Source organism: Pongo pygmaeus, chromosome 17 (assembly GCF_028885625.2).
Source record: "Pongo pygmaeus isolate AG05252 chromosome 17, NHGRI_mPonPyg2-v2.0_pri, whole genome shotgun sequence".
In the NCBI taxonomy this organism is placed as follows: Eukaryota; Metazoa; Chordata; class Mammalia; order Primates; family Hominidae; genus Pongo; species Pongo pygmaeus.
In genome coordinates, this window is record NC_072390.2 from 80770666 (window position 1) to 81059023 (window position 288358).

At 35.3% G+C, this 288358-nt stretch overlaps 1 protein-coding gene across 4 annotated transcripts; it reads left to right on the forward strand.

Moving 5' to 3' along the window:
• The first annotated feature begins 18046 nt into the window (after positions 1–18046).
• Positions 18047–156836, forward strand: CDH7 (cadherin 7). Of its 4 annotated transcripts, none has more exons than XM_054461399.1 (12): positions 18047–18175; positions 30476–30879; positions 75690–75984; positions 80513–80632; positions 88133–88300; positions 90713–90900; positions 110610–110863; positions 124629–124765; positions 125740–125861; positions 126523–126640; positions 129550–129801; positions 146866–156836. In XM_054461399.1, exons 2-12 carry the CDS (start codon positions 30670–30672, stop codon positions 147357–147359), a joined length of 2358 nt encoding a protein of 785 aa, XP_054317374.1. In that variant the 5' UTR covers positions 18047–18175; positions 30476–30669; the 3' UTR covers positions 147360–156836. The 4 variants fall into 4 exon arrangements, with proteins under 4 accessions (XP_054317374.1, XP_054317372.1, XP_054317373.1 ...); XM_054461397.2 differs by lacking the exon at positions 18047–18175 and adding an exon at positions 18346–19747; XM_054461398.2 differs by lacking the exon at positions 18047–18175 and adding an exon at positions 18346–18945.
• The last annotated feature ends 131522 nt before the right edge of the window (positions 156837–288358 follow it).

The window sequence follows — 288358 nt, forward strand, 5'->3', positions numbered from 1 at the left end:
TTATGATCATTCTTTTGTGAATCTTACGAACCAGTAATACCTCAAGCTATAGCTTCTCTTCTGACAGCTAAGTGCAGACCCCTCTCAGAACTGCATGGTAACTCCCCGAGGGTCTCCCTCATGCGATGCCGTAGCACACACTTCTCTTCTAGACGAAATCCAGGCCTGGTGGTCCCAGCTTGTGTTAGTCTGTATTTGCTGTGCCTTATCAGAGAAAACATTTTTATTTATCATTTTCTGTATTGTTTGGATTTTCTTCCATTCATCCAATTTTTTAATGATAGTCTTTAAAAAAAAAAGTTGTTAACCTCTTCCAAAATTTTTGCATATTTCTGCCCTTGTACAATGAAGACCCCTATTGGTGGACCATGAGCTTCTGAAAAGAGCAGAAATAGGTCAGGCACATTGGTTCACGCCTGTAATCCAGCACTGTGCAAGCCTGAGGCAGGCAGATCACGAGGTCGGGAGATGGAGACCATGCTGGCTAATCCGGTGAAACCCCGTCTCCACTAAAAAAAAAAAAAAAAAGTACCTGGGCATGGTGGCGGGCGCCTGTAACGCAGCTACTCGGGAGGCTGAAGCAGGAGAATTGCTTGAACCCTGGAGAGGGAGATTACAGTGAGCCAAGATTGCACCACTGCGCTCCAGCCTGGGAGACAGAGTGAGACTCCGCCTCAAAATAAAAAAGGATATTCAAATTTTTGAGTCTCACCAGGGCTTACATACAGAGCCCCAATACAGGAGAAAATATATATTTTATATAATGATAGATAGATAGATAGATAGATAGATAGATAGATAGATAATCATATATCATTAGGGTTGTTGCTCTCTACAGACTTATTTCTTTACTGGATTTCTCTTTTTCTCCTGATTATTCTATGTGGAAGTTTATCACTGAGAAGAGTCATGGTAAATTCTCCATGGTATACAAAGTGAGATGTCTGGGTGCAGACTTTATTTACTGAAAAAGATTCCTCTGAGCACACTTTCTAAAAGGAGACAGCTGCTATAAATCATGAGATATTAAATAGTATATTTCAAATTTCTTAAAATTAGAACATACCCATTAGTGAATAAATATAGAAAAACAATTCTAAACTCAACAGCAAATTCCTATGGCTTAAAATCAGCTCCATGTTTTAGATTGCTTTCAGTTACAATATCAATGATTGCATACAATATATTAAGACCTACTCCAAAGAAAGAAGTTCCAGCATAAGTGATTACAACAATGCAAGTCATAGAGATCCCAGCCAAGAAGTAAGTTGCATACACATCGTCTTGACTTGTAATACAGATACTACAACATCTCTAAAATAAAAGGCTTTCCAATCTTATTGACCTAAATAAATTCAATCCTAGACAGTGGAGTAACGAGATTTGGGGTACCTCTGTTTAGAAGTATCAACTAAGAAGGATAAGAATTTTAAAAAGAAAATACTAAAAATAAATCGAGGAGGAAACAAAAACTTGTGTTACTACGGTTTAATTACTATTTGCCATATGACGCTGTTACATATAATTTACCCATAGAAATTAGACAAAATCATAATACATTCAGAAATAGGGCAGTAAGAAATAGTTAATTTTCAAATAAATGTCTAGATGAGTAGAAAATGTATGTATGTGGAATTCATTCTCAGTGAAGTGATGGAAATTGTATTACAGTTCTCATAGCATGAAAATCTAGCAATACATCCTCCTAAACACTTTTATTTAAACATCTTCAGGCTGATAATAGGTATTAGCCACTTTCAAGAAAATTATTATCAGGGAGAACATTTTGTGTATGCAGATATAAATTTCAAATTGTAAGCGCAAAATTTTGGGATACTAATCTTAAATTTCTAGCATTTACTGAGTGCTCACAAAATAGTAGGGACCCTTATGAATTCTATGTACATGATTTCTCATCTACTACTTTAAATGAACCAAAAAGTTAGGTATTATGATCATTTCCATTTTATAGATTAGAAAATAGAGGCCAAGTGACTTACTCAAACTCATACTGCCAGTAGGTAGTACAATCAGAATTCTAACTCAAGAAATCCGTCTCCAGAGTCCTCACATTTTGGAATGAAACTAAATATATAACACTAGGAGAACAGCTACCTAATTATGGTTTATCAGCCTTCAAGTGCATCATTAAATAATACTAATGAGTACTGGATGATACATAAAAAGCTTTCGATATTTAAATTTAACATATTTTATGTATTTAATAGATTTTTAAACGTTAACTTTAATAAATGAACAATTGCCCTTATACTTTGTCTGTAGTTGTTTAGAAATTCTGAATTCCTATGACGGCAAAACTAAACATGTGAAGGTGAAAATTGTTGATGCATTACAGTAGGCAAACTCTGATAATGGAGAGAACCCAAAGGCAATGAACCAAAAACATAGGCTATTTGTCTCTCAGATAATTGTTTCAGGGAAGATAAGCAGGTCCCCAGCAACAAAACCATCCAGTGACCTAAGTTGACAACGGCTCTGTCATATTTACTATGCAGTATCCACGGCTGCTCTGTGCACGGTCTTTTCAGACAAGAAAGACCTGGGAAGGGGGAAGAACAGCGGAGGCAGATATTTCTCTTTAGTGCACACATTACATCACTCACATTCCTTTAAGAAAAATTTGGGCTCGTAACCATGCCCAGCTCAAGAAAGGCTGGAAAATGTACTTTATTCAAATGCCCACACTGAAGAGAGAGACCAATATTGATGGACAGCTGCCAGTCCTGGCCACATAGGCATGGTGGATATTTTTCCTCATTACCTTTATTATAATTATTTATTTCATAAAGACAAATGAAATTCCAGTAATAATTGAAAGTTATTTCTAAATAATCTTCCATTTTTTCTTTTAGAAGTTTAATGAAAATGCAAAAGTATTTAAGAATTGAAGGGTTGGTGATGACGTATAAGTAAGGATCACGTGACTTCAATTGGTATACACAATCGTTTTGTGAGAAAAAATTGGAGTTATCATTCTGGAACAGACAGAGAGTCGATCACGTCTGGTGGCCAATGCCAGATGTTTCGCTAAGAGAAATAAACCTCCCATAATACACTTAATTTCACAATACTATACCATAGGGGGGAATATCTTTCTGACCCATCTGGTGAGCAGCTTCTGCCCTGAAGCATGAAGATTGATAGCTGGTGTAATTCTATCCTAGCTAGTGTACTGTAACTGCAGATGCTACTCTTTCTCATGTGAATGTCTAATTATTTTCAGGATCATTTTCTCATATTCATATCCTGTTGCCTAGAGTTACACAGGTGAAAAATATTGTTAATCCTTGAATGTTATTCTGAAAAAACACATATGCGTGTTTAATATATTGTTCTATCTTGTTTTACTAGCTACAGATCAACTGTCTTTAGAAAAACTGTTCTGCTTATATTTCGTATTCCCCTCAGTAGTTTGAAAGGTGCATTATTAATAAACTGTGTTTATTAAAATATATAATTGGCTCCATTTCACTTACGTCAAATGTCTTTCTTTATTTTCCCTGAAAATTTCTTGTCGTGAAATAAATTCCTTGCTGTTAATTTCACTGTAAATTTCATTGTGTCATCACACACACTCTGGACCCTAATGGATTAATACACTGAAATTATATTTGATATGGAGCTATTAGCACCCATATCAGCAGGATAGTTAACTTCCGAAACAGATATTATTCCTTGTCTTCATTATTAATAGTGTGCATATCTTGAAGAGATAATTCTATTTGTATCTAATGTACTCAAATGAATCTGTGGCTAAATACCAAAATCCATGTGAATTCTAGACTTTAGAACAGGACTCCTTGGCATAGAATGGTTTTAAGATATATCAGGAAACAAGCGAGTTGAAAAATATTTAAATTGCCAATCGTGAAAAGAGCTACGCATAGGAGCAAATTATAGAGGCCACATGGAAGAAAGATTTCAATTTTAAATACTATGCAGAATTTAGATCATCCTTTCAGAAATAGTGGAGTCGATCTCTATTTAAGTGACCATAGAATTCACTTAAAGGTCAGCTTTCACTCAGTAAAGCAAAGGCCAACGGGTTTTTCATTGCCAGAATAATTCTCCCTTTATAACTTAGGAGGTGAATAACTTGATCCAAAAATATGCTTTGTGCTTAATGACAGCTAAAAAAATACAGTAGCTTTCACATATTTGCATTTCTTTATTTTTGCATTGTTATTACATTAATCTTATTTACATTAACATGTAAATATAATTCATTCATTGACTAAATGCATATGCTATATAAGAGCCTCTACTGAGCTCTACTAACATGGACAAAGAATGTTTTCTATCCTCAATATCTGGCAGTTCTAGTGGGGATACAAAGAAAAGATATTCTGAAACAAAATTTTCACACATGAAAATCTCATCACTGCCTATGAATGGGAGATCTGAAATTACGCTGGTCTCATGGAATAATTATCCTGAACCTTAACATCGTAATAAATGCTGGGGACTGAAAAATGTAGGATTGATGCTAATGATTAAATGACTATAATTCCATCAAATAAAAAAACCTCATCTATTTTTAGATAATGTTTGCCTAATGTTCTTATGTCAATTAATGGATTAGGTGCATTTCATTTCAAAAGTAAATATAACAAATTTGAAGCATGCACATTTAAAATTTCTTTGTCTAACGATTTCTAACCTGACTAAGAATGATAGTGTCACTAAAATCTATTTATGCTGCTATTTACTTAACTCATTTGTTACATTTTGGACATTTTCTTTTACTGCTTCGTTTCGGTATAAATCTAGCTTTTAGTTTGAAACTGCTCATCTAATTCTATGCTTAAATTGGAAGACAAACTAACAAATGCTGCCTGACCATCACTTTGCTTAAAATCACTTCTTATTTAATGAAAGGTTTTTCCTTTATGTTTTCAGCCACCCTTTCTGTATGTACCAGGTGCACCTAAAAAGTTTATGATGTATCTAAGTGCCAAAGAGAATTCCTCAGGTGTTAGGAAGAGGCAAAACTTACAGGGCATTTGATAATTAAGTGTAACTTAATAAATGCCCAAGTAATGTTTTTCCTTATTGTCATTCATATAACTGTCTTGTAGGTTTTTTTTTTTTATGACATTATGGCCTACTTTTCAATATGACCATGTCTTAATATCAAGTGTATCAAATGTAATCCTATGGTTTATTATGGGCAACCCCAGTTGGTCTGCCCTGAGCTTTTTCCTCCCTTCTCAGTGAATGGAAGTTATACTTATGCCCGGCTGGTGGTTTGAATCACCTCAATTTGTTCTGGCAATCAGAGGCAGCTGCTTCATATGAAAGGCGTGAGGACCACTGAACATCACATTAGTATTGACCTCAAGCTGAATGTAAAAGGCTCAGACCTTTCTGCCAGGCCAGCAGAGCCTGTGCAAACAGATTTGCTGAAGTGCAAAACGGTCCAATGATTTAGAGCAAGACTTGTTCTCTTTTCTTTTTCTCTCTCCCTCCCTCTCTCTCTCTCTTCTTTCTTTAAAAATGAAACAAGATAGCAGACAGGCTGGTATCATCTTAGCAACATCTGTTGCCTTTCACAAGGGTCTTGGTTGAGCACAATAACTTTTCAAAAGGGGACTGACGTCCTGTTGAAAAGGGTAAAATAAAAGATCTCAACTGAAGGGAGTATGGCCACGTTGCCTCAGACCCACTTGAGTCTTTTGTGGTTTCTGTCAGTATGAGTATAAAGAAAGTTTATTGTCCTCTACTTCCTGATGAAACTGCCAGAAAAAAAAAATGTATATATATATATATTTTTTTCTCACTTAGTGCTTAAAGCCCTTAAAGAAATATAGAAAAGTTACATTTCAAACTCCTTGTTTTTATTGCCAATGATTTCTGAACTTTAAGCTCGGTTAATCAGAAGCGTGAAGAAATTTATGCTGTACATTTTATCATGTCTGTTACTTTTGGCCTTTCTTATTAAGTTAGTTTTATACTTTTTCCTACAGTTTGGGAGCAATAGGAAGGTTCTTTTTTGTGAAAATGAATATTTCACACTGATTATTTTTCCCTTCAATGGATCTGTTCATCTTACCTTACTTATCTAATGATGGGTTACAGTAAACATTAACTTGAGATAATTTATATAGAAAAAGTTACCTACTTTTATTTGCAAGATGTTTTTTATGAGCAATTTTGTTCACTCCAACAATCACATGCTTTCACATAAATGAGGATGCAGATGCAGCTGATATGTACATATATCACCTGCTGGCTTCTGTTTTGTAAAAGAAAACAGAATTATATATGTATATATATTATACATATATATTTTAGATAGTTCTATTGTTTTGTATTTGTTTCAGACATTTCTCTTTTCAAGTATATATATATATATGCATATATGTATAAAATATACACATATATAGACAGAGACAGAGAGAGAGAGAGACAGGGTCTCACTCTGTCACCTAGGCTGGAGCACAGTAGCACAATCTCAGCTCACTGCAAGCTCCACCTCCTGGTCTCAAGCAGTTCTCCCACCTCAGCCTCCAGAGTAGCTGTGACTACAGATGCGTACCACTATGCCAGGCTAATTTTCTTATTTTTTGTAGAGATAAGGTTCCTCTATCCTCTATATTGCCCAGGTGGGTCTTGAACTCCTGGGCTCAAGGGATCCACCCGCCTCTGCCTCCCAAAGTGCTGGGATTACAGGCATAAGCTACAGTGTCTGGCCTGATATTTTTGGTATTATTGATATTTTTATTAATTATATATGCTTTTGGAGTTATTCACATAATTTTGAAAATATATTTAAAGACAACATCTAAAGATGCAGATTTATGCATATCAAGAGAATAACAGATTTGTATATACTTTTAATACTGATGAACCTTGTCCTATTATAATAAGGACATAGAGATACGTCTGAAAATATCTGAATTTTTACATTTATTTAAAAAAAATAATAGATCTTTTGATGCTCAAGTTATTTTACCAATATAGTTTATTAATACATGATGTTTTAAAGTATTATTTAAAATTCCCTTTAAATTTACAAAAGTGTGTATATTTTATTTCATAATTAAAATGTTAATGCCTCAAAAAGTTAATTTTTTTTTCCTTTTTTTTATTATACTTTAAGTTTTGGGGTACATGTGCACAACGTGCAGGTTTGTTACATATGTATACGTGTGTCATGTTGGTGTGCTGCACCCATTAACTTGTCATTTACATTAGGTATATCTCCTAATGCTATCCCTCCCCACTCCCCCCACCCCATGACAGGCCCCGGTGTATAATGTTCCCCTACCTGTGTCCAAGTGCTCTCATTGTTCAATTCCCACCTATGAGTGAGAACATGCAGTGTTTCGTTTTCTGTCCTTGCCATAGTTTGCCGACAATGATGGTTTCCAGCTTCATCCATGTCCCTACAAAGGACATGAACTCATCATTTTTTATGGCTGCATAATATTCCATAGTGTATATGTGCCACATTTTCTTAATCCAGTCTATCATTGTTGGACATTTGGGTTGGTTCCAAGTCTTTGCTATTGTGAATAGTGCCGCAATAAACATGTGTGTGCATGTGTCTTTATAGCAGCATGATTTATAAGCCTTTGGGTATATACCCAGTAATGGGATGTCTGGGTCAAATGGTATTTCTAGTTCTAGATCCCTGAGGAATTGCCACACTGACTTCCACAATGGTTGAACTAGTTTACAGTCCCACTAACAGTGTAAAAGTGTTCCTATTTCTCCACATCCTCTCCAGCACCTGTTGTTTCCTGACTTTTTAATGATCGCCATTCTAATTGGTGTGAGATGATATCTCATTGTGGTTTTGATTTGCATTTCTCTGATGGCCAGTGATGATGAGCATTTTTTCATGTATCTGTTGGCTGCATAAATGTCTTCTTTTGAGAAGTGTCTGTTCATATCCTTTGCCCACTTTTTGATGGGGTTGTTTGTTTTTTCCTTGTAAATTTGTTTGAGTTCTTGTAGATTCTGGATATTAGCCCTTTGTCAGCTGAGTAGATTGCAAAAATTTTCTCCCATTCTGTAGGTTGCCTGTTCACTCTGATGGTAGTCTCTTTTACTGTGCAGAAGCTCTTTAGTTTAATTAGATCCCATTTGTCAATTTTGGCTTTTGTTGCCATTGCTTTTGATGTTTTAGACATGAAGTCCTTGCCCATGCCTATGTCCTGAATGGTATTGCCTAGGTTTTCTTCTAGGGTTTTTATGCTTTTAGGTCTAACATTTAAGTCTTTAATCCATCTTGAATTAATTTTTGTATAAGGTGTAAGGAAGGGATCCAGTTTCAGCTTTCTACATATGGCTAGCCAATTTTCCCAGCACCATTTATTAAATAGGGAATCCTTTCCCCATTTCTTCTTTTTGTCAGGTTTGGCAAAGATCAGATAGTTGTACATGTGTGGCATTATTTCTGAGGGCTCTGTTCTGTTCCATTGGTCTATATCTCTGTTTTGGTACCAGTACCATGCTGTTTTGGTTACTGTAGCCTTGTAGTATAGTTTGAAGTCAGGTAGCTTGATGCCTCCAGCTTTGTTCTTTTGGCTTAGGATTGAATTGGCAATGCGGGCTGTTTTTTGGTTCCATATGAACTTTAAAGTAGTTTTTTCCAATTCTGTGAAGAAAGTCATTGGTAGCTTGATAGGGATGGCATTGAATCTATAAATGACCTTGGGCAGTATGGCCATTTTCACGATATTGATTCTTCCTACCCATGAGTATGGAATTGTTCTTCCATTTGTTTGTGTTCTCCATTATTTCATTGAGCAGTGGTTTGTAGTTCTCCTTGAAGAGTCCTTCACATCCCCTGTAAGTTGGATTCCTAAGTATTTTATTCTCTTTGAAGCAATTGTGAATGGGAGTTCACTCATGATTTGGCTTTCTGTTTGTCTGTTACTGGTGTATAAGAATGCTTGTGATTTTTGCACATTGATTTTGTATCCTGAGACTTTGCTGAAGTTGCTTATCAGCTTAAGGAGATTTTGGGCTGAGATGATGGGGTTTTCTAGATATACAATCATGTCATGTGCAAACAGGGACAATTTGACTTCCTCTTTTCCTAATTGAATACCCTTTATTTCCTTCTCCTGCCTGATTGCCCTGGCCAGAACTTCCAACACTATGTTGAATAGGAGTTATTTTTTTTTGTTTAACTGCATTATTATGCTTTCAGTGCTATTTAAATATGTGCGATTAAAAATATAAAAGTACACTATTGTATTTGTGCTTCTTATGACTCTTTTTAGTAATTATCAAGTTTTTTAAAAATTTTTAAACCAAAAGCAAAAATAGCTAAACAAGTTCACTATAAGAAGTAGAAATGGAGAAATATAAGATCATGTACTATAAATGTGAAAAATATTCCGGGAATAAGCAAAATAGTTGCATTTTTTAAAGAAAAGAATTTTTACAAACTGGGTGGTATTCACTAACATCTAGACCATCTTACTAGGAGAGAGGAGATTAGAATTACTTGAGAGTTTCATAACTAGTCTTTATTGAATGGGGTGATTAATATTTTGCTTTTCTTGCTTGTACTAAAGTTATCTAAATGCTTTCAAAGTTTTCCAGGCTTGGGAAATCTACTGATTTAATATGTTAAATTTTATCTTAATATTTAAATATTTATTAAAATAATATCTTAATATCTTAAATCAGTAGATTTGCCAAGCCTGGAAAACTTTGAAAGCGTTCCATTTTACTTGAAATGTAGAAAATAAAATTGGTCAAAGGTAATTCTCAAACTCACAAACAGTAAGGTAGACATGACCTAGTGGATGGTACTCAAGGTTTCCAGGTATGTAATAATAAAAATGGGCTAGTACTGAGGTTTCCATTCACATCAAATACACACTGCACACAACTGTCATACACAAGGATGATAAGATCTAATTACGTCTAATGGTTAAATGACGAAAATAAAAACCACTTTAGGCTTTGACATCTACCTCCTTGTATACCTTACCTTTGATATTATACTAGGAATTCTTAACTCACATGCCTACAGAATCCTGACACCTAAATTAAGGGGTAAGTTGACTATGGTGAACTGGAGTATACATGGCCCATTTCAAAGAAATAGACAATCCTGAAGTTCAGTCATAGATGAGATTATCAAAATGAAAAACCAGATATGGTCAGATTTTCACTGAGTTTAACAGAAGTCAAAAACAGAGTCTTGCATATATCAGCTTCCAATGACAAACCCTAAAAGACACTTAAACTCTTTTTAAAAAAGCACTATGTAGGCCAAAGTTTATCTGCAGTTTGGGTGAAATCAGAAGAACTGTTAGCTGGCACACCTTGATTAAATTAAACTATAACACCTAAATATTATTTGCCTTACTTTTTTTTTGAATTCATGCAAACATGAGACTCACACTAGACAAATTTCAAGGTCAATTAATGAACAGTCTTTTGGGGATTAAGAAAGACATCTTTTAGTCTGTAAGGAAATATTCAAATGTTAGAGCACCTAACAATTTTTTAACAGGTAATAAAGCTGTTATTTTTCATAAAATTTTGAATAAAATTATTTAGTTATTTTAAATAAATTTATTTTTGGGTAGAAACTAACAGTTCTTTCATTTTTCATTTTATTTTTTAAAATGTTACAGTGATGGGATACTTGCTATGTTCCCTAGATTGTTCTCAAACTCCTGGGCTCAAGCAATTCCCTTGCCTTAGCTTCCCAAGGTACTGGGATTACAGGCAGGAGCCACTGCACATGGCCTTTTTGATCTTTCATGGAATAGAGGAACTGAATTATGAGATTCTAAGACGAGCTTACTCTCATGCCATTAGACTACATGGACTATTCTTAATTTGACTTTATAGTCCTCTAAAATATATGTATTTTACTATAAAGTGACTGTCTCATTCAATTCTTATTCTTCTAAGAATATGAAGGCTGGACGCAGCGGCTCACGCCTGTAATCCCAGCGCTTTGGGAGGCCGAGGCGGGTATATCATGAGGTCAGGAGTTCAAGACCAGCCTAGCCAAGATGGTGAAACCCCGTCTCTACTAAAAATACAAAAATTAGCCGGGCATGGTGGTGGGTGCCGCCTGTAATCCCAGCTACTAGGGAGGCTGAGGCAGAGAACTGCTTGAACCCAGGAGGCGGAGGTTGCAGTGAGCCGAGATCGTGCCACTGCACGATGGGCGAAAGATGTCGCTTGGGTGGCAGAGCTAGATTCTGTCTCAAAAAAATATGAATTATGATTTACGTTAGTATTTAAATAAAATTTCAAGGTGTGATCAATAGCCACATCTACAGAATTATTTATGAAAATATTTATTATTTTTATATAATTTTTATATAAAAATTTTATATAAAAATGTTAAATAATTTATTAAAATATTTACAGTTTTTTATAAATAATGTATTAAAATATTTATAAAAATACATTCAATTTTTACAATTGTAAATTCACTGTAGTACAAGCTATAACAAATAATTCAAAACAAGAAAGGCTACGACCACGTTCTTATTCCATTGCTTAGAAAAGCTAGAAAATGTAAACAAAAGTCCTGTTTGGTATTTGAAATACAAAATATTAAATAACAATGGTCTGAATATACAGGATCTTTAGGAATCTTGCTTTGGATATTGCTGTATGCATCAACCAGGCTTTATTACTGGGTTTGGATTCTTATTTCCATACATGACGTTTGCCACGAGGTCATAAATCAATTCCTTTACTTTTCTAAACTTCAGTTTTGTCACTGATAAAATAAAAAGAAATATGCATGTCTTCAAAGATGTCTTATATAGGTCATTGCATGCATATGTTATTGAGCTCAATTATCTTCAGTGACTGCCTTTGGTAATTTAGTTGCTTAACGAGGCTCATTAACCCTTTTAGACCATTATTTGTACCCACAACTATATTTGGAAGTAAATTGTTACATTACATACTGTAAGTATAACATTTTTCTGTTAGTGTTAAATGCTAAATAAAAAGCCCTAATTAAATAAATGTGGCATAATGATTGTTCTTTTCCATCAAAACTTATTTTCACACAAATACACAAATAGGCTAGAAAATACTGTGTTTATTTTGTTTCTTAGATCTATTTGTTTATGTTGGTTCTAATATACAGCATCACTCTGAATGAATTAGTGTTTTATTTAATCTTTTATAGGCTGGAGCCCTCCCTCAATTTTGGATTTAGAGTTATCATTTTGCTAGATAAGGCTAGAGTGAAGGAGATGCTTGCTACATCCCTTTTTAATCGTTCAGACCTAAAAGTGGAAAGTGGAGACACTTGCAGTTCACAAAGATAATGACTGCCTCAGAATTCACCTTTGCGCACAAAGCAGTTCAAGTTCATAAAAGGATTACTGCTCTTTACCATAAGTATCTTATAGGGTGGCAGTATTTCAATATTTTATTAAACATCCTTCTCTTCCTAAAAGTTCACCTTTGAATAAACTGGCTTATTTTATCTAATCTTTCTTTCTAAGGTATGTAGTTTTTTCTCATATTTTTCTCCTTCTGAATTTTCCTTTTGAATATGAGTTTAGCCTCAAAGTCACATACACCAGGGAGTTGTACTCTTGGCTCACTGCATCAGCTGGAAGTAGGGTCATTTCTACATGCACATTTTATGTGTGTTAGGAGAGCACTAAATAAAATTGAGTGGCACCAGCTATAAAACCTGCAGAACCCAGGGCAACCCAGCTCTCTGGATCTACAGGCAGGGAGCGATCAGGTTAGTTCTTCTGAGAAAAAAAGCAGTGGGCTTGGAGTGGAGCGGGGAGACAGTACTCCAAGTACAAACGCAGGTGGACCGAGTGAGTGCATGCTTACGAAGCTCTCTTTCTGTTTAGGTGAGTAGAGAATTATATATATCTCATTTTAGCTAAAAAAAAAATTAATTCCTTATGCTTCTGGAAGATTAAAGTTCTCTGAACATTCTTTCAATTTTCTGCTGTCCCTTCCTGTCTGTATCCAACTCATGTTTCAAGGCCCAAATGAAATGTCACATTGGTTAATGGTTTTAGGACTCTCCAATAGCATGTGCTATCTTCCTCCTTCAAATCCCATACCCTACTGCTTGCTGTTTGCTTACTGAGCTTAGCCTAATCTTTCACCTGTATATATTTTAGTTACATTCATGCCTGTACCTGCTTGGGGCCTTGGTCTTTCTTTCCTCGGTAGGTCTCGCAAGTTTTGGCATAGAACCTGCTACATAGCACATACTTAAGAAATATTTTTGAAATGAATTGAGATGTTGCAAAAATCTACTTTTTAAAAAAGATTCTATGGCTTATCACAAGTGAAAGATAGAGAAATGCTTAGCAAAAATTTGCATTTTTTTTTTCTCTCTTGAGGTTTTAGAAGGCTTTTACAGAACAACTATAATTCAAGAGACAGTGTGGGCCTAGCTGTATTATTTCTGACAATTTTGATTTCAGCTGCTTTTTAAAAATATTTTTGTCCCAACTATTCTGAATCCAGAGATACAATCACACATCAGTGGTATCATATGCTATTTTAATAAGTAAGGGTTCCCCTGGTTTGACATTTGACACCATAGTGAAATCACGTTTATCTGTTTGACTTTGTTCTTCAGAAAGAAAATATTGAAATTTGACATGTAGTGGAGAAAATTAAACTCCTACTTTAAGATGTTAACCAATGACACACACCATCACAGATTTTCTCATGCCTGAAAAGAAGCCCTAAGTATCTGTAGGAGACTGGAATAATGGTAGGAACAACTTCGTTTGCTGAGTATGGGGCTAAAATGGACTTTTACCCTTGCTTTCCAACCCCACTAGGTGTCCTTTCATTTTCTTTTCTTTTCTGAAGGAATTTTCTAAGTGGTTTAGGGAAGGAGTAAGTTATTTGCAAACTCCCCGCTGAAGTACCATCTCTGGCAGCACAGGCTGAAAGCTGCACAGAATTCTTCCGTGAGGATTTGCACTTACCTTCTCCCAGATTACATAATAAAATTCCTTAGACCTCACCAAACATCTTTACTTTTTTTTTTTTTTTTTTTTTTTTTTTCAGATGGAGCCTCACTCTGTCACCCAGGCTGGAGTGCAATGGCATGGTCTGTGCTCGCTGCGACCTCTGCCTCACAGGTGCAAGCGATTCTCCCGCCTCAGCCTCCTGAGTAGCTGGGACTACAGGCACGTGCCACCACACCCAGCTAACTTTGTATTTTTAGTAGAGATGGGGTTTCACTATGTTGGCCACGCTGGTCTTGAACTCCTGACCTTGTGATCTGCCCGCCTCAGCCTCCCAAAGTGCTGGGATTACCAGCCTGAGCCACTGAGCCCGGCCATCTTTCATTTTCTAAATATTTCTGTGGTGTCTAAGCAACTCCTTTATTCTATGAATATTTTGGGGTCCTTTAACTGAGTGGTATACTCTCCAGGTAAGTATTCATTTTTGTGCAAAACTGAATTTTCTGGATAGTGAAGGAGGAGACCTTGAGTATATCCTAAGAAGCAAAATTGTTGTATTACCTCAGATTTTGGATTTTTCTAGTTTGTTTACTCTATGAAGTGGCATGGTCATGCGTGATGCTGTTTGGGGGTTGATTCCATGATGTCAATCTTAGGTAACAACATCTTTCTTCTTTTAGTGATTATTTATGCTGCATTAGTGATAACTCTAGTCAAAAAATCTTTACATCCATTTATGTTTTTTGACTATATCCAAGGAACTTTCATATAATTCCAGTGCCACAACTAGAGTCCAGGCCAAGGTTTTTCCCAGCAACTGGATTTCTAAAACAACTTCCTAAACATTTCTTTCACCTCAGGTCCAAGACTGACTTAACAAGGGGCTAGGGTGTTTCTTCTTCTACTGCAAATATGATCACCATTTTTCTTCATAACACTCCTCAATAGAGCCTCTTTGTCCTCACAGCACATTCCAAACATTTTTCCTTCATTCAAGGTTTTTCATCATATGGCCCCTTTGTTGTACTCCCACGTGTGACATTTTGTGCCCACCTCATCACGTGGTGTGTGGAGGTGTACACACCTCTTTATTTTCACAGTAGATTGAGAAGTTCCTGACGTTAAGAACTAAATCTTATTTATCTTTGTGTTCCCATGCCCCAGTTGAGGAATCACATAGCAGAGGTTCAGTAAATATGCACTAAATGGCTACCTTGTGCTAGAAGTCCTTACTTTCCAGAAGATGGAATCATATTTAATTAGATGAACTAAATTGAAGGACGTAGATACCCTCTGAAAAAATGTTAAGCATTAAATATAGATTTTTATTATTCACAGTTTATATTGGGAGAAACATTCACAAGAAACCATAAGTGGTCCCATGTTTTGAGACCTTTTGAGGCCTTACGGGGAGAGCCTCCTACCTTCTGCCACATCTCTGTTTTCCTATCTGAGGTTCTCCAGAATGTTTAGAACTGCTTAATTCTCAAGGATTACATCTCTTCTCTTCTTAGCTACCAGATACCAGGCCTATGTCTTTGGCTTTAGAGTAAGATCATAATGGGATGAATATGAATAAAATCTGGTCAGCAATCTCATCAGAAAGTACTTGCTTGCATCATATCTACTTTGGATGATAAAACACCTAAGAATATACTTTTCATGCAAACAGAAACCGTGACAGAATTCTCCTACATTTTACTGATTCCTCCTTCTCCAAAATATAGTTTCAGCGCGGGTTAACTTTTCTTAATTTAATCAAGACAGTGAAAATAAATTGAAAAGAGGCTTTCTAAAGTAGGGTAGAAAAGGGGACATTTATTCAAATAATGCTATATACAACACTAAAGACATAAAGCCTTCCACTGAGGGAATTTGAAAATACATACACACATATGAATAGAAATATTATAACATACATTTGAAATGTATAAGAAAATATGAAATTTTGTAAGTAAGACGTTATGGCTTGCATTTGTAGTTCATGGAATCTTAATTGGCAGTGCCTTGGGATTCATCTACTACAGTTTTTTTTATGTTGTTGTTGTTGCGTTTCTCAGAAAACTGGGTCTTCTAATCAAACCAGAAATTGTGAGAAAAAGAAAGGAGAAGAGAAAGGACCTAATAAAACATGTGTTGACCCTAAACTTGACAACAGCTTAAGCCTGGTGAACTCTTATTTGCTGTTCTTGATGCTGGGCTTCCTCCTAAGAATAAAATATAAACATCTTTCCGGGGCTGTAAGACCTAGAAAGATCTATTCCATGTCTATTACTACAACTTAATCCATCTCCACTCTTCTCCCCTCCTGCAGTACATACATCCAACCCCTTCCTGCGGCAGACATTCCCCTTGTTTATTCTGCCTAGATCATTCTTCCCTCAGAGTTGCACAACGCTGACTCATTTTCATCATTACGTTTCAGCCTATGTGCCGTCTCCTCAGAAAGAGACCATCCCTTAGATAAAACGTGTCCCTTGGTTACTGTCTGTATTAGTCCCAGTTCTTACCCTTGCTCTAGGTTGTGTCTTTTGGTCAAGAAGAATCTAGACCTCCCTCAAAGATCAACAGCTGTTAGTGTGGGAACCAGGGCTAGAATTTTGGTTAACTGAAATTACTTCACCTGTTTTGGATTCTGTAGAGGTTATTAAGGAAATTTTTTAAAAGGAAGGCACATATAATGGTTTAAGAAGAAAGCGTGCATTTGGAATCAACATTTATGTAGAGTCATAAGAAGAGAAAAAATATGAAAAATTCAGGAAAAATATCTTTTTCTTAAAGGGCCTCAAAACATTTTCCTTTTCTATGCAATGTCTTTTGATCAAAACAAGCCGGTAGATGAAAACAGTGCAGTTTCTGATTCCCAATCACAATATGACCTCCTATAGATGAACAACCCAGGCAATCCATGAGCAGTTTAAAAATAGCTTGGTATAGTCAGATTTGTGATAAATGCTAGATGGGATACAAACACTTCTTTATTCAAGAAATGCTTACTATGGGCCAAACATGTGATGTGTCTTGGTGATATTGAATATTAATCACAGCCCTCCTGAAGCTTTTAGTTCAGAACAGTTATAAGAAAAAATCTCATCCCAGAAGTCAGTTCATAGGCAAAACAAGGCAAATATATGTAATGTTACCAGAAAAATCTAAAGTTAATCTAAAGATTGTACTACATGAGCCAGAATAATTGAGCATTTTAACACAGAAAAGCATTTCAAAGAGCTCAGAGATGAAGCCAAGGTTTGATACCTGGCTACCAAGTGAATGATAGTGCCCTTGACAGAAAAGAACATACAGGGAAAATCCAAGCTAATATCTAAGAAAAGATACGGAGGTCTTTTCTAAGCATCTTGAATTTGGGTGATGGCTGACAGCTGAGTGGAAATGGACCATGAAATGGTCATCCAAGCAGCCCTGGATCTGGGGAGCTTTGGGGTTGGAGTTAGAACTTTTAAAATGCATTAATGTTAGGTAAGCAACATAGGATGGTATCTGGAACTTAACAGGAGTCCAAAATTGCTGTTAGAATTATTAGCATAGAATTCGGTTTTAAACATTGACTAAATTGAATGGGCGAGGTGGGGGAGGCATGGTGCCAGTTAAATGGCCAGGAGAGGCTGGACTGGGGACAGAAAAGTGTGCTTGACTGCACAAGAAATCAGAGATAATGGCACGGACAAGCCTAAGCCCATGTAACTGGTATCCGAAGAATTACTGCTAAGGTTAAGTAAGAATAAGTGCGTAAGAGAAAGAGGACACTTTCTATTGGTAGAGTGAGAAAAATGAAACGAACGTAGTTGGAAACGATCTCTTCCCCCTCCTAACCCCTATGACAGAACACCCAGTCACCAGATTAAAGCAAGCACCAGAGCAGGGGAAAACAAAGCGTGCTCAACTCCAGGGGGCTGCACCGCGCTCTAAAGAAAAGACCAGATCCCCTTCCTTCCTTCTTTCCTTCCTTCCACACCTTGCAAGGGTCCTCTGTCCCGCACTGCGAGCAAATCATACACTTTGGAAGTTTAGCATTAGAGAGCCCAGCAGGGGAGAAAATTGTCTGCAAGTTAAAAAAAAAAAAAAAAAAAAAAAAAAAAAAAAAAAAAAAAGTAGAACTAGGGCAGTCCGAGGAGATTGAAAGGGCAAAACTATCAAGCAAGAAAACTGTAAGTTCTGATTAGTTTTATGACTTTGCCTTCATGCCTCAGGAGCTCAATTGATCACGGCTTTCACGACAGGCTAAGGTGGGTGCTGGGGGGCCAGCTTGAAAATACCCTCAAAACTCTCCTCCAGCTCCGTGCTTTCAGATGCAAATGCCTCACGGAGAGATGGATAGGCTGCAGCCCCTCCTACTTTCACCCCTCTTCTTTATTTTCCTGCGAAGGAATCCATCTGTACAGATCTGCCAGGCGGGAGGTGGAGGAGGGTGCGCGAGGGTGCGCGCGTGTGTGTGTGCGCGCGTGGCGGCCGAGCGGCTCCGTCTTCGCGTTCTTTTCCAGTAGCCCCCACCGGGTCTCTGGGAGGCGTGGAAGTCTCAGTGGCTCCCCGGGCGGGCCTCCGACGGCGCTGACAGCGGGCGCCCGCCGCCCACCATCGTCGCCCTCATCCCCTCCCTCTTCGGCCCCGGCTCCGGCGCGCTCTCTCCTCCTCTCCTGCGCGCCCTCTCGCCCTCTCTCTGGCCGCGCGCTCCCGCTGGCTCCGGACCCTGCGTCTCAGCCGCCCGAGCGAGCCGGAGGGGCCCCTCGCAGCCAGCAGACGCAGCGGGTCCCCGGCGCCCGAGGCCGGGGCAGGGTCCCCGCGCACCGCGGAGTGGTCTGTGATTGGAGGAGGAGCCCGTGCCGGGCGGGCCCGAGCGGGTGTCGAGCCAGTGCCTCCAGTCTGCCCCGCGCGCGGAGCTGCGCGCACTGGGTCCCCAAGAGCCCGCGGGCGTCCGGCAGCCGAGCGCACGTCCTTTCGGATGCACACGCCTGGGTCCCTGGCGTCTGACGCCGCGGGGAGGGCAGCGAGGCCCCAGGTGAGTGTGTCTGCCTGCGCGGGGCTGGGGAGGCACCGCTGGGCAGATGTGCGCCCTTGCTGTGCGCCTTTGGAAGCAGGACTAATCAGTGAGCGGAGAGCGGGCGGGGATGTCCGTGCGGAGTTTCCCTTGGCGTCCTCAAGTTACTGCGTGTTGCCGTGAGATGTGGCTCTGCAAGGCAGGACAGGCTTGTGGACGGAGCCGGGGGCGTTTGGCCGGGAAAGCCGGTGTTGACAGACACCAGGTGCGACACGAGGAGTAGTAGTTGAGGGTAAGAGCAAATCCCGGCACTCTCCAGGTGCAGCGGCAAACATGGGCAGGCTGGAGCATTCTCCTCAAAGAGGAACACAAGCAGGCTCCTGCCTCAACCTCGGACTGATGGGGGCACAACTCCGCGCCGGCTGTGCCGCCGGGTTCTGCAGAGGTCTGAGGCTGGAAGGGGGTATGCGCCGCTGTGGGCAGAAGTCCTTTGAACCATCCGCTCTAGACACCTTTTACCTTTCGTGAAGGTGGAGCTCACCTCAGGGTGCTTTGCTTTTTTCCCCTGCAATTAGTATTCTGCTGATCTGGTTCATCTGCATCCTGCGTCCCCTCCGCCTGGCAGTACCTTAAGTGTGCGCTGGGAAAAGGGCGCCCTGCTTCTCTGAATGCATGGTGGACTTCTTCATGGGTGCACATGGTACACTGCTACTTGCTGGTATTCAACCTTCCAGTGTGGATTAATGAGAAAAGACCCGTTATTCTGTACCGCTTCACGTTTTAGATCGTTAACCCTACGGATTTCTTAAATGTCATAGTTCAGGTGAGTAAAGATTGGCAATGAGTTCACCCAGCACTGGGCAAATGGCAAACTATTGAGAAACCATCAAGGATTGGGTGTATCAAGGCTTTGGAGATCTGCAAATTGAACCAGGAATGTACTTATAACATCTTTTGCTTTGCAGTAAATATCTTGTCTCTATTAGATCGTTTATTAAGTGAGACCTTTAAGTAAGGCTTGCCCTCATAATTTCTGTAGCTACTAGACAGGTGTTCAGATCATTTTTCATAGAGAAGTAGATAAACATAACTTTATACAAAAAATAAGAGAAAAATGTAAGTGACTTGTTAATATATGGCCCTTGCCAATTGACAAGTATGTATTTTTAAAAGCAGATAACACCTCACACAAAAAATGTGTATTTTAAGAGTTGAAGAGCAGTAGCAGTCTTTTTCTAAAGGAAAGTTTGCGTAGACACAATATCTAAATGGTTTTAAGAGGGTCTTTATAAAGGCAAATTGTTATGGGAGAAAAGAGCTAAGAAAAAAATTAATTACGTTTGAAGCTTTCAGTAACTCACCAAGAATTACTTCTTTCCTAAAGAACTAGTTAGACTTTCGTTTACCTAGGATATTTTCTTGTTCTATATGTCAAGGGGAAATGCATGAAGAATCCTTTTCTTTATTTTTAAGGCTATTTGGAACAATATGAATTAAAATGCAAAAGAATTGAGGCAGGTAGGAAGACTGGCAACTTTGTGGAAGGAAGTCTTGCTTCTGTGTTAGTGTTTAATATGGAGTGGGATAGCAGAGCAATTAGGTAACATCCAACGTTAGTAGTCTTATCTGGGAAAGCTAGCCGAGTCTGTCTGAGGAAAGAAAAATAAAGAAAACAATAATCAGTAGCACAGACCATCACCCTGCTAAAAGCTATTAAGGTTTGCAGCTTTAATAAAAGGGCATTGTGCACTTACAACGTGAGATATTATTGTAATTAAGGGCTGCAAGAGGTCATTAGAATTGTGTTAACAATCACTTGACAGACTCACAACTCTTCTTAAGTCTACCTTTATTGATTTAATAGCACAGAGCTTTTTCCTTTCTTATAAAGGGATAATTGTAAAGCATCTATATTACTGTAATTTACCCTTGAATTGACTCTAGTGTTTAGTGTCCAATGAAGAAGAGAGGGTGGAGAGCATGCGGAGTTGGCCACTGTTCAGCTTTCCTTGGCCTAAAAATCAAATGACTGTCTCTCCTGGGCACTGGTTTCTTTACTGGTTTCCCTGTTATTCAGCATTTTGCTTTTTTGATGGCAAAGCTGATATAAACTCCTCAGAGTGTATACTGATAGGAGGAAGTGAATACATTTTTGTGTTGAGCAAATACTTTTTTGTAAAATCTTTCGGAAATAGTTTATAAAATACTAAACTCACAAATTGTTCTGTGCTGTGGATATTTATTGCTAAATGATTACAATCTTCCTGGATTTCATAAGATTTTACATTTATTGCTTTAATAGCTTGTATCACATCACAGTTCTCTCTCTCTTACACACACACAAATGTCTTTTACTTGATTGGAAGTCTTCAAAGCCTTAGCTTAAATTGGAACTTTCAGGAACTTCTAAAATAACTAACATGCATTAGTTGATTGCAAAGGGATTGAGATGGAAGCTTTTTCTTCCTTGGATGAAGGAATCAGATGCTACTTGGTGGGGTGATAAAGGGGAGCTGAGGACAAGGAAAGAAGACATGTGATCAGTCTTGTGTGTGACCATCTCCCCAGCGTCTGACAAGCAGAGCAGATCTAGCTGTAACCAGCAATACACGAGTGCCTCCTCTGGGGATTTGCTGGTTCTGCAGAAAGATACCCCTGCAAGCACTTCCCCCTTGTTTTTCTGCAAGTCTCACAGATAAAATTACCAGTGCAAATGAATATGCAGACATCTGTCCATATCTTCATTTCAGATTATAGTATAGATTTTCATTCTGGTAGAATCTCTTTACTGCTATTTTGCAAAGTGTTTATTGAAACCTGCTGACTTTTATTGAAGTCACGTAAATCACGCGTGGCCCAAGGTAAATACAAGGGCAAATTAAAAATTATAGTTGATACAGCTAAGATTTCTTGTAAGAATGAATTATAAAAAACTCTCTGAATATAATTTTACCATTTTGTTATTACATAAATGACTCAGAAAGATTGTGCCTTGTTACTTTGTTTACTTTTCAATTTACAAATGTTTCTTCTAGTTAATTATAAACTCTTGTTTCCTCTTCTTAAAAATTCCTTTCACCCATGGCAGAGGTTGTGCTTAGTTGAAATTGAGTCTGTAATCCACTTTGAGAAGTTTTCTTTCTGTGTTTGATAACCAGATGCACACTACAGGCTATGTGATTCATTTCCAGGGCCCCTGCCTGCATATTTGGGCCAGTTAACAGTAGGAGGTTGTGGTCTGTGGTTGTAATGTTATCTGGCCCAGGGAGCTAATGGATTTGATCACAGTTTCTTTACGTGAGAAGTCACATATCACAGAGAGTCCCTAGCCTCACTAATTAAAACGTAAAAAATTATACCTTTTAAGTACAAAAGAGAGGGCTCTTTCATCAGAATTAAAATTATGGAATGTGATGTTAAACTTTAAGTGGTATACAGAGGAAACAAATTAATGTTAGTATATTACTATACTGGAAACTGAAGATAGCAACGTTAAGTTTAGGATGATTATAATGGGAATATCAGCAGCAAGCAGTCATCTCAAAATATAGGACTTATGTCACCAACCAAAAGGGTACAATAGGAATGATACTAATTTTGCCAAACAAAATGGCCCCATATATAGAGTTTTATATCCTAATATACTGTCCTGAGTTGGTACCCTATTTCTAAAATGTTCACTGGGCTGTTGTTTAAATTTCAGTGGAAATAGTTAGCTACCTTGTATCATAATGTAGTAGGAAATTATTTTTGGATTCCAGAGTTGTTTAGAAGGGAAAAAGCAATTTTAAATTTGGATAGAGCTCACTCTTCATTTTTTTGTAAGATAGAAACATACAACCCTAGACAATAGGTTCCTTCACCCTTTCTTCTTAGTCTGCATTCTTTGCCCTTCTGAATGATGATGGTTACCATTACCTACTTAGAAAATTAAAACTTATGGTCATATAAAAATTTAAGTACAGTCAAATCTACTTTGTTTGACTTTTAGGAAAGATGGTAAGTTCCAAAGATCACACATTGCAAAAGCACTTATTACCAGAATGAGCAATTTTTAACAAATACTTTAAAATACTCATTACATACAGTTATGCAATGGATATTGGATCAGTACCTAGCTGTGTGACCTTGGGCATTTCACTGGGAATCTGTAGATTTCCATTTTGTTCCAAGTAAAGAAAGGGCTACTTTGGTTTTTCTAACGTCTATTGCAGCTCAAACATGTCATCAATCTGTGGTTCCACCACTTTGGGAATCTTCAAACTTAAGGAGCAGCAGAATTTGAAGATTTTAAAATGTTTTTCGTCTAACATGAACCGTAATGAAAACCAAACTATTACATTTTTCAGTATTGAAATGGCATCCTCTTTATTTATCTCTTAGACATTGTCCTGAATAGTGTGACTGGTAATGTTGTGGTTGGAAATGATGTGTGGCTTCAGCTCTGAAAACACTCTGTCCAGGACTATTTTCTCTTTAGTGTTGTATTCTGGCATCTGCTCAGTCATGAATAGGAGGGGATTAGAATATATTTTCCCCCTTTGGCATTCCCAAAAATGTATTAAGGGGTTCTACAATAAAAATAGGCAAAAGCAACAATGAATAAGTACTATCCTTTACACAAAGCAGACTACTCTAACTTTGTGGACTGGGATAAATCACAGGGAGGACCTCAGTGGTAACAGGTGGCAGCTGTACTGGGGACACAAGAGCAAATGAAAGTCTTCAGAGAAGACAGTGGATGAATCAGGAGGCAGTCTCTTCATTGAATTTAAATAAAACCATTAAATATCCAAGGAATTCCTAAAAAGAAACAGACTTCTCCTAGACTATACAAAACAAACAAACAAAAAAACAAAAAACAAACAGAAAAAACTAGTAAATAGAAGCTTCACCTTAAAACAATATTAATATGTTGCATAGTTCTCTTGCTGTGGAATGGTGTCATTTCCACTTTAAAACATGTACATCTTTCACCCTACTTAAAGATTCATTAAAAACATGCTGCTGCCTAAATCTGGTTCAACCTTAAAGCAATCTTGGAAATGACAGTTTCCCCCCAGTAGGCCAACAAGATTTTTTCTATTTTGTTGCTATTATTCCAACTGTGATTTCTTGTACTATTATGTTTCATAGGTCAGCCAACAAAATGTCTCAGGGAATGTCAGTTAGATTCTGGAGGTGTTTGTCAGACAACCATTATGGATTTTTCTGATTCTTGTGGATTACTCTATTAAGTACACTGACAGTCCTCAAATGTCACTCCTACACTTGTTTTTCTAGAAAATGCAAATAATTGGATTTAGTTTTGGACTATCATTCTCCATCTAGTCATAAACTATACCAATTTTTAAAAGAGAGGCATAACTTCTTTAAATCAGCATTACCAATTGATAGTAAGCTGTGTGTTAGTGTGTTATATATTAAGTCTATTTCAAAACAGTTTCAGAAGACCTGCATCTGAGGCAGACTCCAGACAGCAGAGCACATGAGCAGCTGCTCCTTGCCTAGAATTTAGAGAAACTTTGGTGGAATGTGGTCTTTAATTGTGATAAGCCATTGCTTATTTATATTGGACTGCAACAAACACATTCCAGTTCAACTTTAAGTGCCACAAAACCAAAAATAGTCCTATATTTCCTTTTAGTATAGCTGATAGTTATATATCATAGCACATATTATTTCTAGAAAGCATATAGCACTGTGTACTTTTTAAAAAAGCAGTCTAGAACGTGTGAATTAATTGGCAGTTAGCCATGTTTTTAAAACTGCTCTTGTGGTGATATGTTAGTGTGCAATGGCTGAATATGATGTATACTTGTTATGTTTTTAGCATGTTGACTTTGAATGGAACAGGTTCTGGAACACTTGCAATTTTGCTGATTAGTAATTGATATGCTAATGCATAACAGTTTTTTTTTTTTTTTTTTTTTTTTTGCATGAAAGGACCTTTAGTCATTGTTTGTAAGTTTGAAAACACCATTTGATTAAGAGCACGATAGTCACTTGATCTGTTAAAAGTGGTTTCCTGGAGATGTCAAGTGGAGTAGAAATTCCAAGAAAACTTTATAGTAATGAATTTGTTTTGGTAGAATAACATTAGCTGTTAAAGTTAAATGGATAATAAACAGTCTACTTGGAACTAATACACTGCCACTTAGTTTAACAAAAATAATTGGAACAAAATGGTAGCATGATCAAGTGATTTCATATCAAATGATGTTGATTTAGTAAATACTGCTTAAGGGGTTTTTACCTCTTCTTTTTTCTTTTTGCTTCAGTCCGTTCAAAATATATTTTTCAGTGTTTTATTTTATATTCTGATGATTAAGGTCTGTTATGCTTATCACAGTACTACTTGTGGTGATTTTCATGTATTTCAGTTTGTAAAACATGGAAAAATATTATAAATTGTTTTTCAAAATACAAGTTTTAGCCTTAAAATATCAAACAAAAACATTTTAAATCTTCCTCAGTTTTTTTTTCCATTTCAGATTAATCATTTATCCAGTAGCCATCACTACTACTCCCTGAGACATCTGTGATTTACCTCTGTGCCATTCTCTCCTCAGATATAACCTGTTCTTGTTTTTCTCTTCAGAAATGTTCCAATGTCCAAAGGTTTATACAGATCTGTAGACATTCCTTCAACTGTATATCCATATATATATATATTTTTTTCTGCACTTTTTAAAAGAACTAGTAATAGTGAAGAGGTCAGCTCCCCAAACCACATGCACAGATGCAGAGTACTCATTTTTTTCTGACGTGAATCTTTGTTTTTAACTCCTGTATATGAAACTCAGATAGGAAAGGAGGTGGAAGACAGAGAGAAGATAAACAACATAGACTTCTAAAGAGGGATGCAGTGTTTTTGCTTTAGGAACAGATTTGTGAGGCAATATTTAATCCATTGTGAAAAGTCAACAATTTGTTACTGACTGTACACAAGTTCATTTAAATGTAATAAAAGTTATTGTGGTATCTTTCTACATGTTGATATTTGTGAGAAGATAAAAAGCCTTATAAAGAGGTTATACAGTATGTTAGAAAAATCTCAAGTTTAAGTTTGGATTACTTCTGGTTGACAGCCACAAAGAACTACAGGCTTTTTAAAATAATGCTTCAGAGCCCTTATTTCTTTCATGATACCCAGCTCAGGACAGAATGAAACCAGTTGAACTGCTATACTCGCCTTTTTCTTGAAAATGAGATTTGATTGAAAAGGAAGGCAAACATTTGTGAAAGACTGATGAGGAAAGGTGGCACCTGACCTGAGGCCATGCGACTCTTCCGCTGCTATAGAGGGCATATGTTCCTGGGAGAGTTAGTTACTGCCAAAAATACTGTGGAACACATTGTGAAACATCCTCACTTCACATCACAATGGTTCACACACTGTTTTCTGATTTTCCAAGTGCATTCCACAAAGAGTATGACAGAGACACTTATCTCAAAAAACAAAATTTCATTCTCTGATAATATACGCAGTGCCAGTTAAATATCCTTGTGCACAATGGTAGAACTTGGAGCAAGGTAAAGACAATTTAGCTCAAGAGGTTGGCAAATACTTCAAATACTGCAGAGAAATATAATGGAATTTTCTTGAAAGTGATTATGACTTATAAACATGGTTGACTTACCAAGGAATTTGTATCTTAACTTGTTATATGGTTAACTTTTCATGTTAAAAAATGAGGTTGATCATAATGAAAATGAGCATTGCGTAAATGGTTTCCGAATGTCGATTATGTGCCTACTTCAATCTTAGATACTACAGATATGATAGGGTGGATCTCCTTCTTCATCAAGGTTTATGTTTATACTAGCTGCTTTTAAAAACCCTTGATTAAAATGAGTTGCACAATTATCAAGTATCTTCCCTTCACAGACATTATTTCAGTGACTTTAATGTCACCCATGCCATGTTCTGTAACTCCCTTCTTTTATATGTTCTAGCTAATTTGATAAATCCCCAGTCTTGTTGAATGGAAAAGAAATAATCTTCAAGAGCAAGAAGAGTACATGAAACAGCTCCTCTTAAAGTGAATGTTGCATTTTGTAAGCAAGTCAAATGTTTCTTTTACATTCCTATAACTTCCTAACTTCCTTAAATTTTTCTGCCCATTATCTTTTTTGTTTTTGGAGATGGAATCTCGCTCTGTCACCCAGGCCGGAGTGCAGTGGCACCATCTCGGCTCCCTGCAACCTCCACCTCCCGAGTTTAAGCGATTCTCCTGCCTCAGCCCCCTGAGTAGCTGGGATTACAGCCGCGTGGCACCACGCCCGGCTATTTTTTTTTTTTTTTTTTTAATGTTTGGTAGAGACAGAGTTTCACCATGTTAGCCAGGATGGTCTCCATCTCCTGACCTCGTGATTTTCCTGCCTCGGCCTCCCAAAGTGCTGGGATTACAGGCATGAGCCACCACGCCCGGCCCCCATTATCTTTTGTTATTAACAATATGTATTTTATCACAGCTTTAAAAGAGCTAACAAAATCAATTTCATGTAATTGTCAAAAAGTAGAAAAGTAAGATCTGAAAAAAGAAATAGACTTTATAAGATAATTGAGTTCAACTTCTTCATTTTGCAAATGTGGAAAATAAAATCCTGGAGCGATCCAAGGTCATACAAAGTGGTGGAGCTTGTAGGACAATGAGTCCTGTGCTCTTATCCCTAGTCCAGACTGTGTGCTTTGTTCCTCATCAGTGAACACCTAGTGAACTAAAACAAATTTCTCCAGCTCTGATATTTGTGTTTGATTTCTAAAAAATTACGGAAGGCATGCCTTTAAGAAATAAAGAATTATATATATATATATATATATATATATATATATAGTACTTTGGCGCCTTTGTATTCATCTTGATTTTTTGATTTATGACCATATGGTTCTCTGGAACCAACTACAACTATCAAAATGCTTTCACTTGGTGTAAGAGTTGTCTAAAACATTTGAATATAGATAACATTCCAATGAAAACTAACATCAACCCATAAACTAATTTTAACATAGCCAGTTTCAAACTAAAAAATATGATAATAATCCCAAGAACTTTTTAAAAATACATTTTTGATTGCCAGGCACTATTTTTGGCATCTCATGATTTGCTCATTTAATCCTATGAAGTAGATGCCATTATTATCATGTTTGTTTTATAGATGAGAGACTTAAGGTTTTATCTCTGGAACTTCTTAGAATTTAACTTATTCAAGATTACGTAGTTAAGATATGACTGGCCCAGAATTTGAATATTTATCCGATGCAGACACCAACAGTCTTTACTGGTAACTAACTCCTCAAGTATTGAATTCCAAAAGCTGATTTGCTATTTAGGTTTTTAGAAGTTGGATGTATTGTCACTCTCTGAAACAATGTTACCACATCCACTCAATCCATAAAGAAGCCTAAATGGTATAATTTTGCTCTATTGCATCTAAAAAATATATTATCAGGAGCCAAAGTGTTTATGTCACTGTCTTTAAGAAAGAATTCATTCTCTTGAGAAGGGAGAATGGTGAAACTGGAACTGTTCTATGGCCACAGACTTCACATGCTTGTCTCAGCCACCTGACCAGAACTCTAAACCATCCCTCCCCATCCCCAGGAGACTGGTTTACCACCAGATGAAGGAAGAAGCTACATGACTTTGCCCCTTCCCATGCTGTCAGCCATTCCTACTGAAGACCTCTCTTGACGATTCTCATCTTATCACTGGACTAATCCCTACACTAGTGCACCATGTCCAGATCAAAGCCTAAGCACCTCCCTGCCTTTTTAAACTGTAGGAAGCATGCCTTTCAGGTGGGTTAGTCAGACCTACCTACAGCAAACTTTCAACTTAATTAAGGGGCCTACATTGGAACATCAAGGCATGATCCCAGGTTACTTGTTCTTTATAAGTCAAAGGCTAGAACAACTGGCCCTCTAGGGTGGTTTCTAAATGGAATAAATTTATTTTTGATCCTTGGATAGGGTATCTGGATTTGGGGAGATTGTGTTCTCTGCACAGGTTGCAGTTAAGAGTTACCATTCTGGTGGCTCTCAGGTACAGTAATTAGATGAACATTGGATTTTCCTTAAATGCCCTCTGGAATATCAAAACTTTATAGATATATATTTTTAAATGTATGCATTCATTTTAACAGTTCATTGAACAAAGTCATTGGAACCTGTTTTTTCTAGTTGTGTGAACTATTTAAAAATTTGATAAATTCGTATGTATGTATATATTTGTTTCACATTTCTTTTACTTCATATAGTATTTTCTTAAGAAATTTGACTATCAAAATTTTTTTTTATTGTATAACAGACACTCCTCTTACAGAAGGGACAGGTAGAAAGACTGAAAAGCTTATGAGGATAGTGCATTTTCTGCCTTAATAGGAGACATCTTTTGGCTTTATGTTCTCAACACTATATTTTTCTCCTCTTCCTCAAAAAAAAAAAAAACCCAGAAATAGGCAAATGATACTTCTTTGCCTTAATCGTTCTATTGTTGATTTATTTATAGGAAGTAAAATGAATTCGTGAACCAAAGTGCAACATGGTGATTTAAGTGAGGACTTTGTCATATATTCTCATTCCTTTGTGTTTTAGGGGTATGTTTGAAAATTTGTTTTGTAACTGATTTTATATCTCTTGCATAATCAGAATTCTGTAACTGAAATAAATAGACATTAGAATAAAAGGGCTTTTCCATGCTTCCGCTCAAGCACCTCCTGGGTGCCTGCCAGCAATGAATGGGCCTCACAAATACAGCTGTTTTCTCACTCTTCTGTTGATCAACATAATTCAATTCTATAAATGTTTATTTAGGGAGGCCCTACTATGCACAACTCATGCTGCAAGATGCTCAATAAATAATTGTAAAATAGCAAATAACCGCAATGCAATAGCATAACCTAACATGCTACACAGTATACATGACAATAAGTTCGAAGAGTGGAAAATGGAAACTACTGAGCTTTTCAGCTGATCACAATCAAATCAGAACACATCAAAACAGCTGGTGTTCTGTGACTCAGAATCAATCAACCAGTTTTGCATCACCTCATACTTCTTTATTTCTCTTTACAGTTTCACAGAAGAGATTTAAACCAGCATATGTCCTTCCCATTTGGTTAAATTTCTGCTTTGAGTTGCTTTGCTTTCACATTCTAATACCAATGAATGAAAATCACTGTAATATAAAAGAAAAAAAATAAAGGCTAACATTAAAATGATTTTTAAAATGATGCCGCTACATTTGTGTAAAATAAACCATATGCTCAAATAAAATGCCCTAAAGGAAAAGTGATATTTTAAAGTAGTGTTATGAAATGAAGATAATTCTGCATCAGCTGTATTTATGTAATTCACAAATATATCAATGTTTATTATAATTTTCTAAGTATATAATTAATATTTTAATTACACAAATTATGATATTTGTATAATCTTAGGAAATTTATATAGTCTTAAGAAAATCAGTAGTAGGTTAGTCAATGAATGCTGAATATTATTATGTGTTTTTGTTCCTGACACCAGCTCTTCTCTTTGTTCTGATAGGTACTTATTACACCATTCTTTGGCGAAGGCTGTTCAGCAGTGGTGACCTCTTCCAATCCAACACTCTACAAATTATTATCTCTGGACTCCCAGCTGACACCCTGCCAGAGGCAAGAGCTACTGAGCCAACTGGAACTGTGCCTTTTCTCTTGTCAAGGTTTTTTTCTTACACAGGAAAAAGAAAGAAAAAAAAGATGAAGTTGGGCAAAGTGGAGTTCTGCCATTTTCTGCAGCTAATAGCTCTTTTCCTGTGTTTTTCTGGGATGAGTCAAGCAGAACTCTCAAGGTCCAGATCAAAGCCCTATTTCCAATCAGGGAGGTCCCGGACCAAGCGCAGCTGGGTGTGGAATCAGTTCTTTGTGCTGGAGGAATACATGGGTTCAGACCCCCTCTATGTAGGAAAGGTAGGGTGTTGTGACCTTTCAAAGTTGTAAATGATTATTGTCCATGTCTGTGGTTGGATGAAAAACTGCTATATATATATATATATATATAATTTATTTTTTGCTATGGGGATGGTAAACACAAGATATCGTTTCTATGAAAGAGCTTGTGAAGGTTTTTGGCGATAGCCACTGCGCAGTTGCAATCAAGGTATAATATTCATTACAGTGAAGCTGTGTGTTAGGGAATGATGCTTCATTCCTAGAAACAGATGAGGATTCTACAGAGGCCTAGTTTACTATGGTCGTAACACACTGATAAACTATCATTACCAAAGTAGAACAAGACTATTCATAAAAAATGAAGAGTAGTAGGTTCTTACAGCCAGTTGATTTCAGTTGCTGCTTTTGAGGTATTACGAAAATGATGTCCAGACTAACATTAATGCTTAGGTGTCCTCTCCTGATACTTGCAGTGGAAAAACTGCAAAGTGAAACTATTGACCCTAATGTTTCTAAATTATGAACAATTTAAACCCACTTTTCTTAGCAGTCTTGTTTTGATAGAGGTGTGTGTGTGTGTGTGTGTGTGTGTGTGTGTTAGGTTGCTTTAAACATTTTCCTTTGGATTAAAAATGATCATGGACAGAAGTCAGTTAGAAATGATATTAGACAAGTGATGGGCAGTTCATGGTGTATTTATTGGGTGACCAAGTGTTAGCTGGATGGACATTTTGTTTTTCACGGTTTCCTTCTGTCTTAATATTTGAGAAGGAGATTTTCACTGGAGAGCTTCCTAAACCAAAAGGTGCTTCTAGAAAACATGGCCTTCTCTCTGCCATTTGGCATATCATGTTCCCAGTTCCTATTCTACTTCTGGTTCAATTATTTTAATATTTGTAAAGGCCTACTGAATTTCTCAATTTGGTACTGAGTACTGGTGAAGGTTTTCTAAATAGGATATATTAGCACGAAATCTGTGCCTCTGTATTTTTACGCTTCACTCTGTCAGTTTTATATTTGTCTTCCTGGTAAAATGAAGCATAGCTACCTAATGAGTTTATCTATAAATCAATTTTTCAACTTTAAAAGATAGAGGCCTAATCTTGGTGATTTACTCCATGGGTCCTTTTTTCGTTTGATCACACCTTAAGTAAGGGCCAAAATTATGTTTGTTGATGAGCATCTACATCAATCAAGGTAATTTGTATTATATTTATTATTTCATTTTAATGTCTCTATATTTTATAATTACTGACTTTTACTGCCTTGTAAACAAAAGGACGTTAATAAGTTAAAGGTTTCTAGCGATGTGAATTAGGATTTTTTTTTTTGGTCCAGTTACAGCATTTTCCTACCTAAGCTTATGTAAATACAGAGGTGTTTGTTTTGTGTACAAATATATTTTTTATAGCCATTCTACTGGTAACACCATCATATTTACTGCACATATATATGCTAAATTTCTGTCTCACTGTCTTTTTACTTGTTTTCTTATAAAGAAATTGAGAGGAGTAACCATAATGATTAGGATTTGATTAGGAAACTAGCGCTTAATTTCATTCATTTTTAATGGACATTTAACAACGTCATCCAATTTTCTTAAATGGACAGATCTATAATATTCAAGTAGTGTATAAAAGGAAGTAATAGTTATTAAGCAAAATCATATTTTGTGACAATGTAAAATTTTCTAAAAGCAGCAAAACTGTTTCCAAAGTAAATGCCATTTAATTTGGTATTAAATAGAGTTGCTTGGGTGAAGTTGACATTTTAAAAATCAATATAGTTTTAAAATTTAAATGCCCTTTTGAATTTCACAAACTTCTCATAGTAATTCAGAATGCTTATTCCATAAAACTCCTATAAGTCAATTTAAAATTATGAAGAGATATGTCCCTATGTTACTTAAATTCCATATGCAAACAAAGTTGTTGGGCAAAGGTGTTATTTTTCTAAGAGAAATTGTGTAGTTTCTTGATTAGGTAACAAGAAATATTATGTATTTCCCTTTCAACTAATCAAAGAAGGTCACTTATATTTACATGACAGAAGTTAGTTCGTGTTTATCTTTTGCATGCTGTACATTGGGAGTTCAATATCGCCTTTCGTAGTAAATTGTCCAGGATGGAAATGGATTTAATTTTTTAAAACATTGACTAAAATACAGAAAAAGGGCTGTAACATAATTTGAGATGGAAGGAGAATTTGTACACAAGAGAGAAAAATGCAAGGCCTTCCAGGAACAATTTTCATATATCCTTGGAAAAAAATGGCAGAGAACTTGAGTACTATAGATTTTATATTTGAGATGATGAAATGATTCTTTTTATTAATAATTTGGTGGTCTGAATAAGCAGAGATATAACAATAACTTGACTTAAGTACATTTTTTATTACTTGGGTAAATAGACACATTTTCTTTTCCTTTTTTCTTTTTTTTTTCTTTTTTTTAGTTTTGGGAGGTGATGTCTATGCCCAGAAATGTTTATAGGACAGAAAGAAATAAAAATTATAGAAGAAGATGTGAAGAAATGGCTGGGCAGATAATCATAGAAAGAAAAGAAAGAACCTAATTAATCAGTGCTTTTCACAGATGTATATTCAACCTAGGCTACTTAGATGGTCACACTCTTAGTCATCCTAACACAATCTAGCTATTTGGGTAATTTGGAAAATATAAGTGATGACTTCGATACATTTTGTACCTTAACTTGATCACATAATGGATAACTACCGTATGTGTCAAATTGACATCATTTTTATTTTCTTGCTCCACCACTTTCTACTAGTTGTATAACTTGGGGGCAAATTGCCTAATATCATTAAGTTTTAGTTTTCTAATCTATAAAATAGAAAAATGGTATCTACAATTCAGTTCTGTTACTGAATAAATCTGATTAAAGTATTTATGACCTACATTCAATTACTCTGGACATTATTATATTTTATATTTCATTACGTATTATTTATAAATTAACTTAGTTATGGATCATCTATTTTGTTACATGTCAGATGTTATCTGTGTGATTCCTCAGATGAAAGCCGGTATTATTTTATGTTCTAATAGTGTTTATATTTATTCCAGTTAATTATAGGAATGTCTGTTTTGGGGGTGCTTAATCAGCTTTTAGAAATTATTTATATACAATTAAACTAAATGGCAGAGATATAATTAGTGGGTAAAAAATTCACAGAAATTATATCTGTGAGTCTTTTAAGACTTTCAAATTTCAAGTCCATGTTAATGGCAGGTGACCAGCAAGATCAATTAAATGACTCTTCAGTCAATAAAATTTGGTCATTAAGACATTGAAGATAATGAGGCTACAATATGGCTTTCAAGCATATTATTTTAGGTAGTTTACTGAGTTGGTTTTTACATATGATAACCAAAGACCAAAGTAGAACATTCTGTTGAATGGGACCAGGAGTGCTTCTAGAACCCTTACTCAGGAACCACCCGGGCACAGACTTCTGGGCTATGCTAGACTCCGATGGTGCAACCTTTATCATTTGCTTCCCATCATTTTCTTGTGAAATAAGTTGATAAATGTATAGACTTAAGGAAGGAGTCCTTGGATGTTACTCTGAGTTCTGTTTTAATCAATTTCTTGTGAAATAAATTGATAAATGTATAGACTTAAGGAAGGAGTCCTTGGATGTTACTCTCAGTTATGTTTTAAAAAATAATAGTGCCCCTTTCCTTACATGTATGTTTTAATTACCATCATGCCTGTTTTCTTGTTTTTATGTGGGGAGAAGGAAGGGGGGAGGACCCTTTCTTTTTTCCTTTTCACTTTATATCACACCTCCCGTGACTATTTACAGTACATAGGAGGGCACAGTTTCCACCCATTTCATTGGATAGCACTGCATTTTTTCAGCCCAGTCTTTTAATCACCTTGGCATTACTCACTTAACGTCCTGTAACTATCTGACGTAAAAAAAAAAAAAAAAAAATTGTCTACAAAACTACTCAGCCTCTGTTCCAGGTATTAAGTGTTTTTCATCTTTCCTAACTGTAATGGGCTGCCAGCCGATCCCTGTGGCCCAGGCCATTACTTTCACTGAAATGTGTGCTTCGTGCCTCTTCTACAGTTGCTTCCCTAGCTGTTAACATCACTCTTTCTGTTTTTTTTTTCTTTTTCTTTTTTTTTTTTTTGCTGCTCCCCTTTCTTCCTAACTCATTCAGGGAAAATTTATACCTATTACCCCAGTAGAAATCAAATACATAGAAATGCAGTTTGCAGGATTGGCTTAGCTTTAAATTTAAGCTTACTTGGAAGCGTTGGTGAGCATTTTCAATGCATTTAATTATACCTCAGCAGTATCTCTCACCAAGAAATTATCTACCTCCTGATATCTAAAGATACATTCAGTGTTCCAAAAAAAGAAAGTTTCATATTGAAAATAGGTTGTGTTTATTTTTAAAAACTTGGGTTACAAATTAGATTCCTTAACTGGAAAATTTTATATTAGATACAGAAAAGGTCAATAATGAATGCCAAGTATGAGCGACAGGAAAGAGCATAGTCATCATAGCGAAATTTACAGGTTATAGATTTTATTGAGAAAAGACAAACAGGAAAAGTGTCCTCTGAAAATGTAGATTGCCTAATGCCAGATCAACTCTTAGAAGAAAACAAAAGACAGTTTATTTTTTCTAGGAATGAGTAGAAACCCCATTTTCATAATAACTTTACAACCAGAGTTAATTTGTAAAGGCGCTTTTTCACTGTCAGTTTGCTGATAAATGTGTGGAATTCCTGGTGATTTCAAGAGGAATTTGGACACGGATCAGCTCTATCAGATGCAAATAAGTTCAGATTTTTAGAAATACTTCTTGGCAGTTATATTCAGCTCTTGTAATACTCCAATAAACAAATACATTGTTATTTTGTTTTTTTCTTACCATTTTGTAAATAACATGTTAGATTGTGCCATTAAAATGCAGAAATCCACCATTTATTCAGCTTAATATGGCTAATTAACTTAAAAAGTCATCTTAGTTCAGAAATGAAGGTTATAATTACCAAAGGCTTTAACTATACAGCTAAAAGTTGGACAGAGTGGAAGACTTTCAGTTATATGCCTGATTATAGCCAAACTAGATACTGTAGATTGGGCTCCACATTTCCTGATTGTCTGTGTATGTTGATCAAAATCATTTAAAAATTCTGCCTTTTTAACAATGTTTGTATTTATGTGCAATCTACTTGCCTCCTGTTTTGTGATGAAAACAGCAAACATTTTCAAATGCAGTCTATAGTCTTTTTTTGTTGTTGTTGTTCTTGTTTAGAGATGGAATCTTGCTTTCTTATCTAGACTGGCATGTAGTGATGCAATCTCAGCTCACTGCAGCCTCCGTCTCCCAGTTCAAGCAATTCTCCTGCCTCAGCCTTCCCAGTATCTGGGACTACAGGCATGTACCACCACACTTGGATGGTTTTTGTATTTTTAGTAGAGACGAGGGTTTCACCATGTAGGCCAGGCTGGTTTCGAACTCCTGACCTCACGTGATCTGCCCGCCTCGGCCTCCCAAAGTGTATATTAGCTGTGTTTTAACATTGTATTTATATTGAGGTTTTAGGTGCAAATAACAAGATATAAACTGAAACGATGATTGAGTTTTTTTCTCTACAAAGTGCACTGTAATTGTTTGGACAAGCTTTATGTGCATTGCTCATAGATACAGAGTCACAGGATCTGCAGCCCTCCGTGACTCACCAGGATACACGACAGAATTAGATAAGCAGCAGGACAGTCACTGAGACTTTGCTGGGTTGAGCATATGTAGGCAAGGACTATACTGGGAGAAATTGGGTCTTCATTGTTTTGTATGATTTATATTGATTATATGCCTTAGGTTGATTACCTGAGAGAAACGCTAGTTTGTACAAACATGGTTAACATTGTATCCAAGAAAATCTCTTTTGTATGCTGCTAAACTTACCCTGTGTTTTCTTTCTTCTTGTTTTTCTCCTTTTTTTTCAAATATTTATCACACACTTATACTGTGATTGATAATGTGCTAGATAGAAGCATTAAAAAATAAACTCTTTCATAAAATTCACAGTCTGGTTGATAAGCCAAGCAGGTAACCCCATGGCAGTGGAAAGCAGTAAATTCCAAAACTAACTAACAGCTGTGGAGGTGGTTCCCACAGAGGAAGAACTCACAGATCCAAGAACAAACGCTTGCATGAGGACACCTGGTGCACCTCTGTGATTTTTGTGTCTTTTTAATACAATCTTCAAATCAAAGCAAAAGCAAATTATCTTCTTAGAAAATAGGGCAGAGTTTTCTAAAACTATATTGAGAGAAGCTTTATATAGTAGAAAGATCAGTAAGCAGAAACTCCAGGTTAAAGTAGCAATTTTCTCGTTATTTTAAACACAGCCCTGAAACAATAAGTTTTCATTTCCTCGTCTGTAAAATGTGATCAAATTGGTAAAGTTTTAAACTTTTTTATTTTGAACTAATTTCAAACTTATAGATAAGTTGCAAAGTGCTATTCTCTAATCCAGCTTTTGCAAGTAGTGATATCTTACGTGACTACAGCAATTATTTAAGCTAGGAAATTAACATTGGTACAATACTATTTACCAATTAACAGCATATATTCAAAATTTGCCAGTTGTTCTAATAAAGTATTAAATACTTGTTTCTGGCAGGAACCAGTTCAATATCACACCTTTCATCTGTCCTGTTTCCTTATATTTTCCAGTCTGGGATAGTTCCTTAGTCTTTCGTTGTCATTCTTGACCCATAATTGGGTAGAACATCTTATAATATGGGCCTGTCTCATGTTTCTTCTTAATGCATATGTTTCAGGGAATGTATTTTTGGCAAGTATAAGACAGAAGTGATGCTTTTCCCTTCTCACTGTATCACGTCAGAAGATAGAGGATGTTGACGTGACTCATTCTTAATGATGTTGAATTTGATACCTTGGTTAAGGTGGTGTCTGCCAGGTTCCTTCACGGAATGAACATTATCTGAAAGTTCTAAAATCTTGAAAGAGATATAAAATAACCTAAACTCTCATTACAGATGGGAATAAATACTACTGCTGGTTTGAGGGAGGTGCAAGGGTTGATTGAGTACAATCTGTTGTCCACGTTTAGAATGAGGGGTGTGAGCCAGATTTAAATCTATAAGACAGTTAAGTAATGTTCATAATTTTATGCAGCAATTGACTGTGTTTCTCAAAAATACATCAATTTAAGATGTCAAAGGGCAATTGATTTTGCTTATTTTTATTTCTGAACCATGCAATAGTATTCTTTATAGTCCAGAATTGCAAGAAAGTTTTCACTAATATAGAGTTTAAAATAAGAGCTTTCTCCCCACATTGCCTACAAAATCTAAAGAATTGTTTTGCATTGTAAGGTTGGGCCCCAAATACTTAGCCATCATAATTACAAACGAAACATTGTTTTGGAATAATAAACACTTAGAATCCTGTATGTTGAAGAACTAACACAAGACATTACAATCTGATGTATTACATGTCAATATATTTACAGGGTTGAAATCTAAACAACTCATGGAATTATATTCAATGTTGAAATAAATTAGTAATGACAGTTTCTTCTAATTATTGTTGCTTAAAACTTATATTCCTGTTGCCTAGTCAGTACTTATTTTATTAAATCTTTGGAAAGCCTTGTGAATTAGAAAGGTGATGTTCTTATATTAGAGTTCAAGTAATATATATGTTTGGTAATAAAATAAGTAGAATAATGGAACAGCATTAGAATTATAATTGAGAAGAGCTAGAAGGCATATCAGATGTCTACATTGAATAATTATCATTTTTTCAAATCTTAAAATTTTAGAAGAGTTAGAACTAAAATGAATACTACTTTGTCATAATACCAACCATTCATATTTTGAAGATAGATATAAATTCAGTATGTATTTGTCTGTTCTGGTTTCCATAACAAAATATCAGATTAGATAACTTAAACAATAGAAGTTTCTTTCTCATCGTTCTGGCTGAGAAGTCCACAAAGTGCCAGCAAAGTCAGTTTCTGGTGAGTGCTCTTGGCTTGAGGACAGCACAGCCTTCTCCATGTCCTCACATGGCAGAAGAGAAAAATTTCTTACTCTTTTAATGAGACTATCAGTGTTACGGGATTCAGGTCCCAACCATATAATCTCATTTAACCTTAGTTAACTTGCAAAAGACATACCTACAAATCAGTCACATTGGGAGTTAGGGTTTCAGTTTATGAATTTTGAAGGGGGGAGGGTCACAACTCAGTTCATAGCAAGTACCTAAATTCATTATAATTCATAATAAATGAACGAATAACAAGTAATTGTTGACAATAATAATGTAATCTATAGTTTAGTTTTAACAAGTAGAAGTTTACACAGCAATTTCAAAAATGTATTAGAACCGGACACAGTGGCTCACGCATGTAATCCCAGCATTTTGAGAGGCCGAGATGTGTGGATCTCTTGAGATCAGGAGTTTGAGACCAGCCTGGCCAACATGGTGAAACCCTATCTCTAGTAAAAAAATAAAATAAAATAAAAATAAAAAACAAACAAACAAAAAATTAGCTGGACATCGTCACATGTGCCTGTTGTAATCCCGGCTATTTGAGAGGCTGAGGAAGAAGAATCACTTGAGCCCGAGAGGTGGAGGCTGCAGTGAGCCAAGATCATGCCACTGCACTCCAGCCTGGTCTACAAAGTGAGACTCTGCCTCAAAAGAAAAAAAAAAATAGTATTAGAAAAATAGTTTAACTGAAGGTTTAGAAATTTTACTCACGTTTGCTTCAATCGGCTGTAGGTCTCAGGCCAAGGGCCTGAGAATTACCTTCTGTCCTTCTGCCATATAAACAAAAAAAAAGAGAGAGCCAAAAGACATTGGGGGAAAACAAACCAGTATGGGGAGGCCATCTCCATTTCTAGTTAGGCTAGAATCTTTATCTTTTGTAAGATAAATGCAGAAGAGTAATTTCTCAAGATGGGGCTGTGTTACAGGAATGGTAATTAAAGTACTAGAACCAAAATGATTAACATCATTCTAGCAAGTTGTGTGTGTAAACAGTGCAGAATTATCTGATAAGAATGCTTCCCTTAGAATGTTTGCTTATCTCCTTCGTTAAAATGCTGACATGTTTTAAGGTATTTAACTGAAAACACACAATCAAAATTTGGACAACACATACATAATGTTCAACAGATGTGAGTTTGAAAGATTTGTGATGATCACCAGTGAAATTAGTCAAACCATGCTTAAATTAGATTTTTCTGATTTGTGAGTCATTTAAGGGTCCATATTGGAGTGGAATGTGTATGGAGAAGAAAAGATTACACATTCCGCACTTGATTCTTTGAAATGAAGAAGAAATAAGATAAAAATCGGCGTTTTCTTTCCTGTAAAATATCTGAGAAACTCAGTTCTGTATTTCTCATCTACTCTATCCCTGACGCAGTTTACATAATTTTCTCAACTGAATCGTAAGAGCTGAATTTAGGTGGTTAACTGATATGTTTTGCTTAATCTGGAGAAGCAGATACTGGGGAGTTCTAGTCGTTGGGATTTGATTTAATTATACCTAAGAACATGTAGCCATCAACAGTTAAAAATGATTACCAAAGAAATAGATGAAAATTATCACATTGAAAAATTATCACATTTGTAAAGCTAAAGTCATACACATAAGGCTTATAATGAAACACAGAGTCTGTAATATGGTATAAAATAAAAGAAACTGCATTATAGGACATAGATACAACCTTAGAAAAGTGATTTTTACAAGTTTAATATCTAATGATGAGGTACAGTTTAAAGCTTGCTATTAAAATTGAAAACACAAGCTTTATTACAAAGGCTAAGTTACCTTCTAGACTGATGATGGAAAATACATACGAGTGAGTGTGGATTCAGGGTTAGGGTCAGAGGAGGAAGCGCATTCTGTTTATGATCCAATTAAGATTTCACAGTGGATATTTACGACCAAAACAATATTCGAATGATGAACATCTTATAATATATGTATATTTTTCTCAGTGCTGCTCTCTTCACACTGTCTATGGCTTCCAATTTATGTTTAATTTCTCTGTTAACTCTGGGTACATCGATAAAGTCCAGTTTTTCAGTTTTTTACTAAACTTTTAACTTTCTGCTCAACCAGAGCTAAGGCATGTGTGTGAGGAATAGAAAGTTTAAGGAGGAAGGAGTTTAAGCTACCTCAGAGGTTCAACAGTCATACAACAGCTCTTTTTATTATTTTTCCAAGCATTGTCTTGGAATTCACCAAAAAGTATAAATTATATAATTTTGGTCATAAAAGGCACATAAATCACATGTAATGATTTTATCAAATTATATAAATGCGTTAAACTTGAATATAAATATTATATGAATATCACATATTTTCACTAAAAAGAAAAAATATATTCTTCTTATTATTGTATTTTAATATTAGAGTGTCTTGGGCTTTGAAACTCATTTGCTTTAGGTTCCTGAATACAGAAATTCTTTGTACAAATCCCTAATGAGTGATCAGGTAGCCTGAGGTCCATCTCTTAGTGGAAGCAGGAATTGTCTTAAAAATACACACTTCAGAGTCACATGATTTGGGTTTGCATACTGGCTCCCTAACTTACAAATGATGCGACTTCAAGCAAACAGCCTATTTCCTCATTTTATTCATTTATAAAATAGGAACAACAATACTAACCTCACAAGGCTGTTGTACACATAAGAAATACAAATGCACATGAAAGCCTGAAATATGGTATGAAAATGTATTTTTAAAAGTTAGTGAGCTTAATGAGGAAAGGGATTGTGTCCAATCCAAGCATAGTATCTGTATGTTCTCAGTGGGTGGTTACTGCATGTATGGGAAGCTCATGAAACCATGAGCGTTGCTCTGAGAGAATTTTGAGCTTTAGGATGACACTTATTTCTAGGAGGTGAAATTACATTTGGCTATTCAAATATTTGGAGGCAGCATTTTTACATCCCCACCCTAATTTTAAATGAACACTTAAAAAAATGAAATAATTATTGCTCCCAAGCATTTGGTATGACATGACTTCTCAAACTGTCCTTATACTTAGCTGGGCTTGCTTCTCAGCATCCTAAAATATGAAGGTCAGCATTGAACCTCAATAATCTGTGATAATTCATAAGTCAATTCAAAAAATAAAAATCAAGATTTTTATTTCTGTTGACATTGGCATAAATTCTATCCCTCTATTAATACAAGCCACGATATTATTATTATTATTATTATTACTGTTATGAATATTATGATCATCTCTTGAGGAAAACAATCTAAGAAAAAATAGGATTTGAGACTAAATATATATGATTAGAAATAACTAGTGAATACCTTGAAGGAAGCTATAATAAAATTAAATATTTTTATGCCAAAATGTCTCTCTTCAAAAATTATTTTTCTTAAAAAATGTTAAATGAGAAACCTAATATCTCTTCTTTCCTAACAAATTCCGTTATTTGCTTTTGCTTACCCTTCCCTTCAGATCTTCTACATTCTTATTTGGTTTTACAAATTAAAATGACCTTTTTCAAATGCTCTCTCCTCCAAGCAGAATGGTAGCCTATTGCAGTGGTAATACATTGCACAGCTGTGGGGGCCTGACACTTCATTTTCCATATGGTACTGAAGCTGTTGTACCTGAGTCAGCACGATTTCCTCGGGGCTGTCATTGGGAGTGTCTACAGCTACTCTCATATCTCAGACAATGTTGAGAGCCCTGGGTTCCAGGATAGTCTAGTCCAGTGGAAAGATGTGGGGTCTGGGAGAAGGAGAGGACTGGATTTGAATGATGGTTATACCACCCTGATGATGCAGGATCATGAATATCACCATCTCTCTAATTCCCGTGATGGTCCTGGCTTTATTTTAAAATCTTCCATAAAGCAAGCTGAAGGAAATAAATAATAGCAAAAGAGGCGGGGAAGGGAGAAAAGATCTAGGTTGTTTGTGGGTATCTGGAATGTTCAATGTATGACACATCCTTCTCTCTCAAAGCAAAGATAGTAAGGAGATTTCAATTTGTTTCCTGATAAGTACAGTTTTGAAGATACAGACAGGAAATGAGTGTTGAACCCAGAAAGTAAGGATTTTAGAAAAGTAAGATGGAAAGATGGAAGCTTTTTGTTTTGTTTTCTCATAGAGAATTGGAAGTTACGTGGCAATTCCTATGTTGTATGGTTGTCTTTGGCTATGTTACCTAACACAGATGGCATAGATAATAATGAATTATGATTATGCCAGTGCATAGAGAGGAAGTTTAGCCTGGTAGTTTTCACTGTGGTGCTGGGTGTGGAAGATATGACTGTGAGTCTCAGCATTGCTATTAACTTTGAAATGGCTCAGCTTTTCTCTGCTTAATTTCTGTAAAATGGGTTTAACAATAGGTCTCGTAATACAATTGTTATCAAGACTAAATAAGTTAATACATGTAAAGAACTTCTTGTTTTATATACAGCAGACATTTATTAATGATTAGTTGTTAATAATAGTGGTACATATTTTTATTTTGCATTGAATTGCTACTTTCTGTAACTGGCCTAATTCAGGTGTTTTATTTTCAAGCATATTTTTAAAACAACCTAAAGGATAAGGCAGGGATGTCCAATCTTTTGTCTTCCTTGGACCACATTGAAAGGAAAAGAATTGTCTTGGGCCAAACATAAAATACGGTAACACTAATGACAGCTGATGAATTGAAGAAAAAATATACATAACGTTTTAAGAAAGCTTATAAATTTGTGCTGGGCTGCATTCAAAGCCATCCTGGGCTGCATGTAGCCTGTGGGCCTTGGGTTGGACAAGTTTGGTCTAAGGAAAAAACAAGGATGAACTCAAGCAAGAGTCATCACAATGGCCACTTGGTGACAACAGACAAGTCCTTTAAATTATCTTTCCTTGTTCTCTCGTCTATCAAAAAGGGACTGTTATGCCAGGTATCCCTCCTCCTTAAAGTCGGAGTCAGCTTTGAATCAGATAACTCCTGCTAAAATTCTTTGAAATATAGAAAGTATTAAATAAGAGTCATTTCTGATGGAAAGAGCAGATAATGGTTATATTTATAAATTATTAGAGTAAGAACAGAATTGGCAACACATACATCCCTTTTGGTATTTGTTTTTGAGTAATACTTGGGAAATATCTTTTGGCAATTATTGAAGAGTGATACGTGTTATTTTATACTTTATTTTATTTTTGTTTAGAGATGGAGTCTTGTCATTACCTGGGACCACAGGTGCACCCCACTGTGCCCAGCAAATAATATTTTATGTATACCAGAAACACTAACAGGATTTGGCTGCTGTTTTAATAGTTTACATATTCAGAATCAAATCAGAATTAAAATTACATGGGACAGCTTTTCGAATCACACATTTGAAGAAAGTGCAGAACACACACACACACACACACACACAGAGAGACAGAGAGAGAGAGAAGACAGAGAAAGAGAGAAGGAGAGAGGATTGTTCTATTCTCAAATACTTTTCAAATCCTGAAAGCTAATGAAATTCTTGAGAGTTTCCCAGGAGGCAAGAGATTCTAGTGTCATTAGGATTCTACTGAAGAAAAGTGATGCTTAATGGAACTAGATAAATGAGATTGCTTGTTAATCTCTCAGTTAATTTTCTCTCACTCTCTCTCCTTCTTTCTCTCTCTTTTTCTTGACCATGCCTTGGGTCAGAACTTCATTGAATCATTGAATTCATTGAAGTTTGGCTCCAACCTATCATATCTCCGAGGTTTACCAATCCTATACTTCATAAAGTTCTAAATTCAGAATCTGAGTTTGACAAATTCATTTCAGTTCCACAAGTGGTAGCATTTAAATATCAGCAGCTTAAGTATTCAAAATTAATACTGATTGCATTTTTAGAGTGGTGAAATTCTGACAGTTTGTAGGGAAAAGGTGCTGAACATCTTGATATAATTTACATACTTCTATAAACAGGCATTTTTATACCTTTGGAAAGATAAATGAGTAGAAACCAAGTATTTTGCAATTCTAATAGTTTTACTGACATGTAGAGGGAGGAGCATAGACTGTCCAAAAGGGGAACTATTGGCAGGCTTTTAGGAGTTGCCATTGCTAACAAATCAGTTTGGGTAAGCAGGTGTTCTAGAAAAACCAGAAGAGAAATGAAGATCAGAGATTATTTTTCTCTTCTTTTCATAAGTTAAATAAAATGAAAGACCTGATGCTGAAAGTAATTATCCACAGGGGCTTCCTGTAATGTAATTCTGCAATATAAAGCTGAAGGAAATGTGAAGATGAGTATTTCTTCATAAACAAAAATAATCATGTCGGTTGACTATATCCAGATGAAAAGTACATGAGTTTTAGGCCAAACTCTCTACATTTGAGTATGCAAATACTCAAGGTTTCTTGATAAAACGCGTGTCAAACCCACCAAAAGCTCCAGAGTCTCCAAAAGGAGATTTATTATATGATCTCTGCAGTGAGACTAGCCTACAGGTGAAAAGTAAAACTCTTCAAACCTGAAGCAAATTTATCCACTCAAATGAATATATTTATGTTTTATCCATCCAAGCAGAAGCATCTGGTTAAGTGGAAAGCATACTTGTATTTGCGTCACAAATTCATCACTACCTAGGGTAACATGCTTCCTCCCTTACTCGCTGCCGTTTATGAAATGAAAATTCTAGTAGGAATGCATGCTTTCCTCCCACCCACCACCAGAGTATAATTACTACTCACCAAATTATAACTATTATGTAATTTTTAAATTTTAAAGAGTATATAAGAATATGGCCATTGCAAATGCCATCTTTGTTGGTTTGTTGCAGTGTCTCCTTAGAAAAGCTAAATTCTAGATTCACATTTGTCAGAGCTTGATTGTATCTCATTGAGAAGTGTTATCAGCCATTTAGCAATTTTAGTCTGTATTTTTCAGGGGCTAAATGAGTTTTCCTTTATATTTTATGCTGATCTACAACAAAATGCTAAGGATACCTGTGTCTATCATTACTATTTTTATTTAGAACTAGTGCCAGCCGGGCGTGGTGGCTCACGCCTGTAATCCCAGCACTTTGGAAAGCCGAGGCGGGGGATCACAAGGTCAGGAGTTCGAGACCAGCCTGGACAATATGGTGAAACCCCCTCTTTACTAAAAATACAAAAATTAGCTGGGCATGGTGACACGCACCTGTAATTCCAGCTACTCAGGAGGCTGAGGCAGGAGAATAACTTGAACCTGGGAAGTGGAGGTTGCAGTGAGCCGAGATGGTTCCACTGCACTCCAGCCTGGGCGACAGAGCGAGACTCCGTCTCCAAAAAAAAAAACCAAAAAACAAAAAAAGCAGGGCGAGGGGGCGCCGATTGCCTGAGCTCAGGAGTTCGAAACCAGCCTGGGCAACATGGCGAAACCCAGTCTCTACTAAAAATACAAAAAAATTAGCCAGTCATGGTAGTGTGTGCCTGTAATCCCAGCTACTTGGGAGGCTGAGGCAGGAGAATCCCTTGAACCCAGGAGGGAGGGGTTGCAGTGAGCCGAGATCGTGCTACTGCACTCCAGCATGGGGGTGACAGAAGGAGATGCTGTCTCAAAAAAAAAAAAACAAACAAACAAAAAAAACAAAACCTAGTGCATACTGACTCAAAAGCATATAACCCTGAATTCCTACAGAATTATAGAACATGATGGGCTAAATTACAAAACCAAACCAGGAAAAACTGCACAGAGGAAACTGGTTTCTTTTTATTTCCAGGATATCCACCATCCTTCAATTCTCCTCTTCTGCAATCAGCACTTAAAGGACTCTGAGAGTGAGCACCTTTTAAAATTATGTGCCCCAGGTGTCTCACTCTTAAGAAAGCTGACACTCTCAGGGAAAAGCAAGGGCCTACTGCAGAGATAGAATTCCTCCTTCAGTTTTGCACCCTTAACTGCCTTGTTTGCCTCTCTCTATTCCTGTTGTTTTTTTTTTTTCAGAGAAAATAGGAGGATTTTTCTGTCCAAATCTCTGATGCTCATTTATTTGCACTAGCTATGGTCCCATCTTCGCTTGAGTCGCATATGTTCTTCATCAATACTCCTTGGAAGTCAGTGGAGCTATAAAACACAAATAAGAATCTTCCCAAGATGGTGTTGGAATAGGAAGAATTGCATCTCTTTCAGTGTTTTAGGAGAAACATCTGGCAGAACTTAAATTTGGTTCTGTCTCATGGCTACATCATTGCCAGTTTATCAGAGAACTGACACTGAATCCTCAGATTAGAGAGTGGTGCTTACTGCCCTTTTACTTAGATTAGCCTCATTTTACTTTTCTTTGTATATATTTCAAATATATTTAATTTTATGTCAACCACATTTGGCAGGCAATAAAACATGATTGGGAAAAGAAGCATTAATTTAAATAAGGAATCAGGTTAACATTTAAATTTTATGTTTTAAATAGCATGAAATAATCTGACCATACATATAAATTATATACAAATATATGCAAGCATATATAACATAACTATTTTTACACAGAATATTTTATATACTTGAATGTGGCTTTTTTGGTACAAGTTTGGAATTATTTCACATTTTAGACATTTTAAAAGGCTACATTATTGGAGAGAAGGAAATATAAAACATAATACGTGTAATTCAAATCCTTTTTCTTACCTTTTCCACTTTTTGCACTCTATTCCTTTTTTAAAATCATTCTTCTGTCACATCTTAATAGCTGTCTGGTACTTAAGAGGGAGAACTACAAATAGAGCAAACAACTTTTCTAGCTACCCTATTGGTTGATTTCTTTCTCTTTTTCTTTCTTTTTTTTTTTTTTTTTTTTTTGAGACAGAGTCTCACTCCATTGCCCAGGCTGTAGTGCAGTGGCACCATCTCGGCTCACTGCAACCTCCACCTCCCAGGTTCAAGCAATTCTCCCACCTCAGCCTCCCGAATAGCTGGGATTATAGGCATGCACCACCACACCCGACTAATTTTTGTATTTTTAGTAGAGACGGGGTTTTGCCATGTTGGCCAGGCTGGTCTTGAACTCCTAGCTTCAAGTGATCCACCTGCCTCGGCCTCCCAAAGTGCTGGGATTACAGGCATGAGCCACCACACTCAGCCGGATTTCTATTTGTAGATAGAAGTGGAATGTGGGGTTTACAAGTATATTAAAATAGAGCAAAATTTTCTTTTGGATGGGTGATAATTCATGTACAGTTGACTCTCATCTATGATAGTTATTTCTATGAAGACACCATGAACACTGACTTGGTGCATAGGGAACCATTGCTCTTAGGGGAAATATGAGCTTAGATTCTTGTGAGACTATGGTCCCAACGTTTTCATGAACTGATCAACTCTTAACCTTGCTTTATGTGTGTTTCTGTGTAATTTAATACATTATTTAATATATACTATTGATTCATTAACATTAAACTTACAGACAATACACTATAACTGATGCCTGGAAAAGCTCATTTAACATACATGTTTCTTCCCTAAGGCACATCACAGCCTTTTTGTGCCTAGAAACACTGGACAGCATTTCAGCGCTATGTCTGGGGGTCATTTTAAACAGCAAAACCACAAACAGAAAGTACAAAATAGGAAAAATGTGTCACCAAACAGACTGCAAAAAGGATAATTGTTTACAATGTGGAAGCAGAATGAGGATAGATAGGGGTGTTGCTTTCTTCAACCTTAGTTGGGAATGTGTGAATCAGAACACTCAGATGTTATGCTGCTCTGTGTATGTTCAAGAGTGACCACAGATAAATACATTTTATTGAGTAGATGAATTCCCAAACACAAATTCCTGCAATAATAAATATCAACTCTATCTATTTAGGAAAGAGTAAGCATTTGGACCACAGTGCATGAACACTTCAACATTCTGTTATTAGATAATGAATCCAACCAAATGAACAATCCAGAGAAAAGAAAATTGACAATAATAAAAGGTAAATTAGCAGAAAGGTAATTATAAGCAAGAATAGCAATAGTTGAACATTCTGAAAAGCTTATAACATCACTCATCATCCAGTGTCCTTTCTGAAAACAAAGGATTTTTAAATCACTTTATACACATATACAACATAGGAGGTTGGCAAAATAATGCACTATTTCTTAACAGCCACGTCTCTCGTAGAACTTCAAATTAATCTACAAATGACCATTGTGTCTTAACTTTAGATTATGAATACCACATTAGTCAGGTACTTGCACTAACCCTTAATAGTATATAGAGTTTCTATGGAAAATTCAGTGGTCCAAAAATTTCTGTAGAATTTGGGAGGACGTTGGTGGGTTGAAGATAGCACCTTGAGGGTCACTGATGTAGACTGCAATGGGGGTTCACAAGTGCATGACACCGTATTTTATTAGTCTAACCTTTTTCATGAAAATCCTGACTACAGCTATTCAAGGAGTAGTCTTAATAGCTGAAGATGAAGATAGAGAAAGACACGAAGAATATGACACAGTTTACATTCTAGTGAGGGACACAACAAAATCAAATTTAAAAAAGAGTGTAATAGATGCTGATAAATACTGTAGATAAATCACATAAGAAAATAGAAATAAAGGCTGTCAATGGAGAAGTCATAATTAATTAATTAATTAATTTATTTATTTATTTATTTGAGATAGTCAGGCTCTGTTCAGGCTGGAGTGCAATGGTGTGATCTCAGGCTCACAGCAACGTCCACCTTCCTGGCTCAAGGGATGCTCCCACCCACCTCAGCTTCTTGAGTAGCTGGGACCACAGGCATTACCACCCGCAGCAATTTTTTTTTTTTATTTTTTGTAGAGATTGGGTTTTGCCAAGTTGCCCAGTTTGCTCTCAAATCTCTAGGTTCAATCACCTATCTCAGCTTCTCAAAGTGCTGAGATTACAGGCATGAGCCACCGTGCTTAGCTGAAACGTTGTAATTTTTAAAAGGGTGGTCAGCTTCACGTAAAGTGATATTTTTACAAAGCCCAGAGAGAAATGCAGGAATGAACAAAGTGGACACCTGGGGAAAGTGGATTTCAGGCATTGGAAACAGCAAGAGCACAGACTCTTAAGCAGGAGTGGCCTCCTATGCTTGAGGAAGTAGAAAAGGCCAGCGTGGCTAGTTTGGAGTAAGTAGCGTATGAGAAGAAAGGAGAATCAGCTTCTCACAAAGTTGGTGAATTATCTGACCCACCATATAATTCCAGTGGGTGAAGTGCTCTTTGCCATAATGGTGTTGGACTGCAGTTAAAATATACCATAAGGAGAAAAAGTCCTAGAAAACCCCTCTTTATGTCTGCTATAGAAATACTGTCCCTAATCTTGTTAATTTCATTCCACAGTATTCTTTTTATGAATTCGTTGAGAAAAGTCATTAAGTGGTCCTTATATCAGGAATCATTCCACTTCATCTCCGTGTTGAATCTTTAAATCGCTAAGCTTTTGATTTTTGCCACAATTCTCAGAACTTGATTTGTGACTTAACAAATATGTAGAGAAGTTCTGCATAGCATGTTTTCATTCCCTCCTATTACTAATTCTTTTCTGGGTCTCCACATTTTTTACCCTTGTTCATTTATGTGTTACATTATATTTAGAGTCCTTGTAAGCCATTATAACTCCCTTCCAGATGAAGATATTTATAATAGGCAGATGAATAAATAATAATCAGGAAATTGAACTTTTGTTCTTTTATGATATCTGTGGCAATTGCAGTTCAATTAATGACTTTTGGGTTGATTTTTAGTTAACTAGAATTTTGGTTAATTTATTGCAACAATCCACTTGCAAAGCAATACATTTAAATTATAATTTGGCTGAATCCAGTATGTTGTGTCTGACAGGTTTTATGAAACTGATTATTAGAGAACCATGATTTGTCTAAAACAAGCATATTTGTCATACAATATATGTCATATATATATTATTAGGTGATTCTCAAATAATGGGAAGAAATATGACATAGTGTTCTGTAGAGATAGCATGAAAATTGTATCATTTTATTAGAATATGATGACAGTGTTGTAGATAAGGTTATGTACAACGTTAAATACAATTTAGTAAAAATATGTCTGGTTAAAGTTGTAGCATGGAATTAATTGAGTCACTCTTGAGGCAAATACTGGTCATTTAAGAATCACATTCTTTAGCGTAGAGCTTTTATTGGTAGAAGGTACATTAACAATAAATTCTTAGCCAGCATTCTAAGACAGCTCTGCCCAATACAGTAGATATTACATATATAGGAGAAAACCTCTAAAATCTTTGAAAAAAAGAAAAAAAAAACTAAGTGACAAAACAATGAAAAAATATCTAATGGAGTTTAGGGAAACTTAATGTATATTATTTTCCTAGTGACATTAGTTTTGAGTTCATTGTATACATTATGGAGGGAGTATTTATTAATTTTATTCTGATTTTGATATTGCCAAATAAAAAGCATGAAAATTATGATTGCAAAATTCTTTCCTTTAGAAGAGTTCCTTTCTACTTAAGAAAGTAACACAAAAATTAAAACAAAATTAAACTTTTCAACATAAGAAATAAAATTTGTAAAAGTACGTATAGCAGTAGAATATGTTAACCAGCATATTATACTAGGATACTGGATGTTTAGTTTAAAACACATTATAAATACATGTGGTGTTGATTGCACCTGCATGTTTCCCGTACATTGGCATGCAGCTTTTAGTTCCCTAGGCCCCAAGATATTGCCTGGAATAAATAAATGGTAGTGATTGATCTGAGTTAGAGCTGTCCATTAATATGGTTGTAACACGAATGGATAACAATGAAATTTTTACTGTATTATTTAACATATTTTCAAGCTTCTGTCTGTATACTGAATGTACCTGATTATATCAGGGAGATCAATGAGAAAGTACTTTTTTTTCAAGCTAAGTTTGATTTGATTGACAAATGACATTAGAAGCATACCTAACACTTAAAGTCATAACCAAGGGTAGATATGAGTTTTGTGAGGTCTCAGGCTGACATAAAATGTATGGATTTTAAAGCTTCAAATAACATAAAAATTTATTTTGGACATTTTACAAAATTATCATTACATTCCTAAGCCCACAACCTCCCCCCCAGTTCTTGGATTTTAGAATGACCTATGCAAGTGTGAGGCTCTAAATCTTAGCCTGCATTAGCTTCAGAGTAAATCTACCTCTGCATAGCAAACCATAAATGTGTACTGATAATGTTTAATTGAATATATTAATATAATGTCTGTGATGGGATTCAGCCGTTGTTTAAAATGATGTTGTAAAAGGACAGCCTTAAGAGGTATGATAACTCTGATAACTCTCTGAGTCAGAGATAATTTCCTTGGCTGCTTCTTTTTCTCTCTCTCTCTTTCTCTTTTTATTTTTTCTTTGAGATAAGGTCTTGCTTTGTTGCCCAGGCAGGAGTGCAGTGGTACAGTCATAGCTCACTGAAGCCCCAAATTCCTGGTCTCAAACAATCATCCCACCTCAGCCTCTTGAGTAGCTGAGACTGCAGGTGTATGTCACTATGCACAGCTAATTAATCAAAATTTATGTTTTTAGAGACAGTCTTGGTATGTTGCCCAGGCTGGTCTCGAACTCCTGGCATCAAATGATCCTCTGGCCTCAGCCCCCCTAGTAGCTGGGATTATAGGTGCAAATCACTAGGCCCACTCTATTTCCTAAGTTTCATGCCCATCAATGAAAACTTTTTTTTTTTTTCCTGACACAAGACTGTCACATATTTATATGTTTTCACCAAAACAGATTCAGGATCATTATCATTAGCAGCATTTGTTGACATATGCAGCCAAAAAGTCAGGCATGAAACAAAGTTTTTATGGAAAATTATTTATTTTAACATTTCAGTAGATTTCATATATATGTAGAAAGGGCTTTTCTGACAAAACATTTTATTGTTTTAACTTTATCTAATTATGCAACATACATTCCTTCTACATACAAGAAGGATTATTAGAACTTGATTGGGGGGTGGTTATACACTGTTCCGAATTATTGCTTCTGTTGCTGCCATAGTTGGTGCTGCTCCTGCTAGTGGAAATGATTTTGACATCAGTTCAATTTAATTTAACAAGGATTTATTGAGCGTTTGCCACTCATTCTGCAAGATTCAACAGGTGTTTACCCACTAGCAGGAGGATGGAGAGTAGTTACCAAATACAAATAACATATTTTAAGGAATTCTTCATCTAAATTTCAGGAGATTTGGTCTAAGTAATGAGGGTCCAGACAGAAAAAGGACAAATTTAGAGCTGCTTTGATTTTAAATTCTACACAATGAAAGACTGGATGGGCTTTCCAGATATATAAAGGCAGGAACCACAAAGTCATAAGGCAGAGCTGTGATTACTCATTTAGTGGACTGCTTTTCTTTCGGGTGAGAGAGGATCTGCTCTCAATTTTGCATTCTCAGCACCTAGCAGATGATCTGATGTGTGTGTTTTTAAAATACGTTACACAGGTGAACATAGCTACAATACTACAATTTTCAAGTAGTCTGAGCCTAACAGGACTATACAGTCAGTAGATATATGAGTAATATATTTCCTGAAAAAGTTGGTGAAATTTAAGAGAAAGCAAGTAACCAGTTAGTGTGAAGAGTGGAGAAGAGTAAATCCCATTTACTTTTTAACAGATTAAATCATACTAAAATCAAAGTGTTGAAATCACGTCTTAAAATATTAGGCAAAGAGAAAAAACATATATTAACTCTAAGAATTTTTTTCCCCACTATTTTTGCTGAATTCCGTCCTTCACTTGAACACACATTGAAAATAAGCTTGTATAATCAGGAATTGATTCAAGTTTATCAGGTGAACAGCTTATTAAACTGTTCATCTCCGGACACAGGACTGGTTGCTTGCAAAGCATGAGCTAAAATGAACATCCTGACTGGATGTACCAAGGACACACCACTAAAATTCATAGCAAATTTTACATTACTGTCTAAAATCATCAATTAAGTTTACAGAAAGAAGTCTTGCACACAGGGAACAATATGTGGCCATCATCACTAAAATAGTTGGCTTCCGAGTGCTTTAATCTACTCATCCTAAGTAATATATAAAAAATACGAAATTCTAAAAGAAAGAGAGAGGGAATGAGAGAGAAAGAAAAAGAAAGACCCTACATATCACATGGTGTGTAAAGTTCATGTTGGTAGCTGCAAGCCATGCTGTGTAGTACGAGCAGGTATGTTTATAGATAATCACTTCAGATGCAGAGATCATAGGGGCCATCTGCCAACTTGCTCAACTAATGCATTTGCTTGAGCCTCTAGCCACCTGCAGCCTTCTGAAAACACCGCCTCATGGACCAGATAGACCTTTTTGCTGATACCACTTGCCAGACACTTGTGCAGTTCAAAGAACAGAATAGTGAATGCTATTTTTATATATTTTTAATGGAAAAAAGGAAATAGAGTTATACCTGCTTTTGCTTAGATGAAAAAGTTTCCAGTGAGTAAAAGTTTTCAATAAGAATCTATTCTGTACAGTTCTGCCCTACCCAAGTTTAGATTTTACCTATAACTAACACAGTTTGCCTAGTTGAAAATCAAACTTATGAGTTAAGGAAGTGTAAAAAACAAGAAGAAATACGTAGTCTATAATGGTCCTATAAAAAGTTATATTATCATGAATATTTTTAAGGTTATTTGTTAATTTACTCTTTGAACAAATATTTATGGTTTATATAGTTTGTACACCCATGTGGCCATACTGGGGATTTTAAATATGCAAAGAAATATTCTTGTCCTTCCTGCAGATTGTAATATGAGGAAACATACATATAATCTCAGTGTTGTTTGCTGGTGAATTTTATTAATGTGCAGTTGGAGATTAAGGAAAGAGTATCAAAGTCAGCCTGGGACATTAGGTAGGTCTTTAAAGAGGAGGTAATATTTCAGCTGAGGCTTGAAGAATGAGAAAGTGACTCCTAAATAAATGGGACTAGAGAAAAAGATATCGTTCAAAAGAAGCAGCTTATGCAAATGCATGGAGACTTGAGAAAATACAATCTGTTTAGGAGTCTGTAATTGATTCACATGGCCAAAGTATAGGAAAAATAGAAACTAAGACAACCAGCAACAGCCAGCCAGCCACATCATGAAAGTTTAATACATGTGCTAAGTATTTTTTTGTTTTTTTTTGTTTGTTTGTTTTTGTTTGTCTTTTGGTAAGTTTGAGGATGGTTCTGAGCCAATTTGCATTTTAGAAACATCAATTCTGTTACAGTCAAAGTCTGTAACATTTGGGGTGGTGGGTAAGACAGGAGACAGAAAACTAAGTCGGTGAGAGTTTATTCCAGGCAGGATATGGTGAGGACTGAAAAATGGTCATGGATGAAGTTAAAAGGATCAGATAAATAACAATTATTTGGAAAGTAGAGTAGTTGTGAGATGTTTAACAGTTAAGTATGGAGTTGAGGATGTTCGGAGGGATCTAGGCAGAGGGAAAGGAGGTGGGGAGGTGTCTTACTCATTGTTGCATTTACAACACCAGCAAGGGGACCTCTCACATAGTAGGTACTATTCAATGAATGACAAATCCACTGTTTCTGGCTCTAAGCAGAATATATAAGATTAAGTTGCAGTTTGGCCATGTTAAATTTGAAGTTGCCTGAGGGAGGCTGGGCGCGGTGGCTCATGCCTGTAATCCCAGCACTTTGGGAGGCCGAGGCAGACGGATCACGAGGTCAGAAGATCGAGAACATCCTGGCTAACACGGTAAAACTCTGTCTCTACTAAAAATACAAAAAAATTAGCCGGGCATGGTAGTGGGCACCTGTAGTCCCAGGTGCTTGGGAGGCTGAGGCAGGAGAATGGCATGAACCTGGGAGGCAGAGTTTGCAGTGAGCCAAGATCGCGCCACTGCATTCCAGCCTGGGCGACAGAGTAAGGCTCTCTCTCAAAAAAAAAAAAAAAAAAAAAAAAGAAGTTGCCTGAGGGATATCTATGTGGAGGTGTGCATGCATGAAATAGTCAAATTCTAAGTATAGAGGTATAACGGAAAAATAATTGAACCTGTTTGATGGTGAAGCATCCGTTATTTAATGCCTCTTAATAAAGAAGAGTAGACTGTAAGCTTGGTTGTTAACAGGGCCCCTTGAGAGTGAAGGGTAAGAACAAGTACTCTACAATACATTGATTTTTGTATTCTCTTTCTCCTCCTCATTCTCTTTTTCTGTTCACCCAAGTAGTCAGGAATATTATTTAAAAAAATGCCACATTAAGTAGTCTTAGTAGTCTTTATAGGAAAATCATTGTTATAGACTATGTATAAAAGGTAACAGATCGCCTGCAATCCCAGCACTTTGGGAGGCCGAGGTGGGAGGATCACTTGAGGTCAGGAGTCCAAGACCAGCCTGGCCAACATTGTGAAATCCTGCCTCTACTAAAAATACAAAAATTAGCCTGATGTGGTGGTGCACGCCTGTAATCCCAGCAACTCAGGAGGCTGAGGCAGGAGAATCGCTTGAATCACGGAAGCAGAGGTTGCAGTAAGCCGAGATTGCATCACTGCACTCCAGCTTAGGCAACAGAGTGAAACTCTGTCTCAAAACAAAACAAAATAAAACAAACAAACAAAAGGTAATTGATTAGTTCAAAATGGACCCACTAAAGTATGAAATATCTATGAACAGTTGCTGTGTTTGTAAGGGTACATTATTTAGACACCTTGAGCAGAAAAACAATCTAGTTACTCACAAAAAGGGCTTTCAAAAATGTAAAAAGTGTTTAACTTAAAGATTTCATGAATATTTTTACTTATGAGGCAACTTTCCTTTACATTTATAAAATATTTGAAGAATGATTTAATCTGAATATTAGAAATGCCACCTCTGTCTTTTAGTCTTTGGTTAGCATCTTCGTTGGAAACATGAAACATCTGAGAGTACACGTATGTGTGTTTACGTATGTGCGCATATTTGCGTATATTACAATGTTACACATTTAATCGGTCAGCTCTTTGTGTATATTTTTACATACAAATTAGTAACACAGTTTGATCTGAAACCCTGTTCTTTCTATGTGGTGTTCTTAATCCAGTAGCACTAACATAATTCCCTTTATTTAATATTATGTGGTTTGTAAGCTATGTTCTTTTACATTATTTCACTGGAGTCTTAAAAAAATGAGGTAGAGGAAGCATTGTTATCACTAGTTCATCTGTACATATGGGAAAGTTAAGCCGAGAGAAAGTTTAATAAGCAGTAGAGTCAAACCTACTTGATCACAGACCATGCTCTCCATTCCACTCTGGACCATTCTCTGTTTAATCCGATGTCAGATGCTGTGAATTCTCAGTGCATGAACTAGTCCAATAATGTTACAGTGTAGCAAGCTTATGTCAAGGCTTATTTTCTGTTCTTTAAAGATATAGAAAATGGCTTATGGAATTCATAGGAGCCTTGTTACGTGACATAATGTATATAATCCTGTAATGCTCACTCTGGGATTCTGTTCAGTAAACACTGTCCCTAGTTTCATAATTTCTTTAGAATATGGCAGAATTATTGGGGAAGCAAATACAACTTGTCTGGTTTAAATTCCTTCTGCTCTAATGGTTGTGTATATTCTCCAGTCATCCTTATCTTTCATCTGTTTCTCTGTGGCCTTTATTTTAAATGGCTATCTCTGGCTTTTAATTAAATGGCCTTTGACTAAATAAACTTTCTCTGCTTAGTATGCTAATGTGTTTATACCATACCCAGACATTAAGGTTTGAAAACTGCATTAACTATTTATCACATAGGGGCATGTTAGATCTTCTTCTTAAGTGCCCCTGAGGCTGACATTCTGTGCATTTAAAAATGGCTCTTAAAAGTTCTAGCTGTACTCCGTGGAGCCCCAGAATGTCTGCTGCAGCCAGTCTTTTTTTTTTTTTTTTTAAGACTGACAAAATAGGGAAGACATCTTAGAGAATTTGGGAAAGAGAAGAAGAAAAGGAAAAAGGAAGGTTTTCTGATTTCTGTACTTGGGAAGAGTGAATTGATAAGCCCCCTAGGGCTCAAAAGGAGGTCAATGTCTGTTGAGTACAAGTGTAAAGAATCAAACAACTAAACCTTGAAAAGGCTCCCGTGTCATTTCCCTCAGAGAAGCTTGCAGGTGAGGCAGCAGGCAATATTCCACCCTAGGGCTGCATGTTAGGCATTTTACCTTACAGTGTTTTCACCTTATAATTTAAGAAAGGACAATGCAGATAGAAGAATCTATGTATCTTCCTTCTAAGGTAATATGTGTGTGGATAGTACTGTATTCTGGAATAGTAGGTTTTCAGCTTTTTTGCTTTTTCTTTACATGCCCACAGAGTTGCATTCTAATGTTGTAGCACTGTGCCCTTTAGAGAAGCAAACAAGAAAAAAAAAAAATCAAAACACTCTTCACTCTATCCATTGTTACCCAGTCTCCAGAAGCCCTCTTATCCATGCAGGCTGATTCTGTTTGGCCTGCATGAAAACTCAGCTCTTTGCCAATTTCCATAAAAAACCCAATTACATCAAGCATTTTGTAACATTTTAAAAATCATTATTAAAGATAAGGGAGGCAGCGGGGAGTGCAGTACAGCATCGCTCTTAACAAATCCTCATCTGGCATTCTGCCCTTGGCTGTCCCACCTCTGAGACCCTGCCTTGGAGGGTTTAATGTATTTTCCTTGATGCTGTACTCCTTGGAGCATCAGCTACTGGTTTATCTCGCTCTTCTTTAGTTGTACTGGGAGATTTAGTAATTATCTCTTACAACTTGAGGATTTGTGTGCAGTGGGTGAGTTTCTCACTCTCCACCCCATAAAGTTTATGAAACATTTTTTTTTTTCTAAATAAATCTAAAAAAATTCTGAGGCCAGGCGCAGAGGCTCACACCTGTAATCTCAGCACTTTGGGAGGCTGAGGTGGCCAGACCACTTGAGCTCAAAAGTTTGAGACCAGCCTGGGGCGAAACCCTGTCTCTACGAAAAATATAAAAATTAGCTGGTTGTGGTGTCATGTATGTGTCATTTGAGCTTCTCCACAGGCTGTGGTGGGAGGATTGCTTGAGTCTGAGAGGTGGAGTCTTGTAGTGCCACTGTACTCCAGCCAGGGTAACAGTGACACCCAGTCTCAAAAAAAAAAAAAAAAAAAAAAAAGAGAAATTCCAGCAAATACATTCATTTCTATTTTATTTTATTACAAAACAGAAATATTTCTCTCTGCATTAAAAGCCTGTAAAACAATATTATCACAGCTAAGTCTGTAGATCAGATCTCAAAAATTAGGTAAGATTTATTGTTAATGGTGGTGATTATAAGTTGCCTAGAACATCTCATCACACTGTACTAATCACCAAAGTATCCTATCATTCAGTGTGATTGCAAAGGAGACTTGATTTTGTAAAGAAAAGAAGAGTAAGATAATCTTAGAAGATGTGAAGAAAACACATGCAGTAGCAGTAATAAACAAAATGCTGGCATTGACTGAAGCTGTTGTCATCATGTTTCTTTGAACAACACATAATATTCATGACTTCATGTGCTCGTAAGGAGCACATGAAAAGTGTAAGACTTTGATTTGGCTTTTCTTGATTTTTATTTTAGGTAAGTGCAAAATATGAATAATTTTGCTATAGAGTTTGATGCATTTGATTGTAGGAAAGCTGTGGGCGATATATTGTTGCTTTGCAAAGCCTGGTGCATTCCCAGGGCAGAAGGGGGAATATAGAAGAATAGAGAGTTAGAAGTAGGAAGTAGGAGACAAGAATCAGAAACAGCACATACTATCAATTATAAGATGCATCTTTTTCCACATTTTACCTTGCAAAATCAGGATGCTTGTTATGATAAATAACATTTTAAAGTGATAATACACAGTTTTTTTTTCTTTTGTGGTAGTATATAAGATTATGGTGTACATTACAGTCAATGAGACCATACCATTGAACATATTGAATACTAAGCTGATCTTTAATGTGGAAAGTTGTAGGGAACTATCGATGATTTTGTTCCAGAGAAGAATAGCGATGTGTTTTAATAAGATGCACATGACAATCATCTAATACTATGGATTAGAGATGTTGAGTAGGTGACCCTTTAAACATCTACAAGTCTTTTTTACTATACAAAGTATAAATTGCTGTGGTGTTAACCTATGTGAGAAATAAAACCATCCTGATTCAGGGCAGTAGTGGGTGGAGTGGAGACAAAGAGAAAGGAGGTTATTGAGCTATGGAGATGGAACATTGTGAATTGACAACCAATTGGGGGTTGGGAGCAAGGGACAAGGAGGGGTTAGAAAAAAAAAAAACTTGAAAATTTAGTTGTTTTAAGTTCACGTTTTTGCCTTAATAATGGTTGGATTTTTCGTGTGGGGAAATGTAAGAATCCAAGCTCTTCTAAGTCATCTCTTCTGAGAGGAGATGGGTGGGAGTGGAAATGGGCACACTCAGGGCGGTGTGGTGGGTGAGAATACAGGCTTCGTTGTTGGGGAGACCTGCGTTCAAGTCTGTGAAATTATTGTGTAAATTTGGGCAAAAGCCTGAATCCTCTTAATCATAGTTTTCTCGTGTATAAAATTAGGATAATAATGCCTACCACAAAACTTTGTCAGAAGAATTAAAGGTCCCTTTACCACAGTGTCTGACACGTAATTATGCTCAATAAATATTAGCTGTTAATTATTTGAATAAAAGAGCTATAAAACAATTTGTGAAGCGGAGTGAATAAAATTCAGGGTTGCAAATATGAAGTAAAATAGTATAAGGAATAGAGAAATAGTAATGATGGGATTTTGAATTAGAATGGATCAAGTGTGCCAGGAAATTTTCCATCATAATTTCATCGTTGCTAAAATGTTCCCATTTCACATAGTACTGAAGTTCAGAGTCAGCTCATAACAATTACTAATTTTTTTTTTATATTTGACACATGTCCATTCCATTGTAGGATATGTTTTTAAAATTATAAGCAATGTAAAAGAAAGATGATTCAGTTGGCACTTTTTTTCCCCCACAGCAAAGGATGTTTTAGTTAATGGAAGCAACATTGATAATAGGGGAGGAAACACCCATCCGAAATTATGCCCTCTAGGAATGTTTCTCTATAATAATATCCCTCAGAAGCAGGTTTCTACCAGGAAATCATTATCATCCCAGTACTGCTGCAAGGAGTTTTGGGTAGTTCAAATTGAAATAGAATAATACATCTAAACTATGTATCTATAATGTGACACCATGAAGTACAGAGAAAATGTATAACATTGTAAATCTCAGAGAAATGAAGAGCAAATGAACACTCTTAGTGTGTATATTTGTGATACTAATTGAATTTGTGCATGATATTAGATAAATTATAAGTAAGTACCATTCATAATATGTCCTTTCAAGTAAATGCACTTGTCCTGAAGATTGCATGTTCAGGTAACATATTATATTGACACACTTGAAATGGTTTGGCTTTGTGTCCTCACCCAGATCTCATCCTGAATTGTAATCTCATAATCTCCTCATATCGTGAGAGGGACCCAGTGGGAGGTAATTGAATCATGGGGGCAGTTCCCCCATGCTGTTCTCATGATATTGAGTTCTCACAAGATCTGAGTTTTATAAGGGACACTCCCTTTCGCTCAGCCCTCATTCTCTCTCCTGCCCCCCTGTGAAGAGGTACCTTCCACCATGATTGTAAGTTTCCTGAAGCCTACCTAGCCATGCAGAACTGTGAGTCAATTAAACCTTTTTTTAAATAAATAAATAAATAAATAACCCAGTCTCGGGTATTTCTTCATGGCAGTGTGAGAATGGACTAATATAATATCCTTTAAAGATATTTTGTGTATGTTCTTGACATAGATTTTTAAATCAAAATTTAGTTTCTTCTGTTGAATTATCTTAATCAAATTGCAAGCTAGTATACACAAGAAAACACAGATTGTCACTCCCAAGCATCTGGAAATAAATGACCCAATGTCCTTTTTTTCACAAGCCATTACTAAGTAGACACTTTGAAATTATAGAATAAATTTTTTTTGGATACAATAGTCTGAAAATGTTCTAAAAACACTCCTGACTTTCCCAAGGTGGCATAACTACAAAATTCCTATGTGTCATGTTATAAATTATTTTAAAATAAGGCAACATTACACACCCAGAACTCAGTCTCCCGTGCCTTGTGCAGTTCCTGGGATGTACAATATACATTAGGTAGCTACTACATATTTATTGACTGTGTTAATTATTGTAGTTTACCCACATTTATTTAGACGAGATGTACAGAGTTTCGGGAATAGAAGAGATCTTTAAGACCCCTTGGTTCAATCTATTTTGTAGATGGACAAAGTAAAGATCAGAGAAAGTACCGATGGCCCCAGGTTGTCCAACATCAGAGCGACACAAGGGCATGAGACCCCAAATCCCATGGCTGTCATGCACGTTGCATAACACAGGCTTGAAGCAGTTTTAATATCATGCTGACTCGCTTGAGCAATTCTAATTATGTTGCTGAAGAGGTTGTTTGATTCATCTTGAATCCCAGTTCTATGGATTAATAAATAATCAAATATACTTCTATGTTTGATACTCATTTGGGCAGAAGGAGTGAAGAGTCAAACTGCGAAATAAATGTAGCCGTTAAGAAAATAGGAAACCTATTATAGTTTAAAATCTAAACAGAAATTAAACAGCTTAAAAGCTAAACAGAATTTTGCAGAAAGCAGTCTTCCTCAAGCAATGGCGTTATTGATTCTTCTTTGCCTGTTCCTCAGTTCCGTGATGTGGTCTACTCTCTCCAGGCGGTGTTAGTGGTGGCCTCCTGTTAACACCAGAGCAACCAATATGCAAAAACAAAAACAACAACAACAGCAACAACAAATCATGGCCAGTCTCTCCTAGGAAAACCAATATGCCTTTCCAGAGTCCATGGGATAATGTTAATGGCTATTTGAGAATGTCGTATTCTCACATCAACCTAATTATTGACTTTATTGTGGTCGTTGCCTGTTTCTTCCACCTCACTCTCTTTTTTCCCTTTTTCTTCCTATTGATTTCTGCCAATTTTATTACATTTCTTTATGAAAATGTTTATCCTTAGGGCTTTAGCAACTGCAGTCAAGTTTGTTAGTGTGCAGGAAAGCAGGGGATGGAAGTTTCTCTGGTTGCAGAGATGAGTCCCTGAGAGGGCTCAGAAGAGACTTTGTTTTCCTCCTGTATTTCTAAATAATATTTTGCTTAGAGAAGAAAACCTCTCTTAGGCGTCCTTAGGTCATCTGGGCCAGAGTATAGTCTTATTATTCTTTATATCTGCTCTATTTTAGAAGAGACAATTACATATCCCATGGAGGGTCTTGTTATGTGAACCAGGTTTGTTTTTCATTTGGAAGCATTAGTGTTCTGAAATTGAAATTGTGCCAGAGACTTTTTGAGGTAAGCTTTTAAAAATTTGTACCTTCTCAGCAAATTGTTTCAAACGTTTTGCAGACATGCTTATTTTCCCTCTTTTATAGCTAGTTAATAACCCTATTTCTCCTCTGCCTTTCAAAATGATAGTACAATGGAAGAACATTTACCTCAAACTTCGTCTGTATTTCTCTCATCTTTTTAGGCCAGTGGCTCTTACCTTGGGTATGTAGTAGTTTGACCCAGGAAGATTTTACAAGTAACAAAGCCTGGGACTATGGATGGATATTCTGACTGAATTATTCAGTAGTGTGGTCTGAACATTACAGCACTTGAGTGAACATAAGATACTCAACCCTTGGCAAAGAGAACTAAGGAGGAGGGCATGCAAACTGGGTCGCTGGCTTCCCTGAGCTAAGGCAATTTTGCTTCTTTCTCTTCTCAAATAAAAAACACCAGAATGAATTCTTCATGCTCTTGGGATTGGTCCATTCACAGTGTGAAGTTTCCATAAATCAAAGCATTTGAGAGCATGGAAAAATAAGAGTATGTCAGATATCTGCTGAAAGAAACAAGTGACACACTGCCTGGGGCTACAACTTTTATGAATTTTGCCATTTGACAGCCTTTGCTTCAGTGGCTTCTTCTTCTGATCAGCAAGTACACATCTCTCAACAAATGACATAAATGTTCCCCTCTATCACCTGTGCCTCTGAAGGAGAGAGCATGGTATGCATGAGTACCAAGGAGCCAAGCTCTGTGATTCATTAGTTACTGAGATGGAAATGTGCGTGCAGGCTGCAGGTCAGGTTGCATAAGAAACAGACCTGGACCAGGGATTTGCCCATAGGGAATTTATTGGTGTGCATTCTTGGAATAAACACTTGTGAGGGAGAAAAGAAGGAAATAGGATTGGGCAGTAAAAGTTGTTGAGCAAAGCAGCCTAGGACTTGGCTGACCTTGTGGGGAGGTCAGGAGTAGGGAAGGGTCTTCATAGTTGTCTTGAGCTAAGGGGAGAAGGAGGAGCTTTAAAGGCTCACAGCAGCCAATCACTGGATGTGGCCTGTTCTTAAGAAAGATATGTTATCTTTGGTCAAGATGGCTCTCTTCAACTGAGGATGATTTTTGGAAAGGACTTAGCTGAGATGTGTTGGCCACCAGCACACGAATGTTTCATTTGGTGAGGCATGCAGGGGATCTGGGAGGCTTTCATGACATGCGCGAGTCAGCCCCTTGCACCACTCATATCCACTTGCTTCATGTAGTAAGTTCAGGAAACAGTTCCTGCAGAAATATGTTAGGCCCTCTTTCCTGCTGGAATTCACAAGAAGATTAAGAATCTCCAGGTTGCAAGTGGTACTCCTCACATCCCTCTCATCTCCAACTCCTCCTTGGACAGGCTCTTTGACTTGTCCATTTGCCATTAAGATGGACAAGAGAACATCAAGAGACACTCTGGTACCCAGATACTAACAGAAGCCCCTATTAGGTAAGAGAAGCCCACCTCCTCCTGATGATCAAGATAGGTTACACCTATGAGGATTGTGACACTTGTCCTAGTCTGCTGGTCCCTTGGTGCCAGGAGTCCCAAGAGAATGGGGCAGACATACCTTGTGAACCTGGTAGGGTCACCCTGCTGTAGGGAAGAGAAGCATACATCAACCCCCAGTGAGTCAATAGGAGTGAGGTAAAAAGGACAATCCTGGCCTGGCATGGTGGCTCAAGCCTGTAATCCCAGCACTTTGGGAGGCCGAGGTGGGCGGATCACGAAGTCAAGAGATCGAGACCATCCTGGCTAATGAGATGAAACCCCGTCTCTACTAAAAACACAAAAATTAGCCGGGCATGGTGGCGGGCGCCTGCGATCCCAGCTACTCGGGAGGCTGAAGCAGGAGAATGATGTGAACCCAGGAGGCGGAGCTTGCAGTGAGCTGAGATCTCGCCACTGCAGTCCAGCCTGGGTGACAGAGCGAGACTCTGTGTTAAAAAAAAAAAAAAAAGGACACTCCCACTCTGATCCTTTGGTTCTTGGTCTTCTGTGTTCTACTTAGCCCCAGAAGCTGTGTGACATACCCATAGTGAATAATCCCCAAATTAGCTTCTCATTCTTTTGGGTTTCCCTGAAACGTGAACTATGGCAAAAAGGAAATTGTTTGCCCTCTCTCTCTCATGAATGATTGAAATAGTTTTCATGTGATTTAGAATTTAAGTATAGCCACTTTAAAAAATATATCAACACATGCTATTTTATGGGTACATAAATATACACTGCACACTTTTTCTTCTGTGCTATTTTTAGTTAGAGAAGGGACAGTTCCCTTTTGAGTAAAATATATGAAACAAATCAAAACAGATTAAATTTTATGTAACAACTCTAGAAGACATTTTATTTTTATTTTTTATTTTTTTGAGACGAAGTCTCATTCTGTCGCCCAGGCTGGAGTGAAGTGGCGCGATCTCGGCTCACTGCAACCTCCCATCTCCCAGGTTCAAGTGACTCTCCTGCCTCAGCCTCCCGAGTAGCTGGGACTACAGGTGTGTGCCACCTTGCCCGGCTTATTTTTTGTATTTTTAGTAGAGATGGGGTTTCACCATGTTAGCCAGGATGGTCTCGATCTCCTGACCTTGTGATCCGCCTCAGCCTCCCAGAGTGCTGGGATTACAGCTGTCAGCCACCGTGGCCAGCCAACTCTAGAAGACATTTTAAATTCAATATACTTAAAAGTAATTAACTATTTACAGCACCAATATTATTGATAAAAACCAGTTTGTATGCTGGTGGTGTTTCTGACCTGGAGTGCTGGTTGAAAATAGATTTCTGGTCCCAAATCAAAGAGATTCTAATTCTGAAGATCTCAGGCAGAGCTTAAAAATTTGCATTTTAACCAACATCCCACTTGACGTTGGAAACTAGAAACCCACATACTAAATTTCACAAAATAATAAAGTGATTAGCAAAGTAGTAAGAGAAGATGAATGAACTATTCTATACTCTTTGAAATTTTTAAAATTATTTAAATAGATGTTTACAGAATATAGGTTATAATGTATTTATGTGATTAGGCCTCTTTTTATAGATCTAATGCCAAAATTAATTATTCTGTATTATACCTTGGTGGATTCTGTGTGTTACTCAGTCAGAGTATCCCTAGAAAGGAATTGATTTCATCTTTTAGTCAAGTCTATTCCTGGAAATCAAGTTCCTCCCTTCATTGTGAAACTAACTCTCAGGAGCATCCTTTTTGTCCCAACTTAAATATCATTTCTTTAAAAAGCACTTCCCTGAACCCCGGGCTCAGCTTGGTTTTCCTGCCATATGATTTCTTGGTGTTCTTTGAGTGCTATTGTGTGGTCACCAAAATTACAATTATTTGTTCTGCACTGCCAGCATACCCCACTGTATACCCCACAGCATACCCCAAACTTTCTATACTGACAGCATACCCTACTGTAAGCTCATGAAGGCAGGGGCTACTTGATTCAAGACTTTAGGCTCCCTCTTGTTACCCCTTCTGGTTTTCATCCACAAGCCCCAATAAGCCAGGCATATAGTAGATAGTCCACAGTTATTTTTAATAGGTTATTAGTATATGCTGAGTGTGCAGATGAAGAAACAAACAGACTAGATTCAATTTATCAGGACAATCTAGTTTAGGCATGGGGATAATGCAAATTGTATCCATCTAGTCCACATAATAGCTACTGTGCACTAGATGTACTAGTTTTAACATGGTACTTCCAATAACAGCTAAAGGGACACTTTTAATCTGTAATTTTTACAAAGATGCTAGAAAGGATGAACTAGACAAATACTAAACACCCAAGAAAGAATCATTGAGACCAACTTTTCTAAATAAATATTACCAAATAGCAATGTATATGCACACTTTTGATGGATTTAGAGTTAACAGTCAGAGCCTTCTTACCAAGATCTAGTTAGTAAGTTTAAGAGTTGAATGGCTAAGTCACCATCTGTCCTCTTCTTGGCTAGCTCCTTTTCAGTTTGCCCTCCTTGTTCTGTGTTATCTGTGACGTTCTGTGTTTGTCCATATCTTTGTCTAGGCATTCCCTTCCATTAGGCCACATTGAACAAATATTATTCTTACATTAGAATTGAAAAGATACTTTAGACAATTCTCTCTTTAGATGATACGAGTGTTGACATTTTCTCCCCTCAACCAAATGCAGACTCTAGAATTTTATTTCCATTGCTTTAGCTGTTATTGTTGGTATTTTCTAATAGACAAAGCAGTGTAGTGCAGAAAACTCCAAGAAATATTTTGCAGACACCTTATGCTATTGGCATCTGCAACACGTACGTGCATACCTTCTCCAAAATGCCAGCTACAAAACATTTGTGCAAGTCTTAAAGATGAGCTCTCAGATTGCTCTCTGCCTTCATTGTGGTGAGTTTCTTTAAGTCATCTCTAGTGTTATGACAAGGAAGAAGTGTTAGATGGACTTTTGCCTAGAAGCATTCAAAAGAGTTTTCATGTAGGGTTTTTATTCATGGGCCCAGTGCTTCTCAATGGACCTGTGATGAAAGGCGAAGGGGTATTTTGTTGTTGGTTGTGTTTTTGCACACACGTTTGTTTCTTAAGAACACACTATACTGTTGTCACTGGATGTTAGTTTTGTAAAATGCAATAAAAATAAACTTCTTAGATGAAAAAATCAGTTTCCATTATTTTCATTATTGTATTTGGGTTCAACAGACATGAAATTATTTGGTGAGCTGACTATAACAGTTTCTAAGCCATTCCTCTCAAATTCTGTTTTTATCTTAATTCAGAAAAACAGATACCTCACTTTGAGTGGTGATACTTTTGCCTTGGTTATAGACGTTTTCTGCTTAACCAGCCTCATTTTAAAAAGTAAAATTAAAAGTTCTTCTTTTGATAAAAAGCTTAGCCTCTCCAGGGGTTGCTTTTAAGTGCTCCTGGCCTATTTCATGGAGTTTACAACTAAGAGAGCAAGGTACTCTCCTATCCGGCAAGCCCTCAAGTAGAGAACCTGAAGCATTCACAATTACACTAAGCGAGGATGAAGCCTCAGCTTCAATTTTGGTCATTAAGAATTCAACTGTAGGCGGATTTCTAAGTTGTGTGAGAGTTGTGGATCTGGCCTGGAGACAGCAATCAGAAGTAGGATGACTGGGGTTTTCTTTAGGGAAGTGAATGTAGCTGTGTGGAATAAAGAATGCTTTTCTGAGTTGCTGTCTCTTGGTCCCTGATGAAAAAGCTGTGTCTGTGTACATGAAGCTCTAAGTACCCATGTCATAGGCACAGGTCTATGACCTTTGCATTCCAAAGCGGGACTGTTTTCCCTAAGGAATGCAGATAATTATATTACACCACTATATGGAAATGTACTAATATGGATGGAAAATTTCACTTTACAAAATTACTTCCAAATGCATCTTTTTATTTTATCCTGACTTCAACATTCAAAGCCAGTTGTACATTTACAGATATGGATCTATAACAGATGAATAAACTGGGACCCAAGCACCATCCAGACAGCACAACATGGAGCAGAATGGAGACTCAGTAGCCATACCTGGGGCTTCTTTGCATTGACCTTCCAATTGGGCCATTCTGCCTCTAAGAAAATGGACCGGGACCCCTAGAATGGCTGTTTGTCACAAGTGAATTACTGTGAACTTTATCTGAGAATAAAAACAATATGAGTAGTATTTTTTCTTTTCATTTGTTACTTAATAAAAGAAATGATGTTTAGGGCAATGTTACCATTACCTATGCACTTCCCGAATTATATCTCTTTCCTTTATTCCTGTTTGTAAAACAATTAATATCTTCTTAAACCACACGTCTTCATTAGAGATGCTTTGTAAGTAAATTGTGTTCCATTACCTTGAACCACAATAATAATTATAAATTAGGAATACTTCAACCAGAAAGAAATGACTCATACATTTGTTTTCATCTGTAACATTTCTTCAACAGCTTGATAATTGCAGTATATGCAGTGGTATGTGGAAAATATTTATTAAAAGACACAATAGAAAACTTGTTTATAATATGTATATTCAGGCATTTTTACTTCTGCCAATCATTGTTTAAATCTACCTTCTATACTTAAAATTTTAACCTTGTAAAATTTTAATAAAATTACCCTGTATGGGTTCTAATAATCTGGAATACACTTTTGTTCTTTAAAAGTGAGGAATCTAGAATAAGTAAATCAGTGGTAAAAACAAAAACAAAAACAAAAAAACACACTTTTTACTTTGCCATCATTACTTCATTTTTTGACAGAAATGCAATAGCAGTATAAGTTTTATTTATATTACAGTGTATTTTTTCTTATTCCAACGTTCATTATAGGGAAAAATTTAATACAAAGCTGCAATGATTGTCATCCTTATTGTCAATAAGTCAGTGAGCATCACAGAGGCTTTAGTTTCTAGTTTCATTTATTAAAGTTAAAGCTTTCACAATACATATTACCTCTTTCATAAAATTTCACCTTATGTTTATAGATGGTCTTTTTGTGGCATGAAAATTTAGTATTTTTTTCAAAGGCAAAGGCATCAAAAAGTGCAACTCTAACGTTATGAAGTTTACCTTTATGAATCCTATTTCACTGTATCATCTCAAGTAGTGGTCACAATTATGCAAGTTCAAGTGTGAATATATTTATCTCCATTTTACAGGGCTAAGCTTTAGGTAGTAAAGATAAGATAATCAGTAAGATAAAATAACAAGCAGAGTTTAAGAAGTACTAGAGGAAAGAAAAGTTGATTAATATACTGAGTTGATTTTTTTTACCTTTATCTCCTAAATTGAGGATATTTTCCACTTTCAGACTTTTTTTTTTGAAAATTTTATTTTATTTGAATTTGAAAAGAATTATTTATTCTACTGCAAGAGTAGTTTTAATTGCATTATCTGTTATGTTCAGTATACATTGAATAGGGTTCCAAATGACAAATTCCTTTTAAAATTCACTTCTAAGAAATAGTGCTAATGATCCTGAGGAACTGATTTTTTAATTTTATTCGACAATGAAAAGTATATGAAACCACTGTTATAGTTTGTCTCTACCTAAGCTGACAGCTCAATTGAACATTCAATTACAGAAACTGTATAGGCATATATGGTGGTCATTATTTTCATGGCATTAGTTATAAGCATTATATATTAGCAGTTGTCTTGTTTGCATGTATTTTTAACATCACCTAAATCTTTTGGGAAGAAAGCAACATATAAGTAATAAATTTTTTCAGACTTTTATTTAAGCAGATGGATTGAAAGTGGTAGACCAGGTAGTTCATATTATGCTTAATTTGGTTATATAGATGTAAAAAGATCACCAGAACAGCAGTGCATTGCTCTTTTAGTTTTGGGCTCTACAGTCTTAAACTTAAAAATAAGGTGGGTAAAAATTTAATGAAGGTAATGGAGATTCTGGCACCCAAGGACATGCAAGCAGGTTTCAACCCTCCCTTAACACACGTGTGTGTATGTGTGTGTGTGTGTGTATTTATGAGAGAGAGAGCAAAAGGGAGAGAGAACTACTGTATAAAAGCTGAGGAAACAGGAATAAGAAAGATGCCTGTTTCTACCAGGGCTCTGTCTCCTGGGGAACATAAACATGTAAGTGTGAAAGTACAAAATCACACACTAAGTGTTACCATAAGCAACAAAGCAAGGCATCTGAACTCCATCTACGTGGTTCAGAGGATTATGGAGAACAAACCAGAGATACAGGATGTTTTTTGTTTTGTTTTATTTTTTTAAAAAAAGCTATTAAAACTTAAGTGGACAGAAATTGAAATAAAACAAATACTGCTATTTTACAAAGTGGATTGTAAATTTACCAAATTTTGTACAACAGACGTTATTAAGAATGTAGAACATAGTGATAAAAAGAACTTAGTTCTTAAGGAATTTATAAATCAAAGTTGGATTTAAAAATAACTAGATTTTCAATATAAAGCAGAATTAAATGAATTCTGTCATAGAAATTGAAACAAGGAACTATGGAAAATAAACAGGACAGTTGTAAGACTTCAGGAAAAGGGAACTTGCATCGAGCTGAATTGGATGTCTGTGAGTGTGTGTGTTGGGAAGCATGGAAATGCTTGCTATGCTCAGGCAGTGAGAACTAGTCCAGCATGCTTGGACCATAGACTACACTGTGAGATGTGGGAAAAAGAGGCGTGGGAGTTAGTATGGAGTCAGATTGGGACTCATGCCTAGAATTTTCGGTTAAATCCGTAGACCACGGGAAGCAATTAAATATATTTGGTGAGCATGCTGAAAAGGCCAAAGAAGGAGGATCAAGAATCAGCCAAGTAAATGTTCCATTCACTTTGAAATAACTTCAAAAGAGTTGAATTCTCAGCAAAGATGTACTTTCCATAGGCTCTAAAATGAGGATAAACATAGCAATAGATGCTTCCTGGAATAAACAGCCGCAATTGGCAGGACCATCGGGAAGCTCCGGGCCATGCCCAGGGGCCGATCCATCGTGAAAGTCCTTCAGAGCTAACATTGTTGTGCAAATATGAGATATTATGATATCTCAGTGTTATCTTGCAGCGCTTATTGATAAAGATACTCTTGTGGACAAAAACATTTAATGAGGGGTGTGATATAATTTAATATATGTTTTAGAGGAAATAATTTGATTATGACAGGCTAGACAATGTGAGTTATTAAAATTAAAAAAAAAATGAGGTGTTTTGCAATAGCCCAAGTGAAAGGTTTGAAGATTCTAAACTAGGATTATAGTTCAGAATGAATGAAAAAGAGCTCGGATACAATAGACTCATGGTGAGGGGTGCTCTATCAAGCAGGGCCTGATGGAACATTAATGGATTATTCAGAAATATATTTTAGGGTACATGTAAAATGTGATTTGCATTCATGGTCTATGTAGTTTATGAGAGTCTGATTGATATTTCTTACATATTAATACATGATGCTGACATAATGACACAGGATTTACATAATTGCACTTCCTCCTCAGCTCATTTTTTGCCTTATCATGAGCTAGATTCAACTAAGGGTTCTATGCCTCTCACTTTTTGTGCTCATTTGAAAAAAAAAATCTTTAAATAGTTACTTTGAAGTCAAAACAAATACTTTGAAAAGGATTTAGGAACCCAGGCAGTAAAGGTAAGTTTTGTCTGCTTATTAATAGAGATTTTTTTGTTGTTGTTGTTATCATTTAGGCTAATCTCAGGTTCACATTTGCAAGGGTATCTGTAAATAGAATAGACCTAGGTGATTCCTATTCTGCCCTCAAATATAGCACAAATACTTGTCTTTGGTTGCATTTTTTATTTTGTTTATGTACTTATTTACCATTTTATAGGATCATAGTTTGTTTTTTTCTTGGTCAAAGGTTTTTGCAATGGAGAGTAACATTTTTCTGTTCAGGTTGTAATAGTTATTCTCAAAGGTGTCCATGCGTGTGTGTGTGTGTGTGTGTGTGTCCGTGAGTGTGCACATGCCTACATAGACACTTGTCAACTTAAGAACATGATTTGCCATTTCTACACTTGGCAACATTTCTATTCTTTGCTGAGCATTCTTTTTCATCAAGGAGAGAGGAGTTTTTTACTAAGAGTGTGGATTTCACTCCACCTGTTAGGATTAGTATAATGCACAAAATCTCACAGATTAAATGTCTGAATGCCTCAGATAATTATGTACCCATTTTAACAATTCAAAGTTGGTCAATTTTAACCACAGATGCTTACAGTAACTTTGCAAAGACACTGAGTTTAGACTCCAAGCAATTTTCTGCTTGTGAATTTTGGCAGTAGTTAGAAGCCTAGTGATGGTACCAGCTGGGAGAAAATTGTCAGCGATGGGAAGAATAGTAAAGTTTAGGACTTCTGAAACAGGATGTGTGCATGGGGGCGGGGTGGGGCACCAGTGGGGTACAGGTAGGTAACAGAAGAGAAAGAATTTGATTGTTGAATGATTGGAGAAACACGCAGTATGAAATTTCACTTTTAAGTTCTGATGCTGTCAGTAATGGAGAATGGAGAACAACTGACAACCCAGTAATGTTTAATAAAACGCAGCATCAGAGCTCAGGTTGAAGTTCACAGTTAGGGCTTACTGTGTGATTTTTCTTGAAAATAAATTTATTTTGTTTCTCATACTTGGAATACCACAGGGACATTGTAGCACCATGCCACGAAAACAGTGATCAGTTGGTGGGAATTAGGTAAATCAATCATAAGGGCTTGTTCTATAAATGAAAGTCATTAATGTGATTTCAATGTAAAAAAGCTTTGATTAAAGACATGACCCATGTATATAATTGATATTTCTTGTGGTCTTCTGGATGTTCTTCTAACATTGCACGCCACCGTCAGCAGTAACGTGTAGATAAGTTGCCACCAGGTGCCGCCACATAGGAGCACAGATGAGGGTGAGGGAGCATTAGCAGAGCAGCACTGAGCATTTAAGCGGCCCAGGGACTGGAAGCTTAAAAACAACTTATTTTCATCCATCATCTGCATTTGTCTTTGGAGTCAAGTTTTTTGCTATGTGCTGCTGAGTGTGGTGGAGTTTACTGCTATGTAATGGCAAGAAGGGACCCTTCTCATAAGTCATAAAATGCACACATGGAAACCACTAGAAGCACTGAGCTTCTTGAAGATTTGGGGGGTGATCAGGTGGGGTTGGTTGCATATTCCCTTCTTTCGTCAAGTTCCCCTTTGCATTAGCTCTTGAAGACCCTAGCACACAGCGCAGCAGTTCCTCTCCTGGAGCCTGGATCTCATTATAGGGAGTGGGAATGTGGGCTTTAGACCAGCCTGCCAGTTTTTGTAATCCTGAATCTGCCAGAGAGTTGGCCGGGCCACTTCAGGCAAAGTTCTTAGCCTTTCTCTACCTCAGTTTCCTCATTTGTTAGTAGGATTAAGGGCAGATGTGAATATTGAATGAGTTACTATGTAAATAATGTTTTACCCATGTAACAAACCTTCACATGTACCTCCGAACCTAAAATAAATTTTTTGTTTTGTTTTGTTTTTAAAAAAAGAATGTTAAGCATAGTGACTGACATCTAGGAAGTTCTTAATAATTAAAACTATAATAATTCTCATATTTCACCCTTTGTATTATAAATTAGAGGGAGATACATATGTAATAGTAACAATAGTTGAAGAACTCACCTTTTCCCTACACTGAATAAACATGTGGCTTAGGATCCACTAGATAATTCACACTGAAAAAAGTTAAATTATAACTTGTGCCAGAAATTTACTTTTTGTATTATTTAGTCCTACAGAAACCAAAAGATAAATCAGGTATTCAAGTACTTGGAAGCAGAGGATAAACACAGCTGTTACAGTGCAGGGAAAGAATCACTTACAGAAATTCAAGGTACAAAAAGCTATGTCCTCAACAGCTACAGGGAAGGATGAAAATGTACTGTGTCCATACTTTCCTTGGTGTTTTTTTTTTCATATTTTATATATCTTTAGTACCTTGTCTTTTAAAAAATGCAAACATAGTTCTTCAGGGCAGTGAAAAGTTTTATTATTTGGTAAATTGGGTTTTTACATTCATATTAACCAAAGTCCAGAATGATGGCAGTTATAGGGGGTGAAAGATTGTTGAAATGACGGATTGAGTAGCGTGTTTCTCAGGTTACGAAGTTCAGGGAAACGTGTAATTACGTCTGAGTTTCCTGAGGTTCCTCTGTTCAACACTATGTTCTGACATACAGCAGGGACAGTTCCAGATGTGAAATGCAAATCGGGAGGTGCTGCCCTGCTGCTGATGCTGTGCTTAATCATGCAAATCTAATGCAGTTCTTGGTATTTCAAGAAAGGTTTTAGTTGAAGTCCCATACATGTACTGATTTAAAATTCCTACTTGAGAGAGCAGTGTCATTTTTTTCAGCTCCAATTTTTAAAGTACAGAACAGGATTTGGAGACAGATTTAGAGACTGGACATCCAGCCATACTCGTTAATCACAGAGTGTGAGTGGGGACAGGGCAGGGAGGAGGGAGAGTAGGGCACCCTTAAATAATATGGGGGTTTCTAAGCATATTAAATGGTATATTGGAACTAGATTTACAAATATTCTATAGAAGGTTTCTTTGCTTGGTGTAGAGCAAATCAACCAATTATACATGTTTACTGAATGCCTGCTCTGTTCAAAGAAGATGGCTAAAACTGGCAAGGACAGATCAAATACAAAATAACACTACAACCAGTTCCCAACTTTGGGACTGATATAAAATACCTTTGGAAATGAGGCTGTTTACAGGAAGAAATGAAATTGTCTTGCTCACATGTACAAGCTGACATATTCTAATAGCCTTTCTGCTGTGCACAATAAGCGTTCAGCTTATCTTTCCAAGAACAATAAAATTTCATGTACTCCTGCCTGACATAAGAATTATTTTTACATATCTCCATATCGCTGACTCTCTTGTAAGTTAATCTCATCTCACATGAATTTTTCGCCAGCTTCACTCTGATGTTGATAAAGGAGATGGTTCCATCAAATACATCTTGTCAGGCGAAGGGGCAAGTTCCATTTTCATTATTGATGAGAACACTGGGGATATTCATGCCACCAAGAGACTGGATCGTGAGGAGCAGGCCTACTACACGCTCCGAGCTCAAGCACTGGACAGGCTCACCAACAAACCCGTGGAGCCCGAGTCAGAGTTTGTCATCAAAATTCAGGATATCAATGACAATGAACCCAAATTTTTGGATGGCCCATACACGGCAGGAGTTCCTGAAATGTCTCCCGTGGGTAAGTAAAGAGCGCTCTGCTTTTGTAGCTTGTGGCTGATTTGGGGAGATTTGTATTTAAAGTTAAATCATCATTAAGTACTGAAAAAAAAAAAAAACCATACTAGTATGTGTGTATTAATTGTCAGTTAGGGTGAGGGGAACATTTGAGACATGTTGGTGGCCAGTATCCATTAACTTAACTTATTAATTTATTTGTATGGAAAATTAGGAAATTGTTTTTATACAGCTATTTCAGTGTTTTCAGGAAATTACTTTAATCTTACATTTTTTCAACTTGATATTTATTTATATTTTTAAATGGTTACAGTGATGCCTCAGAAGTTAACAAACAGAATTCTTCCAGACACAGACCAGTGATGATCTTTTACTTTTCTTTCCATGATATTAAGATATTGATTCCTTGTTCTAAACATCTCTCTATGGCCAGTGTATCAAGAAGGCCATCAATGGCTAGCCAGGCTAATATTTGGATTAATATTTGGATTGGCTGATGTGTTTAATTGTAAAATGCATATGCTTGAACCTACAAATGGCCATCCACATGCCACCACTGATTATTTTAAAATTTTAAGTTCAGGGATACATGTGCAGGACGTGCAGGTTAGATAGGTAAACGTGTGCCATGGTGGTTTGCTGCATAGATTATCCCAACACCTAAGTATTAAGCCCAGCATCACTAAGCTACTCTTCCTGATGCTCTTCCTCCTATCCCACAACCCTCCAACAGGCCCCAGTGTGTGTTGTTCCCTGCCATGTGTCCATGCCACCGCTAATTTTAAAAAAAATTCTCCAAAAACTTAAATGCATGAACATTTATAGTGAATTTATAACAATGGTAAGGAGATACCCATTTGGAGATATATATTTAAAACATGAAGGCTTTTTTATTCAAGGCCTTTTGTCATTGCACCATTACTAGAAAGATACCTAGCAAATCATTTCTAGTGTTTATTTATATCGAATAATAGAAATTCTCTTTTAAATTTCATTTATTCAAGTACTTTTGGAATAGTTTACTGCCAGTATGTAATTTAAGCATAGTAAATCTTATAAAAAAATAAAAAGTTATTAGACTGGATGAGAGATGGGTTGATTATTATATATTTATTTCCTGCTGTTTTTAATATTGAAATAGGAAGTTTATTTAAAATAATAATGGAACTTGTATTTTAACACATGGGTATTTTAACCAATGTGATTTATTAAAACCAAAAAAAAGGTCATTTCATTCACCCAATCATGCAATCAACATACCTACGACACTGAGGAGTGGGGTTGCAAAGATGTGTATCATGTGTGCTCTTGAGGGGATCACAGTTTAGTGGCCCTAAATTTCTGTTCCTATTAGAAGAGAGAGGGGAAATTATTTGGGGTACCACCATGGCTGTAGCTGCTAGAGAAATACCAAATGACAAGGAGACAGAAGAATCAATGCTTGTGGCCAGGAAGAATTTGAACCTGGCCACAAGCCAGGTGGCATGATCTTACTATAATTAGCACATATGTAAGCATTGCTGGCATTTCTGTGACCAAACAGGTGTATTCACACTTCCTCACTACCGTCCACACCTTCCAAGTGCTTCCTGCTGCTCTTGCTTACCAACAAGAGCAGCAGCAACAGTAACTGTTACAAGATTTTGGAGGTTTTAGAAAAAAGAAAGGGCACAGTTTCCTCCCCAGATTAGTAATGTTTAGTAAAACAGGAATTTTTGAGATGTGTTTGAACAATTCAATTCAACTTCATACTCCTAGATCTCATGGACATTTTCGTGGTTCTTCATTGGCTTGCTAAGGTTTTCCTTTCTTACGTAGAATATAGATATGTGAACTTTTTGTTTTAGAAGCTAGTAGTGCACTGTTGTTTTGATTTTGATGGTACTCTGACATGAAACAGCATGACTATTATGCACAATTGAATAATGTATAAGTTAAATAAATTATGTTTTTTAAGTGTGCATAATAGTCATGCTGTTTCCTATCACAGTACCTTTTTTTTCTTTTCTTTTCTTTTTCTTTTTCTTTTTTTTTTTTTTTTTGAGATGGAGTCTTGCTCTGTTGACAGGCTGGAGTGCAGTGGCATAATCTTGGCCTACTGCAACCTCCACCTCCTGGGTTCAAGCAATTCTCCTGCCTCAGCCTCCTGAGTAGCTGGGACTAGAGGTGCGCACCACCACTCCCAGCTAATTTTTGTATTTTTAGTAGAAACGGGGTTTCACCATGTTGGCCAGGATGGTCTCGATCTCTGGACCTTGTGATCTGCCCTACTCAGCCTCCCAAAGTGCTGGGATTACAGGTGTGTACCTGGCCCATATCACAGTGCTTAAATAATTTATATTTAAGTTATATACTTGGCTGATTCAAATGGGTTTGGAATTTTCTTAGAGAATTATTTTCTGATGTCTTCAGGGTGTACTTGACACCAATTCAGACCACTAACTTAATATAAAAATTGGAACATAGAACATGGAATACCTAAACTACATAACATATGTTGTATGGACTTACAGTTTATCAAACACTATAGTTAATCAAAGTGCTTAAGTCTAACCAAGTAAAATAGCCATCAAATAGTATGATATAGACCATGCAAGCTTTCAGTGTTTAATATTCAGGGATCATTTTTTATTGGATGTTAACCAATCATAAAATTTTAAACACACTAGTAAGCCTTTAGGATACTTTATTTATTGCCAGAAGAACATAGACAGGCGTGGAAAGCTTAAATTTATTTGTGAATATATGTGTGTATCTGGTGTGTGTGTCTATATGTGTTAAATGAGATAATGAACTTTTCAGAAAAAAAATGTGTTATTGTACACAGCCAAACTTACTGAAATTTAGTTTTTGTTATTTGGTTTAAAATTGTTTACTTTCTTTTAAAATGAAGTTGCAAAATAATACTTAGGCATATTACCAAAATAAATATTGTAAAGATGATACATACAGAGGAAAGAGAGAACATCAATGTAATTTATTATAACTTTTTGAATATTCAAAATTTAATTCTTAAAAAGATTTAAAATATGCATTATTTACCATCTTGTCCCCACCAGACATCCACAGGGCACAATCATCTAAGTCCATAAAATAAAAAACTTCAGGCTGGGTGTGGTGGCTCACGCCTGGAATCCCAGCACTTTGGGAGGCCAAGGCGGGCAGATCACCTGAGGTCAGGAGTTCGAGACCAGCCTGACCAACGTGGAGAAACGCCATCTCTATTAAAAATACAAAATTAGCTGGGCATGGTGGCGCATGCCTGTAATCCCAGCTACTCAGGAGGGTGACGCAGGAGAATCACTTGAACCTGCGAGGCGGAGGTTACAGTGAGCCAAGATTGTGCCATTGCACTCCAGCCTGGGCAAGAAGAGCAAAACTCCGTCTCAAAATATAAAATAAAATAAAATAAAAACTTCAGGATTTAAAGAATAGTGCTGTACACTTAACTTTCATAATTTCTACGTAATTTTAAAGAAAATGGAATTGGCAATGAAATATATATAGAAAATAAAGTGGATTTATAGCAAAATGGGCATTAATGACTTGCTTAGGGCATTTGAAAGAGATATTTACATATAAATCAATCTAAAAATATGTTAGCTTTAAAATGTCATATTCAGGAAATTATTTGAAACAAACTAGGACCTTAAGTAGTACATAAAGAAAGCGGCTTGTTCCATATTTAAAAGATAGGATATTTACTAAATAATAGTATATAATTAAATATATAAGTAAACATGAGTCTCTCTAATATTATAAAGATTACATTTCAAATGGAAAAAAAGAAAAACAGATCAGAAGAAATGCTTTCCATATTGAATGTGTGAATATATAGTAAATGAAGAAAGAATACAACATTTCATCATATAACAAAGAAAAAACTATTGATGCAATTTTTAAAGTTTCCATGGCTTTTCTCTTTATAAGGGGTTTGGTTTAAATTTTCATTTCCTGTTTTGTTTTTAAATCAATTGGCAGAGAAAATTTAAAAAAAATCTTAAGGAGATAGGGTAGCCACCTAATACACAGTTAGGTGCATCAAATATTCTTTGTCAATTAATGACATTTTGATTTCTATCTGGATCTTCTTAACTGTGACAGTTGTATACCTGCAATGACTCGAGTGTCCAAGATGCTGTTGTCTTGCTGCTTTCTAGACAGTGATTGAGTCTTATAGAAGCTGCTTTTGATGAAAATATATTACCTGAGCCCAATGGATGAGACACCTAAAGTTTCAGTCCCATCCGATTCAGAGTATATCCCAGCCTAATGTGCATCATCGATGGTATTTTTTTTTTTGCCAGAATATTTTCTTATCCCTTAAATATTTCAAGAGTTTTGTTAATATTTATCATCTCTTTGGGGCTGGTTTACTTAAAAAAATACTGTATCAATTTTTTTATGTGTCTTGAAAAAGATAAATGAAAATTTTCAAATAAGCTTAATGTGGAATCAGTAACATTTTGTAAGTTTTTTGTTTTGTGGCATTTGGAAGTTTTTCATTCAGTGGTTTTGGGATTGGCATCTAGGGACCTCAGTGGTACAAGTGACAGCGACGGATGCTGATGATCCTACGTATGGCAACAGTGCCAGAGTGGTCTACAGTATCCTGCAAGGACAGCCATACTTCTCAGTGGAGCCAAAGACAGGTAAAAATTGAAATGTGACATTCTTGTAAAGTCATAATTTGTTTGCTGCTTAGAATTAATATTATTTCTAAATATAGTTGACACTAATAACATACCATTTTATTGTGCTTCTCTCAATATGTCTACTTTGGTAAGCGTCATATTATTGAGGATTTATCACCTTTTCAAAATATTTTATTTTATTCATCAGTATCTTAACAAAATTAAAAATAATGCTATATATTCAAAAGTATTTCAGCTTCTATCTCCTGAATGCTTAAGAAAATTTCGATTCTTTACCTCAAAGTTTTACTTGTGTTTTGTTTTGTGTTTTCATTCACATGGGAAATTATACATGGTAGTCTTTATATCTCAAGTAGAAACCTCTCTGCCATGTAATATAATAGGTAGTACTTTCAGTTTATTCTTCCAGATGTTATTTTTCTCAGGGAAATTAGTTTAAACATAACAATTAGGGTGATGATCTGCCAAATCAAAAACTAAACTAAATATATATATATATTTAATTTTGGGGAACAATTTTTACTGAGTTGAAAAGTGGTATAGATAGAATATGTAGTTGGTTTGTTCTGTTTTGCTTTTACGTAAGCTGAAACTGTTTACATGAAGACTATAACATGGGACATTGTTATGTTGGTTATTAATTGATATTTTAATGTATTCAGTTTTTCTGGTCCTGTGTGTGTAGGGAAGGGCAGGTGGGTGTGAATATTAGCGGGTGTGTGCCACTGATTTTTTAAATCACTATGAAAATCCACATTTTCTCTTTTTAAAAATAATTTTGCCTTTATCATGGAGTTAGAATTATTCAAATATATACATTTATGATTATGAATATTCATCAGTACCTGTAATCCTAAATGAATATTTTAATGCCATTGATCCTGTTTTCCATATTTACCGAAAGGGCAATATTAATTTATTCTCAAATCACTGTGGGGATAAATGTTCTGAACACCTTTTGAGAATGACCGTTGTAATGTGCATGAACAGAGAAGTAAATTCAATCTTTGCTCATTCATTAGAGCTTTCATAGAGATGGAACGCATATTTTATACCAGTGTAATGATAGGGCTTGGAAACCACATGGAAAGTCTAATAAGGAAGAAATAGTCATGATTAAGCAAGTATTAAAGTAGAAGTAAATGAAAGTATTTGATTTATGATATGAATCCTGTGAATGTGGAAAGCGTGCTTCTGTTTGACTGAATGATAGATCTGAGAAGCCTAAATTCAAACACCCACCTCTTCCCTTCTATGCCTACTCTTGGCAACCTAAAAAGACATTGACAAGTTTCTGACAATTTGCTCACAATCGTACACTCCTGCCTTATATAATTTGTTCGAAAATAGCATGTATTAAGTCCAAGGATAAAACATATTGCTGCTACTGATGATTGGCTTGTGATTTTTGGCTTTGCTGCAAAATAACAGGATTTCCGTATAACCCTATGGAGATAAAGCCTTACCGGTTGATCAACTAGACAATGGTATATGTCTTAGGATTACATTTTTAATACTTCAAACCTGATTTTAATTTCAGAGTTGAAAGGATTGTGTGTTACAAGAGAAGAGGAAAGTTTAGTTTAGTTTTTTTTTTTTTTTTTAATGCTGTAATTATGGTAATCACTGGAACTTCTTTTTACATGGTCATTAATGCAGAGATATTCTGGGCATCTTTGTCCTCTCTGCTAATTTATAATATGTAGAGTACGTTTCTTGTGAGAAAAAATAAATTACATGTTTTTCTGACTGAAATGGAAAGTTTTCAGACCTAAAGGGCATGGGGAATTATAAATCAAGGTTCAGTTAGTCTTGTTAGTCTTCCTTTCCTGGTGTCTGTCTGATTCATTTATATGTGAGAAATAACATTATTTCTCCTTTAAATCTAAGGGTTTTTTGGGAAGAAAGTAAAATTTTGACAGGAAAAATGTTGAAATTATGCTAAATAAAAATTGAATAACCATAGGCACAGGCCATCACTGTTAGGTGCATTTTTATAAATTTCTTCTTCTCAATTTCTAAGAAAATAACATGACTAAAATCTCAGAGCACAAATTTCATCTATAGCACTGTTTACAGGCTGAATGCAGAGGGTAACTATATTTTCTGCATCAATTTCTCCTTCCCCCAACCTAGAATGTGAGTAGTTGCAAAACCCAGTGTTGACAGTTGACTTTAACAAGCAAGGTAGCATGACACTGGAAACAAGGTAAAACAACATTCCCTTGAAACTTCTCACCACCTAATTTCATAATGTCCCAAATTTACTAGGAGATTATGGACATTACATTTATTCCATTAAACATACTTAGGAGTATTCTAAGGTGTATCTGTTTATTTTGTAACCTGCAAGCAAACAGATACCTTTTTTGGATCTGTGTGATATATGGGAGGGCTGGCTACCTAATTCGTAGCTTAAACTGAACATGCAGGTCCTTTGTTCTTAAATGATTGAGGATTTAAATACATCATCAGCAGAGCTTTAAACTGAGTACAGGGTCGGAATGACGGCACAGGTCACCTAGCCATGAAGCAAGCTCTGGAAAATGGATTGAGTGTTAAACATCATTTGTCATTTAGGAGTTCTTTTTTAGACATAAGAAGTATGACTATGTGGTGGCTGCATTATATGTTGTATGCATACCTATTACATCATAATTTTATGTAAGAGGTATTGTCATAACAAGTGACCCCTTCCAACTACACCCTTCCCACATGCCCGGTTCTCATTCTATGCAAGAGTGCTGTCTCTTTTGAAAGCTTGCTGAGAACATCCCCCACAGGTTGCAAAAAGAATCCCCTCCTCAATGACTCTTCATTTGCTGCCAGCACTGGAATTCTTTGTTGTTCCAGAAGCTTCCAACTTCACTACTTCACTGTTTTTGGTTCTTCTTCATCTTTTTATACCTCTCTCATATCCACACTACAGATAGACAAGCCAAATAATACAGAGCTTAGGTACAAAATTTAGAAAGAAATAGAAACTCATTAGCAGATTTTTATCTTAAGCGTAAAACAAAACGAGCATCCAAAAACTTTTGTGATTTTGTTTTATAAATAGGTTCCCCCTCCCAAGAGTTTTCTCAGCTAATCAGCAACATAGTTTCTGTATAGCCAGGGCTGTGCATTTCTTTCATGTTTGATTTACTGATAAATGTCTGTAATAAAAGTGCCATACTTGATTTTATTGCCTATTATATGAAATTCATTTATAATTTGTATTGCAGTATTTAAACTATTATCATCAAAGGATATTTTTAAAAATAGAAAGCAAACCTGAAATATTTGTGCTTATTTCAGTTTCTAAGTTCCTTTGAAATTTAACTTTCAAGCATCATGAGTTTTTTTTTTTTTAATTTGAAACTTCTTTGTTCAGGATCTATTTCCTCATGCATCAGTGTCTACATTTGCAGGAAAGAGTGTTGCTTGGCCCCAATCTGTAATCATCTCTGAAATTCTACAAATATGTAACACAAGACTTCCCAATGTCTTGTGTTACAAATTGCACTCATAGTATTTTTAAAATATAAAGCGGTGCATTTATTTTCACAATGCAATTCAAGTCTCAAAGATACACACACCTAAGAATGTCTATACATCCCATTCTCCATTTCATTTCTAATTTACTCTTAGTTAACTTTGTGTGCTATAAGGTTTTGAGTTTTTTTCTTTTTTAATTTCAGTAGTTATCAATATGTTACAGAATGAGTCGGGTTTATTACAATTGGTGAATTGCTCCAACAGGAGCTCTCCAAGAGAAAGAAGGTGGCAGTTAGGACTCAGAATAAATTTACGAAAGTGATCATTGTTATCCAGTCAGAGTGTGCATGGGGGAGTACTTCTCACCTGTAACATAACAGCTGATCACATTGCATTAAAATATTCAATTGTGTCTTTACTAGCAAAACATCATATTGGAATTTTTTTCCTGAATATGTACTATATTTCTAAACATCATGTAACATAACACTCATTGATACAATATAAAACAGAATAAGCTAATATTGGTCACAAGTATCACTGAGATATTTTAAATACTAAGAATACATATTGATAGAAACTGATTACATAAATACGTATTCAGTTCATTACCAGTTATATCTATTATTCTCATTCACTAGGGAATAATCACACAAAAATAATTATCTTTAAAGGAGTTACCAAGAGAGCTAACATGATATCCAATTAGTTCTGTTAGAACAAAGGCAAAGCAGACAGCCAAACTACATGTATTTTAAATGATTTTTTGCTGGTGCATGATTCTCCTGTCCATGTTTCAATGGTGCTCCCTTCATTGGCTGCTCCATTTCGGTGATGGCCGTACCAAATGGCTTTCGTTCATTCATGGTCCTTATGAGGTAGGAGACCAACAGGACTTATTTTCTGGTCACAACCTTGTTGACCAAAACAAGATCTGGTCCAGACAGGATAAAGTGAAGAAACTGGCAGGAACCAGCAGACATAAGCGATCCCTAGCTGCCCTCATTGCTCATTGGCATAAAACACTCCCACCAGTGTCATGACAGTTTATAAATACTATGGCAACAACTTGGAAGTTACCACCTGTCTCCATTGCAATGACCTGGAAGTTACTGCCTTCTTTCCTAGAAATTTTGAAATAATCTACCCCTCAATTTGCATTGAGCCCCTCCTCAATTTGCATGTAATTGAAATTGGGTTTACATAAGTATAAATAAATTTGCCAAGAGACCATAGATTGCAGAGTTTGGGCATGCTGCCTATGAGTTCGCACTGCTCCACAAAGAGCAGTACCATTTAATAAAAGTTGCTGTCCAAAACCACTGGATTACCCTTGAATTCTTTCTTGGGCAAAGCCAAGAACCTCCTGGGCTAAGTCCCAATTTGGGGGCTTGCCGGTTTGGTATCACTTACCTCTTGATATATATTATTAAGTCCATAGAAGCCATAAGGAAACCAGTATCTTTAATGTCTCATTGTATGGTTTTAGAATTCTTGGAATAGCTACAGACAAAAAAGGCTGTAATGGAGAGAGTGAGGAGCATGAAGGGCTTTGGGAGTTGGAAGTGCAGATGACCCAGATCCTGGTTACTGTGAGAAGATACTTTCTCAGTTAACAAGATCCCTGAGAAAGCTGGGTTTGCAATATTGAGATTCCCCTTGGAATGGTAGTCCAGTCAAAGTGATATCCAAAAACGTTTATTTAGTTTTAGTGAGAACAATCCTAAAAGGCTGAGCCCTCACAGCGTGAATCTCCCCAGCCCCTGATTATTAATCCTTGGGTTCATGTGGTTGTCTAGACTTCTGAGGGTAATTCGAAGCCTGAGTATGCAGAACCCGTGTTCCTTTGCTTCCCTAAAGTGCAAAAGGTTTCAGAAATGGCTATCGTCTGTTACATGAGATACATATACCAAATTTTTAAGAAGATTCAATAGTAGCAGAATATGCTTTAAAAAAATCATCTGAGGCTGATAGGATATTAGATCATCAGATTTTTTTCCTATACTTAAAAACAGCTTTTGAACAATAGCAATATAAGTTTATGTTTTACATGCACAATGCTTTTTGTGAACATGGATTATAAATAAATGAAAAGTTCTGAGTTATAGTGTCAGATGATATAGCTATAGAAACATTATTATTCACAAAGTCTAAAATATGAGCCAGTGTCTTTTCCAAAAAGCCCATCGATAGATTTTTTTTTTTTTTTTTTGCTAAGCCTAAATGACTTAAAATTATTGATTAGTATTAAGGATGTAAATCTCACAGAGGTATAGCTATCCAATTGGTCAAGACTAGACTTTATTAGTTCAGTCATATGGTATTAACAATTTTCTCTGTGTGTGTGTATTTATATACACAATTATATAATACATGACAAAACACAAATGAAATCCAATGTATGAGAATGCTTTTCCAAATTTAGACAGTTTTTACTTAAAAGTAAAAGTGAGCAAATGCCATACAAGTAGAAATCTATTATTAGTGGGTGTTCTTATTTCAAATCAACTTTTCCCAATTATATTATTCTTGTCAAAAATATGTTCAATAGTTGAGGAATTTGGAAACTACCTTTCCTACCTGCATTGATTTGCAAACTTTGTGATGATTTCTGCCTTGGAAAGGTGTTACTTATAGGCTCACTTATAAAGAGACAATTAGATGTGTGAAAAATAAGTGAGAAACTTTGACTACCAGACTTCTATCTTAACGATGCTATATTTCCTTTCAAAAATAATTCCACAAAGCAAGCCCATGAAAGGATGGGGCTGCAGTGTTTCCTTTATTGATTAGTTGAGGGGTTATAGACTTCTCTCCATCACAATAAATGTGCACAGATGATAACACACACACACTGATATTAGAAGGAAAAATGAGAGATGAATCAAATTTTTTTAAAAAAACATAAAAAATAATTGGGACTTCTTTTCTCCAGACAACTCATTTTGTTCATATTTTTTTCATATAAATGAAATTTGTGTTGGTCATGTTCAAAATAAGCAATGCTCAATTTTTTAAAATGGGGTTACAGAAATAAAGATAATTAACAGCAAAAAATAACAAACAAAAAAAAAAACAAGAAAAGAAAAAGGTGGAGATATGTCCCAGAACTCTCACGCAAAGATTGTTTATGTTTGGTGACAGTATTAGGGAAGTCAATATTTGCTTTGTTGTAAATTAGAGTTAATAGAAGTATTGAAGAGCAAACATGAAAAATCCATAAAATCATTATGGCTCTAAGAAAAATATCTATATATTAGGTACTTACCACCTGGACCTAATTTGTATATATTTTTTTCATTTTTATTATAATATTTCAAAGATCAATTATAAAATATGTAGACACACATAAGCATTCATTGAAAGTGTTACTTAAAGTGAGCCTGGATTGCTGTGACAATAGCATCCAACTACAGTTAGTGTGTTAGAATAAATGAGTAATGTCAAAAAATAAATAAGCAACCTGGACTTTTCAAGTAAGTGTAATTTGAATGCCTAAAATATAGATCTGTTGCTGATGTATGTGTGTGTTTGTGTTTGAGAGCTAGTGTGCTCAGATTTAAACAAAAATATTGTTGCTAAAGATAGTAGGAATATTATTTAACTTGAAAACTGATAATAAGTGGTTATGCATTTTCATAAGTTGTTGAGATGGAAGAAAAAGACAAGTTCATTGCTGTGTACTTGTACAGGTGACTGTCCGTTATTCTAGGTAAAAGGCCATTTTATTTATTTATAAATTGTTATTTCCTTAACCACTTTTCCATGGAACCTAAAGATAATCCTCTTTATTCAGTATTGAGAAAACCACGTTAATAATGTTTTCTCTGTTTTGTAACATTGTGTAAAACTATCATATTTCTTTGGTCTTTAATACACAGTAAAATTATTTAAAGTAAACAAACAAAACAACAAAAGGCAACAACTCAAGAAGAACTTACTACTTGTATCAGTATTCTTTGTTAGTATAAATGCAGTGATTCATGATGAGTTTTACTGGGATTTGAAATTTTACAGGAGTCATCAAGACTGCCCTTCCAAACATGGATAGAGAGGCTAAAGACCAGTATTTGCTTGTTATTCAGGCAAAGGATATGGTTGGTCAAAATGGAGGACTGTCAGGAACTACATCAGTCACTGTGACCCTAACTGATGTCAACGATAATCCACCTCGCTTTCCTCGAAGTAAGTTGTTTTCTTAAATGATACAAGTGCAATAACTTTCCCTGAGAGTCTACAAAATACATCTTTAAAATGACTTTTTTTCAAATGCTTCTAAAGCAAATAATTTTCTTACTTCATTCTCCCAAATTGCACTTTATTAGAGACATAATTAGAGACATAATCAAAATTATGGATTATAAGGGTATTGAGAAGAAATAGAAGCCATCATATATTTTCATTACTTCTCTCTTAAATATAGTAAGATTTTTCTTTCATTCACATTTTGAATACTAGACAATTATTGTGTTTACGTATTAGTCTTTTTTCTAAGAATTACTCTTTTTATTTTTTGTAAATTATAAAGTTGTTGCCAATTAATAATATTCAAATACATTTTTATTCATTCTATGCACTAAAATATTGATTTATTTTTGAAAATTAAAAAAGAGTACTAGACATTTTCATTTTTTCATTTCACATTTTTTTAAGCCAGTTTATACACACTGAACATTCCTTTAGCAGTTCCCCCACGTCTTTCTTCTGCAAACATTCAGTGTTTTAAAGACCAATCTAAAGAACTAGAAAATCAAATGCCCTCAATTCCACTTATTTGACCAAAGGGGCTTTTAACTTAACCAAGAAAAAAGAAAAAAAAATTCTCTAGGTAGAGGTGTGCTGCTTGTAAAAACCGTTTCATCTCACTCTCTTTTTAGTTCCCTTTTTTTCCCTAAGTGTATGTGTTATTTCTTTAGAACACTCAAGAAAATAAAGAGATTGTACAGACTATAATGTCGGTACAATGTCTCTAAAATGCTTTTCCAGTAGAATTGGGAAACTAAACTCCCTATCAACAGAATTTAGAAGTGAATTATATCAAAAAAGGAACCTTTCTGAGCAAATACAAGTGTCACTGTTTTTTCCTTCAATGACTGCTTCTTTAAAATTTTCCTCTTTATCTTACATATTTTTAATATTTATATTATTATACAAGAAATGGTATCTCCTGGTAATATAAAAAAGTGACCCCAGGTGTTGCATTATTTTCTTTAAATAAGACTATTCTTAGTTGTGATCTTGCTGGCTTATCATGGAGAAGGCGGGACTTTTAGAATTAAAAAATGTAATAATGCAATTATCTTGGGCTCATAATCAAATGAACTGCTTTCCTTTTGTTTAAGCCTAGATTGATAAAATTATGCAGAATTTTAGTAAGATACAGGTTTTCTAGGCCATTATAGATCCCCTCAAACTTATTAAAGTGAAAAAATCCAAGGATATATCATTGTTATTCATTTTTGCTGGGATTTTTCTCTACCATTGAATCACTAGTTTAACCTTGACATTTTGGAATTTTATGACACTTTGAGATATGTGAAAGGGGTCACTCAAAAGTAATAGCATATGTTATAATCATTTAAAATACAAACAGTAACTATTCACAAAGTTTAGAAAATTGCAAACAAGTCTCAGTCTAATACATATTTCCATAGTACAGTACCAGACACATTTTCCTTTCTATATTCTTCTCAGAGAGAATCCTTTCTTCTCCCTTCACAAGACGGGACAAATGCACCACAATTTAACAACCAAAGGAAACGGAAGTAGATGCAGGAGGCAGGAAAAAGTAAATGATTAGAGAAAAAATAATGAAGGAATATAGTGTGCTGAGGTGTTTCCTCATTTCTCAGTGATGCGGTTCATGTATTTCTTCATCTGCCCCCAAACTTTTTCTTTAGTTTGAGGGATGGTGAAGAGGAGTTATTACAAAAGTTAAACAAAAATTTTTAAAAGTTATTTTTTTCTGTTTTACTGTTTTTTGTTTGTTTGTTTGTTTGTTTCTGTTCAACTAATATTGTCTAGGCTCCTGGACCATTGTGGCCCAAATCAGTTCTACATACAACCCACACAAATCATTATTTTCCTTTCTTATCCAGTTTTCTTACCTAGTTTTCTGAAACTCTTTTGGTAAAATGCTAAGTAAATTCCAACATTAAGTTATGAAAATGATTTAGGCTTGTATTTGCCCATTTCAAGCCCAATCTATTCTATTTTTATTTCTTAGTATTTTACACATTATTGTAATTATCATATTGAATTACATTTACTAATTATATATCAATGATAATTACTTTAAATTTATTTTTATTTTTCAGTGTAGGATATTTCTCACCACCAGAAATACAAGAATTAGAGAGTCTTCTCTTGCTTTTCCTCACCATCTATTTCTGCTACCACAGTGATTGTTAGCTAATCATTCCCATCATATCTCTTAAGGCTATATGAAACTCATCTTTTGTTTTCCATTACCTTAGCATATTTTTTATTAAAAAATAAAAAGAAGTTATGCTACGATGATGCCAAAATAACCCAATAGTTAAATTTTTATTGGTTAGTTTGGTGTAACGTGTTCATTTCTTATTTTGAATTTCACAGGGTCTTATCAATATAACGTCCCAGAATCATTACCTGTAGCCTCAGTTGTGGCCAGAATTAAAGCTGCCGATGCAGATATTGGAGCTAATGCTGAAATGGAGTACAAGATTGTGGATGGTGATGGTTTGGGCATTTTTAAGATTTCTGTTGACAAAGAAACCCAGGAAGGAATCATTACTATACAGAAGGTAATGTTTTCTTTATTTATCTTTTATCACAGATTACTGAGAATTCCTTTCTGTTTGATGGGAGAATGTACTAGACAAACCGAATGGCCATATGGGACCATTACTATTTTAATTTTAGTAAGATAAGCTATGCATTTATTTTTAGATGTCAGACTCTTAGGGAACCTTGAGTTACATTTGTAATAACACCCATCAATTCTATTCTTTAAGAAACTTGCAGCCGTTATCTATAGCACTATAAAAATAAAGCAAACTGGCAATGTGCTGTTTTAAAGACCTATTTGGAGAGATGAATATGTTTCTGCCTTGACTATTCCACTAATGAAACCCTAAAATCAACCAAAAGCCTGTGTATGCAAACAACAGATGCTATTATTTTCTCCATAAATGAAAATAATATGATTCCAAGTAGAAACCAAAATGTTGAAGACTTGCTACTTACCAATTATTGCCATTTAAAATTTATAGTAATTGGAAGACTTGAAGATTTCGTACAAGAAGAGCATGAAAAGTTGTAAAACCTATCATACTTTCTACAGAGCGAGTGTGAAAGAGACAGAAAGTCAGTACAGCCCAAACTAAAGATTATTTTCCATAATATATTTAAATTAGCTCTAAACACAATTTTGGGAGAAAATGGACTCTTTACTCTCTTTTCAATTTAGAGACATGACTTTTTACAAATATTTAATGAAAAATAATAACTCAAAAGCTACTATTTCAAAATGTAGTCTTAGTTTATCAACTATTTGAAACATTAAAAATATATCAATATCTTGACCCCTAAGATATGAAATTTTTTGTCACTATGAAAATCCAATGTATAACTTTGTAATTAATGCTTTCAATAATTAGCACATATCAATAAAAAAGTTATATTTTATTCGTTATAGGAAAACATATGTTTGATTTCAGGCCAATGAGAAAAACATTTCTGCAATTATTTCCAGTGGACAGCTGCTGTTTTAGCTAAGCTGGTGACAATCTGTGTATAAAAGTTTTAATAACTAGGGTAGGCCAACTGTTGGTAAAATGTTTTGTTTTGTTGTCTAAAATAAAAGAAATTCAGTAAGGTACAATGCTGCTCAAAGATTTCAAAGAGTCATCTGAAATCAATCTGTTCATTCAAGAATTTTTAATGCAAATTGAAATTTTTTATTGAACAAATACCTATATTTTATATATTATAATGAAGGCAGCACGAACCTTTGAAAATTCTAAATTTGATATAAAATATTTGATTTAGTAAGGGAAAAATAAAACATTTTCTAATTTATAATATCATTTCTGGAAATTTTAGAAAATTGCTAGAAAAAGAGACATAAAAAACAGATTAAAAATTATGTCATCTAAAAGCATAAAACTCATTAAAAAATTACAAGGAGAAATTTGATTCTAACTTATAACAATAGAAAAACATCACAAATAATCATTATTATTCTTATAGGTATCAATTAATATCTGTCAGGCTTTTCTTTTTGAGTAACTTAAAGGCTTTATTTTCTCAACAATCTCATGAAGCTATTATTAGGACGCTGAAAATATAGAAACATTATAAAATATTGAACAATGGAAGAAATGGTAAATAATTTATGGTATTAAGGAATTTTCATCCATCATTGTAGTAATGTGGTGATGTTTTTGCAAATGAATATGGAAAATTTTTATTCAAAAATTATTAAAAGGCAGTATCCAAACTTTTACAAAGTTGTTCACATTTTATGAAAATTGTATTTATACAGAATAACAGATTATAAGAAAAATGTTAAAATGTTAATAGTATCATTTCTAAATCTTACCTTCACTGCTTTTTCAATAATATGTAACATTCACTAGTTATTGTTATAATTGAAATGTTGTTAAATATATAAAAGAGTTATTCAAAGGCCAAATGGAAATAAATCTCACTAAAAAAACTCATTAAAAACACTGTATAATCTACTTTGACTATTATTAGAGATCAAAATTATTTTACAAATGCAGAAATAAGTCACAGAGATGGTATTCAGTGGGTTCAAATTTCATGTACTGTTGAAGTTCTTAAGTTCGTGTATTGTTGAAGGTATTAAAAAAACATAATATTCCATTTAATAAATTATGATTCAAAAAGATTCCAAATTTTTAAACATTTAGACTAAAAGAATTTTTGGTTTTGATACTAGAGATTCCTTACTTCTGCCCAGAAATCTGAATGATGCTTTGAATCTAATAAAATAAATCATTAGTTATATTAAATATTTATTCATCAATCATTATATGATAAGTTAGCTAAATATTTTAACAATTTTTTCACTGAATATGAGGTCAAAACTCCATTATTTTTAGTTGAGATTGTTAGCAACTAAAATTAAATTTTATTTTCTTAAATGACTTCTAATACATAAATACTTGTCTAATTCTTTGTTTTGTTATATAACATCAAAGATTATTTAGGAAAAATTAAGCACACACAATGTACAGGAGAATCTTAAGAAACAGTGGTGGTGAAAAATTTCATAATCTTACTTCTGTGTCATAAGTAGCCAAGGTAAATTTTAATATATAACGAAGCAATTCTTGTTCATCCTGAATTGCTATGGAGAACCAAACCGACTGTCTAGCTATCAAAGGTCAAAAACATAACATTTAGGTTAAATCCAGGGATTTTAAATACACCAGTAGACAGTTCAGATATTGAATGCTAACATGATTTTCCATGTCGTTTTGAGCCTAAACACACTGTTTATATGAACAATAATTTAGACTAAGAAGTTAGTCATAGTTCCCATCTATGAGTGCACATGTACCCTAAAACTTAAAGTATAATAATAATAATAATAATAGTAATAATAAAGAGAAGTGAGTCATAGTTTATTACTCTTAAAGGGGATTGCGCAAACTTGCTTTCAGTTTTCTAATGTGCAAAGTAGATCTGATTTTTAAATTTTATCTTAATGTGGAGAATATATATACCATATTGAGGCAAAGCCATTAGGTTCTAAAAGTGAAATGATGTATAGCAACAGATGGCATGAACCTAAGCAGTATGGTCTGCAATTTTTATGTTCATTAATTCATCATGATAGGATGCATGGGTGTTAAGATGAGATATCTGAAATTTTGCTGTTTGAAATAGATAAAAATGTTTAAAAAATACCTATGGTGCTTTTATACAGTGCAGATAATATCAACATGGAAGTAAATGAAAACAAAATCTCAGTTTTCCTCATGCTAAAAATCTTTAGGCTTAGCAAACATTACTTTTTTCTTTCTTCCTACCCTCCTTCTCCACGTAGTTCTGAGTAGATACTAGATAGTGGGAAAATTAACTCATATACAGGAGCTTAATTTTTATTTCCAAAGCTCCCTCCACCTCCAAACTAATTTTTAAAAATTTTACAAATTTCTATTATCTGTTAATATGTTGCAGTGTCCAAACAATCCTACTTTCTCATCCGTATTGGAATAAACAAACGTAAATAAATAATTTATGTAAGGGTTGACTAAAAATAGTGGAAATGATACATTTGCGTTTTACTGCAGTTTAAGCTTACTAATTACAAAGTTTTACTTTTCACTTGCAAAAATTGCTTATAGTGTTACACAGCTGATCCTTAAAAACCATGAGTTTTAACTGAGTGAGTCCACTTATATATGGATTTTTTTCAATAAATATATTACTCTTTTTGGAAATTTGTGACAATCTGAAAATACAGATGACTTCTGTAGCCTAGAGATCTTGAACATTTTGAGAAAAAATTGGTGTGTATTAAATGCCTAAAATATATGAAGATATTAGACTGTTTATGTGTTAATAGAATAATTGTGTTATCAGTAAGGCTTCTGGTCAACAGTAGGATATTAGTAGTTAAGTTCTGAGCGATCCAAAGTTATACACAGATTTTTGGCTGTGTCGGTGGTGATTCTCCTAACCCCTATGTTTTTCAGGGGTCAATTGTTTATTCATCTTGTTTTTAGATGAAAATTTACCATTAATTCATAATTTTCTTATTCTCAGCAATTATTTTATTAATTTATTTAAATATGTAATTCACAGTTTATGTGTAGCTTCTAGCCTCTTACCCTGTACTTGGTTCCAGAATAATCCAGGGTTTGTCCTGTTATCCTCAAACATTGTTCATATTCTAACTCTTTCTATGAACTTCAAAGAACTGTTGGATGCCTAGAATTGAGATCTCTTAAACTTGCTTTCAATTTTCTAATGTGCAAAATAGATCTGGTTTTTAAGTTTTATCTTAATGTGGAGAATATATTCACCATTCTGAGACAGAACCATTAGATTCTAAAAGTGAAATAATGTATAGCAACAGAAGGCATAAACCTAAGCAGTATGGTCTGTCATTTTTGTTTTTTTGTTTTGTTTTGAGATGGAGTCTCGCTTTGTCGCCCAGGCTGGAGTGCAGTGGCGCGATCTGGGCTCATTTCAAGCTCCACCTCCCGGGTTCACGCTATTCTCCTGCCTCAGCCTCCCGAGTAGCTTGGACCACAGGCGCCCACCACCACTCCTGGCTAATTTTTGTGTTTTTAGTAGAGACGGGGTTTCACCGTGTTAACCAGGATGGTCTTGATCTCCTGACTTTGTGATCCGCCTGCCTGGTCTGTAAAATTTTTATGATCATTAACTCATCAGGATAGGATACATGTGTATTAAGATGAGATATCTGAAACGTTGCTGTTTGAAATAGTTAAAATTAAAAAAAAAAAAACTTGTGGTGCTTCAGACTCATATTTGCCAGATACATATTTCACTGTTCCTCAGTTTCACTCAACAATCTAGAGCAGTCACTAAACTACTTGTAATTCCTGGAAAGCAATGTAAAGTTTTTTTCCAGTTCTTCAAACCTCCCCCTGCCTGTTGACTCCCCTGTGCTCTGCTTTCGTGCCCCCTTACCGTACTCATCTTTTGAGTCTAAAATATCGTTCCTATTATTCCTTTAAACAATAAACAGAAGAAGCACAGCGCCTGTACCAGCAAGATGCATTTTTTTTCAAGAAAGGGAGTGTGTGTGTGTGTGTGTGTGTGTCTATTCAATCATGGGAACTGGTCTAATCATGGAATGTAGATGTCCCAGTTCCATAAATATTCTGATTTTTTTCATAGACTTAGCTGTGGCCACAAGGATTGAATAAATATCCAAGGCTCTGTAGAAGTGTCCAAGAGAACTCAGGCCCCATCTGTCAGCCAACTGGTCAGTCCTACCAGGGCTTTCAAGGATTTGAACATGCCCTGGGGAAGAGGTTGAATAGTGGATTCATAACAATGTTTTTCTCAGGTAGATAAGAGAAAGCGGCACAGAGGTAATCACCTGTGCAGAGACTTCACTTATGAGATAACCTGCTAAATACAGAAAGAAGAACTGGGGCAATTTCACTGGAGGATAATGAGGAAGGGAATGTGGGGAACAGATGAGGTAATGTAAATGAGAGGGCTCTTAATGCTCCTTCACAAAACTGCTGTTGATAAATAGGAACATATATGTACAGTGCTTTGCAAATAGAGTGGATTACACATAATACATATTGTAAGGCATTTTAGGTGCAGCTCAATAAAATATGAGTAGAAAATTAAAATATTTGCTTATTTCTCTTGAACACTTATTCATGGAAATGCCTGTGATAACTTTAATTCATTTCAAGCCTTTCGCTTCTTTTCAAAGGACTGTATTATAATGAATATCAATATTTATTCAAATCGTTATTACTTTCCTGGTTATAAATACATTTCCTTCCTCCCTTCCTTCCTTCCTTCCTCCCTTCCTTCCTCCCTCTCTCCCTCCTTCCCTCCTTCCCTCCCCCCCTTCCCTTCCCTTCGCTTCCCTTCCCTTCCTTCTTTCCTGCTTTTCTCTCTCTTCCTTTCCTTTCCTTTCTTTTCCTTTCTCTTTCTTTCTTTCTTTTCTTTTCTTTCCTTCCTTCCCTTCCTTCCTTCCTTCTTTCTTTCCTTCCTTCCTTCCTTCTTTCTTTCTTTCTTTTTCTTTCTTTCTTTCTTTCCTTCCTTCCTTCCTTCCTTCCTTCCTTCCTTCCTTCCTTTCTTTCTTTCTTTTCTTTCTTCCTCTTTCTTTTCTCTCTCTCTTTTCTTATTCTTTCTTAGCCTTGAGGTCATTTTAAGTTTTTTTCCTTGCCTCTTCCTGTCATGATAGCTCTTGGCTGTTTATTTTCCCTTTGACATTATCCTAAGCTTAGTGATCTTTGCTTCACCTCTAAGTTATTTTTATGTCCCCCATACCTAGCTCATAGCCTGCTTCTAGCTTCTTCATTTTTAAATACATCTTTAAAAAAAATTGCTGTTTAAAACTCAAAACTATATATTTTTATTATTCCAGCTAGTCTTAAAAGAATCTACCTTACACTCAGGGAATAAGACAGAATAATACCAGCAATTGAAAGGAAGCAGTGAAATAATTATGATAGAATGATGATTTTATATACTTAGAAATTATAGAATAATTTATTACAATTTTGTCAAATTAATGAGAACTTTCATTAATGAAATCTACAAAACAAGGTAAAAATCAATACTTTCACTATATGTACTTCATGAGAACATTGGTGTGAGTTTCTGGGCTTAATCTAACCATGGAAGAGCAACCCATGAGGACCTATGTAAGGAATATCCATCACTCTCATTCACATCCCTGAAACCTTCCATCTTAAAAGAACGTGATCTGCTGGCCCAACAAAGGCAGTCTTTACCCCCAAATCCAAGTGTCTTTCCATCATGAGGCCGACAGTATCTCTATACTCAATTTCAGAAGAAAATATTTACTTACCATTTTGTAACTAGAGTTTATTTGGAGTTGTTGCCCCAGAATCAAGGAAGTCTTGTTCTTAAGATTTCCTCAGTCTGAGCTAACAGTTTACTGTTTGTGGCTCTAACAAGACAGGATTTTGGTTTTCAATTCTACTTACCAAGATTTCAATAAACATGGAGCCTACATTATACCCTAGATAAAACTTTTCCAGGGACCTTTCACAGCAAGGGGAATCTGCAAAACAATATATGAGTCCCCTAATTTCAGTATTCTTTCTGTACCAGCAAGTAGTGGCATTGTCTGTGAAATTTGGAATGGATTTGGAAGTTGGAAGACTAAAACCCAGAAATTCTGAAAAAAAAAAAAAAGATAAATTTGGCCTCCTTAAAACCCCAGAGTATTTTAAATTTTATACTGAAATAAACAATGGAATGCTATGGACAGTCCACCAAAACGAACAGTTTTTTGGTTGGTCTCTCAGTCCCTTCTCCACATAAGAAAACATTTACAACCAGACATTGCTCAGATGTTGACAAGATTTTTGTTAAAGTCATAAATGTATTTGTTCTGGTAGTTCTGAATGTCCAAATATTACTTCACATTTGGACAATAAAGCTTCAATGTCCATCTGGATAGAGTAATTTCTATTGTAATTAGATTATTTTCTACCTGCGGACCATGCTCGATAATCATCTGAATTTATTTTCTCTCTACTCTATACTATAATAAAACTTTGGTCCATATCCTTTTCATAAATAATGTACTATTATATGTATAATGAGATGTATTCCAGTTTGTGAAAATTATCATTGTATTTTGCAACATTTGAATGTGCTATACTTGGCATAGAATACTTTTAGAATCAGGAGGAGAAAAGCAGAGAAACAATCCTTTTTAAAATATATATTTGAAAAAGAATAAATAGAGAAAATGAAAAAATGCTGTTGGTTATTCTATTATTGTTCCAATATCTTATACAGAAAATGTGTGTTAATATGACAAAATGTGCAGAATCCACAAGGCTAAAGATTGCTGTAAATAATGGCATAGAGTTTTTATGATTTAATCGCTCTTATACTTTAAGAATAAACCTGATTATATAGTTTAAATATAAAAATGTTGATGAAATTTTCATCTTAAACAGTTAAAGCAATGCAAATGCTATTCCTTGACCATTTATGAATGCTTCTGTGATAACCTTTATAACCAGTTAAATAGGACTTCAAAATTTACAAAGAGTAAACATAAAGATTATCACATTTGAGTGAATATAGTTTTTGTTTCACCTAGAATTCTTTTTACATTTGCTATCATAACTTAAAATTAGGTACTTTAGTTTTTTTTTTTTTTTTTTCCTTAATATATGGGAGTCTTTCCTCTAATGTACCTCAGTTTTCAATATAAGTCTTCAGTTGTGATTAAATACGGAATTTCTTTTCTATAAAATGCATTACTATGGAGTTACTATAGAGTAAAAAATGAGCATTTTCAAAATTAATTTTCTATGAAGGATAACTATGCATCCAGTATCTGACATGTGGTTTATTTGGTGGTCCACATTGTCACACTGTTAAGACATTTAGGCTTTTAAAGTCTAATTTTGCTGGGCTAGATTCAAAATATGCTCATATCCATACCCTATGAAAGGCTGAATGAAGTCAAAATAATAGAGCATTATGTGGAGGCGTTAATAACGCTGTCTACCTGCCATTCACTGCGCTAAGTTAGATAGCATGGTGGCCTTCCAACCTTCAACTCAAGCTGCACAGATGTGGACTCTCTGGGGTTTACTATCTTGTACTGAAATGTGTCTTTTGCCTATTATTTGCAATATTGAGGTCTAATTTCTACAATCAAATATGTATTTCATTTAGTATTTCATAAAAGTTGCTGATATGTGGTGAGAGAAAATCAAACCAAGGTTAATTCCAATTTATTTTTCTTCCTCTCATTAATTTTTTTCTTTCAAACATTTTATTCAATTAATCCTGCTGCTCAGGATGCATGTTTCTTAAAATTGAGCAAAGACATTGCTCTCATTTGACTGTGAAAAGGCATAAATTTTGGATTATTTTAGTTTTAAGGGCCGAGATAATTTGGTGAACTTCTGAACTTCAGATTATATTTTCCACTTAATTCAATCATTGTTACTATGTATATAAGTATATACTAACATGCTTTAATCATTATGTGTATGTGTTTGTGTATATAGGCTTATTAAGGTATAAATTTACCTGTGCTTGAGTAGTCAAGAGTAGAGATGAACATAGAGTTTTATAAAAAGATAAGAAATTAACATTCTTTGAAGAAAATGATACTAATTTACATTTCGACACGTTTGACCTGATCAAAAGGCACTGACTTTGTTCACTTAGGATTATTTCAGCTTTTGTTGATTTTGTTCACTTAAGAGTATTTCAGCTTTTGTTTGATTTTTTAAAATTTTTATAGTTATTATAGCAGTATTTTCAGAATATGTGTATATCAAAGATGTTTTCCAGTGAGTCCATTATGCAATTTATTTTGCTGAGTACAAGTCACAGATCATGTAAAATTGTCCTTCCTTTCCCTCCTGCCCTCCCATGGCGTGTTGATTCCTAGGTCAATTTCAGTGGGTAGGATTCCAAGAAAGAGATATCTAAGAAATAGATAGGATAGAATTTAATAATTGTATAAGGCAGGTTAAAAGGAGAATTTAAAGACAAAGCCAGTGTTTCTAGTTTGTGTGACTAGCTGAATACTTGTGTTGTTCTCTGAGAATGGAGTGGAGATGTGTTAGGATGCCTTGGAACAAGTGATGTTTGATGCACTGTAATAGCAAGGTAAATATGTCTAAGAAGTCATGAATATAGATCTGTAGTTCAAGGAAAAGCTCTATGGTACATTCTTATGTCTAGGAGTTATATGCACATGCATGGCAATCAAAATTAAAGAGACCATTGATAACATCCATGGAGGGCATAAATGAAATGATGAAAAGAAGGCTTTAGACATTTCTTGGTGAAACTGAAAAATTTAAGTTAGCATGGCAAAGAAAGACTCAGAGAAGGCAAACTGTTTTATTCTTCCAGAATTAAGGTATTTTAAGAGGGGTTAAAAATAACTTATCAAAAAGACTAACAAACAAAGTTTTATATTTAGATGAATAGAAGAAATTGCATATGTTATCAATAGAAGAGAGAATTGTTGGATCCTGACATCTATGATACATAGTAATGATGGGACATAATAGATAAGGCAAAGATTAGAATAGTCAAGGAACTGGAGTTCTTGCTGAGTTCAAAGAAATTCCCATGTCGAGATCTGACTTCTTCCCGACTGTTTAATTTGGCCATTTCAAGTTTATTTGGGTTCATTTTATCTGGATGTGCTGCCATCACCTGACAAAAACTGGTCACCAACTCTCATTCTCTTTCTATCTTTGGTTGTATCAACTACCTTATTTCTTAATAAATTGTCCCCAAACCTGGTGCTTTAATTTCCTTAGCTCATGATTTTGTGGGTCAGTAATTTGGCCTGGGCTCAGTAGGATATTTTTATGCTGGTCTTAAGTGGGCTCACACATGCATCAGCTATTGGTCAGCATGGTGGCTCTGCCTCTATGGAGGTGGCTGTCTGTCTGCCCGGAAAACAAGGGGCCTGGACCTCTGCCTCCCATCCTCCCATGGGCTACCTGGGCTGGTTCCAAGAATGGTAAGAACAGAGGTTGTATGGTCTTTTGAGGCTGTTTGACAGAATTGACAAGTCATCATTTCTGCCACATTGTATTGACCTAAGCAAGACACAGGACAACCTAGATTCAGGTGGTGAAGGGAAAAAAACATCCCTGAGAAGAAAGAAGCAATAAAGTATTGTGGACACAGGGAAAGTGGGAAAAATATGTTGAGTTCCAGCGCTGCTCCAGAGAGACTAACTAACCTTCAGGTTACACTTCATGAAATGGCAAAGGAAATACTGAACCTCAGGTCTGCCCACTTCCCTCGTCATGCTTTCTCCTCTATTAGCCTATCTCATAAAGTCATTTTATTGATCAAGATCAGTTAAGATTTGCCACTGTTTGATGAAGGGTTCCAGGAAAACATATGCTAAGTTGTCTTCAGGTCATAATGTGGATTCTGCTTCCCAGACAATGTATGAAACCCTCTAGAAGTCATTGGGTACAGCTATGGTGTATGCTGGAAAATGTTGACCTCAGCGTAGTAAGGGAATTGGCCTGAGCTGTAAGGTAAACCAGGTTTTAGATGCTGGGCAGAAATGCAGTCTTTTCCAAGGCTTGTTTTCTACTTTATGCTTATAAAATCAAAACAGACTACCTAAGTTCAGAGTAGGAGGCTGTGGTAGACACAATAATGCCTCCTCCTCAAAAGATATTCACAGAATATGTGAATGTTTTACCTTATGTGGTAAAGTGAATTTTGGAAACGTGATTAAGTTACGGAGCTTAATGGGAACATTATCCTGGATCACATAATTGGGTGCAGTATAATCACAAGGCTCCTTAAAGAGGAAAGAAGGATGAGTCAGTGTTATAAAAAAGAGATACAGTAACAGAACCCAAGCTTGGAGTGATGCACTTTGAAGATGGAGGAGGGGGCTATGAGCCAAGAATACATGCAGCTTTTGGACACTGGAACAATTCTTCCCTGAAGCCTCCAGAGAGAATGAAGCTCTGCCAACACCTTGATTTTAGACTTCTGACCTCCCAAACTATAAAGCAATAAATTTGTTTTTTAAGCCACTAAGATTTTGGTAATTTGTTACTGTAGCAGTGTGAAATTAATTAATGCAGAAGTCAAAATGGAACATTTCTTTGGGGGCGAAACTGATCCAGACAGGAGAACAGAAGAGAGAAAGGAAGACACTCGTTAACTAAGTATGAATAAGAATCTGGATAGGCAGAGCCTATTTTAAACTGTGCTAAGTTTAAAATAATACGTGATGGCTGTGGTTACTTTGATGATAATATTCCTCAATATTAACTTGTGTTACTAGATGATGAAAATAATATCTCCTGATATTTATGTCATTATTGTATTCCTGATCATATCTTTGTATAATTTATGGTTTTAGGCTGCAATCATTTCTGCAATTATTCATTGTATTTTGTTTCAACCTACTTTTGGAGCATAGGCACTTTCTATCTACTGGTAATAATCCATTTGCAAACTGCAAATGTTTGTTCATGTACTGTCCTAATATCTGTGTTCAAGTATAATTAAAATAATAATAATGACTGTCATAAAAGTATAAAATGGACCTGGAGACAACCAGTAATCTCTTTTGCTTATTCTAAATTTGCTTGCACTTATTTTACTGTTTTTCAGGTAATTTGTTTGAACTTAGATTTTTTTTCTTTGTAAATCAGTAAATCTCTATTTTATTCAAAAATAATCATATCTATTGTAGATTTGTAAGATTAATAAAGTTAGGATCTTTTTATAAGAATCTCAAATCTAGTACAGTTACAAAGATAAGAAAGTATCAGTCTCGCTGCAGAGAATACACAGAGCTGGCAAGACCTCCAGAGCTCTTCTTCCCCATAACCCATAGACCTCTATGAATGCATCAACAGCATGCACCTAGGTAGAACATAGTATTTATTGTTTGTATATTATCTTTCTCTCACCTTCTTCTCTAGAGAATATAATTTCTTGCTAAAATTCATGAGTCACAAAAATTTCAAAATAGAGCCCTCATCTACCTACTAAGATCACTTGCTGCTGTGAAAGCAAAAATTGCACAGGACAGTTAAACAGGTAAGGAAGATTTTATTCAAGGCTGTTGCAATAGGAGAGAGAAACCAGACTCAGTCCAAACTCAACTTGGCTAAAGCAAAGGGCTGCAGAGTTTTTATGAGCTAGGATGGAGGGTGGGGATCATAGGCCAGTTGTGTTTGATGATTGGCTTTAACCAATAGGAAAGTAAATGTTCTTGTATCATCATGACAGGGGATAGTTTTACAACCTGGAAAAAGGCTCCTGCTGAAGTTAGGCTCTTACCCTTCTACAGAAACTGGGTGGTATTGGTTCTGTCTTCCTTGATGATAAAATTTCATAGAGATGGCTTTGGGGCCCTTGAGGAAGACATTCCTTGGTAATAAAAGTGTCAAAAGGATTTTAGATTTACATATTAAAAGGGCAGAGAAAAGATTTACAATGACGAATTTTCTAAAGAGAGGTCAGGGGCCTAAAATTAGAAAGAAACCTGAATAAACCTGAGTAATTTTAAATTTACTCAAGCTAAAAGAAATATAAGGCCTTCTTGGTCATAACCCAGGGAAATAAGAAAATAGAAACCCATCATTTTTTATGGCTGCATAGTATTCCATGGTGTATATGTGCCACATTTTCTTAATCCAGTCTATCATTGTTGGACATTTGGGTTGGTTCCAAGTCTTTGCTATTGTGAATAATGCCGCAATAAACATACGTGTGCATGTGTCTTTATAGCAGCATGATTTATAGTCCTTTGGGTATATACCCAGTAATGGGATGGCTGGGTCGAATGGAATTTCTAGTTCTAGATCCCTGAGGAATCGCCACGGACATGGATGAAATTGGAAATCATCGTTCTCAGTAAACTATCGCAAGAACAAAAAACCAAACACCGCATATTCTCACTCATAGGTGGGAATTGAACAATGAGAACACATGGACACAGGAAGGGGAACATCACACTTCGGGGACTGTTGTGGGGTGGGGGGAGGGGGGAGGGATAGCACTGGGAGATATACCTAATGCTGGATGACGAGTTAGTGGGTGTAGCACACCAGCATGGCACATGTATACATATGTAACTTACCTGCTCATTGCGCACATGTACCATAAAACCTGAAGTATAATAATAATAATAATAAAATAAAATAAAAATAAAAAAAAAGAAAATAGAAACCACAGAATGCAGTGTTCATAATAAACAGGATGTATTTTGCTTTGGAAAGTTCTTGGGAAATCATTATATTTAAATGTACAGAATTATTCCTGCTTTTAAACCTCATCCAAGGTTGTAGATCAGGTTTAAGGTTCTGGGTAGTATATTTATTTAGAGATTTAAAGTAATTTTTTTTTTTTTTTTTTTTTTTGAGAAAGAGTCTTGCTCTGTTGCCTGGGCTGGAGTGCTGTGGCGCGATCTCGGCTCACTGCAACCTCTCCCTGCCGGGTTCAAGTAATTCTCCTGCCTCAGCCTCCACAGTAGCTGAGATTACAGGCATGTGCCACCATGGCGGGCTAACTTTTGTATTTTTAGTAGAGACGGGATTTCACCATGTTGACCAGGCTGGTCTTGAACTCGTGACCTCATGATCTGCCCGCCTTGGCCTCCCAAAGTGCTGGAATTACAGGCGTGAGCCACTGTGCCCGACCTAACATAAAATTATTGTAAGGGAAAAGTTATAAATGAGGGTTATTTTCCCATAGGTATGGTCTCACTTAAGCCCATTTACTTAGGAAAAAAGGTTTACATTTATTTGTTCAAGAAGTAGGGAAAAGCTACAGATATTGAAAGCTACAAAATATACTTTCATCTGAAAAACAGCTAGAATCTCCAGAGAAAGAAATACTCTTAATGAAGACAGTCATAGACTTTTGAACAAAATCAAAATTAAACGTAAGACATTATATAGACACGCACATATATGCAAACACTGTCCACCCCTGATAGTGTCATGCTACCATTAAAGAGAACAGAATGGAGAAATTTAGAAGGATTTAACTTGGATCAATTCCTGAAACATTAACAACATTGTTGGCTAAAGGTGCGAGATATACAAGGAGGTCATTGAACTTAACAAGTGTACATTTGGCTATAAACCAGAAGTAAAGCTATATTAATGAAGAAAAATGAAGTGCAATGATTTTATTAAATGAATTCAATAATTAACTTGTTTTAATATTGAAAAGGCTACAAATGGCAAGGGAAACTTTGAGACTCCACTATTTGTGATAGTCATATTTTTTAATCCAACAATAGAATTTGCCAAAGACAACAACCTAGGTGCCAGAGCGGAACAAAGATGAGAGACACGTACTCTTTACTTTCCATTTGCTTATAATCTAGCAGGAAATAATGCTTCTAATAACAGCATAATAGTAATACAGCAAATATTTATACGGTGATTATTTTTTTGTCAGTCACTGTTCTAGGTGCTATTTATTTCTCAATAATTTACAAAAACCTCATGAGGTTGATGAGGTCAGCACAGGCTTATACATGGTAACATCATACAATGTGATGGATATAGATGACCATGAGTTCATATAGTATCTGTGCTCTTTGAACATGGGCTTTTTGGACTTTTACTAGAACTCTTTGCTGTTTAGTTTTCACATGTGTTAATAATATTGTCTTAGTCTGTTTGGGCTACTATAATAGAAATATATGCTGGATGTTTAAACAGCAAATATTTATTTCTCACAGCTGTGGAGGCTGAGAAGTCCAAAGTCAAGATTTGGTGTCTGACGCGGGCCCTCTTTCTGGTTCATACACAGATATATCCTGTGTCCTCTCATGGCAGAAGGGGTGAGGGAGCTCTCTGAGGTCTCATTTATAAGGGCACTAATACCATTCATGAGGGATCCACACTCAAAAGCTAATTAAATCCCACAGGTTCCACCTCCTAATAGCATCACCTTGGGGGTTAGGATTTGAACGTATGAATTTTGGTGGTGGTGGGGGGCGGACACAAATATAAAATGCAAAAGAAACACTAATCTTACATTTTTCAAAAATGCATGTTCAAGATGTGTGTGTACAACTCTTTGTAGCTAGTTCTTAATGTAAAAAAGTTTTATTACATAGGTAAGGGGATTATGGAAATGCTTATTAAGAAGGTGATAGTCTCTAGAAGATTTCTCTGAGAGGAATGAAAAAGTTACGTGAGAAGTAAATACGATTTTTGAATCATCTGAGAAAGAAGGAGCAGCAGGTGATATATACTAGAAGAGAAAAAGTGTGCTGGATGCTGATCACTGAAGGCCATGAATGTTAGCCTTACCATATTGGGCTCCTTAAATCAGAGATTGGCAAACAACTGCCTGCCTGTTTTAGCCCAGCCCATGAGGTAAAGATGGTTTTATATTTTTAAATGACTGGAAAAACTCAAAACAAGAAAAACATGTTATGATACATGAAAGCCATATAGAATTTAAAATCTGAGTTACCTATCAAAAAATTATTATTTGCAAACAATCATATTTATTCATTTTCATGTGGCAGAGAATGTATGCCCTGCCAAGTCTAATAGTCACTAATATTTATACTTCACAAAAAAGTTTGCAGACCCTTGCCTTACACAGAATTCTTTTTATTTAATCCTAATTTAATTATCCTTGATGACAATAAATTTAAAGACTATTTTTGTACTTTGGAAACTAATACACCAAAAAAGCTGCTTCTCTCTTTTAGTGTCTCTAACACAGATGTCACTTGATGTATGAAAAAGTATCTACTAGTCTGTATATCCCCTATTTGATTCCAGACTTGAAGTGGTGAAACCACAGAGTCATTCTGGGAACCCTAGAGACACTGAAAGAGAGATGCAGCCTTTTTTTTTAGCCCAGGTTAAATTTCCAATTATGTAAGTATCCACTTATATGTATGATATGTTTGGCTGTGTCCCCACCCAAATCTCATCTTGAATTGTAGCTCCCATGATTTCCATGTGTTGTGGGAAGGAACCAGTGGGAGATAATTGAATCATGGAGGCGGTTTTCCCCCATACTGCTATTGTGGTAGTGAATATGTCTCAAGAGATCTGATGGTTTTATAAGGGGCAGTTTCAGTGCACAAGTTCTTCTTCTCTTGTCTGCCACCATGTGAGATGTGCCTTTCACCTTATGTCATGGTTGTGAGACCTACCCAGCCACATGGAACTGTGAGTCCATTAAACCTCTTTCTTTTCTAAATTGCCCAATCTCAGGTATGTCTTTATCAGCAGCAAGAAAATGAATACAATGTACTTCCAAACATCAAGATAATTTATTTAGAAATTACTTTTATTTTTTTCTATTTCCTTCTTTGGTGTCTTTTCTTAATTGTTATTTTTCAAGTATAATCTTAATAATTAGTTCTAATAGTTATGGACTATATTACTTATCTAGAAATCAACAATGAGAAGTCATATAAAAAGTAAATTTTACTGCAAAAATTTATTTTTTTATTCAAATGCTTAACAGTCTTATTCATCACATATTTGAAAACTAGATCCTGGCATATTCTGATATACTTTGAAAATAATTTTGTGAAGCAATTCCTTTTGTCTGTAATCTTGATTCATAGACTTTCATATGAATTCTTTTATTGCTTTATTTTCTTAATAGCTTTTAGGCAACCAATCATCATGCATAATAGTGTGTTTCTTCATGACTTTTTAGCATCCAGATGTCTATACCTCATGTTGCTCCTTTTAGATACATTTAAAAAACAAGTTGCTATAAAAAATTGCATTCATTTCTGTAGTAAATTTTAAATTATTCTTTCATAAGTGAGACAAACTTTTACTTGAATACAGAAATACTTGGTATGCCTTTTGCTAATGTGAAAACCTGAATAAATAACTTAAAGGTTGTGGTTTTGCATTGATTTGAAAGGAGCTGACAAATGGGATTTCTAAGTGTATTCTTTTACATATAGACACATCATATTTGAAAATAAGGTTTCTCTTATAGTTAGTAATTTTTATAAAGAATATAAGAACAAACTCAGGTTATTATCTAAACTACGAGTATGTTTTGGTTTCTCAGTAGATGCTTTTAGGTAAATGAGAATGCTTCTAAGTGTCTCCAACATAAAGATTGGAATTTATAGATAGGCCCAAGAAAATTTTAATGAATAGGTCAGGTTTCTTAAAAGAAGATTTGCATCAGAATCACTTGATGAGCCTTCTAAAAATATATCTGCCTGTGCCTCATCCTGCATCTGCTGAATCAAAATCCCTTGGAAGGGGCCACACATATTTTAGAAGGGTCTCTGGTAGGTTCTGATTCTCACCTTTTTTTGACCACCATTGGATGAGACTGACACTTAGATAATAAACAAACAAAAAAAGTTGGCCTCATAAAGATATTACTGAGTTTGTTAATACAATGTTGTCATGGCAGTATTTTCTATGTGCCCCAACATTTTTATGTAAAACCTCAGATAAAAATTAAAACTTTTTTGTTCTGCAGCAATTCTAAAAAGTGTTTTTGTGCTCAAGAAAAACAATATACTTGACTGTATTTCTTCCCTTATCTCTCATTTTGACCAGCAGGATTCTTTGGGTCAGATGTATAGTTCAATTTTCAGCCTCTTGTACACTGAATATCTGTGTTCTAATTTTTTTTGTTGTCTTAATTCAAGAAAAGGAGGCTCAAGAATTTATTTGATACATAAATGCTTATGTATCAAAAGCATTTTAGGTACTGGGAATAATAGTGATGAGCAAAATGGTCAGGGCTTCAAATCTAGTGGCTAAGACAGATGTTAAATAAGCGTTGTAGTAAGTACTGTCTGGTCTAGATATTGTAAGCCTATTTTATATATAGATTTATATATATATATATATGTATATATTTTCCTTTTTCTTACTCAGAGATAAGCTGTGGAATCTCTTTAATATTTGTGTGCAAACATATATATATACATATGTAATGTGTATACATATATTTATATATATAATGTGTATATGTGTGTATGTATGTGTTATATTTTATGTAGCAAAGTGAATATGCACTGTACACAGTATGAGATATATTATATACAGTAGAGTATGTGTATATATATCCTATTTTATACTTATATAACTATATTGTTTTATTTATTTTGGCTATTACATCCTTTGTGGGATAAGTTGGAATAAATGCGTGCCTGCATACATACACACACATATGCCCAAACATATAGTGAATGAATTTGAATTACAATTCTCAGTATTACATATTAGCTCACGTTTCATAATGCTTTATTTTTATATACTGACAACTAAGTAAAGTATGTATTATATTTTGTAGTATTCCTGTAAAGTTTTTTTTCACTATTTTTAATTCTTTTTGTTTTACATCATTAAATGTAAAAAGAATTTGGGGACAGTTTTGCAGTGGTAAGACTGAAATTGAAAGTCATAAAAAGCTGTTACTTTCTGTATCCATTGAAGAAAAAGAAGCATGTTATTGTCACAAACAACGTCTACATGTTGTGTATATATGATTTTTATTTTTCAAAGATGGTGCTGTGCTACTGCAACTAGTTTAATTGTCCTTACAACCTTTTTCAGCTCTCATGCGGTTTGAGTTGGTCACTAATTTTTAGGAAAATTGTAGCATGTAAATCCTCTTGGAAAATTAGATACAATGTAAAGATTCTGAGATATAACTGTTCACCTCCTAAAATAGAGATCTAGTATATTTTGATGGAGGAATAGTGAAGGCAGACATGATGGGTGCTTCATGGAGAAGAACTGGCCGTGTTTGCAGACTGAACAACTTCAGGATGGCACACTTGCCCCTGTAGCCACACTTTTTAGAGTGCCCTGAAAACTCAGAATCCTAATGTAGTCCCCCAAATCACTGACTTTTTAAATGAGAAATTCAATAGAAAGTAATGCTTTTCTTAATTTTTAAAGTGCACCCTGGGTAGTACAGTTAAATTACATGGTTGAAGAATATTACATTGACAGTCCTTGTTGGAAAAAAAAAAAAAATCTGACCAGTTTTTCTTTCAAATCATATTCCAAAGACTGGCATCTATCTGTTTGTGCAGCATATAGCAGCAGAGTGGATGATGAAGTTGATTCAAAAGCACTAACCATTGTTTGTGAGCCAGGAAAGCAACAAGATTGGCTTTGTTATTTATTATTTTTGAATGCTGATGGTGCATTTACATGACAGAGTCCTTCCTATGCTTATTGACATTCATAAATGAAAAGGCTCAGCTTTGCTGACTGTTTAACTGGTGATTTAATTTTCCTAACGACTTTCTTTACAGGAGCTGGATTTTGAAGCCAAAACAAGTTACACGCTACGGATAGAAGCTGCAAATAAAGATGCCGACCCTCGCTTTCTAAGCTTGGGTCCATTCAGTGACACGACGACCGTGAAGATAATTGTGGAAGATGTGGATGAGCCCCCTGTGTTCTCTTCACCCTTGTACCCTATGGAGGTGTCGGAAGCTACCCAGGTTGGGAATATCATCGGCACTGTAGCAGCTCATGACCCAGATTCTTCCAATAGCCCTGTGAGGTAAAAACTCATTGTTTTCCTTTTCTATGGTTTTACAAACAACGCATTCTTATTCACAACTCTTGTTTTACGCTATGATGCTCCTTTGTTCATAACAAATAAAAACTATATATATATATATATATATATATATATCGAGTTATAACAGCAGAGGTAAAACAGCATTAGAAACATACATTTTACTAACTCAAAAATATCATCTGATTATCAAGGCCATTATCATTGAGACATATTTTTAGGCCTCCATTATTATCCACAAGCCATAGCTGATGTTTCTATTCAACCAATTATCCTGAATCTCTTTTAAAGCAAAACATAAAAAAAACAAAAAAACAAAAAAAAAAAATGAAGCGATGCATGTTTTAGTTGTAGGATACATGCATATGTTAGAAAAATAATTGTATCAACAATTCAAATTAGGGACTAATTTGTAAACACATCATTTTATTGATATTGGTCTACTTGAAGAGTATATATTTGTTCAATTTAATATTTCCACTTAATTTTTTTTAAAAAAACTATCTACATATAAAGACTATTAAAAATATCCTTTCAGTAGTCTTGTATCTAGGCTAGATATTGTTATAGCCAAATAATATCTTTAAGACTGACAAAATGGTGATATGTAAGCATTTCAAAATATGACAACATTACATTTTGCACTTTTTAGCTATAATTTATAGTATGAGATCTACGTGTTTTTGTGTGTATGCATGTGTTTATGTGTTTGTGTGAGACTTATTTTTTGAGTTAACATAAATAGAATATACTTGAAATAAAATGTCTGTTGTATTATATGTCTCATTTGGGTTTGTAAGTAAAATACTTCACTTTTCAACATAAAGGTTTGATTTTGATTACAAAGACTATAAAGTAAAAAATAAATAAGACAACAATGATTGTTTTATGTTCAGATATGTTCAATTAGAAAGTATCCACAGACTTTTAGATTTAAATAATATTTAACAATGAAGTGCTTTTGAACTAACTTTTGAGATAAGTCTGGACATTGGCTCTAAATTGTCATGAAAATTACTTAATATTTATTGATTTAAAAAAACCCATAATGTTGTTTCTTTCTAAAGTAATTAAGTGATTATGTACATGTATACACACAAACACACATATTTTAAAGTAGTTTATATACATACATATATGTATATGTGTATATATATACACACACACACACACACACACACACACACATATATAGAGAACCTAGTAAAGGATTGGTATAGAAAAATAGTTATTTAAAAAGTGAAATCATATGTATTATGTGCTTATCTAGGCAGCAAATTCAGAGTGTATTGATGATTATACGGTTTTTTTTTTTTAATTTTCTTTTTTTTTCTTTTATTATTATTATTATTATACTTTAGATTATATGGTTTTTAATGTGGTGATAATAGACCATTTCTGAGAATATAATCTGTGCACAAGAATATTTATGAATCACAAATATAGCAGATAGAATAAGCCTTCCCCTGTTCTCTGTAATTGCCCTGCCTTCATAGTCAAGAAAACTTTCTGACTGCAGTTCAGCCCCACATACCAAGTTATATTCATCTGGGCAAACATGAGTTTGAGTTTTGTTATAGCATTCCATCTCTTAGTGAAACCTTAAATCTCTTGCCCTCATGAACAATCAACCACAGTACAATTACTGGCATAGATTAGCTACTTAGGACAATTTGGTTTTTGCTTGAATCATTTAATTTAATGGAAAGAAAGAGAGACATGCTTTCATAAAGTTGGAGATATGGAGAATGACCGAAAGACATTAATATATATCATAATTTACTACTAAAATGAATGATGGAGCCAGGTGGGGTGACAAATGCCTGTAGTTCTAGCAGCTTGGGAGGCTGAAACAGGAGGATCACTTGAGACCAGGAGTTCTAGACTGCAGTGAGCTACAATTGCAGTTGTAAATAACCACTGCACTCCAGCCTGGAAAACATAGTGAGACTCCTGTCTCTAAAATAAATAAGCGAATAAGTAAAATGAAAGGATTTAAGAATATTTTCATTGATTGCATTGATATTTTTATCCTGTTCAAAATTCTTCTATTACCCACTCCCTTGTTGCCATTCTGTTGAAGACTTTCGTAGAAAATATTTCACTTTTTATAATATTTTCGTTGAAAAAATGTCAATATTATAAATAATAATTTGAGGAAGAAGAAGGAAGAGTGGGCCCAAATGGGAGATGACTTGAGAAAGAGCAAGTAGTGACTAGAGAGAGATGAAGTGAGCTCCAGTTCTGTTCTCTGAAGCACAGAGGTCAAAGGCTGAACTTCTGATTTTGGAAGTAAAAATCTCTGTGGTCTTTATCAGTGAAAGAGTACCTACCCAGCACCATATTTTTTACCCCACTTTCATTTCCTTAAAAGTAATGACGGTGACCTGAAAGTTCAGGTTAGTAGTAGCTTACATCATTATCTCACAAATAGAGGAATAGATAAACTTTGTCCCCAGTGAATTAAAATTTTATTTTGTGTATATAAATATTTCTTTTGCATTTGTAGAATTAATTTCTTGAGTCATGCTTAGTACTTACATACTTGAAAGTTTTCACACGATTTTCATAAGGTCAGCACAATTATTTATACCTTTTTTTTTCTGCATTTGTCTCTCACATACTTCTCTTCCTCTATTCATTTATATAATATCCTTTAAGAGGCCAGTCTCCTAATTTTATAATTTGTGGCATATGCATTACTCTCATGCTTTCTCTGGAAGACTGGTTCCCTTCCCAGCACTGCTGTTTGTGGAATGGCCTAGGAGATGTCACCTTGTCTCCTGTGTTTTTGTATTAGCCAGGAAAAAGGAAAAGTAACTGATGCTTTATCCCAAGCTTTTCTGATGATTGAATAAGAGCGAGAAAGTAAATGAAACTTTTAAACTGTGAATCATGACTTGAATATTACCACGTATTATCATTATATATTGCTATTATTATAGGTTATTGTGTTTCCATGCCATTTTAATTCTGAGATTAATGAATTCAGTAAAAGAGACATAGCATTTTATATGCAACCATATTGGCAATCTGTATTGCAAGTTGTGTTGTACTCACGCATATTCCAATAGATATAACATATTGTATGGCTTTTTGATGAATATAAACATGTATTTGCATTAGGCACTCCAATAACTATCAAAATGTAAATCCTGTCTCATATGTTTAACATAATAAAACATATGTTAATGGATGGATAAATAGCAGTCTTCTGAGGTACTAGGAAATGTGAGTCTCCAGATTGAGATGGGACATGAGGAGTCTTAACAATTGCGAGCTTTGTGCTTTACACCTTTAGCAATATTGTAGTTCTTTAAGGAATGGAAAAGCATTATTTGTTTTGTTGTAATTGTTTAAAATTAGACCAGTAGGGTTTGACTTGTAAAGCAGTGTGGCCAATGGGATGATTAGTTTTGAATTTATTGACATTCTGTGTTGTATAATACTGAAATCTAGCATATGTCATTTATGTTTGTAGTATTTTCTGATATATGAGGCAATAAATTAGAATTCTAGAAAAATATACATTTAGTTGCCCCCAGCAAGGCAAAGTTGATACTGTCTTCCTACATGATCCCTGCCTTGCACAGCATTTTAAAATTTCTACCTACTTTACTAAAGTACCAACCAAAGGCTATGCATGACTCTTCTCTATGAATCTGCTTTTTCCTTAGAGAAAGACTGGGGCACCTACATGACTATTGGAACCTGGTCATTCTTGACATTTACAAGTGTAGTCGTCATAGATGGAAAGATTTAAAAAACCCAAACCCCAGTAACTGGCCAGAACATAACACGATTGTGAATGTTAGGTCTTTTTTATACTTCACCCAACATCCAAATAGCTTATCTAGACCACCATTTCATGTACAGTGTACTGTCCTTTTGTGGCAGGGGGTGGTATGTGGAAATAAAACCATACGTAAACTAAAATTGCAGTCAAAGCCAAGGGTGGAAGTTTGTTGATACTTGAGATTACTTAGAGGGAAAATTTTTTTTTATTTAAAGAAAAATGGGTAATTGAGGGCAAGCACGTTTCTGGCTTGTTATTTGATAAGTAGCTGTTTATCATATCATGTAAATTTTGGCCCTAAGTACTCAATATCGGGGTTTATCTATTGAACTTGGAAGGACAGATTGTGGTCTGCTGATTCTGGTCACGTTTCTGAATGATAGAAACTTCACTTCTGTGTTTCTCATCCAAGATGGTAAAAGCTGTAAGAACAGCCTGGAGTCTAGAGGATTTGACTCATTTCTCATGTCAGCATTGGCAGACTGATCAATAACTGAACAGGCATTCATTAAAAACCTGTGTTATGCAAGCACTGGGGAAAATGCTAATGAGAAAACAAAGATAAATAAAACATTTCCTGTGACCTCAAGGAACTTACAATCTGGATGAAGTAATAAGATCTCACAAAAGTTAAACAATATGGGGGAAAATATGCCAGCACTGTAATATGGCAAATTGTAAGATAAATAATCAGCACTCCAAGTTCACTGGCTGTGAGATTTCATTTGAAGGAGTGGTAGTGTAAGTGGGGCTTCAAGGGATGGCAAGATTTGGACAAGCCAAGAAACATTGTGCAAAGTACATTTATGTTTTATTTGGTTATATCCTAAAAGCCTAGTACTAAATCATGAAATCAGCAAATTCATTTCTGTAGGCATCACAGCAAGCCTAAAGTTCCTATGCTAAAAATGGCCAATGAAATAGAACATGATATTATTACAAATAAGATCAGATATGAAGACAGGAAAACAAAAAGTAATAGGCATCATTTTAAGCATTTCTAATAATCTAAATATAGAAATGTGTTTATATTTATGTTAAAGGATACTTGGATAATATTTACCTGTGGGCTTTTTCAGCATTCCTAGTATTGTATATCCTCACATAAAAAGTGATAATATTTTATTGGAAATTACTTTATGTGATGTGACTAGTGTGAACATATTTGGGGTCTTTGAATAATGTGTACTTTTTCAGTAGCTTGTATTCATTCATATATGTGCACATATGAAATCTAAATTATTTGTGAATATCTATTTTATTGTAAGAAAATTAGCAAACCAGTAACATAACATACAGAAAAATAATACTAGCAGTAAAACTGATTAACTTAAAAAGTAGCAGATATTAAATCTCCGAGAAGACTATAAGCTGTACTCTATTTCAAAATGCTGCTCATTTTAGCATAATTACCACTAAAAATGAAAAAAAAGAAAGTATATGTTCATGTATGGTGAAAACAGCGTGTTTTCATTAGAGTAGTGTACTTACTATCCAGAGATAATTTTTGTAGAGTTAAATTTTGTAGGAAATGCCTAATTTATTTGAGCCATTTTTTCTTTTTTTTTTTGAGACAGAGTTTCATTCTTATTGCGTGGCTGGAGTGCAGTGGTATGATCTCGGCTCACTGCAACTTCTACCTCCCAGGTTCAAGCAATTCTTCTGCCTCTGCCTCCCGGGCAGCTGGCATTACAGGTATCCGCCACCATGCCTGTCTAATTTTTGTATTGTTAGTAGAGACGAGGTCTCACCATGTTGGCCAGGCTTGCCTCGAACTCCTGACCTCAGGTGATCCACCTGCCTCAGCCTCCCAAAGTACTGGGATTACAGGTATGAGCCACCACCCCCGGCCCATTTTTTGATGTTTTCTTCTATTGCTCTAGAATTACAAAGCTCTGCTGTCAGCAAAGACTTTCTTAGTTACCTTTTTGGAAGACTCCAGGTAAAATAAATTCACTGAAAATTACATTTGTTCTGATTTGTTTCTTACAGTATGTTTCATATCTAAAATACTTACTGAGGGCTCAGCACAGTGGCTCACGTCTGTAATCCCAGCATTTTGGGAGGTCGAGGTGGGTGGATCATTTTAGGCCAGGAATTCGAGACCAGCCTGGCCCATGTGGTGAAGCCCCATCGTTACCAAAAATACAAAAATTAGCCAGGTGTGGTGGTGCATGCCTGTAATCCCAGCTACTCGGGAGGCTGAGGCTGAAGAATCTCTTGAACCCAGGAGGTGGAGGGTGCAGTGAGCTGAGATCACGCCACTGCACTCCAGCCTCAGTGACGGAGTGAGACCCTGCCACACTATGTATGTGTATATATATATATATATAAAAATTAAATACTTATTGAAAAGTCACATTAATAAAGGAATACAAAAATTCAATGTTCTTGGTATAAATCATAGAGAATTATTCATGGGGTTAAAACGTTAGAGAATATTACTTTTTATCATGTACTGTCCTCTTAACATTCTTTAATTATAATCAACAGTAATTGGCCACAGTTCATTTTTTAAAAAAGAAGTTTATTGAAATAATCAGGTATAGCTCAAAGAAAGAAAGGAAAAGACTGAGTGGCCAATCTTCAGAAAAGAGAGGAGTAGGGTTCCTCTGTAAATACGTGTAGCGAGGGTAGCAGGCTCTTCAGAATGTGGCAACTGTGATGAATCAGCTGCAACTCTTTTCTTGCAGCTGTCTAAGATTCACATTTCCTGCAGAGGTTTTTTTTTATTATTATTATTTTTTTCATATCTTGATATATGTGGCCGTCTCTTCTCCAAAACTTTCTGGACATCTTGAGTGCCATCAAGATTGCATATGAGATTTGAAAAAGTTTAAAACCCTAAAGGAAAATTGTGTTGACATAATCAGAAGAGGGATGAGGATACAAGCAAGGTGTCTGCTATCATTAAGCTCAGAAATCAATAGTTCATTTTTATTCTTTTTTTTTTTTTTTTTTTTTTGAGACAGGTCCTCAGTCTGTCGCCCAGGCTGGAGTGCAATGGCACAATCATGACTCACTGCAACTTCCGCCTTCTGGGCTCAGGTGATCCTCCCATTTCAGCCTCCCCAGCAACTAGGACTACAGGCAGATACCACCACGCCCAGCTAATTTTTTGTAGAGACGGGCTTTGCCATGTTGCCTAGGCTGGTCTCTTAACTCCTGAACTCAAGCAATCCACCCACCTCGGCCTCCCAAAATGCTGTGGTTACAGGCGTGAGCCACAGTGCCCGGCCTCAGTAGTTTATTTTGAAGTTTACTTATCATTAAATTCCTAAGAGGCAAGCATTATTATTCCTATATTAGAAGTAAATATGTCCCTGGCCACACAGTTAGCAAATATGGTTCCAGGATTTTAGTGAGGTCTGTATCAAACCTGTACGATCCTTACAGCAATACACATACACACACAAATGCACACACACATATTGACAAACTTTATAGTAGATTAAAATTTCTATTCAAATTATTCATCTATTTCAATTGACTAAATTTTCCCATGTTTTTGTATTACATTATCTTTTGCCACTTTGGGAGTACTGATGATACGCTTGTGTTAATCTAGCTCACTCACCTGCACTTTCTGTTTGTGAACACTGATATGCAAATTAATAGCTGGTGATAAGAATGCTACCTGTGAATATAAAGAAGAACATTTTAATTGATCTCTTTAGCTCATCAAATAGCTGCAGTGATAATCACCGGTATTCATTAAGGAATTCATTTTGTAACAGATGTTCAGAACACTGAAGACACACAGATGTATGAGATATGGTCTTTTGCAGAAACCCTCTTGTTATGTAGCTGTAGAAGAGATCTTACTGAAAACTCATTTTAAAAAATCCAGTGTTAGATCTGAAAATGAGAATTCATCTTGTAAAACTTTCTCATTGAACAAATGAAGAAACAGAAAAGCACAGATGAAAAGCCCCAATTAGAACAGTAGGTTAGTGACAGGGTCATGGCCAGAAATACTGTCTTTTAATCCTCAGTCTATGGTTCCTGGTGGTGTAGCACAAGGAGCATTTGGTAGGATCCACGGATCACACACCCTGCAGGTTTTCTTAAAAAAGCATGACTTCTGATGTAATTGGAAAGGCATACTGCTTTAATGCTACTAGTTTGTCTTCAAGGAATAGCAGGACTAAAATAATTGGAAAGGAGGAAAAACAGGAATACAGAATGACCAACATGAGAAAAGGCACAGAATTGGAGATGTGTGTGGTATATTTGTTCACCAATTAATACATCAGTTTGACTGGTTATGAGTTTAGATAGGAAAGCAGGGGGGTGAAAAAAACAAATAGAAGCTGAATTATAGAGATGTAGGTGGCTGAAACTACAATTAATTTATATGCAACATAGTATGCTGGAAAACTGGCTCAAATAGTCATGATTCTAAATCTTGGATCCAACCCCCCAGCTGTGAAATTTTAGAGTCCAGTATCGAAATAACCTCAATAATAATATATGCTTGCGTTAGTTAGAAATTGTGCTTGACTAGTAGCAGCAAAGCTTACCACTAATGACATACTAATGAGAAGTCTGGAGCTATGCTCTCGAGGACTGACACCTTGGCAGTATAATGCCATCAAGAGCCTTCGCTTTGTTTTTTAAGCACTCGTCACCGCTTATTTACAATATGGCTTCTGGATCTCTTCTATTGTGTTTATGCCCCAGGTGAGAGAAAGGGGAAGGGCAGAAATCAAATACCAGGTAAATTAACAGCTATCGCTCATGCTTTAAGGAGTTTTTCAATTAGGCTGCAGGCTAAAAATGTATTTTGTACCTCATTTTCCAAAACTTAGATATAAAGACATCACATCTACAAGGGAGGCTAGCAAATATAGTTTTTCAGAGGGACATATGGCTGCGTCTAATAAAAGCATGGTTCTCTTAACAAGAAGTAAGAGAAATATAATTATTAGGCATGCAAATGGAAGTTTCTGCCACATATGATCTTACATATTTGTTTGAGAATTAGGGAAAAAAGGTAAAATATATTTTAAATATTATATCCTGCAAAGAGAAAAGTTCAGAAGGTAGGGTAATTTGGGGAAAAGGTTGATGAATTTGCTCATAGATATATTGAGATTGAATTAATGAGGCAAAGGCATCTATAAAGCAGTGTTCAAAAATTTCAGGAACTAGTTTTAGGCTGGATATTGAGATACAGAGCTGTCAGCATAATAAGTGGATGGGGCAGAAGCTTAACTGCTGTTGCTGCAAAAATATGGAAGTGATCTCTCTAATTGTCCACTCTAACATACACTAAAGGAAGCCAAGTATTTTAGGCTGTAATTTGCAGAAGCTAGAGAGATTGTTGTAAGTCCACACACCACTAATGGCGTCAGAAGTTGCACTGTAGTTAATGGTGGTTCATGACTAGGAAATCACCTATCCTCACACTTCTAGTTCAGCCTCCAATTAACTCAGGCAACTGCATTTCTCACTCCCTAGGCCAGTCAATCCACAACATCAAATAGTGTGTCCCTTCAGACTTCTTTTAGGGCCTTTCTTCTCTTGGCTCAATCAGCCATCCCACATTACTAAGGCAGAGATATATTACACTTCTCATTCTGAGAAGTATCTGTATTTTCTTTATTTTTCTTACCTAAGGATTTTTTTTCTCAAGTAACTTTATACATTAGCCAATGCTTTATACAACAACTTAAGTTTTTTTGCATGTCCAGAGGGGCTGGTAGAAAACAGGAAACCCCTCTAATACTAGGCGACCCCAAGTCCTTGCCATTAAGAAATGTAAAAACCACCAGGACTGTTCTGGATATTCAGTCTAATCCTTGTCTTTGCCAAAGCATCCCATCTCATCTCAAGTCAATACCTTTCTGCAAACATGCCCTGACGTCCTTCATAACAACTTCTTAGTTTCTTCCTCAATATTTATTATTTTAGTTGCAATTTAAAAAACTGTTTATGTAATGTATTTCCTGAAATAGTATGTCACTTGGTGCTCAAGAATAATTGCTGAATGCATAAATGAATAAATGGAAGACATAAGGAAATGATAACATCATAAATTACCATGTATATATATATATATATGCACTATATATATGCACTATATATATATATGCACTATATATATATATATATGCTATTTAGTGAGATCTAAGTGGGGATTATAGTTATTAACAAATACACACAATTTAGAAGGGGGGCCAGGCATGGTGTGTGGTTCAAGCCTGTAATCCTAACACTTTGAGAGGCTGAGGCAGGAGAATTGCTTGAGCCCAGGAGTTTGGGACCAGCCCTGGCAGCAATAGTGAGACCGTGTCTCTACAAAACATACAAAAATTAGCTTGGCACAGTGGCCCATGTGTGTAGACCTTGCTCCTTGGGAGGCTGAGATGGGAGGATCACTTGAGCCTGAGAGGTCAAGGCTGTAGTGAGCCATGGTTGCACCACTGTACTCCAGCCTGGGCTACAGAGTAGACTTTGTCCAAATAAATAAATAAATACATCTATAAGGGGAAGCTGCAGAGTGTATAATTTAGAAATGGTAAATATTTGAATGATAGAAACTTTTGTTGCCCGTGTTTTTTCAAAACAGATAGAGGCCTAGGTTATAACTAGATCCCTAAATTATGAGGCAAATACTGGTTGGAGACATTTAACATATTAAATAAATTCTCAACTTTAATTTTTTTTTTATTCTAATGCTAGGATCTTTGAGACTATTGATAATAGAAGCAAGTGTTTTTGTCATTGATTTTAGCCCTGTGGGGAATTACATGAATTCATTTAGACCGATGTCTGTCAAGTTCAAGGCCTTTTTGCTTTTAAGAATCTAGACATTTATTTTTTCATGAATATTCAAACATTATCTCAGTTATTAACTTAGAGATTTGACAAAGAGAGCAATTCAGGTTTTAATATTGGCTTAATTGATGCATGAATGTATGGGTTATAATCTCACTAAGTTATAATCCTCTTATCAAACATTAATATCAGTTTTCCTATTGCCATTAGATATGACTTATATAGAAGTGTATTTTATATATGTATATTGGTTCATACATATACGTATGTATGTAGTATATGTGTACATGTAATATATATATAGATATATACACACATATATATATACACACACACACATAGATACACACATAACCCTGTTCTAAGTAAGCATATTCCACCCTGTATCTCACAGTAAATGCAGCTATGAAACCTGGATAGAGTGGAGCCATCAGGCCTCTGAAAAGTAAATATTAGCAGGTAGTTTAGTGAAGAAGAGTACTACAGAGTATCTCCAAACCTGTGATGAGTTTACCATTATTTTCTCTCTACTGTCCCGTGTCCTGGAGTAATAATTAGAAAAACATTAGTGGAATAAATCCAAAGCAAGGTGAAGAAATAAAACAGTAAAGATAAGAACATAAATCAATACATTTCAAAACAAATTATACAGAAATCAATAAAATTAAAAGCTTGTTTTTTTGAACAGACCTAAATATTGATAAACCTCTACCAACATTGACAAAGGGGAAAAAAAGCAGAAAAAATGATAAATATTAAGAACAAAAGCGGAGATGTTGCAGACCCTGCAAATATAAAAAGCAGAATAAGAAAATACTATAAACAAATCTACTGACATAAGTTTTATAATTTCAATGAAATTTGGCAATTTAGAATAAACGGATCAATTTTTCAAAAAGTGTAAACTCTCAAAACTCACTCAATATGAAATAGATAACCGAAATAATCCCATAACTATAAAATTATAATTTTAGTTAAAAACTTTCTGAAAATGGAAATATCCAAGCCCAGATAGCTTCACTGACAAATTTTTACCAAACGCTTAAAGAATTACCAAGTCTACACTGTATTGTTCAGGAAATACAGGAAGAGGGAATGCATCCCAACTTTTTTACAAGCACAGCCTTATTCTTACTACCAAAACCAGGTAGACATAGTACAAGAAAAGAAAACTTTGATCAAGACTTTCATGCAAATATTTTCCACAGAACATTTAGATAACTCAGTCAAGCAATATATAAAAGAATAATTCACCATGATAAAGTGGGTTTATCCCAGAAGCATAAGATTGGTTTAATATTCAAAAGTTCATCAGTAAAATTCATCATATTAAGAAATTAAAGAAGAAAAAACACACTGTCAGATCAATTGAAAAAAAAAAAATGGGGGAAGCTGGCTCTCCCGCCATAAGACACTCAGGCAGTGTTGTGGAGAGGAGTCCATTTGGCAGCACCAACTCGCCATCCATGCCATGCACATGCCATCAGTGTGAATAAGACACTTCGAAACTGGATCCTCCAATCCCAGTCAAATCATCAAATGACTGTAGACCCAGCCAACGTTTGACTACAACCTCCTGTGAGATTAAGAGCTAAAACTGCCCTGCAAACACACTTTCAAATTCCTGACACAAACAAAATAAGATATATTATTATTATGGTTTGATGTCACTAAATTTGATGTATTACAATGTAATATCCATATACACAGGAGTAATAATGACGAGGGCTCATAGTACATAAATCGGTAAGAGATGTGAGGAAATAAAGGCAAATTGATTTTAAGAAAATGTTGCTAGCATCAATAAACTGTAGGTCCCTATTAGGATGAAAAATTGCTGGAGTGGGAGGTGGTGGACAGAGAATATGCTTGAAGTAGAGTTTCCAACAGTAATGCATATATTAGAGCTGACAAGTCAAGGGTATGTTCATAAGAATCCATGACACCTGGAGTAAAGGAGCAAATCAAGAATCAAGAAGATGAAGAACATGAAAGGCCATTATGTTTAATGGATCATGAGTGTAGTTGAAGCAGTTGCTAATCATTATGCCTAAAGTGGGTGTGTGTTTTTTTTCTGTTTGTTCTTTCATTCATTTGTTTAATTGTTTGTTTTTAAATGAGAGCCATCTCACCCAACCAGAAAGACTGTGAGGGGAACCTGAAGATGATCATCATGAGGGGAGGGTAAATTTTGTGTATAAAACAAATAATAGCCTGGACTAAAAATACAAGTGGAGCAGTAATTTTTCACTGCTGAAAAAATATTTGGATTACAGATACTTCAAGAAAAGGCTTTTACATGCAAAAATAGCCATGCAATCTCAGGGGTTCCAGTTTGAAACACGTCTTTAGAATCCTGGTCAAGACCACTGAGTAAGATTTAAAAAAAAGAAAAAAAAGAAAGAGGGTTAATAACAGGTTGGTGCTAAGTATATGCAAATGGGCAAGATGGTTACATGTTTCATTTTAGAAGGGTCCATAATCGTGACCAGGGTTACCAAATATATTGTAAATGGTTTACAGGAGTCATCATAATAATAATAGTAATGAATTTAGCCAGTGACGGTGGCTCACGCCTATAATCCTAGCATATTAGGAGTCTGAGACAGAAGGGTCACTTGAGCCCAGGAATTCAAGACCAGCCTGAGGAATATAGCAAGACCCTGCATCTACAATAATAATAATAATAATAATAATAATAATAATAATAATAACAAAATAGCCAAATATGGTGGTGCATGCCTCTAGTCCTAGCTACTCAGGAGGCTGAGGTGTGAGAATCCCTTAAACCCAGGAGTTTGAGATTACAGTGATCCACTCCACCCCAGCCTGGGTGACAGCAAGACCCTGTATAAAAAATAAGTAAATAATAATAGTAATAATAGTGAACTTGAAGTTCTAATGACATATTCAAAGCCATTGTGAAGATTACTGTGGTATTCATTTAGTACTGTCTGACAGAAAGCAAACATATTAGTGAGACACAGGTTATAAACCATCTAATATGTGGGGAGAGTTTTAAACAAGGCATGCATTTATGTGATTAATATGACACATCAGAGAGTCAGTAGGATTTAGTAATGAGCTACACAAATAATGAAATAGTTTCAGCAAATTATAATCAAACGTACATGTTGAAGGCTTTTCTTTTCTTCAATGTTCAATTAGGTACTCAATTGACAGAAACACAGACTTGGAGAGATACTTCAATATTGATGCCAACAGTGGGGTCATCACAACTGCCAAGTCTTTGGATCGAGAGACAAATGCTATTCATAATATCACAGTCCTTGCAATGGAGAGCCGTAAGTTGTGAGGCTTAAAACTAAATTAAGATGGAGGACAGTGAGTGGAGAATTGATTGTCATGAGGTTGTAAATTCAACTTAATTAAAGTAGTTCCTTATTTGAATTGTACAAAAACTTGAGAATACCAAATTTCTAAGCTGTGAAATATACTTATCTTCACTCTCTATATGCTAATATTTACAAAATTTATGAAAACCAAGGACTAAAAAACAATGGGCCTATATTACCTTCACAGAATTTCTTGTTTTCTGATCACAATTCATATATTATGTTTATGCTGTTATGGAGTTAGTGAAATAGCTTATAATAATTAGTAAATTGATCTATAACCAAGACATCTGGATTTGAATATTCTGATATTGAACTAAGTTTAGTCCCTCATAAAAGATAAAATAATAAATAAAATAAAATAAAAACTATTGAAAAAGGAATGCATATTTGCATGCATACACGTATATGATATATTGTGTATTTTAATATGTATGCATTTATAATGTGTTGATAATACGAATGTATAGTCATGCAAATATGAGCTCTAACATCAAAGAATATTGAAATTCATGGTTTACTATTTATTCTTCTTTCAAGAATTTTCTTGTCAGGGACTAAAAAACTACAAGTACACATGTAGACCATAAATATACATTTATATATATGTATATATGCATGTATATCCGAATACACACACATATAATCATGTGTATGTATATATTTGGGTATACATATGTATGTATACATACACATACGTATATACATATACGTATGTGTATATATATACACACACATACAAGTACATACATATGAATGTGTGTGTGTTTGTATTTGGATCATATTTTCGTATTTTCTATAGCTCCTTTTAAGTAATACAGCATTATGATTCTAGATTTCATTCTCAGCTTCGTCATTTTATTATTAGAATTGTGCTTTAGAGGGGCAAAGAGTAAATGATAAGACACTGTCTTATTTATTAGAGAATCCATCTCAAGTAGGAAGAGGCTATGTGGCCATCACTATACTTGACATCAATGATAACGCCCCTGAATTTGCCATGGACTATGAGACCACCGTCTGTGAAAATGCCCAGCCGGGGCAGGTAAGAGTCTTCAGAACACTTTGCTTCTAATTTGTGGTTTCTTAAAAAATATCCAGCAGCAGTTGCCTTTGAAATTCTTCCAGCTTTAAGATAAAATATAATCAGCTTGTTTCAGCAAAACTAACACTTTGATGTATAGCATGAACTAATATTAAAGGAACCTTCAAATTCCAGTTTAATTGGGGTGATGAAAATTCCTCAGGAAGGAAAGGTAAACATTGTAAAAGCTCTGTTAAATGGCTAAGAACTTAGACTCCTTTCGGAGAAAGACAGCATAGCAAGCTGATTGGGCTGTTTCCTACCTTACACAACCGGGTTTAAGTGTCTTACAATTCTAAGAATTAAGTGCAGTTCAATCTCAGTTTGGTTTGTTCATCTATTGTTCAGTGTCTTATGATGTTTCCTGGGATGTCTAATCAGTTGGAACAGCTTATTTCTGAAGTTCACAAAAGTGAATTCAAACATGAACTAAGAAAAGGATATGATTTGTTTTTCAGAGCCCTTTTTTAGATTGGGTTCATAATAATACATCGGATCCTTTTTCCCTAGCTCATTCAGGGAGATGGTATTTATTATAAAGTGTAAAATTGCTTTGTCCTGCCACAGAAAACTAAGCATAGCACACCAATGTGCTTTCATCTTTTACTTTCTCTTTTCCTAGGTTATCCAGAAAATCAGTGCTGTGGATAAAGATGAGCCATCCAATGGACACCAGTTTTACTTCAGCTTAACAACGGATGCAACAAATAACCACAACTTTTCATTGAAAGATAACAAAGGTAATGTATTAATATTGTTACTGATAGAGGCAGCAGGTACAGATACTCTAAGCAAGTATTTTTCTCCCCAGGAATGCCAATTATGGATTTTTTTTAAAGCAAGGACAATAATTAAAGGGCAATGAGCACCTCAAGTAATTTTTATCTATGGATTTACTGTCATGAAGGAAAAGCTGCTATTTAAATTATCTTAGGCCTAAAGCCAAATAGGAGGGAAAGTTAGATTTTTCTTATTCTTTTCTTATAGGCACTCGTTTTCTTATTTGTATGCCAAGTTCATTATCCAAATAATCTAATAAGTTGATGGTCAACTAAATACCCTAACAAGTACTATGCTCATAGATGCAACTTAAGACATAAGAAAAAGAACTGGACATTACACATTTTAATCTAAATCAACTTTGACTTAATGTTTTCGATAACACCCCTTACTCTTTTATTTTTACATAAATGCAAATGTAATTCATGCAAATAATAATAAAATAATGACATGTTTATGATGCTAAGAAATATAATATTAAAAATAACAAAATAACTCCCTCTCATATCAAATTGTATTTCTCTGCTTCAAAGGTAAACACTCTTAGCAGCTTCCTAAATATCATTATAGTAAAAAAAACTTACAAATACCTACAAGTAGATTTTAGTTTTGCTTAATAATATATATTGACAGTTATAAGAACTTAAAGCATGAGAACCTGCTATCCTTGTCTAAATTTGAATTATATGTTCGAATGAGTTTTTATTCAAGATATTTATTTTAGTGGAAGGACAGCATTTGAAACTGATGTAGAGGGTGAATAGTACCCCTCAACAACATGGAAAATAACTATTTTTTAAAATCTATATTGTTTATGTAAATCTGGTTTTAGGAAAAAAACACAGAATTAGATTTCCTGGTCATTACTGGCTTGTTTAAAATAGACTTACTGCCAAAAGGTGGATAAGAAGTTTTGCATGAAGCCGTCACCTTATTTAGTGCAACCTAGGCCTCAAAAAATTTCAATCTACATATGTAACTAACCTGCACATTGTGCACATGTACCCTAAAACTAAAAGTATAATAATAATAAAAAAAAAATTTCAATCTCAAAAAAATTCAATCTGAAAATAGTAATTTTTCCTGTTCTTATTTCCTACTTAATGAGAATACTATTGTATCCGTTTAGTAATATATAAGGTAGAGCATTCTCTACATGGGTAACTCCAGACTCACTGACTTCATCATAGTTCAGAAGGATAATTCTCAGCATTAGATTCATCTGGTACAAATGCAGAGAAGGGAATCGATGAACTTCACAAGGAGAATGTGAATATATCCCACGTGTCATCATCCAATACCACCATGATTGCTGTACAGCAGGTGCACTAAAATGTCTGCATTTATAGGACATCCACATTGCCACACAATTGAAAAATTCTCTACCTTAAGCCCAGAGCCCCCTTGACTGTACCTTGAAGGAAAACATACGAATACAGAGAAAGTCAGTTCTGAAGAAGTCTTCCATATGATCGCTTTTCTGAATATAGAGTCATACCCTCACTTTTTGGGCATTTCAGCTTGTGTTCCTCAGTTCACTGTGTATGTGTGTGTGTGTGTGTGTGTGTCATTTTGATATCAGTCATGTTAGATTACAAATGAACAACTTTCTAGAACTTTTTGTATCAAGTCATAAATGCCTCTGACATCTGAGTTGGTAGGAGACAGAGGCCTGGGCCTGCGTGCTATTGTGAAATGTACAGGAACTTACTCAAAACAGTGTCCTTCAACAACTCCAGCTTAATTTTTTAGTGAGTACCTTCTCGAATTCATACATTTTAAAATAAAAGATTTGTTTACATGAAAATCTACCAGATGGAATCTGAAAATCAAACCGTTTTATTACTGTCTGTTCTATAATTGCATGTAATACATTTTCTGCAGTCTAATATGAGCTTGCTGTTTTGTGCTGTTTGAGACAGATTTCATCTTGCTGTTTCACTTGAGTACCGTTAATTTTTTCATGCCATCATTGAATAAATCTTTTTGACAGTTTGGAAGAGAGAAAAATAGATAAAAGCACACTGCATGAAACTCTGATCCTGATTTTTCTTCTTTCCCTTTATATTTTCATTAATAGCTATTAATTTTAAAAATCTCATACTCTAATTATTTAATTAAGACAAGTTAGTTGGAAAACTGCTAACAGACACGAAACATATTTTTGATATATAAATCACACATGTTATATAGACTTATTGATCACTTTTTAAAGTTCATAATTACTATAATTGCTTAGATTAATTCAAATATTGAATATAAATTAAACATAAATGGCCTGTTTTATCACTGACAAAATGTTTATACACATAGAGTAGTTATAAATACCAATATACATTTTTTAAAATTTTACAATAAAATTCTCCTGAATAGCCCTGTATATTCAATTTAAATAAAGCTAATGTAGCTGATTTTACCCTTTTTAAATATTGGTCTTGAAACTTGTCTAAGAAAGGATAGACTGAAAATTTTATCTGTGCTAAATGATGACGCTGCAAAATATTTAACCTGTTAAAATGTACCATCCTTTCTATAAGTTTATGGTGTAAAATTTAAGATAAGTAAAAGGTATAGTTTTTATAAAGTTGCAATTAATGTAATAAGTGATGCATAAACATTTTCATTTTTTTTTTACTTTATAACTATTTCTTTTGTTATACTGCATAGAATAACATAACTATCTTATAATGTATTAAACTGGAAATGTCCCTCTGTCTCTGAGAACTGAAAGAAAATTGTTGAAATAAATCTGCAACTCCAGAGATTTCCCTAATTAAGGCATCGAAGTAAATAGAGTGACTTAAATAAAGTTTGGGAAGACTGATTCCATCAGAAATCTTGTGTTATACATTTGCTTTCGTTATCCTAGACAACACAGCCTCAATACTGACCAGGAGAAACGGCTTCCGGAGACAGGAACAATCAGTTTACTATCTGCCAATTTTCATTGTGGACAGTGGATCTCCTTCACTTAGCAGCACCAACACCCTCACCATCCGCGTGTGTGACTGTGATGCTGACGGCGTAGCCCAGACCTGCAATGCAGAGGCCTATGTCTTACCTGCTGGCCTCAGTACAGGAGCCCTGATAGCAATACTCGCCTGTGTCTTGACATTATTGGGTAGGTACTGTTTCCAGGGCTTGCTCTGAAAGAGCTGTCACAATAACCATGTGTCACGGCTTGCCTATTTTCTTCTTCATTTGGTGAACATATGCAGTTATTCTACTGGATGGTGTTTGTTTTTCTTTGAGACAAGGTCTCACTCTGTTGCCCTGGCTGGAGTACAGTAGCACGATCTCGGCTCACTGCAGCCTCTGCCTCCCAGGTTCAAGCAATCCTCCCACCTCAGCCTCCCGAGTAGCTGGGATTACAGGGTTGCACCACCACACCCAGCTAACTTCTGTATCTTTAGTAGAGACGGGGTTTCACCATGTTGGGCAGGATGGTCTTGAACTCCTGACCTCAGGTGATCCACCTGCCTTGGCTTCCCAAAGTGCTGGGATTACAGGAGTGAGCCACAGCTCCTGACCTGGACTGTGTTTTGCTCACTAAGTAATACAATTGTTGGCCACACTTTCCAGTGGTATATTTAAAGTATAACTCAGACAAAAAGTTATATCAATTTCATTTTCAAAGCAACAGGGAAGATAAATGGCTTATGCTTTAAATTAATGTTTTTTAGGATTAAAAATTATCTTATCCCAGTTCTTTGCTTTAGAGCACTCTACAGAGGAGATACACTAGACTGAAGAATACATTTTCTATATTGTTTTGATAATATGCTTATTTTAGAAATTATGGCTTTATATTCTACTTTTTAAAGAAAATAAGATTGCTTTCTTAAATTATTTGCAAATTTGAAATGATTACAATTTCAGCAATGCAAACGTTACATTTTTAAAGTATTAAATACTAACACATTGAATTGTACATTTCCATGATTACTTTGTTACTCGGTTAAATTAGATTTATAACTCATGTTTGCAGTAACAGATTTTGCAGCATCCTTTTAAAAATTGGGAGATGTCCAATGTGGACATTGGGTAATGGGTTTATTCCAAAGCAACATTTTTCTTCACATTGCAACTTCCTGTAACACGGACAACAAGAACAGAGTAAACATTCAATATACCATACCATATGGTGAATGTTCAATAAATTTTAAGTGTTACTGATGGAAAATTATAAGCTAAGACCTAGTTACTAATACATTATAAATGCTGTCGTGAAAATGGAGGTTATTGTCTTAAGTAACTTAAGCTAAACAAGTAAATCTAAAAGAAAATAAACTATTTTGCATAGAACTTTACACAGATGCAGAAACTTTCAGAATTTCATTAGAAATGGGAAGTAATTACCTGCTAAATCTAATTAGAATATAAGGGATTAAAGTTTGAAAAAGGTTAGAACCACTGCAAACAACTTTTTATTGGTCTAGAAGCTTCTAAAACAAACTTGTCCAACCTGTGGCCTGCAAGCCGCAAGCAGCTGAAGATGGCTTTGAATGCGGCCCAACACAAATTCTTAAATGTCCTTAAAACATTATGAAATGTTTTGCGGTGTTTTTTTTTTTGTATTTTTTTTTTTTTGCTCATCAGCTATTGTTAGTCTATTTTATGTGTGGCCTAAGACAAGTATTCTTCCAATGTGGCCCAGGGAAGCCAAAAAATTTAGATTTTGGAATCTAAAACTTAATAAAAAAGATGTAAATTGCATATTTATTTTATAGTAGGAGAATAACCTACATCAGAAGATTTAAAAATTCCATTCATGGGCCAGGAGCCCTGGCTCACGCCTGTAATCCCAGCACTTTGGGAGGCTGAGGCGGGCGGATCATGAAGTCCAGGAGATCGAGACCATCCTGGCTAACACGGTGAAACCCTGTCTCTACTAAAAATACAAAAAAAATTTAGCCGGGAGTGGTGGCGGGTGCCTGTAGTCTCAGCTACTTGGGAGGCTGAGGCAGGAGAATGGCGTGAACCCGGGAGGTGGAGCTGGTAGTGAGCCGAGATCGTGCCACTGCACTCCAGCCTGGGCGACAGAGTGAGACTCCATCTAAAAAAAAAAAAAAAAAAAAAATCCATTCATGTTTAGAATGTCTTTAGCTTAAAGGCACAGAATGAGAAGGAATAATGAGAGGATAAGTAGATGATGTGTGGAAGACTGTTTAAGTTTGGTCAGTGTATCATAAACAACTTAGATTATGCCATAAAGGAATAAGATTGTATTCCCCAAATTTTAATTATCCTCAATAATGAATTGTTTTTTTGATTATTTTAAGGCTGTCTGATGAAGCTTGCTTCACTTTAGTAAACACTTTCAACTTTGACTTTGGGATTTTTTGCGATTTAGGTTGCTTGATGATTCTAATTAATTAAGAATTATTAGCTAATTATTACTGAAAGTAACTGAAATAGAGTTTTATTAGATTTCATTCTTAGATATACTGTATACAGTATGTGCATGTGTGTTTGTGTGTGTGTGTGTGTGCATAAAAGTTTGGGGGATTTTGTCAAAATTTAAGTATGGCTACTCTTTCTGCTAAATTTGAACATATTGCTTAAGTAGACACCAAATTTGGAATGCCTCTTCCACTTCTAAGGATCAATTTTTTTGTGCCCTATATTTTATTCATTTTTTAAGAGTTACTGCAAGTCTTCAAAATCGTCAGTAAAACAAAGTCTATTGTACCGAAATACAATTTGGAACAAGGGGCTTCTGCCTGCAGCTTCCATTTGTATAGTGACCGCACAATAATCAGTATCATCAAATGCTAGCATTTTAGCTCAGAAATGTGGTCTCTTTGTGTCTTATTTCCCAAGTTTTTAAAAGCAGATAATCAGGAATTTTTATACTGTTTTAGTTTTGTCACCACTATTATAGACTCTGGATTTTCACACAATAAGTGCTGAAGCCAATGAGATTACGTATTCACAGGAGGTGCAAGTGGGGCCCACAGCCTGGCATGAAAATTGATTTCTAGTACACAAATAATTCATTCTTTATGATACCTCAGAAAGTGGTGTGAATCTCATTTCTAGGCATTAGGTATCAGGATTTGTAACTCAAACCTTTTTAAGACTTCTGAACAAATATTACTAGGAAAAAGCAAGATGAGGAGGTGGAGATGCGGAATAAGAACTTGAAAATCAAGTTCAATTAAGAATGAAATTATAGAAGTACCTGGACTTTAGACTCTTAAAAAAAAAAAAAGTACTTGACTACATGTTAAGTTGTGTTCCAGTGATGTGACTAATTAAAGCCACATGTAACATGACGGATGGGGATGCACTGACATTACCAGAAGTTTAATGCTGGAAGGCATCCCACGTATCGATGCTAACCCAAACCTTACAGAGGGAAAACCTGAGGTGTAGGGTAAGTTTGAGGGTTTATAGGAGTACCTATAACAAGTTAGAGGATATGACGGGGTAAGATTCTAGGTCTCCTTATTCTCACACTGATTTTTATTAAACTGCACAAGAAATACATCGTGAAAATATAAAAATGTTTACGCCTGTATATTGATGAAATAATTCATGTTATCCGAAGTTGTATTTGTCAGTCTTTATCTCTATCTGTATTCTCCTAACTTTATGGATGAACTGCTTTCTGATTTCTCATTCTTGCTCTCTCTCTAATTTATTTGCACCTGAATTCTTTAAATGAAAAAAAAAATCCAAAAATTAGAACATGGGTTTCCTTTATTTACAGTGAGTACAGTTTGAATGAGATACGCTATTGCTATACTCACATTTCATCATAAAATAATCAATTAGATACCTCAATTATTTTTCATGCAGAAAAATTTCATCAACATATGGCAAGATACTCTGGTATTCTAAATTTTTTTTTTTTTTGGACAGGGTCTCGCTTTTTCACCCAGGCTGGAGTGCAGTGGCGCAATCTCGACTCACTGCAAGCTCCACCTCCTGGGTTCATGCCATTCTCCTGCCTCAGCCTCCCGAGTAGCTGGGACTACAGGTGCCTGCCACCACGCCCGGCTAATTGTTTGTATTTTTAGTAGAGACGGGGTTTCACTGTGTTAGCCAGGATGGTCTCGATCTCCTGACCTTGTGATCCACCCGCCTCGGCTTCCCAAAGTCCTGGGATTACAGGCGTGAGCCACTATGCCCGGCCTGTATTCTAAATTTTGAATAGAAATTACAACCCATAACTAACATCAATACCAATTTAATTATGCATTTTTATCATAGTTAAATTCACACTTATAGACATATACAGTTATTCTTCCACCAGGCTAAAAATACTTTAAAGAAAAAAAATTCTATGAATGACTAAGACATTCGATTATTTATTCAGTAGATTTTTTTAATAAAGGAGAAGAATTTCAACTGTTTTGTTTAAAAATATGGTTTCAATATTAAATATTGTACTCCTATTCTTAAAATATTACAGCTAAATTCTTTCTGTGCCTCGGCACACACAAAAATAAAACCTGTTTCTTGCACAATAAGGCTGCCACTGAATTTACTATATTAAGTTTTGGGTGTTTCTGTACTTGGACTTCCAGGGCCCAGTAATTGAAGTCCTGTAGCGTTCCTTCCAGCTCTTTGCTCTTCTGACACAATTGGGATTAGTTAGACCAGCCCAGCTTCATAAACTCAGATTTAATAAGGTGTTTGTAGAAACTTGCTGTTTACTGCATGGGATTCAGTCTCTTCCAGTATGTCTATGATGGTCAGCTTGACAGTTAGCTGTCATGCATCTTTTCACTTTTCTTCCCTGATCTCCCAAGTACTAAACTATATTTGGCCACCAGTAACTGTGGCTATTCATGATTTTTTCCAACAGAAAAATACTTCCTTGTTTTTGCAAATGATAGTGAACATCACTGAAGGAAAAATACGTTAAATTGTGGAGAAAAAAAGTGGCAGTACTATGTGAAAAAATGGATCCCCATCATAATCTATAATGATAGAACTTAATTGGCATAGCAGCCCTAGAGATAATAATGTGCAGGCTACTGTTGGCTAATTTATGGTAGCAGATACGTTCCTCTTTCAAACAAGCATGAGCATAATAAAAAATGAATTGCATTTCATAAGCTTGTACTATGTGCTAGACATCAGCCCAAGTGCTTTACAAGCATTATCTAATTTAATTCTCATGACAGATCTCCTAGGCAAGTATTACTATGCCCACATTTTATATAAGAAAACTACAACTTAGAGGAAATACACAAGAAGTTATAGAATGAACAAGTGTCAGAGTCCGGACCCAAACGCAGGGAAGCCTGCCTCCTAAATGTTCTTTGTAAGGTAGTTTTCCATATATGTTTCCCCACGTGAAAGACCCCTCTGTTTCTAGGAAATGCCTATAGGTTTGTGGATATTACAGCCTGGGCACTGCCAAATTAGGTGCAGGAGTATCTTTGCTCTGTTTCACACAGTGGCTTTATTATTTATTTGGTTAACTCTGAGTATCTATTTTATAGTATGTTCCAGTTCCTTCCAGTCTTTAGAAAACATATTTAAAAGAGTGTATGTTAAATTTGAGGTTATATTTCAGCACAACCAAAATCTAATACACAAATTGTCTTTGTGCATAAACCATTCATTGTACTTAGGAAATTTTTTTTCTATATTTACTGAGACTAAGGTGAAATCATTCTCCCTCACATTTAAAGGAAATGAATTTTGTGATATTCGTTTTGGGAAAAGAAAAGATCCATTTTAGTTAAACTTTTCCCTTTCTTGAGACCTGGAAAGAATTAGCCCCTTTAAGCATATATGATCTATTACAGGAGGTCTACCAATGTATGTTCCTTGTTTTATTGGAGAGTTGAAACTAGAAATCTCCAGAGAAACATCAATCCTGAACAATTTTCCTACATTCTTGCCTCTTTTCCTGATTGAATCCCCACTTACATGTTTTTCTGAGTGGAATCAGTCAGGCTTCCGTCTTCTCGCTCGAATCCTCCATGGTCAATTAGTCCACACATATTGTTAACTTTAGATTTTGGGCCTTGAATCAATTTGTTTTTGTCTCTTATTGTTGTCCCTGATTTTTGTCCAGGGTCTTTTTTTTTTCCTCCTGAATTGTGGCAACTCTACCATTCTCTATCAGAACCAATCCATCAGTATTTCAGAGTAAGCTTTTAACAAATAAATGAGATTTTGAAACATCCCAGCTTAAAATCATATTTTCATGAAATCCCATTATCTACAGACTAAAATCACAGACTCTCCAGTACCAGACAGCTCTCATCCAGTTCAACTTTATTTTTCTCTACTTACTTGGTGTACTTTACTCAAATTGCATCTGTTGCTTTTTCTAAGACTCATTCTGCTTTGTCTTTCTGCCTGGAATACCTCTTCCCAGAATCTACAAGTGGGTCGCTTTTTTTTTTTTTTGTATTCAAGACTCACTTCTTTGGCTTCTGAGTCCAGGCTGGATGCTGTTCCTAAGGACCCCATAATACCTTGCATCTAACAGTCTTCGAGCATCTGACATGGTTGACTTGTCTGTTTCATTGATTTATATCCTTGTCCATCTCTTCCATTAGACTGCTTTTAGAGGCAAGGACTGAGCATTATTTTGTCATTATTTATATCAGCTAATCAGATGCTGATCTGACACATACAGAACATTCTATACTTACATGCTGAATGAAGCATGGATGATTTGAATCTACTGAATTGTGAAAAAGAATAATTGATTTGACTTATTTTTATTACCCATAGGAGTATCTCCATTAGACCCCGTTTTTTCTATTTCCCAAGACTCTGTATTTTTAGGACATTTTTCTGAGATTTGGTCTATCTCCTTAACTCTTCAGAAAAATTGACGTGTCACAGATTAAAAGAATTTAAATGATGTTTGCAGGTTAGTAGCCATAGAACTATATAAGGGCTTAAGGAAAAAAATAGAATATATGACTAAAGGTAGATGGAGAAAATATTGCAGAAGAGATGTCAGAGGTATTTTATTTATCAGTTTAAAATTCAGTTAAATGTTACAGTTGATATCTCAGTCACTCACCTGGCTCATACCAATTATGAATCTTTAGTTATCCTTTGCAAAAATAAAATTAGTAGAGTTGGTTCGTAAGTGCAAGATAAAATTTTAGCCTTGTGTTACTGGGGATCTGCATGAGCCTCAGATTCCATAGCACATAAATCCACTCATCCTTCAGATCTTTGCTTAAATGCCACTTCTGATGACATCCTTTTCTGATCACAACCAGATGGTGCTGGTACTCCTGCATTTTTCCTCTCACTTTCCTTTTTAAGACATAAATTATTTTACGTCTCTGCTTGAAACATTTCAGATGGACTTACATGAAATCCAGATGTTTCTCATGGTCCACAAAGCAAGGCATGTTTGGCCACCTGCTTACCTCTCTACGATATCAGGCTGTCTGATCCTTCTCTCACCCGGTAGGAGGACCCACAGTGCGTTTCTTCCCATTATTTTCAAGTGTGCTACCTTCCGTCTGAAACAGTCTTGCTGCATTCCTTCACCTGTCAAGTTTAGATTATCTTTAATGCCTCAGCTTCAGTGTTATCTCCCCAGGAGGAGTGTCCTAAGCACCATTATTCTCCATCATAGTATTTTTTTCTTTTGTAGTACTTACTTGTAACTATATATGTTTGTTTTCTTTGCTCAAATATAAAAGCTTTTGAATGTAGTGATCTTCGTCTCTCCGCGTTCTTAACCAGTATATTATTGGGGCCTGTCACAGGCACATATAGAGACAATATTTTTAATCCATAAATATTATTTATTGCACTCTACTGTAAATTTTGCAACCTTTTCCACATATTTTAATCTCTTCAGGAATAGGTCCAGTATCCTCTATAATTCATTATTCTACCGTTAGTTAGATAGAATAGAGTAGATATCAGATAAATTAACTACATTACAGGAGGTCATCAAAATCACAAGTGAGAGCATGGTAAAGTTTACATTTTATCTGTGTATGAATTACATGACTCAAATTTTAGCAAGACCCAAAAGGTTTGGAACTGAATCATATGAATTTATTGTAGAAATTCCACAATGTATGACCTATTATTGAATAAAAACAGGTATCGCCTACTGTGGGTAGCACTACTTAAGCCCTTTACAAGTAGACACTCATTTAATCTTCATAAAGTTACTATGAAGTGGTTTCTAAGAGGTAAAGACTATTATTTTCATTTTGGAGAGCAGGTAACTGAGGTAAGGAGAAGTAAAAGATCTCACCTACCTCCATACATCCAGGAAATGGAATAATAGGGATGCAATGCAGATGAGGTCCTTAAATAGGCAGGAGCCGTGGGCTGAGGGACAGGACTTGAGGCATATTCTGGGTTACAGTGAGTAAGAAGAATTGGTTGAGTGGAGCATGCGGTGATGGAGAGTTGAAGCAAAGAGGAAATGAAGAAGCTGAAGTCAAAGATGACTTGGAGTTTCTGGTTTGGGTATTCTCTTACTTGAGAAAAGAGTACACGATAGGAAACAAATCAGAGGAACGTTAATGAGATTAAACTTACAAATTTTGAATGGTGTATGAGTGAGAGCCATTGGACAGAAAGTTATTATCAGTAAAGGAAGTGGTCATAACAAATCATAAGAATGATAATAATTACCATTTTGAACATTTATTATATTCTGATGCGTATATATATTTGTATTATCAAAAATAGGAGTAGTCATTTTAAAATACGGTCTGGTTATCCAAAGAGATAGATGAGAGATTTAGATGTCAGAGACATCAGCTCTTGCCATACAAGAGGCAGTTGAATCTGGGGTTCCACTGGGCTTGCCTAGGAAGAATGTGGGCTGAAAAGCCAAGAAACCAAGTATGGAACTTGAGGAAGATTTACTGTAAGTACTTCTTAGAAAAGAGCGGCTACAAAAAAAACATGGTTTGAAAGAAGAAAATAAAATTGTTTATTTTCTTTTAAACTGGCTGCAAGCAGCTGCATTGTTTACTATTGAGTAAGTTCAAGATAGCGGACCCACACAATTTCCCCTGAAGTTCTGTGTCAAATAGGACACACATGCCATGTAAAAAAAAAGGGCCACAAAGTGCTCATTGGATTTGGCAAAATATGAGTCATTGGTAGCCTTGGTCCCTGGGAAATAGCAGGGAAAACTCAGATTGCTCTGGTTTGAGAGCAGTCAGGATATACGAAAGTGGAAATGTGGAGTAGGCTACTTTTACATAAAATAAAAGTTAATAATATTGAGGGTATATGAAAATAAATTGTTGGTTGGAAAATTTCAGGAAACGGTTTCCACTTAATGTCCTCCGTTTTTGAGCTCTGATGGAATAGTGTGCCTGGAGATAGTGGAGAGAGTTTCAAGTTGACCCTGAAAAGAGTCAGGATAGCATGTTTCTTCATCATGGTTATTTCTAATCCATCTGAAGCCAACAAAATTCAAGCTCAGTTCAATATTAAAAGGAAATTAAGCTGGGAGCAGTGGCTCATGACTGTAATCCCAGCAGTTTGGGAGGACGAGGCCAGAGGATCACTTGAAGCCAGAGTTTGAGACCAGCCTGAGCAACAAATGAGACCTCTTTCTCTACAAAAAATAAAACAATTAGCTAGGGATGGTGGCATGCACCCAAAGTCCCAGCTGCTCGGGAAGCTGAGGCAGGAGGACTGCTTGAGCCTAGGAGTTTGAGGCTGCAGTGAGCCATGATCACTCCGGCCTGGGTGACAGAGTGACCAAAAAAAAAAAAATTAAAATGTCTCTAAAAATTAAAAATAAATTTAAAAAACAGAATTAAACAATTTTTGAAATTAAACGAAAAAGAAAAAAATTACTAAAACTTAATTAGTGCCCAGTAGAAAAAAAATGACAGATTTTTAATAAACTTCATGAAAAAATGACAGATTTTTAATAAACTTCATGTAAATCAACAGGATCAATAAATGGTGAAGAATTAAAAAATAGAAAGTTATTGGAAGGCTAAGTTATACTTGCATATCAATGTGGATGATTGTTTAAAATAAATTATTGAAATTGTATACAGATTGTGCTGGCAGATTTTTTATTTTGACTAGATTAATTGTCAACTATACCTTATTGGTACATTAATCATTAAACTGATTATAGCTGTCCTATTGTTCAATATGTCATTTGACAATAAATCTGAGAATACCTCTAAGACCGTATGCAATTAGAGTATTCTGGTGTCTGAGTCTTTTGTTTAGATCAGTTGTCCAAAATAAAGTTATTGTGAACCATCAGTGTGAAACGCATATGTAATTTCAAATTTTCACGTAGCTTTATTAGAAAAAGTAAAAAGAAACTATTGAAATAAATGCTAATAATATATTTCAAACACACTATACCAAACTATTATCGTTTTAATATGTAATCCATGAAGATTATTGAGACAATATTTTACTTTTTTAAAAAGAGAAACTTAAGTCTTGAACATCATATGTTTACTTTACACTTAGAGCATATCTCAATGAAGAATAGCCACATTCCAAGTGCTCAATAGCCACATGTAGCTAGTGGCAACTATGGTAGACAATGATAATTTAAATGACTATTTTATGGCTAATTAGAAATGATGATTGTTCATAAGAGACCATATAGATGATGGTGTTTTTGGTAAAGACTTACTCTTCCCTCAAGTCACATTTCAAATGTCATCTCTTATGTTGGACTTTCTCTGAGAATCCTGGGCAGAAATAATCCCTTTCCCATACATATTTTCCTAGCATATTTTATATTGCTATATATTTAATTCATTCTATAATATTTAACTGTTTATTTTTTATTCAAAATGTTGGGCTTGTTGATGGCAAGTCCAGGAAGTCTACATATTTCTAGTCACATTTCCTTGCCTATAATTTATTAATCCATTTAACAAATATTTATTGAGCACATACTTACTATCAGGTATTATTCTTTGTGCTTAGGGTAAATCTGTAGAAAGCAAAGTCACTGCCCTTCATATGGCTTACAGTTTTAGCAATCAGTACTCATTAAAAATATTATTGAATTAAATGGAATTTAGGCTTTAAACCTGTGGTAGTAGCCACTAAACAATGGATTAAACTTAAGAAAGTGATATTTAACAGATACAAATATAAATTTATGCAATTTGGTTTTAAAAAACTTTTTTTTTACAGAGTTTTAGGCTAGGAAAAAACCTAGTGGGATGTAATTTACATGACTGAATGATTTTAAAAGGATACCAGATTCAACATTTTAAATATGTTTAAAAAACATTAGTGGAGTTACTTTCCCTTTAATATAAGTAGCCTTAGAAAGCCAAATACCTCACGTTTTCATTTATAAGTGGGAGCTAAACAATGCATACACATGGATATAGCACGGTGGAATAATAGGAAACTACAAAAGGTGGGAGAGTTGACGGGGAGTAAGGGTTGAAAAACTACCTGTTGAGTACAATGTTCACTGTTTGGGTAATGTACACCAAAAGTCCAGACTTCACCACTGCAAGATAAATGGAAAATGTAAAAAATCTGCACTTCTACTCCCTAAATACATAAAAATTAAAAAAATTCAAATATGCATATTTTATATGTATATACTTATATATGCATATATAAATGTATATATATTTATAATTTCATACATGTATATATAGATATGTGGCCTTATTTAGCAATGGTACCGTTTTGTGATGATCAGATCACATCGGCAGAATTCTGCATTTCTGGGTGCCAAAACTGAATATTGAGAATTCTGACATTTGCAAGCACAGAACATCCAGAGTAGGGCACTCAGGATGACAACGAGGTTTTGAACTCCAGACAAGCTGAACACTACACATGCATGTGGAGCAAGCTTGTTCAACCTGAGGCCTGCGGGCCACATGTGGCCCAGGATGGCTTTGAATTTGGCCTAATACGAATTCGTACACTTTCTTAATATATTATGAAATATTTTTGCAATTTTTTTCAGTCATCAGCTATCATTAGCGTTAGTGTATTTTATGTGTGGCCCAAGACAATTCTTCCAGTGTGGGCAAGGGAAGCCAAAAGATTGGACACGCCTTCTGTAGAGCAAATCTAGGTGACTTCTGAAGTGTCTGCCATCTTTAAGAGGATATGACAGTTCATAATAGAATACATTCATTGGAAAGAAGGGATACATAATTGTAGAGACCTGTAATTCCATGGTTATCATCAAGTGGGGAGATTGGTTAGGACCACAGGGCTTGATGATAGTCCAATAGAAATCATGCTCCAGTTTACTGTGCAGATAGACATCTGCCAAAGATCACAGTAAAGCTGAGAATAAAGGTGCCCACTAATTTGTAGTATGGTGTGTGTTTTACACATCAGTATTTTTCTCCATATTCCCTTCCTTTTATTTATCTTGGTTTTGGGAGAATGATTCTATCCAATTGCTGGACAACTTAAACTAATTTAAAACTGACAAAAAGGCCAGGCGTGGTGGCTCACACCTGTAATGCTAACACTTTGGGAGGCCAATGCAGGAGGATCGCTTGAGCTCAAGGAGCTCAAGACCAGCCTGGGCAAAACGGCAAAACTCCGTTGAGCTCAAGGAGTTCGAGACCAGCCTGGGAAATATGGTGAAACCCTGTCTGTACAAAAAATAGCCATGTGTGGTGGTGCATGACTGTAGTCTCAGCTACTTGCGAGTGCTGAGGCAGGAGTATTGCTTGAGCCCAGGAGGTGGAGGATACGGTGAGCTGAGATCCTACTGCTGCACTTCAGCCTGGGTGACAAAGTGAGACTCTGTCTCCAAAAAATAAAAATAAAATAAAAATAAAACTGACAACACATCAGTTCAAAAGAGTGTAAAGAATTACATCAAATTTGTAAAAAAGTTCACAGTAGGGTGTTGTAATTTTATATAATTTTATTCTTGTAATTCTCTTTTCTGCATATTTCTCTGCACCTATGCATGTCTGTATATTCTTACAGTGAATTGCACTAAGATTCATACTGTGTTTATCTGTGAATATACAGTCAACAATGTTGGAATTGCTTACTTGTAGGAACACTCTCTTGATATGCTTTTGCCAGTATCCAGCACTATTTCCTACCTGCTAGAATGCTCAGAAAATGTTGAATTGAATGTTGTAAGACTGAATTCCAAAATCAGAAACTTAGGCCTGCATCATACTTTTACTGCTGTAATAGCAACTCTAACTTCTTTTGTGACATCTACTCCCATATCTTCCTCTCCTTGGTCCAGTAAGAATGATTTTTATTTAGTTTTTTGAAACAATCTGATTATATCATGCAGTCCTTAAAATATGTTTTTTCTTAGACCTGTAGGGTCTGACTCATGCCTACAGCTCCAACCTTACCTCACCTCTTTCTTTGCCCTCCAGCCACGTTGGCCTCAAATATTTGCTCACTGTCGTCACTGTACCAAGCATGTTCTTCCATATCACATCTCCTTCCCGTCCCTACCCTCAGCCTCCGGTTATCATCAGTTAAGTCTTTCTCATCTGTGTCTAGTTCCCCTAGTACACTTCTTCATAAGATCATGTTTCCCTCTTTTGGAGTAATTATTACAATTCTACTTTTACATTTATTTATTTTAATGTTTGGATCAATATCTGTTGGTCCCACTGAATTGTAAGGTCCATGAGTAAATGTTATATGTCTGCTACTATGTGCAACATTACACTACAATACCTAATGCATATAATAAATGGTTAACATATTTTTGTTAAACAGATATGTAAATTCCTGAACAACCAGAACAATCTAAGTGTCACACATGGCTAAATTTCAGCTAGAACTAAATCTTTTCTTCTATTTCCACTCAGAAGTAGAGGTCATATGACAGAAAAGAGAAATGATAAAACCTCTTAAAATATATAATCTTCGGCTTCCTTAGGCAGAGTATTCTTCTTAATACAGTGATTAGCACCATAGTCTATGAAGAACAGTTAATTCTTGTTCTATGTAAACATTAAATTCTACTTTTTATATGCATTTACATAGTTAGAAATTAATATTTTTCGAGATCATTCAAATGTTAAATTATCTAACCTTCCAAAATACCGTGTTTTTCTTTGCCTTGGACTAGATTGGGAAATAAAGCAAACTGCATAACACATTAATATTCTTGATGTGTATTGTACCTTAGGGCTGATATACCCACAGGTACTTTAGAGTTTTACTTTGATTGAAGACTTGAGAATCAAAAGTCAAGTTTATCCGTAGCATGAAATACATTTACAATAGAATATAAGAAATAATTGATATATACTATATGTAGCAATATATTTATGACAAAATTTATTACAATTAAAGAATTGGTAATTTTGAAATGTTTTGTCTACTTAGACATTGATTTAAATTAAAAGACCATCTAATTATTATATAACTCTTACCCTCTTTATACCCTTACTGACTCTCATACTCATTCATTTCTTACATCCTTTTGTTCTCAACTGGACATTTCTCCTCCTTAATTTTGCTGTTCAACATGTGTAACAGATGTCTTATTTCTACCTGCCTCCATCTGTGCATCCCATCACTATTTTCTCTCAACATCCCTCTTCATTCCATGCTTTACTTTATTTGATTTCTCACTAAGAAGTCCTACTGGGTTCTACTTTGTTTCTACTACAATTACTTTCATTTTGGGGAAACTGAAAAATTTCAGAAACTAAAGTTGTATATAAATATAAAATAATTGTTTATTCATCCATGCATTTTAAAAATTGTTGTCTTTCTTGAGCAAGCAAATTGCCTTTTGAGCTTTCATACTTGTCACCTTAGCCTTTGTTTTTTAATCACCTTGTTTGAAAGTACTAAGCATACAGTGTTATAAACAGTGTGAGGGCTTTGAAGACAGACTGAGATGGAGTATGCCTCACCCCTCACTATTGCATTTAATTACATTTAGACAGGTTATTTTATGTGTCTAAGACAACCATCAAATGGGAAAACGCCTACCCCAGAGAATTGTTGTGAGTGTTAAATAATATGTCCTGTGTGCCGACCTTCATTTCTCACGGTACCACCTTTCCTATTTCCCATTTAATCTTTGGTACATATGCCTAGCCATATATGGTACACTTTCTACTTTGCTTGTTACCTTGCTCTGTTGCATACTGATAAGTAACTGGGATTCTGCTAACTCTACTTATGTTATTTCCAATGTTCTTTATCTCTTCAGTCCACACTGTGAAGATTGATGTTGACTATTGTTATCATATATTGCTAATTTCAGTTAGTTTGAAAGTTACTTGTTCCAACATCACACAGCTAATATGTAGGAAGGTTGGACAAGGCCTTTCTGACACCAAAGCTGCAGCTCCTGTTGTAGCATTCTGGCATGTACCTTGAGAACTACAAGGCATTAGAGTTGTGAAAGTGCTAATTCTCAGTAGAAAAGAAAGGACAATCCACTTAACAGGGAAGGAAGGTGAACACCAGACTACCTATGGGAACAGAAAGATATACAAGCAGTAACTTTTGAACTTAGGTTGGTGCAAAAGTAATTGTGATTTTTGCTATTACCGTAATTGCAAAAACCACAGTTACTTTTGCATTAACCTAGTACATATATGCCCTTTTGGTGAAGCTGGTTGAAAACATCCAAATGAAGTAAACAGGAGCAAAAAAAAAAGAGAGCAGGCATATCTGTGCCAATACAGCATGAGAAGGTGGCCAGAAAAGCTCAGAAATGTATCAGTTTCTGAACTGTAGGTTATCCATAAGGTGTAAAGCTTATGAGAAGAGCAGTGCAGTAGGGTCCAGTGGGAAAGAAAAGGAGAAAGTGCCACAAAAAAACAATTGTTTTCACAACTATTTCCACAGATCACCAATACAGTTTTTTCATCAGTCACATTCCTGCTGATGATGTTAACACAGATAGCCGATAGACATTTAAGAAAGCATATATTTTTATTGAAGATGAATTCATTTTATTTAAAACTAAATAAGTGCCCAGCTTTTTGGTTTTTGAAAGTACACTGAGGTGGGGGATGGAGTATGCCTCACCCCTGGTTACTGCATTTAAGTACACTGCAGTTAAGGACATTGATGTCCTTTATGGTTTTATATTTTTATTTTCAAAAGCGTTCCTAATGCCAAAGTAAAAAGTTTACAAGATACTTTAAAAATATTTCATGCCCGCTTTTAAAAGTATGATGACAATAACGTACCCTAAACGATAATCCATATAATGTATGTTATGGGCTGTTCAGACTTTACAGAAAAAAATCTTAAGCTGATGCAATATAGATTGTTAAAAGGTATTTGTAGATGAATAAAGGTAATTCGTTGCTTTTCATATTTTTAGATTCCAAAATTCAACTATACTCTTTTTATTTCATTGTAGTTTAGTTGAAGTAGCAATGAAATCAAATGTATTCCCAATTCAAGGAGCATACAGTCACCCGGAGGCCAGAGCACTTTCCTTATTTGTGTATACGAGTGAAAAATGCACAGAATATGTTGTTTAAGTCCCCCCAAATAGCCAGTGTAGTTGTTCTTATTTGCTTTACAGTGCAACCTCCTGCTTTAAGATGTGATTTTTAGTTTTGATATAGGAAGATAAATTCCTAACATTAAAGGGGTGATTCATTTCTTAAATTTATGTTTGACAGTTGCTGAAAATCTCACAGCTTGTATTCTGTCTGTAGGTATAATGGATAAAGACCAAGTTCGGTATTTTATACATGAAAGTGGGACTCCATTTATTATAGAGAAGCTTTTAATCTTTGTAAATGGCCTGACATGCTGGATTTTATTTAACAGTTGACTTTCATAGAGAAGGAGTAGGCATTTCTTCAAAGAACCTGACCGAATGCTATGATCCATTTCTTTCTGAAATTGCAGTTGTTACATTAGACATAAAACATTTATGAATTTCAATTTGCCTTTCCAGCAATTAAGGAGTTCAAAAAAATCCCTTTGTGTTTCCTGGCTTTGAAATGATTATATTTATTATGAACTGGCCCTTCAATTTCTTCTATCAAATACATTGGAGGTTACGTTAAAGAGGAAGACATCAGTTCTGAACAGGTGTGGAAAAGGGTTCCTTGATGCATAAAAGTGTTCTATTTTAAAGCCATTTTAGCAATTTTAGCACATCTACCACTGTGAATCCTCGTGGAAGTAGGTGGCCAATTCATTTCTCTTTAAAGGGAAGAAAACCTGTAACTCAGCGTCCTAGGCCTAATTTTACCATGATGTGGGGCAATGGGTGAGTTTACTGAAACTTTCTCTTCCTGTCTCATTTCAGTGTTGATCCTCCTCATCATCACTATGAGAAGACGGAAGAAAGAGCCCCTTATTTTTGACGAAGAAAGAGACATCAGAGAAAATATTGTGAGATATGATGACGAGGGCGGAGGAGAGGAGGACACGGAAGCTTTTGACATGGCTGCACTGAGAAACCTCAACGTCATCCGAGACACCAAGACCCGGAGGGATGTGACTCCAGAAATTCAATTCCTGAGTCGACCAGCTTTTAAAAGCATCCCAGATAATGTCATCTTTAGGGAATTTATTTGGGAAAGATTAAAAGAAGCCGATGTTGATCCTGGTGCTCCTCCTTATGACTCCCTGCAGACATATGCTTTTGAAGGAAATGGCTCAGTTGCTGAATCACTCAGCTCTTTAGATTCCATCAGCTCAAACTCTGATCAGAACTATGACTACCTAAGTGACTGGGGACCTCGCTTTAAACGACTCGCGGACATGTATGGGACTGGCCAAGAGAGTTTGTACTCATAGCCTTGGAACCTTAATTTGAAATGTACTGAAGAAAAAGTAACAGCAAAAAATAAAATAAAATGAAATAAAATAATAAACCACTACATACAGAAAACAAGAACTCCACTTGCTGGAGACAGATGGTTGTAAATATTTCTCCATTTTTAATTGTTTAGGTTTCTGCCTTGGTGAGGCATATCTTCATTAGACTTATCTAAGGGACTGCACTGACCACAGACTCTGAGCATTTGAAGGTTTTTTGATAAAAATAAATGCTCAGTCGTTTGTGAATAGATAGCAACTCTCATATACCTGCAAAGGCACCAAACCTCTATGAGAAAGTAGTGCCCTGTGTTGTCAGTGAGTCAAAGATGCCCTGTACATACCTTCATGGTACTGTCATTGAGAGGAATAGAACATGATGAGCTATTGAAAAACCCTGGAACTTGTTGCAAATCAAAACTTGGGACAAATTTAATTTACAGAGATGTTTATAGCTTACTATATTATAGAATCCAACAGAATTATATTGCTCTTGATTAACATAAATATTTTATTTAGGAATATATAAATTCTCAGAAATTCCTTCCTAACTGAAAACCCTACCACAAAAGCCAATAAAATGTAGTTTAAGGCAATATAAACCATTGTTTATCCAATAAATTATGAAGTGTTCCAAATAAGAAAAAAGTAAATAATTTGATAGTTTTGAGATGCTTGTGTAGGTATGATAAAAAAAAAAGTTGCTGTCTATTCATTGATTTTTATTATCTCTTCTGATTTGTACAGGAGAATATCTTTTCTTTTTTATTTGACACATGGTGTTGTATTTATTTTGGAGCTCCAATCTCCACTAAATTCAGGTCCATCATACTGCCTCATAGTATTAAACTCATCAGAACATGCTGATTTTTCTCCAGCCCGAGCTACATGAAGGAAATGAAGCATGGAAATGGAGAAATAATAGTAAAGCAATTGAGCCCTGTTGCAGTTCACATCTCAAAGAGGAGCACAGCTACAAGGACATATAAATTGTTCTTCTGAGCCATTAGAATGTCAAAACATTGGAATAAAATCTTTGTATTTTAGAAAGACTTCCGAGAGAATTGAGATTTTCTTTGATGCAAGAATTATTTTTCAAGGTCATGAGTTCTACATGCTCCAAAGACTTTCAAGGACACAACCTTTCTTGCTGCAAACATATTGAGTAAAATATTGAGTTTTTAAAAGTCTTAATATAATGTTATAAAAATTAAAATCCATCTTTAAATTCTGATGCAAACATGTCCCTCAAGAATTAACCAAGCAATGTATGATTTCTATGTGGTTCAGATGTGCCAAAGGAAGGAAGTCAATTGCAAGTCATCATGTGTTTGACTTTGAGTTGAGCTACTTAGAGTATTACTTTCATGACCAAAACGATGTTTCTACCTATTATTTTTCCTAGATTAATACTAGTCTAATGTGCATATATAGTCAAGTAAGAATGGATTTATTTTTTCCTTCCTTTCTCCTTTGAAAAATAATTCATTGTTGGGTTCCTAATACATTTACAGATAGTAAACACTGTGTAGAGAATCATGTTCTAAAAGTGCTTTTTGAAAGGTAGACAGTGGAATTAGAATATTAATATGTTGATTACACAAAGAAGAGCTAGGTAGGATTCTGTAAACTTGCAGCCCAACTTTAGAAATGAAGTATGTAAAAGTGGCCTTCAACTTCATAAATATAAATAATCCAATAAATTTGATTACCTGCAAACAGTTCTTTAATTTGAATAGAGTTTTGTAGACATTGTTTGACTATATAGATATGCTTCTTGCTGTATTAATATGCGTATATATTTTAAAAAATTATAACAGTGAAAGACACTGTTCATAACTTTTAATCACACACGCAAGTTTTTCAAACTAAAAAAAAAAAAAAGAAACAGTGTATTTACCCAGTTCAATAAAATCAGAGTGTGGTGCAGGAATTACATAGATGTTAAGTCAGCAAGGTGCTGAGAAAACAGTTTGTAATAATCCCCTTGTTGTCTGCAAGAAGATGAAATAGTTTAGTACATTTGGATGATGTTGTCAAAACTGCTGATTGTTGCACATACCACTAAATGGAGGTGTGGATGTATTTTAGAAAAGGAACACACATCATTCACCCTGCTTTTTCTGCTTTTAAAATGTGTGTTTTTTCTCATTAATTTTTTCAAATGGTTACCAATGGTAGATTGGAAAAAGAAAGGTTCACATTTAAATAGTAATTTAAAATTATTGCATATACCCAATTGCTATTTATGTGTGGATGATTATATCAATACAGTATTACATTTCATTCAGTGGTATTTTTTTAATTAAAAAACATTTCTTGAGATGGCTGGAAGAATGTTCCTAATATAGGTAGTATTTATATGAAGTATTCTAAGCTTAATTGTAATAGTAGTAAATTGTTTACCTTTGCTTATTTTAGTTTTCTTTTTTCTTCTGAAATCTAGTGCTATATATGATGACTGACAATATTTGAGATATAGGCTTTGTTTTAAAAACAGAGATTGAAGAGTTGATTGATAAAATTAATATTAAATCTAGTTGGAAAATTCTCCAGATATCATTTAAATAAATATATATTATCAAGTTGCTTAAATTCAGTATTATACTGAAACCAACTAGAATGAGCTCACAAGAACTAATTCTGCATATCTCTTCCCAACTCCAGGTACAGTGATATCATTTTGGTAGGTTGATGTCAGCCCTGGTGGGATTATTTAGACAACAACAGTAATCAGCAAACACTACACTTTTCTCTGGAGAACAAGCTGTTAAACATTTACCAGCACTCTACTGCTTAAATTATTTTATAAAAGGAAATGTCATAATTGTAAATATAGTATGAATTTATATGATTTAAAATAATGACATGAAAGGAATTATGCTATATTTTACTACTAAATATCAATGTATGTGGTAGTGATTTCCTGACGTGAAATCCTTGGAGCTACTTGTAGACAGGGAGAGGATTCACTTCTTTATGGAAAACAATGGCTAAATTTCAAGTAGAGATAATAGTTCAGGAAGTCAATACATTTAATTATTTTCCACTTGTCCATACAGGAGCATCAATAGAAACTCAGGGTGTGCCAAATTATGCCCATTTTGAACAGTTTAATTTATTGAAAAATCAGATGCATTTTACTTGTTACTGTCTATGTCAAGGAAATACACCCAAGCCCTTAATCTGAATTGTCACCATTGCATTATTAAAAATCAACATAAAAATATAAAAATCAAATCTTAAGAAAATGGATTTCTGGAGATCAAGCCTAAATTATCAATCTCAATTCACAAATTAGTCTCTCAAAGAAATATTCCAAGATCAGCCAGCTAAAGATCAAAATCAGGAAAGAGGCATCAAGAAAAAATTAGGTGGTAATTTGCAGGCAATAAGAAGATTTTTTATTTTTCTACAAGCAATCACCAGATCTGGGATCTGGTAAATATCTTTATTTGCCAGGAAGCTCTGCTGATGACTACAATTGAGGTTAGTGGTCTACAAGATACATGCAGGAGGTAGTAGTGGTTAAGTAATGGTAGCTGCCTTTTCACTCTGCCCTCTGAGGAACTTTTAAATTATTTTATCTTCATGCACAATTACATTTACTACATTGGATGATAAACAGACATAGGCAATTATTTTCATGTCAACGGCATAGTTACACAATGTAGGAATGATATTTGTGATGGGAGCCACATGCCCAAGAAATGCAAATGCAAATAGTGTTAGCATTTATATTGAAATATAAAATCTAAAGCAGCTTAAAATAAACGAAGCTAAACACTCTGCAAGAAGCCAAATGATTTAGTTTAAACATGTTAAAGTTTTAAAGCACCAGCTGTAAATATTAATCTTCAGATTTTCAATTTGACATGTATTCACTTACAAACTGTTTTAATAACAACCCTAATTATTTTCCAAGTCACCATTTAAAGTTTTATTTACAGTTGACCTAATCAAATTAAAGTTGATGAAAGCTTCAACTTATTTTTTAACTCTTTCTGGTCAACGATGCCTGGAGGCAAGTGAAATATATATGACAAATAATAGATAAACCAATTTATTTTCTGTTAGTGTGTGTTTATTTTTTAATTATGAATAATGTATGTTGTGTGTATATATGACGGTGCATGAAAGTTGGCAGTGAAAGCTAATACAATCATGTTAGTTGGCTGGATATAATAAAGAACAAGAAAGGAATAATAGCATTTGCATTTTAAATGTAATTGAAATTATTTCAGAAGAGTGGGATAAGCCCTTAAGAAAAATGGGAGATGTTTAAGGCTGTGATTTGGCAGACATTGTAACGTATAATTCTGTGGGAAATTTTTCAAGCAAATCAAGACAGGCAGTGTGTGTTGCATTGACACTTTTTCATTGTTATGCTAACTTCTACTGGCTTGGAATGTAAGTGAAAAGGATGTGTGCCTGTGTGTTTTTTCTGTTGTTTTTTTTTTTCGTTTTTTTGACGCGGAGTCTCGCTCTGTTGCCCAGGCTGGAGTGCAGTGGCGCGATCTCGGCTCACTGCAAGCTCTGCCTCCAGGGTGCACGCCGTTCTCCTGCCTCAACCTCCGGAGTAGCTGGGACTACAGGCGCCCGCCACCACGCCCCGCTAATTTTTTTGTATTTTTAGTAGAGACGGGGTTTCACCGTGGTCTCGATCTCCTGACCTCGTGATTCGCCCGCCTCGGCCTCCCAAAGTGCTGGGATTACAGGCGTGAGCCACCGCGCCCGGCCCTGTGTGTGTGTTTTTATGTTCTATGGGAACCTTGAGAGATGTATCTGAAGCAAGGTAAAAATAAGAGTCTCAGAATTCCTGGTTAATGCTGGCATATTGTTGTCACCTGCCAAGTGACTGTTAGGCAATAAGACTAGAAAATATGGTACCGAATGAAAGGAGAAATATCTTATTTGCTGTAACAATCTAATTTATATTAAGGTAAGGATTTTGGTGGCTAAGGAAAGAACATTTAGCTGAATTATTTGTGTAATTGTCACATATTGTGCAGATTTAATCTCATTGTTAACACAGAATATACAGCGTGAATTATTTGTTATTAAATGTTACTGGGCTTTGGTGTCAGTGTGGTATACCAGAAATTACCTCTGGTCTGTGGTTATAAAATCTAGGTCAGAAGCTCAGTTTCGCCACATTTTTGCTGTGCCCTAGATGCCATTTTAATTCTCTGAACTTTTATAGCTTCATGATTAAAACTGAGTTAATTACTATCGTGTTTCAGAGGCTTGTGAATGATTAAGTGAAAGACTGTGTAAACAGTAAAACACTATAAAAAGATAAAGCTTTATTATGGAAAATAATGGGAATTATGTAAAAAGGTTGATAATTGTTATATGGTAAACAGAGAATTTCTGTTTGGAGATATATACATTAAGGAAAAATACATGCAACTTGGTATCCTAAATTGGGAAATAATATTCAAATAGATAATTGTCATAATTAATTGAAGCCCCTCAAATACAGTCATAAGATCTTAAAAGATTGAAGTTTAACTCAACATAATTCAAACATTCATATGAATTAATGATATCCATATGTGAATGGGATTATAAATAAAGAACAAATCTTTCCTACTTACGATGATAACTGAGTGGAAGATAGAGGCCTGCCTTTAGATGATCCCAGCCTCATTGCTGAACACAAAACACCAGAATAGAGAAAAAGACAATAATGAGTATAAGTTAAGTGGTCTTCCAGGCATCCAGAGTAGATAAAGAAAATGAAGTTCTAGAGAATACAATACTTTTTAAAGTCACAGTGACATATGTGTAATTAATAACTTATACACTTGAAAAAGTTAGATGCAATGATATTGACTTAACATGAAAACCATCCTGAATGCAATGCACTCTTGATGACTCAAACTCACTTATATCTTACAACAGCTCATCTTAATCTCTTATGAATGAAGAAACTCTAGGAAACTAAAAAATAATATACAATGGATATTACTTTTTGTTAGTGATGCCAAGATGAATGTTAATAAGCTCTCTTCTCAACTTTAGCTCTTAGTTATCTGGTTATTTTATGCTCATGTGAACAGACACTAGAAACAAATATATTAATAACTATGTAACTAATGAGAATGTTGAAAGTACAGCATACTTTCATTCAAAAACAAACTTGCATTTTCATTTTATTAATGAATAGAATTATGTTAATGGTTTATATTTTTATGAGCAGGAAAAAATTATATGATTCACTACCCTGCAGCTTCGTGTTCTATTTTTGTGAGTATAAACACTATGTTTTTGTATATCAAGATCTGGAATATGTTGTATACTGTATATGACCAATACTTTAAGAACAATCAAGTTTATTTTATTTTATTTTATTTTATTATACTTTAAGTTTTAGGGTACATGTGCACAATGTGCAGGTTAGTTACATATGTATACATGTGCCATGCTGGTGTGCTGCACCCATTAACTCATCATTTAGCATTAGGTATATCTCCTAATGCTAGCCCTCCCCCCTCCCCCCACCCCACAACAGTCCCCAGAGTGTGATGTTCCCCTTCCTGTGTAACTATATAGCAATTTCATTTTACATGCAGTAATTTTAAATGCCCAAAAATAAAAGGAAAAGGAAAAATAAGTCACTACACAACTTATATATAATATGTATTATGTATTTGTCTTTGAATTATGTGTGTGTATGTGTGTGCGTATATATAGACAGAGAGCATGCACGCACACACATACACATGTGCAGGAACACACACAATTTGAGGCGAAATGTTGAAGTAAAGTAAATGACTTTTAAATATTTTCTTTTTAGTTTTTAAGATGTCTATTAGATCCAACCTCTACAATTAAATTATATGAGCATACTGAGGGAAAATTGCACATTTGTAAAGCTTCTCTTTAGTAGAGATTTCAGAATTTTTTTTCTCAAATTTAGAGGAACGAACAATTCACATTAGTAAAACACACAGCATTACTTTCAATGAAACTATAATTTTTATGTTTATGAGATTCCATTATAATTACATTAAAAAGAATTAAAACCACTTTTGTAATATTTTTGCTTATGTAAGAGTCACTTGTATAGTAAAAGAGCCTTACAAATGTTAATTCAATTGACTGCAGAATTGATCCTGAAAATCCAGTTCATTTAACCTTGGAAATGAGACATGAAGCATAAAACCTGGGGTCAGGATGTATGTCAAAACTGAATAGATTATTTTCATTCAGCTCAAGTGCTATCTTTCAGGCAAATAGACTCCTACAATATTCAGTATTGGAGATGTTTAAAACAAATATAAGAAATAGAGTACTGTTTCAGAACTAACCAGTGAAGAGATGTATACAAAGTGTACTCTGAACTGGAATAAGTGTAGGAAGACAAGCCGTGAGAATGTGAGACCTCAGTGTATTGCTGTGTTTTATTGTGTGTTTTGCTGTATTTTTAAAAAATAAGAAAAAATTATCACAGAGTAAGATACATAGAAGAAAATAATTTCCGCAATTCTTGGTACCTCAAAAGACCTGACACACTACAATGAAGACTTCTCTTGTCATCATTCTCAGCTGTGATGGTGGTGCCAGCCTGGTTTCCAGCTTATACCTCCTGACAACTCGGTACAGAAAATGAGTATCACTGTAATTAAAGTTTGATATTTTCTTCTACGTGACTGATTTTTTTAATATAAAAGTATCATAATAAAGTTTTTCCATAGATATGTAATTTTAAGTTCCCTAACATTCTAACATATACATGATTTCAATTTTCTTATAAGTCTGTGAATCACTCAAGTTAGGCATTGTTAGGTTTTTTAAGGAAAAACTTTGATTCCCAGAATAACTGTAACTTACGCAAAAACACACACACACACACGAAGTAAATGGTAGAAATGAAAGAAGAAGAAGAGGAAAAAAAAACATTGGGACATTTTGCCCTTTGTCTTTTTATTATCTTAGACTGTCAATAAATGATGGTTTGGTTTAAGAGGATAAGAAAATAGCTGAAACTCTAACAATTGGACTTTCCAATCTTAATTATGCTTTAGTTCTCTTACTAGGATTATGAAACTTCTTTGTGATTCTTTTTTAAAAATAATTTAATCAGGAAGTGACATTAAATTCTGTTTCAATGTAATGAGAAAATAGAAATATTTATATTGTCATTACGATGGCACTTCACCAGTATGTCCTAATCTATTCTCTATTACGTCTTTGAGGTGGGACATTGTTATGAGAATGGACGAGAGCACAAAAACATGGCAGACCAGATTTTCTGAGGGTTACCCACTTTGCAGATTCATAAACTTGTTATTGAATAGTTGGCACACAAGGGTAGAAGAAAAATCTCAACAAGCCCTCCATCTTTTCCAAAAAAGAAAAGAAAGAAAGAAAGAAAGAAAAAGCTAAATCTTATGAAGCTAAACTGTCAACAAACAGGTCCACTGAAGTTGCCATGGGGGCAGCTCCAACCCAGTGCTGGGCTCGTGGAAGGCAGCAAGGTACCTGCATCAAGCCAAGATCCATGAAAGTGCTAATGTCATTTGAGTCCAGTTTCACCCCTACCTCCTATAAATTATTTTAAACCAAATGTGAATTAGTAGTCAAAAATGACCAAACACAGACGATAACCCACCATGAAGGAGACGGTTCATAGAAATCTCCAAGAACTTCAGATAATTCATGTAATTATCAGAAACATGACAAGAAAAAGCTTTGTGTAAAAATATAGAATACAACACAAGGAATAATGAAAAGATGATCTATGATGGTGTATACTTGCAAAATAACCAAACAGTGTATTTAAGATTTAAATATATCTTTGAAGCTAGAAGTACTATGGAGAGTGTGTATACTATATTAGACACTGTGCAAGAAGGAACTTGTGAAGCTAAAAAATAGAATGCAATAAATTAGCTAGTCTGCCACATAGAGATAAAAAGATAATCTGCAAGAACATAAGGGACAAGGATAAAATACGGAGTTTAACGTGCTTATAACCAGTGTGATCCTTGTTAATCAGAGTTCTAGAATGTTCCATTGCCTTATGTGACACCTCCACTGCCCCCACTTTTTCTTTTTTTCTTTTTTTCTTTTTTTTTTAGACAAGGTCTCATTATGTTTCCTGGGCTGGCTTTTAACTCCTGGCCTCAAGTTATCCTCCTGCCTCTGCCTCCCTAAATGCTGGAAATGCAGGTGTGAGTCACCATGTCAGGTGTCTCCCATTTTTTAACGGTAGCTTAACTTCACCTGAAGCCTCCTATGCCACTATCTTTATAGGTAGCTTTACTGACTTTGTACGACTTGGTTTAATTTATTCAGCTTAATAGTCCATTTAACCAATATTGTTATAAATTTATGAAGCTTCAATTCTAGCAAAAATAAATTATGTACATTCATCAAAATGTGTGGGACACCTATGAAAAGTGATCAGGATGCCCAAGCAATTTTAATTAAAATCAGATAATTAAATATGGCTCTGTGTTTTCATTTATCTTTTCTCTCTGTGGTGTTTTGGATTACTTTCTCGGGTTATTGAAGATCAAAATAAAGCCCTATTTTTTCCCTCTAATAAAAGGGGGATTTATTTAGGTTGTACAGAAAAGATACAATATAATCAGGGTTTAAGCGGCATAAGTCAAGATTTTGTGTTTTTTCTTCTCTTTTAAATACTCTCTTCCTACTTCTTTAGTCCATCAAAATCCTTTTAACAATATATTCAACAGCCAGAAAATCGAGTGAGTTGACGACTGGGTCAATTCTTCAGCTCTCAATTGATATATCAGTGAGTAATTCTGATTTATACCACTTCTAGGTGGTCTTCGATATCTTGATTTAAAGTTTCATAAAGATAACTAAGCTGTGCTTTGGCCATTTCACAGTTTGGTAGTAAAGGGGATTCTTTTAGTTCTAGTTCAAGGCAAAGATTGCTATCTTTTTTTTTTTTTTTTTTTTTTTTTTTTTTTGAGCATCAGTGGTGGGTCAGGGGTGAGCATGGTGTCACTACTTGTTTTCCTAAGATGTTAACAAGGCCAGGGTTGTATGACAGGCATAGATCCTTTGTACTTAAAACCATCCAGTTCCCTCATCACAAGGAATAATAGATGAATAAAATTTAGTCTCCTAGTTCATGTTGGGTTAAGTAGAATGTGTATATGACTATAAGCATGTGGAAGAAACCAAAGAAAAGTCTCACTTATATAAAAAACTTAAAAAGGTTCATATTCCACTTTCCTTAATCTAAAAATGTAATATCTAGCTTCCAAAATGAAAATAGTTGAATAATATGTACCAATTATTTAGAAAGGACATTTTTAAATTTTAAATATGTATTATGCATTATTATTTTTATTATGTATAATTATATTAGGAGAGGTTTAAATCACATAAATGCTCCTGAACTGAAATTTAAGAAACTTATTTATATGAGGTATATTTCACCATTATTGCACATATATTTTCTGAGGACTTATATTATTACCAGCATTTAACCCACGAGGAAAGTAAAATTCCAAGAGTTTCAATGAATTGGCCAACATTCCACAAGCATTGAGTGATAGGGCAGGACCTGAACCAGGTTAAGTCCATTCTGCCTTAACACTGTTATGAACATTCATAATTTGAAGTTTCATACAATGATACTGTAATTTCACCTGTTAAATGTATGTTTTAACATCACGTAGGTAGGTAAGTATAAGGAATTAAAGTTTATTGTTTTTCCTTCAGGTGGTCAGAAGGGAAAGGTCCCTAAAAAGATGACCCTTTAAGCTCTATGTTTCGGTGAGAAAATGTGTGAAGTAGGTTTATGGTCAAATTTACGTAGGCAAGTCTTTAAGTTTTAAATATTAGTACACCTTCATAGCACCACATTGGTTTATATACAAATCAAACAGGAATGCAAAAGAATTCCTGATAAACAATTTGGGCAACTGTAAAGATTAGAAGTGAAGGAGTGAAACATAATGGATGAGGGCTAGAAGTAGAAGGCATGATAGAAACAAAAATCTTCAGTAGTAACCACACTGAGAAACAAATGCACCTACCAGAATCAGGCAAGGGACAGTTTTGTTACGATAATTACTATAACATGTTATGTTTGCAGTTGAAATCATCTTCAAGGCTATTAATACATAAACAATTAGAAAAAGGTGTCTGCATTCTTAAACCCATTCAAACTGTTAGCGAAAGGTTCAAACAATGTTGCTTGAAAGTACAGTAATTTAGAGCAGAATAGGGGTTGATAAAAATAAGACCAAAAAATTATAAAACAAGAAAGTAAGATATTTATAGAAAATTATTATCCAAATTAGTTGTCATTCATGTCAAACTCCTTCCCCATCTTCAATTCAGCTTCTACAAATCTTACCCTTCATTCATTAATTTAGAAGTAAGCATCTGTATGGGGTGGGGACTGGCCATACAACAGTGAGTTAAAGAGATATTATTACTATAGAGTTACTAGACTGTTTTCTCTGAATGTGGTTCCTGGATTACCTAAGTCATAGTAATTCTTGTTACATAACAGAATTCTTGTTAAGTGTGTTTCTGCAGACTTCATATTGTACATTGAATTTTAAGATTGAAAAGCTTAGCATTTCAGGGCATCCTCTCCTCCTAATCACTAACAACTACCAGAGAAATGTCCCAGCCAGGATCAGTGGCTTACGCCTGTAATCCCAGCACTTTGGGAGGCCAAGGCAGGTTGATCACGAGGTCAAGAGATCGAGACCATCCTGGCCAACAAGGTGAAACCCAGTCTCCACTAAAAAAATAAAAATAAAAAATAAAATAAAATAAAAATTATCTGGTCATGGTGGCACGCGCCTGTGGTACCAGCTACTCGGGAGGCTGAGGCAGGAGAATTGCTTGAACCCAGGAGGTGGAGGTTGCAGACAGCCGAGATCATGCCACTGCATTCCAGCCTGAGTGACAGAGCGAGAGTCTGTCTCAGAAAAAAAGAGGGAAGGAAGGAAGGCAGGCAGGCAGGCAGGCAGGCAGGCAGGCAGGCAGGAAGGAAGGAAGGAAGGAAGGAAGGAAGGAAGGAAAGAAAGAGAAAAAAAAGAAAGAAAATAAATGTCCCAACAGGTGCCTCTGTCAGGTTCTCCACCATGGGGATCAGCAAATAAAATTCATTATATGTTAATTCTAATATTATACAGGGAACCATCTTGTCTCTATATTGAGTAAGGAAAGTTTTATAATCATAATTGTTTTGAAGCACTTCAAATAGTCTTTTGCAATTTGACCATCAAAATAAGTACTAATAGTGAGTGATAGAGGAGCTAGAAAGAAATCATTTAAGCAGATGGTGAGGGTAAAGGGGTCCTCGGCAAGGCTTTCTTTTTAATAAAAATCAGCACCCAAATCATTTCCTTTCTAACAAGAAGCAGCCTGAAAAATCAAGCTGGGGACATAGATAAGCAAGCTGGAAGCGTCCATGGGTGAAGGCCGGCAGCTGTTCCACTAGGAAAAGGCTACCTGTGGGCCGGGTATGTTCAACATGGAGGCTCCATCTTCCCTTTTCTTTGTCACCATGCATACAGTAAAAGAAGCGGGCAACATGGCACCAGCCAGGTAAAGAACCCAACTGCATAATCAAAGATTAGAGTAGGGGTGGCCAGATTTTTGCACGCTATGCGAATGTCACACACCTGGTCTAACCAATCTTTCGTGCCCCATGTAAATCAAACACTGCTTCCTCAAGCTCATCTATAAAACGTCCTGCACTTCACCACAGAACTGGCAAAGCATTTTCTCCAGGACCCCTCTCTCTGCAGCAGAGAGAGCTTTTCTCTTTCTTTTGCCTATTAAATTTCCAATCTTAACCTCACTCTGGTGTGTCCACATCCTAGTTTGCCATGGCTGTGGGACAACAAACCTCAGGTATTGCTCCAGACAATGATATCACTTTAATAGCATGGATTATAACCTGAATTATAACCTGAGTCCATGCTGGCACGAATGAATAAATAAAGATTAATACAAGTACTTTCTTATAGTAGGATGCCAACCAATAAATATTGAAGGGATGATGAAAGTAGAAATTCATCAAAGGTTATTAAAACTAGTGTATAACATGAGACAATAAACATGTTTACATAACACTCAACATTTGTTTTCACAAGATATTTATTAATTACAGAGAAAAAAATAATAAAAATGATTTCTGGTGCAGAAATATGGGAGGCACTGCCTGAACCAATGAATTAGCTGATCAATAAGATTAGAAAAAATATTGTGAAATATCTCCTGATATGATGCACTGAGGACACAACATTGCTTTTGTGTTGTTCCTGACAGATATGTATAACCTATTTCTATTTAGAAGGACACACTACAAACCATAAAATAACATTATACAAATCAAGAAGCTTATATTTTTCAAAAATGTCAAGATCAGCAAATATAAAGAAAAGCTAGGGAAGGTTCCAGATTCTCAAAAACATGTATAAATGCAATGCAAGTATGTTCACAGTTAGAAGGCATTTTTTTCCCTAAATGCTTTTCTGAAACTACAACCTGACAATCTAGCTCCTGCGAGATCACATAAAGAAATCTTTTTGTATTTAATAAATAACAAATGAAATATTTAATTACAGTAGAAATAGAATAGTAAAGACAGCATTACCTTAGTTCCCCAGATAAATCAAAATAGATAAGAAAAAATAAGATAGACTTGCACATGGCAATACTGATACATACAATGCAGGCTTGGAAGTACAATAGTTTCTATGGTGATTGCCAAAGAGCTGCTAATCAGTAATTCTTTTTTCCATATGACAGTATTTTTTTTTGCAAAATTCTAAGAGATGATCTATAAAGTATATATATATGTAATAAAACTAATTGGTTTATTTAAAAATTAGTTATTGTAATTATTAGTCATGGTCATATTTTATTACTGGAATATTAGATGATAATAACTAATTTTTAAATAAACCAATTAGTTTTTTTTTAAAAAAATAAAGGTCTGTAAAGATTGTAACTGACATCACTTTTGAATACTATGTGAAAGACACAATATTTGATTGGTTTGATATAGATTCGCTTAATGGAAATCTATGTATTAATTTAAAATTAGAAATTTTCTTTAGAAAATATTAACTGAAATTATGGCAGCTATTGCAAATATCATGAAGTATTTTAAGTGATACATTCTTATTCATTGTACTTATTAAGAAAATAATAAATGCCTAATGGTTTGAGCCATTGCTGAGTATTATTTACTGTCAAAACTCTTCCAACTGACAGATTCAGAGCACAGTAGAGAAGCATTTTGCATATTAATGTATTTTTAAGAAATTTAAATTATTATATGTAAGCAAAGGTAAAAATGACAAAATACACTCTAACACAATAGAATAAAATGGAGGGGGACTTATTTTATCTGCTTTAAAGGCTGGCAAAAGATAAAATATAATTATAATTTTATATGTAATTAATAGTATTGCCTTTAAATATCTTCCACTGAAGAACCTTAAATTGTCTGTTAATCCTATTTAAGTTATCACCGTGGGCCGTCCACAGTGGCTCACACCTGTAATCCCAACACTTTGGGAGGCTGAGGTGGGTAGATCACCTGAGGTCAGTAGTTCATGACCAGCCTGACCAACATAGTGAAAGTCCATCTCTACTAAAAATACAGAATTAGCCAGGAGTGGTGGCAGGCATCTGTAATCCCAGCTACTCTGGAGGCTGAGGCAGGAGAATCGCTTGAACCTGGGAGGCAGAGGTTGCAGTGAGCAGAGATCACGCCATTGCACTCCAGCCCAACAAGGGTGAAACTCCAACTCAAAAATAAATAAATAAATAATAAAATAAAATATCATTGTCTATAATGAACTCAATGAGTTTACCTTTCCCTTTATTCCTTCTACCTTTTAGATAAGGTTTCTTAAGTTATTCAATCAGGATATCATCCTAATTCCAAGCAGCATCAAATTCAGAGACCTTGCTTTCTTGACACTTTCCTATGTGACTTAAACACAAACTCTGATAATATGCCTTTTCTAACATCCTTATACTAAGATGCCCAACAATTATGGACTATGTGTTCTCCTTTGTTGGGAATCACAATTAAACTCAGTATTGTTGAACTGTATATGTCTATTACTGGTAGTTCTTGGCTGCTGGACGTTCACGTGGTTGGATTGCAGAGGATGACGTAGCTGTAAGATAATGCAGGTTCAAAGGAGAGTTTTTTTTAAATATAAGACAATAGTTCAATATTTTTCTACCTAATGCAGGGGAGAAAATTTCTGAAGTGATATCTTTTAGAAGATGAGAGTTAATGGGTATAACAAGTGCATAAAGATTGGTCCTAGGTAGAAAAAAGAAGAGTCCAGAAATAGAAAAATGAGAGATAATAAGGCATAATGATACTAGTATCAATAGGAACATGTCCAAGTGGGAACACGTGGAGTTTCTTCTTGGGTTACTTTTATTGTTCCTGCTGAACAGAAGAGCAAACTCATCAGTGGAACGTGAGGAAGTGGAAGAAATCTTAATGATGGATGAGACAAAAGTGTGAAGTAGATAACTAAGGGAAGAGAAAGGATCACAGAAACATCCTGGAACCTCTGGCAGCAGGAAGAGCTCAACACTTACTGAATTTATTGACCATGTCCAGAAATCAACTAAAATTGTCCCTCCACTTCCATATCCCAACACAGTACATGTACTATTTAAGCAAAGGTGTATACTGACCTTCTAATTTCTGATTTACTAAATTATCAACCTGCTCACGTGCACAGACACATACACACACACACACGTAGACACATACACATACACACACACACACACACACACACACATCTTAAGGTGAATTTTTCAGAAGTCATTAAGAAAGACCACCTGGCACCACCATGTCTAGCCACTAGATGTAGACCTACTGGTTCCTAGCTTACTTATTCTCTGAGTGACTCTATTCTCTAAGATTTGCCTCTCTATATTCAAATGTACCATCTTGAGCATAACAATAGAATCTGCTTCCTATGCATTCTAAAACAGTTAAATGTATTAACACTTATGAAGTAGTACTTAGAACAGTATTAGGCACTGCATTTGCCAAATAAACAGAAATCTTACCAAACTGGAATCTTATATCATTTTTTTCCCCGGATTACTTTGAAAAAATAAAATCAAATGGATGAACTAATAGAAACAGCCTATCACTGTGGCCTATTTGCCAACATGTCTAATTCTGGTAGTCGTTTGGGAGTCTTTGTGGTCTAGATTATGGTTGGCATTACTGAGTGACTTCCATTGCGTAAGTATGAAGCCACTCACGAATGAAAGCGCTCCTCCCACCTGCCCAAGCATTCTTCCATCATTTTGTTGTTATTTCTGGAAGAGTAGTGGTAGAAACTTGTTCGAAAATTTAGAGAATGGGCAGGCATCATGGCTTAGGCACCTATCCCAGCATTTTGGGTGGCTGAGGGGGGAGGATTGCTTGAGGCAAGGAATTTGAGACCAGCCTGGGCAACAGGGGAGACCCATCTCTACAAAACATAAAAAATTACCTGGGTATGGTGGCATGTGCCTGTAGTCCCAGCTGCTCAGGGGGCTAAGACAGGAGGTTTCAGTGAGCCATGTTTGCACCACTGCACACCACACCGGGTGACAGAGTGAGACCCTGTCTCAAAAAAATAAAAAATAAAAAATAAAAATAAAAACCAAACAAAACAAAAAACAAATCAATAAAAAATGTTGAAGAACTCTTCAGTTCCGCTTAATGATAATCAATTATTAATACATCACTAATTTGGCCATTTATATGAGTAAAAAAATACATTCTTGTCTACTTAATTTTGTTATTTCTATGAGACAGAAAAAGAGAGAGATCCAAAGACAATATTGTTGAATAACTCTCTATGCTCACTACTACCCCCAAAAGCCCCTTTAAGAAACGGAATTTCATATTTTGAATGCATCCAATTAACTAACATGACTTTTAAGGATTATTGTATATTATTAAAGGACATCCCCAATGTGAAAACCTGTTGCAACTCATCACTATTCTATTGCTCCAGTTTTCATATTATATTTTAAACTTTTGAAACAGTTGTTTAATTCTCTTTATGCTTTACTTTTTTGTATGACTGGAGATTTGTAACACATATCCACACATTCTAAGAAAATCTGAAAAGATGAGGCCTACTGAATGAAAATTCGTTCTCAGGTCTATAGAAATTCAAATAATAAAACTTTTAAGAGAAATAAATTCTCTTTAGTTGACTCTAGCATTCTAAGTATCTAAATCTTCTTGAAAGAAGTAAAATGTGATTAAATTTTGAGGGAGCGCAATAATCTAAAGTCATCGAGTTTACCTATTTTCGCAGCAAAGCATGGATGAAATTGGAAATCATCATTCTCAGTAAACTATTGCAAGAACAAAAAACCAAACACCGCATATTCCCACTCATAGGTGGGAATTGAACAATGAGAACACATGGACACAGGAAGGGGAACATCACACTCCGGGGACTGTTGTGGGGTTGGGGGAGGGGGGAGGGATAGCATTGGGAGATATACCTAATGCTGGATGATGAGTTAGTGGGTGCAGCACACCAGCATGACACATGTATACATATGTAACTAACCTGCACATTGAGCACATGTACCCTAAAACCTAAAGTAAAATAATAATAAATAAATAAATAAATAAAAAGAAAATAAAAGACAAAAAAAAAAAAAAGACAAGGAATGGTTGCCTAAAAACTGCCACTGCCCAAGAGCTTCACAGGAAGAGCTGAAATCTACCCAGGAGAAATAAGTTTCTGTTGGAATACAACAGGACATTTAACTGCACTGATCATTTTCTCTTTGGAGATGCATTCGATCGGAATTATTAAGAATGAAGTTCTTTTTACTTTATAAAAATGCTCTTCAAAGATTTTCTTTTTCTTCTCAAACAATTTTGCCTTGCTTTACAGGCAGTACCCAGAAAAATAAAAGTTACCGTGTGTGACATTACATTGCATTTTACATTCGCAGACACAGTAAAGGTGCGTGAGTTGTATAAAAATTAAAACATTCATTTTCTTCCAAGAACAAATAAAGGCTTGGACACTATTTGTCTATTTCTGCTCTTTCATAGCTATTTTCCTATGAAGGCTAGAAATGATGGCAAAGGTATTCAGAAAACATTAAACTTTTCAGTACTTCTTCATTTTGTTGTATTATAGAGTGAATACAGATTAATTAGATAACTAGTTTGAAATATGAGAATAAAAAGTATTTAATAACTGCAAACCATTTGAGAGTGTGTGAGTTGGGGATATTGTCTACAAGGAAAATATTTTTAAACTATAGAAAATTGCCTTTCTGAAACACAATTAGATTAAAAATCGGAACTATAACCTGAACAAAGAAAGAAAAGGCAACTTAAGAAAGAAATTATTTCATGTATCTAATATTGAGAACTAGTTTTATTTTTCCAGCCTGCGGATATTAAGTCAATGTATTATTATACTTATTATGAATATGAAAACCACTGGGATTTAGAAAGCTTGTTTTAAACACCACCAGAATTACTAATGAAAGAAAGGAGGCCAGGTGTCAAATATTTATTCTCTCATGTATGTATGTATATATTTTGCCATTCAACTCAAGTTGGATTCCAAGACTCAGTTCTGACTCAGGTAGTTTGTTTTCTATTTACAAGTTGCCAAAGACATAAAGACCACCTATATTAGTCCGTTTTCACACTGCTATAAAGAAATACCTAAGACTGGGTAATTTATACAAAAAAGAGGTCTAATTAACTCACAGTTCTTCATGGCTGGATGGGCCTCAGGAAACTTACAATCTTAGTGCAAGGTGAAGCAGAAGCAGGCGTCTTCTTCACAAGGTTGCAGGAGAGTGCTAGCAGGGGAAATGCCACATGCTTATGAAGCCGTCAGGTCTCCTGAAAACTCACTTACTATCACAAAAACAGCACGGGAGAAACCAACTCTATAATTCAATTACCTCCCCACCTGGGGATTATGGGGATTACAATTCAAGATGAGATTGGGGTGAGGACAAAAAGCACAAATAACTGTATCACCATCCTTGGAAAATGTACTTCCCATTACTATATCTCAGTGATAAAATGTGGGTATTGATACTTGCAGAACTTTTTCGCCTATAATGTTACCAAACTAGGATAGCTGCATAAAGTCTTTTGCAAGATGAAAGACTATTTTTTCTTTGCAGCTTGCTAGGGTATTTAAGTTACTTATAATTCAGGAAATAAATAAAGCAGACTCATACATCTTCCTACTGAACTAGGCACATAACTGTAATGGCCTTCATGTGAACACTATCTTTTAAAAGGTAACTAATGATATCTTACCTTCCTTACTTCTAGGAAAAAAAAAGGTTTAATCTAATGACAATCATTAAATACATTTTACTTTATTAAGGATTTTTTTAAAATTTAGAGACAAACCTTTGCATCACACTGAAAAGAAGTTACATGAATACTTCCTTTTCTAGGTGCTCCCCCAGTTTAATACAAAAGAGATTCCTCTGTGTTTATTTTCTCAAGTTTGTTTTGAACCTGCGATTGACTCACTTTTTAGAATTTCTTTTCTGTGTAAAAGACATAATGTTTCAAGTAGTATATTTATTCCTTTGGTATTGAGTGAGCAACAGGATATAATTCAGGTGCTGATATAATTGAACTATCTGAAGATTAATAATTTATTTCTTTGAGTATTTCTGCAGGTATCATTAGTCTTGGACATTCAATTTCAGGATGTTTGTATCACTTTCAAACTTTATGCTTAAAGCTAAAATAAAGTCAAATGATTTGATTTTTAAATTGTACATCATTTGCAAGCAGCGAAAAGGCATTTTTAATCATGTGTGCATATCACCGCAGTGTCATGGTTCCTGAGTGTGTGCCACGACCTCTAAACAGCTCAGAAATATGTTGTGTTGTGTTGACAATTGCCTATATTCATGTGGGAACTGTTAACCTAGATTTATTAAATGTAGTGCACTTTGGAAAATGTGAAATTGAACACAGGAGACTAAAATATAAGCTGCATTCTGCAAGAAATAAATCCAGTGCCTTTGAGCCTCTAAAATAAGCGTAAAATACACAGAGGGATGAAAAGAGACAATTTATAGAGCAATAGTCCCTTAGCATCTTACAAGACTGCCCTTAGCAATTTGAAATATATGACTGTTCACATGCCCCATGATTCTTTTACTCTGTTTGGTGCTTTTTCACCTTTTCTATGGGATTCTCTCACTCCAGACCCAGTGAAGAGCTATGCTAATTTGAGATAAGTCTGAAATTCATGCCATAAAATTTGCTAAAGAGGAATTGAGTTTGATGCATGATGCCAGTTGTATTCTGAAAGAATGCGTGCATTATTATAAACAAATCAGATAATTATGTAGAAAAAAATCCACATCAACCCAAAAAATAATAAAAAGTGTTGTAAAAAAAAAGTTCAGAAGTACCGAGACAGTACATTCTTTGAGAGTGGAAAACTGGGTTTGTGTATTTGGTCAATACTTATATTGACAAAGTATTTAAAAATTCTGGTTGAAGTATTTTAAATTTGACCATGTAATGGCTTTAAATCTCTGATAATATCCGTGTAATAACATTAATTATCTGGATATGGTAAAAAAGGCAAACACATCATATCAAATATACTATTTTATTTTTTCCAAGATAATTCTAACAGATGAGAAATAATTACCTGCCTTTATCATAAAAATACAGAGAGATTATAGACTACACTACACTCTTTCCAAATACAAACACAAATACAAACCAATGAACACATAATCAAGGAACAAAGGAAAAGCAAAGTATTTAAAAATGTGAGCTTCTGATTCAGTGGTTTTGGAGGACTCTCTTAACTCCTGTGAAAGAGCTGACACCATTTTTTACATTTAAAAAGGATATACCTTTTGTGTGAATTCTAATTTGCTTTATCTGAATCTAACTAGTGAGTGGTCTTCAGGAGTTCTAGCTTAAAAACTTTAATTTAGAGTAAAAGAAGATGCAATAATGTGTTCGAATTAGACATTATAGACTTCCCTAAACCTTATGACCCATAAATCTGTACACCCATTACACACTTTATTGCCAGGTTTAAAAATCTGAAGTTAAACATGTTTGTTGTATTCAACTATGTAGTAAACTTCTTGAGACAAGATAAAATCTCTTCTCTTATATCTTATTTCACTCAATAAATATGAAGACTTGCTTCTGAGCAACACATAGCATATACTTGAAATATATTGTTTTGAACAAGAAATCTAGAAGAAAAAGAGGTGAGGCTATCAACATAATTTGAATAAGTAATCTCAGTGATCCATTAAAGATACATTTAACCTTACATATTAAAGAAGTGTTTCTCAGATCCAAAATATACATCATGATGTCAAAACAAACAAACAAACAACAAATATCTCTGGAGTAGTCTTAATAACCTGCTAGAGATATTTGATAATGTGTTATTTATTCTGAAATTTCTAATATATGTTATCATGTGTATAAAATTAAATGAAGACTTCCATTTCCGGTGACGGTGGAGTGGCTTATATCCGAAAAATCTCCCTGTAGTTAACGATACACTCTATCATTAAAATAGATGAAAAATAACGATTTGAAGACAGAGGTAGGCAAAACCAGAGGGTGTTCAGCTGTTGAATGAAAAGGAGCACATGAGTGAAACGTGAAGTGATTAACTTTGAAATTTAGCAGTCTGATAAATTAAAGTTGAATATCATTAAACTAGCACAAACACTAAATATTAATGATAGAAAAAAAGTGACTAAAAAGCCCAAAGAGAAAAGAAGGAAAATACAAAAAAAAAAAAAAAAAAAATCCCAGCCAATTAAGCCGAAGTAATATGAGAAAGGAGTAACAGAGAAACAAAAACAAGAAATGATAAATGGAAGACACATACCAAGATGGTTGACCTAAGCCAAAAGATGTCAAAATTACACCAAATATAAATAGAAAAAATAATTCAATGAAAACAAGAGGTTTTCAGACTGGGTGTTAATCAAGAAATAACTGTATGTTGTGTATAAAAGATGCACAAAGTGTAGGTGTGCATATCAAAACAAGCATAGGTTGAAATGAATAATATGGAAAAAAATACACCATGCAAACTTTCTGATTAAAAACTTGTGCAGTTATATTAATATCAATGAGTGCAGACTTCAAAGTAATAAATCTCACCAGAGATAAAATATTTCATAATGATGAACACATCAATTCATCAAGAAAATGTAACAAGTAAAAACGTGTATTGATTAGAATTTCAGAATTTATGAAATAAAACTGGAAGGTCTGCAGTTAAAAAAACTGAATCTACATTAATAGATGGAGATTTTAAAAATTGTAATTTTAATTTCAGCAATGAAATTAAAATCACAATGAGATACCACCTTACTTCTTCAAGGATGGCTGTAATTTAAAAATTAAAAAAAAAAATAGATGTTGGCATGGATGTGCTGAAAAGGGAACACTTTTGCACTGTCGGTGGGAATATAAACTAGTATAACCACTATGAAAAACAGTACGGAGGTGCCTTAAACAACTAAAAGTAGATTGTTCCAGCAATCCCACTACTGGGTATCTACCAAAAGGAAAAGAAGTCATTTTATGAAAAAGACACATGCACATTTATGTTTATATGAGCACAATTTTCAGGTGTGAAGATATGTAACCAACCTAAGTGCCCAGCAACCAACAAATGGAGAAAGAATATGTGGGATATATACAACATTGAATACTACTCAGCCATAAAAAGGAACAAGATAATGTCTTTTGCAGCAACTTGGTTGGCGCTGGAGGCCATTATTCTAAGTGAAGTAAGTCAGGAATGGAAAACTAAATATTGTATGTTCTCACTTGTAAGTGGGAGCTACGCTACGAGGATGCAAGGGTGTAACAATGATACAATCATTTTTGGGGACTCGGAAGGCAAGTTTGAGAGAGGAGTGAGGGATAAAACACTACGTATTGGGTACAGGGTACACTGCTTTGATGGCAGGTTCACTAAAATCTCAGAAGTCACCAGTAAAGAACTTCTTAATGTAAGCAAAACCACCTGTATACCAAAACGTACTGAAATAAAAACAATTTTAAAAATCAGCAATAAATATAAAGAACAATATAATCCAAAACAGCTTAAATGATACCTATAGAAAATTACACTGAACAAGTGAAAACTATAAATTATATTTTCCAAGTTCACATTTAATATCCACCAACACAGAGGATAGGCTTGGCATCAAATAAGGACAAATGTGTTTTAAAAAGTGAAATCTTATAGACTATGCTATCTGACCACAATAATATTAAGTTAGAAATAAAAACGTGAAGATACTTTAAAAAGCTCCATAAACATTGGAAATACTGTTAAATAAATCATAGAATTTTGAAAAATCACAAGAGAATTTATAAACTCTTTTAAGATAAGCGACAAAAACCTAACATTTCAAAAGGTTTGGGGTGCAGTGAAAGCAGTGCCTAGAGAGAAATTGATTGCCTAAGTGTTCCTGTTAAATATAATTCTTTTTTCTTGCCCCTTACCCATGCCCTTTACAGGAAACCACTGTTACTATAGATTAGTCACTAGGATTTTGTGTAAATTAAATTATACTGTGCATAATCTTTTCAAATCTGTTTTCTTTCAATCAGGATAATCATTTGAGATTTATTGATGTTGAAACAGCAGTTCATTCTTTTTTTCTGCTTATTAGTATTTTATTAACAAATATACTAATATTTGTTCATCCATTTACCTCCTGAGGGACATTTGGATTGTTTTCCGTTTTGGTTATTACCAATAAAGCTTTTATGGCCATTTGTGCATAATAGTTTGTGTATATATAGGATTTCGTATTTTTGTATAAATGCCTGGATAATATAGTAGGCATTTACTAACTATATTAAGAAACCGGAAAACTTTTCCAAACTTGTACCATTTTCTGTTCCCCCCAGCAATATATGAGAGTTCAGGTTTCTCTGTCAACACGTGGTATGATCAGTCCATTTCATTTTAACCTTGCTAGTAAATGTGTTGTTGTATCTCATTGTGATTTTAATTTTAAGTTGCTTTTTCCTTAGGACCAATGACATTGGGCATCTATGACATTGGACACGCATAGTTTGCACTAAAATAAGCTTTTCATCTGTTTGCTTGTCATAAAGAAAATACAAATACGTTGATAAATTAATCATCATTAGGTACATTATTGAAATCAGTCTGTCATGGTAGGTCTGTTCTATACTTCCTGTAACTTTCCTTCAAGCTAGGATAGCCAGATAAAATGCAGGGCACTTAATTAAAAATTAAATTTGAATCTTATACACACACACACACGTATATTGTATATATATATACACATATGAATCATGTGTGTATATATCTGTATGTACACACATACACATATAAACATACACACGTAACATATATACACATACATAACATATATACATATATGTAATAATTTACGTGTGTGTATGTGTAGAGAGAGAGAGCAAGACAGTGAGAGATAAATTTTAAGGAATTTGCTCTCATGTTTGTGGAGGCTAGACAGTCCAAAACATATAGGGCAAGTTGGCAGGCTGAAGACCCGAAGGAAAAGAAAAAAAAGAAAAGAAAAAAGCAGGCCTTATTCTCCTAAATTTTTGGATCTTTTGCCTTTTTTATCCCTAAAAACTAATTTCTTCATGATGGACAAATTATGTAGGGCAGATTTACACTATTATGCTATCTAGAATGCTGAGCACAGGCGTTAATCAGCTAGAGAGAACAAAACGTAAACACTATCAGTGACCTCAGAGCCTCCACAGAAAAACACAGTTTGTGAAATTTGTAACAGCACCCAGCAAAAACAAGGAGTACAGATTGAGATCCAGCCTGTTCTTTCCTAGCCAAGCCATGTGCCCTGTCCCAGGGCTGCCTCAGCTTGGAGGATGGGCCACCTTTTTCTTCACTTAGAGGCTTATCAAGCACCACTGTGCTTAGGACTTCTGAGAGGACATCACCTTTTTCAATTAGTGCAAAATTCATATTGATCTAGACAGGGGATCTCAGGTCTTTCCAAGCACTGAAACAACTTCAACCCTACCCAACTCAGGTCTGTGTAATTATTGTTCATTTTTCCATAGGTAAGTAAACCAAGCCACCTGTCTTGAATGCTCATACTGATGCCTACGATGATCCATATTCCATCACTTTCTTTCTTTCTAGTACTTTAGTTCTCATTCCAAGATTTAATATTCTTATGCATTCTAAATTAATGATTTCCAAATTAGACAATAAAAACCATGAGACAGATGATTTCCTACAGAAATTTAAATTTAATTAATTTAAAAAGCTATCCTAACTCTCAAATAACATCCTTTCTAATTTTAGGTTTCAAAGTAATTTTTCCTTTATAAAGTCAATTTTATAACAGATTATAAAGTCAATTTTATAACAGTTGTTGTTTTATAATTGTCCTTCCATGGAAGAGAACTGACAACACTATTCTGATCTATCTCCTTTGAGATTACTGATATATAAAAAGCAAAAGTCTGCATATCATTTTCTCAAAACACTTCTCAGAATCTCTCTGCTGCTGCAACATGGCTGAGATATGGCCTCATTTAAGGCCTCAATTTTCCTGCTGAAGCAGGAAAACTACCCCCTATATTATGGGGGTAGTTATGGGAATTAATTTAATGTATACAATAGACTTACCTATGGAAGTAGGAAGAGACCTATAAACAGTAGCCATAGTTTTATTTGTGTTCTTGGGCAAGCAAAATAACATTTAAAAGTCAGTACTTTAAAGGACTTTCTTACCCGATTACAAGTTATGGAGAAGATGCATTTTAGATTGTACATGCAGAAGTGATTTTAAAATTAAAAATAGTGACCACGTGCAAACTTATTATGAAATGCTGTTGTCAAAGCAAAAAATTACACCAGATAGTTAAACAGGCAAGCAAGAATTTGTTCAAGGCTATTTGCAGTGGAAGACAGAGACCAGAACTCAGTTTGCATTCAACTCCCCTGAAACAACGGGGTGGAAAGCTTCAGAATTTTTATGAGCTGGAGTGCGAAGATCTTAGGCCTTCTATGTTTGCTAATTGGCTTTACCTGAAGGAAAAGTAAACTTTCTCCTCCTATCTTCATGATAGGAAGTAGTTTTTACAACTTGGGGCAAAGTGCCCAGTGAAGTTAAGACCCTACCTTCCCACTGAGACTGGGAGGTAGGGCACTATCCTCCTTGATGATTACATTTCAAAGGAATGGCTCCCAGGTCCTTGAGAAAGACATCCCTGGGTTGTAAAACTATAAAGAGGTTTTAAAATGATTTACATCTCAAAGGGGCAGAGAAAGGATTAACAATGACAAGTTTTCTGCAGTAAATGTTATAAGAAAAGGTAAATCAGAGGTCTAGTCTACTCTCAGGAAGAAGCCTGTCTAAACTGCAGGCAAACTGAGGAGAACTTTAAGGCCTTTTGGGTCTCTAGCTATAATCAAATAAGGTCTTAAAACATAATTTCATAAGGAAAAAAAATGAATAGCTAAAGGATAAAAATCAAGGGGGGTAAGAAAGGTTACATCTAAGAAAAAAAAAGGATTAAAAATCAGCATCAATTTAGCAACAAAGAAAACTAGTCAAGCAGAGATAAGAAGTTTATTGAAATCTGCTGTTTCTGAGACTTCTTTGCTGTCGTGTGCTTTCAAGGAACAAATACTTCTATTTAATAATCCTGTACTATTATTAGAATCAATGTGTTAATATGTTTAAAATGTTTATAATACATGATTGGCACATTAGCAGCCATCAAAAAAGTGATTATTTACTTATTCTGAATTACTCTTTCCTTCTCCTCCTTACGTTTGTGCAAGCCATGCCTTGGGGTATGTGCTCTTAGCTTTCAAAAATAATGGATTGCAAATAGAAAGGATTTTCTAAACTAGCATGTGGACCAGCATTCAAAATCTTTGTACTTGCTTGAAGAATACTGTATCTTGACGCAAGAAAGATAAAAATGGCACAGAGTAACAGAAGAGTCCTTATTTTTTAGATTCTATGCTATATTTTAGGCCTTGATAGGATTTTCTTTTTTTCTTTCTTGATTTTTGAAACTGCCATTACCTCATTCCATGAAATAGAACAAGTGTTCCCAGCTTTGGTATTTTTATGATTCTTATTTTTATGATCACGGTTTATACATAATTGTACTAGGTTAAAAAAATCTCCTAGCACTGGAAAAATTTTAGTAGTTCAAAAACTGATGTGTATTATTGGGGAAAACAACCTCTCAGTAATATTAACATTTGCCATGTCAAACAAACAACGGACCTAATGGTAGACTTTTGAAGCAGTGATATGGAGCCACTAATTTATTATATATTTTTAAAAGGGTAGTTTAACTTCAAATAAGTTTTAGAAAATTATAAAACATCGGTTGAAATTTTGAGTATTTTTCATGTTTGGGGATCGCTGATTGCATCATTTGAAAGAATATTGCAAAAATGGACAACTTGTAGACTATGGGCAGAAAGAAAATATTGCTTTAAGATTTGAGTTGTGATTTGACTCTGGAAGTCCTGCAAATCAGATTGAAATTATTTTTAAATAGGTTGTAATTTCTAAAATAGCTATATGGCATTTTATTGCTATGGTCAGCTATCAATTAGAGGAGCTTTTTTTTGTTGCCGCTTTCATTTAAAGTGATTTACCTAAGTATGCTAAGGAAAAAAAAAGAGTTTCTTAATAAAATCCAGTATAGTTTTATGTTTTTTGTTTTGTTTTGTTTTTTGAGATGGAGTCTTGCTCTGTGCCCCAGGCTGTAGTGCAGTGACACAAACTTGGCTGACTGCAACCTCTGCCTCCTGGGTTCAAGAGATTCTTCTGCCTCAGCCTCACAAGTAGCTGGGATTACAGGTGTGCACCCCCATGCCCAGTTAATTTTTGTATTTTTAGTAGAGATGGGATTTCACCACGTTGGCCAGGCTGGTCTTGAACTCCTGACCTCAGGTGATCTGCCCGCCTACTCAGCCTCCCAAAGTCCTGGGATTACAGGCATGAGCCACCGCACCTGGCCTTCTGTCTCCCTAAATTGTATAAAATCAAGCCGTAACCCAATCACCTTGGGGGCATGTTCTCAGGACCTCCTGAGGCTGTGTCATGGGTCATGGCCCTCACATTTAGCTCAGAATCTAGTCAAATATTTTACAGTTCGGCTTTTTTCATCAACAAAACACTAAGTTTTAAACTACATTCTTCTTTCCCTCTCTCCCATTAGTATTTATTTGATCGTGAAACAAAGTTTGTTGTTATTTCCCCCAATCAGTGGCAAAGTGGTGATTTATCCTAGTATAATGTAAAAATCATTGTCATTGAATTTATCATTGTACTTAGCTCCCTTGGCTCTAAGCCAGGAACTTATTAAAGCTGGTGTCAGATTATCTCACTCCAGATTGGTTTTTACAAATACGCTTTCCTCTATAGCACTGCAGATCATAAGCCTGTGTGACCAAAAAAAAAAAAAAAAAAAAAACACTTCCTTTCTCACTGGCACAGAAATGAGACCTACTTCTATCTTCCTTTCTCACTGGCACAGAAATGAGACTTACTTCTATCATTCTATTGGCTACATTTGCCTCACCTATCAACTTTTTTGTTTTAATTCATTCGTTTTCAGATTTCTCTCCTTGAGCTTCTTTGAAGTTCTTACAGTTCTATTTCCATTAGATATTATTGTAATCCAGTGTCTCCAAAACATAATCTGATGGGTTATGTTATTAGCTTTTTATATCAAAAAAATGTCAAAACTCTAAGTGACACTGGCCTTTAAAACAAAAACAAAGAATAAGCAAAGTGTGCCCCAGGAAAAAGAGAGGGGGATAAAACTAATCATCTTATACAACTGCACCTTCAGTTGTAGGTTTCATAGGTGTTCCTAGGTGTTCAAATTTCCATCAGGTTTCTGAAAAAAAGAAGATAGCCCAGAGCAGTTTGAGTTATGTGAGGCATGCAAAATTTATCAGGCCCAGAGTGGTCGGAGTATGGAACTTCAGTCCAAGGCTGCCACGGCACCGATGACTGGGGGCAATTGTCTAAAGCCACATTTTTCCTGACTGGCTGCTTTATCCGTTATCTTCATGTTCCTGGAACTTGTGATAATAAAGAACAATGTATAGACAATTAATAGTTTATGGTTTTGTTTTCTTTTTGTGACAGAGTCTTACTCTGTTGCCCAGGCTGGAGTGCATTGACACAATCTCGGCTCACTGCAAACTCTGCCTCTCGGGTTCAAGCGATTCTTGATTCTCATGCCTCAGCCTCCCAAGTAGCTGAAACTACAGGTGCATGCCACCATGCCCAGCGAATTTTTGTATTTTTTTGTGGAGATGGGGTTTCACCATGTTGCCCAGGCTGGTCTCGAACTCCTGACCTCAAATGATCTGCGCACCTCGGCCTCCCAAAGTGCTGGGTTTACAGGCATAAGCCACCATGCCTGGCCAGTTTAGGTTATTTTAATGTAAATTCTTGGTGAACAACTTTAGAACTGCCTCTTCTTTTTCTTTAAAAACCTACTTGTAACTGTTCCTAATAGGAGTGTATATTCAGAGAGACTTGAATCTATGCTATCCGCTTGCAATCCTCAAGCTTGGCCCAAATAAACTCTCTACTTATATTGATTTTGCCTCAGTTTTTTTCCTTCTAGGTCTACATTTCATTATTTCGTTTCTATTTTATTCTTCTTTTGGTGTCACAATCTTCAGTTAAATGAGGCAAAAGACTATTTGGCATGACAATTGAGCAAAATTCTTTATTGAAACGGAGAATAAGTGTGAAAAATTGTATTAATGTGAAAAGTGAAAAATCTTTTTGGAATATAGGTTTAATATAGCTTGGAAATGTCCGTGGAATATGGTCATCTTTTCTTTAAAATAATTTTTAAAACAATTAGAAGGTTTATCTTTTAGATAATACGTTTTTAATACTGAGTCAGCAAGTCACTGGGCCAAGTTTTCCAAAAACCTGTTGGTCTTTGGGCAGTTTTGTGACTTAGGGGGAAACACAGTTTGAAACAAAAATGCATGTTCATTTTACAAATTGAAATAAAGGGTTTATTATAACTTTTTTATGCAAATTTCATTACATTTAAAACAATATTACTTTGTGCTATATAGCCTACCTTGTTGAGTTTGTCTTGGCTGATACTAAATTAGCAGAGGGTAGTTTGTAAATGTAATTTTACATCCCTTTTTTGTGATTATCTTTATTAAATTTGCATTTTAATCATTAATATTGTGTTCTATTAAATCTCCAAAATGCTGACTGAATTATTAGCCAAAAAATGGTTTATTGAAGGATAAACATAGTAATGTTATTAACATGATTGCAACTAAAAATAACATTATTAATGCAAATAATTAGGGCCTAGTGCCAGTACAGAATGTGAATGTATATGTTCTTGAACAGGTGATTCTGTAGCTGTATTAATTCATGAAAAGCTGTTTTTTAAAAAAATTAGCTTTAAAAAAAGAAGGAAGCTCCATGAATAGTAAAAATTGCATTATATTTGCTTTGCCATTCATAGAGCCCTAGCTTCCACAGAGGTGCACAATATGAAACTTTATCAAAAGTCGCATGAGCCATCAATGCTTTAACATGATTTACAGAATGCATTAATCTCTTGGATGAATCAATATCTTTTTTCTCCACAAGCATAATAACAAACACTTCTTACATATAATTAATTATTTAACATTAAAAGGTAGAAAAGTAGACAAAATTACAAAGGCACTATTCAAAGTGACATGTCTCTTAGCCAGAATGGAAACAAGAAACACTATTGCTGAGAAACATGTAAACCAGCAGAAATGGGCCATTGGCAAGATTATTTGTCAAAAGGCACTATTAAATGACACTTCATATTGATGCTATACAACAAGGAAGAACAAAAGCAATCACATTTGTAAACCAGGATATATATTTTTAACACTTGGATGAAACTGCTCATATCCAGAACATGAATCCACACTTGACTTAATTGTAGTGTATACAAAGAGGAGAAATATTGATTCTGTGTATACTATAACTTTTGTGGACTGTCACATAAACTGAAAAGAGTGTTTAGAATGAATACCATCACCAGAAATTAAGAGCATTGTCATATTAAAAAGAAGATGAGTCCAATTATTGATCTGAGTTTTGTGAGAAAGAGATGTTAGAAGTTAACAATAAGCCTATTGATGTGCATTCAAAGTTAAAGGAATTACTGAAAATGTATAGCTCAGAGTGCTATACAAGGAGATCTGGCATTAGAAAATATTCTACTTTTCTACTGTAAAGTCCACTGACTCAAAAATATACGTTGAAAAAATTAGTTGGGCAACGATTAGAATGGGTCCTCTTTCTTTGCCACTTTTTGGTTATTTAATTCATTATTTCATAAAATATGCGGAAAATATTTACAATTTCAAGGTATGTTTCTTAAATTGCAGAGAAAGCTTAGAGTTATCTTGACATTATTTGCAGTGCAATTAAAACAGTTTTTATATCCAGAATAATATTAAGTGATGATCAATGAACTAAACTGGAAGTGTTTTTGCTTCAGAGTTCTGTGTGTTAGGAAATGCAAGCAGAGAGAGGCTGGTCTGTGGTCACTGCCCATAGATTCTACTTGGTCCCTGCTGATCACAAAGGGCTGGACTCTGTCTTCTGTAATGAAGATATTAACTTTTTATTGTTGCAGTTTTGGACATTGAGAGTCTTACTTCTCTATCCTGTAACATAATTATTTTAAAGTCACAAACATCATAGTTTCTTAGAAGGATGATATAACATTTTGAAAACAATGTACACTTTAGCCCCTATTTTTGGTAAGTTTTGAAATACTTCCTACTTAATTCTACATATCATTTAGAAAAGTTGCATGCTATACTGCTTTAAATTTTTTTTAATTGTGTTTGCTATACTCTTTAGCTAACTATGTATCCTTGTTTGACTTTTATATAAAGTAAAATTAAAGAGGGCTCTGAGTCAATCGTATGATACTACTAAAATAATGACATATTCTCTTACCTGAGCCTAAGATGACCAAGTATAATGGGTTACTTTCTTCTCAGCTTCTCCTTTAAAGTTGCTGTTCATTTAATGTATTTTTCATGGAAGCTGATTATTTTTCAACTCCATGGGCTCTGTCTTATAATAACATATAATCGCACCACTGCATTTGATCCTAAGTAGATTGACTTACAAATTTCATTTATTTATCCCAATTTAATTAAGCTTTTTGGGTTCAAGATAGTTGTTATCCCCTAAATGTTCTAGCCCAGCTGTTATAAACTCGTAAAGAGCATCAATGCCTTTCAATTAATAATGCTAATAATGATATTAATTAGCCTTATGAGTTACGATCCTTGCAGCACATTTAAAGTAATTTTAGTCCATAATCAAACCATCCGATTTTAGAATTTTTTGCTATTTTCCCTCACTGTCCAATATATCATAAATTGTTCCTAAAAGGAATAAAATTTTTTTTTACAAACCTTTCAAAGTCTAGGGATCTAGGGCACCCAAGCTGATCAGAGAAGCCCAACTCATTGTGACTAACACCATTTAACAAATGGCACAATTTCAGCAGTTACACATTAAATTCAATATGTTGAAGCAACCAAAGCGAATAGATATTTGTGAGTGTTACCGTTGGACATTGCAATTTCTCAGACATCTCTCTTCTTAATGCTGCTTGGATTATAAGATTTGTGATACCAAAAAATTAAAGTACAACTTTGACCTAATATTCTCTTATTAACTTTCCTGTTATTGCTAATTCTTTGTCCCATAAAATTCTTCAAATTATATAATATGATTTATTTCTGAAAACTTATTTTTATATTCTCAATCATAAAGGAATTTTTTATGAATTCAAAAGTGTAGTTCTTTGATTATATATATATTATATATAAAAATATATATATAATATTTTCTATATATATATAGTGCTCTACAATACCAAAGATTACCAGGATCTCATATTCTGAGCTATGGTTGCAACACTTTGAATTCCTACAACTTCTCCTCTTCACCATGTTCTAGTTGACATTTTCCAATACAGATAGGTCACGTCTACAAACTCTTATGTATGGAATTATTTGCTTATTTTTATTACAGTTTTATTAAGGTATACTTGAACTATAATATATAGTATATGATTAAAGTGTATCATACATTTTCACATATGGTGATAATTCATCACCATAGTCAAGAAAATGAACCTATTCATCACCACCCAAACTTTCTCTGTGCCCCTTTATAATAATCTCATTCTCTTGCCCTTTTGTGTCTCCACCATCCACAGGCAACCAATGATCTGGTTCACTATAGAATAGTTTATTTTTCTAAAATTTTATATGAAAGGAATGCATTTTTTTATCGAGCTTCTTTTGTTCAGCATACTTAATACCCATCCACATTTCATTGCTGTGTGTCCATAGTTTCTTCCTCTTATTAGTGAGCATTAACCCTTTGTTTTTTGTTTTCTTTTCTTTTTTCTCTATTTCTATTTATTTATTTATTTATTTGGCCTCTTTACTCTGAGGGCACTGTATCAGAGTCCATTGTATAGGTATTCTGTAATCCTGTGGGTGGACATTCCAATTGTTTGCAGTTTTTAGCTATTTCAGACAAAGCCACTATAAACATTTGTGTAGAAATCTTTTAATGAAAATACGCATTCATCTCCTCTAAGTTAGGAATGGCTGTGCCCTGTGGTGGGTATATGTTTATCTACCACACTAGTACATAAGCATTTCAAGTGCTCTATATCCCCACCAACACTCTACAAGCACAGTCTTTTTAGTTTTAGGCATTTAAGTAGGTATGTAGAGCTATCTCGTTGTGATTTTATCTACTGCTTATCTAATAACTAATGATCTTGAGCCCTTTCCATGTGCCTTTTTTCAGCCCACATATTTTTTTTTGGTAATATATCTGAGGGCATTTGTAGGGCTCATGTAATTTGTTTCTGTCCCTCAGAAATCAGTGTCTTTCATTGTCTTGTGTCTAATGTTGTAAGAGTGATTTTATTTTTTTTTCTGGCTTTGCAACTGCAGAGAATACATCTAGTCTCTGTTATTCCATTTTGACCAGAAGTAGAAATTCCCATATATACAATTAAATGTTTAGCCCTCTTCCAATGAATCCATGTGGATTTTACCTACATAACAGTCATTTATACCTAAGCATTTCAGTACTTTATCTTTCTTCCGTATATATTTTAGTCTTGTCATTTAAAGTGTTCCAAGGGCCATACCCTTCTAAATGTGGTATTCTATTTTTACCACGCTGATTCATTCTCCCATACTTGAGGTACAAATAAATAAATTTATTGGAGGTTTCTACATTTATTCTGAACAATTAGTTTGATAGTCTTTTACTAGAGACATAAAATTTACCCTCTAATATTGCTGGGCTTGTTATAATGTACATATTTTTTACTGTATTTGCATACATTCTTCAAGTACCAGCTTCAGATCTGTACACAGAACTATCATTAGCATTTGTTTCAAGTCATTGATTATCTGCTCTTCTTCTTATATGAAGTGGAACCGTTTGATGCTTTTCATAGTTGACTGTATTCCCATACGGCGCAAGCAAACAATTGGGAATTAATCATTACCCATGGCTAATCTGCTTATGGCCCACCCCAACTTAGGGAGACAATATTTGTCCAGTGAATCCATCTGCATGGAGGTTGCCAGATGGGCTTTAAAGTGTTTTCTTTATCACCATAAGTCACTGTAAATCATTGTTTTATACTGCCAGAACATATATAAAGGGTACTGGCTGGTTCTTGTGAAATTAATTCATAACTACAACTTCAAACCATTGAAACTATCATCAAAATAAAGGAAGAGAGTAAAATAGAGATAAAATGAAACCTATTAAATGTTTCCTAATTATAGTTTAGGGTTTTAAAATTTATTTCTCATGATACTCATTACCTATATATTAAGTATATCCTGGACCTTAAACATTATTTCTCTGTTTTGGGTCTGGCTCTTGGTTAATTAACCCATAATTTATCTTTATTTAGTCAAAGGTAATTTTCTTTCTTCAATTAATCTTTTTCTTGAATCATAGTTTAATCAGTTTTGTTCATTAAGTTGTAACCCTAGAGTTTGTAAACAAAACTCTAGCTCATGTTAAAAAAATAAACTTTGCAAATTAATATTTTCCCATAATGAACCACATAGATTTTGTTCAAATCTACTACCAGCTATGTTTTAACAAAGATACGCTAAGAAAGTGTTATTTTACTAGGTTCCTTCAGGGTAGGCATGGTCAAATACATATAATGGAATGGCTTATTTATTGGCTGCATCTAATACATTTTATATATTCTATCATTTTTATTTCCCAAAAGGAGTTTCATGATGTGGGTAACTCATACAATAGGTTACAGATTATCAAAATATACTAGGTTATAAGGTTAACGAATATCAGAAAGGGCTGAAACACATGAATAACTGTCATTTTTGTTTCATGTTTTTATTTTGTTTTGTTATTTTTTCCCATAATGGCTAAATGTTTGGGAGAATGTCACCTTGGGTTTTCAGTTTCATGCATTCTGATGTTTTAGTCTCATTGTTTAATTTAAACAAAGTAGGTCTAGCTTAGATTGGATAGTCCTCACATGACCTAAAGTGACATATATGCATGGTGAACTTAAATCTGACCGGTAGCCCAAAGAAGTATTTAGATAATACATTAATCTTATGAAATATTTTCACCTAATTATGAAGGCTATAAAATAACTACATTGTGAATGATTTATTAAAATCAAATCTTTTTTTCTGGAATGAGTTTAAAATTGCCTTATTGTGATCAATCTAATCAATTTTGTCGTGAAGTATTATATAGAATACTCTGAATGCTCATACTCAGGTGGCTACACACCTTCAATACCCTTCTTTATAGTAGTGTCTCTCGAAGGATGATCACTGAGCAGAAGTATCAACATTACCTGAGAACTTGTTAGAGGTGCAAATCTTGCTCCAGTCTCCTTTGCCCCAAATCTTTCTTTCAGATTTGCTATATCAGAAACTCTGTAAGTAGGGCCCAGCAAACTTTAATAAGCCCTCCAGGTGATTCTGAGCACGCCAAAGTGTGAATTCACTGTTTGAATAATCTTACCTTTTTACCTAAAAACTCTGAGACTGCTATAAAATGAAGTACTCAGGGAAATGTCTATAATTTATTAACATTTTATTCAAACGCTAGTCTTACGAGTCTGTTCAACTGATGTCATATGCAAAACTGTAGCAAACCAACTTAGGACACAGTTGAAACAGTTCTTCATAAACATGAAACCATATGATATCAAATTTAGGACAAATACCTAAGGACATTGCAAAATATTATGCTTTGTATCATTAACTTAAATTTTTTTTCCTGAAATTGTTAATAATTTGAACTAGCCATTCAAAAGAACAAGTTAGTAACTATAATTTTTTCTTAAATTAGATCATTTTCTTAACCTGTTTATTAGCCAGTTTTGAATATCATAAATTTCTATCTAGATATAACTTTAATAGTAAAATTTGTTGAATTTGAATTAATACATATTGTTATATTTGCTTTAAATGATGAGAATACATAAAAAACTCTTTAGTGACAGTGACATACCTACATTATTCTACAAAAATTGTATTTTATAATAATAGCTTACATCAAAATTATTTTAACAAGCTATTGATCTCCATCTTTTCTTCACTTGTCAGACACAGTTTATATTTATTCCTTTCATTGTTTGGAGAATAAGAATCTCAGAGAACCCGATTCCACATAGTGTAATAAAATGATAAAGTCAGTTCAGTTGATTCTAATGTTTAGCATCTTTCAATACACTGAGAAGTGATAGTTACAGAAATTGGGGCTCTGAACAGTTCATCAGAGTATCCCTCTTGATACTTGGCACGAGCGTGAATCTACAAAGACAACAATAATAGTTAAGTTATGTTTGAGGAACGTCAAGAATTAATACATATGAATTACTCATGGCAGCTGCCTAGTCATTTCCAAAGCAACACGTAATATCCCAGTTTGTTTATTTCCTTATGTCCCTGAAACCCGTTTGTGTAGATATACAAGGCACACTAGCAAAATCACTATGCTTTGCCACAAAGCAGCATTTTTAACAGCAATATAACTTTCATTTTCCCTGTTTACCCCATTACTCCACCCACTTTGGAAAACATTAGTATCAAATCTCACATCTCAGGAGCGTAGGTACATTATCTATTCTTTAGGGGACAGAATTCTTAGTATAGGACTCAGGTTTAGACCCTGTTTTTGCATGTAATGAAGTGGCAGAGATGATGCAGTGAAAATAGAAAGACAAGGAGATGAAGCCATTTTGAATCAGATAAACTGGGAATCCTTGTTCTGACATTCACTTAATCTATTCTTTGGACTATTAAATTAACCATTCTCGGTTTCAGTTTCTTCACGTGTAAATTAATATAATAATACTTGAAATGGTTACTGTAAGATTTAATGCTTTTGTTGCTTTCTTTCCTTCCTATAACTCTCCATACCTCCTCTGGTGATTTTACGTGGTTGTCAATAAAAGCAGTTTACATGCAAGGCAATGATCAGTAGTACATTTTCATTAGTCATAGCTTGCCTTGAGACAATAATTTTAATTTCTGATTCTCTTACTTTTCTGCTGCTCCAGTTCTGCAGTTTTAATAAGTTTTTGTTGTGTTCTTTAACACTATTCTCTTGGAACAGGAGCTAACTTTTAGCATCCCTCCAGTGTTAAATATTTAACGATGTTTGAATAATAACTTCTTAAGGATGTTTTAAATCATTCTGTAAATACACTGGCACAAATAATAAAAGTTTAGACCTCTACTAATACTGAGAAAAACAAGGAATTAAATCCACAACAAGCTAGGTGAAGTTGTATAGGAAATTTTATATGGTAAGGAAAGCAAAAAGTGTATTTTCATTTATTTCTCTGGAATGAGAAAGTTTTTCGGCTAATTACTAGTTAATGATCATAAAGTGCATTGAAAATATGTAAGTGCTGTATATAGTCCTTATAATGATGGAACTTTTATGACTCTTTCAAATTATATGATCATTTAACAACATTTAAAAACCCTTTGTGCTAACTGCTTCTCTTAGTCATTTACTTTACAGGGTGACTGCTCCCATTCTAAAAGACAAATACTCATATTCTCTGAGCACTCATCCTATCGCTAGTCCATGCCCTCTGGTTTTCATATTTGACTTTAGCTCAAGTATTCTTTTAACTACTAAAGCATATATATTCATTCAAGTGTGATATGTAAATAATGTCAGTGGAATGGATTCTATCTTTAGTGTCTTGCCTTCAACATTAGGAGTGTATAAATTCTGTTGAATGCTTAAGTCTCTAATATTGCAAACCTATGTTTTTATATTTCATCTTATAAACTCCCTATTTTAACCAACTGCCACATTTCCTACTTCCTCCCTCTCTCAAGATACAAGTTCAATTCTCTTGTGTATGGCTTGGCAGCACATTTTGTGTGCAGCTCTCCTAAAGACTGCCATAGCAACATAAAATGATAACTTATGCTTATATGAACTTTCATGAATTGGAAAAATAAATGCTTGGCATAACATCAAATCCTTGTCTATATTTGTTATTTTTCCCCTCTGCTATAATACGAAAATTATGGGCAGGTTGTCTCTTTCATCTTTTTTCATGTATGGAGATCTAAATTAGCTGCTGTGATTCATGCTGACCTTCTAACATCACTTTGTAGTCAGAGTCCCTTGGCGCTCAATTCTGTGTGTGAACTGAGCTGCAATCAATTTATCACTGAGCAGAGGAAATAGAAATGGAGGAGAACGAAGAGTGTGTTAAAATACCTAATGCATGCGGGGCTCAAAACCTAGATGACAGGTTGATGGATGCAGCAAACCACCATGGCACATGTATACTTATGTAACAAACCTGCATGTCCTGCACATGTACCCCAGAAGTTAAAGTAAAATAAAAAAAGAGGGATGCATATATATGGTTGACTGTTATCTACGTAGATTTCTTTAGAAACTAAACTATAAATACATAGTGGGTAGTGGGTTAAACTTAACAGTGATTTATAACTAGTAGTAATTAATGTCTGGTTATCAGAGATCATTAATGGCATGGGATAAAAATATCTGTTAACATTATTTATGTTCTGTGATCTCAGAATTATCATTGCTATACCTAATGTATTCATTATTACCATACCAATTTATCAAGAGCTACATATTAATTACATTTAAGCTTATTTTTAAAGAGATTCATCATTAAAATTTGTTTTTTATAAGTTAATTTCTGTAATTTCATACATTCTTATAATTTAGTACTTAAAATGACTGCTTTCAGCTACTCTGAAAAAATCAAATGACAAAACGAATATGGATTTTCATAAGCAAGGAGCATATAACTAGACAGACATGTACTGAGAAAATAGTAGATTATAATGCAGCATATTTCAAGTATTTGACCTCAGTTATGGTGAACTTTTGTTTGGGCTGGAAAGCTTCATGCCTCCTGAGCCATGGTTGCCATAGATCTGCAGCACACCTGAACTACTAAGACCAGAGCTCTTGGGGAAGAAGGCATCCTTCAGGTCTATATTACTTTTTGAATACACAGATATCTAAATGTATCTCTTTTAGACGTAAATAAGGCAGACAAATGCTACAAATTTTCTATTCTTGGGGAGTTTTGAGGTTTATAAGAAAGTTGGAAAAAGCAAAGGATTCAGAATGGCTTGAATACGGTTTTACCTCTTTCCACACTTTAACTAGCCAGACCAAATGTTCTTCCAGCCTTGTCACAAACCCTGGATTCAGCACTAGGTTCTTCTTCTCCAACCCAGAGAAGATGAAGGAAACAAATCATAACAAATATAAAAGACAAGTACATATGGATAAAAATAGTTTCTGAGATATACATCTTCTAAGAAGTGAAAGATTTCAGAGAAGGCTCTAGAAAATGCAGGATGATGATGATGGTAGTAGTGACAAACATGATAATTATCATGAAAATAATGAATTTTATTGAAGGTATGTTATGTACCAGACACCATGCCAAGTGATTTACATCAATAATCTCATTTAATCCTTATGGCCATTCCATGATTTATGCAGTTATCTCAGAAAGATGAGAAAATGTACTTACATACAACATAGCATTTGGGTAATATGTGAATAAGAAATGGATCTAAGTGCATATTAATGGAGGTTACAGGTATGTGTTCTGCTAACCAAGACATCATTTAGACTGACAAAAGTATGACAACTTTAAGGACTGAAGTAAAGGCTGAATTAAATAAAGATGGACATGTGGGATTTTACTGGAGATGGGGAGAAGTAAGAGGGTAACACAAGCAGAGAGAACAGGTTGAAAGACACAAGAACATGTAAAAATACATGGTATGTTTTGAAAATAGCAAGAATATTAAGGAAAGTAAAAGAAATGAAGCTCAGCTATTGGGCAGATGGGAAAGGTCTTTGTAGGAGCTCAAAGACCTTCTGAATCTGACCTCTGACACTTCTTTGCAATCTGAATCTGACCTCTGACATTTTCTTGGCTTCAACTGCACTAGAGAAGTGACCCAGTGTCCAGGGGAAGCCACAATCTCCACGCATTCTACGTCCTTCAACATAGTATTTCCTTTACTTGAAACCTGCTTCGTGTGTCTTCTGCCCCTCATTTGGCCACATTCTGCTTCCATGTTGCCTTCTTAGGGGAAAGTGTCATTCACATAGTGCAGTTTGTCCTAATCCCCAGACTTTATTTTTATTAATGGCTTATTCTCACATATTTATTTTTATTTACTTATTGTTATTATTTAAATTTCAACTTTTAATTTGGATGCAGGGAGTACATGTACAGGTTTGTTAATGAGAACACTGTGTGATGCTGGAGTTTGGGGTATGGATCCCATCATCCAGGTAGTGAGCATGGTGCCTGCTAAGTACTTTTTAAACCTGTGATCCCTTCCCTCCCTCCTCCTTCTAGTAGTTCACAGTGTCTGCTCTTCCCGTGTTTATGTCTATGTGTGCTCAATGTTTAGCTCTCACTTATAAATGAGAACATGCACTAACCCATAGACTTTAGCAGGCACCCAGAACACTCTGATAGCAACTTATTCTTCCTCTTTCCAATCAGCATCCACTTGTAATTACCTGTTCAGTGGCGGTGATACCTGACAGCAAGATTCATGAAGGCGGAGACAGTATTTAATTCTGACAGATAGCTTTGACACATAGTAGAAGCTCAGTAGGTATTTTGGGAATAAATAAAGAAAGAAATTCCATGTTAAGGAGTTTGTCATTTAAACTACATAAAAGCTTTGGAGGTTTTAATCAGAAGAGTGGAAGATATTATTTGGGAATATAACTTTATAAGAACTTAATTTACAACAAAGTGGCCCCCAAATCAAAAGAAAAGAATAAATAACCGAACATTTGGAGAAAACCAATTTGTCAAAAGGAGAAAAATAAAACATAATTCTTACTTCTAACTCTAGAGGGACTAAAAACCTGATTGTAACAAGTTTTACTATACTGGTAATAGCACTGTGGAAGATATTCATTGTGCTGTATATTGTGAAGGACTTGCTAAATAAGATTAAGAAAAAACAAATTCACAAATCTTAAGGCTAAAAATCAATAAATTTGATTATATCAAAAATTAAGGTCTTCTGTTCAAAAGGATAGTAAAAACAAGGTTAAAAGATCAGTGGTGTTTTGGAAGGTGATGTGTACATGTGAAAGTAAAGGATCTAAGCCAATTTTGCTTAGTGTTTTATATCACAGGCATTGTAGTTACACACGTAAGGACTGAAACACAGCTCTGCTGCTTGCTGTCTGTATTTTGAAAGAATGATCACTTCATATTGCCACAACTTAGTTTTTACATCTGTAACACAGCTTTAGTAATGATCAGTTAAACTGTAAGATTTTCATGAGTTGTAGTTCTACAAGTCACTTGCTATTCAAATTCAGGAAACAAATTATTATTTTTTTCTTTTTTTGCTACAGTGTCTCACTCTACCACCCAGGGAGGGTGCAGTGGCACAATCGTGGCTCACCACAGCCTCCACCTTCTGAGCCTAAGCAATCCTCCCACTTCAGCCTCCCGAGTAGCTGAGACAACAGGCACGCACAACCATGCTCAGCTAATTTTTTGATTTTTCACAGAGACAGGGTTTCACTTTGTTACTCAAGCTGGTCTTGAACTTCTGGGCTCAAGTGATCCCCCTGCCTTTGCCATCCCAAAGTACTGGGATTACAGGCATGAGCCACTGCTCTTGGCCTTGGGAAACCAATAATTTTTTTTAGATTAAAATTGCTAGATATCTTAAACTCTCACTACTTGCTACCTGAAATTCAGGAACTCAATAAAGACAATAAAGCGATATTCTTTACAATCCATCTAAGCTATCTGAACTCATTATTTGAACTTTGAAATTGAATACATACAATGATGGTAAAATGTACATGCAAATACACATGGTTGCTGTACCTAAGAATATTGGGAAAATCAGTAGTGGCTTGATATTAGGTTTTATTCAACTAATCAGTAACAGGCCTCATCTTTCTGGAATGAAATAAGCTTAATATATCTTTTGGGAAAAGAAATTAATCTAGACCAGCATAATGAGATTTTAAGAGAAAGGAACATATTGTACCACTTTTCGCCGGCACACAAATATCGCTTATATGGTTTCTCTTACATTTATTTTCATTCTGGTATGATATTATATTCATAGAATGGTATCCAGATTATTTAACAAATAGAGATAATTTGAGATCTAAACAATACTTTCAAAAATGTCAAATTATTACTTTTATATGTTAAAGTGCTATTTGCTGTCATATTAAAAAGTTACTAAACTTCATGAAATATAGACTATATTCCAAACATATTTTGCAAGAATACTGTGTATTTTTCAGGATACTCATATGAACGATGGTTTTCAGAATAGTTCATTTTTGTTTTTTCTCTTAGTGGTTTATAGGAAACCATTTATGAATGATTTAATTCAAACATCTTTTGCTAAGTAAAATTTCCATATGTTTTGGAAAAATAATTCAAAGAATATGGTATACGAAATGGAACTTATAAAAAACCTTGTCCCAAAATTTGTCATTTATTTCTATATTTGAGTGTTAAAATCAGTTGATAAGTAGAGACACTTGCCTAGTAGCTGATATGTTTTGACTCTGTCCCCATCCAAAGCTCATGTTGAATTGTAGCTCCCATAATCCCCACATGTTGTGGGAGGGAGCTGGTAGGAGGAAATTGAATATTGGGGGTGGGTTTTTTCCAATGCGGTTCTCATGATAGTGAATAAGTCTCACGAGATCTGATTTTATAAAGGGCAATTCCCCTGCACATGCTCTCTTACATGCCTTTGTTCCTCCTTTCCTTCTGCCATGATTGTGAGGCCTCCCCAGCCATGTGAAATTGTGAGTCCATTAAAAGTCTTTTTTCTCTATAAATTACTCAGTCTCAGGTATGTTTTTATTAGCAGTGTGAGTACGGACTAATACAGCAGGTTTTCTAAAGGTGCTGGGCTCTGTGTGTCTGTGTATACACATGCATATGTGTGTAGGCTATTCTTGAAACCTCATAAATCTTTTGTACATTATGCTATATTGTTAGGAGACTCTCATCATGGTGTTTTACAGAGCTTATTTACAGAGTTTATTCTATATCTGGGGTAGCAAAGTCCGTTTCTCTAGAACAGATTTGTAACTATGATAATAATAATATGTGTTAATGTATTCACTGGGTATAACACTTTACATATGTTATATAATTTAATCTTCATAACAAAACTGTTAAGAAAGTAGTCTTATCCTCTTTTAATGGATGAGTTAATTGTTTGCAGAGGTTATTAAGTTGATGTCATTGAAAAGAGTTGGACTATTGACCCAAGTCTGTCTGACAACGAAATTTGATGATGACGGATGCACTTTAACCACAGAACGATATTTCTCCAAGTATGAACCAGGCTACAGATTGTAGTGTACTGGAGCTGGCTCCAACCTGCTCAGGAGATCTGATTATGTGCATATGTTTCTAGCAACCTGTTCAGTGACATCATGTGGAGACCTTGAAATGGGCCCTGGTGAGAGTATTCATATTATGGTAATAGAAAATGCAGCAAATCAGGGCTTTCATGTACCAGGAGAGCCACTTAGTCTGCATACCACTCACTGGCAGAGAATATCCTGCTAGTAGGCTGCGACATGCCCAAAAAGGTAAATTTTAAAAAATTATTTTGAATATCTCCACAAAATTGTATTTTTACAGACAACATAGGTTTTTTTACTAGATCTAAAACAAATTATTTTTAAAATGTTATTTCATTAGGTGTTCATAATTTTAAAGTGATGCCCTACCAGATCAGTTTACTAATAATTCTAAGTCACTATTCTGCGAATTCTAGTTGCCATACAGTAATTAGCAAGTTTGTAAAGCACTTTCTCTCTCAGTGTATGTGTATGTGTGTATGTATTTGGAATTCCTGAAATTTTAAATATTTGCTATCAGTCCATGGTAAACATGATCTTGAAATCCTCATTAAAATGTTTCTATTTTTGCTTCTTAAATTATAAGTCATTATTGATTAAATGTAATCATTAAAATGTTTGTTTCTTTGTGGTCTTTGGTTTATTATTTAATGTGTAATAACTCATATATACATCAACAGTGCTTTATACTTATACTTTTAGATACAATTTATTTTATATATAACTATTATACTTTATTTTTTTCACTTACTGGGGCATAATTGACAAAAATTACACACATTTAAAGTGTAAAACTTGATGTCTTGAGATATATATATATATATATATATATATATATATATATACACATTCTGAAGTGATCAAATGGGATGATATTTATCAAAGAATACAAAGTTTCACTTTTGCAAAATGAATCCTTTATTGAGATAAATTAATACAATATTGGTTGCCAATATATGCTTAGTTTCTTGAATTTAATGACAGAAAGCAACTACTAAGGACTGAATAATTCTTGTGAGGGGTTTGCTTGTTGGTTTTGTCAAAATGCTGCTAAATAAAGCAGAGCAAATGCCCAAAGTTTTCTCTGAAAGGCAATGACTCTAATGGATTTGGTGAATTTTTACTTGAAAATTGTAATACATTCTAAATGACCAGGTAATTAGAGCTATTCTGAAAAAAATCTTAAAAATTACAAAATTGGTTGTATCTTACCAATCTATTCTAATTACTTTTAAAATTCAATGCAAAAAAAAGTCAATACCCATTGGAGCTCTATAGCAGCATGATTTATAGTCCTTTGGGTATATACCCAGTAATGGGATGGCTGGGTCGAATGGAATTTCTAGCTCTAGATCCCTGAGGAATCGCCACACTGACTTCCACAAGGGTTGAACTAGTTTACAGTCCCACCAACAGTGTAAAAGTGTTCCTATTTCTCCACATCCTCTCCAGCACCTGTTGTTTCCTGACTTTTTAATGATCGCCATTCTAACTGGTGTGAGATGGTATCTCATTGTGGTTTTGATTTGCATTTCTCTGATGGCCAGTGATGGTGAGCATTTTTTCATGTGTCTTTTGGCTGCATAAATGTCTTCTTTTGAGAAGTGTCTGTTCATGTCCTTCGCCCACTTTTTGATGGGGTTGTTTTTCCAAACCTCCAGTTTCAATGCTGAAGGGGTGACCTTCAATCGAAGTTTGAGCGCTTTGTCGTGGAACTAAATATTCACCTGATCAAGGAGTTGAAGAAGCTTGTCAGAGAGTTGAGGGAGTGTCTGATAGGAGAAGAAAAACTAGGAGTGGGATCTGCCCTATGCTATTATTGGGGCTTGGAAAATAAAACTGCAAAGGTTGGCACTTTGACATGCTGAGAGGCCTTAGAAGCTGCCTCAGAATCAAGGTCTGTCTGATATTGTCTTCTTCCTCCAACCCCGCTTCCTGCTCAAGCACAAGAAGGGATTCTCTGGAATTTTCTTATTTCACCATGAAATCTCATTTCCAAAATGAACAAGATTGTCTTCTTCCTCTCCCTGAAGTCCCCCGTCTCTCTCAGAAAAGAAGACTGAGGAATGCAACTAGGATGGATTTTTCACAAGAGAATATCTGCTTTTCTAGCTAATTCGAATTCCAAAGAGAATCATTTACAAGTTAATTTCTGTCCATTTCTTCTTAAGAATCATTTGCTGCCTCTGAAAAGTATTGTCCACATTCCCCATCTCCCCTCTCCCCTATGAAAAAGGATATAAGCTTCTGTACCTCATTGGGTTATTGGGTAATCATTCTCCTGAGAATCACCTGTGCTATGCATGTTAAAATAAAACTGTGCAAGCCTTCTCTGCTAAAAAAAAAAAAAAAAAAAAAAGTCAATAATAAATTATCTGGCACACGTCTAGTATCTGTGTAGTAGACAGCATGGTCCCCCAAAGACATCAATTTCCTAATCCCTGGAATCTCTGAATATGTCACCTTCCATTACAAAAGGGACTTCATATAGGTAGTCAAGGTTACTGACCTTAAATGGAGGGATTTAACTAGATTATGTGAGTCTTCACAAAAATCCTTAAAAGCAGAGAACTTTCTCTGGCTGGAGTTAGAGAAATGCAACAGAAGGCAAAATGAGAAAGACTGGAAACATAAAAGGGTCTCACTTCTCACTGCTGGAGGGGGCCTCATGGAAAGCCTGAGAAGGTATGGGGAACAAGTCTCCAGGACCAAAGGCAGGCCTCTGGCTGAGAGCTACTAAGAGTCGTGAACTTCGGTTCTACAATCCCACTGAGCTAAACCCAACCACCAACCTGAATGCACTTGGCAGCAGATTCTTCTGAGCTTCCACTAAGGAACTCAGGCCTTGACACCTTGATTTCAGTCAGGCTGGTGAGACTCTAAGCTGAGGATGCACTCAAGCTGACAGAGTTCTAACCTACAGAAACTGTGAGGTAGTAAATACATGCTGGCTTAAACCTTAAACTTAAACCCATGGGAGAAGTTCTTATATCAATGAAAGGAAATGAATAACCTTGCTTTAGGAAGCAGGCATTACCATTTACCAGGGTTCAGGAAAGCACTTGGCTTGTAGCATGGATCAGATGCTGAGACTAGGAAGGCGGTTAGGAGTTGCAGCAGAAAACAGAGGATTATAGTGCACTTATTTTCGCCACTCAACTGGATGCATTGCCTCTGAATTTTTTGGTGACATTACAACTACAAAGCTAAAAATAAAATCAACTCAAAACTTGCAGTATTGTGTGAAAGAGTGCCCTATGTTTTTGATTCATCTATCATAATACTATGCCACCTGTCTCATCCTGAACCTGGGCTGTGAAGTGTAACTTTGATATTCACAATTTTCTGCTGCTATGAAATGTGATAGTGGAAATGTTGCAAAATTATTATTTTTTTAATACTGCCAGTTTCCAACAATTTTTGTTCCAACTCAGATCTCACTACTGAATTGCTCCCTTAGCAGAACTTCTCTGGAGAGATTGTTTTTTATTTGAATAAATACTTGAAGAAAGCTTTATGGAATTAGATTTAAATGTTTCTTGTCAGATATCTGTAAAAGACTGTTATTCATTTGAAAATTTTATTACTTTGAAAAAATGTGTTATATCTGAAAACACATATGGAAGTATCAGTAGTTTGCTAAATTCTGTGAAAAACCCTCCTTCACTCCCTTTTTTTTGCCTTAATTTCCTCTAGATTTTCCATATCTCTTCACATATATCGTTCACTGATTTTCTTCCCCGGCCATGTTTTAGTAAAGTGTGCTCGTTTAAATGAAACAGTCACCTGTCCTTGTCGTTAAATGGTATCCTGTCCTAAGAATTTAAAGACCTCCGAGTAGCATACCAGAAAGGTTAACGGCAAATAAAACTGTGGACTTCATTAAAATTTAGTATTCATTATCGGTCTTTTCTAAGATCACAAGTTCTATTGGATCATTTGATTTTGTCCTTGTAGTTTCGTTAATAAGTCAGAAAACTTTATTTCAAACACTTCTTTTAAGCATCTTTCAGCATCATGCTAATTACCCAACACCTCCCAAGTGTCAAAGAAGAAAACCTTTACAAGAGGCAGAGTTGATTCATCAGAATGAATCTTGCCTGTTTTCAATACAGTTTCATGAGTGGATGCAATCTCCATTTATGTCCAAGAAGCCTATACTCTAGCCACTTTTTTTCTTATTAAAATGACTTAATTTGCTTATATGACATAGTAAGTATTTTCATCATGTTTTTAAAATAATACATGTTCATTACAGAAAATTTGAAATATAGAAAATTAAAAATTGAAAATAAAATCTGTGCCTTATTATCTCTATACCAGAGAAAACTTCTGTTATCATTTTGATATATTTGTCTCTTAGTTATACATAACTAAGATTTTACTGTGTAGACAGATTTTCAGTCTCTTTTCTCTTTAATATTTATTTTTTATATTTAGAGACAGCGCCTCATTATGTTGCCCAGGCTGGCCTCAAACTCCTCAAGTAGTCTTCCCAAGTAGCTGGGACTACAGGTGTAAGCCACCATGCTTGGCTCTTAATCTCTTTTCTTTTGCTTAACAATATATTATGCATATTTTCTCTTTTCCTTAATAAGTCTCTCAAAGTAGAATTTTTGACTGGGCATGGTGGCTCATGCCTATAATCCTAGCACTTTGGGAGGCTAAGGTGGGAAAATAGCTTGAAGCCAGGAGTTCAAGACCAGCCTGAGCAATATAGTGAGACTCCATCACTACAAAAATTTTAAAAACAGCTAGGCATGGTGACATGTGCCTATATTCTTAACTACTCTAGAGGTCGAGTCAGCAGGATTGCTGCAGCCTAGGGAGTTCAAAATTGCAGTGAGCTAGGATTGCACCACTGTACTATAGCCTGACCCATAGACCTAGAACCTATCTTAAAATAAATAAATAATAAATAATAAATAAAATTGTAAACACTGTCATATAGATGTAGCACAAATCATTTAACCGTTTTTTTCTGTTACCAATTCATCATTAACAAAGATGGGCTATTATAACTAAAATTAAAACACATAATTTTTACATGTAAATTTTCCTACAGTCCTTGATAGAATCCTAGGTGTAAAATTATTAGGCCAAAGTTTGTGATCCTTATGAAAGTTCTTGTTGCATACAACCAATTGCTTCTCAAACTCTAGGAGATAGTGTCACATGATTACTTCTCCATAATTAATTTTATTTATTAAAAAAATTAATTTATTATTTTTAATTTGTTTTTGAGATAGGGTCTTGCTCTGTCCCACCAGGATGGAGTGCAGTGGCATGATCACTGCTCACTGCAAGTTTGACCTCCTGGGCTCAAGTGATTCTTCCATCTCAGTCACCCGAATATCTGGGACTACAAGGATACACCACCACATCTAGCTAATTAAAAAAAAAAAAAAAATTGTAGAGATGAAGTCTCTCTATGTTACGCAAGCTGGTCTTAAACTCTTGAGATCAACAGATCCTCCCGCCTCAACCTCCCAAAGTGCTAGGATTACAGGCATGAGCCACTACACCTCATCTCCTCTCCATAATTTAATATTATTAACTTCTGCCAATTTGATAGGTGATACATAGTATTCCATTATTATAATTTGTGTTGCTTTGATTTCTAGTAAGACCACATTTCAATTTATGATTATCTTTAAAATAGTTGATGATATTGCTTACATTTATCTGACAGATATATTAAAATGATTAAATTGATCTTCACTGTAATAGGTCTTCATGATCCCCTTGGCTTCTCCAGCACAGTAATTTTTGCACTAGATGTGTCATCCTCTGCTTAATGTCTCTGTTTGTTATGAAACTATACTGATATACAGTTTAAAGCATGGACCATGGCAGTTTTTGCTCATCCAGGTTAACTCTGTTTATAGATTTTCTTTAAGATAAATAAATAGTTTACAAATGCTCATGGCTCTTACAATAACCTAGAGATAAATGTTAGTTACTATTTGATAAAGAATAAGCCAGAATATAGAGAAAGAGTAGACTGAACCCTTTGCATTTAAATTTTAGCAAGAGCATAACACCAATTAAATATATTTAAGACTTTTCAATAGTCTTGGACAGGGTCCATGCAAACAAGAAGGCTCTGGATTTTAAGCTTTATTTGTTTTATGATAAATCCACTCTGCACTCACTATCATACAGTGAGGGCAAAGCAACTTACTACTGCAAAGCAAAGTTCCTGGCACATTTGAGAATCGTGAAAACCACAGGAAAACCTAATTGGTTAGCATATTCAGAGATATTTCCTCTAAAGAGGTGACATTTAGGTTGAGAACCAAAGAATGAAAGAAAAAGAAAAAGGAAGCTTATTCCCATAAGTAGAAATAACGCTAGCAAAATGCACCACTCAGAAATGAAATTCATAACTTATGGTAAGAGTGAAAAAACATTTAACATGGATGAGGTAAAGCAACAGTGAAGCCATGCATGTTGTTACAGGATAAGTAAGGACCACGGATTTTGTGCAAGTAAGCCATCGAGTAGTGTTATGTAAGGAAGTGACAATATGATATGCATTTTATAAAGACAACTCTGGGACCAGGCAAGATGGCCGAATAGGAACAGCTCCAGTCTGCAGCTCCCAGCAAGATCGATGTAGAAGGCGGGTGATTTCTGCATTTCCAACTGAGGTACCTGGTTCATCTAACTGGGACTGCTTAGACAGAAGGTGCAGCCCATGGAGGGTGAGCCAAAGCAGGGTGAGGCTGCCTCAACTGGGAAGCGCAAGGGGTCAGAGAATTCCCTCACCTAACCAAGGGAAGCCATGAGGGACTGTGCCACGAAGGACAGTGTTATCTGGCCCAGATACTATGCTTTTCCCAGATAATATACTTTTCCCACGGTCTTCGCAACCTGCAAACCAGGAGATTCCCTTGGGTGCCTACACGACCAGGGCCCTGGGTTTCAAGCACAAAACGGGGTGGCCGTTTGGGCAGACACTGAGCTAGTTGCAAGAGTTTTTTTTTTTTTTTTTTTTTTTTTCATACCCCAGTGGCAGACCTGAAATGCCAGTGAGACAGAACCATTTACTCCCTGGAAAGGGGACTGAAGCCAGGGAGCAGAGTGGTCTTGCTTAGTGGATCCCACCCCCACGGAGTCCAACAAGATAAGATCTACTGGCTTGAAATTCTCACTGCCAGCACAGCAGTCTGAAGTCGACCTGGGATGCTTAAGCTTGGCTGGGGGAGGAGCATCCACCATTACTGAGGCTTGAGTAGGCGGTTTTTCCCTCACGGTGTAAACAAAGCCACTGGGAAGTTGGAACTGGGTGCAGAACCCACTGCAGTGCAGCAAAGCCGCTGTAGCCAGACTGCCTCTCTAGACTCCTTCTCTCTGGGCAGGGCACCTCTGAAAGAAAGGCAGCAGCCCCAGTCAGGGGCTTACAGATAAAACTCCCATCTCCCTGGGACAGAGATCATTGGGGAAGGGGCGGCTGTGGGTGCAGCTTCAGCAGACTTAAACATTCCTGGCTGTAAGCTCTGAAGACAGCAGTGGATCTCTCAGCACAGTGCTCGAGCTCTGCTAAGGGTCAGACTGCCTCCTCAAGTGGGTCCCTGACTTCCCTGCCTCCTGACTGGGAGACACATCCCAGCAGGGGTCTACAGACACCTCATACTGGAGAGCTCTGGCTGGCATCTGGCAGGTGCCCCTCTGGGGCGAACCTTCCAGAGGAAGGGGCAGGCAGCAATCTTTGCTGTTCTGCAGGCTCTGCTGGTGATACCCAGGCAAACAGGGTCTGGAATGGACCTCCAACAAACTCCAGCAGACTTGCAGAAGAGGGGCCTATTAGAAGGAAAACTAACAAACAGAAAGTGGTAACATCAACATCAACAAAAAGGACACCCATGAAAAAACTCCATCCAAAGGTCACCAACTCAAACACCAAAGGTAGAAAAATCCAGAAAGATGAGATAAAACTAGCTCAAAAAGGCTGAAAATTCCAAAAACCAGAATGCCTCTTCTCCTCCAAAGGATCACAACTCCTTACCAGCAAGGGAACAAAACTGGACAGAGAATGAGCTTGATGAATTTATAGAAGTAGGCTTCAGAAGGTGGGTAATAAGCTCTGAGCTAAAGGAGCATATTCTAACCCAATGCAAAAAAAGCTAAGAACCTTGATAAAAGTTTACAGGAACTGCTAACTAGAATAATCGGTTTAGAGAGGAACATAAATGATCTGATGAAGCTGAAAAATGTAGCACGGGAACTTCGTGAAGCATACACAAGTATCAATAGCTGAATTGATCAAGTGGAAGAAAGTGTATCAGAGATTGAAGACCAACTTGATGAAATAAAGTGGGAAGATAAGATTAGAGAAAAAAAAAATGAAAAGGAATGAACAAAGCCTCCAAGACATATGGGACTATCTGAAAAGACCAAACCTACATTTGATTGGTGTACCTGAAAGTGACAGGGAGAATGGAACCAAGTTGGAAAACACACTTCAGGATATTATCCAGGAGAACTTTCCCAACCTAGCAAGACAGGCCAATATTCAAATTCGGGAAATACAGAGAACACCACAAAGATACTCCTCAAAAAGAGCATCTCCAAGCCACATAATCGTCAAATTCACCAAGGCTGAAATTAAGGAAAAAATGTTAAGGGCAGCCAAACAGAAAGGTCGGGTTACCAGCAAACGGAAGCTCATCAGACTAACAGCGGATCTCTCTGCAGAAACCCTACAAGCCAGAAGAGATTGGGGACAAATATTCAGCATTCTTAAAGAAAAGAATTTTCAATCCAGAATTTTCGATCTCTCCATCTGACAAAGGGCTAATATCCAGAATCTACAAGGAACTTAAACAAATTTACAAGGAAAAAACAAACACCCTCATCAAAAAGTGTGCAAAGAGCATGAACAGACACTTCTTAAAAGAAGACATTTATGTGGCCAACAAACATATGAAAAAAAGCTCATAATCACTGATCATTAGAGAAATGCAAATCAAAACCACAATGAGATAAAAACTCATGCCAGTTAGAATGGTGATCATTAACAAGTCAGGAAACAACAGATGCTGGAGAAGATGTGGAGAAATAGGAACACTTTCACACTGTTGATGGGAGTGTAAATTAGTTCAACCATTGTGAAAGACACTGTGGCGATTCCTCAAGGCTCTAGAACCATAAATACCATTTGACCCAGCAATCCCATTACTAGGTATATACCCAAAGGATTTTAAATCATTCTACTATAAAGACACATGCACAAGTATGTTTATTGGGGCACTATTCACAATAGCAAAAACTTGCAACCAACCCAAATGCCCATCAGTGCTGGTCTGGATAAAGAAAATGTGGCACATATACACCATGGAATACTATGCAGCCATAAAAAGAATAAGTTCATGTCCTTTGCAGGGACATGGATGAAACTGGAAACTCTCATTCTCAGCAAACTAACACAGGAACAGAAAACCAAACACTGCATGTTCTCACTCATAAGTGAGAGTTGAACAATAACATATGGACACAGGGAGGGGAACATCACACACTGGGGCCTGTCGGGGATGGAAAGCAAGGGGAGGGATAGCATTAGGAGAAATACCTAACGTAGATGATGAGCTGATGGGTGCAGCAAACCACGATGGCATGTGTATACCTATATAAGAAACTTCCATGTTCTGCACATGTATCCAAGAACTTAAATTCTAATAAAAAATTAAATAAAAATAAATAAAGACAACTCTGGCTGTTTCATTTAAAATAACACAGGTGTGGGAGCCGAGGCAGGTGGATCACTTGATGTGAGGAGCTAGAGACTGGCCCAGCCAACATGGTGAAACCCCATCTCTACTAAAAATACAAAAAATTAGCAGGGCGTGGTGGCACGCACCTGTAATCCTAGCTACTCAGGAGTCTGAGGAAGGAAAATTGCTTGAACCTGGGAAGTGTAGGTTGCAGTGGGCTGAGATCGTGCCACTGCACTCCAGCCTGTGCAACAGAGTGAGATTCTGTTTCAAAAACAAAAAACAAACAACAACAACAACAAAACACAGGTAAGAAAGCAAGGGCTGCAGTTATTGCAATAGTACACTTGGAAATAATGACATTCAGGGGAAAGGTTGTGGAGGTTTATAGGATCATTTATTTATTTAACACTGATTTTGCAATATATACCTATAACAGTGCGATCCCTCTATGTCAAGGGATGGGATATAATTAAGGGCATTATATTTATTCTCTTACTCCACAAACATATTTTAGTAGGAGAGAAAATATTTTTAAGCAAGCGAAACCGTTGCATAAAATAGTTAAAATGTGTGATTCATTTTATTATGGCAATAATAAAGTGTACTGAGGAAGACTGGTCAAGAAGCAGCTATGGAGTCAGGGAAATATTTGATTAAGGGAATAATAAAGTGTACTGATGAAGACTGGTCAAGAAGCAGCTACGGAGTCAGGAGAACATTCCAGGCAGAAGGAGCAGCATGTGCAGAGACCCTGTGCCAAATGAGCTTGGCACTTTCTAGAACTCCTGGAGAGACAGTAAGGCAGACTGAGACTAGATCTTAGTGAGATTAAAGGGCAGGTACTGAGGTGAAAGGCAGATGGGTACCAAATCACATGGGTCTTTTAAGCCATGGTAAGCGGATTGCTCTAAACATAATTGAAACCATTCCTAGGAATTCCTGCGAGGGGTCACTCCTTGGAGATGTGTGGATAGAATTTAAGGGTCTTTTATGATTCAAATGTTTGTTCCCTCTGAAACTCGGGTTGTGACTTAATCCCTCATGTGACAGCAATAACAGGTGAGGTTTTGAAGAGGTCAGTAGGTCATTAAGAAAGATTCATGTCTTTCTCGTGAGACTTGACGAGTTCTCATGGGACTGGGCTAGTTACTGTGCGAACAAGTTGTTACCAAATGAGGCTACCTCTCCTGTGTACTATTTTTGCACCTGTCTGGTTCTCCTCCTACTTCTCTAGCATGTTATGCCACAGCACAAGGCCCTTACCGAAGCCAACCAGATATGGCTGGTTGATCTTGGACTTTCCATCCTCCAGGAATGTGAGCCAAGATAAGCATTGTTTCTCATAAATTACCCAGTCTCAGGTAATCTGTTATAGCTACAAAAAAAGAAAAAAATGGACTAAGAGTTCCTAACTTGAATGAGTCAACATTGCATCTTTTTTTTCCCCACTCATAATAAAATTTACCAAATAACCATCATATTTGAAAAGCCTGTGACTTTGTCATCAAAAGAAATGAGAGATATTTTTACAGCAATTTATAGTTGTTACAGACATCTCAACATTTATGCTATCAGCACTATGTAAGTAGAATAGTTTTAACATTCCATTAAATTTTGTTTAATGTATTAAAGGAATTTCTTATATTATTATCTCACAAATTAGTTTAAAAAATAGTTTGATAAATGTTCTTCAGCAATTTTCTTTGTAATACTATGTATGTCATTTTCTGTAGTTAAAACCATTAGTCTGAGAAGGGGCTCATAGGCTTCTCCAGACTGTAAAGCAGGCCTACAGCATGAAAAAATCAATCAAAACCTATTAAGAGCCTCTTGTTTTAAGAGCATTGTTTTAAGCAAGGGAGTGACACAATCAGATTTAAGGCTTATAAACCAATTTTGTTTCTATGTGGGTATAGATTGCACCTATTTGGAAGGAAATGGTGATTTCAAGGTTTAACATTTATTAAATAAATGAATACTCACAATGCTTGCTTCGAAAGGGAAGTTCAAGGAGAGAAAATTCCAAGACTTGTGAAAAATTCCAAGAGCACCTTCACTCTGAGACGCTGTTTGAGATTTTATCAGTCATCTAAGTGAAGATATCAAGTAGAAATTAATTATAAAAGGAGGCAAAATGGATAATACAACTAAATGTAAGAGTTAAAACTATATAAGTAATTTTGGAGAAAACAAATGAGTACTGCACAGATTTCTTAGCTATAGCTCCAAAATGACAAGCAAAGAAGAAAAAAATAAGGCCAACAAAGTTAAAAACTTTTGTTTTTCAAAGGCACCATTAATAAAGTGAAATGATAAACCGTACACTGGGAAAAAAATATTTGCAACTTATAGACCTGAAAGGAGAGATTTTTAAAACTCTTACAACACAGTAATAAGAAAACAATATTTTAATAATGAACAAAAGTTAATCCTAGTACTTTGAGAGGCCAAGATGGGAGGATCACTTGAGACCAGGGCCTTAAAATCAGCCGAGGCAAGAGAGAGAGTGAAACCCCATCTGAAAAAAGAAAAAAATAGCATTAAACATGTGCAAGAGTTTAATAGACATCATCAAAGAATTTACACAAATGGCCAATAAGCATACTCAAAATCATTAGTTTCTAAAAAACGGAAATTAAAGCCATAATAAGGTATTCCTTCACACCCACAAGAATGGCTAAAATGAAAAAAAAAGAAAGGCAAGAACACGGGTTGAAAAGTATGTGGAGAAATTAAAATCCTCAAACATTTCTGGTGGGAATGTAGAATGGCGAAGTCACTTTGTAAAATAGTTGGGCAGTTTCTTTAAATGTTAAAACATAGAGTTACCACATGATCCAACATCTCCACCCCCAGGTGTATACCTCATAGAAATGAGAACATATGTACATACTTCTTTGCAAATACTCATAGTAACACTACCCATCATGGCCAAAAGAGGGAGAAAATATCCAATAGTTGGTAAATGGATAAACAAAATGTAGTGCATGCATACAATATAATATTATTGACAGTAGAAAGAAAGAAGTACTCTTAAGTGTTATAATTTGGATTAACCTGGAAAACATTATGGTGTGTAAAAGAAGCCACTTACAAAATACCATATATTGTCTGATTCCACTTATATAAAATGCCCCCCAAAAAGTTAATCAATTGAGAAATAAAGTAAAATTGCTGCCTTGGCTGCACAAAGGAATGGAGAGATACTGCAAATGGTCATTTTTTTTATGGGGGTGATGTAAGGGTTCTAAAATCAAATTGTGGTAATAGCTTCACAACTCTGGAAACATACTAAAAGTTATTGAATTGTACATTTAAATATAGTGAATTCCATGGTATTCAAATGATGCCACAGTCAATCTGTAGAAAGAAAAACATAATTGCATGAGTAGAAATCCAGCTCTGGGCTGAATATCTCAAAGTGAAAATGTCAGCATGTAATGATATATCAGTCAGAATCCAGTCAGGAAAGTGGAAACATTATTTGAACTTTCAAACAGAGGAAATCTGATAGGTTTCATAGGTAACAGAAGAGCTTGAATAAATGGTTTCCTCCTGGTGGTACTGATGTAAATGAGTTGATTCTGGGAATGACCACAGTTTTCTGAAGAACAGGGCAAACTGAACTGCTAGTGTGATGTGACCAGGACAACAAAACTGCCTCTTATCTTCTAATTTTACTTTTAGGCAGACCAACAGATAGGCAGATCATGGAGCTGTCTGACAAAGGAGTCTAAGACCTACAGTTTGCAGAGTTCCAGGCCTGTATGACAGAGCAAAATATAGAAGAGTCATTTTGGAGCTGAGACACAATAGGTGAGTAATCTACCTATGTAGTATTTTAAAGGGAAAGTGCTCAAAATACTAAACATTTCAAGGCCAGGTAAAAAAGGTAGGCCTAGAAAAGTAAACTCTAAGCATGAAAAATGTGGTTTCATTGAAGTCAGAAAGGAACTGATAGATGTCTCCAATGAAGCCGAGAGGACAAGCTAGATGAGGGGAAGAGAAGGATACATGGATTTGTCCACATGCAGAGTCGAGGTAACTTTACTAAGGCCAACTTTATAACTGAGTAAGCTTGAATATCAAGAAATATCATTATGAGGTAGGAATTCATCAGGACTTATTTTCTGAGCACAGGTTGACACTGGCTGCAACCCTGCTAATTACAGCAAGATCTTGTTGGAACAGGGAGCAGTGAAAAATCCAGCTGAAACCAGCAGATGGCAATGAAAGCAAGTTCTAGTTGCCCTCACTCCTCATTAGCATGAAGACACTCCCACTGGTGCCATGACAGTTTATAAATGCCATGGCAATGGGCCTTGGCAATGACCAGAAAGTTACCTTATATGGTCCTGGAAATACCTCTAAAGTTCTAGAAATGTTTTTCCAGAAAGTTCTGCATGGCCCACTGAATATAGTTGACAGTTGTATTTATACCCACTTTAATTATATTAATTAATTAATTATACATTATATAATATATTATATATTTATAATATAAATATATAATATATTATAATATAAATATATAATATATTATAATATAAATATATTATATATTTATAATATAAATATAATATAAATATATTATATATTATAAATATAATATATATTTATATCATAAATATACATTATAAATATATAATATATATTTATATCATAAATATACATTATAAATATATAATATATATTTATATCATAAATATACATTATAAATATATAATATATATTTATATCATAAATATATATTATAAATATATAATGTATATTTATATCATAAATATACATTATAAATATATAATATATTTATATATAATATAATTATAAATAATATAATATAATTATATAGTATATTATATTAAATAATTATATGCTAATTAATATAATTAAATGTGGGTATAAATTATAATTAATATAATTAAATGTGGGTATAAATACAACTGTCAACTATATTCAGTGGGCCATGCAGAACTACTTCAACGATTCTCTTTCCTCTTTTCTCTTTCCTCTTAATTACATGCTAATTAATATAATTAAATGTGGGTATAAATACAGTGACCCACAACCCATATACTGCTGCTCTGGGCACAGCCGCCATGGGGTAGACCTGCTCCATGAAGGGCAGTACCTCTGCTGCTACTGTACGTTGCTGCTACAATGAAATTGCTGCCACCGCCAGCCTGCCCTTGGATTATTTCCTAGGTGAAGACAAAAACCCTCCCAGGTTAAGCCCTAGTTTAGGGGTTCACCTGCCCTCCATCAATTAGATTTAGCAGAGGAAAGAGAATCATTGAAGTAGTTAAAAATATATACGAGGTGGAAGGAGTTTTTATTTAGTATTGACATAATAATAATGGCTGATGTTTATTGTCAATTTTCTAAGCTCCAGACACTGTACTAAGTATTTTTCCGTGCACTGACACATTTGAATCTCACTACAACCCTATGAGTTAGATACTGCTATCATTATTTTACTGCTGAGGAAACTGAGGCACAAAGTGATTTGTCACTTGCCTAGCCCTTCAGACTAGAAGAGACACTTTCTCTGTGGAAACTGAGTGGAGAAGATGGGGGTCCTGAGGCAGTTAACAATCAGGAGAAAAATCTTATGTTCATTTACAAAATTGCCATTTCTTTGAGAAGGACGCTATTTTAATTTTTAACCTCAATGTTCTCATTGTTCCTCATATGAACCTTCTACTCAAGCCTGAAATATTCCAATATCTGTAGCTCTGTTTACAGTATATGTTGTTTCACCTTCTTGTCATTTTCTAGGGTTTAACCTCAATCTCATCTTCACAAAACCTTGAACCACCAGGTTCAGGGAGACTCCTCTGTTCTCTGAAGCTTTTCTATCCACAGGGCCACAATGTTGCACCATTTTACCACCGATTTGATCAGTTTTCTTTTGTTACCCTTTTGCCTTTTTGTTTTGTTTTGCTTTCCAAAGAAGATACTAGAAAATTATTTCTCTGAATACTTGGCAAACAATATTTTTCCTTTGATTGATTAGAAATCATGACAAATCTATTCTAAAAAGCACATAGTTTAATTGGACATTTTTAAATGACCTGCATCTGCTGAATTTGTTTTGTAGTTACAGTGACCATATTACAGAATAAAATTGGCACAATATAGCTAAAAAATAACAGTATAGTTGGAAGGATAATGGGACGTACTCAGAGCAGCATAGTTTCTATAGTTAATACCTGGACCTACAACTTACATAGCACAAAACTTTGTTTCCAGAATGTGAATATAAAAATTGCATAGTGATAATGATCTCTCTACATACCATTAAACTTCAAATTTCATGTCTAATGTGTTATTTAATATTTCTTTTTTCTGCGTATTGATTTATTACATCTAAATATTTTAATTTTATTTATTTATCCTATGTCTCTTTCTAAAACATATTTGAGCTCACTTATTACAAAATGCTAGTTTTTTTAAAAAAGGGACAAGAAAAACAAGCTACCTAAAAGTAATATTTATTTATTTTCAGAGGCCAAGTTAAAAATCTGTTTCTGAATTTCCATGGTACTAAGCAGTAAGAAAAACATGACGATGCATATGCTCCCTGCTCTAGGATAAAGGAAAGCATACTATAATAAATTGATATGAAAATAAAGAATGTTAAGGGATGTAATATACATGATCCTCAGCAGTTTCATAGCATACATAGAAACACTGAATATACAATGTGAAAGTTTTGAGTCAGTTAACCTTTTATAAAGTATTTATATTAAGAATTATGTTTCCTCATTATTAAGTTTGGAAAAGGAAGAAAATGAAATGGACTTTTAACTTCTCATTGTTTTCTTTAATGTGAATGTACAGCCCTTTCAGAAAGCTCAATTTTCACTTTGTTTAGACCAATGTAATTTACTCTAAATATTTCTTTGGGAGGCGTATATTGATTTTGTGACTGATCTTATTACTTCTTCATTAAATGTGCTCAAGTCAGGAAAAGGGGTGATGATGATGATGAAGAAGAAAGTACAGTGAAGAGATGTGTAATTTACAATGCTTCCCTCTTTCACCACTAAAAAAATATAATATTATGTCTCAATTTAGAGTACAATTCTCATAGATTTCTTCTTTAACACTGAGGTTTCTAGATTATTGTAGATAATGCTGAAGATTACTTTGAGAGAAAAAAAAAAGATTAAATTTTTCTGCTGAAATACCAGCTCCTGTCTGGTCCTCTCTTCTCCTTCTCTGGGGAAAGTAGCTGGCACTAGTTGCTACATCAAAAGTACAAGTTGTACCTAGCTCTTTCAGTCACTCAGGACAGAAATACTGAGTAGCATATTAATCACCCAGGTGATTAAAAGTCATGATGCTTTCACCCACCAATAGACTGTTCTTGAAAAAGGAAAAGAATGCTGTTTCAAGATGATCATGGCTGATGATGCAAGGCAGCATTTACGGCATTGGTTCTGAGCCTTGGAAAAGCCTAGCGTAACAACTTCTTAGATTGTTGGTGTGTGTTCCATAGTTTCCTTATTAACAGAACTCCATTTGCAACACTTGCCTCCTCCACCATCACCAGTGCTATGAAACATATTCTTTACTACACAGTGCTAATATGAAGATAACTTGAGCATGGAAATCCCAACTAATCCAAACATGTACTTGCTTGAACTATTTACCAAGATACATGAGGGGCAGTGTAGTTCGGCAGCCCAGTAGGAGTCCCTGCCACCTGGGTGGATGCCTGGGTTGAAATCTCACCACCACTCTCCAGTTACTCGTGCCCCTGAGCAAGGCATTAGTGACTTCATTCCTTCATCATTGAAGCAGAGGTAAAAATAGAAACCTATCTGATAGGGATTTTGCATGTCTTAAATAGGTTAACAAATTGTGCCTGAGAAAGTGTAAGCTTTTCATTAATGACTGTAGCATTTGTACTATGCATAGTAGACATAAACATAGAAAGCCGTTCCTGAATTCTGGGAATATGTATCAACTCAAAGGAAAGGAATGTATTTCCTGATATGACTTGGGCCATATCAGGTTCTAGGGATGTCATAATGCTTTAGTTTACCAAGGTTCTTTCTTACTTAGATTTGATAAATTTCCTGACACTGTAGCCTACCCTTTTACAAGTGATAACACATTTCCTAGTTTCCTGTGGTTTCTTAAAGATATCAAAGAATAACAGAGTTTCCTTGTGGTCTGAGATTTTGCTCCTAATAGATGGCATTTATAGGACAAGGGTAGGAAAAAATATAACCAGACAGTTGTTGTGAGACATATAGGGTTAAGCTTCATTGAATTCACAAAATCAAGCATCTTTCTGCAATAGATTAGTTTGTTTGCTTTTATAATTTTCAGTTATTAGTGTGAAAAGTTTGTCATTAGGGGAAAGAATGATTTATGATGATAATAAGCAGAGTAATTAATATGCATACATAGCATAAAGTAAATATTTGAGGTCTTCTTACTATCTCAGTCAAGCTTAAGGAAACAAAACATCATAGTCATTTAACCAGTTTCATCTATACTTCTGATTAGTGCCAAATGATACATTGCAACAAAAATATTCAAGTATTAAATTTAGAATTTGGAAAAATATTGAGTCTAAAAACTGTTGCTAAATGTTTAAGAGAGTGTTTTTTCTTTTTTCAAATCTGTCTTATTTCTTATTTTGAGACATATGAAAAATGAAAGAAGGTTGCTACTTTACCGAATTCTTTCAAAGGTTTTTACAAGAGGAAATGCAAAAGCCTGTGTGAATTGAAATGTTTAGCTCAGCAATTTAAAATCTTTTGTCTGGGCTTGTAGGTGTAGATTACAGTGCTGACTTTGAACGGGTAGAAATAAAGTTTTGTTTTATTCAGCAGCTATTTTAGTTTTTGACACCAGATTTAAATGAATTTAAAACTGTCCCATGAGAGATTAAGAATAGTTATAGGGAAGAATATTCTTGAAAATTTAGGATGATTGAACAGGAGATATCCTCTTCCTGATTTTAATATTGTTGAATGTTCCATTTCCCTTCGTTGTCACACACTATTTTCTTCAAGCCTTCAGATGGGATCCTCTGTGTGGTGAATGTTGTGGCAGGCCACCAAAAGACCCCTGCAGGAATGGAGAATTGATTTCCCCATCTGCTGGGCGTGCTGCGGGAAGATGACCCTTGCTCACATTGACTTTGGGTTGCTTCAGCTAAAGAAAATTGCCTAACTCAGATTAAAGGTTTTCCAGGGTCAGGCCATATCCAATAACTGGTCACCCAGAAGGTAAGACCCCCACACCACCATTCTGAAGAACTCTTAAGAGCTGTCCATGTCCCTTTGTAGGGACACGGATGAAATTGGAAATCATCATTCTCAGTAAACTATTGCAAGAACAAAAAACCAAACACCGCATATTCTCACTCATAGGTGGGAACTGAACAGTGAGAACACATGGACAATCAGGAAGGGGAACATCACACTCTGGGGACTGTTGTGGGGTGGGGGGAGGGGGGAGGGATAGCTTTAGGAGATATACCTAATGCTAAATGATGAGTTAATGGGTGCAGCACACCAGCATGGCACATGTATACATATGTAACTAACCTGCACATTGTGCACATGTACCCTAAAACTTAAAGTATAATAATAAAAAAAAAAGATCTGGGGCAAAATCACAACGAATAAAAAAAAAAGATATTCTTTATTTGTATTAGGACATCGAACATTTTTTTGTTTATACCAAGTTCTCTTATTCCATGAAGGAGAACAAATAAATCACACAATTGTGTAGTAACTTTTCGGAAATAGGGAATCATTTTCTAGGTGAGATGGCATGAGATCCCTTTTCTTCCCAACATATTTGTAGACATTTGAATCCCCTATCCCTAATGTGGATGCTGGGGGAAAAAAAAAAAAAAGAGCTGTCCAGCTTGGAGCTCTCCATAGGTGAGCTGAGCCTTTCTTTGTGACTGCATTACAGTTTGCCTTCTCCCTCAGTCCAATCCTGCTTTCATCCTCTCCCGTGCACATGAAGGTTTGAACTCCAAGCCCATCCCAACATAACCAGCTTGAATGCTCAAGATCTCCACTTAGAATCAGCTGAACAAGAAACTCAGCCTACTCTACCCAGCCCATGTGCTGCAGCACAGACATAACCCTTTAGAGCTATTGGCTTTTAACTTTTTAAGTAAACTTTTTAATAAAGAAATACTTCTTTCCAAACTCCAAACCATGGTGTGCCTGCCATGGCCACACCTGTCAGGCTACACAAGCAACAAGGACCCCTGAGACCTGAACATCAGATGTCTGGCTGGAGGCTTCAGCAGGTCTTCAACACCATGGCCGGCAGTTCCTAAAAGCTAAAGCTGGTGCGTGAATGAGCTGATCATGATGGCAGCTTTATAACATGCACCTGACAGATGGCTGTGTTATTGTAGAGTGACCACTGGATTGGGATTCTGGAAATCCAATTCTAATCAGACTTGGGTTATGCATTTACTATTTCAATAAAACATTTATGGATGGAAAAAAAAAAGAAATACTTATACAAGTGAACAAATTGTAATGATGCAGCTCAGTGACTTCTCCTGAAGCTCACACTTAATTATGACAATACTCGGAAGAGGAAACAGAACATAAATGGATCCCCAGGAACACTTTCTGTGGCCTACTCCTCTCTAAAGAAGTGGCTATCATGACTTCTACATAACAAATCATTCTGTCTGTTTTTGAACTTGATATAAGTAGAATCTTACAATTTGTGCACTATTTATTATGTGGCTTCTTTCACTCCGCATTAGGCTCATGAGATCCATCTATGTTGTTACACATAGTTTAGTTCTCTCAAGGCAATACAATATTCAATTACGTGAATGTGTCATACATTATTCATCAGCTTCTGGACATTTTTTCCCCTCAATTTTGGCTACTATGGATAGTGCTGCAAATAATATAATTGTAAATGTCTTTTGGTGAACATATGTATGCATTTCTTTTGAATATCCTTGTATCCTAAGAGAATTGCTAGATCATAAGACATGCACATTTTCAGCTTTGTGGATGGCACCAGTTTTCCAAAATGGTTAAGCCAATTTATGTTTTTACTAGTAGTATTTGAGAGACCTGGTGGTTTTTGCTTGCTTGCAAACAGTTGATACGTTTTACTTTTGTTTTTTTTAAGCCTTTCCAGTGGATGTGTGGTACTATTGCATTATAATTTTAATGTGCAGTGTACCAACAGCCATGAAGCTGAACATATTTTAATACACTAATTGGATTTTAGATATCTTATTTCCTGAAAAATCTGTACAGAATCTTTATTATTTTAAAATTATGTGACTGTCCTTTTCTGATTAATTTTTAAGAGACGTATATTCTCCACTTAAGTCATTGTTGAACATGTCTAAAATATCTTTTCCCACTCCGTGGCTTACGTTTGTATCAGTGGTAACTGTCGATGAGTAGAGTTTTTAACTTTAATGTAATCCAATTTTGTTTTTCCTATTATGGTTGGTATTTTTTGTGTTCTACTTAAGAAAATTTTGTCATGAGATATGAAGAACATAAAGATTTTCTCTTATATTTCCTTCTAAAACCTTTATTATTATTTATCTTTAACATATAAATCAACACTGTATGTAGAATTATTTATCTTGAATAAAATTGAGTCAGTATTCATTTGTCATTCATGTTATACATTATGTGCCTGTATAGGAGTGGGTTTGTTTCCAGACTTTGTGTTCTATTTTAATGGTCTCCTTACATAGTCTTGTCCCATAGCCACACTGTTGTGGTTACTACAGCTTTACAATAAGCCTTGATATATTGCAGACTACACCATCATCTAGTTTTGTTTTTCTTCAATATCTCTCGAATGTTTTTGAATCTTTATATTTTCATTTTTTAAAACTGAGCTTGTCAGATTCCACAAAAAAAATTGATGGAATTTTGATTAGGATGGATTGAATCCTTAGATTAACTTGGGAAGAACTAACCTCTTTATAATATTGAATTTTCAAATCCACAAATGAATGAGTTTTTTCATGTATTTAGATTTTAAGAATTTATTTAAATACAGTTGCAGTATTTTCAGATTTAGTCTTTGGTATATAAGGTCTTTTGATGCCATTCCAAATGACATCACTTTCAAAATTTGATTTCCTGCTCCTTTGTTTCTGGTAAACAAGTGTCTTTTGTTGTTGTTGTTTGATATAGGGTCTCACTCTGTCACCCAGGCTGAAGTGCGGTGGCATGATTACAGCTCACTGCACCCTCAACCTTCTGAGCTCAAGCAATCTTCCAACTCCAGCCTTCAGAGTAGCTGGGACCACAGATGCAAGCCACCATACCCAGATAATTTTTAAATTTTTTGTAACAATGGGATCTCCATATGTTGCCTGGTCTGGCGTCCAGTTCCTAGACTCAAGCAATCTCCCTACCTTGGCTTCTAAAAGTGAAGGGATTACAGGCATGCACTGCCACGCCTGGCCTATTTTTATTTTTATTTTATTTTTATTTTCTATTGTACCCAACTTCTTGAGAGACTCTCTTATTAATTCTAATTTTTTACATTGTCTTTTTTTTTACACCAGACTTATTGAGGTGTAGTTCACAATTAAAATTTATATATATTGGGCTGAGCACAGTGAGTCATGCCTGTAATCCCAGTACTTTGGGAGGACATGGTGGAAGGATCACCTGAGCCCAGGAGTTCGAGACCAGCCCTGACAACATAGGGAGACACCCCATCTCTATAAAAAAAGAAAAATAAATGAAAAAAGTTATATATATCTACAGTGTACAATGTGACATTTTGATACAAGTTGAAATGATTACTGTAATCAAGTGAATTAACATATCCGTCAGCTAACATAGGTTTTTTTTTTATGGTAAGATCACTTAATACCGACATTGTTTTAATTCACACATATCATTTTAGATTTGAAAAAAATACTAGTTTATACTTTCATCTGTGAGGGAGGGACACTTTGGGTCAAAATAATATATTGCTCTGGCTTCCATTGGTGAATATATAAGTACTGTTGGTGTTTAACATGCTTATATTGTGAATACTCATAAAGTCCATGGTGGATTCTGATCAGGAAAACAAACATGTAGAGAAATGATAGCCTGACACCTGAATTATTCCTCAGTCAGGTTCCCCATCCCCTTGGGGTCCAAAAGCAACAATAGAGAATTCCAGGAAGAAAGAAGGAAATCACTGCCTTAAGTAGTTAAAGTTTACAGAATTTGTAAGAGATGCAATATTTCAAATAAATAGCTAAGTATAAGTGAAAAATGCTAATGTAACTGGGTGCTTACAGGTCATGATTAGCAACTGAATTTAGTTGTTATTCTTATTGTCCCACCTTTTCTGGACATTGTGACTGCAACTGAATTCATTGCATAAAATAGTGGCATTTGGTATGCTGTCTTTGGCATTGCCACTGCCTTCTTTGTTCTCACACTGCCACCTAAGAACCAAGACAAATTGACAATCATTTGGCAAAGCCTCCAATACAAGTTTGTACTACTCTCTCAGAAAGGTCTTGTTGGTTGGCAAGAGAGAAGTCTCAGTCTCAGTAGCCCAGACTGTGATGTAATCATATCACCACCAGGCAAGGTGGCCTAAAAACCTGACATATTGAGGGTTCACAATTCAGAAGCAGGCTTGCTATGCAAAGTTGTCTGAGAAAATGTGAGCAGATTTGCAAGATTCTAGCTCTTTAGTCAAGGAAAAAATGCTGTCACTTTGCTTTCCCCGTCTGTAGAACCTCTTGGATATGTGTATTGATGTCTTTCATAAGTTTAAAAATACTTGGCCATTAAATGCTGCAGTATTCTTTCTGTTCATAATTTTTCTCTTTCAATTCTAAATACATGTCAGATCTTTCTACTGGCTCCTACATGCCTTTGAGGCTTTTCATTATTTTTATTTCTTTTCTTGCCTCAGTTCAGGTTTTTTTTTATGGATCTGTCTTCTATTATGTTTATTCTGATGTTAACACTATCCATTGGTTTCTTAATTTTATTTACTAAATTTTCCTATTTCTTGAATTTATGTTCTTATAAAATGTAAAACATAATTGACTTTTTGTATCAATTATTAGAATCAGTTTTCTAATAACAATCTTATAGTTTTCATCTACTGATTTAATATAAAATCTATTTGATTAAACATAACAATCTTATAATACTTAAATGTCCTTTACTGGATGTTATTTTGTAGTTCACTGCAATATTTGAATTACCTATGATTTTTCTGGTGTGTGGTTTCTCTCCTGTTTCTCAGTCATTATTGAAACAGGAAATAGTCCCCTTTCCTTAGTCTTCTTTATTAGTATGGCTACTAAGAGAATTGAGTGCCAGACCATCAGGTGAAATATTGTAGAACTTGCACATGATGTTATCTTCCTTTAGAGAGTGTTCCTTTTTTTGTTTGACTTCTTTCTTAAAAACTTTTTAAATTAATAAATCAATTAATATTTTTTAAAACCCTTCCTATTTTTCTCAGTTGTTTGACTTCTTTTGCCAGAGAGATACAGTGTTGTCTGATCACTTTAATGCAATCAGATGGAGGTCAGTGATTTTGGTAAGGCTTGGTTCTATTTCCTCGTGGCCACAGACATCCTCTTGCAGGACATTCAACTCAGAGCTTGTGAGTTTATCAGGAACCTGATCTTAGAGATACTTTTGTTCTAATATTTGTCTCATCATCTCAGGAAACTGCTTTGAATTCTACTTTTCATAGACATGTTGCTTAGTGTTTCCGTCTTCTGCCATGCTTGGTTTCAGAATTCAGCAAATACTTTGCAATGAAAAACGATTCTACTTTGGAGACAAGTCAAATTTCAATTCTTTTTCTCTCCAAACGTTCATGATCACACAAAGCAGCACTGGTTCCACTGCCTCTTGGTCTCAGCCGTCTGTTTTTGCAAAACTCAAATGGCGAATCTCTTGCCCTGTGTCAAGATACATCATTTTCCCTAGGGAAAAAGTCACTTCATCTCACATCTCTGGGATGCTTTCCTCTTCAGAAAACCAATATCTTGATTTTCTCTCTTTCACAAGCTTCAATTTTAACGGTCTTTTTTTTTTTTCTTAATGTTCTTGTTAGAGTGTTTGTCTGCCACCATTCAGTCCACCATACGTAGTTATGAGCCCTGCTTTGCCAAATATTGATCAATGTGTGTGTGTGTGTGTGTGTGTTACACTAGGGCTGGATACTGGCATAGTAATTTCTAATACATTTCATTTTGATCATGGTGCATCATTCAGTGTGGGATGGAGTAGGTGCAGCTTGTTGTTTGCCAGAGCTCCAAAATTGAAGTAAAACATGAAGCCCTTTATAAAACAAAAAGAAAAATTACACCTGCTTGTTCCAATGATCGTATGAGAACATTGGCCCAGGAACATTTAAAAGTGTGGGGTCAGGGCATTAGACAGTTTTGCTCAAAGACACAGCTCTGAAGGTAAGTAAATTGCAGAGTATCAAATGCTGCATTTTATAGTCCCTTTGAGAGGCTGTTATCCTGTAGTCATGATTGCATTGTGGTTGTTGCTGACTCACTAGTTTTGTTTTGAGTCTTTTAATTTACACAATGCTGGACAAATTCTTATATTTAAAAAGCTGTGTGCTGAAACAAAAATGGGTTGCCCCTACTTTGTTTTTATGAAATTATATCAACATTGTAGAAATGTAGAGTTGAAAGGTATAATGCAGGTCATGAGCTGTATACCCTTTTGCGATGAAACTCAGACAGATAATATGAATTTACTAAATATCATATACCATTTAGTGGTAGTCAGTGCTACAAGCAAATTTTCTGATTCCTGGTCCAATATCTTTGCTTTATTTAATCAAGATTCCCTCCAAATAGTATTGCTATGTGCATCCTCACTATTGTTAATCTACACGTGCCTATTTTTTCCCTTTTGGCTTAAATTGTAACCCTGATAGTTTAATAGTATTCAGTCTGCCTCCTTCATGTTGCTTCCAGTTCACTCACTCTTTTTTTAAAAAATGTTATTTAAAAGTGGCTAAAAAAGCTGAGAACTTAATGATTAAGATAGGTGATGGGAATTGCTATAAAATACTGTTTCAAGAAGAAAATTTTATCTTTTTATAGGCTTTATGGGTAAATGTGGAGGGAAAAATGTGGTACCAAAAAATTGAAACCGAAGATCTGATTATAATCCCTGCTCTAAGATGTAGCAGCCAGTTATGCATAGGTGGTACTTAAATAGATCCTCCTTAGTCTATTCCTTCTCCAAGCCTTGAATCATAGGCACGCACATTTACTATATATCTGTTGAGATTCTCATCGGTTACAATGTATTAAAGGTGCCACTATTTAATGAGAATATAAAATAAAGCTAAGTATAAGATTTCCATGAAAGTAATATAACACTGCATTTGCCAAAATTCCTTTTTGTGAGCTTACAAATTGCCACAATATCATACTCCAAATCTGCATGACAAAACTGTCTTATGGATTAAGGCAAACTACTTTTGTTATATAAATGATATCTTACTACCTTGGGCTGCATTTTATTGTGTCATGTTATTTACAATAAGACTCATGAAGAAAGAAAACTGAAATCAGAAAAACAAAATGACAAAACCTGAATCATCAGCCAGATGAATGAAGTTGGGGTGGGCTATTAGAATGAAGTTAGGGTGGGCTATTAGAATGAAGTTAGGGTGGGCTATTAGAATGAAGTTAGGGTGGGCTATTAGAATGAAGTTAGGGTGTGCTTAAAAAAAATCAAGCTGAAAAAAAATGTCATTTTAGTGAATCTTGAACTCTGCTGTGGTTCTATGCTTTTCCACAGTAAACTACTCACTCTAAAGTGAATGACTTCTGAAATACTGATGAAAATATGGGAATGAGAAACATTTTTTCAAATTTTATGTATAGATAGGTAGATACAGATTACATAAAATGCATTAAAGACACTTACAAATACCAAGTCATCTCTTTCTTTGGTGTTACAATAGGATATATTTTATTACATTACCTTCATAAGAAACAGATGGAGTGCCATAATGTAAAAGCTGGGATTACAATGATAAGTATTTTTTTTCTGTTGATATTCTTTGTTTTTTTTTTCACATAATTCTGAAATATATTAATCATCTACCACTTTAGGTAAAAAACATTCTTGTAGCCCTGTTAAATCTTTGTGATTTCTATTTTCCATTGCAATCTGTTTTGGATTATTTTTGTTAATGTTTGCTTATGCTTAATTGCTGAACCACATATGTATAATGCTAAGAGTAATAATATTCAAACTATCTCTCTAAAAAACACAACATATTGTGCTCAAATGATATATATCATATATTTTTCTATTATGAGAACAGGATTTTTAACTTCATAATATCATAAAAGTTATGTAAAATATACTTTTTTCAATATGTTTCACCAGATTACTTCTTAAATCATACGGTGGTTTTTATTATCAATAAATAAATTAATAATATCTGATGGACTTTATTGTTATGTAAATGTTATGCTTAGGTTAGATTCTGACCTAGATTCTGGTAGGCTGAATCAGTCATGCAAAGTAGAGTGAGTCATAACTACACAAATGCTTGCACGCACACACACACACACACACACATACATGCAAAAAGTATGTTCTCTGGATTCAGACAAAGTCTTAATAACCATTTTAACAATTTCCATAACCATTTTAACAGTTTCCACAACCACTTTAACACTTTCCTTTTCCACAGACTCCAGTGATTGCTGTTTTCCCTTCTACTTGGTGTTATGCTTCTAATTGCCACTGAGGTCTGGATAATCTAGTAGCGGCGCTATGTAAATATAAAGCGATTATATATTTTTGACAGAATACCAAGCACATTAATAACTTCACCTAAAGTCTCATAATAGAATACATTGATGTTAACTTAAGCATATGATAATTAATTATCTGTAAATCTGGTTTAACTGAGTTAGAGATGCAGCTAACATTCCTGAGTCACTATTTCCAACCAGCACAATACTAAGGTCATTGCGTTGATAATTACAGCAACCCTTTCTGTAACTGGTAAGTGTTATTATTTCTACTTTAAAGATAGAAACTGAAGAATGTTAAGAAATTTACCAAATTCACACTTTCAAAAAAGTGTTTGAAACACTTACTAACACTTTGAATCCAAAGCACATGTTCTTCCCATAACACTATGCTGATCAATATTTGATCAATATTTGATCAAAATCTTCACAGGAAGATAACTTTAGGATACAGCACTTTACATTCTTTAAACTGTTCACATGCTGTAGATAGATACTCTTGCTTTTTGTAGGAGAGAGAAAAAAAAGCTCATATTTACTGAACACCAACATGTTTGATAGGTAATTACCTGTGATGTCTAAACTACCTATGATGTCTAAATTATCTATGGTATACCTATAATATGCATAGAAAGAGATTTTATACTAAAAGTAAATGTTGAATTTATGAATATTCATGCTTCATATAATTGGCAGTAATGATTTTATTTGCATGTCTTCACTTAACACTTATTTATTTAATTCTTGACGTGGACATAGTGAAGAGGGTTAAAAAGAGTAAGAAAATATCCTTAAGGAATCGCCATACTGTCTTCCACAATGGTTGAACTAATTTACACTCCCGCCAACAGTGTAAAAGGGTTCCTATTTCTTCATAGCCTTGTCAGCATCTATTGTTTCTTGACTTTTTAATAATCGCCATTCTGACTGACGTGAGATGGTGTGGTTTTGATTTACATTTCTCTACTGATCAGTGATTTTGAGCTTTTTTTTCCATATGTTTTTTAGCCACGTAAATGTCTTCCATCTAGAACCAGAAATACCATTTGACACTCAAATCCCATTACTGAGTATATACCCAAAGGAATATAAATCATTCTACTATAAAGATGCATGCACATGTATGTTTACTGCAGCACTATTTACAATAGTAAAGTCATGGAACCAACCCAAATGCCCATCAAGGATAGACTGGATAAAGAAAATGTGTTACATATACACCATGGAATATTATGCAGACATAAAAAGGAATGAGATCATGGCCTTGGCGGGGACATGGATGAAGCTGGAAGCCATCATCTTCAGCAAACTAAAACAGGACCAGAAAACCAAACACTGCATGTTCTTACTCATAAGTGGGAGTTGAACAATAAAAACACCCGGACACGGGGAAGGGAACATCACACACCAGGGCCTGTTGGGGGATGAGAGGTGAGGGAAGGGAACTTAGAGGATGGGTCAATAGGTGCTGCAAACCACCATGGCACAAGTGTACCAATGTAACAAACCTGAACGCTCTGCACATGTATCCCGGAACTTAAAGTAAAAAAAAAAAAAGTAAGAAAATATGCTTGATCCTAAGCAGCTATAGTTTAGTAGGGAAATATATTTATAAACAAATAATCACTACAAAATGGTCCCTTTTCTCTTTCTTATGATTTAAATTTTTTTCTTCTCATATGCTCTTCATAATTAAGAAAAGTTGATGAAATTTTAAGAGAATAAATTATTCTCAACTCTCATACAACCTGAGCAGTCTATCTACATAAGAGTCATGGAGAAAATGACCTTTTTAATCATGTATATTATTTGATGTATTGCTTTTCTCAAAAAAGTCTGCTGTCAGTTGAATCCTTGCAATGTTGTCCAGTTTTTTTTTATTTTTTATTTTTATTTTTATTTTATTTATTTATTTATTTTAACTTAGGAGGTACTCTGAAAACAAATTCTAGTATCGTTTGGTTGGTTTTTTAATAAAAGAAAAATCTATCAATTTGGGTGTGGCCCCTTTTGCCAACGCCACGCTTCATGTAGGGAGCCCGACACGCAGAAAACTCTCCAAGCTATTGATTGGATGAAGAGCCAGAGCGGACTGAATTCCATTCTTCTTAAGCCTCTCATTCTGTATTTCTCGAATTTTTACCAAAACATCTTGACACACGAATATCTGACTCAAGGAAAAGGAAAAGCAACTGCTTTTTCTCCAGCTGCTTTTATATAAATCGGCTCTTAAACTTTCTAAGTTTATTATGGATATGAAATATCGATCAAACAAAGGAACAACATTGAATGATGTCACATGGTCGTTTGTGTCTGTCACCCATGTATGTCTCTAGTTCCCGAGTTGAGAGTTGGTATTTGACCTTTTTTTTTTTTTGAGACGCAGTCTCTCTCTGTTGATAAGCTGGAGTGCAGTGGCGCGATCTCGGCTCACTGCAGCCTCTGCCTCCTGGGTTCAAGCGATTCTCCTGCCTCAGCCCCTCGAGTAGCTGGGACTACAGTTGCCCGCCACCACGTCCTGCTAATTTTTGTATTTTTGGTAGAGACGGGGTTTTGCCATGTTGGCCAGGATTGTCTTAATCTGCTGACCTCATGATCTGCCCGCCTTGGCCTTCCAAAGTGCTGGGATTACAGGCGTGAGCCACCGTGCCTGGACAGTATTTTACTTCTGGGTTCCTTGGTTGTGGATAGATTTATCTGAGCCTTTGTTGGCATCTACCGGAAAGCAGATGGTTGCAAGAGAGATTTATCCTAACAAGTGGCCACCTCCTTGGCTGTACCACCCAGGATGTTAGAATGGTTGAGGTAAGCTTTATACAGCATAAAAGAAGAGGAAAAGATTTTTAAACAAGAGATTTTGAGGTTACCAAAACCCGATTTAGATTAAGAAGCAATAAGTTGTTAACGTTCCAGAGAAAAGCTAATTTAAGTATTTTCCAGAAGGTAGAAAAAGGAATAAAGTAAAAAATTAAATACAGTTTTTATGTCTTCTTTGGAGACTAACCTACATTTTCTAACAACTCTAGCAAATGCAATCTTTAAAGATGATCTTTAGACAATTTCCTGAAAACCTACCTATACCAACCTGGATGAATTTTTATAGAAAATGAAAGCAGAATGTGATCAAATATTAAATTTATTGTCAATTGTATTGGAACGATGAGCAAAATAGCAATTAATTGATTGCATGATGGTGTAGAGCAGCGGTCCCCAAACTTTTTTGTGCCAGGAACCGGTTTCATAGAAGACAGTTTTTCCATGGATGGGCTGGTGCTGGGGGATAGTTTTGAGATCAAACAGTTCCATCTCAAATCAATTATCAGGTATTAGATTATCATAAGGAGCAAACAACTAGATCCCTCACATGAGCAGTTCACAATAGGGTTCACACGCCTGTAACAATCTATTGCCACCGCTGCTCTGACAGGAGGCGGAGCTCAGGCGGTAATGCAAGTGATGGGGAGCGAATGTAAATACAGATAAAACTTCACTTACTAGCTGCTCACCTCCCTCTGTGTGGCCCAGTTCCTAACAGGCCACAAACCAGTACTGGTCCTCAGCCTGGGGTTGGGGACCCCTGATGTAGAGCATTTCTCCATATTTTTTTCTTTACAAGAGCTTAACTTCAAACAAACAAACAAAAATCCTCAAAAACTTGGCACAGAAAAATTTCTTTCTTCTTCTAGGATACTTTCTGCTCATTTCATTTGCTTGGTTTGGTTGATTGATATTTCTCATCATTGCATAAAGCTGATATCATAAAGGAACAAGTAATTATGAAGTTTATGTGAAATCAACAAATATTTATTTAGCATTAACTACATATGGAGAACTAGATATAGAAAGCATCAATTGGCAGGGTGTGGTGGCTCACACCTGTAATCTCGGCACCTTGAGAGGCTGAGGAGGGTGGATTACCTGAGGTCAGGAGTTTGAGACCAGGCTGGCCAACATGGTAAAACCCTGTCTGTATTAAAAAATACAAAAATTAGCCAGGCGTGGTGGTGGGCACCTGTAATCCCAGTTACTCGGGAGGCTGAGGCAGGAGAATTGCTTGGTGAGGGGTTGCAGTGAGCCAAGATGGCACCACTGTACTCCAGCCAGGGCGACAGAGCAAGATTCTGTCTCAAAAAACAAAAAAAAAAAAAAAAAAAAAAAAAAGAAAAGAAAAAGAAAAAAAAGAAAAGAAAAGGGAAAGTGTCAATCTTTTAGTTCTCTCTGAGAACCTGAGGAAACTGCATATTCCTACGTTTTTATGCTCTTTTTACTGAGGCAAGAAAAATGAAAATCAGGAGGCTATTTTTAAATTAAATAATTTGGCACCTTGTCCCAGCAGTCATGATTAAAGGTGGCTCTTCAGACATTTAGATGTTACATGATAAGTAATTTAGTGTAAAACTTAATTAATTCTTGATTTTAGCCTGGGCATTAATATTTTCCCAGGAAATAATTCCACATGGTCATTCCAAATAGGGAATATTTCCTTCTCCAACAACATAAACAAAACTTTTAGCACCAGTTTACTACTTTATAATACAGATTCTCCGAGTTAATCTATACATTTGAGTTTTAGGTGAATTTTAATTTCACCCTTTAAGCTTTTGTTTCCACTAAAAAAAAAATGTTTATATTAGATCAATCTGTAGCTCAGGGAAGGAGGCTTATGGCAGTAGCACCAGAAGTACCACACACTAAGGGGAAGTGATTTACCATACTCATGAATGCATTTCCTAGCATGCTGTGTGCGGGTTGACTTTTATCGGGTAATTACGTTGAATCTTCTCCTAAACCTTTTGTTCCCCGGGCAGCACCATCTTTTGCGTAAAACATCATCAGTATGCCTTTCTCATACATCATCCCTGTGACAGCTTCGATGGTGTACTGAAGCAACAGCTCATCAGAGCAGCAGTGCACTGTGATGATTTATTACAGTAACATATCGTCAGAGGGAGGCAGCAGAATAATATATGGCCAGAAGCATTCAGGAGTGTTATACAGGAGCATATTTAGTTGTGCAAGAGGATTCAAGGAAACCTGAAAACCTCACATTAGCAGATCCGTGTCCTTAATATGTGGAGATGTTTGTGGGTGAAGGCTATTCATTCACTCTACAGGTAACTGGACACCTGACGGCAGTTGTTTGCCCAAATACTGTGAGTAAGTTTTTTATAGAACCTCTACAAATTCAATTCAAATTTTGTTTGTACAAGAAAATTTGCAGTTATCAAAAATGGCATTAAATGGCAGACACTGTTTTCTATTAGAGACATTCTGGATATTGTCCTATCCTATTTTCCAGAAGGATATGTAGTTTTTAAAAAATTACTCACTCTAGGCAACCACTTTTTTGTGTTAAATAGGTTTATTCAAAAGCCTAGTTAATAAGTGGAGAAAGTTTCACTCCGCAAATTAATGCAAGGCAAAAACATCCTACATACAAAAATTGAATATTTGTAAAATTCACATGTTAGGGAAAGGATTCACCATCTTAACCTGGTTGACAATGACAGCAACAATGTTGTATAATTTGCAGGGAAAAGGGTTGATGTAATTCTTAGTTCTTAAAGGGTGTCTGATAAAAACTGAGATGTTGAGCAAATCTTTAAGCTTCCATAAAATCCATTTTTTTATTTTTATGGAAGAATTGATTTTTGAAATTATAAAAATAATTTTAAAAGCTTTATTGGGAATGTTAATTTCATTCTGTAGATGATTAAATTTGCTTCATGTTTCTAGTCATTTTTTATGCAGGATGTCTGATAGCCTCAGTCACACCTGAGATAATTAGTGAAACATTAAGATTGGTTCAGTTTTGGAAGCACAACATCACCTCTTTTTATGACTTCTACTTTGGGAAGGACGGAGAGTGTTTTTGCCCTGATTCTGGTGTGCATGTATATCCTGCTTCTTGAAGGTGCTGCTCAGTTAGAAATATCTCCTGGCAAACCTCCAAACACAGCATTTGTCAAGATCTTACCAATCCTCAGTCCCAATTGGATGAAAAATATTTCCTAAGTGAATTATTTCTTCTCCATTCAACAGGAAACTGTTATCACCAACTTTATTGGACAGTAAAGAAGAGGCTTTAAAGAGATGAAATCATACATTTTTCTGCCAGCTTGTATTTTTGATATCCTCAATACGTAGTACCTTATTTTATGAGTTTGGATACAACATTTCCCTAATTCCTTCCTGCCCAGGCTGTGATCCTATCAAATCTTTGGGGGACAACTTCAATAGCACATATCCTTATGAAATACATCATTGCAACGTATCTGTTTATTAGAATGTCTTCTCCCATGAAGCCTTGAGCTTTGTGAGGACATGAATTATGTTTTATCCATCTTTGTATTTTCAAGGGTAACACACAACAAGTGCCAAATCAATGTAAGTTGAAATAATTTTTTTGTTACCTATGGTGGCTTAAATATATAAATTACTATTCACCTGAATGAGTTTCTATTTACATAGATTTTATATTTCTTTTGATTTTATATATTTTATTGACAATACATTAAGTGGGTTTAGTTTAAAAATATTTATTTAAAACCATTTCTCAGGGCTGCTCTTATCACTCAGATAAGAGAAGCGTACAGTTAGTTAAGGATAGACCTGCAATACATATTGTGTTGCCAGAATAACAGCCTCCTCCTCCTCCTTCTTCTTCTTCTCTTTCTTCTTTTATTTTTTTAAGTCATGGTCTCATTTTGTCACCCAGGCTGGAGTGCAGTGGTGCGATCATGGCTCACTGCAAATTCAAGCCATCCTCCTACCTCAGCCTCTCAAGTAGCCAGGACTACTGGTGCATGCCACCATGCCCAGCTACTTTTTAAATTATTTTTTGTAGAAACAGGGTTTCACTATGTTGTCCAGCTGGTGTTGAACTCCTGGCCTCAAATGATCCTCCCTCCTTGGCCTCCCAAAGTGCTGAGACTACAGATGTGAGCCACCACACTTGGCAGAAATTTCTGAGAGAGTAAGAAAGATGTTATGCTTTGCACTTTGAGGATTTGGGGATTTGAGATTCTTGAGAGATAGTTTTCCTTGAGTCTCTTATGTTTCTGCTCTCCTTGTAGCATCTTTTGTTCTGGGTTGCCTTTCAAAGGATATAGGCATACCAAACATAAATAGATAGAACGTCTCCCTCTGGGGCAGAGGGCAGATTTGTTTGTTGTCTAAGGAAATAAAGGCACTGATTCCTTCTGGGACAAAGATTGGGCAGGTTCACTTGCAGTCTCCTTAAAAGACTGGAGTTTCCTAAGGTCATGGTTTCTAAGCAGTGACAAATACCCACTGTGTGTACAGCTTCTACCCAGGTCACTTCACATTACCTGATGAGATCTGGGAGGAGCGGAGGAACTGAAGCAACATGAAGCTCATGCTGCCTACTGTGCCTGTGTGATGAAGTCCTTCGTCTCTGGCTCGGGAGTCTCATGTGTTCCAGCAGCATCCACGGAACTCTGACAGGAAGGCTTGTTAGCTTCTAAGTAATGTAAAAATTTAAACTCTTCACAGTTCCATCAGACCTGGGTGTGAGGGCAGACACACCCAATTAGATATGATCAAGAGGAAGGTACTGAAGTTCTGGTGCTCAGGGGACCAGTCGATCTAAAGACACAATTTTGTTAATTGTCATTATATAGGTGAATAAAATCATGGGATTAGGGAATTTCAACCAAGAATAGCATGGATTTTAATGGACAGTGAGTCAAAAATGGGAGTGAAGTCCTTTTCTTCTTTAGGTACTTGGTTAGAACTGGATTGTCAAAGTCCTGTGGCCTTAGCTGTGGGTGGGAAAGAGATGTGGGATGTGAAATTTAGAAACCATTTCTTTGGGGCTAAAATCAAAGCAATCGCTTTTAAATTAATCATACTATTCATTTTAAAGCATTTTTATGTAAAAATTTTGACAGGACTTTGGTAGAAGAAAAAAATATGACAAGGACTTTGGTATAAGATAGAAAATAAGAACCATCCAAAATGAAAACAACATTGATATATGCAATTAGCACAGATGTATCTGAGAAGCATGATGTGAAGTGATAGAAAACAGACACAAAAGACCACTTACTGTATCATCTCACCTATATGAAATCCTGCAACAGAAAAAAATATAGTGATAGAAAGTTGATCAGTGGTTATCAAGACCATGGAAAAGGGAGGATACTGCCTGCAAAAAGGTGCAGTCAAACTCTTTTGGGTGATGGGAATGTTCTATGTCTTGATTGTGGTGGTTACACTACATATATTTGTTCAAATTAATCAAGTTGTGCACCTAAAATGTGGGAATTCAATTTTATGCAAATTATACCTCAATGAAACTAATTTAAAAATTAAAATAAGTAATATTTTAGGGCTATATCTACTTTATTCTTTCTAATGTCATAAAAATATCAAATTAAGATTTTAATAGACTATGCTATGTAACACAACTTTCATATCATGCTATTAAAATATTTTTCTTGTTGATCTTCTATTACCCATTGTTGATACTTTTCTTTCATACAACTATTGAATTTATGATCTTGGCATTATTTAAAGGAACTCATCTCATTTCCGTTGTGTCTCTGCCTTGAAATGACACCACTCCAGGGTTTGTACTGCTTGTTAATACGTCCTCTGAGTTATGAGTCTTCCAATGGCCTTGGAATATGTCACCTTAACAAACTACTCAATTTTTACATGCTCATTGAGCTCTGAGATCTTAAGATGACAGGACCTTGATTATGTCTCAAAAGAGAAGTGAAAAAAAAGTGGCCACTAGCCCTGAATACCAAAGGAATTTCCATGTCAATATTTGAGTCAGGCTATTTTAGAAATATACACCTAGTTGAAAGAGACTTACATCGTTTATTTTATGATCAGAAAATTTGAGTTCTAGTCCTAGCTATAAAATTAACATTTTCCTTGGCTATGACATTTAATAACTCTGCTTTTGTTTATCCTTAAACTGAATATAATTGTATCTATCACCTCAAACTGTGATCAAGAAGTAAGGAAAAATATTTGGGAGAGCAATAATTTTTGAATAAATTTTTTATTCAAAAATTTCTTATCTGGTTCCTATTAGAGTTATACCAGTTACTGTGATATGACAGTGGCTGGTTACACAATGGTAAGCAAAACAAATCCAATCTGAGTTCTCACATTGCTTCTGGTCTGGTGGAATGTAGCCATCATTCTGATGAATGCTCAAATACAGGATGAAATAAGTGCTCTAATAGAACGAACAATATTTCAGTGACAGCAAATAATAAAGTGATCTGACCTCTACTGAGGGTGAGTGGAGAGGCTGACCAATGAGGTTTATCTGGGGAAATGATACTTGAATTGAAACAGGAAGGATGTGTAGGACCAATTAGGATGGGGAAATGTAGGGAAGGAGCATGTCAGACTGAGGGTAACAGCAGAGGCAGGGTCCTGTGGCAGGGATGATAAATGAGCCAGTTCAGCCAGAACACTGTGAGTCAAGGGTAGCATGACATAAAATGAAGAGAGATGGAAGGTGGGTACCAGCCAGGTCATGCAGTGTATCTTTCTAAAGACCCTACAGGTGAATCTATCTCCTTGCTTTTTCCTCTTGAGGCCCTCTTCCTCCATCTTCAAACCAGCAACATTTTCTCTGACCGATCATTGTTCTGACTCTCCTCTTCTGCTGCCCTTTATTGCTTTTAAATACTCTTTCCCACATTTGAGCCTCACCTGGATAATTCAGATAATCTCTCCATCTCAAGGTCTGTACTAATCACATCTGCAAAGTCCCTTTTGCCATGTCATGTAACACAGTCACAAATTTGGGTGATTAAGATATGGCATCTTTTAAAGAGAGGTCATTATTCCGCCTATTAAATCAAATCTCCAGAATCTTTCTGTCATGGCTTTCATTAAGGTATGGCCTTGATCCGTTTAATCCTTTCACTAATTCAATCACCATACAGTTGGTAAGAGTTATTATAGTCAAGTTCGATGCTAAAAAATAGACATGTAAATAACAAAATAAAAGAATAGATTATAGTTGGTTCTTGAACAATGCTGGGGTAAAGGAGGCCAAATCCCTGCACAGCCAAAAATGTGTGTATAACTTTTGATTCTCCAAAAACTTAATTGCTAATAGCCTACTGTTGATCATAAGCCTTACCAAAAATAAAAAGTTGATTAACACATGTTTTGTTATATGTAGTATATACTCTTTTTATAATAAAGTAAGCTAGACAAAAAAAGATGTTATTTAGAAAATTATAAGAAAAAGAAAATATATTTACTATGTATTAAGTGGAAGTGGATCATTCTCATTCTCATCGTCTTCATGTTGTGTAGGCTGAGGAGGAGAAGGAAGAGAAGGGGTTGGTCTTGCTGCCTCAGGGGTGGTAGAGGTGGAAGAAAATCCACATGTAAATGGACCCACACAATTCAAGCCCATGTTACTTAAGGGTCAACTGTATATTACTCTAATAAAGTAAAGTCTAGGAGTCTAGCAGAAAGCATAGATTAGCAAACCTGCAATGATAGTGCAATGATAATATGTGGACATATAAATCAGACTCGGATGGAGGTGTGAGAGCATTCAGGAGAGATTTTTCCCATGGTGATCCATGCATTTTTGCTAAAGAGCATGTAAAAGTTTACGTGCTAAAGAAGGAAAAGTGCTCTTAAAATATAAGCCATACTTTAAACAATTTAGTTCCTAAAGGTTTATAGTAACTATTAGAGTTTTATCTTAACAAGACCCATTGTTATGCACATGACAATTGCTTTTTGGCAAGGAAAATAACTTGGTATTTTTCAAATCAATACAAAATGTGTGGTAATGGAAATTTAATTTTCTACCTATATTCTGACCAGTTTTTAAAGTCACTTGCTTTGGTAGAATGTTATTATCCTTTAAGTAAACTCTGTTCTATTTTAAGACAGATACTCCTGCACTAATCAAAAAACAATGACTAGAAATAATCACTTTCATAAACAAAGAATATATTCTCGAAAAACCCCCAGGAGGCTCTCCTCATTGCCTCTTCTCTCTTTCCTTCTTCACCTCCACCACTGCTCCCAAAATGCACAATAAGCATAAAGACTGGGCTGTGTGCTCCACTTATAAGCTCCCAATGGACCTTTGATTTGGCCTTTCTGTTGCACTTAACTCTCCCCACATTGGAAGTTCTAATTCCCAACTAAGCTGCAAATTTTTTAAGGAGAGCTGTATATTTTCTTCACTTTTATGATCCCGTAATCTAGAAGACTTTGTTGCAAAGTCTCACAAAATATTTTCAAATTCAACTTTTGCAGAATGTATACATATTGGTAAGAAGATAATTAGCAACAGCATGAGGCAGTTTCTGTATTTACCTGCTTTGTTAGATGAGAAAGCTGAGGCTTACAGGGATCATTCAACTTCTTCAGGTTCTTCTTGTCTAATCCCAATGTGACCTGTCTAGAGAGACTTTCATTGAACTCTTATGTAATTTCTACCAGGCTTGGTTAGATGGACTGAAGGAGAGGGAATGATGGCCCCTTCCAAAATCACGATACTTGAGGAAGCATCCGGCCTCCAAAATATAAATTCATCAACAAAGCATGCTTGCTGGAAAGCTCAATGGAGATGGATCAATTGCGCACTCAGAAATTTAAAGGTGAAAGATCAATCAAAACTGCCTTTGAACAACTAAACTGCTCTTAACCTCCTGTAACAACGTTAGGGAATTAGCACATTAGTCCACTTTGTTTTTGTCTTATTTATGCTTACAAGTAACTTAACAAATCCAACATTTAATATCTTCATAAATAATATGTTTTAGTTTGAGTTAATTTTATACACAAAAAAACCCTTCTATGTATCATTAGTATTGAATTCAAAAATGATGCAACTTAGAAAGAAGTCAGAAAAGACAAATTATTTTCAATTTTGTGAAAGAAAGAGTCAAGAAAACAAACAAATAAACAGCAACCCACTTTGTTTTTGTCTTATTTATGCTTACAAGTAACTTAACAAATCCAACATTTAATATCTTCATAAATAATATGTTTTAGTTTGAGTTAATTTTATACACAAAAAAACCCTTCTATGTATCATTAGTATTGAATTCAAAAATGATGCAACTTAGAAAGAAGTCAGAAAAGACAAATTATTTTCAATTTTGTGAAAGAAAGAGTCAAGAAAACAAACAAATAAACAGCAACCCAAACAAACAAGCCTCGGGTGAGTGTGTGACTGTGGGAATGAGCGCCCAAGTAGAATGTCTGCCATGTTTTGCTGCGTTGCGCTGGGAAGGAAAGAAGTGCAGGATTTGGAGTCAGGAAAAACTGCCTTGGTTTTTTCCAGCCCCATTCTCTGACTGTCTCATAGATTTAGTAAATATCAGGAAACCAGGCTTTAAAACCCTGTGTTCTGGAAGAGAAAAATCCTGTAAAACATTGTCTCTTTAAGCAGCAGAGTTAGGTAGATTGCCCAGGGTGACTCAAAATTCTCGTCAATAACTTTCTAGTTATTTCAGGAATTTAGACCCCCAAGGAGATCATGACTCCCTGCAACCTAGAGAGAGTTGTATTACTAATATAAAGAATATAATTGACCTGAGGATTATATGGTTTGTGATTAAAAGAGGATAATTTTCTTGAGCCTTTAATTTGATCATGAAATTTTAGCCATAGGCGCATAACTGGTGATAAGGCAAAAGGCAGGCCAGTGGTCCTACTCTGTTAAAAGTGACAGTTGCCTGGTCCCCACACTCATTAAAATGGATTCAGTAGGTACAGAGAGGAGCTAAGTTTTATGTATATATTTAACACTAGATTGAATGGGCGATCTCATCCCAATGTTTGAATTCCATGGCTTTATACATTTTAAACGTCAACTGTTAAAACTGAGGGACTAATAATCTGGTTTACAAATTAACCACTGAGTAATTAAAACGTTTAGGCTTTTCAGAAACCTTGTTGTATGAGTTTATTTCCCTCCCCGCCTTTAAATTCCAAAAACGCACTCAGACTCTCTTAGCGTTCATTAGAATCTCAATTAGAAACGTAGCTATTTGTTACAAGTTATGACAAAAGATTATGGCAGATGGGGAGTGGGTAGTAAAATTCTGTCATTTTAACATTCATATTTCCCTTAGGCTTTTTTGAATTTTCTCTCTTATTCAAGAGTTCCCTTAGAGATGTTACTTCAAAACTCCAGTCTCTTCAATCCCCTCTACAATATTTTCAGATAATTTTAAACAGTGTCTCTAGTTAGGAAACAGAGGAACCACGTATTCATTCTGGCATTAATTTCTGAGTTTTACCTCATCCCTTCTATGTTGTGATTTTCTTTTCTTTTGTTAATTTCATGAATGACAGTTAAAAAGAAAACAAAATTCTCAAAAGGTGCTCAAGAATTATGAAAGCATTTAAAACGGACTTTTAGACCTGGTTGATGCTTTATGCCCGTGGCAATCTTGGCTAATGAGACCATTTACATTCATGAAATAAAAAAATGGTCTACAGAAAGCCATGAGACACATCTTTATACATTTAAATACATTAGCTGTATTATCTGGACGTTATTGAATTGCAAGGCCAGGAGCCTCAATTATTTGAGGAGCATATTTAAAAGAGCCAAGCCCTAGTTACAAAGAACAGTTTGAATTTTTAGAAGTTTATATTGCCAGGATACCATTTATTATGTTAATGATTATTCTTATTTAAAAATGGAACTGTAATAGTTCTTGTTGAAGTGGACCATTAAAGCTTATTTTCACAATTATCAGTCAATGTAATGCTATACTAGAGTCTCATAGTGTTTAAAACATTATCTGACCCCAGTGAGTTTAGCCAGCTGAATTAGCTGTTTCAGGATGTTAAGGTACCACTTGGATAATTAAAGCAGGAAGTTACTTAATAATACCCCGGGGCATTCTTCAGCATCAAGGGGCAACTTGGAGAAAAGGTAGATTTAGTTATTCCACAATGTATATATACACTTCAAAATATCGTGATGCACACGACATATATACAATTTTATCTGTCAATTTTAAAATGTTGCATAACTTGTCCAAGGTCACACAATTAGTGAGTGTTTGAGGTAGGCCTTGAGTCCAAGCACTCTGCATACAGATTTTATGACCCCACGGCTAAAACACGTGTATGTTGTGTTTCCCATGGCTACTTCTACTTCAGAGAAGACAAGTTTTTAGCCAAAATAATAAATTAAGGGTTTATTAATAATTTTTTATTTCGAATATATATATGGAAAATGAAACACATCATTTTATAAGTGATTTGTCTTTTTAATTTCCTATGCATTGTGAAAATATTAGCAAAAATAAGGTCATTCTAAGTAGAAGTTAAGGTACAAATAACTTCGGTTTTCCAATTATATCCTCTTCCCACTGCACCGTCGCCAATGATCCTCGTAAAATATATGGCCTCTGATCCTCATAAAATATGTAGATACACCAGTATGTTTTTATTTTTAAATTTTAATAGACTTTATTTTTAAAGCAGATTTAGGTTCACAGACATATTGAGCAGAAAGTAGAGAGCGTTCTTATATGCTTCCTGCCTCACATACGCACAACCTCCACCACCGTCAATATTCCCCACCAGGATGGTACATTTGGTACAATCTATGAACCTATATTGACACAGAAGTATCACCGAAATAGCAGTTTATGTTAGCTTTCACTCTTGATGTTCTACGGTTTTGAACAAATATATAATGACTAGTATCCAATATTATAGTATCATACAGAGTAGTTTCCCTGTTTTAACAATTCCTCTTAATTACATTTAAATTTAGAAAAATTATTCTGGTTTCAGTGCAGAAAATTGATTGGCACATGGAAGGTTAATGCTCTGTGTGTGGGGAGCTTGATGTAGGGGTCTCTTCTTTTGCCAATGTCACACAATAATAATAATAGTAATAATGAACCAACTATTTACTAAATTCTTAAAGCAAGCTTATATGCTGGGAACTTTTAAAATACTTTATTATTGAAGAAAATGAAACGGAAAAGTTAAGCAACAGGGGAAGTATAATACAATTCCTAAGTGAAGCAACTGAACATTGAACCCAGTTCTTTTCAGAGTTCCAGCTTTTGTTCACAAATGCAATATTCTCTTTACCACCATTACACTTTGCAACTAATTCTGATCTTCTGACCCTGAAGCAAGAGGCCTCTCATGGCAGCCTAACTAGGATATTGTTATTCTGGTACAGAAAACATCCAGACATTATACTGGTTGGGTACAGCTACTTTTAACTATTCACCTGTCCCTGGAGCAAGTCGGGTTAGGGATTTTCTATATTTTTCTACTTTTTAGTATCTGGTGGGACTATGAAGTCTAATAATTCAGTCCCTCTGGTAACCACCAGTTATTCTATTTTATCAAAGTCAATGGCAGATTATTAGTCCACATTTTACTTGTTCCTTCTGCAATATTTGAGAGTTGATCTCTCCCTTCTTGAAACACTTTCTTCACTTCATGTTCAGAACATCACATTCTACTTTCTTCATTTTCCACCTTTCTCACACTCCTTAACTCAATCCTCCATCTCTTCTCCAAAGTTAAGGTTTGAGGGGCCTCTAGACTTAGTCCTCAAAGCACCTCTCTATGTACACCAAGGGTTTACTTGAAATCTTCTAGTCTCCTTGATCGTGCAGCATCAACTCACTGAATAGTGCAAAGATACATCTCCATCCCTGCGTTCTTCCTAAACTCTAGAATCTTATATTTGACTTTCTACTCAACATCTTCACATGGAAAACCAATTGGCATCTCAAACTTAATATGCACACACTGATTACTTGACTATTTCTCAGACCAAGTCTGTTTATCCTTCAGTAATTTTAGAAGATACATTTTTAAGCCATATTATGAAACTTTTCTTGATCCTTTTTTGGTCACATCACATATACAATCCAGCAGCAAATAAAATTAAATCTGAGATCAAAAGCAACACTGAATCTGACTGCTTCTTTCTCCCTTAATCTCCAGTGTCTAGTCTAGTACTACGTATAGAAATGGTGCAATACTAATACATCCATTTTGACTGACGTCAAAATATCCCCTAACAAGTACCTTCACTGCAAGTCACGATAGTTTACTCTTTTTTCTTCACACAGCTTTCAGAGTGAGTCTCTTAAAATATACATCAAATTATGTAGCTTCTATGTCTCTGTCCTCCAATGGTTAATCACACCATGCAGAACAAAATCCGAAGTCCTTTTCATGGACTCAGGGTCACACATGATCTGACTCCCAATTACCTCTCTGATCTCGTTTCTTACTACTCTTTTTCTGGTTTATTCCACTCCTATCACAGTGGCCTCTATTCTTCCAAGCACACTTTTACCTCAGGGCTTTATTACTTGTTCCCCTGCCTAAAACACCTTTTCTCTTGATTTTCTCGATGTTCCCTCCCTCATTTGCTTCATTCATTCCTTTGCTTCAATGTTATCTCCTCAGAGATACCTCTTCTGATCAAGGTCTTTAAGAGAGCACTCAGTCTAAAATCTCACATAGAATTTTTTTATTCATGACTTACTCATTGTATTGTAGTCTATATTTTAATATGTATTTATGTTTTTGTCTAGTACCTGTCTCTCTGGCTAGAATGTTAAGTTCTATGTGGATAAGGACTTTGCCTGTTTTTCTCACTCCTATATCCAGAATCTGGGGCAGTGTCTGCCACATCCTAAGAGCTGGTTTCATGCCACTACCTCTCTGCACATCAAGACCAAATGTTTGGACCTTGGAGTTTTGTAGTCCTAGATTGAGTGTCTAGCTTTCATCTTATTGACTGCACTCATGGGCAAATTTGATATATCTCACTTTCCTCAGCTCTAGATTTGGCATAAGAGTACCTACCACCTCAAGTGGCTGAGATGAGAACTAAATGTAGAGCCCTTCTTAAAGTAATGAGCATAAAGCCTGATACATAGTAAGGGCTCTATAAGCATTATTTATTATTTTTCCTGATTCCTTAAGAGATCTCAAGTTGAGTAAAATCAGTTAGTCTATTCTTTTGTTAAACTTTTAAAACAAGCTGTCTTAAGTGCAATTCTAGATTGTAGTAACAAACCAATATGTACTAACTATATCTTAAAACAATCCCATTAGCCTGCTACAGTCTCTTGTGTTGCACTACAGTTTCTATTTTATTTTCTGTATGTTACACCCTCAGTGTTTAAGTTATACTCTACTTATGTGTAGGTAATTCCTTTCTAGCAGAGAAAATGTGGTCATTTATAGGTAACACCTTGTCCTAAATTCTCATATGTTGAATGTTGTTGAGAGTGAGTCTCTTTGTTAAGATAAAGCATTCTTTTGCAGTTTATGAAAAATTTGAATTTTTCCATTTCCGTTTAAATTACTCTAATTCATATGCATATCAATAGCTAAAATGTTTTTTTAAAAAACATAGACTATAAAATTATTTATATAGAGCAGATTCCTAATAGAATGCTTATCTTTACATTTTATTTTAGAGCTATAGCCAATTATATTTAGTTTTCAGCTTAATGGAGTAAATCTCAAACAGAATTAGAGGTCTAAATGAGTCATCCAAATGTGCTGTGCTTCATAATATAACCCTTTAGTTGACAGAGGTTTCACTCATTGAATCATGTAAATGGATTTTCTATTTACTTACGTAATATCTCAGAAAATTATTGCTTGAAAGGTCAATAATATCAACATGGGACTTTTTAATTAGAAATAATGGGTAACTGAGCCATGCTTCTAGGAGTTTAGTATCTCTTACATTCATGTATCTTGGCTTTTTATTGGTCAACTAATAATTATTTTCAGCTCATCCTTGTACAGAATTATTATTACACAATAACATCTATCCCTGTGTTTTAACCAGGTAGTTTTGGGAGTAAAGCCAGAAGAAAGGTGTTTGGTTCAAGCCCCTTACCAGGTAGTGCTGTCAAGAGTCAGACTTGTCTCGCTTCTGCCACTAGGAGGCTTCGGAGTGGCATTTATATAATGAGATTCCGTTTTTCTCTTTGAAAAAAGAAAGGGTTTGGACTAAATTATTTCTAATATATTTTCTGTTTTTTTGACATTCTATGATGTTTCAATGTCTATTCACTGAATATATGGAAAGCCTCTGGCACAATGGGTATAACCAAGATTCTATGTGACAAGTTAATTCGGTGGTGGAATATCTATATACATTTGGGATTTTACTGTATATTAAAACTGTTAGGCAAAAACTCTCAGCCATATTCTAGAAAATTTGTGACATAATATATTCAAGTCAAACATCCAGACTGCTCTCATTACATAAAGACTGGGATTTGTCACATACTTCCATGTATGTGTAAAGGCTGTCACCTGTTAAAAATTCAGTTATTGAATTGCATTGATTTTGTTCATTCTTCTTTAATAGAGTGCAAAGATTTATTTTTTTGATAAATAATAGTTTTCTTTTCAGATAAATAACCAGTTTCATCAAGAAGGTAAATACCAAGCCTAGAACTTTCAGAGATGTTCTTGGAAGCAAAATTCTATATGATTGCTTATTAGAGAATTAATAAGTAAATATGAGACACGTTATATATAAAAATGCATCTATCTTTTGGTGTTAAGGGAGAGTATGTTTATTAATATTTATAAATAACATTATTCTTTTGGTTGCTGATATATTGAGATGCTAGGAAATGCATTAGTAACTTGAATAGTTTTCTAAATAAGTGTTGAAGTGGTTCTCAGTGAACTTTGGGTTTCACTTACACGAGAAACCTTCACATTTTAAATTCATAAGTATCCATTTAAATATGTTTAGAATAGAAGTTGGTCCCTGAAAATAAATATTACAGATTTTGTCTTGATTTTCAAGTTCAGTGAAGTCTATCTTGATGGTAGTCCTAATTTACTATTAAGCATAAATTATATATGTATTAATCAGTTTACATGCAAACACACTCTGATTAGATGGATTGGCCTTCAGTGTTTATATTTAAACAACCATCTCTTTAGCAATCCCTGATAGTTCTGTTACCGCAGGGAACAATAAAACTGTACAGATGGCTTAGCTTTATACATTGGCTTTAAATAAGCAATGTGTCTTTCTTGTCTTTAAAAAGAAACAACTAGAATTTATTGATTGCTCATTATGTGCCTAGGGGTGAGACTCAATTTTCACATTGAGAACCGTGGAACTAACAACTTTTCTGCTTGAGGAAGAAATTGGGTAGGTTCATCTTATATTCTATAACTGAATTCCATTTCTGATGAGGTAAACTTTGGTTAAAATGTAAAAGTACTCAAAAGACTTCCACTTTGTTTTGGAACAGAATCAAAATAAATGAACAGTTTGAGAAATTGAAAGGTTTGGAATTTGTTGATCTAGCTACGAGATTGTAAATTAAGTGATGCTTAATATCTCTTTGAACCTTCATTTTGAGTTTTTTAATATTGAAATTGCACATGAACAGAGCATCACACTGGAAACTTATTTTTCCTGCAAACTTAGGTACATATTCTTCTGCAGATGAAGTTATTGGGTTATGGAGAAGTATGTACCTGCTGGAAATTCAGATTTACTCCGTGACCTTATACAAACAAGAGATAAGATGCCAACCATACGTTGCTACGGGAAGAGATGTATCATGTATTCTCTGTTTATACAGGAGACTAGACAATCTGATCACCAGAGTTTCTGGTGATCCATGCTATGCTATGACAAAATATTCAATTAAACTTGCAGTGACATGGATGGCAGTTTAAGAAATTATTGATAAGATTACAAGCCAAAAAGTGAATGGTAATATAAAGAACACTACAAATCAAGACTAAAATATCAGGACAAAATAGAAAATATTAGAATGGCTTTGTAAGATAGAGGCTGAACAAAACTATTCAGTTGAATATGGTAACTCAGGGAAAATATTATAACATAAGTATAATGTTGTAAACAATTAAATTACCCAATTGGATAAAATAACTCAAACAAAGATCAGAATAATAAGTTTGGAGTAGCCTGAATTAAGGGAAAGGGGTGGGATAGAGAGAGAAAGGAAATAAAGTCAATAAAGTAAAAAAAAAAAAAAAAGCATATTTTATACAAATGATTGAAGAAAGCAATTTAGAGTATTATTGGATATTGTTACTGGCACATGTAATAGTCAAATAAATTTAAATAATAAATAATAACTTTGAATAATTAAATAAAATTAAAATGCAATGTAGATTTTCAGAAAGTTATATTATTGCCAAAGAAACCACAAGCCTAGACTTTTTTTAAAGCCTCTGAAACTTTTATTTTACACATCTTTTAGGAATCCATCCTTCTGTTGGGCCAAGAAAGACATATACAGCTTGCTCAAAAGGACATACTTTGAAGTGTTCACTTTACATGTACAAAATCATGAGAGATGAGAAGTAATTTGCAGAAGACAGGAGTAGATGCTGTAGAAAAGAAAAAGACACAGGTAATAATAGGGCAAAATTACCACCAGAGGAACCCTATACTCTTTCAGTGTATTATCTGCAGGATTACAATGATGTCGTGCGAAAACGACCACTGTCGTGTTCAGTTTATTTATTTTTATTTTTATTTTTCTGAAGCCTGAACTGAACATTATTTATACATCTTGGACTTTGAGCTGAATTCAGTGACTGGGAATCACATTGTACTGTCTCCCCTCAATAAGTTAATTGTATTTGCTTTGTGCGATGCCAGCAAAAGTGTATTTTTGTCAGGTAGAAAGATGGCTAGGCTTCACCGAATAATGGTCTTCTCCACATTTTTCAGACTCTCTTGTAATTATGTATGGACCATACACTGGGGTTCCAGCCAATGTGAGATAAGATAAAGTGAAGTAAGGTACTTTGGGTCACAGTTCTCTAAATCATCTTGTGGAATCCTTCTGCCCTTTCTTCTCTGTCCACAATCCTGGTGCCATGCATACAAGATGGAGGAGATCCATCCAATCTCACTGAATAGAGATTTGAGAAAGAAGTAAACTTTTACTGCTTTACACTAAGACTGTGTGATTTTGCCGTCAATCACAAGCTAACCTTTATTTAGACTTCCACTGTTGCTCTAGAGATTAGTTTCATACTCTCAATTTTTTGAATATCATCTGTTTTGGGGTCTCTATGTAAAACTTTGTTCTTTGCATTTGGCTTTCTGGAGTTTTACAAGTTGTAAGTTTATTTTTATTATCCTTTCTTGAAAATATTTTGGGTTCTTGCATGTGAGGATTGGTGTCTTTAATTTGCAAAAATTTAAGACTTGAATATTGTTTCTGCTTCACTTTTGCTAGTCTTTTCATGTGAATCAATTAAACATATGTCAGTTTTTTTTTATACCATCTCTTCTCTCCCCATGTTTTGTCTCTCTGCCTATCATTTTCTACAGTTTCTTCTGACTTGTCTTCAAATTTATTAACCATCTCTTTAGCTGTTTTTAATCTGCTACTAAACTCATCTATTGGGACCTCTTAATTTTGTTACTGTATTTTTTTATTCTAGAATTTTAATTTTTCTACAAATCAACTAAACTTATTTTAGAGTTTCTGGTTAACTGATGAAGTTTTTAAGCCTGGTTTTATCTCATGATTTTTTTTTTTTTTTTTTTTTTTTTTTAGTTTGTGGTCATTCATGATGTATCTCACTGTTTCCCTTTACCTTTGTATATCAGACACTTTATTTAAGAAAAACAGATACAAATAACATGAGTCTTAGGATAATATTCTCTTCCTCCAGAAAGAAATTTTGTTTACTTTTCCTGCAGGTGCTGATGGTCTGGGGTCCTTGCTGAATTTTAAGGTTAGAGAATTTCTTAGCCATAAAATATCATAAAGGCAAGCTATAGCTCCTGAGGCAGATGTTCTGGCCTCTCCTGACTACCAGGGCAAGGTTTTTTTAGGAGTTTGGCTCCACACATGGGCTAGAAGAACTACTTAGTTCCCTAATCTTAAGGGTTATTGATGGTTACTTGATTTTTATGTTCTGATACAAAAAGTGTTGTAACTTGATCACTTGGAAAACTTCGAGATCATAAAACTAAGCAAAGGATGTGGCTAGAATTAGGAAAGACAAATGCATTTTTTCCTTTCTCTTATTTTTTATAATTAGTTAATTGGGAAAATTTGAATCTACTACTACCATAGCCATGTCATAAATAAATCTGCATCTTAATTAAGTTTTGTATTTTTGTGTATGAAAAACTGCCATTTTTAACATGAACATGTAATTTTCAAGTACGCTTTTCTGTCAAATTTAAAGGACAATTTATATAACTGTATCTCTTTTATTCATATACTTGTTCATGTGCTAGATTGCGCTGAACTCATATGTGCAATGAAATACAGTGTATTGATAGAATAAATGATGTAGGATCATACCTTACAATGTGGTGACAAAATATGTCTAATTCTCTTTTGATGATCTATATTATATTCTTAAATTCAGCTTCATTTCTTTTCTCTGATGTCTATTTCTACATTTTCACAACACTGATTTTCTCTGAGTCTTTCAGGTTTCTCTTTCTTACAAATTACTTGCATAAAAAAGAATCAATTTTAATCTAAAACAAAAACAACAAATATTTTGAGTTCCAATGTTATATCTTTTATTCTTTTTTTTTTTTTTAAATGGAGTCTTGCTCTGTTGCCCAGTCCGGAATGCAGTGGAACAATCTCAGCTCACTGCAATCTCCACCTCTCCGGTTCAAATGATTCTTGTGCCTCAGCGTCCCTAGTAGCTGGGATGACAGGCACACACCACCATGCCTGGCTAATTTATGTACTTTTAGTACAGATGGGGTTTCACCATGTTGGCTAGGTTGGACTCAAACTCCTGCCCTCAAGTGATCCACCCATCTTGGCCTGCCAAAGTCCTGCGATTATAGGTGTGAGCCACCACACTCAGCTCCAGTGTTATATCTAATTATGAAAAAAACCCAAACACTTGCCATTTTTAAGTCATTTCCAGTGTTAGAAACCAAGTTGTCAGGGTGGTTGGAGTCATAGGAGCAGGTGGTTAAACTTTTGTTGTTGTTTTGACATGGGGTCTCACTCTGCACCAGACTGGAGTGCAGTGGCATGATTTCGGCTCACTGCAACCTCCACCTCTCAGGCTCAAGCGATTCTCCCACCTCAGTCCCTGAGTAGCTGGGATCACAGGTGTGTGCCACCACGCCCGGCTAATTTTTTGTATTTTTTGTAGAGATAGAGTTTCATTCACTATGTTGCCCAGGCTGGTCTTGAGCTACTGAGCTCAAGCAATCCACCTGCCTTAGCCTCCCAAAGTACTGAGATTACAGGCTGGGCCACCACACCCAGCCTAGGTAAAAGTATTACACACTTTTTAACAACATTTAAAATATCCCAGCGAAGCCTGATTCCAGCTGATTTTAAGTCTAAAAGTCATAATTCGGTTACAAAATTTTTATTATCTGAAAAGGTCACCATCATCCAGCAGAGAAACAATTGAAATTACAATAAAATGTGAGACATTTGGAGAAGGCAGACTATTTTCTATAGCAAGAAATACAGTCTTTATTGATGGTGCTTACTGCCAACTGCTTAAGCCTCTCTTCTTTCCAGAATTTATTTAGAACAGATTTTTAGTCTACTTTGGGATCTTCTTTACTTGCCAAAGAGAAATTTGAAATATTGAAAATAATTGTCATTTTGAAAGGTGAAAATGTTAAATCTGAATGTAGAGGACATTGCAGCTGTTAAAAATGTTGGTATAGCATCTGGCAAAGACAGCAACAGAGGTTTGCATTTTAATTCAAATGCATGGAAAGAAAATCAAAAAAGGAATGTCTGTTCATAAGTCTTGTGAAAGCATAGAAACTGTGTTCTGCCTGACAGAGAGAATAATTTTAAAAGCCCCTAGAAGTGCTAACTAAATGTAATGTCAAACTGTCAACAACTGCTTTCAAAAAATAAATTACCTCTAAGACCATGTGTATTTTTTCACACCTTCTAGTCCCCTGTTACCAATTAGTTAATACTCGCTTTGACAGAGAGATGATGATTCTCAATAATCTGAGACTTCAGCTGTAGTGTGAATAACTTTAATAATGCTCTTACAGGAGAAAATCTCTCATAAAGCCTCACTATATCAAATCCTAATTTAGAGAAATGTGGCAAGCTGCAAAGTGCTCTCAAGTTAATGTGTAAATGTTTATTGGATTCTCATTTCTTGTCAGGTTCATGTTTCACTTATGTATCTATCCTCTCTCAGGGATACATTTCCTAAAGGAATTTATATTGTTTTTATTGATCACCATAGAAAATTAAAGTTATATTCAGCAAGAATAAAATATATCATTCTTGAATTGCTAAACACTTTGGGCTTTGTTACACATGAGAAACAGTTATCAGAAAATGAGGTCACATCTTTGTGTATCTGAAAAAGTATTTATATGAAGATGTTGGGGAAGTGGGCAAGGGGATAATAACAATTATGTATTAGCCAAGTAAACAAGCTAAAGAACTTTCAGACTAAATAGGAAGACAACTATGTCTCAGGCAGCAAGCAAGAAAAATTTAATGTATAAACGTGCCAAGATGATTCTAAGGTATTGCACTATAATCAGAATAAGATAGCTGTGTCAGAGTCAAATCTTAGCAAACCTCCAAGTTTATTATGTTTTCTCTTTGGAATACTCCTCCTCTACTTTCAGTGACACCTGTTTTATGCCAGCCTCTGATCCCAGCCCCAGGTCACTGAGAACATGGCACAACATCCGTGTCTGCCTCTGTATTTCTTCCCTTTCCTTCATGTTCCTTCAATCAAATATTATTAGTCCTGTAGTTCACTAATTCTACCATCTGTCATAGCATTGATGGTTTTTGATACAAAATGAAACTCTATTTTATGATACATACCTGTCACCATGCCTGGAAAAACATGCATTAAAAAAAATTCTTTCAATAATTTTCTCCCTACTCAGGAATGGCGGTAAAATAATTTTATTAAACATAAGTCAAATTATGTCATTTCTCTGCTCAAAACCCTCCAGTGGATTTCTATCTTACCCAGATTTGATCCTATAGTTCTGGCAATATTAAAATAATCAGCTGGGCATAGTGGTGCATGCCTGTGGTCCCAGCTACTCAGGGGGCTGAGGCTGGAGGATCACTTGAGCCCAGGAGATTAAATCCAGCTTGGGCAACATAGCAAGACCCCTCATCTCTCCATCTCTCTCTCTCTCGCTCTCTCTCTCTCTCTCTCTATATATATATATACATATGTGTATATATACATACATTTATATATACATATATTTATATATTGATATATATTTATATGTGTGTATATATATACATATATACATATATGTGTATATATATACATGTATACATATATACATATATGTGTATATATACACATATATGTGTATATATATACATATATACATATATACATATATGTGTATATATACACATATATGTGTATATATATACATATATGTATATATATACACATATATATATGTGTATATATATATATATTTACACAAGACCCTACATAAGCACTTGTAAGATGACTTTTATCTTTCTACTTTGCTTTTGAAATGGGAAAGATTCCCTGACTCCTTTGTGGGACTTGTGAAGGGGGTGGTTCATTTACTCAACTTGCAGCTCTCAACCCCTCGCAGGGTGGGGAACATGCAGGTGAGCGGGTTCAGGGCTGAGATGAATGCTCTGGGCACTGGCAGAAGCAGAACTCCATGCAATCCTGCGGCAGCATCAAGGGGGGTACCCGTGACCCTCCAGAGCCCGAGAGGACATGTGCTAACAGTGCACTATTTTAGCTTCGCCGTCCATGGATGACTTAAGTGTTTAACAGCTCAGTGTGACAGCCCTCTGTATCCTGAGCCCTTGCTCAGAATCCAGGAAGAATCAGGTCACACGAATGAACTGAAGATGGTAAATGTGGGGGATTTTATTGCCAATGAAAGTGGTTTTCAGCAGGACGGAGAGCTGGAAAGGAAATGGAATGGGAAGGTGGCAGGAGTTTGGCTGCCCCGACCAGACTCTTCTCCGAGGTCCCACCATCAGGCTGTCTGTCTGAAGTCAAGCTTCTTCTCTCCGACGTCAAGCTGCTGCTCCTTTTCTGTCCTTCTTTGTCATTGCTCTGCCAGTGGGGCCTGGGGATTTTATTGATGCAGGATGGGGGACAGGGTGTGCCACGGTGGTTTTGGAAAAGGCAACATTGGAGCAGGAAAACAGGGATGCAAAGTTTTCACTTTGGGCTGTGGGTCTAGGCTTGAGAGTGGGGCCCTCACTGGGGACCACACTCTTCTACCCAGCATTTCCCTGTCGCCTGTCTATATTACTTTTATTCTCTGACTTTACATCCTTTAGGCTCAAATCCAGCAACACTGGCTTCCTAGCTGTTGGTCCTTAAAACTCTGGGACACCTCTAACTCAGAGCTTTCACATTTGCTCTTCCTTTTTCCTGCAATATTCTTCCTCAATTATTATGCATGGTTGAGGCCCTTACCTTCTTCAGGCATTTACTCTAACATTGTCTTTTTAAAGAGCTCTTTTCTGGTCATGTTATCTAAAATTACTTTCCTCAGATTTCCAATCTCTACTTTTTTCCCTCTTAGATCTTACTAGTATCCAGAATACTATGTTTTATGTATTTTTCTCATTTTTCTCTATCTTTACATGAGAATGTAGGTTGCATGAGGGCAGAGATTTTTCTTTCTGTTGTATACTATTTCACCCTAAGTGCTTAAACAGTGCCTAGTGCAGAGCATACAACTAATAAACTTGCCTACTGTAGGCAAGTGAATATAGCCCATAAAACTGGCACTGAAGACTGGACTTTCAAAAATTTTAAAGAAAGGAAGAACAGAGAATTTACCCAGATCCAGGAATGGCTTTCTAGTTTTTATAGCAAACCAGTGTAAGAGTTCTGTAATCACTGGGACTGTTTTAACACTGACTGCCTTGGAGGGAATTTTTTTGTCAAGAGCATTTCATGTAACTGTTGCAGTTTCAGATGCCTTGCCAAATTAAAAAAAAAATTCATTTTCATTATTTCCCTCAAATCTCACAAATAGGGTGTGCTTTCCACTTCCAATAAAACTGGGGCTCAAATTTGTTTATGTCATTGAGATATTAAGAATTCATCTAAAGATCCAAACTGTAAGAACTGAAGTCTTCACTCATGTCCATAAAATAAGAAAATGACAGAAAAAAACTAATATTCAATAATTTTTCTTTGATATATCTGAAACTGAGGTCATAGGACAATAACCACCCCCTACCCAAATCTGGAGAGACAGGCAAATCCAGAGAATCACAGCCAAGTTAAACTTACCTGGAGCAGAATCCAATGAGCCATAAAGTGCTGGGAACAGTTAAATGGTAATTTTGACAAATTGTTGGAGGCTGAGTATAGAATAGCATGAGTCATAGTCTTGTCTCAAGGGGACTCCCACTTTTTTTAAGGTTTTATTTCAAGGACAGCCACCAGCTTCTCATGGTAAAGAGCCAAAAAGAGTAATCATTGTGAAATATTCCCTCCACCTTCTCCATGACAAAGGCATGCTCTCCAAGATAAAATATTTTGCATGAAATACTTATTACATGTAAGAGAGGGCATTTCCTCTGACTAACACCTTCACATTTGTGAAGGTCACATCCCAAGAACTCTGACGAATTTAACGACTGAGGTTCAATCATAATTTTATAGGATGCTTCACCAATCCTGCACCTTACAAAGAGGACTCCACAAACAGGTCTTACACAAACAGGACTCCAGTATAACAGTGGATGATAGCTGAAAAAGTTGTAAATTGTACATAAGAAGTTTTTAGTAAAAGCCAAAGGCAATAAGGGAGGCAAAAACAACAAACGAAGAAATTGAGGCATCTGGCACCCACAGCTACAACAAATGTTAAACGTAGCCACACTCAACAAGATTAACATAAAACTTCACTCTGAAGCCAAATTTATCCCCGTTACTATCATCTGATGCATCATGTCTGCCTTTTAACACAAAAGGTATGCTATAATACAAAAGCTAACAGTTTTAAGAGAAAAAGCAAAAATCAAATCCAAACTCAGAAACAGCACAGATTTTGGAATTATCAGACATGGAATTTAAAATAACTGTAATTAATATATTAAGAACTCTAATAGAAAAAGTAGAAAACATGTAAGAACAGGTAAGTAATATAAACACAAAAAAGGAAACTCTAAGAAATAATCTAAAGGAAATGCCAGAAATCAAACACACTGTAACAAAAAATAAAAAATGCCTTTGATTGGTTTATCAGAAAATGCTCCAGAACCAACTAAAGAATCAGTGAGCTTTAAGAAATGTTTATAGAAACTTCCAAACAGAAATGCAAAGAGAAAAAAAAGAATGAAAATAATAAAAAAGAACAGAATATCCAAGAACTATGAGATGATTTCAAAAGTCTAACATACATACAGTCGTAATACTGGAATGAGAAGAAAGAGAGGATGGAGCAGATGAAAGTCATTGTGGTTGAAAGTATTCCAAAATTAATGACAGGCACCAAAGCATAGATCCAGGAAGCTTAGAGAGCATGAGGCAGGATAAACACAAAAAAGTCTCTACCTAGAAATATCAGATTCAAACTGCATAAAATCTAAGAGAAATCCTGAAAGAAGCTGGTGGGTGGGAGAGGTGAAGTGGGACACCTTATCTATACTGAAACAATGATCAGAATCACAAGAGATTTCTGGTTAAGAATTATTCAAGCAAGAGGAGAGCAAAGTATTGAAAGAAAAAAACATCAACCTGGAATTCTATATTCAGCAAAAATCATCTCTGAAAAGTTAAAGAGAAATGAAACTCTCAAAAAACAAAAACTGAGTGAATTTATCACCAGCAGACCTGATCTACAAGAAGTGTCAAAAGAAGATATTTATTTGTCAATTATAAGTCAATAAAGCTGAAAAATAAATTTGAGACAGAAGATAAATGCTACATAGATCAGAAACTTGGATATCCATGAAGAAAGTAGAAGAGATGTTAACAGAAAATAAAGTTTAAAAATGTATTTCTTTTTTTTTTCTGTTTTTTTTTTTTTTTTTTCTGTTTGTTTGTTGTTTTTCCTCAAACTCCTGGGCTCAAGTGATCCTCCCACATTAGCCTCCTGTATTAGTCAGAGTTCTATTAGAGGGACAGAACTAAATAATATATATATGTATATATATGTTTCTGTCTTTCACATTTTTCTTCCTGATTTATATTTGCTGGCAGCTGATTAGATAGTGCCCACCAGATTAGGGGTGGAAGGGTAGATCTGTCTTTCCCAGCCCAAGGACTCAAATGTTAATCTCTGCTGGCAACACCCTCACAGACACACTCAAGATTAATACTTTGTATCCTTCAATCCAATCAAGTTGACGCTCAGTATTAACCATCACACCTCCCTAGTAGCTTGCACTACAGGTGCACACCACCACAATCAGCTAATTTTTTTTAATTTTTTTTGTTAAGACGGGGTCTTGCTATGTTGCCTAGTTTGGTCTCAAACTCCTAGCTTCTACTAATTCTTTCCCCTTAACCTCCCAAAGCACTGTGATTACTGGTATGAGCCACTATACCTTGCCTTTCTTTTAATTAATAATTGTTTTGGTAAAAAAATAATAATAAAATCCCTGATGTTTCCGCTTCATAATTTTCCATCCACTGACCGCACCCTACCCCTTGCCTGTAAGTCTCCACCCCACATGTTCTTACAATCTTAACCAGTGTCATAAATGACATCTTTAACAGCCATCCATCTCCAGCTGGGAACCAAGCTCTCACCAGGAACCTGAATTGGCCGACACCTGGATCTGGAACTTCCCAGCTCCAAAACTGTGAGAAATAAATGTCTGTTGTTTAAACTTCCCAGTCTGTGGTATTTTCTTATGGTAGACTGAACAGAATAAGACAGGGCACCAGCTATTTTTAAAATCACCAGGTGGTTCTAATATGTAGCCAGGATGGAGAAAGGCTGCTTTATTTTTTCTCATCGTGAAAATAATACAAAAGCCAAACAAAACAAGAAGTTATCCCTTGCTCCTTGCATCCTTACACTTTTTTTTTCTTTTTTTTTGAGGTGGAGTCTCGCTCTGTCGCCCAGGCTGGAGTACAGTGGCGCCATCTCTGCTCACTGCAAGCTCTGCCTCCGGGTTCACGCCATTCTGCTGCCTCAGCCTCCCGAGTAGCTGGGACTACAGGCGCCCACCACCACGCCCGGCTAATTTTTTGTATTTTTAGTAGAGACGGGGTTTCACCGTGTTAGCCAGGATGGTCTCGATCTCCTGACCTCGTGATCCGCCCGCCTCGGCCTCCCAAAGTGCTGGGATTACAGGCGTGAGCCACCGCGCCTGGCATCCTTACACATTTTTAATTGCCTTTCTCTTTCTGCCTTTTCTTTCCTCAAATATTTCTTGCTGTGTCTCCATTTTCTCACATTCTACTCAACCCTTGATGAATTCCAACCTGACTTCTGTCACTTTTACTTTCACAAACGACTTAAATGTCCTCCATGACACCACAGCAGAAATACTCCAGTTCTTCTATGTAACACTTGCCCCGTTTTCACGCTCTTGAGCTAACCCTTTTCCTTTCCCTTGTTCATCTCTTCTGTTCTATTTTTTTCACTTCCATTTTTCATTTTCACTTATTATTTTGCTTTATCATTTTCATAATTTCATAAAATCATAAAATACATTAAATGAAAATAATTCTCTTGGGACATATATAGTCTCACTGATCAGGAAAAAACTTTAAGATTTTGTCATAAATACTTCCTGTTTCATTTTTAAATAAATATCAGAGTTAAAGCTGAAGTTTACTTTGATATCTAACGCAAGACACTTTCCATTTTCTCTTTTCCTAGAGGCATTGTCTATCATAAATTTGGCGTCAAATATTCAGCCTTACATTTACAAGTTCACATAAATAAGTGAACTTATTCATGTGTGTGCGTGTATACACTTTGTGGTATTATTTGCCTACTTTAAAAGATTTTCAATGTATGAATAACAAGGGCTGACATAGACCTTTCCCCTTTGCCTGAACTCATTCTGCCTCCAGCCCACTTTTATTCTTTTGTCCAATAATTGTTAGCTAAGTTTAGAAATGTTTGTCCCCTTAAACTAGCGAAACACAGGGAAAACGTTTCCTATCCAGCTAAGTGATGGAGACTTCCCCTACTTAGAAAACCATCCCAACTGTAAATCATCCAGTGTGTAACTTATCCTCTGTCCCTATAATTATCTAATATGGAACCACTCAGCTGAGACACTCTGATCTTAGGACGAAGGGTGCTCTCTCCATTGCAGTAGCCTGAATAAAATCAATCTCCTTACTTGTCTGGGTTTTGCGGTTCACAGTATCATATCAAACATGTATTTCTCTGCCTATTATCAGTAAAAACAATTAGTATCATAAACAAATTCATACCATTTAAGCCTGAATGAAGTTATCAGCTATGTATTAATTTTTTAAAAAATTATTAAAAATTATTTCTAAGAATATTTAAGCATGAGACTATAACTTATTTGTATTACTCACCATGCTATTGATGAGTAATTAGATTATACTCACTTGTTTTGCTGGCAGTGCTGCAATGCTCACTTGTAAATGTCTCCATATGCCTGTGTGTTAGTGTCTCCTAGTTTATACTAATTATAATAATAAAAATAATAGTATCAGATTTTGAGTGCTTTGCATTTGGTTAGTCATTTTATTCCTATAACATTTGTATAATACATGCTAGTATTATTTGTTTTGAAATTAGGAAACTAAGATAAAACGTTATGCAATTTTTCCAAAGAGAAACACAGTATTTTCAGTTACCAGTGTATATGTATCTTCAACTATGCTGTATAGCACCAATTGCTTTCCAAGGTGGCTGTTCCATTGTACTTTCACTATCAGTGTTTGTGAGTGCCCATTTCTCCAAATCTTCATTATATATTATTGTTAGACTTTGGAATTTTAACCAGAGTGATGAGAAAGAAATGAGATTTTATTGTTTCCATTTGATTTACTCTGGTTAACGGGGAATTTTTTCCCCATTCACTTTGTGTGTATGTGAATTGTTTACACTGTTCTTTGACAAGTTTCTTATTTAGTTGTTTGCATTTTCCTCATTGATTTCTAGGCATTCTTTAAATATTCATAGCCGTTAATGCTTTGTGCAATAAATAGTTTGTTCTTATAATTTTGTTTTTATTTCTTTGTTTACACAGAAAGTTTTTACATTTGGATGTACTCAAATGAAGCATTGTTTTACTTTTTAAATTTTATATTTATGTCTTCCTTAAGAAAGTCATCTTTTCATATGTTGGCTATAGTGAATGATGATGAAATAAACATGGAAGTGCAGATATCTCTTTAACTTACCAATTTTAATTCCTTTGGATATATACACAGAGATGGCATTGCTGGATCATATGGTAATTCTATTTTTAGTTTTTAAAGAGAGAGCTGCACTCCAATGTTTATTTTAGCTTTATTCACAATATCCAAGATATGGAAGCAATCTAAGTGTCCATCAATGGATGAACAGATAAAGAAAATATGGTATAAATGCCCAATGGAATACTATACAGTCTTAGAAAGAGAAAAATTATCTCATTTGTGACAATATGGATGGCACAACACAATAGTAGAGTAAGATATTTTGAGAGAGTAAAAGAGATAATATTTACATAACTTTTATTACAGTATATAGTTATATTGTTCTATTTTATTATTAGTTGTTAATCTCTTACTGTGTCTAATTTACAAATTGAAATTTATATTAGGTGTATATGTATAGGAAAAAATCACAACACATATAAGGTTCAGTATTATCTGCAGTTTCAGACATTGACTGGGGGACCTTAAACCTATTCCCCAGAGATAAGGTGGACTACTATACAGGCAATCTATTGGAAAAACTCCAAAAAAGATCTTTCTCGATTTCATAGACAGATTCTTTGTTTTCACTTAGGTTGATGATAATTCACATATTTTACACCTACCTCTTAGGTGTGAAAGAAAGACAGGATGTTTGATAAGAAAGACAGGATGTGTGGCAAACTGAGGGTCAACATAGGACTTCATATATAAGATAAACTGTGTGCTTTTGTTCTCACAATTTTCTATCAAATAGCCACCAGATGGAGTGTTTGGGATTGCAGCAAAAGCTACTCATATTAATTAAGCTTTTATTATAATTACAGGGAGAAAAAAGAGCATACTTGGGTGCTAACCCACATAGTTTTGCCAGATAGAGTTGGAAGCAAAGCACAACTGAATTGTCATGTTGTAATTTTATTTCCCACATACATTTTTTATCAGATTGAATATGTTTTATTCCATTCTTAATTTGCTATAATTTTAATTAAAAAATAAATATCTGGATATTGAATTTTTTATCTATTGAAATGCACATTTTTCCTTTATTCTGTTAATATGGCAAATTATAGTAATTTATTTTAAAATGGTAATGTAAACTCGTATTGCTGGAATAAACCTAGAATGACCCTGATGTTCCAATTTATAAATTTGTTTTTTCTATTTAAAAAAGCTTAGATCCATCTTTTCAGCTCCAAGTTTAATTTATTGTTACTCAGATTTAGAATTTCCTTTTGATACTTTTCATAGCATAGAAGCTAATGTATTTCTTTATCATATCATCTGATTTCTGGCATATATCAGCCATATACATTTTAAGATCTGTGCCTGATAATTCTGATATCTGAACCTACTATGGATATGTTATATGGTCTGTTTTTTCTCTGTTTTTAGTCCTGCAGTCTTATTTCCTGGTAAGATACGTAATACTTGAATGCTGGACATTAAATATGAAAAATTGCCTGAGTTCGTTTTATTCCTAAGAGGGATGTAAATAAAGTGCTCTAAAATTCTTGCATTGTCTGAAAAATGCTAATAGAATTACATTATATTACATATATAACATATATAATAACATATATGTAATATATATTATACACATAATATAATATATACATAATATATACTATATATGTAATACATGTAATATATGTAATATATATTATATTACATATGTAATATATTTTATATATACGTATATACATATAATATACATATGTATATTATATATGCATATACGTGTATGCATGTTATACATATGTATATTATATATGCATATACGTACATGCATACGGCATACATATGTATATTATATATGTGTATACGTACATGCATACAGCATACATATGTATATTATATATGCGTATATGTACATACATACAATATACACATATATTACATAATAAATCAAGGAGGTATGTTGCACTCTGTAGTGCAACCACTAAAAGAATAACAAAAGATGTAAAACTAACAAGCTAAAATACACAAAATCGAACCTTACAACTATTTAAATTATTCAGTTATTTCTCTCCTTAATATAAGTGACATGCTAAGAAGGAAGCAAGAACTTTTCACCTAGTCTTGATAAAATTTTATGAAGAATACAATATTCTTGTTGTCTATGTTTCTAATATTTTAAATTTCAGTTTGTGAAATAAAATTTAATTTTTTTAAATTTTCCCATGCATTCATAACCAACAACATGAGAATTTTTAATGTTTTGTCAAAATGGCTAAAGGTGTCTGAACAATCAATTGTATATTCACCTTTGCTTTTTAAGATCACTTTGCACAGTTTCAGCTTGCACGGTTGTTTTTACAGTCCTGCTCTATCATGCAGAATGAGGTCCAACCTGTATGAGCAAAACTTCTCTCTGTAAATGGAAGTGTCAGGGTAAATGGAAGGGTTAGGTTCTACATGCATGTGTCTGTCATTCATGTTTCATGAGGTATGAGATATGGGAGCTAAGCATGTACATTGTGTGAGTTCAGTTCAGCAACAAAACTTATGTATCCCTGTTATTAAAGATTTTTCCCAAAATAAGCTAGTGACTTCATGAAATTAGTCAGTGTTATTAACCATGTTTTCAAAATAACAAGGTGGTATTGATAACAAGGTGACAATTTAGAAATATTTTAAGCCTAGGTAGCAAATTCCTGTAGGGATTTCAAATTCTAAACTCCAATTTAAAAATTTGGTGGCAATATAAAAGTGTATTAATATAAAAAGCCACAAAACAATGGCTTACAGTCATATATATAAAATAAACATTTCTAAAACATTAGACTGGGCTACACTGGGGGAGAACCTCAGTGCTGTCCTGAAAAATGTGTGCTTACTTGTGAAAAGCATACCAAAAATATTTGTGATACTACTTCTTAAAATATTCATAGCTTCTACTTTCTAGAGCTTACTTTGTGTCAGGCACTACTTTAAGGTCTCCTTATGTATTAACTAATTTTATTCTCACATTACCAGGTATTATTTTTACTCCCATATTACAGATGAGGAATCTAAGGCACAGAGAGACTAAGTAATTTGCCCAAATACATAACAATAAGAAAACAGCAACATGGAAATTTAAACCAAGGTTGTCTGGTGTAGTGTATGTTTTCTCTCTTTGTACAATATCATAGCATTACACACCATAAACTATGTTACGACACCATTACTCCTCTCTAGGAGATGATCCCACATCATTTTCAGAAGATGTTTTATAATTGGAGATTGTATGATAACTACAGGAAATTATGATAGTTGAAAAAAATCTAGGTTTTATATGAGTTTAAGGATTATAATTTTTAAATTAAAACAAAATCAATTGATCTGGTAAGACAGATTTATTGTAATAATACCACAAGAAGAAAAAAGAAAATTCCTAGTTTTTTAGTTCTAGCTTTTGTTCAGTAATTATATTGAAATAAAAATGTTAGTGCTTTAAATATTTTTCAATACGTGAATGAACACAATTACAACTCTTTTACTATGTTTTTATTTGTCTTACTTTGATTTACATATTTTCTCCATTTTCTACTAGTCATTCTTATTTCCCCTTATTTATCATTATTATTATTATTATTATTACTGAGATGGAAACTCGCTCTGTTACCCAGGCTGGTGTGCAGTGGGATGATCTTGGCTCACTGGTACCTCCTCCTGCTAGGTTCAAGCAACTCTCCTGCCTCAGTCTCCTAAGTAGATGGGATTACAGATGCACACCACCATGCCCAGCTAATCTTTATATGTTTAGTAGAGACAGGGTTTCTCCATGTTGGCCAGGCTGGTCTTGAACTCCTGACCTCAAGTGATCCACCCGCCTCCACCTCCAAAAGTGCTGGGATTACAGGCATGAGCCACCATGCCAGGCCAGTCCTTTTATTTTCTTCTAGTTTCTAGCTTGAATGCCCATGATTGAAAATAAAATTCAAAAATAATTAAGGGAATTATTATATTAATTTTGTTAGAGTCTGAGTCTACTTTTTCTCTATAATTTATTTGTTTTGTAGTTTTATCATGGGGATCAATGAGTATTCCCGTTTTTATTCAGGAACCATGAAATATTCACATTTATTTTCTATTTACAATACTTACCAATGGCTCAGTGTAGTATTTCTGCACAGGTGGTAGCAATGTAGTCTACGAACTCTACATGTAGCAACAAAGTTATTTAACAGTAATTGTGAAAACTAGCCTACGTTTTTAAATTGTGAGACTAATAGATATCTTTCCTATATATCTTTTTATACGATGTCCAGTCTCTTCAGTTATATAACTATGGATGGTGTTCTAATGAGAGAATGTAACCTGCATAAATCAAAACAAGATCTTATTTAAGAATAAATGTAACTGATTATAAAATAAAAGAAATTCAAATAATCCAGGCAAACATGATGGTGGTCATTCTAGCATGGAACTTCTAGAGAGGAGTGAGTTCAGAAAAGACTTCAGCCAGTCTACATATATTTTAAATTTTAAAACCTTAAAACACAAAGTATAAATAACAGATGCTAAATATGTTTGCATTGATACGTATTTTTAATGTTATTCCTTGGAAGTCATTTCGCTCACTCTTTTATAGTTTACTCCCTACCCAGGACTCATTAAAAAAACTTCTTAAATTTTATAGTCAGTGGTGGACATCTCTAGCAAGAAAATTATTCGACTAAGCAGTTGGCTTTTATATTTATATAATTTTGTATTCCATATATCTACTTGTCAAGGATCTGTAATAAAGATATTGACTAGCAATGGATTCATTTAATTGATAAATGACCTGCTGGCTCATCTTGAAGATTTTTTACTTCCCAGCCTACACATACACACACACACACACGCGCACACACACACACACTTCATTCTGTTTCTCTGAAGAACTTCAACTAATAGATGGTTTCACTTAATATTTAACTTTTATATTTTATAATATTGAATGCACTGGGATGTGGGCGTAACTTGCTGTCACAGGATTTCTTCTGGCACATTATTTTTAATGTAGCTGTATAGCCAGGTTGGAGCCTCTAAAATGTATTCTTTCCTGAGCTACAAAGTACCAATTTACAGAGATTACATGATATATGGGAACAATCATAACCATTACTGAAATGCAGATTAACATCAAAGAAGAGAAAGTTATTTACCTTCTATCATCTAGTTTAGCAAAATGAAATTCAATTGTGCTTATTACCTTTAGGCCAAAATCAGATTGGATTAATGACTGATTTAAGATTTAAGCATTGACAAATTAGACAGATATAGAAATGTATTTAAGCAAAGTGAACAGTATTCCCCCTTAAAATTCAAATACTTTTATTTTTTAAAAGATGCTGGCTTGCCATCTATTTTCATTTGTTGAGGAAATATTAATGCTTCCTAATCTAAACAAGCATCATAGACATTTAATATGAAGAAATGAGATACACCCACTGCCTTTCAAAATTAGAAAAGATGAGGCTCTAGACTAAGACCGTGCTGCCTAATCACATATTCTCTGATGAATGGGCAGTGTCATTCCTGGATTCTAATGTTAATGAGCCGTTTATAGTTGCTCACTTGAACTAACACTCAAACCAGGTCAAATTCTTCTAGACTATTTAGAAAGTTACCAAATTATGCAGTTATATGTCTGTTTTTTTCATTTTATAACATTTTGATTTTTCAAAATATATTGTATGAAAATAATGTTGTATGTCATATTTATACATATTTAAACAGTAACTAGGAAGATTACGTTTCCACTTTTATTTTAAATATCCCTATTTTATTAGAGAGGTAGGGAAGAGAGAGAGAAAACCAGTCTAGTGTAGCAGTCCAATATTGACAAGTTCTAAAATCAAACACACACATGCTGTTTTTTCTCTTCTTTTCATTATCTTATCTATATCACTCCTCTTTTTTCCTCTTATAACGTTATTAGTTTTGTTATGGAACAAATAGCCTTCGTGTCTTTTTTCTTTTTGGCCCAGAATTATGTAATTTCATTTTTTATGTGTGCTTAAGTATTCAGCCCCTCAAGCAATTACTTTACAAGTGCCATGTCAGCACAAAGTAATTACATACTTTTACAGATTACTTGATAATTTTTTCTGACATCACTAAGTACTTTCAAATATAAATGTGCAATGTTGCTAGAATTCAAGATGACAAACCATTTAAATAGGTATCTGAAAGAGAATAAACCCACATTGGAAAGCATTTGTATTCTATTTTCTTAATTTGCACATGAAAAGAGAATAAGTGCATGTGTAGCTAATAGGATTTACTGAACATAAAATGATTGTTCACAGAAAGTAAGTGGTCTTGATTTTTCCAAAGAAGAGCAATATTAACTGTAGATACAACTTTTTGAAATCACAGTATGTTATCTCATTTTCATTGATTGATTCATTTGAAAAATGTTTATTGGATGTTTATCATTTCCCAGAAATAGTGCTGATACATTGGGGAACAAAAGAAAACTTGGTTTCTATTCTTTTTTATTTTTTTGTCCGCCTGTTGGCATAAAGATTGGTCAAATACTCACACAAATAGATTATTAAAGTTGCAACTTTGTTAAGAAATACAAATGAGTGATATATAGTGCCAAAATATTACATTGAAATTTAACCTAGTCTATGTTGAGGGAAAAGGCAGAACATTAACTGCTTATTCAATACTCGAAGGATGAATAACATGTAAATTTGCAAGGAAATTCCAGGCAAAGACTTCAATTTTGGAGAAAATGCAAGACATATATATGGCAGGCTCACAGAAAGGAAGGCAGGGTCTGACACAAGATGTGAGAGACACGTTCCCGTTGTGGACCATATCAAATATTACACTTGTGCAAAGAAGATTTGGGGGGCATATTTTTATGGTTTTAAGCATGCTAGAAATATGATCACCAGTTGGAGGTGCAATGGCTCATGCCTGTAATCTCAGCACTGTGGGAGTCTGAGGTGAGTGGATCACTTGAGGTCAGGAGTTCAAGACCAGCCTGGCCAACAGAGTGAAACTCCATCTCCACTAAAAATACAAAAATTAGATGGGTGTGGTGACATGCACCTGTTGTACCAGCTACTCAGGAAGCTGAGGCAGGAGAATTGCTTGAACCTAGGAGCTGGAAATTGCAGTGAGCCAAGATTGTGCTGCTGTACTTCAGCCTGGGCAACAGAGCAAAACTCCATCAAAAAAAAAGAAAGGAAGGAAGGAAGGAAGGAAGGAAGGAAGAAAGGAAGGGAGGGAAAGAGAGAGGGAGGGAGGGAGGGATGGAGGAAGGAAGGAAGGAAGGAAGGAAAGATCACCAGACTGGGAAATGTAGAGAGACCTTATCTCTACCAAAACATTTTTATTTTATTTTTTATTTTTTTTCTCCTTTCTTTTTTTATTTTATTTATTTTTTATTTTTTTCTTTTATTATTATTATTATTATTATTATTATTATTATTATACTTTAGGTTTTATGGTACATGTGTGCAATGTGCAGGTAAGTTACATATGTATACATGTGCCATGCTGGTGCGCTGCACCCACCAACTCGTCATCTAGCATTAGGTATATCTCCCAATGCTATCCCTCCCCCCTCCCCCCACCCCACAACAGTCCCCGAAGTGTGATGTTCCCCTTCCTGTGTCCGTGTGTTCTCATTGTTCAATTCCCACCTATGAGTGAGAATATGCGGTGTTTGGTTTTTTGTTCTTGCGATAGTTTACTGAGAATGATGATTTCCAGTTTCATCCATGTCCCTACAAAGGACATGAACTCATCATTTTTTGTGGCTGCATAGTATTCCATGGTGTATATGTGCCACATCAATTCAAGATGGATTAAAGACTTAAATGTTAGACCTAAAACCATAAAAACCCTAGAAGAAAACCTAGGCATTACCATTCAGGACATAGGCATGGGCAAGGACTTCATGTCTAAAACACCAAAAGCAATGGCAACAAAAGCCAAAATTGACAAATGGGATCTAATCAAACTAAAGAGCTTCTGCACAGCAAAGGAAACTACCATCAGAGTGAACAGGCAACCTACAAAATGGGAGAAAATTTTCGCAACCTACTCATCTGACAAAATATTTTTAAAAATGAGCTGGACCTGATGGCATGCATCTGCAGTTCCAACTACTCCGGAGGCTAAAGCAGGAGTATCACTTGAGCCCAGGAATTGAGGCTCCAGTGAGCTATGATTGAACCACTGCACTACAGCCTGACAGAGTGAAACCCTTTCCCAAAAATAAAAAAGAAAATAAAAAGGAAATATGATCAGATGTGAAAGCACCTAGGTGGAAAACTAGGAAGCAATTTAAGAAGCTGTTACAATATTTCAGATGAGAGATCGAAAGTTGGGATTTAGATTGTAGTCGTAGAGAAATAAAGAGAAGAGTGATTTTGAGAGATAGTTAAGGCAAGACTTGGCGAAATAGAGGGTGAGGGGATAAAGGAAATCAAGAATATCTCTTACATTTCTGACTTGTACAACTGGAAATAAAGAACAACTGGAGAGGATTGGGTTTTCGTGGAGAACCTTAAATTCTACGTTTTTGAGTATTTTCAGTTTGAAAATAAATCTTCTCAAGTAGTTATGCCAAATAAGTATGTGAATATATAAGCTGGATCTCAGATGGAAATTCTTGGGCAGATTTTGATGTTTAATATATGTTTAATGAATGAAGAAAGAAAAGCTTGTGTGGATTACTTAAGTTTAATTGTAGAGTCAAATTTCAACTGTTGGTCTTGTAACCCTATACTCTCTTCACTATGCCATGACGCCACATGTTGATATTTTATTTCAGAGATAGCTCTCAAACAGCTATCACTTAGACTCATTTTTATTTATCTCAATTTTGTGCTCTTGGGGGTAACACATGCTTCTGGTGACTCACCCAGGTCCCCTAGCTGCTGTGAGTATGGGTTACTAATAGCTCACAAAAACCCTCTACAAACTATTTCCCTTTACCAACTAAAGCTACCTCATCAGAGAGATCTTTTATATTTGGTACCCTGCTGCCAATGACTAACCCTTATAGGGGTACAAAGGCTAGCTTCTTTACCTCCATCTGTGAAAACTTTGCAGTGCAATTTATACTTGAGTCATCACACCATTTGGGTCAGCTAACGGGCAGGCAAAGTCCTGAGATTACATTCTTGCTCAACCATTTCCAGTTCTCTCACTTCCTTTCAGCTTCTTGTTTCAATACTGTGTTAAAACCACCCTCAGACTGAGTGGCTTTAAGACAGTGACACTTATTTTACTCACACATTGAAATTTGGGCAGAGGTTGGTGGGCACAGCTTTTATCTGTTCTACTCACTAGAGATTTGTTTGGCTGAAATCATTTGAAGACCAATTCATACTGACACTACAAACTGGAACTGACATATTCCTTGGAGTCTATCACTTTCCATAATCTCTCCACACAATTCCTCCAGAATGGTAACTTCAGGGTAAACAGAGTTCTTACACGTTAACTATACACCCTGAGACATTATTCACAAAACAGTGTTTAAGCAGAAGCTCTATCCTTCTCATGGTGTAGCCTCAGAAATCACATAGCATCTCCACTGCTATATTCTCTTGTTTGGAGCAGTAACCAGCCCACCCAGGTTCAAGGGAAAGAAAAGCTGACTTCAACTCTTGAGAGGAGATGTGGGAAGGTTCAAAAAGAACATATGAGACTGGACATACCATTGTGGATATTTTTGAAAAGCACAACTTTTCACACTTCAGTAAATCACATTCATCTCTATCCCTATCTCATGCTTTCTTTCTAGATAATCCAGGAAAAGCCATTGACAAAAGTGAATTGGCCTCTTATGCTCCTAATCTTTTGATAGGAGCAGTTTCTAATTAATATTATGTTTTTCAAATATACATACCAGAATAATAATCTGGCTATTAAAATAATGCTTTTAGTGATACTCTTTATGGCGTTTACTGTCATATGCTCCTGAAATTCTGTTTACATAAATTTAGTGTTTTTATTAAGCATGTTGAATCTAAATACAGTTCCAATAGAAATAAGTCAATCAATAATCTATCCTTTTGCGTCATTATGTGTTTCATACAGGATTTTCCAGAAATATTTGTGACTTTCTATAACAATCTTCATAGTACATCCTTTTTTTTCAAATAAAGGATTTTATCTAGTTCTTAAGATTTGAAAAAGAAAATTATGTAATACTGATGGAATTTTATAAAATTTAGTAGCTTTTTAAAAAAATAGAATATATAGTTTAGAATAGAAAGTTAAATGCTAAAAACATTTATTCTTCAAAGAGTAAACTGAAGATAAGACATTGGTTCAGATTGTCCCCTAGGGACCATGTTGTGCTTATCACTAATTTATACCTTTTTAGTATTTCTGAGTCTGTTTAACATTCACCTGCTGACCGTTTGCTGATTAATTCACCCATTCCTCTAGGAACCATTCTATTCCAATATGAAGTAAATGGAAACGGAAAATAAGAGTTTTTTAAAAGCCACTAGAGAGATTTAAATTTTGGGTCAAAGCATGAGAAGTTGAGCGTTCATGAAATAAAATTAAGGAGAAAGAACAGGGTTGTGCCAGTTGAATAACAAAAGAGGTTAAAAAAAGAAAGGAAAATACAGTGTGCCATAGACCGGCCCCCTTTCTCACAAAGCCAGCCATGGAACTTACTGAGAGTAGGACTGAGCCAGAATTAGAAAGCACTGTAGACCTAGATTACCACGTGTATTTGTCTAAGTACCGAGCTCTGTTGTTGGCTTAGATATTTTGTCATTTAAATTTTAAAGTGGATAGTTTGTGCATTTTCTTCTTCTTTCTTTGATAGTTCATATGTAGCTTTATTTATAAGAGGCAAAATTCGGCTTGGCACGGTGGCTCACTCCTGTAATCCCAGCACTTTGGGAGGCTGAGCTGGGCGGATCACGAGGTCAGGAGTTCGAGACCAGCCTGTCCAAGATGGTGAAACCCCATCTCTACTACAAATACAAAAATCAGCTGGGCGTAGTGGTGTGTGCCTGTAATCCCAGCTATTCAGGAGGCTGAGGCAGGAGAAAAGCTTGAACCCGGGAGGCGGAGGTTGCAGTGAGCCAAGATCATGCCACTGCACTCCATCGTGGGAGACAGAACTAGACTCCATCTCAAGAAAAACAAACAAACTAACAAAAAAAACAAAATATCTTACAATAGATCGATGTTGAACAGACTCGGCAATAAAAAGGAATAAACTAATGATAAGCACAACATGGATGTATCTCAATGGTATTGTGCTGAGTGAAAAAAAATCAGTCCCAAGAGATCATATACTGGATGATTCCATTTATGTAACTTTCTTGAAATGGCAAAGTTAGAGAGAGAGACATGTTATATTTAACTGAATATATTTGAAATATTAATTTATTAACATGAAATTTGTATTATAAATGTAATGAGTTGCTTTGCATTCTTTTTCATACTAATTCTTCAAGGTGCATTGTGTATTTTATATGCATGGTACATTCAAATTTGGATTTACTACATTTTTATTATTTATTTTATTGCATGTATAAAAGGTATATAGAATAATGTTTTGGTATACGTGTACATAGTGAAATAATTAGTCAAGCAAATTAGTCAGCAAATTCCTCACCTTCCATAGTTAACTTTACTTTCTCTTTTGAGGAAATGGGACTCAAGGTCTACACTCAGCAAATTTTCATTATGCTGCACAATATTATTAAGTTGCAGTCCTCATGCAGTACATTAGGTCTCTCAATTTACTCATCTATATAATTGCAAACTTACACATTTTGACCTACTTCTCCTCATTTCCTTCTCCTCCCTGCTTCTGGTTATACCACTGCTCTATCTATTTTATTCTCTATTTCTGTGTATTCAGCTTATTTTTAATATGAATGAGATCATGCAGTATTTCACTCCAAATATGAGTGAGATCATGCAGTATTTTTCTTTCTGTGTCTGACCTATTTCACTTAGCATAATGTCTATCAGTTTCATCTATGTTGTCATAAATGGTAGTATTTTTTCCTTTGTAAAGCTGAATAATGCTTCGTGATATATATGTACCACAATTTCTTTATTTCCTCATTCATCAATGAACATGCAGGTTAGTTCTGTACCTTGGCTATCGTGAATGATGTTAGAATGAGCATGGGGCTGTAGAGATCTCTACAGAGTGCTGGTTTCATTTCCTTTGGGTATATATCCAGCAGAGGGGTTGCTGGGTCATATGGTAGTTCTATTTTTGATTGTGTGAGGAACTGCCATACAGTTTTTCATAACGACATAATTTACATTTCTATCCACAGCATATAAGGAGTCCCTTTCTCAACACCCTCGCTGACTACATATTATCTCTTGTCTTTTTGATAACAGCCATTCTAATAGATGTGATGTGATATTTCATGGTGGTTATGATTTGTATTTTTCTGATGATTGATAAAGTTGAGCATTTTTTAAACATACCTGTTGGTCATTTGTATGACATCTTTGGAAATATGTCTATTCAGATCTTTGCCCATTTTTGAATGTTTGCTTGCTTGTTTTTCCTTTTTGCTATTGAGTTGTGTGAGTTCCTTATATATTTTTATACTTAGTCCCTTGATTAATGAGATATTTGGTTCAGAAATGTTTTCTATCAGTCCTTATGCTCCTTTTTTTGGATTGTTTTCTTTGTTGTGCAGAGATATTTAGTTTGACTTTATCCTACTTGCTTATTTTTGCTCTTGTTGCCTGAGCTTTTGGTGTGGTGTGTCATCCGAAAAAAATCGTTGCCAACGCCAATACCAAGGAGCTTTCCACCCATGTTTTCTTCTGAGAGTTTTATGGTTTCAGGTCTATATTTAGGTCTTTAATCCATATAATGTTGAATTTTGTGTATAGTGTAAGATAAGAGTCTCATTTAATTATTTTGTATGTGGATATCCAGTTTTCTCAACACCATTTAATACAGAGACTGTCCTTTTCTTCTGAGCCATATTTTGCTTTCCTTTATTTCACTATTGTAAACCAAGTTATTTTCATACCAATGTACATGTAAGTAATCCTTCAGCTTTACAATCTGGAGAAACACAAGTTGTTGATGTTAATTACTCCTCTGCCACCTGTGTTTTCAGCGAAAGGTTCTGCCAGCTCACTTAGGTTTAATTCTTGCTACGTTTAGAACTTCTGAGATTTTTTAAAAATATGTGAATAACTTTGCGAACCATGATAAAATGTTTATTGGTTCAAATGAAAATATTTCTCAGTGTTCACCACAGGTTGAACTTACTGTTGGATACTTCATAAAAATGAATGTAATTGATTTTTACACATGCATAGGAGATTAATATTTGTCCTTTTCATTTTATTTATTCATTCTCATGAATAAATGAGAAACTGAGACTCAGATAAATTAAATTGCACTTATGGGATAAAAGATATGGTAGATTTTAAAAGCTGAGATTTTAATCCATGATTCTCTGACTCTAAAACAAAAATTTATTATATTGCTGTTTGCTTCTGAACTAACCAAAATGATTAAAGAATTCTTGAATAAATGATTGAAAAATTCTCAGCAACATCTTATAAAAATTAATTTCTTTTACCTTGGATCTTTTAATATTTTGAAGTTATTTTGGTTCTTATTTATCATTGAATATATATATGTATAATATTAGTATGTTTTAGGTTCCTTAGTGTTTATAAACAAAATAATAACTTCAGATTAATTTGCAGGCAAATTTTAAAGTCTTTCGTTTTACTGGGATTGATATTCAATTGATAAATTTTTATATTTTAATTTAAATTTGTTCTGTTATATATTGTGAATTATTATTACTATTATATCAAACATTTATTTATTTATTCCAGACAGGGCCTTCCTCTGTTTTCCAGGCTGGAGTGCAGTGGTATGATCATGGCTCACTGCAGCCTCAACCTCTTGTGCTCAAGCAGTCCTCCTACCTCTGCCTCCTAAAGTGCTGGGATTATAGGTATGAGCTACTGAGTGTGGCAAAGCACTTAAATAAAGTATTATGAGCATAAAATTAACCCTTGTGAAATTTAATTAATCTGTAATTTACATAAATAGTCATGTTCTAATTACCGTTTTGAAAATGAAAACAATATGCAGCACTGGTTTTGTTGTTTATTAACCTAAAATTGTACACAAATTTTTAATCCAATATTTTATATAATTGAATTGTGTGAAAAGTTTCTGAATTAGTAAAACGCCTGGGTAATATTAACAAAAAGAACCATGTAATATCACTTGATAATCATTTGTCATATAAAATTCTTTGTCAAATAACTAAGAGTTCGATACAGCACACCAGATAAAAAGTTGATATTGACATAAGTATCTAAATTGCAGGTCAACCTATTTCTTAGCAATTTTTGAAGAATGTTTTCTTTAAGAATATAGTCTTTAAACCATTTATGATAGCATTTATAAGGGGTAACTGTAAAAATTTCCAAAACTTATTAATAGTTTTCCAATCGAATACTGCCCAGTAATTGTGAAACAGGTTACTTGCTTCTGGTTTGTCAAAAACAGTCTCTTTTTCTAACAGTTTCATTAAAGCTTCTTTAAATTCCATACAATTCCACTAATTCATATTCAACGAGGACACTGTTTTTTGTCTGACCTAGAGTTTTGGATCATATGGACGTGAACCAACCAGTCAGTCAACAGATATTTAGTTGGCCACTAGGAAAATAAATTATGGAAGAGTTTTAGTGAAAATGTGTTAAAAAGAGAAATATCTAATTATCTAATTGGAGAATCAGAAGATAACAAAAAAATTAGGAGGAAAGCCAACATGTGCATAGATAATAGTTGAGATTTTCTCTGAAATAAAAAATAAGTAAAGTCTAAGATTTGGGGAACAGAGGGAATAAATAGACAAATGATAACTGTACTCCACGTCTTCTTGGTTTTAATTACTCATCTGAGTCCTCTGCCCATGACCTGTGCTCTAATTCTGTCCCTGCTAAGGCTCCTTAAGGGATCCTCAAGGAGGAAAGTAGGCCCTGCACCCCATCTTTTTCTCACCTAGGCTTGTCCTTTATACTGCAGATCCTTAAAGTTCCATTGTAACTACAACTCTCCGACACTTAAAAAAAATTTTTAGTTTATCTGATTTTGTTAATTGCTAGAGTGTTTTGTCATCAACTTCTACAATCCAACTGGAGGCAGAAGTCCTATTTGTCGTGCAATGGTTGTATCTTTTTGTATATATGAAATATATCACAGAGTCATGTAGATATTTGCTATGTTATGGTTTGATGTTTAGGTTAATAATTAGAGTCTCAAAATAATGTGAAAAATTTTGGAATTTCACAGAAACAAAAATTTAATTTAAAAAATGTGTCTGAGTGATGAAGATTATTGGTTCCTGTATCTGTAGGAGGGTCTGCCTTCTCCTAGCCATTTTTTAATATACAGTATTTCTCTTGAATGATACAAACATTGTTTATTTGGAGGAATATATTTACCATTGTTACTGAGTGAAGTAAAAACTGTTATACATGCTGTATGGAGTTCAGAATTTTAAAAGATATTCGTTTAGTTCTGCATCCTTTCTGTGAAATTTCCATCAGATTCCATAGGTTTTCTTTCTTTAATTTTTTAAAGTACATTTCTGAACAGGCTCCTTTTTTTTGTTAAAGATCAACTCTTAATTTCTCAACATGGCCTTTAAGGACTTCTGTGATTGAAATCCTTGCTCTCGAGATACAATTTTACCTCTTATATTTCTAACTCACTACATTGAGTAGTGCACTTTGTTTCAGTTTTCCAAATACATCAAGGTCCTTTCTGATTCAAATTCTTACATAGATTGTCTCTGGTTCTTGAGAAGTCCCTGCCTTCCTCTGTGCCTAACTCTTAAGCAGCTTTCAGCATTCAGTGTAAATTTTACTTTCCTAACCTCTCATGTTAAGATCAAACTTTTTCTGTTAAACCTTCATATAACACACTGTACTTATTTTGACTTGTTCTTTATAATAGATATCACCATTGTTATATAATTGTTATGCATTTTTTATTTATTATCTCCATCCCCCATTAGATTGTGGCATGAGACTATGAAGCCTATGTGTACATTTACAATTATCCCAAGTCTTACACAGAACCTGGTACCTAGTATGTACCCAGTAGTTCTCTTATAGGATCTGATATTCAGCAAATATTGGTGTACGGAATGCCTGAATGTATCAGCCTAATTTTTTGTCTTGTATTTGAGCAGCCAAACTGTCTTTGTCAATGTTTATTTTTAAATTTTTTCTTTCCATAGGCTGCTTAAGTATGATATTTTTAATAGAATATTTTTAGTTACCACATTTAACCAATTCAAAATAGAATTATCTTTAAGGGTTTACTGCATAATATATGTCCCTAGAGCTTGTTATAATATTTTCCTATAGTTAACTCATATAAAGTAAATTGAATCTTAAAATTTTTTTATCTTAACGTATATCTATGGGATAAGTTAGGTTGTGGTACTTGGTGATGCTTTTTTTAAATGCATGTCGATACCATTATAATTTATCTGCTTGCCGCATGACTGCATGAACTTTGTGGTCACTGCCTGATGGGAGAGGTGGAGACAGACAATTTGGTTGAGATAATTGAAATACATACCACACAATTTTTGCCCTGAGGATTATCTGATTTCCAAGCGAACTGGCAAATATTCATTAAAATGAAATTTAGATGCTAATTTTCATATTTTTAAGTGAGAGTGAAAACTGCTATTATGTTTCTTGAAAAATATGTATCAAGAACCTGATACATATTTATTTTATTTATTTATTTATTTATTTATTTATTTATTTATTGAGATGGAGTTTCACTCTTGTTGCCCAGGCTGGAGTGCAATGGTGCGATCTTGGCTCACTACAACCTCTGCCACCCAGGTTCAAGCGATTCTCTTGCCTCAGCCTCCCGAGTAGCTGGGATTGCAGGCCTGCACCACCGTGCCTGGCTAATTTTGTATTTTTAGTAGATTTAGTAGATACGGGGTTTTGGTAGTATTTTAGTAGATATGGGGTTTCTCCATGTTGGTCAGGCTGGTCTCAAACTTCTGACCTCAGGTGATCCTCCCACCTAACCCTCCCAAAGTGCTGGGATTAGAGGTGTGAGCCAGCGCACCCGGCCACATATTCATTTTTATACATTAATTTATAATAATCATTCTATGACTAACTAGATACACCCACAGAAAAGTGAGTACTTATGTTCTTATGGCAACACCTTAAATATTATGCAACTTGGAAATGAAGTAAATGTGCATCAGTTTGAAAATGATTATATAAAATTAGTATATCCATACAAGGTAATGCTAAACATTCGTTCAAAAAATAACATTTAAGATTTGGAAAACGAAGATTTTGAAAATGCTATTGGCATAAAGCTAAGTAAAAGCTGATGCAAAGTGGTAGATGCAATAATATGTAACATGTCAATCAGATACAGGCATTTTATACACATACACACATACAAAAACATAGCACAATACTAATACAAATATTATAAAATACTACATGCAATAGTAAAATGATTAGAAATAAATGTATGTTATACATGAGTGTATATACCACACTTACACATAGAGAAACATACCTGGAAAGAAGATGGAAGACATAGTCAAATATTAGTTGTCATTTTCTCTGCATGGATGTTTAGGTAATGTTTCTACTCTGTAATAGTCTGTATTTTCTAAAAAAAATTATATAAATTAAATATTACTTTTATAAAGATATATTATTTTTAAAGTTGTCTTACTGATAATTTCCAAATTCCACAATTAAGTGGTGTATGATTATTTTATTTTTAGTTCCAGGTTTTGCTTTTTTTTTTTCAGTTTACTTTTTTTTTAGCTACTTCTTGCTTATGTACTTTCAATACATAGATATCTGTGTTTTTTCCATTTCACAGATATATTTAAATAATTACCTGAAATTATTTAATTTCACACTGAAAAATTTAAATAATTATCTTTTTTATTTCATTTTTTCTCTTCTTTCACAATGTATTCAGAAATAGATTTTAAAAGGAATAACATTATCTGTATTGTAATTCTCTAGGAGGAAAAATGAAAAGCAATCCGCATGTGATTCTCACTTATGAGGTTTTCAAAGGCTGCTGTGCCTCACTATCTTTTAAGAGTTATAATTTATTTTGAGTTTTTTATCCTGACAAGAAGATACATGAAGATTGAATTTTTACATTAATGCTATATTTGTGAAATATAAATATCTTGATCTCCAAAGGTTTTGCAGACAACTACCATTATAAAAATCTCCCATCATTAAGAACTTTTGTGAATGATAGAAAATATGTTGGTTAGCAAATAAAGATAATCAGCATGTAGAAATCACTGAGCAGCATTATATGTCGATAATTAAACTAATCAACTTGTGAGCATTCTGCATTTCATGTCAGGAAATAGCTTGCTCTGGAAAACTACAGAATGATAGGTTGGAATTCTGAATTTATTGAAGGGTGGAAAATAGGGAAAACTTTCTATTTTTAAGCCATAAGACATAAAAGATGGCATTAGAATCAATTTGTCCTAATGTACAGACCAAACACTGGACAATTTTTTTTCTCAAAATGTTCTTTCTGAGCTTCTGAAATACTATTTTTTCTTTGTTTTTCTCTCTGGTAGTTTCTTTGTGCACGCTTCTTTGGAAATGAGCCTATGATTGAATAGGAAAAAGAGGGGAAAAGAAGTTATCTCCAGTCACCTCAGCATAAAAATTAACATGAATTTTTTATAATCTTTTTGAGCATAACCCTTGTCATAGATTAAATTGATAATATTAGACTAGACTCCAATATCAGGCTAGAGTCCAACAGTGCAATGGAATTAAACATCTAATAATAGGATATTCCCTTTTTCCACATATCCCTCGCTAGCTATTTGCATGTGATTATGATATGCAATACCTTGTATTCAATGTCTCTGTTTCTGTGATTGTCTCCGTGTAGATACTGCAACTCTTTGAAGCTGGAGACAGTGACGTATTCCTCATCTTATTTGCTTTGCTTAGCTATGTAACTGTACAATGAATGGCAGCTTTAAAATGACATTGTATTCTCATTTACTGCATATCTTGAACTCTTGCTTTTAAAATTTAAGGAAAGACAACTGCCTCCACAAAGAGACTGGGCATGAGGCCTCGCTTACCTGGCAGGGTCAGATGCTTCCAAATACATATTTAAAAATTATCTGACATTTTAAAATAGATTTTTAAAAGGATATGTGTTTACTAGTTAGAGAATAGAGAAACTCTAGGGATAGAAGACATTAGGGAAATGAGTACTCCTTCCGGCTTTTCTCCACATGTTATCACCAGACGCTCACAAAAGTCATTGACAAGAATCCTGAGAAGCTTTTGTTTGTTTGTTTGTTTTTGTTGTTGTTGTTTTTTAATGGTACACAGCTGTGCTAGAAGAACAGAAGCCACGGTAAGAAATGGAAACTCTGCTCCATGCCTCATCCCCTCCACCAGATTCTCCCACTGCACTGCAGTTCTCCTATGGAGCAAAAAATCTGACACTATTGGAGAACAGGCAGCAAACACTGTCACCCTTCAGAAACCAGTAAAAATACCTTTAAATTGTGGAAGAGGAACAAACTGTCTGCATATGGGGGAGGCAAGAATACAAGCTGTGCAAAAACATACAGCCAGGACTCAGTGCAAGCACAGAGAAGACCTCACCCCAAAGATCCAGGATCACAGTGCCTACCTATGAATGGGCTTAATTACAACAATCTAGAACCTGTACCTCATCTCCAGTCTGGAATGTGTCAAGTAAAAGTCGTAGATAGGAAGGGTGAGGAGCATGAAGACAGACTGCTCTGAGGCCTGGGACAAAGTGAAGATGTAAAGCTGAGTGTAGAGTAGACATTGAGAAAAACTCTCTGGCAAAATAGTCCTTAAATTAAACACGATGTAACATTCAATGCAATATGAAGCCTGTTGATATAATTTGACTGTGTCCCCACTCATATCTCATCTTCAATTGTAGCTCCCATCATTCCCACGTGTTGTTGGAGGGAACCGGTGGGAGTTTATTGAATCGTGGGGGCAGTTTCCTGCATACTGTTCTCGTGGTAGTGAACAAGTCTCAGGATATCTGATGGTCTTTTAAGGGGTTACTGCTTTTGCTTGGTTCTCCTATTCTGTCTTGTTTGCCACCATGTAAGATGTACCTTTTTTGCCTTCTGCCATGATTGTGAGGCCTCCCCAGCTATGTGGAACTATGAGTTGATTCAAACTCTTTTTCTTTATAAATTACCCAGTCTCAGGTATGTCTTCGTCAGCTAGCGTGAGAAAGGACTAATACACCTGTGTAGCACTAAGAGTAACCATAGTGAAATCAACTCTCAAACACAGAGAAAACTGTATCTATTTCAACTTAATGACTCACTCTAAAGTTCTGGTAGATGAAAAGGCGTGCCAGTTTCCTGGCATAGAATCTATTAACTTAATCTATACCATTCTACCAAGATGTTCAGTTTTCATAAAAAAATTATGATACATAATTGAGAGAAAAACCCAGTAGCATGTGGTTAAAAGACAAGACAATCAAAAGAACCAGATTCAGATATGAGCTACTTCTTAGAAAAAAATCAGACAGGAAATTTAACATAACTATGGTTAATATGGTAGAGGATCTGGTAGAAAAGACGGACAGCATGCAAGGACTGAGGAGTAATTCTAGAAGAGAGACAAAAATTACAAAAAAGAATGAGATGGAAATTCTTGAAATAAAATAGAAAGATTTGTGTTTAACAACATATTCAATGGACCGGTGAAACATAACTAAATTTGACAATAGAGCAATAAAAAATGTTTTCAGTTTACTCAAGGTAAAATAGAAAGAATAAAAAGAATGGAGAAAAACAAGGAAAAAGTATTTAATATATTTAGGAAAATATCAAGTAGTCTAACAAAATTAAATCCTAAGTGTGAGAGAATGGGAAAAATACTTGAAAATTGCAATAAATTTTTCCAGAAGGCAGAACAAGATGATTCAATAGAAGCCTACGCTATTCATCTCTCCTGCTGAAACACCAAATTTTAACAACTATCTGTACACAGAAAAGCATCATCACAAGAACCCCAAATCAGGTGAGCAATCATAGTACCTAGTTTTAGCTTTATATCACTGAACAGGATAGGAAATATGATCTTGAATGGCCAATGTTACCTGCCCCCCAGCCAAAGAGAATCTATGCTCAGCCAGCAGCCAGTCATGGAGGGAGCATTTGGACAGACCTAGCCAGAAGGGAACTGTATATCCCAGCCATTGGAACTTGAGTTTCTCAGCAAGCTTTGCCACCATAGGCCAAAGTGCTCTGGGATCCTAGGTAAACTTGAAAGGCAGTCTTGGACACAATGGCTATAATAGCCAGGGAATGGCTATTCTCTATAATAGCTAGGGAATGGCTATAATAGCTAGGGAAATTCTAGTGCTAGGCTTGGCTCAGATCCAGAACACATAGGGTGGCACATGAGGTAGGGGAACACTAGCTGGGGTGGCTAAGAGAGTGCTTCCACCATCTCTCCAACCACCCCAGGCAGTGCAGCTCACAGAAACAAAAGTAGCCTAATTTTTCTGCTTGAGAAGAGGAGAGTGAAGAGTAAAGAGCCCTTTGTCTTGCATCTTAGATAGTAGCTCACCCACAGTAGAATAGAGGACCAGGTAGAGTCATGAGGCCCTCATTCTAGGACCTACCTCCTGGATGACATTTCTAGACACACTCTGGGCCAAAAGGAAACCTGATGCCTTAAACAGAAGAACTCAGTTCTGGCAGGATTCATCCCCTGCTGACTAAAGAACCGTTGGGTCCTGAATAACCAGCAGTGATACCAAGGTAGTATACACCATGGACCCTGGGCTCTGAGATTTGCTGGCTTCAGGTGTGATGCAGCACATTCCCAGCTGTGGTAGCTATGGTGAAAGACTTCTGTTTGATAAAACCAGAGGGAAAAGTAAAGGGGATTATTGTCTTGCACCTTAGGTACCAGCTCATCCACAGTGGAGTAGAGCAACAACCAGGCTCGTATGGTCCCCAAATTGAGGTTTAGGCTCTTAAACAGCATTTCTTGATCTGCCCTGGGCCAGTGGGAAGCCCACTGCCCTGAACAGTAAGTTGCAGGCCTGGCAGCATTCACCACAAGCTGACTGAATATCCCTTGGGCTTTAAGTAAACATTGGTGGTGGCCTTGCAGAACCCCTATGGGCTGGAAGTGGTGGTGGTCACAGGCAGAGGCTCCTCTGCTTGTGAAAAGGGGAGAAAAGTGCAGGGAGACATTTGTATTGTGAATTAAGTGCCAGCTTAGCCACAATAGAGCAGAATATCAGGTAATTTCTAAGGTTTTGGACATCAATTGCTGGCTCTCAGACACCATCTCTGGACTTGCCTGGGGCCTGGAAGAACTTAACTGCCCTGAAGGGAAGAACACAAACCTGGCTGTCTTTGTGACCTGCCGATCGTAGAGCAGTAGGACCTTGAGTGAACCTAGGTGGTAGCCAGGTAGTAGTGTGTCCGGAATTGGTGGGTTCTTGGTCTCACTGACTTCAAGAATGAAGCTGTGGACCCTCGCGATGAGTGTTACAGTTCTTAAAGATGTTGTGTCCAGAGTTTCTTCCTTCTGGTGGGTTCGGGGTGTCACTGGCTTCAGGAGTGAAGCTGCAGACCTTCGCAGTGAGTGTTACAGCTCTTAAAGACAGCGCGTCTGGAGTTGTTCGTCCCTCCCGGTGGGTTCGTGGTCTCGCTGGCTTCAGGAGTGAAGCTGCAGACCTTCGCTGTGAGTGTTACAGCTCATAAAGGCAGTGTGGACCCAAAGAGTGAGCAGCAGCAAGATTTACTGCAAAGAGTGAAAGAACAAAGCTTCCACAGTGTGGAAGGGGACCCAAGTGGGTTGCCACTGGTGGCTCGGGCACCTGCTTTTAGTCCGTTATCTGGCCCCACCCACATCCTGCTGATTGGTCCATTTTACAAAGAGCTGATTGGTCTGTTTTACAGAAAGCTGATTGGCCCATTTTGACAGGGTGCTGATTGGTGCATTTACAATCCCTGAGTTAGACACAAAAGTTCTCCAAGTCCCCACTAGATTAGCTAGACACAGAGAGCTGATTGGTGCATTTACAAACCTTGAGCTAGACACAGGGTGCCGATTGGTGTGTTTACAAACCCTGAGCTAGACACAGAGTGCTGATTGGTGTATTTACAGTCCCTTAGCTAGACATAAAGGTTCTTCAAGTCCCCACCAGATTAGCTAGATACAGAGTGCTGATTGGTGCATTTACAAACCTTGAGCTAGACACAGAGTGCTGATTGGTGCATTTACAATCCCTTAGCTAGACATAAAGTTCTCCAAGTCCCCACCAGATTAGTTAGATACAGAGTGCTGGTTGGTGCATTCACAAATGCTGAGCTAGACACAGAGTGCTGACTGGTGTATTTACAATCCTCTAGCTAGACATAAAAGTTCTCCAAGTCCCCACTAGACTCAGGAGCCCAGCTGGCTTCACCTAGTGGATCTTGCCCTGGGGCCGCAGGTGGAGCTGCCCGCCAGTCCCGCGCTGTGTGGCTGCACTCAGCCTTTGCATGGTCGATGGGACCGGGTGCTGTGGAGCAGGGGGCGGCGCTCGTCGGGGAGGCTCGGGCCATGCAGGTGCCCACGGCAGGGGGAGGCATGGTGGGCTGCAGGTCCTGAGCCCTGACCCACAGGGAGGCAGCTGAGGCCCAGCAAGAATTCGAGGACATTGCCGGTGGCCGGCACTGCTGGGGGACTTAGTGCACCCTCGGCAGCTGCTGGCCTAGGTGCTAAGCCCCTCACTGCCTGGGGCCAGTGGTGCTGGGCGACTGCTCCGAGTTTGGGGCCTGCTGAGCCCACGCCCAGCCGGAACTCACACTGGCCCGCAAGTGCCATGAGCAGCCCTGGCTGGCCCGGCCCCTGCGCCTCTCCCTCCATACCTCCCCACAAGCTGAGGGAGCCGGCTCCGGCCTCGGCCAGCCCAGAGAGCGGCTCCCACAGTGCAGAGGTGGGCTGAAGGGCCCCTGAAGTGTGGCCAGAGTGGGCCCTGAGGCCGAGGAGGTGCTGAGAGTGAGCGAGGGCTGAGAGGGCTGCCAGAATGCTGTCACCTCTCAGTAGTAGTTATAGCGGGTCTTGGATGAGAACCAATGCTGTACTGGCTTCAAGTCTGACCCAGCACAGATCCCAGTGGTGGTGGTGGCTATAGGGGTACTTGCATCATCAAACCTTCAGTTCCAGAAAGCTAAGGACTCCAAGATGGAGTCTCTGTGTGTGTGTGTGCTTAGCTTTCTGAAACTGAAGGTTTCATAATGCAAAACTCTATTTTAGAGTCTCTATCTCTTTTTTGTTTGGGAGAAAGTAAGGGAAAAGAACAAGAGTCTCTTCTTGGTAATCCAGGGAATTCTTCTAGATCCCATCCAAGACCACTAAAGTGGTACCTCTAAAAATCTACAAAACAAGAGTGTTATTGGGCTTGGGACTCAAGTTTATTTGATACCTGGAAAGCCTTCCCCAGTAGGATGGGCACAAGAAGCCCAGATTGCAAAGACTACAATAAATACCTAACTCTTCAGTGCCCAAACACTGATGAACATCTACAAGCATCAAGACCATCCACAAAACATAACCTCACCAAATGAACAAAATAAGGCACCAGAAACCAATATTGGAGAAACAGAAATATAGGACCTTTCAGATAGAGAATTCAAAGTAGCTGTTTTGAGAAAAATCAAAGAAATTTAAGATAGCACAGAGAATGAATTCAGAATTCTATCACATAAATGTACAAAAGAAATTGAAATAACTAAAAAGAATTAAGCACAAATTCTAGAGTTGAAAAATGCAACTGATATACTGAAGAATGCATCACAGTTTCTTAATAGCAGAATTAAGCAGAAGAACGAATTAGTGAGCTTGAAGACAGGGTATATGAAAATACACAGTGGAGAAAAAATAAAAAAGAATGAAGCATGCATCCCAGACCTAGAAAAGTCTCAAAAGGGCAAAGCTAAGACTTATTGACCCTAAAGTGGAGGTAGAGAAAGAGATAGGGGTAGAAAGTTTATTAAAAGTGATAATATTGGAGAACTCTCAAACCTAAAGAAACGTGTCAACATTTAAGTAGAAGACGGTTATACAGCATAAAGCACATTTAACCCAAAGAAGGCCATATTAAGGTGTCTAACAATCACACTATCAAAGGTCAAATATATAGAAAGAATTCTAAAAGCAGGAAGAGAAAAAGAAACAAATAACACACAACGAAGCTCCAATACATCTAGCAGAAGACATTCAGTGGAAACATTACAGACCAGAAGAGAGTTGCATGTGATATTTAAAATGCTGAAGAAAAAAAAAACAAAACCCTTTACCCTAGAATATTATATCCTGTTAAAATATCTCTAAAGAATGAAGGAGAAATAAAGATTCTTCCAAACAAACAAAAACTGAAGAATTTCATCAACACCAGACCTGCCCTACAAGAACTGCTAAAAGGAGTTCTTCAATCTGAAAGCAAAGGATGTTAATGAGCAGTAAGAAATTATCTGAGGTACAAAACTCCCATGAAATCGCTTTATCATAATTCTTAAAATTGGGTAATGTCAGTCCCTCAACTTTGTTCTTTTCCTTGAATATTGTCTTGGCTATTCTAGACTTTTGGCCTTACCATATACACTTTTGAGTTAGTTTGTTAATATCTACAAAATAACTTACTGGGAGTTTTACTGGGATTGCATTGAATTTATAAATCTAGCAGAAAGAACTGAGATCTTGACAATATTAAATCTTCCTATTCACGAACACGGAATAACTCTTTATCTAGTTTGGTGTTGATTCTTTCATTAAAGTTTTGTAGTTTTTCTCTTACAAAGCTACAGAATCAAGACTGTGTGTTATTAGCAAAAAGAAAAGATAAACAGATGAATGGAAAAGAGCCTAGAAATAGGCCAACATAAATATAACCAACTGCTCTTTGATAAAAGAGCAAAAGCAATATAATTTTTAAAAGACAGTCTTTTCATCAAATGATTCTGGAACAATTAGACATCCTCATGCAAAAACAAACAAACAAAAATCTAAACAGAATCTTATACCCTTCATGAAAATTAATCCAAAATGGATCACAGACCTAAATGTAAAACACAAAACTATAAAATAGTTAAAAGATAACATAAGACAACACATAGGTAGTCTTTGGTTTGGCAATAACTTTTTACATGTGGCAACAAAGGCATGATCCATAAAAGAAAGAACTGATAAACTAGACTTCCTTAAAATTAAATGTATACATATATGCTGTACAAAATGTACTGTCAGGAGAATGCAAAGACAAGTTAGAGATGGAGAAAATATTTGCAACAGACATATCTAATAAAAGATTTAGCTAAAATATATAAAGAACTCAAAATTTCACAATAAGAAAATAAACAGCCTAGTTAAAAATTGTACCAAAGACCCAAAGAGATAACTCACCAATAAGTTCTACAGATGGCAAGTAGACATATGAAATGATGTTTCACATCATTTGTTATCAGGGAAAATGCAAATTAAAACAGCAGATATTGGCCGGGCATGGTGGCTCATGCTTGTGAACCCAGCACTTTGGGAGGCCGAGGCAGGTGGATCACCTGAGGTCAGGAGTTCGAGACCAGCCTGGCCAACATGGTGAAATGTCGTCTCTACTAAAAATACAAAATTAGCTGGGTGTAGTGGCGTGCACCTGTAATCCCAGCTACTCTGGAGGCTTAAGCAGGAGAATCGCTTAGAACCCAGGATGCGGAGGCTTCAGTGAGCCGAGATCATGCCACTGCCCTCCAGCCTGGGCAACAGAGTGAGACTCGGCAAAAATAACAATAAAATAAAATAAAATAAAAAATATTTTTTTATTGTATTATAATAAAAATATAATAGCTTCACACCTATTAGCATGGCCAAAATCTAGAACACTGACAATACCAGATGTTGGTGAGGATATGGAGAAAAAGAAATTCTCATGCATTGCTGGTCGAAATGCAAAGTAGTACAGCCATTTGGACAGTTTCTTAGGAAACTAAATGTACTGTTACTATACAATTCTGCAATCATGCTCCTTGGTATTTACCCAGGCGTTGAAAATTTATATTTACACAAAAACCTGTACTTGGATGTTTATAGCAGCTTTATTCACAATTTCCAAAACTTGGAAGCAAAATGTTGTTCAGTGGGTGAATGGATAAATGAACTGTTGTTTAATCAGACAATGGAATATGTTTTCAGGCCTAAAAAGAAATAAGCTATCAAGTGGGAAAAGTCATGGAGGAAACTTAAATGCGTATTATTAAGAAATAAGCCAATCTGAAAAGACTACATCCTGTATAATTCCCACATATTACATTCAGGAAAATGGAAAATTATGGAGACATTAAAAAAAAAATCAGAGGTTTGTGAGGAGGGAGACATGAATATCCGGAGCCCAAAGGATCTTGAGGGCAATGAACCTACTTGACATGACAGTATAATGACTGATACATGTCATTATATATGTGTCCAACCCATGGAATCTACAATACTGTCTCAGCCAGTTCAAACTGCTGGGGCAAAACTACCATAGACTGGGTGGCTTAAACAACAGAAATTTATTCCTTACAGTTCTGCAGTCTGGAAGACTGAGATCGTGGTACCAGCATGGTTGGGTGCTTAGTGAGGGCTCTCTTCTTAGTTTGTAAATGGTTTCCTTGCTATGTCCTCACGTGGTGGTGAGAGAGATAGGAGAAGCCGACTCCCTTTTGTCTCTTTTAATAAGGGCACTAATCCCATCATAAGGGCTCTACCCTTGTGATGTAATTATCTCTCAAAAGTTCCATCTCCAAATATCATTCTTATTGGTGTTAGAGTTTAAAGATGGAAATTCTGTGGGGATACCAGTACACAAACATGGAGTCTATAACACTAAGGGTGAATCCTAATGTACACACTATGGTCTTTCAGTGATAATAATATGTCAGTGTAGATTCGTCAATTGTAATAAATCATATTCAGTGATGATTATCCTAGGAATGCAAGTCTATTTTGATGTTTCAGAGTCAGTCACTGTAATTCAATATATTAATAGAATAAAAATTATACAATCATATGAATTTATACAGAAAAGATACTGACAAAATCTAATATTTACTACTGATTAGAAATTCTCCACACTCAAGAAGAAAAAGGGGACATCCTTGATTAGATAAAAGGCACCTCAGATAAATTCTATGGATTAGATTAAATTCTGAAAACGGTGTCTTACTTAATGTTGAAGACTGAATGCTGTCTCCCTTAAATTCAGAACAAGGCAAGGATGCATCTCTCCCTATTCCTGTTCAACATTATATTGGAAATTATATCCAGTATAAAAATAAAGAAAAAGAAATAAAACATACAGTTTGTAAAGAAAGAAAGAAATTTGTCTTTATTCACAGATGACATTATTGTCTACTTAGAAAATACAAACAATCTACCTAAATGCTCCAAAAATGATTTGGCTTTGACAAGTTCTCAAAACACTGATCCATATACAAAATTAGTTGTGTTACTGTTCACTAGAAATTAATAATTAGAATTTGAAGTTCAAAAAGCACTATCTATGAAGCATCCTTCTACAACATAAGTGCACAAATTACGCCCCTAAAACTATAAGACAAAGATAAAAGAACTTAAAGGATTAGTTTTAAATTTCAATCCAAATCTTTTCTGGGTTTATAATTTTAAAAAAATTGAGGTGCACAAATTTAAATGGAAAAGAAAAGGAAGTAGAATATCTAAGATAAATTGCAAAAGAAGTTGGAGGACACACACCACTGATTTCAAGACTTACTGTAAAGCTAGGGTTATCAAGTCAGTGTGATATTGATGAAAGACTAGATATATAGATCAATGAAACAGAATAGAGATTCCAGACACATATCAATAAATATTTAGACAGCTTCCATCCAAAATATATTGTTAATAAAATTAAAAGGCAAGAAAATGACTTGTAGAGGATATTTGCAATTTACATGTCTAACAAAAAACTGCATTCCAGAGTATATAAAGTTTTTTAAAATCAATAAGAAAACAAGCAATCCAATAAAAAATAGATGAAAGTTTTGAATAAATATTTTACTAAAGAAAATGTATTCAAACAAGCCCACAAAAATCTGCTTAATAACATAAGCCATTAAAGAAATACAAATTGTTGCCAAAATGAGATATCACTATACCTATTAGAGAGCATTCTTTCAACTTTCCTCTAAATTTCCTTCCCTATTCATTTCTGTACTTGTCACCTTAGGTAGATTACCTGTGGGATATAAATAAACTATTTTTGTGTTTCTTCAAGTTGCAGCTTTCTGAATAAATTTTGCTGAAAACTTGGAATCTTGGGCTAGCATCAAAGCCTTGGGGAAGTTAATTTCCAGCTATATGGTCAGTGAAAAAACTTTATAAGAATTTCTAAGAGATTCACCTGACTCTGGAAGTATGAGTTTTCATTTCAAGGCAAAATGAAGCTTCAACTTTAGATATGTGTCTAGGTCGTAAAAGTGAAAGACACTGACATAGAGGCTTGTCTGGTCCTTGGTGACATGCATTTACATTCCAAAGGCTAGAGTGAGAACCCAAGTGCCTTTCTATTCAAGGAGCAAAGGTTTCTATTCCCCCTTTAAGGAGGGGAAGGAAAAGGCAACTCAGTCTCTTTGACGTGCATAAGCAGATAAATCTATTTCCTTATCTAAAATACAGACTATGATTTTCTGAGACGTGGCCTGGCTTTCATCGCATCACTCCAGGAGGAGTAGTAAACCAATAAATATATGGGATTACATTCAGGATGAAATTAATAAAGATGAATAGTAAAAATGAAACAGTATCATCCTAGTCTGATTTCTGGGACATCAGCACTTGGCCCATTTCAAAAGAAATAGTCTGTCTTGAAATAGGTTATGTACATGATATAAAACTCATTACTACTAAATTTGGCTCTTTACCTATTCACTTTGGCCAATACATATTACAGTTTACAAATCCATATGACCTGTACTTGAAACAAAAAAACTTACTGAGAATTATATTTTTTTTATTTTTAAGTATGCTTAATATTAATTTTTAAATTTATGTATGATAAAATTATTTTTTGTTGTACATTTCTATGAAGTTTAACAGTGCATAAAGTCTGGTATCTACAATCATGATCAAGATGTGGACCACTTACCTCACCACAAAAACTTTATTTATATTGCCCCTTTATATAAGTCATCCTCACACCTGATCCCCAGAAACCAATGGAAACCTACTCTCTATTCCTATACATTTGCCTTTCCCAGAAAGCTACATAAATGGAGTGATACAGTATGCAGCATTTGAATCTGGTTTGAAAGAGCCTAGCAAAATGTGGTTGAGATAAAATGATGTCTTTGTATAAATCAATAGTCCTGTTTTATATCTGAATAGTATTTTGTGGACACACTACAGTTTCTTTTTCTATTCACCAGGTGAAGGACATTTGGTCTCTTTCCAGTTTTGGGTGATTGTGTACAAAGGTGCTGTAAATATTTGTACACAGCTGTTTGTAAATATTTATTTTTCTTGGGTGAATAGTTAGGAATGTAATTGCAGTATCACTTAGTAAGTATATATTTAAACATACAAACAATTGCCAAATCATTTTCTAAAAAGAAAAATAAAATTAACTCAAATGGCAAGAGAACAACTGAAATCTTCAGAAGCATCCAAGGCCAAAAGATGATGAATAGAGCTGAAATGAAGAAACCCTAAGAGTTGTTCATAGAAGGTGTAGTATAGTTGCCATTCCCAAAGTTGAAGTGTCCACTGCTTGCTGATATGTGTCTTTAATTACACAATATACAATAAGTTTGTCTCGATTAAAAATAGTTTTTAGTACCAAGCCATATGTGTTTTGTGTTTCTTTTTGCTTGAAGGAAGATTAAAGCTTAAAATGGTGACTATATATACATATATATAATGTCTCTCTCCCTTTTTCAGGTTTAATCTGGGGAAAATTTAATCAGCTGAATTGAATGTGCTTGTATGCTAATAGATTAATCTCTATAATGAAGGGTCATAAGGTTCAACCGAAAAAGATAGAGAAACTCTTTTAATAAGGAAAAATTGAGGTCAAAGACCTCAATTTTTGCGTTTAAACCTTTTTAACTTTCTATTCAACATGGTATTTTAACCTCCTGTTTTGAAGTTGGAAGATTGAAATTATAATTCTGACCCTATTCAGTTAGGGTAAAAGCTCGTGATCTGGCTGAGTGCTACCTTCTAACATGAGTAAATTGGCAGAAAAGGGTGACACTATTAAATGATTCAAATGAGGGTTATTTAAAGTAATCTAATGAAAGATTGCCTTTTCAATAGCAAATAATTCAGCCTATTATAATTTCTATAATTAGAGCAGAATATTACAAAGATTATATTGAATCAGCATTTTAGATTTGAATTTGACTTCTTAATTATGTTCTTACTGTCTGTTGTCATAAATAAAAAGATTATTTACCACCTCATTTTGTTGTATTCAAAACAAGTTGGCCATCAGAATTTTAGTTTATTGTGATATTATTAATCAAAAGAAGAGAAGACCACAAAATACATTACCAGTGACTCATACAGTGTGAGCTAACATTTTACTTGTTCTCATTAGATGGTGTTATATTTCATAACACATATTTTTCCTTTGAGGCATATTTATCCTGATAGAAATGCGATATTCTAGCCAGCCTCTTGTCGCTCACTTAAGTATCTTAAGCCTGTTATAAACCTAGTCCCCTAGACTTCTAGGTGACATCTGTGAAATAATTGTAAGTGCCCTAGTTATTTTATTTCTGCACTTTTGCATACTCCTTGGTTGATTTCTAAGTAGACATTACATAATAGCCTTATTTAGGGCATATAGAATGAGGAGTAGCATCTTTAGTTAAACAGTAAAAATAAATAAAAGATAAGAAAGAGAAAGCATATAGTAAGAAGACAGGCACTTAGAGAGCCAAATAAAGAATAGGGAAAGAAAGTTATAGTAATGACTATAAAGGGAATAATGCTTCAACTTGGGCCATATTCTTTCTTTGTACTCCAGTAAAACACTCCAGTGGGCATTTATTTATCTTGGTACTCTCTTACGCTGTCCTTGAAATGCCTTAAATAAAGGGATTGGCTTATCTCCTCTCAACTATATATTTATGGTTGCTAGCAGGAGAAGGCATCCTATTTGATGGGGCCAATTATAACTATTCTTACTAAAGTTTTCCTGGGTGTAGAAAGACCAAAGATGGCCCTAACTCATTCCTACAATGGTAACGTCTGCTTACATGCTTGGAAAAGTGAATACTGATGGAAATTTTTCTTTTAGAAAAGCTATTTGGGGGGTTTTGGATAGAAAAACACACGGTACATGTGATATTACAGCCTCTCCCCAATGATAGCAATTGATCATCTTTCATGACATTCTTTACAATCTGAATCTAGAGACAGCTTCTTAAACTATTGCAGTAGAAAAATCAGAGATTCCAATTGATCAGAGTTTACACAATAGTATAGACTTACCAAAAAAGCTTCATGCCTCTTTTTCTAAAATTAGGATGATATAAATCATATTTTGCTCCTTTGTTTGTTAATTCTAAAGTCTGAAAAATTAATTTTTTTAATTTTTAAAATTATATTTATCTCAATATTCTGACAATGAGAAAAGAATGTTATATTGTACAAAGATGAACTGAAAATTATAGTAAAGTCCAAAGTGTTTGTGTTTCTATTAATTACATGTGGTTTTATCATTTAATATTATTTGAAATCTACTTTGAATAATTATCATTGTTAACTAATGTATTAGTCTGTTCTCATGCTGCTATAAACAACTGCCTGAGACTGGGTAGTTTATGAAAAAAAGAGGTTTAATTGACTCACAGTTCTGTATGACTGGAGAGGCCTCAAGAAACTTACAATCATGGTGGAAGGTACCTCTTCACAGGGTGGCAGGAGAGAGAATGAATGCCCAGTGAAGGGGAAATCCTCTTATAAAACCATCAGATCCCATGAGAACTCACTCACTATCACAAGAACAGCATGGTGGAAACCACCCTCATGATTCAGTTATCTTCACCTAGTCCTGCCCTTGACACATGGGGATTGTTAAAATTCAAGATGAGATTTGGGTGGGGACACAGAGCCAAACCATATCATTTCACCCTTGGCCACTCGCAAGTCTCATGTCCTCACATTTCAAAACAATCATGCACTTCCAACAATCCCCCACATTCTTAACTCATTCCAGCAATAATCCAAAAATCCAAGTCCAACTTGTCATCTGAGACAAGGCAAATTTCTTCTGCCTATGAGCCTGTAAAATCAACAGCAAGTTAGTTACTTCCTAGATACAATGGGGGTATAGGCATTGGGTAATACGCCCATTTCAAATGGTAGAAATTGGCCAAAATGAAAGGGCTACAGGCCACATGCAGGTCCAAAATGCAATGGGGCAATCATTAAACCTTAAAGATCCAAATGATCTCCTTTGACTCCGTGTCTCACATCCTTGTCACACTGTTGCAACAGGTGGGACCCCATGGCCTTGGGCAGCTCTGCCCCTGTGGCTTTGCAGGGTACAGCCCCACTGCTAGCTGCTTTCATGGACTGGCATTGACTGTCTGTGGCTTTTCCAGGCACAGAGTGCAAGCTGTCAGTAGATCTACCATTCTGGGATCTGGAAGATGGTGACCCTCTTCTCTCAGCTCCACTAGGCAGTACTCCAATGGGAACTCCGTGTGGGGGCTCCAACCCGGAGGTTCCCAAACCTCAGTTTTTGACTTCTGTGCACCTGCAGGCTCAACACCACGTGGAAGCTGCCAAGGCTTAGGGCTTGCACCCTCTAAAGCCACAGGCTGAACTGTATCTTGTCTCCTTTCAACCATAGTTGGAGCATCTGGGACACAGGGCACCAAATTCCTAGGCTGTGCACGGAAGGAGGGCCCTGGGCCCCAACCACAAAACCATTTTTCCTCCTCAGCCTCTGGGCCTGTGATGGGAAGGGCTGCTGTGAAGCTCTCTGACATGAACTGGAGACATTTTCCCCACTGTCTTGGTGATTAACATTTGGCTCCTGGTTACTCATGCAAATTTCTGCAGGAGGCTTGACTTTCTCCTCGGAAAATGGGGTTTTATTTGCTATTGCATCATCAGGCTGCAAATTTTCCAAACTTTTGTGCTCTGCTACCTCTTGAATGCTTTGCTGCTTAGAAATTTCTTCTGCCAGATACCCTAAATTATCTCTCTCAAGTTCAAAGTTCCACACATCTCTAGGTCAGGGACAGAATGCTGCCAGTCTCTTTGCTAAAGCATAACAAGAGTCACCCTTTGCTCTACTTCCCAACAAGTTCCTCATCTCCATCTGAGACTGTCTCAAACTGGACATTATTATTCATATCATTATCAGCATTTTGATCAAAGTCATTTAACAAGTCTCTAGGAAGTTTCAGACTTTCCCACACTTTCCTACCTTCTTCTGAGCCCTCCAAACTGTTCCAATCTCTGCCTCTTACCCAGTTCCAAAGTCATTTCCACATTTTTTGGTATCTTTTTACCCAGCACCCCACTCTCTGTGGTACTAATTGACTGGATTAGTCCATTCTCATGCTGCTATAAAGAGCTGCCTGAAACTGGTTAGTTTATAAAGGAAAGAGGTTTAATTGGCTCACAGTTCCACATGGCAGGGGAGGCCTCAGGAAACTGCAATCATGGCAGAAGGCACCTCTTCACAGGGTGGGCAGAAGAGAGAATGAGTGCAGAAGCCCCCTATAAAATCATCAGATCTCATGAGAGCGCACTATCATGAGAACAGCAAGGTGGAAATTGCCCCATGGTTTAGTTATCTCTACCTGGTTCTGCCCTTGACATGTGGGGATTGTTACAATACAAGGTGAGATTTGGGTGGGGACACAGAGCCAAACCATATCAACTAACACGTTGGCAATATATTGCTGCATAAAAGTAATCTAAAAATTGTGACTTCAACAATAATGTATTGTGAAGATTCTGAAGTTAACTGGGTTCAGCAGTGCAATTCTTGCCTTGTATTTCTGATGTTGTTGCCATCAGATGGCAGCTAGAACTGGAGTCACGTGAAGGTTGAATCATGCTAGAAGTCCAGCATAGCTACTTCACTCACACACCTTATACCACAAGTGGATGCTTACAAAAGCTCAGAGTTTTCTAAGCAACTCTTTCTCTTCCTCTGGCTTCTATTTGTGCCTGATATGATTGTCACAGGGTAGTCAGATTTCTTACATTATAGCTTGTGTTCTTCAGAGCAGGTGTTTTAGGAGATCCTGGTGGAAGCTACAAGGTGTCTTGTTTCCTAGCCTTGGAAGAAATTTAGTATCACCTCTCTCATATTGGTCAAAATACTGAAAGAGTGGGCATAAATGCAAGAGGGGCTATGCATGAACGTGGATACGAGGATGTATGGTTCACCAGGGATCCATCTGTAGAGATTCACATAATTGCTTAGATTATTGCGCTGGTGTTAAAAATGTTAAATTTTAAAATTTATGTTAAAAAAGGAAGGAAAATTCTACTTTAGAAAGTTAAAAAAGGAAGGTCTCACTTTAGAAAAGGCAGCAAAATGCTTTGGTCACAAACGTAGATTTTGTAAGGAATGTATTAATATCTGATTATTTGTATAGAATAATACACAATAATTAATGAAACCAGACAAGAACTTACATCCTGTGAGTTTCATGTATATATTATCATAAATTACATTTTGCCAATGCACACACAAGTTTAAATGGAAAAGTCTTCTTATTGAAACAAGTGATGTTTTATACTTAATATTCATAGATCATAAACCATACTGTATGTTGCATACCTTATCCTAGATCAGTGCAGAGAATTTAGTAGATATTAAATATTTGCTCAATAAAATTCAAATGACGAATAAATACATGAACATGAATACTCATATATCAACCTTAATTTGTATCTACGTTGTCTAATATGATTCTGAGATACCAATTAATTTAATTATGTGTTATTTTATCAACTAATTCTTTAGTTTGTGAAATACAGTTGCATTTAGTAATGAAAGAAAAGGCAAAATTTTCAGCAGGTGTTTATACAGCAACATTCTTTTTCTGAATCAGCAAATAATGCACAATATCAATGAATGGATTATTCTCCCCAGAGAGTAGTCCTCATTATCCTGCTGTGTGTATAATTGGGGTTGTATTGCATCACATTATTACTTAATGACTATAGATTTAAGATTGTAATCTTAAATCCATAGTGAATATAGAATGTATCTTTTATCATGGCATGTGTATAATCTAATGTATTCTTCTTTTCTGCTTGAGTATTCAGTATTGCGGAGTAAAAGTGAAACCCTGCAAGCACTCAAAATAATCATTTCAAATTATAAAGAACAACTAGTGTTTTTTCACAATGCAATGGCCTATTTGATGACGGTACAAACTCAGAAGCATAGGAATAGGTCTGTAGAACTAGTGGCCAATTGGTAGGTCAAAGTCAAAATTTATTCAGTTTGTGTGAGCATGTGTGTGTGTGTGTGTGTGTGTGTGTGTGTACGTGAGAGAGAGACAGAGAGAGTCAGAGAGACAGAGAGAAGCACACATTGCTAAGTTTCACTACATAAGTATATACATATAATTATTTCTGTTATTAAATATATGTATTCAATAAAAATAAATATTGATTTCTTAATATAGCTATATGAGCCTTTTAAGTTTTCTGAGTTTATACATGACTAGTAGTATTTTAATATCTTAAAGTTTAATAGAATCCATCAATTAAGCAGTAAAGCCCTGCAGATTTCTTTGAGTTAATGTTTTTTACCATGAAATACATATCTTTATATTTTTTCAAGTAACTTTTCCATTTTCTAAACATACTCTGTCAAATTTCAGTATTTTGACATTCATTGCGTATCATTTCATAGCCCAGCTCACAGATTATCTTTATGAAAGTTTTCTGTGTACTTTAATTAGTGTTTTCTTTAATTATTAAACGTAATATTTGTTAATATCATTTTG

Coding starts and splice junctions, on each gene's coding strand:
- CDH7 (XM_054461399.1), top strand. CDS start 30,670: ATGAAGTTGGGCAAAGTGGAGTTCTGCCATTTTCTGCAGCTAATAGCT. Junction 75,985..80,512: donor TCCTGAAATGTCTCCCGTGG/GTAAGTAAAGAG, acceptor ATTGGCATCTAG/GGACCTCAGTGGTACAAGTG. Junction 88,301..90,712: donor TCCACCTCGCTTTCCTCGAA/GTAAGTTGTTTT, acceptor TGAATTTCACAG/GGTCTTATCAATATAACGTC.